This window comes from Pteropus medius, unplaced genomic scaffold, assembly GCF_902729225.1.
Source record: "Pteropus medius unplaced genomic scaffold, Ma_sr-lr_union100, whole genome shotgun sequence".
Lineage (NCBI taxonomy): Eukaryota > Metazoa > Chordata > Mammalia > Chiroptera > Pteropodidae > Pteropus > Pteropus medius.
Genome location: NW_024351545.1, coordinates 841865 through 1096480, shown reverse-complemented (window position 1 = coordinate 1096480; position 254616 = coordinate 841865). Strand labels below are relative to the sequence as shown.

The window sequence follows — 254616 nt, the reverse complement described above, 5'->3', positions numbered from 1 at the left end:
GAAGGGTTAAAGAAGTACAAATTAGTAGCTGATGGATGGTCATAGCGATGGAGAGCACGGCATAGGGAATGCAGTTAGCATTAATATGTTGGCTAGGTCAGGAGAAAGAGAGAGCAATTGGGGGGATCATTTTACAAACTGTATAGATGTCTAACCAATGTACTGTATATTCAAAACTAATTAAAATAAATAAATTTTTAAAAAAATCTCAGTCTTTGTCTTCTATAATAGAAAGTGAAGATACAACATCCAAAACTGAAAATTAAGAATTAGTTGTATAAACATTTTTTTTTGGAAAGAAATATCTAGGTAAATACTAGAAGAAACATCTAAAAGAGTTTAAAATAGCTACTCCTGGGTAGTGCACAAAATTGGATACATATGTGGGAAGGAAAGACTCTTGTTTTCATAACACACCTTGTAGAATTCTAACTTTTATTACTCTGATATATTTGACTTAGATAAGAAGTAATATTGTAAAAGTAAAGACAATATCCATACTCATTGCATGGGTTATTTTGAGAATTGAGAATAAAGTACGAAATTCTAATACTAGAAGTTCTCGGTCATGGTAAGTGCTCATTACAGGCTAGTTGGTTCTATCATTGTTGATATGAAATAATTTTAAATATTAAGCAATAAAAAAAAGGACAGGAAAAAGCAAAAACCCGAAAATCCTAATATCCAATAATAGTGTGAAGATTGGGTGACCATTATTTTAAGTATCTCTTTGTCTATATATCAAATGGAGGGATGGATTAAAATACTGATGAATAGATAAAAATAATGTTATAAAAATGTGATCATGATTTACATATTACTTTTTAAAAACTAAAAACCCCTATAATTTTAGATTTATTGAAAAGTAGCAAAGATAGTACAGAGTGATCTTGTATACCCTTTTAACCCAGATTCTCTTAAAGTTAATATTTTACAATACCATAGAAATTAATACTAGTACAATGATATTAATTTAACTACTGACTTTATTCAGGGGTGCTCAGTTTTCCACTGATGTCGTTTTTCTGTCCAGGATCCCACACTGCATTCAGTCATCATGTGTCTTTTGTTTCCTTCAATTTATGACAGTTTCTTAACCTTTATTTGTTTTCCATGTCTTTGATAATTTTGAAGAGTACTTCAAAATTTGAACTTCCTCAATTTGAATTTGTCTGATGTTTTCTCGTGACTAGACTATGGAATATGAATTTTGGAGAAGAATACCACAGATGTGAAAGGTTCTTTTTATTGCATCATATTAAGGTATGTGATATCAGAATGAGATATTACCAGTGCTTTTATTCTTGATCACTTGGTTAAAAGGTGGTGTTAATCAGATTATATGTTACTTTGTCTTACTTTTTCAATGAAAAGTATAAAATGTAATTTTATGAATTTAATAGAAGAAAATAAATGAGAAAAGATCAGGAAATTATTAAACTTCAGATGAGAGACCAACTTTGAAAATTCACTAAAAAGTTAAGGAATGAAATAATTAAATTCTTAGATATTTAGAGCCACTATTTAAAAAACTGTCTCAATTTTTATTCATTTAGCAATTATTTGTGGAGCTTCAATTATGTGCCAAACATGGTTCTAAGCAGTGAACAAAAGAGACAACTCCTGCTACCAAAAAAAGAAAAGAAAACAAAACAAAACAAGCAAAACCCTCATGGAGTTTGCATTCTAGTGGGGGAAAGGGGTCCAGTCAAAATAAACCATCGGCACAATAAATAAGTACATTACATAGTGTGTTATAAGGTAAGAAGGTAAAGAATGCCATGCAAAAATTGAAGCAGGCTAACAGGATTCAGCTGTGGGAGTTAAGGGATGTGTTGCTATTTTAAACAGTGTGGTCAGAATAGGTCTCACAGCTGGGGAAGAGTTCCAGGCAGAAGCAACCAGTGCAAACTTCCTTTGGTGTAATAGCCTGCTGAAATGTGAAAGGGTTAAAGAATAATTAAAACCTGAAACTGGACAAAGGAAATCTATACCTTAGGCCTAGTTTCTGGAACCCCTAACCACATTCTGTTAATCATGAAACTTGTAACAATGAGCTCATACGCTAACTGCCAATTTTAGCCTGTGTAACCCTGCTTGCTTGCGTGGCATGAAAAATAATCAATTGTATATAAGCTGAAAATTACTGTTTGGCCATCGCCCATGGGAACACTGGCTATTGCCCATGGGAACATAGGCAATCACCCATAGGAACATAACATTCTAACAACAAGCTTTCTGCTTCTGTACTTCCCGCTTGCACACCTGACCAGTGGGTTGACAGGTAGTGAATAGGAGAAAGATGGACCTTTGTGTTTAAGACAGAATGAGGAATGGGATTTGGGGCTTAAAAACCTTGTATCTTGGCAATTGGGGCCTGCTCCTTTGCAAGGACAGCCGCCAGCTAATAAACTGTCTCCTGGTTAAGAGCACTCAAGTTGGGTCTGGTTATTCTGGTCACAACATCGGCAAGTATGATAGTTAATTTTATATGTCAACTTGGCTGGGCCACGATGCCCAGATATTTAGTCAAACATTGTTCTGAATGTTTCTGTGAAGGTGTTTTTGGATAAGATTAAATTTTAAATCTGTGGACTTAGATTAAAGTAGATTGCTCTCCATGATATGGATGGGCCTTATCCAATTAGTTGAAGGTCTGACTAGGACAAAAAGACTGACTTCCCCCAAGCAAGAGGAATAAAAATCCTAAATTTTTAATGAAGTTTTCCCAAAGCTGGAAGTGATAGCATCTTTCTCTAAAATCCTGAATACAGTTGCTTGTGTGACCCATTTGAAATACACAATATTATATATTATTAGCTTTCTATATATGCACATCTTTCTATAGAAGTTGGATAGAGCAAGTATAATGTGTTAGATCTTGAACCTTTTTGTATTTTCTTTATTTCAATTACGTGAACAAGAACTGGGAAGAACAAAAATAAACCAAATTATTAATTTTAGTTAATAGCTTCAACTTTCTGTTCTACTAAAGTGGAATCAGAAAAAGAAATGAATACAGATGCTCCTCAATTTACTTATGATGGAGTTATGTCCACATCATAAACTGAAACTATCATGTCAAAAATGTGTTTAATGCACCTAATCTACCAAACATCATAGCTTAGCCTAGCCAACCCCAAATTTTCTCAGAACACTTCCATTAGCCTACAGTTGAGCAAATCACCTAACACAATGAATACACTGTTGAGTACAGGTTGTTTACCTTCTTGATCAAGTGGCTAAATGGGAAATACAGCTCACTGCCACTGCCCAGCATCAAGGGAGAATATTGTACTGCATATTACTAGCCTGGGAAGAAATCTAAATTCAAAGCTCAGTTTCTACTGAATGCTTATTGCTTTTACACCATCAGAAAGTCAGAATATCATTAAGTCTAATCATCAAAAGTTGGGACGGTCTGTAATTACGAATAATTCATTGGCTAGGTTACTAGCTACATATAGTTAATGTCTATCTTAATCTAAGAACCTTAAATTTTTTTACCCTTCTGTGTTATTATAGGATAAAAAATAAAAATCAATCTTAGACAAAATCAGAAAACAAATAAATTGGTATATTTAAATACCTCTTTTGAAAGTAGATTTTAAATATGATTTTTTCTTTTCTTTCTAAGGTTTTAGGGGCAGGTATTTAGTAGGCATATTTTTCCAAATGAAGGAAAATGATAACAGACATATAGACCAGGGTGAGCAAACTTTTTTAATAAATGGTCAGATAATGAATATTTTTGGCTCAGTGGGCCATATGATCTCTATTATAATTACTCAGCTCTGTCTTCATAGCGTGAATGCAGCTATAGACAATACATGAACAGACAAGCATGACTGTGTGACAAAACTTTATTTATGGACACTGAAACTTGGATTTCATATAATATTCAACATGTCATGAAATATTATTTTTTGATTTTTTTTGACCACTAAAATAGGTAAAAACTTTTCTTAGATTGTGAGCCCTACAAAAATGGAGGTGGGCTGGATTTGGTCCAAGGGCTATAGATGTTCATTGTTCAGGGTCTCATTGCCAGGAAGAGAGTTGGGAATAGTTATTCATAAAAAGATATTGTCACTATGTCCTCTGAGCTGAACCAGCACAATGTTTACGAGTTTAGTGAGCAAATATCTCTTTAGAGAATTCATGCCTGGAAGTGCTAAGTCAAAATTCTGTTCCAAGAATAAATCGGCTACTTTTTCTCTGGGAAAGTAAGCCCAGATTTCTTTAAACTCAGATCCCTGAAGCCTAGCTGGGGGGTCATTGATCCTACTCAGCCTGGGGAGAGGCATGAGGAGATTAGAGAGGTAAGTAAGAGTGTTTTTTGTGTAGATAATAAATGTAGAATGCTTTTGTTGCCCATAGCGGTGGAAGGGACTGGAGTAGAAGAAACAAAAGGTAGGGCCAGGTATTTCAAAATATTATCCTGTCACATATTTCTTCCATATTTGAATTTGTGGACTAAAACTAGTACCTGTGCATATCTCTTAATGTTAATTTTCCCTAAGGATGTCTTTCTCCGACAGCTCTTCTCTACGTGCCCTCCTTTGACAACCCCATTCGCTCTATGATGGCTTCCAAATCCTTTATCTTTAGATAATTGTAACCATTGACCTCCGGACAAAGCCCATAAACACCCTTGTTTCAATGTCACCAAGACTGAATTTATGGTCATTATCCACAAAACTTTTTCTTAATGTTTCCAATTTGTTGATGACAGTATCATTTTATCCAGTCACTCAAATTGGAACCCTGACTTCATCCTTAATTTTTCCTCAAATCCCATATGAAATCCACTTTGTTGATCTAGATTTTATCTCCAAGATATTTCCCTTGAAAGCCTCTCCCTTTGTTCATATCTTTGTCATCTCATGTCTAGTTTTTTTAATTCAGTAGCCTGCTAGCCATGTCCCTACTTATGGTCCTGCTCACCTTGAATCTGTTCTCCACGCTGCAGTTGAAGTGAACTTTCTGAAACACAGAGCCCTGCCTCCTCCAGTTTTTATCACTTCCTGAAGGTTAAGCAGTTTGGTGCTTATCTACCATGCATTTACTGTCTGACCTATTTTCTCTGGTGTTGTGAGACGCTGGTGCAGCTGGGACCTCTGGGAAAAGTTTGAAGCCCAGACGATAGTGAAACTGGGTAAAAGAAGCTTCAAACGGTGGGCAAGAAGCAGAGATGAGATCAAAGTGATGGGCGCTTTCGACTGGAAACAAGAGTGACGACCTTGTAGATGTGAGAGACAAAGTTGTGAAGAATCTAACTATGCCAGCATCATCCAGGGGGTGGAAGATACTCATGCAGTGTAAGTAGAAGTCCCAAGGGAGCAGAGAGGTTAACAGAGGTGCAACGGAAACTTTTCCTCATGCAGTTCCTTCTGTGTCTGATTTCTAGTTTTATGGTAAACCCTATCCGGTCCCACTCTCTGTGAGATTTTGACTTTTCCTACTCCTGTATGTCAGTAAGTGTTCCTACCCCTATATTGCCCTGTGCTTATACCTGCTTCTTGGATTGAAATGATCATTTTTCTGGTCTGGCTTCTCCCTTGTACTAACAAAGACTCATGGACAGAGATTGAGTCTTATTTATAGGTATTTTAATCCCCAGTGCCAAACACACTGCTTGAGAGTTATTAGGAACTCCAATATTTGTGGACCTTAAATGTTATCACTTCCAGAATCTTAACTCCAACCTCTCTCTCTATCCCTCGTTTCTGTCCTTCCACCTTCCCAACCCCATTTTTTCTTCTATTCCTCTTCATCAACCTCACATAGATCTCTCATTCCTCAAATCTTCCTTTTTAAGCAAATTTGTAACTCTTGTTGAGGAGGGGAAGAATTCTTCTCTTTTCACCTTTCTGTAATTCTTATGGCTGGATTCATAATGAGATATTAAAGTTGACACAAGACTACAGTAACCGGAGAAAAACCAATTTAATATGTGTGCATGGGAGAATTGCAATGTGATGCTCAGATCATAAAATGAAGCTCAAAGAAATGATCGAGCCAGGCATATTTTTATACTTTTTAGACAAAGAAACAATAAATTTGTCAGAAATTGACAGAACAAAGAAAGTTAGTGTTTATTAGAAAAGAATCTAAGCAACATTTGGGAATTTGTTAATGAGGAATCAGAACAAAGTTTAGGTTTGGGGAGTAAATTGGTTAAGACTTACCAGGTTTGTTTATACAAAGTTTCTACCCTGAATTCTTTTGACTCATGTGATAAGGTTGTCTCTCAGCTCTCAGGAGCAGGGAGTACACCTATCACATGGGAGATTCATCTCTGCTTTTAGGGGAGCAGAGAGGTCAGGGATTTCGTCTTGCCCTGGCAATTCTTTAAGTAACCTTAAAGTAATCGATATACCATTGTGGGATATACCATTGTTGGGGCGGCCTGCCCTGGACCCCTCTACCCTCCACTCTCTACCCAGCTTCACTTCCCAATCTAGCCCCAAATTCTTGGTACATTATTTTAACTACTCCTTTGCCATCACACTCTTTCTCCCCCTTGTCTTTCCAACACTTTCTTTCTGAAAATCATCAACATCGGATCAATTCAGCCATCCTTTTTCCTGTACCTAAAATAAGGAATTTCCTTTTTGTAAATAATGTCATGGTTAATGTATAAAACACAGGCATATATTTTTCTTTGTTCTTTAGGTTTGAATAGTCCCTTCTGATTTTACTTTATCTCATGTAAACCCTGCTCTTTGCATTTCTGGTGTTTTAAGTTTGCATATTCTATGATACAGTATTTATCAATGGGTGCTTTTTGTAACACAATTGACCTATAAGATGCTTCGACAAAAATGGTTCTGAGATCAAGTAGATTGAAGTCCTTGAGTGATAAACCTATAGTTAACTGTTTCAGCTTTGCCTCCCAGGGAGTATTGACTTATCTTCCTTTTGTGATTCCATTTTCCTTCCGGCCTCACTGGCAGGAGCTCTCTCAGTCTTCCCAGTGAACTAGGTCTCAGACCCACTCCCACGCATCCTCTGCTAAGGCATGATTTGGGACTTCAGTGGAAGATCTCTGAACTCTCAATTTAGCATCCAGGCCTCCTGCAGGCCACACTATTATTACCTGCTAGAATGAAGGAATACCATGTTCTAAAGGCAAATTCAATTTTTCACACTGAAGGTAGAAAATGTTTATAAGTTTTTAAGTTATGATTTTCCAATCTCCAGGAGATACTGCATTACATAAGTGATCACATTATAAATAGATCTTTAGATATTAAGAATAAAAGGACTTTGTCGATCATAAATTATTAAAAAAAAATTCATCTGGAAAGAAATCTAGCTGCATATTTTAAGAGCTTTAAACATATTCATGTCAATTCATGCGATATATCCCTTAGGAACCTTTCATAAGGACATAAAGCAAAATACAGACATAGTTTAATATTCAAACCACTTCACTGCGATGTTATTTTTAATGTTGTAAAAGAAAAAAACAATCAAAATGTACTTAGTTAAGTAATTTTTCATACATCCATCTAATATAGTTTATGTAGCCATTCAAATTAAGAAATTTTAATGACACTGTAAAACACTCGAGTAAGAAAAATCAGAATACAAAACCCACACACTTTATAAAACTAAATGTTTTATTAATGAATACAAAAAATTAAAAAAATTTGTCCAAATGTTTATAGTACTTACCTATCATTATAGGTAAAATGATGGATACTTTTTCCCCTTCATTCTCTTCTAGACTTTCTAATCTTTCTATATTCTTTTCATAATGAGAAATGCAAAATGAAATAAAAATATAAAACCAAAGAATATTACATAATTACAGTTGTAGCAGCTCAAATGCACACAGACAGGTTATTTTGCCTATAACTAATCTGGTCATTGTTCACAGGCCCCACTCACAGGTTATTAGATAGACAAATTCCCTAAATGTCTGATCCTGTTTAAACTTATTCTAATTCTATAATCGAACGGTCTTTTAAGCTCTCATTGGCTAAAAGTGTTCAGTCTTTTAAAAAGCCTGTCACCTCTCTTTTCTTCCCTAAATCTGCAGGGGAGCAAGGCGAGTGGCTTGTGTGACCTCCGAGCTGCAGGGAGTGAGATTTTTAGGCTTAATGTTCTATGCCTTGTCCTGCTGACCTTCCAGGCTAGAGTCCTTGGGTAGTGTACCCACGGTTTACTTTTTAGACTCAGCCTTCTCCCCTTGCTTATTTGATATCCTCTCAGTTCTCACAGGCTCGATTTCCAATTCATGTACCAGGCCTCTGATTCTCCCTATCTCTAGCCTTGTCATGGGATCACCTGTCTAATTATGGAGAGCCCCATTACAGTTTCACTGGTCACACAAGAACTAAGGGAGGCTCACATGTGTCAGTTAAACGCTCCCTCTATCTGTCCATATGCCTCTGCCTTCTTCACTGTATTGGATTGGCCTAAGCTGATAAAAAAAGCCTCTGCACAGAGATCTCCCCAAAACAAGGCAGAGTGGCAGGAGACAGGCTCTCGTTCTGCCCTTAGGTTTTGTTTTAGTCAGAGTTCTCCACAGAAACAGAACAAATAGGATATATAGAGATATAGTGAAAGAGATTTTTATGAGGAATTAGCTCACACAATTATTGAGGCTAAGCAGTCCCACTCTCTGCTGTCTGCAAGCCGGAGGCCCAGGAAAGCCAGTGGTGTAATTCTAGTTCAAACCCAAAGGCTTCAGAACTTAGTGGAGATAGTGTAAGTCCTGGTCCGAGTCCAAAAGCTTGAGAACTAGGAATACTGATGTTCATGGGCAGCAGATGGATGTCCCAGTTCAAGCAGAGAGTAAATTTGCCCTTTCTCTGCCTTTAAGTTCTATTCAGGTTCCCAACAAATTGGATGATGCCTCTTTGCAGTGATGAGAGCCATCTTCTTCAATATACTCATTAAATGCTAATCTCTCCTGGAAACACCCTTACAAATGCACCCAAAACAGTGTTTCACCAGCTCCCTGGGCATCCTTCAGCCCAGAGAAGTTGACACATAAATGAATCATTATAGGTTTATCTAAGGTTTAACCATAATTTGCAATTTATTGTGATTAATATGTCTTCAGTATCTGTAAGTGTTCTTTCTGTGCTTGAAAAGAATGAATATTGCTCAGTTGTTGTGTGGAATGTTCTATGCATATATTTAGGTTAAACTTCTTGATATGTTGTTCAAATCTATGTACTTATTAATCTCATTTTCTATTTGACATACAAATTATCAAAAAGTGTTACGCTAAAAATTTCCCATTTTGCTTGTGGATTCATCAAATTTCACTTCATGTATTTTGAAACTGCTAAACTAAGTATGACAAGATGATAACTGTCAAATTTTCTGAGTTAGCCATTAAAATGGAAGCTGATGGTCACCAAATTTCCCAGTTTGCTTATGTGTTTAGCTAAGTACGATACTCCCAAGTTTAGCTTATTTCAGTGTTTTATTCTGTTTTGCACTTGTTTAAAGGAAAATACTTTGCAATATTTGGCATACTAATGGCAATTTCCAAGATACATTTAATTTAAAATTGATAATGAAGGTAGGATTATATCAAAATTATTTGAGATAGTGTTATTTTTAGGCGAGGCAACCCTTGGTTGACCTCATAGATTGCAAGAACCTAGCTTAAAATATCTTATTTTTTTTTATGCCTACGGCACTTGGTCTTCCTAGGTGGTCTCCTATCCAAGTACTAAACCGGGACCGACCATGCTTAGCTTCTGAAATCAGACAGGATTGGGCTTGTTCAGGGTAGCATGGTCAGAGACAGGGTAGTGTTATTTTTAGTGGATACTTTTCATGATAATGAAACGAATAGCAAAAACAGAGCTCCTAATGCTATTGAGGACGTTTGTACACTATATGTGCCCCAAACTGTCAACCAGTCTACTGCTTAACATTAGCTTTGCAAGTATGACAGCTTGGGTATTGAATAATATCATAGAAACATGAAATATGACATATCATTCACTGAGTTAATGAGCTTCAACAAAGTCAAGATTTAGTTATGATTATAACAATAAGTAGGTTAAGCCAAAAACCTCTTTTCTTCATCTACCAATTTTTATATAGATTCAAAGAAGCCAGAATACATTCCAAATTCTGAATGTTATCTCTGCTTATTAAAATGCAGGTATCAAACCAATAAAAGTGCAGTAAGACTCCACAAAGCATCTAATTACAGCTTATTTACATTGAATAAATAATTGCTATATACTGAAACCATAAGAAATCTTCAATGATCAAATTTACTGAGCTCTTATTGTGTTTAGTAATGAGAAATACTGAAAGGTATAATACAAAGCTTTGAACATTTGAAAAGGATAAAAAACACAAGGAAAGGAAATGAACATTGTACGACCTTATAAAGATGCCAAATAATAATCAAGGTAATTCATCCATTTATTAAACAAATAGCGATTAAATGTAGGAATTCAGTGTAAGGAGGATTGCCGTGAACTTGATGGAGGAATCATTTGCAGCGTGTTTTAGATGATGGTTCAGATTTGGAGAGAAGAATATAAGGGTGGAGTCTAGTGCACAAAATCAAGGAGGCAGCAAATGAAAAACCCTTTAAATTATAAACCATTACATGAATACTCAGGGGATATTTTGATCTTCATGCTTGATTTTAAAGAGCACCATAATCATCCAAATGGTAAATATCATGAATAAGATGCTTGGAAAACCCAGCTGAATGTTTATAGGCATGCACTGCCTACTTTGTTAACAATGAACTATGCATAGATGTGTAATGGCTTAGGAGTGGTAAATATCTGTTTGTTTAAAAACCAAATACTTCCAAAACCATTTCCTCCTTTACTACTGTATTATTCTCTTTGATGACTGCAGCGATGCTAATGATCTTAAGTCATTAAATTCAAGATGGAATTTGACAATAATATAAAATACAAATAGAATTTCAAATAAAGCATTAACTCCCACATCTCCTTCTGAGTGCTGAGGATATTTTATTCCACACAGGATTTTTGTTGCTGATAAAATTTTGAAATTATTTTCTGTTTCCAGGACAGTATGCCAACTTCCAAACTAACAAATGGCTTTTTTCTACCAGGAATGATTTGTGTTTATGCTCTGAGTCTTTACCAGCTAAATGGTCTGGCACTGCACATATATATTGATGACCAAGCAAGAAATGCTTTTAATTTACTCACTATTTTTTTTGAGAATATCCTATCTGTCTAAATTACCTAGTGGGAAGCCTTCTCTTCCTTTGCTAGTCTAAATATATATTACTCTGTAGGGAGATAAAGCTCCCCAAATTCAAAAGAGTGCATGGTTTATCTCGGGAGGCCTGCTTGCATAAAAAAGAAAAGGCTGGTTCTGTGGAATTCCAGGAAGAAGAAGATTAAGTATAGATAAAGGGAGTGTCAAAGGGAGGGTCAAAGGAAGTGCCGATTGTACCTTGATCTTCAGGATGTTACTTTAATTATGTTATCTTGGGAGACCAAAAGGAACAGATTGTGTTTAAAAGAAGGATAAGAAATAAACTCGGAGAGACAGTTGTGAGATCTGCTCTCCCTCCTGCACCCTGTCTGTCTTCTCTTTTTTCTCAGTCCCCGCTCCCCCATTCAGGTACCCGGTTTGACTTGGTTGGCTGGCTTCCGACATTACTCCAAATATTTTAATAATGTATGAAGGTATGATTAGATATCCATATTTTTCACTTGATAAGATGATAACTAAAACGTAGGAACAGGAAATCATCATAAATTTACATTTTTTCGGTTGCTAAATCTGGTATTAATTCTAGCTCTAGGAAATTCCACAGTGACATTTAATGTATTACATTACCAATTTATTAAAGATGTTATCTTTAATTTACTAAGAGATTATATCCAAAAGTTCATCAGTAAGTCAATTGTAAGTCAATTGTTTATAAAGGTAAACATATTTACATGGAAATATTTTATATTGTGTCTAGATTCCCTGGACAATCTTCAAAATTCTGTTTCACAATATAATCATTCAATATAATTAGCAGTAATGTTCTTGAGGATGCCTGCTGTCACCTCCCTGTTCTGAGTTTTCCTGGAGGTTTTAGCTAACATGATAAGGAGATCAAGAAGGCAAGAAGGAAGGCTGAGAGGTAGGCAGGAAGGAAGAAGACATAGGACTATAAAGGAAAAGACAAAATGATTGACATTAACATATAAAAGCTTCCAAGAAAATCTAATAAGAGTATTCAGCTGGGTTATTGTACACAAGATCAACATATGCAATCAATAAAGAAAAGTACTTTTCACAACAGAATAAACATTGTTAGGTAACTTACCATAACGTATAGAGTGCAGTGATTAAAACACTTTAAAAAAAATTGTTGTGTTTATCACAGATATTAGACTTTTATCACAAAATAACATTGTCGATATTCAGAGAATAGGAAAGTAGTAATAAGAGCCAACAGCAGTGACAGCAACTAATGCAAATACTTTTACATTCAAAGCACATGCTAAGAGGATTTTGGCATTATTTCATTTAATCCTCACAAAATCCCCAGGTGTTAGAACCCTCATCCCCATTTTAGAGATGAGGAAAACCAAGGTTTAACGAGGATGTGATTCTATTCATTACATGGCTAACATGGACTCAAATATGCCTTATCTTACGACGAGACTAAGCATAGGGTCTAGACTCCAGCTCTGCTGTTTGCCAGGCAGGTTTTGGTAGTTGCTGGCTTTCTAAATTGGACATATTATCTTACTTCCAACCATAATTGTTTGTGTTTATGCTGAGTTCTTTCTTACTAAAGATTTATTAATTAAAATGATCTTGGGAAGTTTACATTGCCTTTTGTTCTTTCATTCTTAAATAATGGCATCTCTTGCTTCATAAAGTTGGGAAGCTCTTTTTTGAGTTTCTTAGGTTCTTGCTCTCCCAGGGTCTATATTTCATTGACAGCTATTTATAAATATTTTTTATTTGTTTGTCTTTCCAAGTGAGCATTTCTGGTTCATCTTCAACATCTTAAGTTTCATCATATACAAATGGAAATTCCAAAGTTGCTTGTTTTACTTTTAATTATCTATCATTCATATTTCTCTTGTTTACAACACCTTTGAAGTAAGACAAGATTTATTCTTAGCTTGTCGACTTTTATTTTCTTCCTCATGCTAAGGTCTTTGACCTCTTCTGTATTCACTGGCTTTAAGTATGAGCGCTATTTGTTTAATCCATTTGTTACATGTGATTATTTAAAAGACCTTGTATTTGATGAGATGTTTAAGCTTGTCTTTATTTTTCTGTTTTTAGCAAAAAAAATCAATTTTTACCATTCAAGTGAATTGATGCAGTGGGTGAATCAAGATACCAACATTATCAGTTAAAACTATCATTTATATAGCTTTTGTATTGGTAAAAATGAATCTGACTCAGTTGATGGGCCTTGCATCAAGGCCCATAGACTGTGAGGTGCCTACACAGTTGTGTTCAAAGTATAAGGCTACTATCCAAGAGTTTTTAACTGTTACCTTTTTACTCAGTGTTGCTCCTCCCTCCAAGAGAGCCTTAAGAGAAGAGATATTTGAGAGATGAGAAGAAGGGACAGATTAGGAGAACAAGGACATAGCCGGGATAAAGGGAGCAAAGGAGAAGTCAAGTTTGTAGTGCTTCATGTTCTTTGTAAGCTCTTGTTTATCTTGTCTATGAAATGGGGAGACTCAAACTCAGGTCCTCAGCTGCCTTGGCCCCAGGGAAGGCCCTAAGTAGTCTGCAGGGCAAGGGGAACAATTATATATGGAAGCATCCGCTTCCCATTCCTTTTGTATTATCAGTCTCATAAAAAGAAAGTTAATGCCTTTTCACATTATCTTCCTCTCAAAACAATACGAAACTCTTTGTAGCTTAACTGAACTTATTTCCCCTGCTATCAAAAAAGTAATGCTTTTTTTTTTCCTGTTTATGAAAATTTGTATTGCAAATTAGAAGGGTCACAGAAAGAGAGCAATTATTAGACATCACAGTTATGAAGACACCTGGTCATTTTTAATACTGGGATTTAATTTCTTATTGGCTATTCTTCTCCTTAGTCTCTGGTCTAACATAATCTGTCTCACTCAGTCTAAAAGACCTTTTTTCCTCTGTCTCTCTGTCTGTCTGTCTGTCTGTCTGTCTCTCTTTTTTCTTCCAATCTATAACATCCAGGGCTCTATCTAAAAACACTCAATTCTGTCTTACTTTAGTATGAAGAGTAATTCACTATCTATCTATCTTCTTCCACCCAGACTAGTTGAGGGTGAGAAATTACATTTGTATAATAAGATCATGTTATGGGGTGTTTTTCGTATGCAAAAGAATTATTTTCTCACTTAGGTTAACTCTCTTTCCTTGGTTCCTAAGGCAACAAGCTCGAACTGTAACTAGACTTAAAATAACACAAATTTCTTCCCTGAATTCTTTTATATTGGCCTGAAATATTGGTTTTAATTTTTTAATTCAATGACAGTTATTTTTTTTTCTATGTGCCAGGCATTATGCTAACTATTTTTTTTTAACTGATTTCAAAATATATTATAAAGTTATAGTAATCAAAAAAGTGTGGTAATGATATAAAAAGAGACACATAAACCAATTAACTAAAGCAAAAGCCCAGAAAAAAATCCTCTCATGTAAGTTAAACTAATTTTCTTTTTTTTTTTTAACATTTACTTTTTATTTTCCCCTTCTCCCCACCCACCTCCCTTCTGGTAACCGCTAGTCCATTGTTCATGTCCATGAGTCTCTGTTTGTCCTGTTCATTTGTTGCTTTTAGGTTTATATCCCACATATGCGATATCATGTGATTTTCAACCTTTTCTGTCTGGCTTATTTCACTTAGAATGATTATTTCAAGGTCCATTCATATTGTTGTAAATGGCGGTATTTCATCTCTTCTTATGGCTGAGTAATATTCCATTGTATATATGTACCACAGCTTCTTTAGCCAATCATCTATTGTAAGACACTTTGGTTGCTTCCATGTCCTGGCCACTTGAAGCTCTTTTTAAAATTATATTCAGAAGGCTCACATTAGACTTGTGTAGGAGATTAATTTGATTGATTGACCTCTGATTTCTACCACCTCATTTAGTTGTAAACCCCAGGAAGTAGTTTTTAGGGTTTCTATGAGACTCAGGGAAATTAAGTGCTTAGCTAAGGTCATATAAACATTAAATAAAAGAAGCAGAACTCAAACTTAGATCATCTTCATGTGAAATTATATTGAACTCTAATTCCTAGAAGAGCACTTTGGGTAAACTCTTATTCCCCGTTGTTGGGCTCTTCTAGGAACAAGACTGTATTAGACCTAGATTTCTTGTGACAGAAACCTACTCTTCCTCTAGGCTTTTTCTACTGTTCCTTGTGCCTACAGAGAAAGTACACTTGGACGCGAGCCATTCCGCATACTCATCGCACATATTAAAGAAACGGCCTCTGAATTTTGAAAAGTAGCCTTTTGAAAAATATTCTAGGATATGTATTTTTATATTTTGCATTATAGATACACTCCAAACAGAATTGACATCCATCTCATGGTCCTTCATAAGACTGTTGCAAATGTTGCAGTGTCCCCAATATCCAGAAACATCTTGTTTTGGGCTCTCTGAATAAGAACTCAGCTCAAGGTGTCAGTTTCATGTCAGTTATCAAGATAACTTGATGCTGCATGATTTGAGCTGCTATGACAGTTCTTAGATGTCATACTCTCTCAGAATGACTCTTTCTCTTGAAGAGACGGTACTCCTCATCCTTGATTCCACCATTAGAACATTACAGTAAGCCTCCATAGCCCAAACAGGATTTGAAATGGTGTTTAGATTATCAAGAGCAAGCATTTCTCCTGTTCTAGAAGGGCAGAAAATAAAAGTCAAGAGTGAGTCTTCATCTTCCAACTGCCCTGAAGGCAAGAGGAAAGCCAACAGTTTCATGCTGTTGTGTAGTGCCATGATGGTCAGGAATATCATTGTTAATGGCCCAATAAAGTTCAAGTCCAATTAGTTCCCTTAGAAAAAATGCAATCTTTGATTTTAATGTCTTTAGTACCTTAATTCTGAAAATATAGACTTTGCCAATGTCAGGATTTTATGAAGTTTTATAAACTTAAGTCTTAGGGGGAAAAGTATCATTCAGACACATGATTTGACCATATTAAGAGGGAATTAAGGAAATTTTTGGGAATTATAATTTTTCACTGTAAGCCATGAAAATAGTGAAAATGGAATAAAAAGTCACGAAGCACCCACAATGGAACACAGTATGAGAATTCCTTAAAAATTTAAAGTAGAACTATCATATGATCTAGCATTTATACTTTGGAGTATTTATTCAAAGGAAGCAAAAGCACTATGCAATCCTATGTTCATTGCAGCATTATTTACATTAGTTAAGTCATGGGAGCATGGATAAAGAAAATGTGGTATATACATACACAATGGAATATCCTGACATTTGCAGCAACAGGGATGGAACTTGAGGGCATTATGCTAAATGAATCAGACAGAGAAAGATAAATACAGTATGTCTCACATATGGAATCTAAAACAAAAGTAAAAAACCTAGAACAAAAAATCCACCAAGTTCATGGATAGAGAAAATAGATTGGTGGTTGTGAGAGGCAGGGGATGGGGGTTGGGTGAAATGAGTGAATGCGGTCAGAAGGTACAAACTTCTAGTTATAAGATTCCTGGGGATGTAATATAAGGTATGGTGATTAGAGTTAATGATATAGTATTCTATATTTGAAAGTTGCTAATAGAGTAGATCTTAAAAGTGCTCATTACAAGAAAAAATGTGCAACTATGGTGATGGTAATGGTTGCTAATTAGACTTATTGCGATGATCATTTTGCAATTTTGTGTATACAAATATTGAAGCATTGTGTTGTACACCTGAAACTAATATAATGTTATATGTCAACTATATCACAATTTAAAAAAATCTGACAAGTAAACTGCAAAAAAAAAGAAGTGTGAATGTATAGATATTGTGAGGACTTTGCTAAATTCTTGTGGGTGGGGTGGGGAATAAACCTTTTGTTTAAAAGAAAGCATTTAAAAACTTATGGGCACTAGACAGTATTAGGCCCATGATTTCTAGTTCTAATTAAGCTCTTATACGGTTAAAGTCAGGGACATTGGCAGGCAGTTAGATACTAAAATATGATTTGTATAACTAATAATAGTTTCTATTTGTATTATAGATGACTAGCAAAAAACACTCACGATGCAGACATGCAAACTTATGCTAGCATGTATCTTTGCTTTTAGAATGAGTCCTTTTTCTATGTAGATTAAAAACATTCGGTCACAGAGGTTCAATTAAGGTATTATTAACTCGAGGTATTTAGGAAAATTTACTGATGCATGTGCAAATTCTGATAAATGCTTTTAAAATAAAATTTAAATTTTAGAACAGTTTTAATTACAGATTTATTGTGAATACAGCACACAGAATTCTTATATACTCCACACTCACTTTCCCCTATTAATGACATCTTCTGGCACATTTGTCACAATTAATGAAAAATTTTGATACCTAATTATTAACTAAAGTCCGTATTTTATTCAGATTTTCTCAGTAGAAGTCTAATTTTTTTTTTTTTTCCTATTGCAGGATCCTACCTAGGATACCACATTACAATTAGTTGTCATGTCTCCTTAAGTTCTTCTTGCCTGTAACTATTCTGACTTTCCATAATTTTGATGACCTTGACAGTTTTGAGGAGTAATGGTCAAATATTTTGTAGACTGTTCCTTGGTTGGGATTTTACTGATATTTTTCTCATGACTGGATTGAAGGAATGTGTTTTGGAAAAGAAGAGCATAGAGATAAAGTCCCATCCTCATCACGTCATTTTCAAGGGTTCCTACTTATTAATGCGACTTACCTCTGTTGATGTTAATCTCAATCACCTGGATGAGGTGATATTTATCAGATTTCTTCACTGTAGAGTTACTCTTCTTTTTCCCTTTCCATACTATACTCTTCGGAAGAAAGTCACTATGCACAGCCTAGAGGTAAGGAGTGGAGAGTATGTTCCATCCCCTTAAGGGTAAGTATATACCTAAATTATTTAAAAATTTTCTGCATGGGAGATTTTTCTATTCTCCATTATTCATTCGTTCATTCATTCGTTCGTTCGTTCACGTCAGAATGGACTCTTAGATATTTATTTTTTACTTTTGGTTACAGATAACGTATCTAGCAACACATAGCAATTACCAGATGAATCTAGTAATGAATCTGGCAACATCCAGCAATTACTAGATGCTCAATAAATGTTAGCAATCACTTACTTTTAATTGAAAAACATGATAGGAGAAAGAATTCAAAAGTATCCCAGAGATTTTGAGGAGTGCTAATTGTAAATCATTTCCTAAAAGCTCAATGTTATAATGCAGATAAACTAGCCAGTAAACCAATTACTTGGGTATAAAAACTCAAGCTGAATTTGGTTAAACCCCTAGGTAAAGATAGAATGTGATCCTAGGCTGCCACCTGCTGGTATGTGATGAACTAAAAGGAACTGTCTGGAAGATCCAATTCCACGCTAAGTGAAAATAGTGGTAGAAGCTTAGTTTATCTCAGACAATTAGGGTAATATTTTTACTATAGACTGTTTTATTAAAATCCTTATGCATGAGAGCCGCAGTAATTTTTATTGATAATTTTAGCAAATAGAGATGGTTTTGTTAGGCTTAGTATTATCTATGGATCAAATGTGAATCAAGGGTGTTATGAAAACTGCCTTTATTACTATTTTCTTTTCATATGTTAATCTTTTATAGTTTTATTATGGTTTAAGTTTAGTGGCATTAAACTGGAACCAATTCAAAATATATTTAATTATAATCAGCTTTGATTGTTATGATTAATTATAATCTAATCAGGGGTTCCTAAAAGGCAATCTGCATACCAGTTGATCTGGCTGATCATATCAATATTACTTAGTCTCTGTTTCATACTTGCAGAAGCAGAATATTTGGGGGTAAAGTTTTTTAAAAAACATCCTATGTGATTCTCATGCAGGTAACTTCGGAGGCTATCATACTAGATGATAAACTCCCTGAGACAAGGATAATTTCTTATTCGTTTTTGTATTCTTGAGACTTAACAATACTAGCACACTGTAGGCATCCACAAAAAATTAGATAAATGAGTGAACAAAGGCGTGCATAGACAAACTAATTGATACGTGGCTCCCGGCAATAGTTAGTAACACAACAGCTATGGTGGGCTAAACCTCTTGGCCTTCTAGTTTATGTGTACTAGCCAATTAGGTAAATATTATTTGTTGGTCTTGAAAGTTTCAGAGAGGTTACATACACATTGGGATTAAAGTAGCTGCATGTTGGCCCAGTCAAGTTTTAGAGAATATGAGTAAATATGAGAATATGAGTACTAAAAATGACTTCAGACTCATTAAGTGATAAAGAAACAAAAAGGGATTTCGTTATTTAAACAAACATATACTTTGCTGTATTATTAGTTTCTTTTCCAATAACAAGTCAACATATAATTGAATCGATTTACCAAAAATTATTTTCTGTTTTTACATGACACAAGGACTTGGATAGGTCTTTTAGCTTCTTTAGGCCAAGTTATTCAGATCTTGTGGGACTCCCTTGAAATTAAACAGTATTTAATTTCAGTAACAATGTAGAGAGGCAGTTACAGTATAGAGAGTGGAAAAACTTAAAAAACTATTATTGAAGAGATCCTTTGTGTGCCTGAGAAAAATTGACCTGTAACAGTTAATTCTAAAACATAACTTAGTAAACGATTAGATTTGTTAAAAAAAAGAAAACAAATCCTCTGATTCTCCAGTCAAAACAAATAAGGTCTAAAAAGTACATATTATAGCAAAATAATTTAGCAATTTCTAGGTAATTATATAAGAGCACTTGTTTTCTTGTTCTCATGGAATGTCATTAAGGCAACAGTAATTATATTAAAATTTAGGAGCTTTTGAAAATGTATTGTTTCAAATTTTTTTTAAAAATTTATTTTATTAATAGTTTCAAGTATACAGTGCATTGGTTAGACATTTATATAGTTTATAAAATGATGCCCCTAATTTCTCTTCTTTCTTCTGGCTCTTCACCTAGTCTTTACATTAATGCTAACTGCATTCCTTATGCCATGTTCCCCATCCCCGTGATCATCTATCAACTACTAATTTGAGATAAAATACTAAGGTATTATGGAACTTATTACTAGACATTAGAAAAATAATTTTAAAAATTAATAGATTCAGAAAACAAAAAACAGGAATCTATTATGGGGGAAATAAAATAATAATACTTGGATAACCAAATGTATTTTTTCTGGAGAAAATATAGGGAATACTGAAAAAAAGATAAAAATTTCATCAAAATGTAGATCTGAAAGCAGGATGGGTATTTATTTACTTCCATGTCAGCCATAACAGATGAATTTAAATAAAACTTGAAAGAGAAGAAAAATTGAATATACATTTGTATCACATGTATTTTCTCCCAATTCAGGTACATGGCCATGTAGCTTGGGTATTAAATAATAGATCATTCTTTTTGCAAACTATCTACCATATACAAAATATTAATTTTTTTCAAAAAATAAACAGCAGAAGTAGAATTTTGGAGACTACTTTTTAAATGTAAACTCTTTCAAACAGTAAAAAAATTACTAGATTCTGATATATTATTGTACCTTGAAGTATTCTGTTTTTATTAAAAACTGTCAATGAATAAAAACAGTAAATTTAGAATACAAATTAGTGCAGACTGGCATTTATATGTATTCTTAGAATCTATAGAGATGAAAAAGCACATCAGCAAAATGTTAACTATTCAAAACTAAAATCTCATTTGAAAAGTAAAATATATATAACTATTGGTGTTGTGAAATAACGACGATATTTAGAGGGTATAATATAAAACCAAATAATTCACTCAATTATAGATGCATTGAATGAAATCATTTGAACTATTTGAACAAGGCAAAATATGTTAAATATTGGTCAATTATTTTAGTTATAATTTCCATGCAGAACAGATAACAATTGTTGCAAGATTTGTGGGTTTCTGAAATCCTATACTTCCATATGTGAATATAGATTTTACTCAGCAAATGACATAGCTGGGGAACAATCTGATTGATTACATATTTACTAGACTACTTATAAACACAGAACAGAAACCAAAATAATGAGAAAGGGAGAAATCTTTGTGATTTGAGATGATATATCCCTTCTCTCATTACTTAATGATAACATTACTTCTTAACTTACTTCTCTGCAAAAGCAAAAGCAATAAAAGATTCGCTGAAGACTGAATTAAAAGTAAATGCCTAAAATCTTCTGGTAGTAGGGTAAATATTGTAACAGTGAAAAAAATTGTAATGTAAATGCTACAACTTGAGTTGAAGATGTTACTGCAAGTTGAAAATGATCTCTCCTCAAGAAACAAAAGTATCTTCTTGTCCATAGATTGATATCTGGAAAACTTAGGTCTAATACTAATAATATTATAATATTATTAGAAACAGAAACAGACCTAAGTTTCTATATTATTATTATTAATAATTGGAAAGTCTAAGATATGACAGTGCCACAATATTATGTATGAAAATACATTTCGACAGGAAGATTCTCAAAAAGTAATTCTAGATCATTCCATATCTGTTGTACATTCTTTAAATTTAATGGCGAAAAAATATAGTAAGAATCTTTTTTTACTGTATTGAAAAGTTTATCTCATTCAAGAACTGTAAACTACCTTTTATTTCATTGAAACAACAGAAGTCATTGCAACAAACATTTACTTAATTTTGAAATAATTATAAATTATATGATGTGAAAGTCCAGTTGAGGCTATCCTGCCACTAATACTCAATTAGAGGCAATAAGCAATGCTTTTTTAAAAAAAATAAATTATTGTTATTTAAAAGATAAGTTATCTAAAGATTATATGCTAGCCAAAGATATACTTTTGACAACATCTACGTTTAAATGTATTTTCTCAGTACTAATTTGGCATGACTCTTTTGGTGTGGACATTTTTTTTACCTTAGGTATTTTATTTATTTTTATTTTATTTCATTTTGTTATAGTTTCGAGTATATAGTACATTGGTTAGATATTTATATAGTTTATGAAACGATCCCCTCGATTATGTTATCACAGTTCTGGCTCTACACATAGCTATTACCTTACTGTTGACTGCATTCCTTATGCAGTACTCTCCATCCCCGTGACCATCTATCAACTAGTAATTTGTACTTCTTTAACGCTTTACCACTTTCCTCCAGCTCCCCAACCTCCCTCCCCTCTGGCAGTTGGTGTGGATGTTTTATATTTTAAACCATTTTTATTTTTAAGAAATACCTATAGAAAACTACATAAAAGGGATAGAGAGCCTAAGGAAGCAAACATTCTTGTAACTATCACCTATGTCAAGAAATAGACCTATGCCCTCCATTCCCATGATTCTTTGGGCTCTTTTTTCTTTTCCAGCACATCAAGACATTCCAGGCTCATCCTGTATTTTCTCTGCCCTCCCTGGAATTAGCTATTGTTCCAAAGAGCTCTGGTTCATTTGATTAAAAAAATGGTATTTACAAACCGAGATCTGGGTGACAATTGTGCTCATCATTATTGGGATATCATTGCTTTTCTGCCTCCTCAAAGAAGATAATCTTTTTAGAAAAGTTTTAAAGTACTGAAAGAATATAATAGTCTTTTCAAAGTTTTAGAGATAATTCGAGGAATTATGATGATGAACAACCACAACTATGTAAAAATTTACAATGGAAACTGATGCATAGTATTAAATTGGATATCAATGTATGAGGCACAAATATTATATTTTCCCCCCTAAATTTTAGTATAGACCTTACCCCCATTGAAGTTTTGCCTTTTTTTTTTTTTTTGTAGTAGTAGTTACCAGGCACAGTTACAAATCCTGTTTGGCCCTTTAGAAGCTTTGTGAACAGCCCTTATGCATTAACTAGTTCTGACGTCACCATAGTAACAGCAAGCAGTGCGCACGCACTCATTTAAAGAGCCGAAGTGCTCTGCAGCCACTGAAACCCGCCCTCTTTCTCAGATCGCTCCGCCTCCGTGTAGCCGGGACGGCCCTGCTACGCCCTGCGGAATCTAAGTCACCAATCACCGCCCGCATTTCCCAGCCGTCATTGGCACGTGTCCCGGGTCCAAAAGCTCGGGGGCGGGCCTCTGGTTTCCCGCATGCGCTGTTGTCCTCTCTCCCCACGCTGGTTCCGCGTCCTCTCGGAGTAGTTCCTCCGCCTGGCCTGGAGCGTCTCGTGTCTGGGGCTCTTCAGGCTGCCGCCGCCGCCGCCGCCGCGATGGGCAAAACTAACGACTCTCGGAGTCCGGGAGCCCGGCCCGATCCGGTGCGGAGCTTTAATCGCTGGAAGAAGAAACACAGCCATAAGCAGAGCCAAAAGAAGCAGTTGAGGAAGCAGCTGAAGAAGCCCGAGTGGCAGGTCGAGCGCGAGGTTATCAGCCGCCTCATGCAGAACTACGAGAAGGTGAGGCCGGCGCTGGGGAGGGGGCGCAGGCCGCGGCTTATGCACGTGGGTGGGCCGGCAGCGAGGTTACGGGTCACTACGGCGATAGGCTGCTGAGGGGAGGGGGCTGACCAGTCACTGGAGACCGGACCTGGGGAGTCTGCCGTTTGTACACCAGCCTGAAGAAGGGAGTGAGGTGAGAGGTGCCATTGGGGGTCCTCTTGAGGCCCTACAGGTGGTCACCGGTGCCACAACCCTGGCCTTTTGACCGCTCTTCTGCTCACCACACTGTTCCTGATAAAGTGATGGAAATACAGTGATATTTAAGGGTAGGGAGATTAATGCTGTAATAGTACAGTAATATACATAATAATACTAATGATAACGATATTAATGACACCTACATTTTAAGCCACTCACCATGTGCTTCCATTATTTGGTTTGATCTGAGATAGGGTCTTATTCGCATTTTACAGATGAGAACGTGCAGTTCCAAGAGAATAAGAACTTGTCTTAAGCTCTTACGCTTGAGTGGTGTGGAATTGGACCCTAGACCCATGTCTTTCCGATTCCAAAGCCTTTGCTTTTAACCTTTAAGCCATACTTGCATGCCTTAACATCACCCATCTTTCTTCCTGTGCACATCCAAGAACTGGCATAGAAAAGCGGGACTCCTGGTCCATCTCTGGTACCTATCATCCCACATTGTTGCTGATGTTCCTAGATGAGTATCCTTGTAGTTACTATTTTGACTTCTTGACCTCTTTTCCTTTCAGGCTTCTTGGGACTGTCAGTACCCTTCTCCCTCCCCCTAATTCGTGTGTCTGTTGACCTTCACCCGCCTTATTCAGCCTCTTAGTGATTGCCCCATGTAGTGCAGTATAATCAGGGATTTAACTTGTGGGACATTTCTGGAATTCAAGTTACCGTGTGTTATGCTGGATAGCTTTCCTTTAAACTCTTAGAAAACAGTGAGGTTAAATAGAGCATAGAGTTTGTTTTGGGCTTTTGAGTTAAGATGATGATGATCTAATCCTGGCTTTGCTCACCAGATGAGTGACCTTGGGCAAGTTAACTTACCTTGTTGGCTTCCTTTTTTTCTTTTTTCTTTTGGTCTTTAAAAGGCATGATAATATCTACTTTATAAGTTGTGGGGAGTTTGTAAGAATGCATGTAAAGCATTCTACGCAATCCCTGGCACATAAGTATTTCATATATTAGCTGCTATATTATTACTGCTATGGCTGTGTATATATATACACAGTACCTCAAAAGGCATTGAAAAGTAAATTACTGTTATATTGCAGTTTTGACTTTTCATCAGAGACTAGAATTGTTAAGGGGTATAGCCTCAGCCCTTGCTTCTCTTCACTATGCTGTCTTCCCTGGTGTAATCCCAAGGCTTATTCTTGTGGACCAGTGATTCCTTCCTATATTGTGCACAGAGCTCTTCTAATTTCATATCCTTTTTTTCTGCCTGTGCTGGATGTCTTTACCCATGTCATAGGATACCTTAAATGCTACAAGTCCAAAACTGAGCTTATTATCTTTTTCTTTTAAATTCATAATTCTTTGTATTAGTTCCCTATTGCCATTGTAACAAATTACCACAAACTCTGGGGTTTAAAACAACAGAAATTTATTTTCTCACAGTTCTGGAAGCCAGAAGTCTGAAATCAGTTTCACTGGGCTGAAATCAAGGTGTCAACAGGGCCATATTCCCTCTGGAGGCTGTAGGGCAAAATCTGTTTCTTGCCTCTTCTAGCTTCTGGTGGCTGTTAGAATTCCTTGGCTTGTGGCTGCATCAATCAATCTCTGCCTCCTTGGACACATTGCCTTCTCCTTTTCTGTGTCAAATCTACTTCTGCCTTTTTTTTTTTTTTTAAATAAGTACACTTTTGATCGCATTTGGGGTCCACCCAGATAATCGAGGATAATCTTCCCATCTCGATTATTAATCATATGTACAAAGTCACTTTGCCATGTAAAGTAACATTCACAGTTCCGAGGGTTAGGATATGGACATATTTGGGGACTTTTCTTTAACCTATCACATCCTAGTCCAACATTTAAGCAGACTGCTGAGCTTGAAGCCTAGGAATAATTCTAGAGACTTCCCTTTTACCATTCTTACATCTAATCAGTCACACTGGTGATCCGTTCTGCTTGTTAAATTTCTCAAATGCTTCTCTATCCCTACTGCTCTGTCTTAAATTCAGGCCCCATCATCTTTTGCCTGAATTACTCTGGCAGCTAAATAGGGGTCAGCAGCCTTTTTTTCATAACAGACCAGATGGTAAACGGTTTTAGCTTTGCAGGTCAGATGCGTAGAGCTGCTCAACTCTGACATTTTAACAGAAAAGCTGACATGGAAATATTTAAACAAATAGATGTACAAGTTGTGTTCTAGCAAAACTTCAGTTACTAAAACAGTTGGCTGGTGGAATTTGGCCCTTATTCCCCTCTATCCTCCATATTGCTGCTAGGATGAGTCTTTCCAAGATGAAAATATCAGGAGTAGCTTGACTCCTGATTAAAACATTTCCTTGGCACAGTTACTTTCAGGAAAATGGCTAAATACTTTAATGTGTCAACATGCTCTAGTCCAATGAAAAAGTAAGTTATTTGCGGTCAGGTGGACCTGGCTTAAATATCACTCAGTTTAGGTATTGACTCACCATGTTTCTTAATGTTCCTGAGTCTCAGTTTCTTCATTCAACAGAGATGATTAACCACCCAGAGTGTCATAAGGCTCAAAGGAGATAATGTATATAAACCAAGCAGTCTGTGATAGGCATACATGAAAAAACAGCTTGCAGTTTGGTGAATTGTCCATGCTCCTCGATGCTTCTCATTCTGGTACTTGATGTTCTCACTGCAGTGAGCACCTTCATTCCTCCATTCTAGGGACTTGCCCTTCAAGATTTAAGTTTCTCTTCCTGCCCTCCCTCGGTAGAGTTAGCACTGCAGTACATCTGTAGCATTTTGTATACACTTTTGTTATAGCATTTATTACTAGGCTGTGATGATTGGCTTCTTTGTTTAACTTCTTTGTTCATCCTCCCACTAAACAATAAACCATAAAAAAGGTCAGAAGCCATTGGTACTCACCTCTGCTCTCCCCAGAGACTAGTTACACAGTGCTTGTCCTTGAGTAGGTACTTAGTTGGTGTTGAGATATTGTTTGGTGCACAATGACCTTTTCCACATGGCCTTATTCTAGTTGATAACATTAGTCCATTCTTTTGGTCTCTTATTTTAAATTGCTGACACTTACCAAGCTTTTATATGTGTTGACTTGCCATGTCTTCAACAACCATATGAGATTGTTTACATTATATAGGTAGGAAACTTTAAGGCACAGCAAAGTTAAACGGTAAGTGAAAAAGCTAGTACGTGAAAAGTTCTAACCCAGGTAGTCTAGGTCTGACACCAGAGCTCTAAACCACTACCCTTTACTGCGCTGCAGTGCACAAATGTTTAAATCTGTCTTTTCATTAAGTTGAAGGAGCAATTCCTCCCCTTCCCCAATTATTACTGTTTTACTTTTTAAAATCTTCGATATAGTTTCTTAAGACTTTGTCAAGAAATAAATGCAGTGTGAAATCAATTGCCAGGTCTAGTAATACTAGATTACATCAAAGCAGATTCGTTGTTCTCTATGTAACTAAGGGGGGACCCTCACCGAATGGTTCCTCAGATGGTAGCATTTGTTCATAAAACTTTTATTATACTGCTGCAGTACACAGGTGGTGCTCAGTAGCCTCACTAGTGAAATACTGAGCAATTCTTTCAGAAACATTTTGAAAAAATTTGACGGATACTTATTAAGGCCTAAGTAAAAATAGGTGGAAAAAGAATTCATGTCTGTCTTCCTTTGAAGGTGGGGTGGGCTTGATACATTTTGACAGATGTTTTAATAATGAATAAATAATAATAATAATATGTATAGTGCTGTGGTGTATTAGGGGAAAAAGGTTGAGTTATCCTGTACAGTGTCCTTTCTGGCCAGATGAATTAGAAAAAGCATGTTTTCTCAGCATACTACTACTCTTCCTCGTTGTAGTTGCGTCCTTAGGCTTGGCTCGTGGAGCTGGATTTCAGCCACATACCTGAGCCTTACCTGATACCTTTATGTAGTGCATGAACTATTCAGTGGTTGTGGTAGCTGTAAATGGAGCTAGTTCTTGAATGAAGCGTTTCTCCAGATAGAAAAGATTGGCAAGGACATAGTAGAAGGAGTAACATGAGTAAAGATAAAAAGATGTGAAAATACATAGTGTTCTTTGAAGGGGGAAATACTCCTTGGAGTGTGGTAGGTGTTCCTGAACTGGCTTCAAATGAGATTGGAAAAGAGGGAGGTGGACTGTGAATGGTTTAGGAGTTTGTAGTAGGTAGAATAATGGCCTCCTAAAGATGTCTAAATCCTGGTCCTGTGAATATCCTTAGAACCTGTGAATAAATTACGTGGCAAGGGGTAATAGATGTCTAATCAGCTGACCTTAAAATAGGGTGATTGATCTGGGTTATCCAGGTGGGCCTAATTAATCAATCAATCAATCACAAAGGGCCCTTAAATGAGGGAGCTGAAGAGTCAGTGACAGCATTCTGTGAAGTGAGAGAGACTTGCTCATCCATTGTTGGTTGGCTTTGAAGATGGAATGTGGGGAGCCTCTAGAAGCTGGAAAAAGCAGGAAAATGGATTCTTTCCTAAAATTACCGGTAAGAATGCAGCCCTGCTAACACTTTGATTTTAGCTGAGTTAGACACATTTTGGTGTTCTGACTTTTATAAATGTAAGTTAATAAATTTATGTTGCTTTAAGCCACTATTTGTGGAAATTTGTTACAGCAGCAGTAGGAAATTTATACAAAGGCTATACTCAGAAACTATCTGGCAGTTAGAAAACATATCCAAGCTACAAGTGGTCTAGAGGACAAGAGACCAGGTTAGGAGGTCTTGGGAACTCTGAGTGGCAGATGCCATGATGTGATTAAGTTAATTGGAGATTTTTTTTGGGGGGGGGAATGTCTATGGAGGTGAAGAGAAATATGGAAAGAATGGAAAGAGGAGCAGGTAGGGAGAGTCAGGGTATAGCAGTTTTAAGAGCTTAGGTTGAGGAGGTTCCTCAAGCCAAAGTTGCCCATTAGAGGAATCCCTTGTCCTGCTAGAATGGACATGCAACCATACTGCTGCTGTGTTCAGTTGTTGGTAGCAGGCCAGGGAAGCATGGCATTTTCAGTGGTGGATCGAGGGAGTGACTCCTGGCATTATCAGTCAGTCGTGCTCCCTGCAGCAGGAGATCTGGGTTATGTATTTGTAAGGCCACCATGTAGGATCTGTGTTCTGGAGGAGCTGATAGAGAGTTGGAGACTGAAGCTTCGAGAGAGCTATTTTAGTTCAAGAACTGTTTTCACTGTTGAAGAATCACTCAATCTCTCTTTACCTGGGATGCATTTAGACTTATCATAATCAGCTGTGCTATATAGGCACTGCATTCTAATCCTGGTTTCTTTTTTTCTTAAGAATTTCATGTGGTGTAATTTGATGCAGATTTCTTTTGATTGCAATAGGTGGAACACCAAATTAGATTGGACCTGTGGACCATAGTTTGCTGACCCCTGTTCCAGAGCATCAGTGGAATAAAATTTTTCTTTGGTTCTTTGGTTTTAGGAGGTTTTTATACTTTCTTCTGCTTTGGGATGTAAAAGCATTATTTACTTTTGTGAGAAAGGACAGATACCTTGGAGACATTGCGGGTTCAGTTCCAGAGCACCGCAATCAAGTGGGTCGTAATTCTTTTGCTGGTGAAGGGTCTTCAGTTGGTTAAAAACACAACATCTGTGATGTATAAATAAAGTGAAGCGCAATAAAATGAGGTATGCCTGTGATAGGAGAGTGGTGAAGTGGTACCCACCCTGTTCTTCACTCTGTCTCCCTCCAGCTTTTCTACCACCTTTGGGAAGTTTTTAACAAGTACCATCATCGAAACATTTGTTTTTGGATTTTAGAAGAATGCTACAGATTTTAGAGGGAGTGTGAAGGTTGGGAAGACAGGAGTGATTTTTTTCTAAGAAAAGAAAGGAATGAAGGGAAGGGGAAAGAGAATGTTATTTTGTTTAGGAACCATAGCCATCTTCCACTCTGGTTTCTAAGTATTCCTTGGAATATAATTGAGAGTCTTCTGGAATAGGGTCAGCAAACTTTTTCTGTAAAGGGCCAGATAGTCAGTATAGGCGTACCTTGTTTTTTTGTGCTTTGCTTTATTGCACTAAACAGGTTTGTGTTTTTTGCTAATTGAAGACCCTCCACCAGCAAAAAGATAACTAGCTTTATTGTAATACTCACCTTATTGCTGTGATCTAGAACCGAACTCACAGTGAACTGGAGGTATGCCTGTATTAGTCTTTGTGGGTCATACGGTCTCTGTCTTAACTACCTCGACAATATGTAAATGTCTCTTTGCCATATCTACATAGACAATATATAAATGAATGGCTGTAGCTGTGCTCCAGTAAAACCGTATTTACAAAAACAGGCACCAAATTAGATTGGACCTGTGGACCATAGTTTGCTGACCCCTGTTCCAGAGCATCAGTGGAATAAAATTTTTCTTTGGTTCTTTGGTGACTTCTTTCTAAGACTGGGATATAGCTTTATATTGTAATGGCTGAATGAATGCTGGAACAGTTTTATTCTTCCAGACTCTCCCTCTATGAGGTTAACAGATTTTAGAAAGATGCACATTATTTCATTTGAATAGCCCACTTTACCTATGTTTTATTTCTAATGGGGATTGAAGAGTGTGTTATCTGTCTAGCTCCTTCTGTAAGCAGCTTTTTAGCTGACAATAGCACAAGATCAAGGATGGACCGCACCTAATTTTAATGTCCTGTTTGGGAGATTACCTTCTAAATGAGGTAATTTTCTCCTAATACTAGTACACTGATTCTGCTTCCTTTCCAGTGTTATCTGGAATGATTTGCAGAGATTAAGTCTATGTTTTAACATTTGTGTTTTCAGCATTTTAGTCCAGAGAGTAACCCTGTATGGGCTATATCATGCGTCTCGGGAAAGATGTGTAGACTGTAAAATACAAGCTGTTATCCCTTTACTGCCTGCAGTGTAATTTAAATAAACGAACCATACAAATACAGCTTTCCTCTTTTGCGAATCATGAATAATTTGGCAGCCTATTCCCAGATCTGAACAGTAGTTTTTGCTTTCACCATCCGTAATAAAGTAATTCTTCTGAGCAGCCAAGATGAAATTCAGAAATTGGGTTGATGCTAATGAAGAACATAAGTAATGCATATTTAGATAATGTAAAGTTAAAGGACAAAATGTTACTTATTGTGGCTTCACTGTGACAGACACTTCCGCCGGTTATATTTAAATAATACCCTTTAGTATACTCTGAAATGAGTAGTTGTCAGGTTGGATTTCACATGCGACTGATTTATTGTTAAAACTTTGAAAGGTGTGTACTAACAAGATAAATTTCTCCAGCTCACTCCAATCTATTCTCTAAAGTGTGTAACTAGAACTATTCTCAATGCGGTCTGTGGTTTATAGTCATTTTGACCCTTATTTCTTCAACTGATATTCCTTAAAGGATATGCTAAAAGTAAATTTTCTTCCTAAAATTGACACGATTATGACTTATTGTGTTAACATTTTAGAGATGAAGGATGTTCAGAGTAGTAGTATGTGTGTTGAGTGAATAAAGTTTTTTTAAACACCAGTTTAAAATAGTTACAAACTTATATTTTTGATAATAGCTTCATCAAGGCATATTTCCTTTCAGAAGAAATGATGATTTTTTTGAAGTAATGATTAAGTTAAATCCTGCAGCACAATGTAGAGAAAAAAATGGTTTTGTTATAAAACAAATCAATTATATGATGTTATTTAGTTTTATCTGACATAGCCCCCTTTTTCTTTTCAGATAAATGTTAATGAAATTACAAGATTTTCAGATTTCCCCTTGTCTAAAAAAACATTGAAAGGTAGGTAAATGTTAGATTTCTTTATGCTTTTCATAAATGGAAAAAAGATTTAGAAACAGTTTAACTTGAAAAATCTTGTTTCGGCAAGTAATACCACGAAAACCTACAATAAGAAACAATTAGGTAGCATGGTGGTGTGAGAAGACTCTTCATAATAAAGACCATATATGACAGACCCTCAGCTAATATACTCAGTGGTGAAAAATGGGAAGCTTTTCCTCTAAAGATTAGGAATAAGACAAGGATGCCCAGTGTCACTACAGTTATTCATAGTGCTGGAAGTCCTAGTCAGAGCAATCAGGCAAGCGAAAGAAATAAAAGGCATCCAAATTGGTAATGAAGAAGTGAAATTGTTACTTTTTGCAGATGACATGATTCTTTATGTAGAAAACCTTGAAGACTCCACCAAAAAACTATTAGAAACAATAAACAAGTTGCAGGATATAAAATCAATGTACAAAAATTTGTTGCATTCTTATATATTAATATGAAATATCAAAAAGAATTCCATTTGCATTTGCAACAAAAAGAATAAAATACCCGAGAATAAACATAACAAAAGGTGTGAAGGATTTATACCACTGAAAACTATAAGACATAGTTGAAAGAAATGGAAAAATACACAAAGAAATGGAAAGATATTCTGTGTTCATGGATTGAAAGAATCAACGTAGTTAAAACAGCCATATTACCTAAAGCAATATATAGATTTAATGCCATGCCTATCAAAATCTCAATGGCATTAAAAAAGATAGAACAAAAAAATTATCAAATTTGGAGTCTTTTGTGGTTCCATACAAGTAGCCAAAGCAATCCTGAAAAAAGGGCAAAACCAGAGATTTCATACACCTTGACTTGCGATTATACTACAAAGCTACACTAATCAAAACAGCATGGTATTGGTAGAAAAACATGTACAGAGACCAATGGAACAGAATTGAGAGCCCAGAAATCAACCCACATGTATATGGGCAACTAATTTTTGACAAAGGAGCCAAAAACATGCAAGGGAGAAAAGAAAACCTATTCCATAAACGGCATTGGGAAAATTGGAAAGCCACATGTAAAAGACTGAAACTAGACTGTTATTTGACACCATATACAAAATTAACTAAAAATGGATCAAAACCTAAATATAAGATCTGAAATGATAAAATACATAGAAGAAAAAATAGGTAGTAAACTTATGGACCTGGGTCTCAGAGAATATTTTATGAACTTGACCCCAAAGGCAAGGGAGCTAAAAGTAAAAATAAATGAATGTGACTATAAAAATAAATTAATGGGGACTACATAAAATTAAAAAGCTTCTGTACAGCAAAATGGCAACCAACCAAATGGGAGAAGATATTTGCCAACAATACCTCTGATAAGAGGCTAATATCCTAACTATATAAAGAACTCATACAACTCAACAACAAAACCAGTCTTATTTAAAAATAGGCAGAGGGCCTGAACACTTTTCCGAAGAATCAAATCAAAACCACAGTGAGATAGATACCACTTGTTATAATGGTTGTTATCAATAAGACGAGAAATATCAAGTGTCGGTGAGGAAGTGGAGAAAAAGGAACTCTCACATATTGCTAGTGGGAATGTAAATTGGTACAGCCACTTTGGAAAACAGTGTTGAGATTCCTCAAAAAATTAAGAATAGAGCTACCATACGACCCAGCAATCCTTTTTCTGGGTATCTACTAAAAATTTGAAAATATTTAATCAAAAGAATATATGTTCCCCTATGTTAATTGCAGCATTATACATGGTGGCTAAGTGTCCTTTAGTGAATGATTGGATAAATAAGATGGGGTAAATACACACACACACACACACACACACAATGGAATATTACTCAGCTCTAAGAAAAGATGAAATACATGACAACATGGATGAATCTTGAGAGTATCATGCTAATTAAAATAAGTCAGACAAAAAAGGACAAGAACCATATGATTTCAAAACTCATTATGTGAGATGTAAAACAGAAAGCAACAAACTCACAGGTAACAGAAGGGTGGTTACCAGAGGGGAAGCGGGTAGGGGGAAGATGGAGAGAGTAAAGGGGGTCATATTTGTGGTGGGAGACTAGACTTTGGGTGGTGAACACAATGCAGTATACAGGTGATGTGTTACAGAATTGTACACTTGAAATATATAATGTTACAAACCAGCGTCACCCCAATAAACTTAAACAATTCATTTAAGTTTTACCAGTTTGTGATCATTCTTTCTGGACTAAAGAACAATAGTGAAAAGACAAGATGATAGGGCCTCTGAACAATTAAAATAAAACCTAATTATGTTAAAATACTTAAGAGAACAAACAAAATTGCGACAGCTTTTATATTGGTTTGTGAGTAAAACGAGAACAAAATACCACAAACTAGATGGCTTAAACAATAGAAATTTATTTTCTCACAGTTTTGTGGCCTGGAAGTCAAAAGATCAAGATGCTGGCAGGGTTGATTTCTTCTGAGGGTCATAATGGCTTACAGGTGGTCTCTCCTTGGCTGCCCTCTTGCTGCCTCTTCACAGGGTTTTCCTTCTGTACACTTACACCCCTAAGTGCCTCTTTGTCCAAATTTCCCCTTCTTGCAAGGATACTAGTTAGATTGGATTAAGGTCTACCCTAATGGGCTCATTTTAACTTAATCACCTCTTTAAAGGCCCTGTCTCCAAATATAGTCACATTCTAAGGTACTGGAGTATTAGGGCCTCAATGTGCGTGTGTGTGTGTGTACGTGTACATGTATGAAGGGCACACAGTTAAGTCCATAATACTGTTCTATAGGAATTTTCTGAAGTGTCATTCTTATCCCCTTTACACTTGCAGGTTTGCAAGAAGCCCAGTATCGTTTGGTAACTGAGATACAGAAACAGACCATTGGATTGGCTTTGCAAGGTAAAGATGTTCTCGGAGCTGCCAAAACTGGATCTGGCAAGACTTTGGCTTTCCTTGTTCCAGTAAGTAGTTTATTCATATTGGGTCAGATTCTCTCTTCCGTGATTTTCAAACATTCTGTGCCTAGATAGAAATAAATATTTATGTAAAAAGTTGTTTCGTGTTGAGTTTTCCTGGCTCGAATGCAAGCTTTGTCAGACAGGTGCCACATCTGTTTTGTTCTTCACTGTATTCCTCAGGTCCTATAGCATAGCACCTTGTACATGGTGAGCAGTCAGTAACTTATTGAATGAATTATCATGCCTTGACAAGCCATTACATTTCTGAAGGATGTAGGGTGTTCCAGGCTGGCAGGTCAGAAAGGTTCTGCTTTGCTGTAAGACCAGGAGAGAAGGCCGTTTCTCTGTTCAGCCTGGCAAACCTCCCAATGGCATTTATATTTGCCACTTGTTTAGGATAAAGGTGAAATGTGCTCACTTTTAGAAGACTGGGTTACTTGAGGATTTTCTGGGATAGTGATATCTGTCCTTTATAGCAGCAAAATAATAGAAGCTCTTAGGAATTCACTTGTATCTCACTTATGCAGTTGGTGTCATAATTTAATTTCTACAAAATAATTGGCTTAGAAAAATCATTTGAGATTTAGTTTCAAGTGTTGGAAAACCATTTTTCTCTTAAATTTTAATTTTTTATAGCGATGTCACGCCCCAACTAGATAATTTCGCTGTGTAACTACAGCAGCTGCACAGATGAGAGTTTGTTTTAATGTGGTTCCTATTCAGAAAATGGTACACATATTTTTCTGAAATCCATTTTAAAAGTCTGTGGGCTGCACATACCTTTTACTGATTGTCAGTTTCCTCATGGCATGGCTCTGGCAGCAGCTGGGGCTTCTTTTCCCTTCCCTCTATGATTTGGGAGAGGATGCTTCTGGTGGATGGAAAAAGAAAAACCAAAGCAAACAATTTCTTCTTTTTGATTGGGTAAAACTCATGACTGGTATGCCTTCCGCTTGGAAGGTGCCTCTGATCCGGAGTGGCAAGGTCGACTCAGGAATCAAAAAGCTGCCTTCTCTAAGAACTTATTGAACACGACTTGCTGTCTTTTTCCGAGGTGCTGGAAGCCTTATATCGTCTGCAGTGGACCTCAACTGATGGGCTGGGGGTTTTGATTATATCACCTACAAGAGAGCTGGCCTATCAGACCTTTGAGGTTCTTCGAAAAGTAGGAAAGAACCATGAGTTTTCGGCTGGTCTCATCATTGGTGGAAAGGTTTGTCTTCTTGTCCTTGTCTGTCTTTCTTTTATTCTGTAATTTATGTTGGAGCACTGTGGCAGTTGACTGGGAAGAGGTGGAAATTTCATCTGAACAGACTGGCGCATTAGAGAGGGGGTGATAGCATCTTGGTGTGGTCACTGACTTGTAGAGTCTGGTTGTCAATTTTATAGGTCCAAAATGTCCATTTTGTCAGAGTATCTGAATTGATCAGGTTCTGAGACTAATTTACTCTACCAACCTGTTACTGGGAAAGGTGCCATTTCAGTATGTGGACTAGTGCCTTTTAATACAGAGTCTAAGAGGTTGAATTTCAGAACATTGCTGAGTCAGCAGCAGAAGAAAGGAAGATAGAAGATAGTTTTGAGGAATGTTTATTTTAGGTCATGGTAAAACCTGCTGCTCAGCTTCAGTACCTTTTAGCATACCTGGAATGTTTGTGTCTGCTAGACTTTCTACAATGCGAGGTTAAATACTTGAATTTTTGAATTTATATGCAAATATACGTAAAAAAAGAAAGAATAACATAAACCTTCACATACCCATGTACCTGTCACCCAGCTTTAACAATGAACATTCTGTAGTTAATGTTTCAAGGAGAGAAATAGGTAAGCTCTTTCTTTTTGTAGTCCACAAAGTATAGTGAGTGGTGTCAGAGGGCCTGTTCAGTCAGTGCCCCTGGATCCTGACCTTAGAATGGGAATAATCTGGTTTTTAAGTTAGTTCTAGTAGTCCTAAGAAGAAATCAAGAGTTGGAGCATTCATATAATATTTTTCTTGGCCTCAAAATCCTGCATTTGATTAAGAATCTATAGAAACTCTGAGCTCTTTAGTCTTCACTGAAGACATTTATTTGGCCCAGAAATTTGGATGTGCTACAGAAATAGAAGGGAGAGGGTTACATTTATTTCTAGAGTATCTACATTGCTTTGCTGAAATGCCACATGCAGATGGCTTTTATAGTTTTATTACACAGGCTGCTTGGTGATGCATCTGTGTAATCAAAAGAAACAACTGTTTTTAGGATCTGAAACACGAAGCTGAGAGGATCAACAACATAAATATACTCGTTTGTACACCGGGGCGACTTCTGCAACACATGGATGAAACAATATGTTTTCATGCCACCAATCTCCAAATGTTAGGTGAGTCTAATGAATATTTAATGAAAAGTATCTCAACTTAGAGAGCCCTCATAAATTTTAATGATAAAATGTTTTATCGAATAAATATGATTAAAAACATTCTGAGACATAACTTGATTTTTTTGGCATGTGGATTCTAAACCCAGAGAGTACAGTTAGACTTTTTAAAATCAAAATAGTCAGAAGAATATGTCTTGTTGTATATGAAATTAGATATTTCAGTATTTGATACTGTTAAGAGTATTTTTTTAATCTTAAGGTGCATCTGCTATCGATGGTGTTACCTAATATGTATTTTTTAAATCAACTCTTTATTTTAGGATAATTCTAGATTTATAGAAAAGTTGCAGTGATTGTACAGAGTTCCTCTATATCCCTCCCTCTAGTTTCCCCTAGTATAACTACTTAAATAATTGTGGCACCTCTGTCAAAACTAAAAGATGTACATTATATAAATTCCATACTTTATTTGGATTTCACCAGTTTTTCCATTAATGTTCTTTTTCTGTTCTAGGATCCAGTCCAGGATATCATATTGCATTTAACCTAATGTATATTTTAAATATTGTAATTCAACTAGTGTTTTCCCTTTTTAGTTCTTGATGAGGCAGATAGAATCTTGGATATGGGCTTTGCTGATACCATGAATGCTATTATTGAAAATCTTCCCAAGAAACGTCAGACTTTGCTTTTCTCAGCTACACAAACCAAATCTGTAAAAGATCTTGCACGCTTGAGTTTGAAAAACCCTGAATATGTCTGGGTTCATGAAAAAGCAAAATACAGGTATGCACTATTTGAAACAATATTTGATTGAACAAGAAATTGGTGTTCTCTCTTTTCAGTTAAGAATTTGATATTCAAATTCAACTACTGTTATGGGACACAAAACATTTTATGTGTTATTAGATATGCAAAGCATAGTAAATGTATTAGTAAAAATTATTAAATTCTAGATGCATGTGAGAACATTCATGTAATATTTCTCGAAATGTGTCTGGGGAACAAATATTTTTTCTTAAGATGTTAACAAGTATTTATTCACTAATTATTCCTCATAAAATAGTGGCGGGCTGGGGTAGAGAGATGCATTCCTAGGTAGGTAAATAGCAAATGCTGAGTTAGCGTAAAACAATGTTCTTCAAGACTTTTCAGAACCTTTAATATTTTTGTAGACATTGTGATTATCCAAAGCATTGGAAATTAATATAGCTTCCTGCATTTACCAAAATTATTCGTGTACAGAATCATTCTTTTTAGCTATGTTATATAGGAGTAATGTGCTATGGAACATATTTTATCAAGTGCATTAATATTTAGCAAAATACCTTCTGTTTAAAATGTTCCAGCAACTGTTGTTTTATCTTGGTTTCACTAAAAACTGGAGAGTAAGGTATGCTTGTTCATGTGACAATGAAGTTTAAGTGTGTGTGTGTGTGTATGATATGTATAAATGGGTTAAAGGATATTTGTTTTAAAGTGTATTTTGATATGATAGCTGGAATTGTATGTATGTATGTTTGGTTTGAATCATTATAGACTCTGGATATATTTGACTTTTAGAAATGTTTTCCAGTGAATATGAGTTGAATGTGTTGAAAATCTCAATACGAATTCATCGCTACTATTATTTCTATCTCAATTGTCCTTTCTTGCTGTGAAATGTCAATCTAAAAAGAAAGTTGGGAAAATGAATTAGGTCATCCTCTTGGAAAGTCTTTAAATGTAGGGAGTATGGGCAATCAGTCCCATCTTGGCCTTGACCTAGCTAATGGATATCTAACTGAGACTTAAAAAAAGCCTAAGAGGCCAGACTCTGCTTCCAGCTAATCTAATAGATCAACTTTGGAGATTCCAAGTACTGGTAGCTTTGGTTAGGAAGAACTCTGGAATGGAATAGCAAGAGATACTTGAGGTATAATTTCCTCCTTGACTTACTTCTGAGTAGACATTGGTTTTTATACAGTTGTGTTGACATAGCTATGGGAAATTCTTGGTATAGTTAATTTGATACTCCAAAGACTGTCCAGGTCTTTTGATTTTCTTCTTTGTTCTTTTTGCTGTTTGCTTACTGCTTATTTTCAAAACTCATTAGCGTCTTTACCAGACACTAATTTATCAATCATTAGATGGTCTCTAAAACCTTTAGTAATTTATATAGGTTAATTGTACATATTAACCCTATACTCAATTTCGGTAGATAATGGTTGGTTATCTGTAGTTCATAGTTAGAAAAAATTGAATCCAAAGAACTGTTTATTTCATAAATGATTTTCAAAATGCTGTTTCATCATTTGTATAAAATGTGGCTTTCAGAAAACATTTTAGAAGGCAGATCTTTAGTGACATAATTTACAAAACTGCAGGTTATACAATAATGACTGCAGTACTCTGTAATCTCATATCTACCAGAAGCTGTATAAAAAGTCAATGCTGTTGTGAATTTTGTCTAATGTCATTATTGAATTTTCCCCTTTAGCAACTTAGCAATGGTTAATATACCATGAGAAATTATAGTCAGGAATATAGTCGAGAAAATTTTAAGGCATTATAGAGTATCTGCTCTCAAATTGGAAAGGACCGGAAAAATAAGTTAAAATTTAGATCTTTCCGAAGCTGTGTATCAGAATATACTAAGAATGTGTACCAGTGTGTTTTCTTTATACATGTATTGCTATATTTAGTGAAATGGTGCTTCTGTATATTTATTATAAGAGAAAATAGTTTTCTTTGGGCCACAGCGATTTGGCGTTTTACAGTAAATATAAATTGAATTCTGTGGTAAATCATGAAACATTTTAAATTTAAGGTAGATTTTTCTGAGCTTTGTTATTGGGCGCATACAAATTTAATATTTTTTTTCCTGTTAATTTAAATCACTAATCATTACGAAATGTGCCTCTTTATCTTAATAGTTTTTGCCTTAAAAGTCTAGTTTGATAGTAGTCTACCTATAGCAATTTTCTTTTGATTAGTGTTTGCTTGGTCAATCTTTTCTTTTTACTTTTTACATTGTATATGCCTTTATTTTAGTTTTGTCTTTGTAAACAGCATATTCTATTTTTATTTAATCTGGTATAATAATTGCTTTTTAACCGGAATTTGTTTACATTTAACCTATCCTATTATTTGTTCATTTACTCCTTTCCACTGTGCTTTCATTGTGAAGTTTTTTAATTTCACACATTTTTGGCCCCATAAAGCCTTATTATTAGAAGCAGCAGTACTTATTTAAACCTACTCAAATACTTTTTTTTTGTCTGGTATTTTTTTTTCTTGTATTGTGCTCAAAGAATTTCTTTATAGTTCAGTTTTGCTAGTGAAAAATTCTGTTTTGACTTCTGAAAATATTTTATTTTCATTTTGAAGGATATCTTGGCAGGCTTTTTTCTCTTTCACTTCAGAGATATCTTTCTGTTTTACCCTAACTTCTATTTTTGTTAAAGACAGCTGACAGTTCTTTGTTCCTTTTGAAGGTAATGTGTGGTTTTTAATATTTTCTTATCTTTGGTTCTTAGCAAAACCATGAAAGATGTCTTTTTATGGCAGGAGATGTGTTAAGGACTTTGATCTGGGCTAGCTGGCTTCTAGACTCTGGGGCTATTCTATTTCTGTTTTGCCCTTAGTCCCGGAGTATAGCCCTCACTCAGGGGGCATAGTTCTTTTGGGGGCCTCAACTGAAAGACGGGTATTTACCAGAGCCCTTCACCTAGGCAGGCTCTGAATTTAGTGGCACTGTGAGACTGTCATGATTTCTGCTAAACTCTGAGCTTAGCAGTTCCTTTTTCTTTACTCATTTTTGTCTTGTGCGTTCAGGGTTTAAGAGTTGACATACTCTTCATAGGGAAATTGTGTGAAGAATTTCAGATTCAGATTTTTCACTGTTCCTTCTCTAGGATCTTAAAGTGACATGTTTGGACCTAAGGCTGCTACTTTATCTCTCATCTATCAGACAAATTAGCAGGTGCTTTGAGGGAATAGTGGAGATTAATATGGAGCTTGCATCAAGGCATTTCCATTTTCTCCTTCAGGACCTCAAGTCCTAGCTGCCTTGGTGACTCTCTGATGCCCTCAGTATTTTTTTTTTTTTTTTAAATTTATATTTAATCCAGTTTTAGTGGTCAGTGATGGTTATTGTTTAGATCCTTATTTCATTAGGATTTGCAAAATTGTGATATTCTGATTCTGTTATTTCTTAACTGGGATACTTTTATATCAAAAAACTTTCCCATACCAACAGTTACTTTGTTATGAGGTACAGTTCTTACAAGAATGTCAGGATGTCAGAATACATGCTTCATTCTCTTTATTTCACAGTTTTTAGTCTGAAGAGATACTTCCCTAACATTTTCCAAAGTTGAGCAGTTCTTTTTTTTTTTTAAATTAAAACGAAATCAGACTTATTGACATTTATGATATTTACTGTTATTAACTCATACATTTAAACATACTATCTTTTGTCTTTCAGTAGAAATTATTCCTGTATTTTTTGTCTTTATTGAAATATAATAGACTAGTTGCCTGCATTTACACTGTACAATTCAATGAGTTTTTTTCACTTATAGTTGGCATGTAGCACACCAGCCTCAGCTGTACAGCATATTGATCAGAAATCCACACAACTCGCAAAGCACTCACCCTACCAAATCTAGCACCCCTCCTTCCCTCCACATATTCATTCCAGCATTATTAACCATCTTTCCCATGCTATCTTCTACATCCCCATGTCTACTCTGCAAACATCCACCTGCACCTCTCAGTCCCTTTGCTCTTTTTCCCTGCAACGCCCCTTCCATCTAGTGTCCCTCAAAATATTCTCTGTATCTATGAGTTTATTTCTGCTTTTGTTATTGTTGTTGTTGATTTTGTTCTTTAGATTCCACATGTACGTGAAATTATGCGACATTTGTCTTTATCTGACCCATTTCATTCAATGTAATACCCTCTTGGTCCATCAAGGCAATATCTTTTTCCATCCCCTTCCTTTTAGTCTGTGCGTGTCCTTTAATCTGAAGTGAGTCTCTTGTAGGTAGCATATGTAGGGGTCTTGTTTTCTTATCCATTCAGCCACTCTATCTTTTGGTTGGAACACTTCATTCTTTTCCATTTGAGGTACTTGTTGAGAAGAACATAGTTATTGCCATTCTTTATTCTTGTTTTTGATACATGTTTCTTCTTCTTAGAGAAGTCCCTCCAACATTTCCTGTAATACTGGCTTGGTGGTGATAAATTCCTTTAGCTCATTTTTGTCTGAGAAGCTCTTTATCTGTCCTTCAACTCTAAATGATAGCTTTGCTGGATAAAGTATTCTTGATTATAGATCCTGGGTTTCATCCCGTCGAATATTTTGTGCCAAGCCCTTCTGTTGTGCATAGTTTCTGTTGAGAAATCAGCTGTCAGTCTTATGGGTGCTCTTTTGTAGGTAACTATCTGCTTATCTCTTGCTGCTTTTAAAATTCCATTGGCCTTTTAAGTATGATGTGTGTTGGTGTTGACCTCTTTAGATTCCTGGTTTTTGAGATTCTCTGAGCATCCTGGGGTTTCATATCTATTTCCTTCGCTAGGTTAAGAAAGTTTTCCATCATTATTTCTTCAAATAGCTGTTCAACGCCTTGTTTTCCCTCAGGTCCCCTGATGACACGGGTATTTTTACCTTTAATAGTGTCTAATAGGCTCCTTAAATTGTTATTATAGTCTTGGCTTCTTTTTTCTTGCCATTCTGATTGAGTGTCCTTGGCTTTCCCACCTCTATATAGGTCATTTGATTCTCTTCTTTATTCACTTTGTTTATTCCATTTAATATACTTCTCATCTCAGATAATGTGTTTTTCATTTCTGACTGATTCTCTTTTATAATTTCCATTTTTATCTCTTTGTTGAAGTTGTCACAGAATTCTTCTACCCTTCCCCTAAGTTCATTGAGCATCTTTATAACTAGTGTTTTGAATTCCGCATCTGTTAGATATCTTGACTCCATTATTTCTGTATTTCTGTTCTGTTCTCTCATGTGGTTTCTGCTTCTTTGTCTTCCCATTTTGGCTGCCTTTCTGTGTCTGTTTCTGTGTACTAAGCAAAGCTCCTAAGTCTCCCGGTCTTATTAGTGTGAATTTGTGAAGTAGGTGTCCAGTGGCACAGTCTTGAGAGGGGTTCAGTGACAGGCCAAATTTAGTCCAAGCCTGTGCCCTTCAGGGCCTCCTGTTAAAATTCAGCAAGCAATCGACAGATTGCTGTGCTTATAGTTGCCTCTAATGGCCACACCAGAAACCAAGGCCAACTGCTGCCAATGTGAGTCTAGGCATTGCTCAGCAACGAGCTCAGCAACAACGAGCACCTGACTCTTTGAGAATATACCTGGATGTGGCTAGGGTGTGGCTGTGAGTTGGGGGGAGGTGGAGTTTCAGGGAATTCTCTGGGCGGAGCAACCTCTGTTATCCAGTTTGATGACATCTTTGCTACGGCAATGTTGAGTCTGTGCACTGGGAGCGGGTAGTGCTCAACAGAGGAACAGTAATATCACTGGCAGTCCCAGGAAGAGAGCCTCACCATGACCCTAACTCCGACAACTCAGTGTCGCACTATAAGTCCCTATGCAGCTGAATCAGCACTAGTGCTCAGAGTGAGGTCTGTCACCGTGGAAGTCCTCTCAGAGACTCGGCCCCCTTAAGAGGTGTCTGCAGCTGCTGTTGCTGCTGCAGCAGCCTCCATCCCATTCAGCCATTTGGGCCCGGGCAGCCTTACATCCTCGCCCAACACTACCTTCTGCCATTGCAGGGTGATTTCTTAGATTTCTCCCTAGTTGTGTAGCTTGTTCATCTAGCTCCCAAGAGATTTTCCCTTGCTGTTTGCTCCTTGTTTCTGTCACAACTTTGATTTGGTTGCCAGAGGGATGAACAGAGCCTCTGTCATCTACACTATTTCCCACCTCCCATCTATTACTGTATTTTTAATACTCAAATTGTCTTGTATCCTTCCAAACTTGGTTAGTAGGAAGTTCTTCAATTTGTTACCTGGATCTTTTAGACACATCCCAGTAGTCTTTGGCTTCCTTGCTTTCTGGTATTCAAGGTTCACCGTATGTTTCCATCCCATATAAAATTCTTTGGGCAGGATATTGTGTTTAGGGATCATTGTTTAGTTGCTAATGGGATGGTCATTGTGTTCAGGCTTTTCATTGGGCAGATTTTTTTTTTTTTAAAAACAGATGATGAGTTCATGCTATTATTTACAAATCAAATCAAATTTAAAGTTACAGACTCTTTGATTTATATATATGTATTTTTTTCTTATGCCAGACATCTTCATTTCTTATGTCTTTTATTTATTTTTTCCACTTATCAGTTAGTCTGTCTAAAATTTCGGGATAACATTGCTACCAAAATGATTACTTATGAAAATTTAAGATTCTTTTATATTTCTTTTTTTTTCCTTAGATAGCCCAGTAAGAATGTAACAATCCAAATTCCTTTGAAGTTCCTCTGTCATTAAGCTATCAACTTGGTATAGCTTTATATCTTTAGGCTTGTTTCTTTTATTTCTTGGAAATTTTATTGGGAGGGGGAGGCAGGCACCCCCTGCCTCGTGCTGAGGGTGCCATAATACCTCATTGTTTCCTGCTGTCATTAATGGGCAGGTTCACATGTTCAGGGAAGGCCAGGAAGGCCTTGAGCTTGGGCCGGGTGCTGAAGTGTGCCACGTAGGCTGACAGCAGGGGGCAGGAGTCCAGACAGCTGGAGGCCAGGACCTGGTGATTTAGCAGCAAGTCCAACAGGTTATTGTCCACAGAGAAGATCTGGTTGCCCCTGATGAAGGCCTGGCCCCCTGGTTCTGGGATCTCAGGGTCTCAAAAAGCTTCAAGTGCCTGGGCAGCTCCTTCCCATAGTCCTCCTTGCTCACCTCATAATTGGTCTAGAAGAGGGTGATATATTTGCTGCGGAGGTTAGTTCTCCATGCCATCATTCATAACATCCATCAAGGCCGTCTCCCGCTGGTACTTCGCATACACCCCGAGGGAATGGCCCAGGTGGCACAGGATGGCACTGGACTGGTACAGGGTGAAGTCTCTGTCTTGGAACTTGGGGAGCTGCTTGTACAGACAGGAGACCTTGAGTGAGCCCTGCAGCCAGGTCTCCTTGGTCACCACCTCCTCTGTCTAGCTCTGGCCTTGGTCAACCAGCAGCACGCACATGGCTTCATAGTGCCTTCGAACAGGGAAGTGGACGAATGTATAGGACAGCATGGTTGTAGGGTAGACCTAGGCTCATTTGTTTTTTAAACTGAATTTTTAAAATTAATTCTGTTCTGTATATTCCCCTATGGGTAACCAATTTTTAGTTTTTGGTTTGTCTGCCTCTTTTTAAAAATATAAGCAGACACACAGGGGTGCCTGCGTGCATGAATGTGTGTGTATAGTATTTGTACAGTCCAACCCTGATAATTGGTACCAAATTCTATATACTATTCTGCTGCTTGCTTTCATTTAGTATATTCTAGAGATCACTCTATAGCAATATGTGGATAGATTCTTCATTCCTTTTTCACATGCATGATACTTAATTGTGTGGATATACAGTAGCTCATTCTACAAGTTCCCTACTGATAAACATGTGGGTTGATTTACATTGTTTTGCTTTATAAATAATGTCATATCTTTTTGTATGTTTATCAGCATTTTTTGGGACATAATCCAAAATGTAGGTTTATTAAAGAGTGAATGAATGTATGTGTACGTCTCTCCAACGTTTTATTATAAGAAATTTCAAACATGTAGCACAATTGAAAGACTTCCGTAGTGAACCTTGTACCAGCTATCTAGATGCTACCTAATGGCAGTAGCATCCATTTTACTATCCATTTATCCAGTCCTTCTAATTATACATCAAGTATACGGCCATGCCACCCTGAACAAGCCCAATCCTGTCTGATCTCAGAAGCTAAGCAGGGTCAGGCCTGGTTAGTACTTGGATGGGAGACCACCTAGGAAGACTAGGTGCTGTAGGCATAAAAAATAAAAAATAAGAGATTGTAAGCTGACAAGGTCCTTGCAATCTGTGAGGTCAACCAAAGGCTGCCTTGCCTAAAAAAAAAAAAAAAATTATACATCAACCCATCTTATTTTTGGTGCACTTCAAAGTAAATTGCAGACACCTGCACACTTCTGCTAGCTATTTCAGTGCACATGTCACTAACTAGAATTTAGTATGTATAGAGATTTTGTACCTCGATGTAATTTTTACATACAATGACATGAACAAATTAAGAGTATGCTTGCTGAGTTTTGATAAATCTGTATATTTCTGTAACCCAAGCCCCTATTAATATGTGGAAGATTCTCATCAACTCATCTAGTTCCCTCATGCCCCTTCAGTTGATCCTTGACCATATCTTTTTAGAGGCAACTGCTGTTTGTGTCTTTTTGATATATAATCTATAAGGGATTTTGATTGTATTTTAGTCATGTGTTGAATTTATTTCCTAAGGGACAGTAGAGAAGTTCTCCTGTATGTGTATGTGTAGGGGGTTGGGGAGGGGGTGAGAAAAATTTGAGAGGCAACTATTAACATTTGTGTTTTTCTTTTTCTGGTCTGGATTCAAAGTTTCTAACATGGCATATTTTTAACATTTTTCTTCCTATTTTCATAAGTACCCCAGCCACTTTGGAACAGAATTACATAGTTTGTGAGCTGCAGCAAAAAATAAGTGTGCTATATTCCTTTTTGAGAAGCCATCTGAAGAAGAAAAGTATTGTATTTTTCTCCAGTTGTAAAGAGGTACTGAAGGTTTATTTTTCTTAAGTTATTCCTGTTGGATCATCTCTTTTAAAATATCAAATTTCAGACAAATAACAATTTCTTTTCTATTCTAGTAGATACAATGTTAGAGGTGAGGGATCCATAGGTAGAGAACTTGTGCTTTTGTTTTAAAGGAATCTGTGGATGAAACTATAAGCTCCATTAAGGAAGAAACTGTTTTTACTTCAGTATTGTAAGCACTGAGCACAATGCTTGGAACATAATAGCCCTAAAGTACTGGTAGAATAAACAATGGAATGACTAGGCTAACTAGAGGTTTTTATAATCTCTCACCTACCCTCCATGAATTCTGAACTGAATATGCCATTTGTTTTCATGCCTCCATATCTTTGTTCATGCTGATCTTTACAATTCCTTTCCTGCATTCCTTCACCTCAATTTTGGGGAAACATTTACTGTCTTTTAAGACTAATGGTACACTTGGAAGTCCTTTTCTGACACTCCCAATTCCCGTGTTATAACCCTATCCTGTAATCTTTATATCTTTATTTAGTTAATAAACATTTATACAATCCTAGCCTTTTGCTACAAGTAAGGGATTCAGTGATGTATGAGAAAACTGGGTCCCTTCTTTTAAAGAAGAGGGACCATGGCTGATTTTTGTCCCTTTTTCACATTCCCTGATGTCATAAGTTGGCATATAGTAGGTTGACTCTAGATTTATAGCTTTTGGAATAGTTTAACATTATAAATTTGCGAGTGAGATTATGGAGATCAGTAGTGGTCTGTCTTTTGTTGGGGGAAAATACAGAACCCTGTCATTTTACCATGTGAAGAATGACTTCACATTTTTATTTCAGGACCTATTTTAGATTTTTAGAACTTTACATCTAAAGAAGGAGAATAAGTTTAAGAGTTTATGTTTAAAATTTCCACTGCATAACACTCTGCTTTCCCTCTTGTCACAGTGAACAAATTGTCCTTGCTTGTGTCTACAATCAACCCTTCTGTGTACGTTCCAGATCTTGCCCTCTCTCCTGCACAAGCCCTTCGTTACTGCAGATATCTTCTCTGTTTTCTTGTCTCTCTATCATTCTTGAATATTGCCCATGTTATAATAAAAAGCAAATCTCTTGTCCCTTTCTAGTCACTGCCTCTTTTTTCTGTTCTTCTTCACAGCAAACTCTTTTAATGATTTATCTCTATTAGTTGTATCACTGCCTCATCTCTTTCCACAGCCCTCCACTGTATCAGCCCTTATTAAGAGATACAGCTTGCCAGAGTCAGTGGTCAGTCATTAGTTCTTATTTGATCTCTCAGAAGCATATTAATACAGCTGATCATTCCCTCCTTCTTGAAACACTTCTTTAGACTCTGTGACTCCACACTCACTCACTTGTTTATTCCCTTGTCTTCTGACTGTTCTCATAACCTTCCTTGATAGTTCTTCTTTGCCGGGCCACTACAATTTGGAGTGCCTCAAACTTCTGTACTCTGCCCTTTTTCCATATATATACTCTTTTTAGGTAACCTTTTCAGTTTTATGGCTTTAAATGCCATCTGTATTCTGGCAACTGCTAAATCCATGTTTCAAGTCCTGACCTCTTTTCTGAGCCCCAGACTTGTGTATCTATTTGATTACTAGTATTCCAATTGAGTTTCTAGAGGGCATCTCAACTTTAACAAAGGAAAAACAATTTAAGATTTTCTCTCCCTTAAATCTGCTCCCTCAAGCAATTCCTCATCTCAATAAATGACTGAATTCTTAATTGTTGTTTGTCTTCATCCCATATTCAGCCTATTGATAACTCTCATTAGCGCTACTACTTCTCAGTATCCCTCATGCTACAGTTTACTCTGAACCATGCTTAACTATCTCTTACTCCTGGTTGGTCTCTCCATTCTTTTACTTTCTTTTCTCTAGTTATTCCATATTACAGTGAGAATGATTTTTTTGGAAAGTGGAAACTGGAATATGTCACTGCCTTGCTGCAAACCCTCCAATGACTTTTTCTGTTAAATTTAGAATTAAACTTGTTACTTAAAACCTACATGGCATTATTCTACGTATGTCTTCCACCTCAGCCAATTTTTTCAAGAGCAGTAATTCAAGGTCAGTTTTGATTCAAGAGATACAGATTGCAGAAAATTTTCATGGACTCAATTTATACTTCAATTTCCATGATATTATTTTCTGAGATTGGTTTATCTAAGAGGCCATCTGTGGTCCTGTAGGTTCTCCTTTCCCATGTCCCCTTTGTGCAGTAGCCCTTTGGAAAATCTTTACGAAAGAAAGGCACAGGTCCACCTATCTTTAATCTTATTGATGCATTGTTTCAGGATCAGATAAGCTTTCTGGCACCAGTGTGGCTGTTCAGAAAGTCGATGCCTTTAATAACAGGGTAACAAGTCATTGCAATTCAGGTGGTTTCCCATTCTTTACTTTCAACAAAATTTGAAAAGAGACTTAATGAAGTATTAGCTGATAGATGATTACAAATAATTTTATGATTTTGAAATATTTTATAGGCATTCAAAGAATTAAGGTTCCTTCTAGCCCATTTCCTATATTTTTTTGTGAAGAAATTTTCTTAATACCTATGTTAGAAGAAATAGGAATAAAAAGATATCGTACTCCGCCTCAGTCTAGCAATCAGTAGTAGTCATTTATAGATAGATAAACTAAAGAGAAATAAAACTAAAGTAACTATTGGCTCCATTTAGTCCTGCATATTAAGAGATGTAGTAACATCCACTGTTATATAACTTCCAACATTTTAAAACAATAAAATTATTTATGTTGAACAGTTTTTTAAAATCAAATTTTAGCATTTCTTGTTTGGGTCAGTTCTATACTGATAACAGTTGTGATAATAGTTCAGCCTGAGAAGAAAAATTTTAACAACTTTATAGTCCAGGAAAGTTTAAAAAGTTAAAAGTGATAGAGTTTTGTTGTAGAAAACCATGAATTTTGATAAAGTAATCAAAAACTTTAAAGCATGAAACTATGAAGATAAAATTCTGTGGTGTCAGAAAATAAGAGTTCAGGGAGAAAAAGAAATGATAGAAAATTTCTTACTGTTAAAGAGGAGTTTCCTCACATTTTAAATATTTTAGAAAGACCTAATTTTTTTAGAGCAATTTTAGATTCACAGCAAAACCGAGGAGCCCTCTGCCACATAGTGCATAACCTCCTCATTATTTTGATATATTTTAAAAATATTTGGTAGCGGGTATCAAATTGCTCTGCTATTTAGATCTATTGGATACATTTATAAGATGTTACAAGGATTTATTTTAAAATATCAGTATTTACAATATATCAGAAATTACATTCTTTGTAACCAATTAAATTTGGAAAAGCGTTGGATGTTCACTTAAAAATGTAAGGGGAGCATTTTTTTTTTTCCAGAATTAATTTAGGAAATAATGTGAGCAAAAATGCTTGAACACCATAATTGTAGACTATATTTTCCTTTCTCTGCTCTGTATATCTTTAATTGGCAAAACTGTGACACTTGTGTTTCTTAACACATTTTTGCTCTTCATCTTGTAAGCTCACTTTGCTGCCGCTATCCTGAAGTACTAAACTCACTTTTCTGTTAATGCCTAGGTCCAGTATCTGTACCGAGTATTCTGCCGACTACGTCCTGGTATTTCTATCCTTGCCCTGCATGGTCGACAGCAGCAGATGAGAAGAATGGAAGTCTATAATGAATTTGTCCGTAAGAGAGCTGCAGTACTCTTTGCTACTGATATTGCAGCCAGGGGTCTGGGTAAGAAAACTTAGACAATATTCTGTGATCATGGGAAATATAATTTGCTTATGAGAGAAGCAAGTAAATTGATAGCTGAGATGATCAACATTAAAGATACATCTGTGAAAATTTTTGTAATATTTTCATCTTTTGTGCTCTTCCTGTTTCATAATAATTACATCATAGTATACTGAGGGGCCTACAAAATCAAAGGAGGATTAAAGATTTAAAGATACCAAAAAAAGTCCCATTTCTTTGAAAATTCGAAACTTGATAAATATTAGCTTATTTAACAAGAAAAATGAGTGAAATCCATCTTTTCACCAGTTTAGTTATATTTTAAAATTATATTTAATGTATTTAATCTTTCAAAAAGCCACCGTGATAACATTATACATTATATATATAATATGTATACATTATATAATAACTGCTGGCTTTGTTGGGGTTGAATGAGGAATAGAAGTAATAGAAAAACTAAAGAATAAATGAGATGAGAATAAATTTGAATTCTTCACTTTATTTTACAATGCTAATTATTGTACATTCTAAACATATACACATAAAAAATGACTCTAACGTACTCTAATATACTACCCAGCTTCAGCAACCATCTTTTTCATGATTACTCCTTTCCTCCTGTCTCCTTGTCCCTCTTGGAGTATTTTAAAGCATATCTCAAGATATCATATCAGGTCATTCCCATGAAACTGGAGGCAGTAGCCAAGTATGCATGTTGTTAAAACTCTCTAGGCTATCTTGTTATAGTATGACTTTTGGTAAAATCAGCATTTTGTATTTACATTGTTTTAACTATGTACTTGTTTGCCGAGGGAAATAGTGTGCTAAGATTGTCTCGCTTCTTGCACTTTCTTTTGTGTTTTTGAGTTAATTAAAATTTGCCTAATTTCGTGTTTCCCAGTTCTAATTTTTCTCAAATGTTCCAGCAGATGTTACAGTTCAAACAGTTTGTTCTTTTTTCCCTTGAGACCTCTTCTGGGAGTCTTCTGTCTCCAGCTCTAGTCTAGACAGTTTGCTCCATAAGCCTGATGCACATTTGTCCTAGGACTTCTCTTTCCAGATCTCCCTTTCTTTCCAGATTATCTTCCCTTCCTTTCCCCTCCTCTTCCTCTTTCCCTCCTCCTTCCCTTCCTCTTCCTTCCCTTCCTTCCTTTCCTTCCTTCCATCCTTTCCTCTTTCTTTCATCTCACTCTTTAATAACTTCCTAAGAAAGGATGTATGGGAAGTAAATTTTTTTGAGTCATTGCATATCTATATTCTATTCTCAAATTACAGTTGGGATGGGCATAGAATTCTAGGTTGAAAGAATTTTACCTTACAGTTTTTGCAGATATCTTGGAATACTGTTTATACTCAAGACTATTTTGATATTATGGTGGTTATTAGACTCACAATTAGGTTGTGTTATTTAATATGTCAGTAAATAGGCATATATATTCTATGTCAAATTTAATAAAAATGTTTATTTCATATATTTCATTATAATTATCTTTTGTAGTCCTATATGTTTTACTTCACGCATTTAAAAATATTTTGAGAAAAGGTTCATAGGCTTCAGCTATGGCACAAAAATGTCAAGAACCTCTAGTTTGGTTCATTTTAAAAAGGTTTCTTTTAATGTATTCATAAGCAACATATAGTATTTTCTTGGGTGTTTAAAAGTTTACATACATATTATACATACTAGTCTATGACCTGCTTTTGAAGTCCATGTTGATGTGTAAAGATGTATTTTGTAGAGTATGTTTTATTTGGAATTTATCCATTCCTAGAATAATGGACATTTAAGCTTCAGGTTTTTTATTCCAAAAATGTGCAGTGAATATTCTGAAGCTCTGTTTTTATGTAAATGTCCAAGAATTTCTTTAGACTACACTAGTATCTTTTTAATCTTTATTCTTTATTTTTTCTCAATTATTTTATTTTTTTAATCAATAATACTTGGCATATGGATAAAAATGGGTTATGAGACAAAGCAGTCCCTACTCTTCCCCTCCTTACTCTCCAGAAGCAAGTACTTAAACTTGCTATTTCTTCTTTTGGTATTTACTTTCATATTTCTAAGTAATAATCTTATACTGCCATTTCTTAATATCAAGTTTAGTAATTATCCACAGATTTTCTTTTGTTACCTCTCTAACTAAGCTACTATTCCCATTTTTTAAAAGTTTTCAGCCCCTTTCTCTATCATAGAATGTGATCTGAAATCCTCACAGCAAAATTCATAGATGACTAAAGGTAGTTCTCCTAAGTAGTTGAGAGCAAGGTTTCTGGAAATGGAGAGACTTCTGTAGCCAGAAATTTATATAGGAAATTGGGAGAGGGACTTAATTAATTCAAATGAGTATGAGAATAGCAGAGAAAGTAAACCTTCATTTAAATTTAGAAACCAGTTTTATAGTTCATTAGGAGCCTATGAGAGGTGGTTCTTTTAGGTTATTAAATATCTTGGTATTTCATTATTTTTCTGACACAAAGCAACTGGTTTGTCTCTGCTGTGTCAGATACTAAATAATCTTCACATTTAAACACGATCATTAATTTTAGTTCACTTTGTCAAAGAATGTTTATCTCTTGGTTTATGCAATTAATTTTATTTTTGATGGTGTTCACAGATTATATCTATCTGTTTGATGTGACAGAAAGGCCTGGCAAGCAATATTGTAAAATAATAGTGCAGCAGGGCAGATTTTTTGAAACTGATTTTTTAACTTGACATTCCTTCTGTACAGATTTCCCGGCTGTGAATTGGGTTCTTCAGTTTGATTGTCCAGAGGATGCCAACACATACATTCACAGAGCGGGTAGAACTGCCAGGTAGGTATGGGGGCCTATTTCTTTGCTTTTGGTGCTATCTAAAAAAAACATGCTTCCTGAACTGCAGACAAAGAATGGAGGAATTCAGGTAAATGAGTATTTTGGTTTCGCATTTTTGTGGTGTAGGTTGGTAGCAGTTGATCAGTGGTTGTAAGTCACGATGGCTGAGACTTGATGATTACTGCTGAGAAAAATCCATAGAAATCTTATTTTAGTTCTAACTTTCTACCCTTACTAAGTTTTTTTTTTATCAGAACTGCTCACTAAACATCATCTCACTGAATTCTAATGATTCCTCAGTGAGGTATAGTCCCTATTTTCAGATGAGGAAACTGAGTCTTTGAACAGTTAAACAATTTAGTTAAGATCCATGGAGCCACGATTTGAATCTAGGCAGTCTGACAACTCTAGTCTAGATCTGTACTCTTACCTTCTGTGGTCTGGGCTCTAAGAGGCAAGGTTGTTTTGCATCATAGATTTCTCTCTTGCCTTTTTTTCCCTGATATGGAAATCTTAGGCATTGCTGGGGACTACTCCCAAAGACTTCCTGTTTTTTTTTTTAGTATGTCCTCACTGTCCCCCCGATAAAAACATCTTTCCCCAATATATGCTAATAAACTATCTGGAAAAGAATATAGCAAAGTCATAATCATTTGGGAATAAATGGCATAGAAAGGTATCTGAATGAATGAAAAGAAAAACACTACCTCATTGCTATTGAGGTTGCAGTGAAGTTGGAAGATGTTTGCTGCTGGTAGAATTGTAAATGGTTAGCATCTTTCTGGGTAGCATTTTGTGATACTTATCAACAACCTTAGATTTCTTCTTTTTGTCTCAGTAGCTCCATATCCAGAAATCGATCTTAAGAAAATAGAGAGATGGAAAAATTTTCAGTAAAGATGTTCATCTGATTGATGTTTGTAATGGTTAAGAATTAGAAACAGCTTAAATAATAATCGATAGCGTTATGATTAATTATGATTAGCCAGGGATGGACTATTTCTTTGGATTTCCATTTTGTTACCACTTTCTTTCTCATCAAAACTGGATAAGTATTTATAATATGGATGTCAATGACTTTTGATGATTGATGCTGGAAGAGACACTTGACTAATTGGACTAATAGTTACTTTAGATTTTTAAGCCACTGACTTTTGTTTAATGATTTCCCAGGAATAGACCCAAGATGTAAAACCTCATCCAGGCAAAGACTCAGTTCTCCAGTAGGTCTGCTCTTCTGTTAGCCCTTCATTCCTTTCAGCACGTGGCCAAGTGTCCTTTATTCCTTGCTTATCTGTGAAGTTACTTTGGCATTAAGTTCTTCTGAATTTGTGTCCATAGTTCTCAGATGGCTTTAAAGAAATTATTTTTGTTTGTGTCTGGTGAATTCTGTTGTTTGTTTCAGCTGAAGTGAAGGTTTTCCATGTCCTTCTATGGCCTAAGAAGTAGAACTCTTTCTTCCTGTTTGTTTTCTAATTTTCATAAAATGTTTGAGTGTTTAAACATTTTTCAGTTGATTCACTTTTACCCCATGTGCCATTAAACATGTGCTGTAATCAAAATGTACTCAAATAAATGCTTTTCTTTTGACTAGCATGAAGAGAGAGAATAGTAAAAGAGCGAAAGATAAAACTATTTTAAAATAGGGTTTATTTTCTAGAGTGTTCACAAGTGTCTTTTTATTGCAATTATATAATTTGAACAAGCAAGAGTTAGAACTGGGTTCTGTGTATGATATCTTCATGCATTCAGAAAATTTGCCTTTTAATGAGATCTAAGTAAATGAGACCTAGGTAGAGAATAGCAGCCTTGTTTTCCATTTCTGTAGTGCATCAGTGGTCTTTGATATGTTGGGTACATGTTCAGATTATCATTCATAATGAGATAATTCAGAAATTTTTAGTAGTAGTTGGAATGAATGTTTCTCCATTGTTTCATTCTCCTCAATAAATGGATAGTATGTATGACTTCGTACATGTACCCATGCATACACTTCCATTTTGTGGTACTGTGCGCCTCCAGGTAGATCAGGTTGGAGCTGGTCTCTCACTAGCATATTGGACCTGGGGCATACAGGCTTTTAGATGTGCCATTGGTGTTGACATGGACAGGATAAACTGATTCCTTTATAGAATACATTTGGCAGTATTTAAAAATTATTCTTCCTGTGTGAAGTGCTTTAGGAAAAAGTACTTGAAGGGAACATATTTCAGGGATCTTGGTTCCCGGAGAAGTTAAAAACGTTGTGTAGTTGAATGTGCCATGGTGAACGTGAAACTGGTCTTTATGACTGTGAAGATGAAGAGGAGGTAGAACAACATCGCAATTGATTGCATTTTAAGAGAGAGAATACCAATTTGAAAAACTATTATAATGCAATTTCTAATGTGGTCATTAATTTTTAAAGTACAAGGCTGTTTGATCCTTTGTAACCAATTAAAAAAAGTTGAATTGACTTATTTAGATGTATAGTCAATGTATAGTTTAGGATATGTAATGCTCATTTTTTCTTTGGCAGTTTAATAAAAAATGACTAACTTGTAGTTTAAGAGTTGCCATTAATGGGTTTAGAGATAATTAGAGAGTTTCGTGGGCCATGATCCTGGATAATTGAATTGAATAAGGACTAAATTAAAATTTGAAACTAATTAAAATCCTGTGTACATGCTGTAATTAAAACAAAGTTGCCAGATAGCGTTTACTTTTGGAATTGAACTGTATAAATACAGAGAAATGAATTCATTTCTTTTCTAAGGTTTGGGGAATCTTTTTTTCTTTTGCCCTTCCTGTGTTTTAGCTAAGTGGAAATAAAGGGTCATTCAGGTACTTATTGCCTTGAAATACTTATTCTAAGTTATTCACTTGTCTGAAATTCTTTTGATCTTTAGCAATTGAGAAAAATTTTCCTCTTTTCCTTAATTACCTACACCTCTTTTAACAACACAATGATCTCCTTTACAGACAAGTGAGGCAAGGGATCTGAATCTAATTTTATTTAAAAGTGATTGTCTATTTAGGGCTTACAGTTTTTGGTATTCACAAAATCAAGCTCTTCCAATGGTAAAATTGCTCAGTTGAAAATAAAGATTTGGGAATAGAAAATAGGTGTATATCAGACATTCTTAATTTTTTTAACTCATTTCTTGTTTAGAAAAAAGTGCAACTTGCTGCCAGTGTTAATTTAACATCACGTGTACGAATGCTGTTTTCTAGGATTTGATATCTTCAGTGATCGAGAATTACTATGTTTCGTAAATGGAAATGCCATTACCAAAGGCTAGAGCAGTGTGAAAATAATAATAATAAAAGCGAGGTTTTGTGGTAAACTTTGGGGAAATGTTAGGACTGTAATCCATGAGTTATCTAGGGGTAAACGCTGCAGTTGCAAGTGCCTCTGGCAAGTATTCTTGGGGCAGAAGGGATATGGGTTAAATGCTTTTATTTGGGGAGTTGGAGTCTGTATGTGGAAGGTGAGACTTCATATAAGTTTCACATACAAACAGTTGGGAGTTGATATATAAAGATGGAAGATTCTATACATAACTGTTCTGTTTTCCAGAGTAGTGGTAAAATCCAGCAATATTCCAGCTCCGTCCTATTTACTTGGCTGGCTGCATTTTGTGGATCTCATACTTTGTTTGAGTGATTTAGGTGGCAAAATGTAATTCCACTAGGGGACAGCAGAGGACAGTTCTTTGTATTGCACACTCACTGGCAGCAGTTTAGATGAACAGCAAATATGAAGGTGGAAAGTAGTTTAAATTTCTAATATGATAACAGTAAAAAGTGCATGATTGGTTTGTGGAAAATACTGGTACTTTACAGAATGAGTAATGAAGAGAGTTTAAAAAATGTATTTAATTGCTTTGTAAATCAAAATAATAAAAGTGAAAAGACAATTTCCATGAGTACTAATTTACTGAAACTTATTATATGTATCTTAGGTTTAACATAGGGACAATCTTTACTAGTGAAAATTCTTTTTTCATTCCTTTATCTTAGACTTAGGAAGATTCTATCTTCAGTCCACTCCTATGTAGAGCCTCTTGCTTCCTTATGTGCCCTTTCTGTTTGTTGGTATATGAAATTTACAGCTTTAAAAAAAAAAGGGCAAAATTAATCCTTTATTTTGCATCAAGAAGCATTGAGGAACTGGGGTATGACCTGTCTAGCTACTGAGGTTGGTAAGGGGGCTGATATTACTTAGGAGCTGTTGTTTCCCAGGCACTTCCCTCTTGCTCTCCTGCTATCCTTTCTAACACTGCAGGCAGAGTGATCCTTTTAAAATACGTCAGATCATGTCACTCCTCTGATGGCTTCTCATTTTACTCAGAGTAAAAGCCAATGACCTGTAGGGCTTATAATATTCATCCCCCTTCCAACCCTATTTCTTATTATTCTCCACTTATTCTCTATGCTCCACACTGGTCTTGCTGTTTTTCCTACATGCCAGGCATGTTTTTGTTTCAGGACCCTTATTTATCTGTTTCTTCTGGAATGCTCTTTCCTTAAGTATGCACATGGATGTTTTCTTCTGCCCCAACCACAACTCCTTACCTTGCTCTATATTTTCTTTCTTTCATATCACTTAACACCTTTTACTATACTAGAACATTTACTTATTATATTTATTGTTTCTCTTTGCTAGAATGTAAGCTTTATAAGGTCAAAGAACTTCATTTACTTAATTGATGTATGTATCTGGAGGCTTAGAACAGTGCCTGGCACAGAGTAGAGACTTGAGATAACACAATTAGCTTCTTGAATCAGACATGAGTTAGAGACCTTACCTAATATATTAATTAGTTATTGCAGTGTAACAAATTACCTAACTTAATGTCTTAAAGCAAGAATCGTATATTATCTGTTTCTTTGTGGTCAGGAATCCAGGTGTGGCTCATTTAGGTCTTCTGGCTATTGGCCAGTCACACGTTCTTAAGCTATTAAAACTGTTTTTTGTTGTTGTTGTTGTTGTTGTGTGTTGCAGTCAGGGTGTCAGCACTTTAAGGTTCAACTAGAGGTGGATCCAGTTCCAAGTTCACTCATGTACTTGTTGCCAGGATTCATTACCTCACTGGCTCTTGGTCAGATGTGTCTTTCAGTTCCTTTCTACATAGTCATTCTCTTCATAGAGCTTCATAGAGCTTCTCACAACATGGCAGCAGGCCTCATCAGGGAGAGCAAATGAGAGGGCAAGGGGGAGTAAGATGGAAGCCACAATGTCTTTTATGACCTAGACTTGCAAGTCACACTCCATCTTAACTGTAGTATCTTAGTGATTACACAAATCAGCACAATTCAGTGCCTGTGTGGGACTTCAAGGATGTGAATACCAGGAGGCCTGGATTATTGAGAGCCATTTTAGAAGCTGCCTACCACACCTATTATCAAACTTTAATAATTTCAAGGAGAAAGTTAATCAGGAGGTGTATGTGAGGCAAGAGAAGGTCTGGGACCTTCAAGACAGCCACAGTCATAGGTCTGTCCTTGCACATCAGGATGTGCTCTGGCTTTAGTCTCTAAGTGATATGCGAGGCTTATCACTTACACAGATGGGCAGATTGGTATACTGAGTTACAAGATAGAGACCTACCCCTTGAATCTATAGACTGTGAACGAAATGGTACATCCTATTATAGCATCTCATAAATGAGGACTCTAATGCTAGCAAATTGACCATGTTTGTTCCCTAGGAGGCCTGTCATTAGTATGTTTACGAGATTTGACTATATGGTTCTTTTTTCCTGGGGAAGACTTCTCTTTCTCTGCACTCACACAGGGAATTACTAGTTAGTAGCTTAGCCACTTCCTAACATTGAGTAAAAATCTGAGTGAATAAATGAACTCATTTAGCCTTATGAAAGAGATCTTCTTATCAGGGCAACTTTTTCTCAGAGGTTGTGAGGTAAAATGTGTCCAAGCTTACTCAGGTAGTACCAGGCCTGGGATTTATACTTGGGTCTTTCATACTTTGCAACTCATGTTCTTGTCAGTGTGTTCCAAACAGCTGTTTTTATTTAATGACATTTAGTGGCTACTCCTCCCAAGCAGGGCTTCTAGAATACATGAAAGCCAGGAACTTGGAGAAGGAAGGTAGGTAACTTTAATTTGCTGCCATTCGTGGTAATGCACTAAAAATATATGCATTTTTCCTTTATTTGGACTGTGAGAGACAGACACCCCATAGTTGATCAAACACTGTCCTTGGACAAAAAAACAAAGTTAGGTTTGGGTTTGCTCTGTCATCTGATAGTTGTGTACCCTTGGATCGGCTTAACCTCTTTAAGCCTTAGTTTCTTCTGTAAAATGGGGTTAATCATAGCTAACTAATTTTCCTGAAAGTATAATTTTAGGTGGTATCAGTACTGCTTTTATATGCGTTAAATTTAAAAAAAATTTTTCTGGGGATAGTAAATAGCGTTTGATGATTTCTGTCCTTGCCCTGTAAACTCCATAAATTGTTGTTCGTAATCAGTTGCTAGCACCTTTCTTTGCAGCAAATGTTAGCCAGCTTGGTTTCTTCCCGGTTATTTTGTGGTTGTCAAATTGTTGAGCCTATTGTGGTATACTTGTTCATATTTCCAAGATCTTAGGCTGTAGATGATTTTTTTTCCCAGAGTATTTTCCTGTCTTTTTCTTTTTTAAATCTAGGTAGAATCTTTAGATATTCTGTGAGTCAGAGATACCCTTTCTCCTCGGATAAGCTTTTCTTTGTGCCATGTTGTGCAGGAGGAACAGAACAGTTGGACTCTGATTTCTGTGGCTGGCTGTGTGCATCTGCATGGCTGACTACACTGTTCTCCCACAGTGGCAGGAACTCTTGGGGTTGGTTGCCACAGGTAAGGCTGAGGCATAGAGAGAAGAGGAGGCTACAGGAAGGAGTAAAAAGAGAGAAGGGCTGTGAAATAGCAGTGTGACCAACAGTTGTCTTCATTCTCTACCTCTTGTATTGTGAACAATGACTTTATTAATAGAGTCACATGTGTAGAATTTTAGATCATGAAGGGACCTAGATCATTCAAATTGTATAACTTATAAATAAAAATGTGATATATAATGATAAAGTGATTCATTATTTAAGGTTATAAAGCTAATGAATAGTACAATTGGTACTTGAAGTAAGTTCTTTTGACTCCAAATCCAGTGTTTTATCTACTAATGCAACTTCTAGTGGTTCATTTACATTGATTCACTCACCAAGTGTTTAATGACTAGCTTTTACATATAAACGATGTATATTTTAGGTACAAAAGACTAATTCATACATGCTCTCAAAAGTCAGGATAAGGAAATACACTAATATTGGTAGTAGTGGGATGTGTATTAATGAAGTAAGAGTGATGCAAAATATGTAGATTTTTAAAAGCATATAAAGTTAAAAAATTTTTTTTTTACAACTTTTATTGTAAAAGTAATGCTTATTTACTATACAAATTCTAGAAAATGGCAAAACAATTAAACGGCCAAATCCCACCATCTAAAAATATCTTTTCTTGTATGTTTGTGCATTTTAAAAAATAACAAAAATGGAATTATTCTAAATATATTATAACTTGATTTGTAACCTGGAGAACCAGGCTGTGAGAACTGAGGGTGGATAGTCAGTTGTGAACACTGCCAGATCATGCTACAGCAGTAGAGGTGTGGATGAGCAAAGTCGAAGGGATACTTAAAGACTCAACTAGAGTGGAGTTTGTGTTGGGAAATCCGAATTGGAGTAGTTGAAGATTAATAGTTCGTGAATAGAAGACAAACAAACTATTGTCAGAATGGCAAGGCTGTTTTTTTTTTAAATAAAATTTAAAATTTTTCACTTATAATTGGGATACAGTATTATATTAGTTTCAGGCGTACAGCATAGTGACTAGAGAGCTCTATTACTCACAAAGTGATCTCAATAAATCTATACACCTCTGCCACCATACATACTTATTACAATATTATTGACTATATTCCTTATGCCATACTTTGTATCTCCATGACTATTTTGTAACTGCCTATTAGTACTTCTTAATCTCTTTCTCCTTTTTACCAATGCTCCCCAACCCCCCTTTCATCTGGTGATTCTTAAAATCTTCTATGTATCTATGAGTTTGTTTCTATTTTTTGTTTGTTTATTTTGTTCTTTAACTTCCACATGTACATGAAATCATATGGCATTTGTTTTTATCTAACTTACTCCATTCAACACAATACCTTCTAGGTCCATCATGCAATATCTTTTTCCATTTCCTTCCTTTTAGTCTATGTGTGTCTTTTAATCTGAAGTGAGTCTCTTATATATAGGCAGCATATGTAAGGGTCTTGTTTTCTTATTCATTCAGCCACCCTGTCTTTTGATTGGTACATTTCATTCCTTTTCAGTTGAAGAACTCATTGATAGATATGTGGTTATTGCCATTCCTTATTCATATTTTTGAAACATTTTTTTCTTAATAAAGAAATCCAGCATTTCCTCTAATACTGGCTTGGTGGTGAGGAACTCCATTAGCTTTTTGTTGTCTGGGAAGCTCTTTATCTGTCCTTCGACTCTGAATGATAGCTTTGCTGGATGAAGTAATCTTGGTTGTAGATCCTGGGTTTTCATCACATTGAATATTTTGTGCCAGACCCTTCTGTCCTGCATAGTTTCTTTTGAGAAATCAGCTGCAAGTCTTTATGGGTGCTCCCTTGTAGGTAACTAACTGCTTTTTTCTTGTTGCTTTTAAGATTCTCTCTTTGTATTTAACTTTTGGCATTTTAATTATGATTTGTCTTGGTGTGGGCCTCTTGGGTTCATCTTTTTTGGGAATCTCTGAGCTTCCTGTGGTTGTATGTCCATTTCCTTCACCAGGTTAGGGAAGTTTTCCATCATTATTCCTTCAAACAGATTTTTAACTTCTTGCTCTCTTCTCCTTCTGGTTGGTATGCTATGATGCAAATGTTGTTAGGCTTGATGTTGTCTCATAGTCTCCTTAAATTATCTTCATTTTTTGTATTCTTTTTTCTTGTCGTAGTTGTGTTTGGGTGTCCTCCACTACCTTATTCTCTATATCAGTAATTCGATCCTCCTCTTCATCCACTCCGTTGATTCTTTCTAATGTTCTCTTCATCACAGATATTGTATTCTTCATTTCTGACTGGTTCCCTATAGTAATTTCCACCTCTGTTTTTGTTTTTTATCTCTTTGTTAAAGTTCTCACTAAGTTCATCTCCCCTTTACCTAAGTTCATTGAGCATCTTTATAACCAGTGTTTTGAACTCTACATCTGTTAGATTGCTTGACTTCACTTTGTTTAGATTTTTTTCTGGAACTGTGTTCTGTTCTTTCATGTGGGACATGCTTCTTTGTCTCCCCATTTTGGCTGCTTTTCTGTATCTGTTTCTTTGTATAATGTAAAGCTCCTAAATTTCTCGTTCTTAGTAGCGTGGCTTTGTGGGGCCTAATGGCACAGTCCTGAGAGGGGTTCAGCTGCAGGCCAAGTTTATCCCCAGGCTATGCCCCTCTGGAGCCACCTGGTAAGAGTCAGCAAGCAATCATAGTTGGCTGCCACTGGGCTGTGCTTGTAGTTTCCTCAAAAGGATATGCCAGAAAACGATGCCAGCTGCTGTCAATGTGGGGCTTGGAGCTGCTCAGCAAGGAGCACAGGGCATACCGAGGACACTATTGGACATGGCTTGGATAGGGCTGCATGATGGGAGGGCCTGGTAAGGCTGTTTTCCCTTCCTCTGGCCACAGTTTATTTCAAAGTTATTTCAATGGAAGAATTGCCATTGGGATCCAAAAGCCAAAGGTCTGGATCTCCTATTTTACCTAGAAATACTAGTGAGCTTTAGGATGTAGACATAAATTTCATGATATCTGACAATCATGATCAGTCTATTAAAGTTCCTTCTTTCTGGAGGAGATCCTGTTATAGTTGAAAAAAAGCAATGAATTGGAAATTTAAAATCTCTGATATGTAATGGTCAGTGTTTTTCTCCCATGCAAACCGCGCCTCCGCCCAACTCTTTGGTCTTTCAGGAACTTTATTTTTTATTTTCTTCCTCTATTGATTGCTTGCTTTTAAGTTTGACAAATTAATATAAAATGGAGCTCTTTATAAATTCTGAAGAGCTATGTAAATGTAACATGGTATTAATACTGATGGTGAAAATGAGATTTTTGTTGTGTTTCAGATGTAGGGCTTTTTATATGATGCCTAGAATGTCTCTGAAAATAATCTGTCTAAATATATGGAATTTTAAAAATGTAGGTCTGATGAAGAACATTTGTTTCTCTTTATACATATACTTAGCCTCGGGCCTTGGATATTGCTTTTGAAATCTAAAAGCTAGCTCATGGATGAATAAACTATTCTTGTAAGCATTAAAAAAGAAAAGTGAAATGTGCTTATGGTTTTTTTTTAAAGTGTTTTTATTTTTGAAATAAAAGCTTACTGGAAATTTTTGGGTGTTGGTGTGTGGGAGATAATTTGTGCTTTCCATCGTTTCTGGGTAAAGCTGTGATGTAAAATAGGTAAAATGTTTTTATTAGATGCTTGCCTTATGCTATTTGACTTTGGACTTTCCCTGCCCCTTTTTCCATTGAGAATCTTCTGTATTTCAGTGCTGCAATCTGTCTTAACCTTGTGTTGCCTTTATGTATATTCTGTAGGTACAGTTTTAAAAGATTTGTCTATGACCCTCTCGTGACTTTAATCTTGGATCATTCTCCCAGATTCTCCCTGCGAGCATGAATGAGTAGATAAGATAGATGTAGATTATTAGACTTATTATTTCTGTTTATGATTCATTCTGAAGATCAGAGATCTTTAGTGGATGCCTTTTTGATATCCTAGAGCCTTTTTTTTTTTTTAACCCTTTGCCTCAATTCTGGCCCTACGGGAACTGGAGGACTTATTTATTTTTCTCTCCATTTCTGAATTTGTATATAGAATGTTAAAAGGGTATCCTTCAACCCACTGATCTCCCTCCTTCCTAATTGTTCCTCTTTGGGCCACACAAAGTAAGTCTTTTTGCTTATTATGGTAATTGTTTCCACTTTGAGTCTAGCTACCTTGAGGGCATTTTATAGTAAGTGTACTATGTAGTGGTCAGGTCTGTCCTCTTTGACCTGTAACTGGTCCCTAGTGAAATCCTGGAGCTTCAGAAGTTGTGATGTCTCTCAGGTATCAGATCTCTCAGGCTGTTGCCTCACTACTTCATATACTAATAATTTTTGCCTTCACAGATAGTTAGTCCAACACTGCTTAGGGGGGATGCTTTAAATTCATATTTCTTTATGGGAAATAAAGATGAAATATTTGAGTCATGCAAGCCTTATTAAAATACAATGAGGAAGGTTTTTGGCAGTAGTTTTCCTGTTATAAAACATTTAGTAAAAAGAGTAAATGTGTGTTTAGCCTTACTTTTTTATTCTTCTTTAATACACGTGCATTTAGAACACCTAGAAAAAGCAAATAAGCATGAAGAAGACAAACTCCTAGACTCTCAACTGATGCCTTTTCCACCTGGAAAACTTGACTCTCTCTAATGTTTGATTAATTCTTAATTGTTCTTTTAGGTCTCAGCTCTTAGATACCATTTCCTTGGGGCAGTTTTCTTGACTCCTAGACTACATTCAGTAGAGTTGTCTGTTACATGTTCTCATAATTTCCTGTATGTCTACTATAACACTCATACCACGTTATTGTTACTCCTGGTTTTGATGTCTATCCCTAGTAGTCTGTAAGCTCTGTGACAGCCAGCACTATGTCTGTTTTATCACACTATTTTAGTGCTTGGCATATAGTGGCCCCTTAAAGTCTTAAAAATGTATGAATTAATTTAAAACTTTTAACAGTTTTGATTTATTTCATACTTTTCTATATGTCTGTGTACACATAAAGATACACACTCTTTTATGTACTTCTGTAAAGGTATTACACTGGAGTTTCACCTTATGCGTAGGAGTGGAGTTTTAAAATTAATATATGAGGTTAAAAATTGCCCTTTAGTTTTTATAGTATGGTACAATAAATCAACAAAGTCAACTTTTCCCTCCAGCGTTCAATGATAAAGTTTTGCTCATGTACAGTGGTTTTGTCTCTCTAAACAGATGCATCCAAGGTCCTCCCAAACCAGACTCTTATGTACCTTTCTAGCAGTCTTTCTTACAGTTTACTTATGTACACTGGCTTTGGTTGAGTTTCTCCTATCTTTAGTTCTAAGTTTGCCTTGTATTTTGTGGTTAATGTTCCTTTGTTCATGCTATTCTCTCCCTTTGGGATACTTTAGCTTTTTTTCTTTCTATCCATTTTTAGGTTCCACCTCAAATTCCATCTGTTATGACCTGTTTCTGTTTTTTTCTTGCTAACCCTGAGTGATATCTCTTCAATTCTGAGTTTGTGGTGTTTATTTATTGCCTGTGGTTGTCCGTTGACACTTACTCGTTTACCATTTTAGGCCTCTTTTTTGAATCTCTTGCTTTTGAGTGTTTGTCTTTTCTAGTCAACTGGATTGTTAAATCACTGAAGTCGGGGAGGGATGGGTAGTCATTTTCTATTTTTTTGTGTGTTTTTACAGTTTATTCCTGGCATAGTTTCTCAGGAAATAATTTTATTTGATTAACTCTAAAAACTTACCGCTCATGTTTTATAGTATGAACCATGAAGAGAATGCTTTGAAATTACTTTTTCTTTTGTGTCTTTAAAAAATTACCATAGACCATAATAAAAATTAATAAAAAAATTTTTCCACAGATATCCAATTCTGTTCTCTCTTATTGCTTGCACGTAATGTAGCTGAGAATAAGGTGTCAGGGAAATCTGTGTTCAGGTAGCACAAGAAGTTTAAGTAACTATGAGTGCCTTGTGGCCTGCTTATGTAGAAATTTCTGATGGCACATTATGAAATAAGATTTTACTAGGTAAGGGAAAAGAAGTACATGGATTGGAGGCAAGTTTTTTACCTGGGTAGAGATCTATTTCTTATAGGTCAAATCCCCAGGAAGATTAGATTTCTTTAATGTATTGGATTCCATGTTTATTAAATGACTAATTTTATTATAATATTCTAGTGGCTTGAATGAGAAATTGTCATCTTGCTATAAGTAGAATGCTATTTAAGAAATTTAATTGTTTTGTTTCTTAGGATCAATCTAGTTCTTGTGGTATAGCCTCAAAGTCACTAGGAATTATAACTAGTGATGAAAATTTGAAAAAGGTATTCGGAGTTCCAGTTTTCTGTTGTCACATTTCAAAAAAATGATATTTCTAATATTTACAAATTAGATGAACTTGCTTACATGTTACCTACTTATCAAACTGTTGAAATATAAAATACAGATTGCATTGATGTGAAGAGATCTTGTTTGTTTTTTTGTTTAGGTATAAAGAGGATGGTGAAGCTTTATTAATTTTGCTCCCCTCAGAAGAAAAAGGGATGGTACAGCAGCTTCTTCAGAAGAAAGTGCCTGTGAAGGCAATCAAGTAAGAACTATTTGGTGTCTTGATATTATTGTTAGGATATTGAAGGCATGAAATTATGCTTAATTATATATACCTAATTCCTTCTTCTATTCTTTTTTGCTGTCTGGTTTATGACTTTTTTGTTTTTAATTTTTCAGAAGACTGTTGTTAGTGGAGAAAATAAGATGAAAAGGAGAACTTATTAGCTTCAGGAGGCATCGATGGTTGAAAGTACAATCAGGATTGTACTTCTGTCATCAAAGATATTCAGATTGAATGTCAGTGGAATTTATCAGAGTCTCCTTTGTATTGAGGTCCTTGAAACACCCTGGTTTTTATTTAGAGGAAAATAATTGGGAAGGTTGTTTAATTGAGGGCAGGAGTAGGAAAGGATTTAGATGAGACAGGATTGTCTATGAGTTGGTAATTGTTGGTAATTGTTGAGTCTGAGTGAAAGTTTTCTACCTTTGTATATTTTGAAATTTTTTATAATTAAAAGAAAAGTAAAAATGACCTTATCTACTATAATCACCTATCATCACCCACGTTTTCAGGAAGAAAGTAGTTCAGTCTAAAATCAGGAAAACAAATGGGGTTTCTTTTGTGAGATTCAGACCCATGTAAGTATTTCATTCTTTCCTGTAGCCTTCCTGGGCAGAATCTAGTTAACAAGTCTTTTATATCATGCCTAATATCCAGATAAGGAAAACCATATTAATTTGAAGTTAGTTTTATGATATTTGACTGAAAATGGAAATACACAAATGATATTAGATTTCATTTTTTACACTTCATTCATGATCCATCTCCCATGAGAGGCTACTTTCTAACTTTATAGTCTTAAGAAGTAACCAATGCTATTTGTAGAAATAACCTTAGTATCTTTTGCTCACTCAGCATGTGATGTTTAGAGAAGATGTTTGATCTTTCATTTATTCTTCCTGCATTATTCATCATGTAAGAGAGTCAGATTTATGTCTGGTATAATCTCAGTCTAATCTGGCTCGTAGATGAGAAATAATGTTACAGATTTAAAAATACTGAGGAATATAGTATACTGTTTTCAGTTTCTAAAATTGAGATGTCTTAGTTTAACCTTTATCTTTTTGTTACAAAGAATCAATCCAGAAAAACTTATAGATGTCCAGAAAAAATTGGAATCATTTTTAGCTCAAGATCAAGATTTAAAAGAAAGAGCTCAAAGGGTAAGTCATTTTTGAATTGGATACCTTTGTTGTAATGGAGCATATAATAAAGTTAAATTCCATCATTTTCTGCTACCTCTGGTTTTCATGGTAATGCTTCAGATATTCAAGCAGTATAATTTTCAGATTAGTTTATCCTTTAACTTTAAAAAAATCATATATTTCTTATAGTAATCTGGGAAAATGTCTATTACTTATACATAGAAAATCCTCTTCAAGATGATTTTCAAATACATAGTGGCCTGATTTCTAATATACTTAAAGTTACCAACTTTTGATTTCTTCAGTAAAGTTACTCTTAATCCTGATCGTACTTTATTGACTGTGAGATTAATATCTCTTCTTATATTAGGTTTAATTTCTAGAAAGCATAACACTTTTGCTAAATTGTCTTTAGGAATGAGATTTTAATCTATAAATATGACTTAATGTTCTCAAATTACTTTTCTGGACTTAGAAATCCTCTCAATTAGCAAATACACAAACAAGTGTTTTAATTAAACATATATTTTAGTCCTTAGAGTACCCAACAGTAGATTCTTTAGAAAGGAAGATATGAAATTAATTTTCATTGTGCTTACAGCTATCCAATCTTTGAATTGATGAATATTTGAATCTCTGATATAAAGCTCTTTGTTTTCACCACTCTTTTACTTATATTGTAGTTAGGAGATCTACATATGATATCTACTTTTGCACTTACCATAACACATCAACAATGAGTTAGAGAGTAGGGATTTAGAGGTTGGATCCTATTTCAGCAGATAGAGGAAGTGGGAGGAAGAAAATAGAGGGGCTATGGAAAGGGCATCCTAAGTAGATAGAAGAGTCTGGGCAGAAAAACAGTCAGTTAGGCTTTTATGTTATGGTTTTAAAACCAGATATTTTCAGCAAAGAGGTTTTATTTAAAGAGATCTTATAAAAATTAACTTATATTTTATCAAATTATCATCACTGTGCTAAAAGTTGAATGCTTACTATGTGCTATGCACTTTGCCGTGACATGACTCTTATGTGACAGTTTGTGCATTGTTATTTTAATATTCCCAACAACCTGTGAGGTAGGTGATATTGATTTGATTTTATAGATGAGTAAATAGTACCTTGACAAAATTAAAAATTGTCTAGGGTCACATAGTTATTAAGTGGCAGACCTGAGATGCAAATTCAGGCCCTGCTTTCTTCAGAACTTCCATGAACAAATTTTTTTTTCTTAAAATTTTTGGGCATGTATTTGGGCTTGCAAACATTTGTGTGCATGTTTTGTCAGGCAGACATACTTTAGGATTTAAATTGTTGTAGAAGTTTTGGAAATAATAAGCAAATTTAAAAATAATATACATGAATTCTATTATGTTGTGACTTATTGCATACCTAGGAGGTCATTTAATTATGAGTTGGGAAATATGAAATATTGGAAGGATATTGTTTCACTGGTTTGTGCATGCAACAAATGAACCATCCAGGATGAAGATTATAGCACACTGAAATAAATGATGTGCTTTATTGGGTTTCACGCATGATTTAGCAGAATGGCTAACTGTATTGCCAGCAGCAGCAGGCTATCTAGTTTCATATAAGTTATTTTCTACCTTTTGATTATAATCTGGATAGAACAAAAACAATAAGTAACTGGGGTGATTTCTTGTGGATGACTGTAGGGGAAAAAAATTATCCTTGACCTGGAACCATTATTCCTGTGTAGACAGGGAAAATGGTTTGAAGATTAGTGTAAATGTCTTGAAGAAAAGATTAGTATAGAGTTAGAAAAAATGTGAAGTTTATAAATACACAAATGGGAATTAGATATACTTTACAAAAAGTAATTTTAAAATTAAAAAATAAAAATACTTAGATGTTTCATGATCTTTGTTGCCTGCTTATTTTACAAACCGACAAAGGGTCAGGACCATGTTTAAATTTTGGTTTGTTTAGGTCTTGCCATCAAGATAGTTATTATTTTTTTTTTTAAAACACAAAAACACAAGTTGATGACAAATTTCTTGAAATTATAATGATGGTGAATTATGATAGAAAAGGAAAAGCTTTAGGAATAAAACTCCTGTCATGACTTTATTAGCTTAATTAAATACAGTAAAATCTATTTTGCTGGAAAACTTGTCCTTTGACTACTACAGTAATAATTATAACTGAACTAGGATTTATTGGTACTTACTTGTGTATATTCCAGAAGATGTGCCTGTATATTCTACATATTTTCTCATTTAATTCTCGTAATACTCTAAGTAGAAAGTGCTATTATCTCTGTTTGATAGATGAGGGAACTGACAGGGAAACTAACTTGCTCAGTTAGTAAGCTCTGGAGCTCAGATTATCATCCATGTTGTTCCAAAACTCTTTTTTCCCGTCATGCCATGTTGCAACTGAATGATATTAACTTCTTGAATAGCTTTTTGAGAAGATGATATTCTCTAAGTTGGCTTAATGAAACCAAATTTAAAGTCTTTTTTAATATTACAGTTTTAAAAAGGTAGGTTTTTTGTTTTTGTGGAAAAATTATTTTTCAGATTTTTCATTACTGTTGAATTTATCTGTTTAGTTAATTTTCTTTTATCTTGCTTTAAATCCATTTTCTCTTTCTGACTATTATGTCATTTAAACTTACTTTTACAGTGTTTTGTCTCCTACATACGTTCAGTGTATCTGATGAAGGATAAAGAAATATTTGATGTGAGCAAGTTACCTATACCTGAATATGCCCTGTAAGTATTCATATTATCGTTTTGTGAATCTTAAAAGTTAGAGAGAACTTCTTTGAAGCTTGGTTCTCTGACAAGCCTAGTTTAAACCACTCTGCCTAATGTTAAGAGATGAGATGCAGAGAAAAAGATTCTGTAATCTGTGGAAAACTTGTTGAGTGTTCAGTTCTTGTTAGGAAGAAGTTTCTTACTTGTTTAAATTCCTCTAAGTTATACAGGCAGCTTCCTATAGTTTGGTCTTGAAGGAGATGGAGAGCAACTGATAAGTATTCTTTGAAATCTTTTAGTGTCTGCAGCCCTCTTATTGTCTGAAACGCTGGCCTGGATTACTGTAGACAGTTATTTTTATGCGTTGGATACAGGTCTCTTCATCAATTCTCCTCTCATTTTAGATTGGTTTCCCATACTATTTATTTCCTGAATATTCTTTGTGTCTTGGCATTTCTTACAGGTACTCGCAGTTACTGTGGCAAAATGTTCCTGTTTAGTAACTGAGATTACTATTATATGAAAATGGAACTCTTGGTCTTGTTTTGGCTTAGTATTTGAAGGATATTTTTCTAATCTTTTTAGCTATGAAAGAGGAATGTTTTTTTTTTAATGGGCTCCTATCTGTGGGAAAAGCATTGAAAAATCAATAGAAGCACCCTTGAGGTTAATCATACTTTGAATTTCATCATGAAGTTTCCTAGTCTGTGATGAAATATGTACTTGCAAGGCAGGGTCTGTATATTTGGCCTGTTCTCCACAAATTTGTACACCTTTACCTTTAAATTGAGTCTAATAAAAACTTGTATCTGAGTGAGCTGCTGCTTTCTATTCTTCATATTAGATTACAAATTTAGTATAACAAATAATTTGTCAGTTTTAACATTTTAGAAACATTTAATTTTCTACGTAACAGAGTAAGGCCACTGACTTTCTGGGTAATTGATGGAAAACCACATGTCATCGATAACACGTTTTTGTTCATTTATATGTTTATATACCAGTCACTAATTTTACCATTTCTGAATGTGAATCATGGTTTAGGTTATTAGCTGATTTTTTGCTCAATGAAGAAGTTCAGTCCTGGTTTTTTTGAGTGACTTAGCTGAAATATTAGCAAATAGGAGAGGCACAGGTCCTTAAACACTGCAAGGCCATATTTAGGGGATATTTTATTGCCCTGGATGCCAGTAAATCTCATCTGTTTATAGTTGAAGACCTTTGCTTTTTATTGGTGATGCTTAGAGAAGGCAGAAAGTTCTGAGCCTAAATTATTGGTATAGTTTAATTTGGTGTTTTCAGTTACTTTTTGTGGATGTTTAGGTGTATAGTTTCCTTGATCTTTAATTTCCTTTAGAAATCCTTGATACCTAAAGCAGTGCTATGTATGTAGGATATAATAAAGGTTTGAAAATTATTTTACTAAAGAAACATGTTTTGAATCTCCAATAATTGTATAGTTCTTTGTGCTAGGTGTTAAAATTATAGACTTACAGTATGTACTCTCACCTTAAAGGAGCTCCAAGTTTTAATAGTTGATAAAGACATATAAATGTAATTATTATACATGGAAAGAAATACTCTGATGGATATGAGTTCATGATATAACTCATAGCCCCCATAACAGTAATAATGACAAGTGTTCATTCAATATGCCTGTGTCAGGCACTGTTTTAAGTGCATTGCATCTATGACCTCATTTTTATAACAACCCTATGATGCAGGTACTTTTATCATGCCATTTTGCAAATGAGAGAACCGAGGTATGAGAGGTCCATCAATCACACAACTAGTAGGTGACAGAGGCAGGACTTGAACCTTAACAGTCCTATTTCTGAATCTGAACTTTACCGTTATACCTTTTAGTTTCTATGAATCATGTTTGATAGGAAAAGGCAGTGTGATCCATGTTGTAATGTTGGCTATTTGTTCTAGCAGGCCTTGCTTTAAGAGTTTATTTCTAATCCATCAGTGGAACTAGAAGCTGGGAAAGACATGATCATAAGTGAATTTTGATCTTAGAAGTAGAAAATTTTTCTTTTTTGACCTCCGGTTTAAAAATCCTTTTTTATAGAAGTTATTATGTCATATTATGTGTCTCAGAAGGAAGAACGATGATACTGGAATTTCTTCTTTGCAGAGAACTATGTTTTGTCCTTTCATAGCCATGTCATTTCCAGCTGTAGTATTTACATTTTACAAAGTGTTTTCATATAGTTATACATCAGATCTCTGTAACAACTGTGAGATAGACCTGGTAAGTATTGTGATCCCATATTTGTGAAGTGAGGCTGACTGAGTTAAACTGGAAATAGGCAGATCTAGTATTTGAACCATTTCTTTGTTTCTGGTCTCATGCTCTTTATGTTAACCTCTTAATGAAAAATAGGGTATCTTTAATATTTTCTGACAGGTATTCAGTATATTTTGGCTTGCTTTTTGGATCATCTAACCTGCCAAAATTTTATATCTCAGAGGAACACTTTCTTTGGGAAAAAAGCTCTAAAAATAAACCTCAGCTCTTGAGAAACTGTTTCATAATACCCATAAACACACCATCAGTATATTGAGATAACTATTTTCATTTGCCCATGTTTAAGGTCTCTTGGTCTTGCTGTGGCGCCACGGGTAAGATTTCTTCAGAAAATGCAGAAACAACCCACCAGAGAGTTGGTAGTGAGCCAAGATAATAAAGTAAGTGAGCCAAGAGCTCCCTCCCTCACCAATGATGAAGTGGAAGAATTTAGAGCCTACTTCAATGAGAAAATGTCCATCCTTCAGAAAGGTGGGAAAAGAGCAGAAGGGACAGAGGATGGACTGGCTAATGGCATTAGTGATGAGGAAGAAGAGAAGGAAGATGAAGAAGAAATAGAAGAGAAACTGGGAAAAGGAAAAGAGTCTCAACCTCAATTCGTCCCTAGCACTGATGAGTCATGGAAGAACAAGGAAACTGCTATACACTTCTTGGACAGAGCTGATGATGAGGAGGAGGATGATGATGGACTTGATGCTGATTTCTTAAAGGTGAAGCGGCACAATGTGTTTGGGTTGGACCTTAAAGAGAATAAAGCATTACAGGTAAGCGTACTCCCTGTGGAGTGTCTTGTTATTTCCCACCACTCTTACTGTGTTCTGTTTTTTGCTTTTGGGGAACTATGGGAAAGCAAGAACTAAGAGAAATTTGTAGAATGACTTTCTTTGCAGTGAATTGTCCCTCTGTCTCCATATTTAGAGATGGAATAGGTGCCAAAGAATTCTCATTATTTATAACTTTGAGAACTCTAAAGGGTTGACAGCTTGAATCTTCTCATTTACTGGTATTCTGATGCATGTTTTTATGTAACCAGAGTCATGATTATAACATTAAAGAAGGTAATGGGGTGCTATGGTTTATGGTGAGATGATCCTTCATTGTGATTCTTAATATACTACTTTCTGATTTAAATCATTACAAATGTTCCTTACAACAATTTAATCTCTCTAAACATGAATTTCACTTTTAATGAGACATTTGCATTTGGGCACCAATCCAGTATCTTAAATTGAAAGCCAGCACTTCTTTTTAAAGGCTACTTAGGAAGATTTATTATAAGCTTTATGTAGATCCTTTGTTTCTCTGTAGATACCTGGTAGGAGGAGCAAAAGAGTTAGCACCTGCTTTCTGGGGTTATATTAGGTACACAGTAAATGTGTCCCCTCCCCCTTTTCTTATTTCCCTTCTTATTTGTATGCCTGTTATTCTTGATCATTTCTTTAAAGAGAATTGAATAAAAAATGAAGCCAAACTCTTATTCTTTATACAATGTTTAATAAAATTCTAAGACTCAGAATATACTAAATTTTGAGCCATGAAATTTGGATAGATAATTCTTTAACTAAATAAAAATTTTAGGAAGGTAGCAAACATACTTTTTGAGTACTTAATTATATTAGGAAATATTTAAACATTATCTCATTCAATCCTTGACTAACTATGAGGTAGGTACTATCTCATTATACAGGTAAGGGGAAAATACTGAGACACAGACAGTAAAATGGTGAGGTGCAGAACTTGATACTGGCAAAGCTGGAATTTGAACCTAGGCATTCTGACTGGTATCCATGTTCCTGACTAATAATCTGGTTTTTGAAGTCTGGTTTATCTTTTTTTTTTTTTTTATAATGTACTTTGTGTCATATCTGACAAATCTGTGGTTACTCTAAAGTCACAAATATTTTCTCCTAGAGGTTTTATAGTTTACCATTTAAATTTAGGGTGAGGATTCATTTCAACTTAATTTTTGTGTATGGGGTGAGGTAAAGGTTGAGAATTTTTTTTCTTGTATGGATGTCTAATAGGACCAGTACCATTTGTTGAATACTGTGCTTTTTCCATGTAGTTACCTGACCTTTTGTTGAAAGTTAATTGACCATGTATGTGTAGGTCTCAATTCTGTCTATACAGCTGTCCTTTCACCAGTAATACCCATCCTGATGATGTTATTTTATAGTAAATCGCAAGTCGGGTAGCGTGAGTCTTCCAACTTGATATTTTAAAGTTTTTTTTGGAGATTTTTGGACCATTTCATTTCCATGAAAGTTTTTTAATCAGCTGGTTAATTTTTACAAAAAACCCACTGGTATCTTCATCGAAATTGCATTGAATCTATAAATCTATTTGGGGAGAATTTACATCAATATTGAGTTTTCTGATTCATGAATATTACATATCTTTTCGTCTATTTAGGCCTTCTTTAATGTCTTTTAACATTGCTTTATAGTTTTAAGCATGTACATCTTGCACATATTTTTTTCTATTCATCTCAACTATTTCACAGTTTTAAATGGTATATTGTAAATGGTACTTTTAAAATTTTAATTTTCAATTCTGTTGCGAGTATGTAGAAATACAATTAAGTTTTGTGTACCCGTCATTCTAAACTGACCTGGTAGTTCTAGTGGCTTTTTTTTGGAGATTCTTTGGGATTTTCTCTGCAGATGGTCATGGTTTTTGTGAATAAAGATGGTTTCTGGTTTCGTTTCTTTCTTTCCAATCTGTGTGCCTTTTATTTCATTTTCTTACTCAGTGGTAAGAGTGGACATTGTTGTCTTGTTCCTGATCTTACAGAGGGGAAACACATTCAGTCTTTGACCATTATGTCTGATGTTAGTTACAGGTTTTTATAAATGCCTTTATCAAGTTGAGAAAGATCTATTCTGTTAGTTGGGTTAGTGTTTTTATCAGAAATGGACAGTGAATCGTCAGATGATTTTTGGTAGCTATTAAAGGGAACATATAGTTGTTCAGTTGATTTTCTAGCTTTGAACCAACCTTAAATTCCTGTGATTAATTTCACTTCATTATGATATGTTTTCCTGTACCTATTGGAGGATTCCATTTGTTAATATTTTGTTAAGGGTCTTGGCTTCAGTGTTCATGAGGGATATTGGCTTGTAGTTTTCTTGTAATGACTGACTTTGGAAAGATGACACATTTTAAAAGCTTTTGATGCATTTTGTCAAACTATCCTACAGAGAGGTCATATTGATCATTGTCCCACCGGTTTTGTATGTCAGTGCCAATTTACTCATACCAACACTGAATATTAACAAGTTTTTACTGTTTTTACTGCCAATTGGAATCAGTTTATTGATGACTTCTTTCAAGTCATTTGTCTGTACCTCTTGGGTCATGATTTTGATCATCTTCTAAATTTGGCAGACCTGTTGCTGCTGTGCATAAGAGGTGTTCCGAGGTGTTCCAAATCTGATTGTTGCATTTTTTAGTAAAACCAACACAGAATGGATGAAGCAAATAACCACGGTAGTCTTAACATCAACATGAGTTTCAGTCCTGGTCTGCCATTTTTGACCATGGAGCACATTTTGTCACAGGTAAGATCCATGCCATGGAAATTAGGCAGTTTTAGCCCTAAATATCCTCAGTAATTAGCTTGAATTTTCTAAATGCAACTTCATCATTCTGTAGATAAGCTAGCTTCACTTCAAAAACATGACCCTTGAGACCATCAGATGTGATTTTGATTCCTAAAGTTCTATGACTAGTGTTTTCTCAATATTTCTTATGCTGAGCTATGCTGGTGCTTTCACATCATACCAGTCTATCTTAGAAAATGGGTCAGCCACTTTCTTCTCGGCTCCCTTTTTGCTGCCTTTTGTAAGGCATTTGTTCTTGCTGATCGCCACAGTGCTGCTCAGAGAGCCAAAAGGCCATCTTTTTGATTCTTTATCATGTTGTCAGGCATTTGGTTTTGAGTGTGATTTTTGCATTCACAATCTCAGTTGGCTTCCCATTTTAGCCTTCATTTCTTGCATTTTATATTTTAGTGTTGTATTGCAGCCATCACTCACCACAGGCTGCTTTTTTTTTATTACCTATTTTTAAGGATAGACCTATAAAATAATGAGAACCAAATGAACTATACACAGAATGGGAAATAATACTTTAATTTACACATGTAAATGAATGTATTCCCCTTGGGAAACTAAGAGTTTTTTCAGACTGCTGGCTTTGTTCAAATATTTTTGTTTCTGTTCCAGGACAACAGGTCGGACACCTAAGCAAACTAGTTTCATTATGTATATATTATAGGCTATTCTGTTTGTCTTTTGTTGTTGTTGTTGTTTCTTTAATTTTTATTTTTCAATTATAGTTGATATTCAGTATTATTTTAAATTAGTTTCAGGTGGACAGCATAATGGTTAGACATTTATATAATTTACGAAGTAATCCTCCGATTAGTCTAGTATCCACCTGGCACTATACACAGTTATTACAATATTATCGACTATATTCCCTATGCTGTACTTCATATCCTTATGACTATTTTGTAACTACCAATTTGTACTTCTTAATCCCTTCACCTTTTCCATCTAACCTCCAGCCCCCTTCCCATCTGGCTATCACCAGTTTGTTCTCTTCATCTATGAGTCTGTTTTAATATTTTGTTTATTTTGTTCTTTAGATTCCATATGTAAGTGAAATTGTATGGAATTTGTCTTTCTTTGTCTGACTTATTTCACTTAGCATAATACCCTCTCGATCTATTCATGTTACAAATGGTAAGATTTCATTTTTTTAATGGCTGAGTAATATTCCATTGTATATATGTACCACAACTTCTTTATCCAATTGTTTATTCATGGGCATTTGGGTTGCTTCCAATATCTTGGCTATTGTAAATAGCGCTGCAGTGTACACTGGGGTGCATACTATTCTGTTTGTCTTGATTATCTTTTTCTTTTGCCCTCTTGTAAAAGGGAGAGGATTTGTGAAACTCATTTGAGTCTTGGAGCCAGTGGGAACACATTGGATTAAAGATTACTTGGAAATTATTAGTAATCATATCATTATTGATAAAATATTTGGTGTTTTATCATGTACCAAATACTTTCCTTGTAAGCTCATTTTGTCATCTGCCTGACAAGAAAGGCAGATATACTTAACATTTTCCAAAGTTTCAGTGGTAGAGTTAGTACAAACCCATCTCTGATGCCAAATCACATTCTTTCTACTCTATTCTGTTGTCTACCATAATTTGTGTGGTTTTCCTGTGTCAGTGTAATTGACAACATTATAAATAATTTTGGTCTATCAATTGTGTGCAGATACTTGAAATACAGAATTGATATGTTTACTTCTTTAGACTTGGGCATGAATGGAGAAATAGGTACTGAGTGCCAGGTGCAAGCAATGTCTTCTGGAAGACTGCTTTGTCACAGTTCTTTTCTATTTGACAGGATCAAGGCATTGACAAAGAAAGATTTCCTTAGCAATAGAGAGGGAATTCTGAGTGATGGAGAAATAAGAGAGATGAATAGGAGAGAGCCCAGCTGGGGTGATTACGCACTAAGGCAGTAAGAGAAGGTTGGTTGACATCCCACCATTGGGAAGAGACTTATGTTTTGGTTAGTTTTATTGGCTCTTGGATATCTAGAAAGTTGACCTGCAGGGAAACTGTTAGGAGTGTGCATATATAATTAAAATGATTAAATTAAAAATGATTTTATTACCTTTTCTTAAATATGAAAGCATATACTTTTGTCTTCCACATTTTATAATTGTTTAGAAACGAGACTGATAGGTGGATTCTATTTTAGCTCAGTGTCCTTTTAAAGCTTTCTTAACAGTAAACATAGGTCAGTTTTAATTAAGATTTGAAAGATACTCATAGATTATTCTTTGTAACTTGGAGTCGATTCTATATTCTGTTTACATTGAGTCTTATGTTTTTGCACAAAATTCTTAGTGTTCTAAGAACTCACTGTTGGTAAAGCATAGATTAGCTAACATTATTATTATTATTTGTAAGTGTTTTCTTATAAAACTATTCTAAGTTCTAAATCAAGATTCTGAAATATGGGAACCTGGGATTTTTCTGCCTCTTGTCTCTGTTTTTTTTCTTTTTTCCCTTTCTCCTTCCCACTTTTCCACCTCCTCTTCTAGCAGCAATTATTGAGTGCCTACTAGGTGCCAGGGACAGTGCTAGGTACTTAGTAAGTTTTAGAGGCATATACTTTAGTTAACATAGCAAATTATTAAATCAGAATTTTAGTATGGAATCCCAGGTTTCTATTCATTTATTCATTCATAAAACCAACTATTTTAAAGCTCTAATATTGGCACTGCAGTAGAGAAAATGTCCCAGGGGAAGTACTTTTAAAAATGGATAGGAATTAATAGGAAGGGGTAAAAGCATTCTAAACAAAGAGAACAGAACGAGTAAAATCATGGCCACAAGAAAGTATGTGTTTAGTACAGGGAGCTATTTATGGTATAATGTTCAGTAGTTAGCCTTTCTGAACCTTAGTGCCTCTCCCTGTAAAATGGGGCCAATAACAGTGGCTGTGTTGGCAGAGTTATTGTGATAATTAGAAATAGAAAGCACCCAGCACAGTTTGTGTACACAGAAGGAGCATAGTTAACATTAGCTATTATTTCCACTTGATAAAGTATAATAGGAACATTTAGGTAAGAGAGTGATAAAGCTTTGCCAGTACCATGGCCAGGCAATATCTGAGATAGTTGGTAAATAATTAGGCCCTTTTCTGAATCTGTACCCATTGTAGAAAGAAAAAGTGATGCATTTCATTTACTTCAAGTGTAGTAGCAGGAAAGAAATTTGCTTTTATGATTATAGCATAGTTGATAGAGCATTTTTCACATTGTCAGTGTCTTGCATTGATCTGAAGAGTGCTCAACTGTACACTGAAATCATAGATTCAGTTGACATCACAGCCAAATATTTATGCAGAGTTTATACTTTAATATCATCAGACCATATTAAGCAAACACAGTGCCCTGTAGAAATAAATCGATCGTCAATAGAACCAAAAAGATATTAACAGCAGATAATTATTTCACATTAATCATTAAATAAAATTGATTATAAGTGTATTTTTTTCTGGTGGAGTTCTCTGGTTAACTGGCAACATCCTGTGGATACTAAAACTGTACAGTATATTTCTTGAAGGTATTATATGGAAGATATTGGCTTATGGATATTGCTTCTATTTTTAAGACCGTTGATTTAGAAATGGATATTGGAGAATGTAATGTCCTTGTTTGGGGAGCAATTAGGCATGCTGATGAACTGTTTTAGGAGCGTGTTGGTTTAGCACTCTTTTATCCCCATATTATTTGATTTAAAATGGGAATGGACTGTGGTAGCTTATTTCCAGAAATTTTTTGTAGGCAGTTATATTTTTGTATAAGAAGTATCAGGAAGTGATGAACATCTGTCGGTTTTCTGTAATCTGCCACGCACTTTGAATATGGTATCTCATTTCTTACCGCAACCTTGTGCAGTATTACCTCCCAACCCCCATCCCCCCTTTTGCTGGTTAAGGAACAGGCTGTCAAAGGTTTGATTACCTGCCTGCTGTTCTAGTTAGTGAAGTGGCAACATTGGAATTTGTACCTAGGCCTGTCTTACTTGAGCCTCATTATGATTGTGCTTTTTTTGATTTCTGTCATTTTTACATTTAGCAGTGTCTTTTGGTGTTCTTTTTTACTTCCCACTAGCACTGCCACTATTCTGCCCCCATACCTTATCACCTCAGACTTGGCTTAGGATAAACCTCATAATTGGTCCTCACTGTTCTTCTAACTTATCATCCTGCAAATCTCTGTCATGTTAATATTTAGTATTTTTTTCATGTAGTTGACCTTCCATGCTTCCCTTTAGTTCGTCGTCTCACTTGGGTTTGTAAGGCATCCCCTACTCTATCACACTACCAGCTCATTCTTCTCAGTGTGAGTTTCCACTTACACTGAAGGGATTCCTTCTTAGAAAATTCTCACCGTGCCAGCATTTCACATCTTATCTATCTTTCAAAAACACAGTGCTGATCTTGCTTCTTCTTTGAAAGCCTTTCTTTCCTTTTTAATCCCATCAACATTGGGATTCCAATTGTCTCTTTTTGCTAGCATTTTTCTCATTTCATAATATACCTACACAAATGTCTTAATTTCTGTTTCTCTTATACCTGGCGATTACTGAAATTGTCATTACCTTTGTGTGCAAGGGTCTTATATAATATATTGCTCAGTTAAATTAAACAGAAGGGCGAGCTCTTTAAAGTAAAACCCAGGAACCAAGATTACTGTACTCTCAATTTTTGGTACCATTAAGTAGAGCAACAGTGGGATGACCTTAAATGTTGAGTAGTTGAAGTAGACTTGATATGCATGCTCTCTTTTCTCACATATGCCTTTTCTTTTTCTTGCATCCTGTGCTTTATTCTTAAGTTGTAATTTAAACTTCATTCCAATTCAGAAGGAATAGTAATCTGTGACTTGAAACTTATGTACATACTTAATCGCTATATATTTTCTTCCTTCCTTATTTAAGTTTTATATGCAAGTGATTTCCTGAGGATGTAAATTCACATTGGAAAGCTAAAAGCTTTGGCTTGATGTTTATTCTTTCATATGCTGGATCATTTTTGTATAACAAATATTTTGGCTTGTTTTCTTTCATTTTCTACTTTTATATATGCAATATTTAAAGTATCTGCTGACTACTGAATTTTCTAATGACCTACTTTTATAGCCTAACTTTCAGAAACTTTACTTATCATGGGATGTTTATCTTCATTTTAAGGTAAAGTAGAGGTATTGAAAGAAATATGAAATAGGGACAGGTTGTTCTTGAGAGTCCTATAAGTTGCTTTTGAACTTGACTATTAGGATAATCAGAAATAAGCACCTTTTCAAAGTTATCAACAAGTGCTTGTTTATATTTATAGCTCTAACAAATATAACTATAGAGAATTTAGGCTAATATGGTAGGCCCTCTGCTTATGAACCGGTTAGTTTCCAATATGTTCTTCATAAGACCCTTTGTTCTTGAGTTTAAGGAATTAGTATAATGTGTATTTACCTAAAGCTTTTTAATGGAAGTACTGTATTTGTGGGAACACTGGATTAAACTCTTTATGTTTTTTTTAACTCTCTTGAATTTTTCCAAACATATTTTTGTTTTGACTTTGTTCTTTTCAATATATATTTTTGACAGCTTCAAAGATACATGCTGAATTTAAGTCCAAGGTAGCAGCTGAAACTAGTGCCATCTGTTGGTGATAGGCAGAGTTACATCACATTTTCTTTGATGGAGAGCTTTGTTTGTTACCATGGAAGTTTACATTTTAGGTGAAAATAGAGGCTTATTAAATGAAGGCTTCACGAGATTTTTAGAAGAGTTGACTTATTCAGCAACATTTTATACATTTTCTAAGTGTCAGGCAGTGAGAACATTGATAACATTCTCTGTCCACACGGAGCTTAAATTCTAATGGGGGAAGATGGACAAAAAATAGGACGTGTGCTGTGGGAAAATGAAGCAGAGGAAGGGGAAGTCAGAATTCAGGGGGTGAAGTGTTGGAATTTCAAATAGAATGGTCAGAGGTGACTCCCTGGGAGTATGTAAGGCACTCTTCTACCATTGCCGATTAAGACCTTTAGAGGTTTAAGTACTGAAAAGATTGTTGTGCTCTCTCTACCCATATATAATTTGAAACAAAAAGAATACTAAATTTAAAACAAGAGTCTTCAAGTTATTTATTCCATTATGGCCACTTCATTGCTTTTGTTGAAATATATTATCTCAAAAACATTTTGTCTTAAAGTATTCCAGCTTTGCTCGTGCCCTGAGCATGTGTGTGATTTGCTGGTTGGTTAATTGAGCGTGAGTGCCATGCCAGGTAGGGAGAATATAAAGAGAATTCAGATCCTCCTGGGAGCTGATGCTCTAAAGTTAATTGGCAATTCAGTACAGTTCAGTGGGAACAGGATGCCTGCATATTAAGAAAGGCCTATTTTTTCATTAAAAGTAAAGCCTAAGTATAAACTGTATACTTATGAGCATACTAATTTCATGATGTTTAAATTTTAAGTCTTTAGAGCAGCGTTTCTCAAGCTGCATTTGCTGAAGGGCTAATGTTCTAATTTTCAATCCATGGCAGACAAGTAATGTTTAGTAAAACTCATTAAAGAGAGAGTTCTAAAAAAGTGAAATGAACCCCTCTTTGTTTCTCTGGCTCTTTTCTCTACCTTTTTTGTTGCCTTCTCTTTCCCTCTCTAAGTTGGATTGTTTTTCTCTTTTTACCTTTGATCATAAAGCCTCCTTCTATATTTTTTCCCTCTCTCTTTTTATATAGCCATAAGAATATGATGTTGTGGGGGTGTTTGAGTCTCTGTGTATGTGTGTATAATGAATGATGTTTAATGAATGGAACATTATTGTCATTTAGAAAATTGCGTAGTTTCTCTCATGCCTTTTGGGTTATTTTTGATGGATGAGATTTGGCCCTGTAAGTGATATCACCACAGTTGGAATATGAGGGTTCTTTGACCCCTTTTGATATTTGGTTCCTGGTTTAAATTGTGCACTTACCCCTTAAAAAAGGAGGGGGATTAAGAGGAAGAATTAGTAAGTAGGCATTTGACACAGGCATGTTGACTATACAAAGAAATGTATAGTAAGATGAATCTCCTTGAAAGCAGGTAACATTTTTTGCTTTCTCTGCAGCATCTTTCACATGGTAGACAATGTGTAGTGGTGTGGGGTCAGTGAGTCTCTCCCATGGCATTCATCCACAGCAGTTTCATACCTAGTATCAAAATAAAAGGAAACAAGAATGCAGCTCTTCCTAAATAAATCATGATTAGGAACATCTACAGTAAGGTTTTAACAAACTGAATGTATAATTTTTTACTCATTTTTCAAGTCAGGAATGTTTTTCCATAGGACAAAAAGTATTTTTGAAGCAGGTAGTAGACCACCAATCTCTGGACATTCACCCTCCCCTCCCCCAGGGCTGTTTTTGGTTTGTTCCGCCCCCCACTTTTTTTTTCTTTCAGCTTGTCTGCTGGCTGTTAGCAGTGACAGACGGTCCTGATATACTGTTGGGCAGAAAATCTGCTAGTTTTTATTTGGCATAATAAACGGTTGAAAACAGTGATATTTTGTTACAGTTCTAATAAAGCCAACACCTGGCGATTCTTACAGTACATTAATTTTAAGCTCTGGAAACAAATGCCTTAGTATACTGGGCACTGTAAAAGTCCCTGGAAAATATGAAGAAAATCCTAACTATTAGGCACACATAAGATAGAAATCACATATTGTAACTTTCCTGAGAGTACATAACGGATGCAGCTCAGTTTTTCAGGGATAATCTCTCCATGCAGTTTTCTGTCCTGTTGGTCCGTTTCCTTCCCCATCCCTCACATTGGTGGAATAAGTGAATCAATCAGTTTCTTAGTGGCAGTCACTGGAGAGACTGCCTCCAAATAATAATTCTTCCCCAAGTTTGTTTTCTAAATTAAAATGGAATCTTTCCTATTACATCTTTTGTGTGATCATGATTAGAATAATATTTCCACTTGTACAAATTTTCATATCACCTGGTTTTTGTCATAGGAAGCAACAGCAGAGGAATGCTTTCTTCCTTGCTGTGATACCTAATTTTGGAAGGTACGCTGATTTCAGAATGTTTGATGTAGAAAATGGTCTCATATTACAGAAACACTTTGTAAAAACTTGCTAAATGTTCTCTCCAGGTTCTTGGTTCAGCATTATTTTGTTTTCTTTGCATCTTTTGATCTATCTAGACTGTTTTTCTCACTTGCTGACATTTCCATAAGGTAGAAATTTACAAATAAAACAGTACGGAAAATTCTGTTAGGATCTCTGTCTCTACTGTTCACCCAAATCTTCTGAGACTGAACTTTTTTTTTTAAAGAAAGTTGAAATACTGGCTTTTAATGAATCTTATTTTCTCATTACTGTTTTCTCTTAAGGGTTTTTAGATTGATTCAATTTCAAGCACACTTAGTCATATGTGTTTTAATAGCTTTTGAGTCATTTTATTTAAGAATGAACAAAGTATTGGTTTTTAATGTGTGTTTTTAGAAATAATACTCTATTTCTAACTCTCCCTCTTCTACAGAAAGGAGGGAGGAGGTATTTTATTGACCAAGAATATGCTATCACTGTCTTGGAACTTATATGCTACCTACCTCTCTAGTTTCTAGCCTGTCTACTAACACCGGCTTAGCTAACCAGATTTATTACAAGAGTTGATATGGTGTGTTGAGTTACTCCTCCTCCTCTTCCTTTCCCCACCTCTCATTTAACTAGCCCTATTCTGTGGTGAAAATTGCAGAATCATTTGGCTTTTCTTTTTTATTTACTGAAAGAAAAATTATTTTTAGCCCTCTTCTGTGGTGAAAATTGCAGATTCATTTGGCTTTTCTTTTTTATTTACTGAAAGAAAAATTATTTTTAAGAACTGTGAAGAACCTGAGATTCTACCCTACTTGCAGATTAATAAGTTAATCTCCTACATTTCGATATTTGTTGCTAGATAGCTCATGGCATAGCATGCTGTATGAGCTTCAAGTTTGCACTGGTTCCCCTGCCTCTCCAGTTCTACAGGGGCCATGCAAAGGCATGTCCAGATTGGTGACATCCACAGAGCAGCTTGGTGTCAGAGCTAAGAAACCTCCAGTTTTATAGAGTGCTGCTAGCAAACCTGCTCAACCTTCACCCAGAGGGAAATGCTATCTTTATTAACCTGGTCAGGAGCAAATCTGTTGTCTGCCTCCCAAGGGAGATATTGTTTCTACTATCTAAGGCTATATGCTATATTGACATATAGAAAAGATAATATGAAAGAGTAATCGATAGATGTACAGAAACATGAGTCCCATGGATGATTGGCTCTTGTGCTAGGTAGAGGCAAAAAACTGTTTCCATCTATCTTTGTTTTGTTTGGCTTCTCCCAAATCAGAATCTACAAAAACTAGTTTAAATGTCAACATGAATTCCAGAGACACACAGATTCTTCCATGTGAAAACTGTTACTTTTGTTTGACAAGGCCCTGAACTAGTGGGTAGTTCCATTTGCTGAGACCAAGTCAGGTTCTCCAGAGTGTGCTTTCTGAGCAACCTATGCTGTTGTAGCACTGAGCACACTGCGTTGTCATTATTTTTGTTTTTCCCACTATACTGTGTACCTTTATGGAGTCAGAATTAATATTACTCCTTTTTGTACCTTTATATGTCAGGGTTGCCAATCATTGTAGTAGGTTCTCAGTCATTGTTTATTGAATGAGATGAGTGAATGAATAAATAAATGAGTAGAAATCTCTTTAATTTACATCTAGTTGATCTCTTATCTGTTCAGATTTCTTACCCCAATTTGAGACTTAGCCATTTGATAGAACATAAGGGGTCAGAAAATATTTGTTGACTGAATGGCTTAATCTTTGATATGACTCTTGTATTGGTTTTGAAATGCTGGGTTAGATGCAGAGTAAGTATCTTGTGTGAAATTGTTCCTAAACCTGAATTAACCCATCCATCGTCCTTTTCTCTTCAATTGATTGCTTTGATCTCTAGAACCTGTTTTCCTGATGTGGTCCTCTGTGTTCTCTAGAAAAATAAAAAAATTAAGTGAAATTTTGACTACCTACTTTCTAAAGTATATTTAAAAATTCTTTAGAAAAACTAATTTTATAGTGAGTTCACTTGTAGGGATCAGTTTTATCCTAATGTTCTCCCTTTTATGGCTTGTTTTATGTCTAAATGTGGATACAGTTTTGAGTACAGTTATAACAAAAGGTGTGTTCACAAATCACTGTTGCTAGAAGACTCTGCAAAACTCTTGCCTACAGATGTGTGCTTCTTCAGCTGAGGATTTAACCTTGGCAGAGGCAGAGGCAGAGGCAAATGGAAACAGGCTTCCCATTTCTCAATGCCAGCATAAATGCTCCTCCACACATGCAGCCTCTGGAGTTCTGTTGTCCCACATTTAAGAAGCTTGGAGAGAAGCATTCTAAAAATTATTAGATAGTACTTGTGCTGTCTCTTTTGAGACATATGAATAAACATGATAATCAAAATTCTCTAATTATGTTAAACCAGAAATGAAGGAACTGTTTTGGCCAGTCTGTGTGTTCACATTTGTGCTGGGTTTATATGTTCTCGCCAAAGTGTATTTAGTAGTATAAAGGAGAAAAATGATTAATAAGCTTTTTCAAATGCAGACCTACAGCTCTTTTATACTTAAATATATTCTCCTTAATATCATTAATTTGAACAGCTTTATGTGGTTTTCTAGGAATTCCTCAAAACAAGTTGAGGGAAAGAGCATTATCATTGCAGTTGGGGAGCATTTTTCCAGTAGCATCCCTGTATTGAGTTATATACTTTGTGTGAAATGTAAAATAGAGCCTTAGTAGATACCAAGAAATGATTATTTAATGAGGATGTTTATGTCTCGGGTTTTCTTAGGTTGAAACACCCTGCTGGACTACTTAGAACACTAGCTTCTTTCTTATTCTGTTGAGATCTCTGTAAAAATACCCGCAATCACTTCATATTTATTCCTATTTTCACTAAAATATTTTAATTCATAGTGCTTAGATCCAAAAGTCTATTGAGTAAAGAATAAATACTGAGCCTTTAGGTAGAGTGGATTATCCTGAATGATTGAGACTGTGTCAGTTGACCTTAAATATCCTCTGCCACCCTTGTTTCCCTACTCCTCATAGTTAACCAAATATTTTGTTGTTGTTTTACTCCATACAGACATATTACTGTACCAAATCCAAATATGAAACAATTAGACTTGTCAGCCCTCAGGAAGCTACATAGTTGAGGAGATAGGACATTCATATGGAAACAGTAAGTGAAATAACTATATAAGATAGAAGTGTAAGAAATATAACTAACAGTATGTACCTGTAGTAATCAGATATTTTGAATTTGTGCTAGAACTTTGGGCTAGCGTCCTGGAGATCTTTCTGCAGTAGATGAGGCTTGATTTATATTGAAGGTTGTGTTGGATTTGATAGGTAGAGAAAGAAGGAAAGGTTATGAACAAAGATTGGGGCAGTAGTGTTGGTCGAACAGTTTTGGAAGAGTAGAAGAGCCGCGCAGAAAATGGTGAGTAATGAAACAAGTGAAGGATGATTTCTATTTATATTTCTTTGTATTATCCAAGTTTATTGCTGTGTCCACTTACTGCCATTTAAGTATAAATCTGATTATAGTATCATGTAAAGTTGATGCAGATCCATCTTAAAATACAACTTCTAAATGTGAAAGTCCTCCCTTTTACAATTCCCTGAATAATCGTCATAAATATTATAGCTAGCATTAATAGTTGTGATTTTTATTAGAAAGAAGAATTATTCAGATATTGAGCTCTTCTAATTGGAAATATTGAAAATTAGTGCATCGTTATTCCTTTCTCAGTGGAAGAGTCTCAGCTTGTCTATCCTCCCAGTCCCTTCTTTTTTTTGGGATATAATTCACATATCATACAACTTATCTATTTTAAGTATACAACTCAGTAGTTTTTTTTTTGCAGAGTTGTCCAACCATCAGCACAATTATGGAATGTTTCATCACCCTCAAAAGGAAACCCCACACCCTTTAGCTGTTTCCCCTGAATCCTTCATTTTCCCCTGAATCCTCCATTTTCCCTTAGCCATAAGCAACCAGTGACCTATTTTCTATCTCTACAGGTTTGCTTATTTTGGATATTTCATATAAATAGAATCATATGTGGTCTTTGTGATTGGCTTCTTTTACTTAGCATAATCTTTTTAAGCTTCATCCATATTGTTGTGCATCAGTACTTCATTCTTTTTTATGGCCAAATAATATTCTGTTGTATGGCTGTACCACATTTTGTTTATCACTTAATGGACATTGAGTTGTGTACATCTTCAGGTGATTTATAAGTGATGCTGCTGTGAACATTCTTATACAATTTATGTGTGGACATAAGTATTTCTGTTGGATATACACCTAGTAGTGCAATAGCTAGGTCATATAACTCTTAACTTTTTGAGGCATTGCAAGTCTGTTTTCCAGAGAGGCTGTACCATTTTTCACCAGCACTGTATGAGGGTTCTAATTCTTCTGCATCATCACCAGCAGTCATTATCTTGTCTTTGTGATTATAGTCATCCTACCGGGTGTGAAGTGGTACCTCATTTTGGATTTGATTGACATCATCCTGATGATCAATGAGGTACTTATAAAGCATAAGCATTAAACGACGAGTAACAATACCAATTACCTTAGGTATGTTATAGAAATGTTTTGGAGAGAGGGTAGTGCAAGGACCTGTGAGGGTAGGACTAGATTTGAGCCTTGAAGCAAGAAGTTTAGCCAAGAATTGTGATTGTAAGGGCTTTTCAGCAAGAGGATAGTGTAAACAAAGGCTTGCAGATAGAAACCTACATGTTGTGAAAAGAGACTGGGTGGAATTGTGAAGATATATGTATGGAAGTCATAGCTAAATCTGGATAGATTAAGAGGCTCAGTATATGAATTTGAGCTTGGTAGTATAAATAGGGGTCACTTAAAAATATTTTTGGGTAATGTGATTATATATAAAATCATTTTCCGTAGATCAGTCTGGTCAAAATATAAATCCAGGATAGCAGATAGGTTTCCTGTTATGTGCTAACTGATCAGTTGGTGGTGGCAGTCTGGATCTTTATATTGAAAAGAATGATAAATTCAGTTTGGTTCAATGAGCCAGAGTGTGGTGGTTGAATAATGAGGCCCACTTTTAGTATGGTATGGAAGAGTTTTGACATGATCACTAATTTCCCATTTATGAAGGGTTTACTGGAGTGATAGCGATGAACATAAGAAACGTAAAGAGTTCATGGCATAGTTATTTTCAGGTCGCATGTTTTATCAGGTCAAAATGAAAAGTTCTGTAGATGCTTAAAGGTCAAAAAACTGATCCTCTTTTGTTGTATTTGTAAGGGAGGAACCATATAATTTTCTTATTCAGTGCTTCCTTTAAACATTTGGTGCGCTCTCTTCATGCTTCTTGGAGGTGTCACTGCTATAATTTTTTTTCTGTAAATGCCAGTATATATATATGTGTAAGACATAAAGTAAGCTGGCTGAGTCACGTTTAATGTGTAAAATTTTGTTAATAAAGTTGAGTTATCATGACAAATAACATCAAAACTAAGTGTTTAATGATTATTTAAAGAGTGTAGAATTTCAACCAGGTGTTTATTTTGATTTAAGAAGAATTACGTTTACTTGCAAATGGATTATTTAAAATAGTCATTTGCACTTTATTGTTAAAAAGATTTTTGTTTTGTTGGTAAGAAAATTAAGTAAACCAAGAACTGTATTTAAGGACTATATCTTACTAAATTTACATTGAATTTATTGGTTTGTAATATGATGGGCAATTCTTTAAGTATTCTGTAAAAGTGATTTTTATCATGAGCTTGTAATTTCTTTAAAGAAGAAAAAAATCATCAGCATGGTCAACTGAAAATTGCAGAATCTGTATGAAGTACAGCTGTTGCTTTGAATGTTGTAGTTGATGGGAATGAGAAGCCATATTAAGATTCTGTTATGAAAGATTACACTAGAGAAATTGGCTGTTGGAGAATGTCATTGTTTTCTTCTTTGGGAAACAATCAAATGCTAACTTCAAAGGAATTTTTTTGTTTTAGTATATTTAGCATTGAATGATGTTATAGCACTGCCACCAGCTTGGTTTATTCTTTTAGTACTAAGCGGATGTGACTTGGACTGGAAGTAAGTTACACAGTTGACTTAAACTTTCTTAATATTCACCTGCCAAATGTGATAATAGTAAATGGCAGACCTGAATTGTAAGCTTTCTACTACCAACTTACAGGATATTGAACTATAGGCATACCTCGTAGATATTGCAGGTTTGGTTCCAGACCTTTGTAATAAAGTTAGTCATAATCTTTTTGTAAGTGGAGAATCTTGTCTGCAGTTTGTAAAAAATGTGACATCTGTGAAATGCAATAAAGCAAAGAGTAGTAAAATGAATTATGTTTGCACTCATACAACTGTGCGGTAATCAATTTTCACTTTGTACAGGGGTTCCTAACGTTTGCTGTCACTCATACCATTTTTTTCTTTTTCCATGGGCCCTTTCATGGGCCATGTATTTTAATATAAAAAATTAAAGAGTACTGAGGTGGGATAGGTAGAGGATAGCTAAAGAATCACAATAAATTATGAAGCAAGGGATTTTTACGTTAAAGATATTTGGTCCTCAAAGGAGATGTTCCATAACTTAGAATCAAAGACTTTAAGAAGTAGAGGAGTTCTCTAATTTAATTCCTTCTATAACAGAACCTCTTAATCTGCAATGGATATATGATAAAAGTCAGGGAGGGTGTAATCCATGAAGTAGATACCAAGTAATCCTATGCTTTTTTTTTTTATGCACTTGAAACATTACTCTGAGAAGGGGCCTATAAGTATTATTGGACTGCCATAGGTCCTGTCACAAAAGATCCTTTCCTTCATGGGGAAGAAATGTAGTTAGGGAGACCTACATCTTAAAACAACAAGAGGCTTAAAAAGATTAAGAAAACACATTTTTGAGTCAGGATGTACATTATACGTATATATTGTTTATGAATATTTTGAAACATATTTGTGAAAGTATTAACTCCTCTCATGGAGTTAATTAACACATCCATCACCACATTTATTTTGTGTGTGTGTGACATTTAAGTTCTACTCTTTTAGTGTGTTATGCTAAGTGGAATAAGACAGAAGGACAAATGCCATATGATTTCACTTATATGTGGAATCCAAAGAACAAAATAAACTAACAAAATGAAAACAGACTTATAGATGCAGAGAACAAACTGGTGATTTCCGGATAGGCGGGGAGTTGGGGGAATAGGTGAAAAAGGTGAAGGGATTAAGAAGTATAGATTTGTAGTTACAGAATAGTCATGGGGATGTGAAGTACAGCATAGGGAATATAGTCAATAATATTGTAATCATGTATAGTGCCAGGTGGGTACTAGACTAGTTGGGGGATCACTGTAAATTATATAAATGTCTAACCACTATGCTATACACTTGAAACTAATAGAAAATAATACTGGCTGTCAACTCTAACTAAAAGAATAGTTCTAGTCTCTTAGCCAATTTCTGTTACACAGTGCAGTGTTGTAAACTATAGTCAACTGTAGTCACCATGTTTTACATTAGGTCCTCAGACCTTATCTTATAGCTGAAAGTATATACCCTTTTAACCTTTATCTATTTCCCCCCCACCTCTCAACCTTGGAAGCCACTTTTCTACTTTCTTGCAGTGACTAGTTTTTTTGTAGAGGTGTTAGAAATACATTTGTTCGGGATCCCCAAGTGTAATCGGAGATTAAACCTACTGAGTTGCTTCTTGCTTTTGATGCATTCTCAACACGAGATAGAGAAAACAAGTAGAGGTGCCTTTAGCATATCACTGTTTTGGGTTTTTGCCACCTGTATTTCTGTTGCTCTTTTCACTTTCTCTCCTGTGGGATGAATTGGCTAGAGGTGGCTCACCAAGTAATTTAAATAGATTATTTAAATTCACAACTGTCACCATCTGCTAGCATGAACATTTAGTAGTTTTTATATGATAACCAGTGATGCATGTTTTGCATCACTATTATGGATCCATTGTGGTGTACTTATGAATATTCTGAGTAAGTAGCTGATGAATATCATGACTCAGTTGGAATAATTTTTTTATTCTGATCTAACAGCCAGTTTGGATTACACCATGCCATGTGGTAGTCATCCACTGCAGAATCACAGTGAAGAAAACTTGTGATAGTTATTTGAAATGGTTTTGTATTTTTTCATGTCCATATTATATATACTTTAAAAATAGAATTGATAGAAAATTACAAAGCAGTTTTTTTTCAGAACTAAACTATAAAAGTAGCCTAACATTTTTGCCACTATGAACAGTATAGCACCTTAATTTTTATATCCCCCAGGATATTCAATGTTAATTTTTTGATGCTAGATTTTGAGTCACTATTAGGCAGTAAATGTCATAAAAGTTCCATTTTTGCCCCATGGGGCCTGGCACACAGTAGATGCTAAATAAATATTTGCTGAATTGAAGTCTGATAACCAAGCTATGATGTTGGTAAAATATTTATGAAAACTCCTTATCATAAACTAGAAATATGTTTCATATTTATTACTAGTGACTATATTACCATTCTTTATTTCAGAAAGGAGAACTTTATAAAGCATATCAAATACGTTTAATTGTTTTCTACAGATGGATTAACATTAGGACTTGAATGTTCATTAAAAATTTGTCTTAATCATAAGGCACAAACCCTACATAATTAAATATTTAAGCAATTAAATGCTTATCCTTTGTCAGATAAAGACTATTTAAATAGAACCACTATTTTTAATTTGCTATATGCTTATTTTTAGACTAAAATAACAGAAACCCCTTAAAATATAGGTTGTTCACAAACATATAAATAAATCTACAAAATGGAGTCATCCACTCCAACATGGATAAACATTACAAAAAGGAGCAACAGAATTGCATTATGTACATATTGCCCTTACAAGGATTTATGAAACAACGGAAAAATGATAAGTGTTAAAGGTACTCCTAAATGGCCAGCCATTCCCCATCTGTCTGCATCGTTTTCATTGGTTGCCCTTTATGTATCACGAATGAAAGGGATTCTCTATTTAGTGATTCCTGTAAATACCTGGTTCAGAACAAAATTGGAAGCTAGAAGACACATTTAAGATATATAGTTCCTACGATGTATTCACATTTAAAAATTGAAAAGCATGAAAAATTAGAAGTGACGAACACGTGACAAGTAAGGAAAAGCATTCTCTTGGAATTAATTTGGCAGTTTTCAGTAAAGTTTTATATGAATGAGTTACCAAATGAGTGAAGTTAATTTTTAATTTAACATTCTGAGCCACATGGTAGTTGCTTTATATAGGAGTATTAAGAGGCTTAAGGAATTAAAAATATCTTGGGCTTTTCTTCAGGTTGTTTATGAATGTAAAATTCTGAATATAGAGTAATGTATGTGTATAAAGTAACATACTTAGATATTACATTTTTTATTGGCTACCTTTTCCTTTTAAAAAGTCAATCCAAGGCATTAATTTCTCAGCTTATCTTTTGCATTTATTGTTTAAAATTATTCTCACTCGTTAAAGACTTTCTTTTTAACAAAATTAGTTTTGATGCAGGTTTATTTTGTGGTGAAGTAACGGACTCTGCAGTGGCCCATTTTTGGTTCCGATTTGATACTACTGTTTTTGCTGGAATTTATTCAAATCACCGAATTACTTACTGTCCCCAGTACACAGTATGACTTTAAAAGCCCAACCTTAGTATGACTTTCTCTGTATGCTTTCCTTGATAGATGTCCAAGCTGAATGATTCAAACTCTTATTGGTGTTCTCATAGTATTTTATATATTAATATATTTGAATATAGCTTTCATTTTACAACAATTATTTTGGTAGTGCCAAGTTTGGCACCTATGGCCATAATCTAGTTTCCAGGTAAAATGTGCTTGATGAATCATTGAGATATAGGAAGAAAATATTATAACTTGTATTTACTTATCTGATTCTTCAAATTTTTCTTGTATATTTGCTTTTATATATACCTACATATATTCACACAAATTTTATAAATAATATATATTGGATGCATATGTAAACTCTTTTTTAGTAAACGGTGTGATTAAAAACATTTGGAAGCCAAATAGATAATAGGTGGGTAAGAGTCAAATTAGAGTGATAGCATTCAGAATATGAGAAGAAGGTGGAGTGAAAGATATATTGCACAGTGAGCTACAGGTGAGAGAGAGAATAAGTGTATGATGAACGATAGAAGGATCAAAGTAGATACCATTTTCTTCTTCATGATATCAGATAGCTTGGGGGATTTGTAAGAATGGCAAGCAAACCTTGTTCACTTTTCTGTCCTCTGTGCCTAACTGGGTGAGCAGCCAGGAGGATGGCGGTTAAAAACGAGGACGTCAGCATCAGAAAAGTTGAATTTTCGACTTGCCCTTCACCTCTCCCTTCCCTTCTGGTAACCACCATTCTGTTGTTTGTATCTATGAGTTTGTTTTTGTTTGTTTTGTTAGTTCATTTGTTACTTTTTTATATTTTATATATGAGCGAAATTTTAGATTTATGCATTTATATCTTTAATTTGCATACACTAATTCAGGTATGCCCTCTTATGCTTCCTGCCTTCACTATTCTAAGAAATCTGATTTTGTTGCCTGAATGTCACAGTCCCCACCTCACAGAATAGATGCTGTTGATGGGGAATAAATGTGGTCCAGGAACAAATGTAGGCTGTGTAATAGCCCTGGTGCAAACTGCTGTGGCTATGTAAAACCTGTTCTTTGCAGGTAGTGCTGCCTTCCTTGGGGATTTAGGAAAAAACCTAGGAGTGTCCACAAGAGGCTGCAAAGAGAAATGTTGCTGTTAACACTACAACAATGCATTTTAGCAATATAATTAAAATAAAACTCTTTCTGCAATAAAACCATTTGCCCTTTAGAAGGTCCATGATGTTACTTCTTATAACCTATGTGTAGTGTTCTGTTATTGATTTATATAGCAGTCATGAGTTTTATAGTATAATGAAACTTTCAAAATCTGCTTATTTATGAGCTGGCCCGGGAGTTGGTAGGCTATGGTTACTAGGACAAATCTGGCCTATTACCTGTGTTTGTAAATAAAGTTTTATGGGAACACTGCTATCCTCATTTGTTTATGATTGCTTGCTGGCTACAGAAGCAGAGTTGAGTAGTTGTGACAGACCATGTGGACTGCAAATCCTTAATATTTCTTATTTGGCCCTTTACAGAAAAAGTTTGCCTAACCCTGAATGAGTAGCACTTGTAGACATTTTATGATTAGTTTTTTTTCTTTCCCCAATTGGATGATATTTTCAGATGTTTACATAGAGAAGCTTACCATTTATGAGACAATGTAGTGGGGTGGTTAACAATATTGCTTCTGGAGTAAAACTTCATGAGTTCAAATCTTGCTTCAGCCATTTGTCAATTTTGTGACTTGGGGAATATTACTTCTCTTCCCTTTGGTTTCTTTCCTGGATCGCAGGGCCAATAATAGTACTAGCTCAAAGGCCGATTCTTAGAATTAAATAAGAGAAGTGTCTAGTGTATGACAGGTGCTCAGTAAACAAATATTAGCTGTTTTCAGTACAGATTTTTTTTCCTTTGAAGTAAAGGTAAAGGAACTATTCTAAGATCGTGCATCATGTCAGAAGTTTGCACCTTCCTTCATACTTAGCCTCTGGCTACATTGGTTCATTAGTGCTGCTATAGTTTTCTTCTTTAAAGATGTTTCTTCAAACCACAGCAAAGTTAGTTTGCAGTAAACTTTATTGAATGTGATTTTTTGTTGGTTAATTCATGTTTATTTTTCTTACATTGATTTAATGAAATTCAGCCTGAGGTTGTTCATTAGACTGGATGATACTTACATAGAAAATTTTCCAGTGCTGTGAAATCTCATGCATTTGGATGTCAGACTCACTGAGATGAAATTGCATTCTTCATCTGCTTTAATCAGATTGCAAGCATAATGAAGTTCAAATTTATAGTTGTTTTGAGAATAAGGCCACTGAATAGAGGTAAATTGAAATTGACCCTATATTTTCACTGAAGTTAATTTACTCACTTCGCTGAGCTATTTATTTAACTTTTAGATTGTTGCATGTAGTTGGACTTTTCTTTTGATTTAAGATATTGTGGACTTACCTGATCTTTGGTTTATGTAAACCTGAACTAGTAACTTTTTTCCTGTAACATCCTTATTGTTCTGCTGTCAGAGCTGCAGATATGTGAGAGCTGTGAATAAATTTCTGCAGACTTCAGGTTGGCTATTTTTGGAAGTCCTCTTCAGTGTGGCCTGTCTAAACCAATAAGGTAGTATTCGCATGGTGTTTTTCAGAGTATCTCTTGTGCTTTATGGATGGCTTATGATTGCTACTGGGCTTTTTTGGTTAGTCCTATAGTGAAAAAAAATATACTTCTTTTTTTTTAATTAAAAAAAATTTCAATAACAGTTGACATTCAACGTTATATTAGTTTCAGGTGTACAGGAGAGTGGTTAGACGTTTATATAATTTACAAAATGATTCCCCCAATTAGTCTAGTACCTGACACCATGTATAATTATCACAATATTATTGACTATATTCTCTATGCTGTACTTTAAACATCATGGTGACTATTTTGTAACTGCTAATTTGTACTTCTTAATCCCTTTCACCTTTTTCACCCAGCCACTTAACACCCCTCCCGTCTGGCAATCACCAATTTGTTCTCTGTACCTCTGACTTTGTTTCTGTTTTGCTTGTTTATTTTGATTTTTAGATTCTACATATAAGTGAAATCATATGGTAAGAAAAATGCAGTTCTTATGTTTTAGTAAATTACAGTCAACATTCATCCAGTCATATGTTTCTTTTAGATTCCTTTGTTCTTAATTGAAGGAGATTAAGTTGTAAAGTCATTTATTAAGTAGAATCATCTCTGTTGTAACTCCTTGAGCATCCCACACATATTAATTCTCTCTCCTCACTTCAGAGAGATCTGAAAAACAGATATAGCAAACATAGAGCATTTGACTTTAGTCTAGGTTTGTGTTGAACTATTCTGTGAAATAGATTCTCCCCAAGCAGTGGATGGAGGGTAAGACTGCTGAGGAAGCTGCTGTGTTGGGAAGCTGGACAATCTTTGGAGCCTGGATTCTGTAGCTTCAGTAGGTTATCTCAGTCATAACTTTAGCAATCCAGGCCCCAAACCATCCCATCTCTCCGTACAAAGAATTCCCCAAGCCAAAACACTGGCCTGTGTGCATTTACTTTCATCTCCATACTCTTCCTCCTTTCCTGTCTCTATGGAAGTAATTTTTATTCTCCTTTTCATGATTTATGTTGCATATCAGAATAATTTGATTTCTTAAAACTCAGTTGCCACCATTTGTGTATCTGTTACATAAGCTACACCTTTTAATTATAAATTCATGTAATTATCCAGTTAAAAATATTTGCTGGTATCCATATTTTTATAGTTTTAAAGATTATTTATGGGATTTGGAAGCAGATATGGGCACATACCACTCTTTTTATTTATTATGATAATTTTCATACTTATCAAACCTTCTAGGTCCACATAGCCAACAGTTCTTTAGCCAGTGCCCCTTAAGGGGTTTTCTGAAAAAGTGCTGTTTTCTTCTTTGGTGTATCAACCTTAATAATCAAGCTTCTCTTCAAAGTCTTGTGATTCTGCTTTGCCTAGATTTGGCTAAACTCTTTTAACTGTTTATTTCCTTCTGGAACTACCTCTCAGTGCCCTCTTGGAAACTATATCATATTCTCTGGTCTTCATGTCTTAACCTTTCAGCATTTAAATCTATTATCCTCCCTCTCTTTTGTTTCTGGCTCTTCTCCAATCACCAGTCCCCCAGTCAGTTCTTTTTCTTACTACCTATCAGCCTCAGCTGCCTTTATTTTCTTTCTGTCCACTATCCAATTTGTGATCCATTTCTTCAGCCTTTTTATTTTGTTCTTGTCAATACTTTTAATGCCATTGCATGCTTGACTTTCTCCCTTATCTGCCTAACAAACTTTACACCAGAATTCATCTGACTGTCCGACTTCCTGAGCCTTGGCTGCCGAGTGCCACAGCAACCTCACCTGGGGCCAGCTCATTCTTCCTTCCTCTTACTCATAGTGGTAGTATCAAATCTTCACTGTTCCTAAGCCTTCTAACCAGTCATCCCCCTGCTCAATTTTATTAAATGACTCCAAAAAGAAAATAGCCACCATCGCACAAAAACCCTGATTCACAGTAGCAAGTGAGGGGTGAATCTGTAATATACTTGCAGGTTCATGTGCAGTTGGGTATTCAAGACGTTTGACAATGTATCATTTATTTAAAAAGTTCATATGGGCTTAGTCTATAAAGGATTTGAAATAGCTTATAGGAAATATTAAGTAGTGAAATGTAAAAATCAAGCTTCTGGATTTTGTAAAATGTCAGGATAGGATATATAGTATGGGGAAGATGGGGTAATAGAGGGATTGTACTAGTTTTCTGTGGCTGCTGTAACAAATAACTACAAATTTAGTGACTTAAAGCAACACAGACTTATTTTCTTACAGTTTTATAGTTCAGAATTCTGACATGGGTCTCAGTGGGCTAAGAGGAAGGTATCAGCAAGGCCATGGTCCTTTCTGGAAGCTCTATGGGTGAGTGCATTTCCTTGCCCTTTTTGGCTTTCTAGAAGCTTCACACATTTCCTGGCCCTGGCCTTTTATCTCTGCCTTCAAAGCTAGCAACAGTGGGTTTAGTTCTTCTCACATCACATTGCTCTGACCTCTCTATCTGCCTCCCTCTTCCACTTTTAAGGATCCTTGGGATTTCATTGGACCCACCTAGATAATCCAAGATGATCTCCCTGGTTTAATTTTATTGCAACCCTAATTTCCCCTTTGCCCTGTAACATAAGATGTTTATAGGATAGAGGGATTAGCATGTGGACATATTTTTTGGAGGGAAGGGGGAAACATTTCTCTGTGTACCACAGGGACTGACCACAAAGTCCTACATATTCTAGTTAAATTATAATTTTGTTTCTGAAATGCCCTTATGGTAGCCAGAAGAAAAAATAAGAAATATTGCTTGTTTATGGTTATTTTTTGGTCCATTCTACCAACCATGCTAGATTTAATAGTGCTGTTATAGTTCAGTTCATATCATTTTAGTTCTTCCTTCAGCCATGTTGATTTCTGGACTAGTGGAGGTTGGTAGTAGTATGGTTAATAAAAGTAATTAAAAATGAGTGACGCATAATCATTGTTTTCTTTTAGATGCTATCTAATTGTTTTCTTAAGTTATAATCAAATAATTTAACATAAAACAATGTCTAATTTCTTTATACTTAGAGCTCTCATATACTTATAAAATCAAAAGGAAATAAAAAAGCTAGAAGTCAAACTTCAAATAAATAGTGTTTTATGAGATGGATGATGCTGTTTTTAGTTTGTCATGCTGGTACAGCAGTGAGTCATGTGATGAGTCGTGCTCCTACTCTATCTGAACTTTTCTACCTTTGCTCATGCAGTTTCAGCAGTTCTGCTTGGTGCCAGTATGTTTGTCAATACTTCACTGAACTCAGATGTTAGGTTTGCTTGTAGACTGGTCATCAGTTGATCCAGAATGTAAACTAAGGTTTTTACAGTGTCATTGAAATGAAAATGCAGCATTATAAGTTCCTATAGGGAATTTATACTTCATTGAGATCTCTTGACTACATCTCAGGGCTACAACTTTGAAGACTCCGAATTTGACAAATGCTAAATTAGGCAGAACTTTTTTACCTTATCATCCTGCATCTTTTTTCTTCATAGGTAACAATAGCTCATGATGTAGATTTTCCATAAATTTCTTTAATCTATTAGCTCAGATTAGGATATGACAGTAAAATTTTTGTTTTAAGATGCTGCTTACCTTAGATGTGATATTTTATCAGGAATATTTAGTGTTATTAGAAAATTACCACGTAGTGAAGGAATTTGTAGGCATCCATATTATGCCAAAAAAGGAGATATTTTTATGGAGAGGGTGTTTTTCTTAGCCTCCTTTCATTTCACTGTGTTGCTGTATTTGTCTATGAAAGAGTTTTGATATATTTAGAGAAATTGGCCTTTCCTGATTCATGGGGGAAAAAAATCCAACTGTGAGAGTTAGAGATAAATTGTATGTGAGTGGAGGGTATGTCTCCCAATTCTTAATGTTTCATACTGGTTGTTCTTTGTTTGAATCTGGAACGTTTCCTTTTTGTTGATGTTTTCTGTGTGGTATGTATATAGGTTGGTTTTTCTTAGCATTAAGTAAAGTTTTCTTTAAACTTTAAGAGTTTTGTATATAAGACTGAGTTTTGATTGGGATGTTTTCTATGTCTTTATGAAATGTATCTCTGCAGGAAATTGGTTACTTGGTTTGATGTGTGAGCGGGTGAGGGTGGTTGTGGGTGAAGACTATGGGAGAGACAGGGAAAGGTAAAAAACATTAAAATGTTCTTACTTTTTATACTTTCTATATAATTTAAAAATAATTACTACATTTAAAGTATTAAAAAAACAAACTTGTTCAAGTTCCTACATGCTTTTGCATTAGTTCATATGAGAATGTTCTTAAATTTATCTTTTAGAATTACAGGTAATAAATTTATTTGGGCCTCTTAGGAGCTTCAGTTTGAGAATACCTTTTTTCATATTGTATTTTTTAATGTACATGTAGATGAAATTATGGTAATGTTTTTATTTGGACAACTATGTGATTATATTGAGATTTGATTTAGGGCATGTTTTTACTAAAGTACAACATAACATCTTTTGTTAAAAACTAGGTTTGGGGCCTGTACAGGAAATAGTTACCTTAAACTTATAAATGAATGACTTGTTGAAGCAGAAGTCTGGAGTTGAGGAATGGGAAAAACCTCCTGTTGTGCCGTTCTCAAAAAGAAGTGTTAAGGTTTTTTTTTAGCTTTTGCCATATGTTCTTTCTTATGTATTATTTTGATGATGATTTTCTCCCTGTGATTGGCAGGGATATTTATTTATTAAATCTTCTTTGAAATGATGTACAAGATCTTGGGGAGTAGATGATCGAATAAACAAAGTAATTTAGTTACTTAAGCACGTACTCTTGGAATTCTAGCTGTTTGACAAAACCTAACTGCTATATAGTGTTTTTACCAGGGCCTACAGAAAAAAATAATAGAAAATACAAGGTATAAAATGAAAACAATTTTCAAACTCTCATCACTTCAGATAGTTTTTATTTTGGAGTGTGATAAGACTTCCAAGGACCTGGTTGGTTTTTTGTTTCCTCTTTCCTGAATGTGGCAACAGTGTGAACACCTTTCAAGAATGAGTGAACCAGCGAATTGCTTTTCACCTCTGTTATACTAAAAGCAGGGAAATTGTATAGGAAGCCTGACTTCCATTTTCATTATGTTGTGAAATCACTTTATTATGTACTTGTGTTTTTCTCTTTTCCTTTTGAAGAACAATAGTTTAGAGGCAGCTCTTCAGTTTTTTTTTTTTTTTTTTTTTTTTTTTTTGGTGGTCTGTGCGGCATTTCATTTTGCGTGGCAGTAATTTTAGAGAGATTGAAGTCATACTTCTGGTCCTTTTTGACTCTGGACTTTCTAAATGACTGTTAATGTTAACTTTTAAAGACTTTTTTCTCATCTCCTCTAATATAAAACTTCCTTGATTTAGAATGCTGTCTGTTCTGCCTTGGCGAGATTGCCTTTTCTCTATTACTGTGTTGTCTTCAGTGATCAAGAGATGAACAATTACAAGCTTCTTCGTTGGGGAGCTCAGAAAACATATATGGACTACTGCATCAGGGAGATGAGGATTTTGGAGAAAGGGCTACGTATATAAATGTAGATCTATTTTCATTGTAAGATATTTCAGCAGCTGTAGTGTTGTTTCTGTTCTAACTTGCATATCTTTTGTCCTCTTTCATTTGGGGACAGAATAAGAAAGGACCGTCAGATGGAGGCAGTATCTTGTAAGAAATAAAACTTGGTAGTGTGGAGAGTTATAGATTGCAGAAAATATGAATATACATTATGTAGAAGCATAATATGTTACTACCATGGGAGATTTACTAGAATGGAAAATAAAGTATAATGTGTAATAAATCATTAAGTAAATATGTGTGATATATTCTGTAGTAATATAAAGATAAAAAAATCAGTGTTTGACTTATTGCTCTCATTAGGAATAAACATGATTGATGTTTATCGTTCACTGGGACTTCTCAGGCTCAGTTCTCATGGTTGGATTAGAACAACAATCTTTCTTTTGGATTGAACCTCCTGTTCTTAATTTTCTTAAATTATTTTAAGAAAAGAAGGCCTGCATATATTTAAATGAAGAATTATGAGCAACTCATAGGCAGTAGTGTTCTTGGCTATCCCAGTAGTGTACATGGATAAAGGTTCATTTACTAAATCTGATTCATTTACCAAATCTCTTTGTTGAGAACATTAATATTACAGCCTACCAGGTGTGAATCAGAAGTAACTTTTCCTTAATTCTTTATCCCAAACCCCTCCTGATTTGCCCTAATCACTTCATAGTGGGCTAGTAAAGCTTCTGTTAGAGAACAAACAACTTGACCTTATTTTAAGTATTAGGTGTATTTGGCCAAAGTTGCAGGAGACATTTTGTGGATTTAAAACATTTCCCTGTTGACCTCTACTGTAACTTAAGTACTATGATCATAACAAAGTTTGTACCCAATACATAATAAAAATCAGTCTTAATAACTTTATTCAATTCAAGGGCATTTTGCCTGTAGTAGTATGAAATCTTGAGGCATGGAATTCTCCAGTAACACTTGTAAGAATATATTCAAATGGACAGTGAGTCTTTATGACCTTACTGTTAAAAAAGGCTCAAATATGTCAAAATAACAGTTAATTCCTATTGTTAGTTCTTAGTGACTTCTACACTTGTTTCATAGTAAGTTCTCAATCAATTTCAGCTAACCTGACTTAAATAGTTAAGCATTTGGATTGATGCATTATTCCAGGAACTTGATATTTTCTAGATATGAGCCATAAAAGGATTGCTTTTCATTTTCTCCTAACCCTTCTCCCCCTTATCATTTGCCTCTCTCCACATCCCTCCACCTAAAACAATGAAGAGTTAATCTTTACATCATTGAATTAAATGCTTGGCTTTTAAAGAGAATCGTAGATGTGTTCAGATTTACTGAATTATACTTGAAGATTTATAAAGAAGTGCTAAAAATCAGAAGAATGGCGCATAGTGAATAGATTTTTTTTTTTTTTAAAGTTGAGGTAGATTTTTGTCAGTGAAAACTGGCAAGCCAGCCTTGATCTGTGATAAATTCTGGAACTTTTCAAATAGATGTGAGAAATATAGGGAATAAAAAGGAATGAATACCAGAAGCCAGTGTGGATTTCTCACTTCAAATCTAGCTCATTTCATTTTCTGAGTAGGATTGCTAGATTGACAGAAGGACTTTTTTAGATGTGTAATGTGTTCTGCTTTTGACGGATATTATAGAGCATCTTTGGTAGCAAGATAAAGAAACTAGGAATTCCCAAAGAAACATCTATTTAGTTCTTAAGCAGTACTGTCCAGTGTACAATCTGCAAACTAGTGTCAGTCCATACACTGTTATTGACCTTATGTCAAATTGCTATTTTAATTTCTAAACTGGACACTTAATTTCAGTTTTTATCTCAAAACAGAAGAGGGTTGGAGTAGGTGATCTGTTAGTTCTCTTCCTTGCTCTACGTGTCTGATGTTTGTGGATATTCTTATTCCCAGATGGTTCTACTTGGTTCACTTGTTACTGAATGAAGTGCTCAAACATATAAAACAGTTGTGTACTAATGAGGTAGAAGTATATCAGCAGTCCCTATTTAGGTAACAAAATTCAACAGAATGAGTAGTTATTCCTCCTTGAGCTACTTTCCCATTTAGGAAGATTGTGCTGTCAGGCAAACAGTGTGGGGTTCAGTTTATACTGTGTTTGTGAAAACAAGCACACAAACAAACCAGGGATTACAGGATAATAAATACACCATTTTCCATTGCTGGTATCACTCTCATGATGAGAATTGGGCACAATCAGTGCAGATCAGGAATGCAGGCTTAAAAACTGGGGAATAAAGATTAAAAACCTAAGAAGGAGTTCTGAAAGCAGGACATAACCCACTGGTCATCTAGAATTTTTCTTCTGGACTAAGGGGAACTGAGCACTAATGTGGGAATGATAGCTCCTCTGTTGGAGGTGGATGGCACTGATGTGTGATTTCTTAGGCTTTGCTGAGGGTCATCCTCACTTGGGCTTATTTTTACTTAGTCTCTCTTAAGACTCTTGGTTTAAGAAGAGTACATAGTAACAAAACATTTTTGAAAAGTAACTTAAGGCATTCTGTAACCAGAAACAATGTGTTAATAACAAATAATTCTAAATAATAAAATAACTAGGTAAGACGTCTGTGGTCATAGAGATGTGAGGAGTGCTTAACGCTTAAGAATGCACGTGTTAAGGGTTTACTTTGTCAGTGAGCACCATGCTTTTTCCAGTATTGAATTTATTGGGTTACTTTTTAAAATGGACTTGAAAGCTTCGTATTTTTGAAATGTTTTATAGTTGCACTTTGATAGAACCAAAGTCATTTGGTGAAAGACCAGTGGACTTTTAAAATTGAATTTTTAAATTGAGTTGTGATTCATTGGATAGTAGGTGCTATTTTAATGGGGGAAATAAAATAATAAATGGGAGAGAAAATACTTGATTCTACTCCAAATGTATGTGTGGGGAAAAAGCAGAGGGTTTTTAACCCCATTAAACATTTTCTACCTAGCAGTCCAGCATTAAACAGCTCAGATTTAAAATTTTGTATAAGAACAGCTGATATTCAAAGAGAGAATATACTGTGTTCTAACAGTTTATAAATTTGCAGAAGATACAAATTGATAAATGTTAACTGTTCGTATATGGAGTTTTCAATATTTTATCGGCCAGGTGAAAAGAGAAATGATAATTATGAGAACTGTGGAGATGTTTCGCCCTCAAAAACAAAAATTGTCTAAAACCTTTGGTAGGTTTTGAATGAAAAATCTTGTATTTTAATGTATCTTTATAATTCCAAACTTATGTTTGAAAACTGCCTTTGCACGACAGTGTATGTTATGTTATTTTTAGCAACAAAATGAAGTTTGCTTTTAAAAATTTTATGGAAAAATCAAACACCACATCAAAGGGATATCATTGCTTCCAGGGAATTTTAAGTTTAGCCAAGTAAACAAGGTGAAGAGCGAGAGAAATATTTACAGGGATTGTTAATTAATTTTGGGTCAGAAGGAAAAGAAAAGGATCCTGAAGTTGCTTTTAAAAAGTAAAGTTCACTACAATACAGATCACTTTCACTATTTGCAAATAGATGTTGTAAATTAGGACATCCAAAGGGCAAAACAACAATAACAAAACAAAGGTAAAGAAAAAAAAAAAGCCGTCTTGATATTGCAAATACAAGAAAAAGTCTAATTTGAGGTGGAATAAGAGGAGGTACAGAATGCATTTCTTAACATTGCTTTCCTTGACTTTGTTTTCTAAAAGTCTATAATGACTTGAAAACTGTGATTGTAAACAATGAATAAGTAGTTGGGTAAAATGACTTTAGAAGAATCACCATATCGACGGTGATTCTAGTGTAAATTACAACATAAAGTTAAAACTTTATTCTGTTAACTTTGGAGTTAAAAGTATATTCTTCATATTAGACACATGGAAATGAAAACAAATTTACATAGATTATAATTTTATTTTTATTTTTTTGTTTTTACTAAGATACTAACTTTCACACAAGATTTTAAATGACTTTCAAATTAAATAAAAATATACTGCAGAAAGCAAAAGTTCTTCACAGACCTGAAAGAGACAGAGAAATCGATACTTATAATATTCTGCCAGTTCCCCAAAGTGGGTTTGTACCTTGACTGGAGCAAGGAATATAACAACCTACTGCTTGCTTAAAATCGATGGAAGTGTCAACAGCTTGTAGTAGTGCCGAATTTAAAAAGTAGATTGCTTCAGGAGCTTTATGCTACATCCTCATATTGTCCTTTCATTGAATTCTTAAAACTATATATAATTAATTATACTATTTGAATATGGATAAGGAAAAATTATTTGCTCAAATTTTACATACTGTGGTTTTGGAAAATTACTTACAGCTCCTTCAGAAATGTTACTTAGGAAAGATGACAAGGTGCTATTAGTTTTTTCAGTAAATTAGGTGCTCTGTCTTTAAATTTGGCCCAGAAAAATATTTGTAGCTGTAGTTTCATTTCAGCTGCTGAAAGGAAATAAAATATTTTGACTGCAGTTTGAGAAATTTGACAGCCTCACATTAAATTTAAGAGTTATTCTGTATTTATTATATGTCAGTTTACTTATGCATTGCAAAATATATTACTAAGCATGATGTTTGACATTTGTTCATATACTTTATTTTTCATGTTTGCATCACAAAATGATTTTTGATGTCTCTAAATAGATGAGATTTTCTGTTATGTCAGCTCTGTAATTCAATCGTTTAATTGTCATATGTGTGCTTTGCATGTTATATTGTGCAGTGAGAAGGTATTGAATGAAATGCAAGATTGGGTTAGGTGGCGCTGTAAAGAACCTTACGTTGTAGCTGTATTTCATTATGTTTTAAGGAAATTTACAAAGTTTCTATTATGTTGGAGTATTGAAGCATAGGTGCCTACAAAATTGGATGATCACAGTGAGCCACAGTTGTATTCCTAACTTGAGCAAAGCCTTATTTAAATTTAATTGATGCTATATTACTTTTAAAAATGATTTTGAACTGGGTGTTTCCCCAGTAGAATAATCCATAGTTCCATAAACTGCATTTGTAGTTCTAATTGTATTTCCCTTTGTTTCTGTTATTTTTGTATCCACTTTCTCCTCCACTAGATTATAAACTTAGTAAAGAACTGTTTTGTTTTCTAGTGTATGCCTCACAGAACCCAGCAGTTTTCCTCAGAAGTAAAATAATATATAGCTGTACAATTGATTTCGTACCATATACCTAATATTACATATCCCTTATTTTTCCTATGTAATATCTGATCTGTAATTTATTTTTTGATAAAAAGCTCTGTTGGGTTTTTTAAATTCTGTACTTCATTCAAGTACATAACCAATCTAGATAAATGTAGCTCTTTACGTGCATGACCTCGGACATTCTTGTTTGAAAACCATTGCAAACTGATTACTTCTTTAGATTTTTAAAATGATCATAATTGCTAGTAGCAGACATTTATTGAGCACCTACTATGTAAGACGTGTATGTTTCTTTATCCCAGTTATTTAGATTTGAAACAAAGTTATGTTACAGTAACTTGGGTGTGGCTCTTATTTGTATTACTAGAATATTAAAGCAATATGAAAAGAATTTTAATTTAATGAAAGTCATGGTTCTATGATAAACTGAGGAAGTGCTTTGTCATATTGGGCAGGAACATCTGTTTTCATTACAAGATACCCAGCACCTATGCCTGGTACATAGTTAACACTCACTGAATATATGAATGACTGACCGAGTGAATGAATAAATGAATGAACAATTGACTACAGTTGCAGAAGATTGGTAGGGAGAAATTAACTGTCTAAGCTGGTGTGCAGCCTTTAGGATTTGAGTTGTTTGTTGATTAAAAGCTTCAATTGGACTTCAAGGGTATGGAAAACCTAATTACTTTGAGAGCTCTTCGTTAAGTAGTGAGTGCTAATTGCCTGATGTCCATTAAGTGGTTGTTTGAGCAAGAGACTCTTCCACTTTTGGGGTGTGAGCTGTTTTAATTTTCATATTGGAGAGTGAAAGAGAAAGTAGTATTAGGCACTACGTCATCATATAATACCACCTCATCATATAATACCACCTCATCATATAATACCACCAGCAGTCCTTGGCATGTGTGTATGCTTTCAGCAGCTAGTAAGGAATTCTTCTGTGGAATTGTCTTACTACTTATTGGAATTCAGTTTTGTAATTACTTGTTTTATACGGAGATGCATTCTGAGAACAGGCATGTAAAAGTGCATCTCTACAATAGAAATTCATTTTATCCAATAAAGCAGAACTCAGATTTCATGTTCCTTTGAGGCCAAACAATAAAACTGTGTACTTTCCAATTTAGGCAGCTGATGCTTGATAACATGTGGCTAGTATAGGACATTGATTACTATGAAGAAAGGAAGATGGAGAAGATTAGACTGGGATCTACCGGCAGCTTTATTTCCCGTAGTGGGGATAAGGACGTCTCCTCTTGTCTTTTAGGAGCGAAAGCCAGGGAGATGGGCTTTGTGCCCTAGCAGTTCAGAACTGCACAGTCCTACACAGACCATACTGTTTTATTCCTTTGGTCTGTGTTCATGCTAATGTCTCTTTGGAACACCCTTCACTTAGCTCTTTCTTTACCTTGTTAACTTGTGGTTTATTGTGCCAATGTGTATTTTATCTCGGGAAGCTGTCCTTACTGTAGAATCCTGGGCATGTATCTTTATCTTTTCAAAGTGAAGAGTAGGATGATCCATTGGGATGCCAAAAGAAAATATTAGATTTGTGTATATATTTATCTTGAGAGAAGAAAAAAACTAAGCTTTTCTTATATATGGATTTATGCACTCTCATTGTCTCATATGTCAATTGGACACTGTTTGCATACAATATGAGAAGAGTGAGAGTTTGTGAAACACAGAGGAGTTTATGTCAGTATCCACACTTATTTGTTGGCTTTCAGCACAATGCAGTATATTTTAGTTTTTGTGTACCTGGTTATCTTAAACATTTAAACTTTCTGGTTACCCTTGATGTTATAAAAGCATGGTTGATTTAACTAAGTCTGAAGTTAACCATTTCCTCTGCCCTCCTTTTGTACAATATGAGACCCTTTGGGACACTAACTCTATTCACTTTTCCATCCTAAATGCTATTAATGCTGAATATTTTGGTTTTACATATTTTATACCTCCAACATTAGTTGTTACCCTTCCCTTGGACAGCAGTGCTTATAATTTAAAAATATACCTGCACATTTACTCATGTGCTCAAGTCTTTCTTGTGTCCCATTTTCTCGTTTTTGATTGTTTTCTTCGCAAAATACTGGTTTTGGTAGTTCTTTCAATGAGGGTATGTAGTAGTAAGTACTTTGGTTTTGTCTGAAAATGTTTTCATTTATACGTTTGGTCTGCCTATTATCTTCGTTAGTCTGAGGATATTATCCTGCTGTCTTCCAGCTTGTGCTATTGTTGGTGTTAGTCTAATTGTCATTCTTCTGTAGTACTTTGTCTTTCCTTTCTGATTTTCTCTGTGGATTCACTGATTGGGATGCATATTTCCTGTATCTGAGGATCCTTTTCTTTCATTGATACTAAAAAATTCTTAACATTGTTTTCTCCTTTGAAACTAAAATTTAATATATGTTGCCTTTCCATTTTGTTTTCCATGTCTCGTAATCTTTGTTTTATATTTTCCTTTATCTCTGGGCTGCCTTCTGCTTAATATCTCAGATTTATCTTCCAATTACTCTCTACAAACCTCATCTGTATCTAAATTACTGTTTAGCCTAACCACTAAGGTTTAATTTTAGTGCCCATTTTTCATTTTAATAAATTATATTTGATTTTTTTATAATCTTCCCTAAAAATACTATCTCATTCTTCTTTCTTTTTTTCTTCTTTTCCTTTCCTTTCCTTTCCTTTCCTCTTTTCCTTTCCTCTTTTCCTTTCCTTTTCTCTTTCGCTTTCCTTCTTTCATCTTCAATAAATTTTAACCTAATTATTTGAGTCTCTGCCACATACTTTTATTTAAAATTTTGGGGAATATAAACCATTATGTGTTGTGTATATGGTTACTCTTTTTAAAGATGGATTGTTTTCTTGTATGCTTTATAATTTTGGATTCTCAGGTTATCTTCAGGTCACCTTCATCTATGGAAATTCTATGTGGTCTATTTTGCAGATATGATTCTTCATATCTATATTGTATTTGTTTGGTACCAGAGGTATCTCAGGCTTGTTTTAGCTTAATTTCTTGGATTGAAAGTTCTCAGACCAGCCAATGTAAATACACTTTCACCTGTTATTCTTCATTCAATTTGTTCTGAACCTAGTGTTTTTGTATATACCCTTAGTTTCATATTATTGAGATCTGGGAATTAAATTGTAATTCAGTTGTGTTATGCCTGCTAGTTTTGTAAAATGAGATTTGAACAATCTGAATGTAGATTATTTCTCCTAGAAAGTTATCGAAGCTAGTGCATAGAAAAAGGAGTGAAGTTGTTTTGAAAAGTAGGAATGGTTTAGGCTAGCAGTTCTCAAATGTAATAGTCATAGGGAGGAACTCTTGATACTTGTAGGAATTATTTGAGGGCCCTGCAGAGCTTTTGTTTCTGTATTCTTTTTAATCTTTTGATATTCACTGTATTAGAAATTATAACAGAAATTTTTGTAATAATTTAAAATAATAAGAAATTGCACCTTAATGTAAAAGTTTTTTAATGTAAAATGAACCATTTTCCAAAATTAAAAAAAAATTAGTGATAAAGTAGCACTGTTGTATTTTTGCAAATCTCTTTAACATCTGGCCGAATAGAGTTGAAGACAGTTGGATTCTCATAACAGCTTCTAAGTTTAATCTGTTTATGCAGCATGTTTCATTGAAGTAAGTATATGAAGGAAATCTGGCCTCTCAGATTTATACTGAGAAGTGGATGACATTCTTCTTTGTACTACACTAGAAATGAACCAGTGGTTATTTCTTAAAGATAAACTGCAATGTAGAATGTGAAATCACATCTGTGAACTTTTTGTTTTTTGTTATAATAAAATCCATTGATCTATCTTGCACTCTGAAAAGACTTTACTTACATATTATTTTTTAAATTTTTTTTATTGTTTAGCAAACATCATGCTTTGTTTATTTGGACAATATTTGATCTCTGAGTTATGCAGATCTTCCTAATAGTGACCTGTTTCATTTTATAATATCAAAACAAACTCCATATTTCTTAATATCAACACTGTTCTCATTAGCGAAGTCTTTTAAGTATTGGAAAGCTATCCAGTGCACAGTAGATACAAGTTTTCTAAAAATATGATTTTTCTCTTGATACCTTGAATTTTATCTTTGGCAGTAAACACTGTCAGTTGTTTTCCTTGAAGTAAGAGGCTCAATTTGTAGTTTTTTTTTTTCTTTTTCTTTTTTTGAGGGGGAGATGTTATCAAAAACCATTGTCAGTGCTGTCTAGCCAAAGACTACCAGGGACAAACCTGTGATTGAACAAATTACTTGTGACAGAAACTCAACTTAGCCTTAAGTTTCTCTTCTTTCTGCTCAAGATGATTGGTTGTTCCTTTCTGAGATTTTAGCTATCAAGGTAGCAGCAGTTACGGTTGGTAGGTTGTCTTTTGGTGAGATCTACCTGTCTACCTACATTCTTTACATACCATGGTTTTCTCTTTTGGAGCCATATAAAATTTGTTTTTTACTTATGGTTCTGTTCTTCCATCAAATTATGTCTAGGAGATCTGTGAGCCTTTTCTCTTTCCTCTTTGCTTCCTAACCTGTGCACATGTGTATGTTCACATGCGTGCTCACATACACATACCCAAAAGCACCTTTCACTTATCTAGTTGATTCTCAACCTATTCCTGGAATCTGATTCTATTGCAGAATTACACATATTGGTTTCCATAGATATTAAAACTTTGGCATTGGTTTATATATAGCCAAATTGTGGATGGCAAAATACAGTAAGAGTAATTCATTTGTATCTTAGAATTGCCTATAAAAAGGGATTTAAAACTTACTAATGTTTAAAAAAATCATAATATATTCTCATTTAACTGTTTTGGAATGTGCCATAGTGCTGAGAAGGGAGACAGCCCTGAAACTGCTAGTTGGGAGTATGAGTTAATGGGCCCAGAGAAACAAAAAGAAGGTATCTTGCTTTTAAATTAGACAAGACAGAAAGTACTGGTTCCCAGAGACAGAATGGTGTGTTGAGGAATGTACCATGCTACAAAGCCGCACAAATGAAATCGCTTAGTGAGTGAATGGAGTAAAGTTGTTCTCATGAAAAACTACAACAAAAACTATTACTAAACTATTACTGTGTAAGCTGTTAAGGAAAGTCTGTGTAAGTACTTAATAATACTAGCTTTTTTTTCATTTCCTTGGGAATGGTTTACAACCAGAAAGAGAAGTCAAGGTGTTGTCTTATTTATATCTAGTAGGAACTGTAGAGTAAATTAATGCTGTAATTTGGTATACAGTATGGAAGAGGATTTGCCTTAGTTTATGCACTTGGTGAGATGAGAGCCGTTTGTCCATTGGCCATGTGACTAGGCTAGCGTAGTGTGAGTGTTGCCCTGTGCAGGCATGTAGGTTACAGTTTTCTTCACAGTAATGACTTATTTACCATCATTCATCCACTTAGCATAATATAAAATTTTGTTAATATCTACTGTCTGCTGTTTTCTCTTGGTCTTTGGGGGTTTATACTTATTTATCTGCTTTTAAATTTATCCTTTTCGTAGGGAGCTTAGAAAGTTCATTCCATTGTTTTTAACTGGAAATTTCTGCCTTGATTTACTAAATCTTGAATTATACCTCAGGCATTAACTTTTTCTTCAATTCCTGGAATTCATACCTGGTTACAATAGAAAATATTGTTTCACATCCTCTGCCACTACTTCCCCCACCAAAAAAAACCCCCAAAGCAACCATCCTCACATAGTCCTTCTTACACTGTTCTCTGTTTCCCCCAGTCAAGATTTTTGAGCTTTACTTTTTATAGTTTGTATTACAGAAAAATGTAGGCACATTAAATATACTGTTTCATTCTGTTCCTGGTATGTTTTGAAGAAGACTTTGGACATCTGCTCCCTCTCCTCTCTAGTGAAAATTGCGCTCACTGTTTAGAGATTATTGCCTCCTCTAATCAGCATCTAACTTGCTAGAACCGGAAGAAGACCCATCAGAGTATGTGATTGGATGGCGGGCAGCTATTGACCCTTGATAATTTGTTACAACTTTACTTACATGTTTGCTTTTACTGAAAGAGCACAGTGCCAAGTAGCTTTATGAGTGACAGAACAGAGAAATGTTTTCAAAACCTATTCAGAATTAAACATTGGCTTATTTAAATGGTTGATATTGCCAAATGCATCTATTTCTGAAAGAAGTGAAATAAATGATGAAAGCTGTCTTTAGCTCATTAGTGAAATGAAGAAAACATTGTGAATATGAGGGTGAGCTGTCAGAAATTAAATAGAAATGAAAAATATTAATAATCTTAAACTGGTTTTTCTATGTATTCCGATTTTTAAATGTGTCAGGTTACACTGGCAGATGGGTGCTTATGAAGAATTTGACCTTCACAGAGAAACACACAGTTTATTTGACAATCGAGTGACTGTATCAACAAATATAAATGAGTGACATCTATCATCTGTTTAATTAAGGAATTGGTGACCAGCTAACTGAAAAGTGTAAAAAGAAAGAATTTATGCTAAGCTTTAGTATCTGAGTTGAGTTGTTGAAACTCTAGCATCTATCCAGTAAAGTTCAACATCTCGAAGCAATGCCTAAAGATCTTGGTTTGTTATTTGTGCAGCAGGCTGTACCCAAGGAATTGGTTGACTTTTTTTTTTCCCTTCCCTGCTGCAATGTCTAGGACCTCTAATATAATCTTGAATAAAAGTGGCGAGAACATACATTCTTGCCTTTTTCTCTGATATTAGGGGAAATACATTTAACATTTCACCATTAAGTATGGTATAGAGTATAGATTTTTAACGTTGCCTACTCAAGATTCACCTAAACATTTGGATAAGGAAGAAAGACTGTGATTGCCATACTTGGCTTTAGGGCAGCCACAGGTGTTCCTCCTCTTTGGAGTCTTTGCTGCATTCCATGGGCTAATTTTTGCCCCCACCACCCCGTGAGAATTAAGGTGTAAGGAGACCAGATCCAGTGGGTAGGGAAGCCATACCGGCTTAGAAAGCTTCATACCCTTCAGAAACTACCATCTCTTGTAACAACTCGGTAGGTGTCTTTTCCATGGTTCCTGAAAGGGACATGTCCATTACAAAGAAGCTTGAATTTATACTTCCTATCAGATTATTAGTAGTTCTCCCTGTCCAGATGCAGTCTACCAACAAGAGATATTTTTATGCTAAACGTAAAGGTCATGGATATATAATACTGTTAATGGGTAGAAGATACATGATAAAAGAGGTGTAGAAAGTTAACCAGATGTCTGTTTACCCACATCATAATTATTTTTCATCAAATCAAGGAAGTTCTCCTTTATTCCTAGTTTTCTGAGTGCTTTTCATTTTAAAATTATGAATTGGCATAAATCTAGTCAAGTGCTTTTTATACATCTATTAAGATGATAATATAGTTTTTGTCCCTTATTTAGTTAATGTGAATTGCATTAATGGATTTTGCATTTCTGGGCTAGACCCACATTGGTCACTTTGTATTATCCTTTTTATGTAATGCTTGGTTCAACTTGCAATATTTTGTTAAGAATTTTTGCATCTTTGTTCATGAGTGATATTGGTCTGTAATTTTCTAAAGGCTTTAGTAGGTGTTGGTATTAGGGTTATGCTTGCCTCATAAGAAAAGCTGAATGTTTTAAAGATTATTTTATTTTTATATGATAGATAGGAGTCACCAGTGAAGCCAGCAGTGTCTGGAGAATTTTTATGTGAAAATTTTAAGTTATGAATTCAATTTCTTTAGTAGATATAGGGATATTCAAATTTTTTTCTTTTTGTGTTTCTTTTAGTTGGTTTTGTTTTCTGGTTATTTGTCCATTTAATCAAAGGTGTTGTAAGATAGTTTTGATAATTTCAGTTTACCTGTTTTCAGAGCCATTGATTCTTTTTGCTCTTGTCTCCAATTTACTGTCACTTCTGTCTGACAGATCTTTTAATTTGGACATTTTGTTTTCAAAATCTGAGATTTCTCCTTTTCCTTTTTAAATTCCAATCTCTATTGAAATATCCATCTTTTTCCTCACTAAGTCTATTTTTCCTGTAGGCTCTCTTAGATATTTGTTATAGAAAATCCTTTTCTAGTAATTCCAGTATCTGGATCCTTTGTGGACTTATCACTACTGATTGGTTTTTCTCTTGACTGTGAGCCACATTTTTTTTCATGTCTAGTGATTTTTTTTTTTTATTGTGTATTATATCTTCCAGATGCTGTGTTGTAGAGACTCTGGATTTTATTATATTCTCCTGATGAGTGTGTTGTTCTACCAGGAGGTTAAGTTTCTGACAGTTCCCCCTTGAACTTGCATGGCTTTGGTTTTGGTCTTGTTAAGGAAGTTCTGTTTTGTTTTTATCTTTAGTTTTGGGACACACTCTTTAGTCCTGGATCCATTTTGGAGTTTCAGTGGAATGTCCAAGGTCAAACTCTTCTAAGTAGGTGGGACTCAGACTCCAAAATTTCTCTCCTTCAGTAAACAGGAGCTTAGTTCTCTATCTACTCAGCTCTTTCTGTCTTCTAGCTGTTGTTTCTCTTTGAGCTGCTTAGTGTTTTGTCACTTACATATGCGTTGTAGCTGTCAGCCAAGAATTTGAGAATTATATGTAGGCATTTGAACTACCCTATCTGTGGCTCCCTCTGTTTTAGGATTTCTATTCTTAATTTTTAGATTCTCTGAACCTGAGCTGTATGTTCTGACTCCTCATAAGATTCCTGGTTTTCTGCTTCAGGACTAGCAGTCCATACTGGGTGGATTGGAGTCTCCTCAGGGTGAAAGCTGTGGTAGGGAGAATGCTAAAAATGGCCCCTCAGGATTCCATGCCCTAATCCTTTGTGCCCGTGATTATCCCTTTGATTGCTCTCTTATGTGGAACAGTTTACCTTCAGATTGGGGGATTATCTTGAGGGCCTAACTATGCTAATGAGATCTTTTAAAAGCAGAGAGTTGTCTCTGGCTGGTAGAAGAGGAACTCCAGAAATTCAGAGCACAAGGAGGATTTGACATGCCGTGGCTTAAAAATTGCTGTCTTAAGAAATTGAGAGATGTCCCTGGCTGACAGCCAGCAAGGAAACAGGGACCTCAGTCCTACAATCACAAGGAACTAGATTCTGCCAACAAACTGCGTGAACTTGGAAAGAACATTTTTCTCCAGAGGTTCTAGATGAGAACTTGGCCTAGCCAATGTTTTGATTTCAGCCTTGTGATAACTCTAAGCAGAGGGGGTTATCTAGCCATGCTAGGTAGATTTCTGACTCACAGAATTGTGAGTTATTAAATGAGTGATGTTTTAAGTGGCTGGCTTTGTGGTTATTTGTTGTGCAGCAATAGAAAACTAATAAAATGGAGATTTCACCCAGCACGATTTCCTTTTCTCTTGATAATTCCCTTTTGTTTCTGCCTGATTTTGGTTGCTCTCAGAGTTGTTTTATATAGTTTGTGTAGAGTGTAAAATTTTCCTCTGTGGAATTGCTAGTCTGTACTAAAGTATTCTGCCATTTCCAGAACTAGAGCTCGCCATATCAATTTGAGGGTTTCTTTTTCACTTAAAAATTATTCATATGGTCTTGATAGTTGCACAGTATTTCATTGCGTTGGTATACCGTTCTTCTTAAGGTTTATTGAAAGCACTGGGAAAAGAGTGGACATTTAATGGTAGGTGAGGAGATGAGTAGTGTGAGCATAGATATTGATGTTTTGTCATCTTGCTTTCCAAAAACAAAATGCCAGTTTACAGCTGGATTGCCTCTTTTAATAGGTATTCTATGTCACTAATGAAACAAAGAGGGACAACTATAAATAGCAGAGCACAGCACAGGGTAGCTGAAGTTAAAGATAATAGAATAGACTTTATAATACAACCATGTACTTACTTGATGCTGACTCAAGTCTCCAAAATATAAAATTATCCTGTTTTCCTGTTTTGTATATCAAAAGGAAATACTTTTGAGATGACTTGGAGGAGTGGTTTCTGGATCTCCCCCGCTACCCCTTCCCTTTCGGTCTAGTCTGTTTGTTTATGGCAGCAAACTGTATTACTTGGTTTGTTTTTCAGTATAGTTTTTATCTGAATAATCAAGAGCTCTAAAAAGCTTTGTATTGGAGGTCTTTATCTAGTCCTAATTGGATTCGTAATTTTCCTAGTTTACCACATCTTCCATAAATATACTTGTCTTCTGTCTGCATCCCAAGGGATGCTATTTTATTACAATGCATCGAAGTAATATATTCTTAGTATTCGACTCAAGCAATTTATTAATGTAGACGCTTGAGTTATATTGTTAAAAAAAGGTTTCTGTTACTGACAACTTGCTCTCTCTTTATTAAGATAGGGCAGTAAATAAAGGTACTTAATTTACATAGCCTATTAAATGAAATTCTCAAGAGGAAGGAAAATAATTTTAAATGCAGTTTACAACGCGGTGACAGCTGATAAACTTACAAAGAGGCTCATTTAGTGGAATTGGATTGAATGAAAAAACTTTATAGTTTCATAACATTGTTTTTGATAGATACCAAATGGTATTTTTAATATTGAGCTGTATGGAGAGATTAACTCTATTCCTATTGACCCTTTCTCTTCTCTCTTCTTGCCCCCAGAGAGTAAAAAAAGAAAGGTTTTTGTTTTGCTTTCTAAAATGTGTCTATCAATTTGTATTTGAAATGGCTTTCCTTTAAAAGGGAAGCAGAATCTTGATTGTCAGTTATCAGAGGTTGTAAAAGTATAGTTAATGTTGCAAACCAAAGAGTCATCTCCCCCTATTGTTTGTTTACTTTCTTGGATGAACAATTTTCAGACTTTTTTTTTTCCTGGTAGAAATAAAATTAGCAAGACTATATTACTAGGACAACTGAATTGCACTATTTTTAATTTCTCTTTAAAAGATTTTAAAAGCTGCTTCTGTAATAATATAAGGACTTTGTTCCTGTTGGCCATGGGGAGTTAAGAGCACAGCTTTCAGAAGAGATTATTCTCACATACTCTCTTTAACCTCCATAAAGGTACATTTTCTCCTTGAGAAAGCCACTGGCAAATTCTGCTAATGCAGAACATGGAGTTCATTTGTTTAATGGCTTGCAGCCTTAGGGCACAAATATAACATATCAGCGCTTCCAATTAATTTCTGACAAGCTCAGGTGATGACTTTGATACATTAGAGTGTATATAGTATGGTTATGGGCTTTGGTTACCTTAGAAACCACCTTTTTTCTTTAGATTTCTGCTTAGGAATTATGATTCTTACAGTTTTGTAGGATATTTTCAGATTTGAATTTGGATGTAGAGGACCCCACATTCTTCAGAGAAAGAACAAGACTAAAATTCTCCTATCGATTCATTAAGCACTCATTTTTGAACACCTTCTAGATATGGTTAAAATTTATATGCTCAATTTTTCTCATCTGCAATTAAATTCTAGTTAGACTATTTCTAAATCACTTTAGATTCTACAATTTCATTTCCCCAGGATCACTTTCTCCTTGCTTCTGTTCAGTGCATTTATTAATCTGTTGGTAGTGTACCTTAGGCCACTATTTATGCACCATATTATTATAACTGCTATTTTTATATGTTTGTACATTAGTTATATAAAAGCAATTAATTTAGCTAATTCTGTGGAGAGAACTGAATTCCTTTGCTCAACAGTACCATCATTGAAGTTACAAATGAAAACTTTTCTTTACAGTAATCTGATTCGCAGTGGCTCCCAGCCAGTAGTAAACTTGGATTAAAGCTTCCTGAGACCATTTAGAGTGGGAGGGGATGGGGACAGACTTTCGAGAATGGAAAAAGAATCTAACAAAGAGAGGGAGGGAGCGAGGAGAGAGAGGAGAGAGAAGAGAGAATGAGAATGGTCAACTCTCTGCATCTGCAGCTTTTTGCATCCATGGATTTAGCTGATTGTAGAAAGAAAGGATTTAAAAAAAATTTTTGTTGCTGATGTAGTTAGTACTGTAGTTAGGCCTACATGGTTTCATCTGTACTGAATAGGTAGACTTTTTTTCTTGTCATTATTCTCTACATGGTAGATTATAACAAGTATTTACATAGCATTTACATTGTATTTTGTATTGAAAGTAATTTGGAGATGATTTAAAGTATATGGGAGAATGTGCATAGTTGTCTGCAGATATGCCATTTTATATAAGGGACTTGAGCATCTGTGAATTTTGGTATTCGTCGGGGTCCTGGAACCAGTCCCCCCACAGATAATGAGGGATGAGTGAATCAAGAAAGGAAGAGTAGTCAATGATATCAAATTCTGCCTGACAGTTTAATTAGTTTCTCCTAGATCCATCCCCTCCTCTCTGCCCACTGCTATGGCCCAAGTTTAGGTAATTTCTCTATTCTTCATACACACATTCTCTGCCTGGAATATTCTTTTTCAGTGTCTACAACATTATAGATTTCTATTAAACCTTTAAAAGTGAGATTATTCATCACTTCTTTAAAACCATTTCCAGTTCCCATTCCCTGTGATTTTTCTGTCATATATAGGCTTCTGTCATGGAATGTAACACAGTATTAGAATTGTCTCTGTTACCATTTCTCCCATTAGACTGAACTTTGTAACATAGGGTCTGTTTTAATCATTTCTGGACATCTAGTATCTAACATATTGTTTTGTATTAATGGAAGCTTAAAAATAGTCAAGAAGGAAATACAAGAACATAGAGGGGTCATTAATTTTAGCATTGAGGCAATAATTAGTGACCTTTCACAAAGCAATTTTAATAAAGTAGTGGAGTTGGAAGCCATAATGAAGTAGATTGATAAATGAATGGAAGCGATGAGTGGACTACAGTTCAAAAAGGTTACCTGTAAAACGTGGTGTGTGGGAGTAGCGGCTATAACTGGCAGGGAAAGGAATATATGGTGCAAGGTTTTACAAAGGGATATGTGAACACGTTTAAAGGCCTAAGGAAGGGAGCCGGTGAACCTCATGAAGAGAGTGGAGACAGTGAAGAGGAGCAGATTCAGGAGGAGTTTAGGAGGGATCAAATCCAGGATATGGGGAGAGATGAATCTCGGAAGTGACAAATGGTCCATATTCCTTTGAAACCAAAATGAAGAAAGATCTGCATAATTGACTTAGATTGAATGTGGGGGCAGAATCCTTTATTTCTTTTTAAGAGGCTTAATTCACTTTATTTTTTTGTGTATAAAAACTGTGTGGTGGCCATAGCTGGAAGCTGGGTCTTTACAAGATGACCAGTGAATTCCTGATAGGGAGACTTGGTGAATACAGTTTCTTTTGAGAGATTGGGGGTGAAATAGTTGTAGCTCTCAGAGATAGCATCAAAGGTGGCCTTAGAGAAGTTGCCCAAGGTGGCATTATAGCTCCTGGCTGAAGTGTAGCCCTTGTTGATATTGGCCATCAACAGTAGTTTCTTGGATACAGGGGCCTAGATGATACCAGTCTCCTGGGGGGCGGGGATGAGGTGTAGCAGTCAGTCACCTTGCTGTGGATGATGTGGGGCTTGCCAATCTTGTTATTCCAGCAGCCTCGCCACACAGGAATGATGGGGGAGCTTGGCTAGCACGATGGCCTTGCAGATGGTAGTGGCTACCTCTTTGGAGCACTTAACACCCAGACCGACATGTTGTTGTAATCTCCAGTGATGAATGCTTTGGACCTGGTCTGCTGGCCTGCACAGATCTGCTTTTGCACAGGCATGATCTTCTGCCTCAACCTTGAGAGATATCATCAGGAAAAAGTTTGTGATCTCAGATTCCTTGATGGGCAAAGAGAAGAGATAGATCTCTTCCAGGAACTTAATCTTCATGTTTTTGACCGGGTGGCTCAGCTTGGTGATGGAGATCTACTCCTTGTCCTCGGCCTTGCCTCATCAAACTACATGGCTGTGACCCTGATCCCGACATTACTGCTGAAGCCTCTGTGGAAGCCACCTTGGCCTCTTATTGTAGGGCTCTCCTGCTGGTGTTATACACCATTTGGTGTTTTTTTTCAGAGAAGAAAAGCAGAATGTTGTGCTGTAAATCAGAGCCAAAGCTGAGGAGTATCCACCAGCTGCATGGATTGGTAGCAATTACTTTCAATGTGTTTAGGTAGTTTGAATTGATGAGCAGAACAAATAAGATTATGTCATTTATATAGTTTCATTTGGTTTTTGAGAACGTGCCTATTTATTTCAGACTAATGTTATAGGTATATCTGGGAGATATCTCTTAAACCACTTGTAAAAAATATATATGCAAGATGATATTGTCTTGTATACTACCACATCATTCGGTTTCAGAGAAGAACCTCTAGTCCAGGGGTCCCCAACCCTTGGGCCATGGACCAGTACCAGTCCATGGCCTGTTAGGAACTGAGCCACACAGCAGGAGGTGAGTGGTGGGCCAGCGAGCCAAGCTTCATCTGTATTTGCAGTCACTCCCCAGCGCTAGCATCACCACCTCAGCTCTACCTCAGATCATCAGCCATTAGATTCTCATAGGATCACTGGCCCCTGGTGCCAAAAAGGTTGGGGACTGCTGCTCTAGTTATTTGAAGAGATAAATGAGCAGACACATACTTCTCTGTTCAAATAGTCACATAAGCTGTGAGAAAAGATATTTTCGTGTACACCCAAACGACATCATTCTTTGCTGGCTCACATAAATTTGGCTTGTCCTTTGTCAGCAGAGCAGAGTTCTGCTTTCTGTTTAAAAAGCCAGACTTTTATCCTGAAAATTGTATTGCCAGGTGTAACATGTAGGATACTTTTCACTGCCAGTAACAGAAAATAGTCAGAAGTGGCTTAAACAATGAGGGAAATTTGTCATTTTATATAAAGAGAAATCTGGATGAAAGACAGTTCTAGCGTTAATTCAACAGTGCTGTCAAATCAAGATTCTCTCCATCTTTCTGCTCTGACAACCTTAGTGTTTATTGAGTTGACTTTTGTCCTTAGACTTGTCTCGTAATTAGAAGATGCTATAACTCCAGACCAATTAAATCAGAATGGGTGAGAGAGGGTGTCCAGGCGTTGGTCTTTCAAAAGTTTCCAGTTGATTCTACTGTGTACAGCTCCTTAGGATTGAGAACACTAAGTTAAACCAAGTAAGATTTACTGTAGGAATTGTAAACCCACCTGTCCTGAAGCGGTAGAGCCATTCAAGCTGAAGAAGGCAGGAAGGAGTTCTTTTAGCAAGGAATTAAGAGAGAATTCACCAGTGGTGTCTGCCCTGCTACAGATGATTTAAAGTTTAAAAGAAATGCTATGTTTTAAATTCATGTATGACCACTATTATCACTTAAAAAAGAGCTATATAAATTGTTCCTACTGCCGGCCTTAGAAACAAAGCTTCAAATAGGCAGTTTTATTAACCCAGTGAACTACAATGTTTTGGTTTGATAGGAAGCAAGGGTAATTAAAAGTATACTTTTTAGTCATTTTGTGTTCAAATAAAGTCTTTTAGGTAAATATAATCATCTATGTTGCCTTCTTTCAAGATGTAGCCACCTCTTTATTATTAGAATTGTGTCTCTTCTTAGTGGGTTATATAAAATGTGCTCTTTGTTGTGGCTTTCGTCTTTGTTATTTTCAAATGCATTCTACCGTCTCCAATGTGTGCCAAAGAGAATTTATTACTGTCCTTCCTAAACTTTGTCTTGATTAACGGCATCATCATTTTCCAGAGGATCCTAGTTTACCCACATGCACTAGTTGCCAAGACTTTTCACTTGTATTCATATAATGTCTCTGGCAACCTTGTGTCCTCGTTACTTTTACTCACAGACGTTGTACAACTTGAGGGTTTCTTTTCCTTTGATTCTTGAAATTCCACCTTAATAGTTTCTCCGTTCCTGTCCTTCTACCCACATATCTTTTTCAATCTCTGTATCCTATAGTGCTGCTGGAGTTATCATCCTAAAATATATAGGATCGTATCATTTTTGCATTGCCCTAATACTCCCACTTATCTACAGAATAAAAAACCAATATGGTAGATTGCTTTTTTTGCAAGATGGTCGGAAAACTATCTCCCATCTCACACACACTGCTTTAAAATGTGACTTTGATACTCCCATGAAGAGGCGTGAGAGTCTGTGTTCCTCCAATAGACTTTGAGCAGGCTGTGACTATGGTGGAAGGTCACTAATGTGACCTTCTAGACCATGTCATAAAAAGTGACAGAGCTTCTGGAACTGAAGCCACAATGCTTTGAGAGAGAACTCATTGAAACCTGTCCTGCAGCTCTAGCTAAGCTCCCAGCTTACAGCTGACACCAGCTTGCTGCCATGTGAGTGATCTTAAAAGTGGATCCTTCAGCCCCCAGTCAAGCTGCCCTAGCCGATCTGCATGGAGTGTGGATAAACCATCCCTGCCAAATCCTGCCTAAAATGGAAAGTCATGAAAAAAAAAAAAGATTATTTAAAGTGACTACATTTTTCTTTTTAAAATCAGCTTTAGCGAAGTATAAAGTATGTAAAATAAAATCCAGTAATGTTCAGTATATAATTCAGTGAATTTTGGCAAATATTTGCTTACAGTCTTTTCACATTATCATAATCAAAATAGAACATTTCCATTATTTCTAAAAGTTCTCTTGTTTACCTTTGCATTTAATCTCCTGTCCCTGTCCTTAGCCCCTGGTAACTGCTGATCTGTTTTCTTTTACTGGAGTTTTGCCTTTTCCAGAAAGGAAAACTTGTTTCTGTACTAGTTTTTGGCTATTATAAATAAACCCGTTATGAATATTCAAGTACAAGCCTTTCTGTGAACATTGTTTTTCATTTCTCTTTAGTAAATACTGAAGTATTAAATAGTAGAGTAAGATCGTTGGGTTATACGGTAGTGAGTGCTTAAAATTTTAAATTCCCAAACTGTTTTCCAAAGTGGTTTACTCAGCAGTGTATGAGAGTTCCATTGTCCTGTGTTTTTGCCAGTTTTTGTAATTTCTGTCTTTAAGAAAAAATTTTAGCTATTCTTGTGGGAGTAAAGGCATCTCATTGCTGTTTTAATTTGCATATCCCTAGTGACTAATGGTGTTGACATCCTTCATGTGCTTATTTGCCATTTCTATGTCTTCTCTGATGAAGTGTCTATTCAAATCTACCATTTAAAAAAAAATTGTGTTGTTTATAATACTTGGTTTTAAGATTATATATTTGAGATGTTTCCTATCTGACACATAGTTTGTAAATATATCCTCCTGTTTTGTGAGTTGTCTTTTATCCTCCTGTTCTGTGGGTTGTCTTTTCACTTTCTTCATGGAAATGAAGCACAAAGCTCTTCGTTTTGATGGAAGTCCAGTTTATCAGTTTTTTAATTTTGTGGTTCGTTTCTTTTGTGTTTTAGGTAAAAAAAAAAAAGAACTTTGCCAAAATAATGTCACAAAGACTCTTATATTTTTGTCTAGAAGCTTTTTATTTTTAGCTCTTGATTAGGCATGTGACCCATTTTGAGTTAATTTTTGTATATGGTGTGTGAGAAGTTTCAAAGTTCATTTGTTTGCATATGAATATCAAATTGTTTCAGCAACATTTGTTGAAGCGATCATCTTCTCTTCATTGAATTTTCTTGGCACCTTTTTTGAAAATCAATTGACCATATTCATTTGGGTATGTTTCTGGAATATGTGTTTTGTTCCTTTATTATCCATTTATCCTGTGCCAGTATTACATTCTATTGATTACCATAGTCAATCTTGAAATCAATGTAAGTCCTCCAACATTTGTTCTTTTTTTCAAAGTTCTAACTATTCTAGGTTCTTTGCATTTCCATATACATTTTATAATATTTTAAATACTATGAAAAATTTTGCTAGAATTTTGATACGGACTGTAGTGAATCTATTGATCAATTTGCCGATCCTATATATCCATTTATTTAGTTCTTTAAGCAGTATTTAATAGTTTTCAATGTACAAGTCTTGCACACATTTTATTAAATTTATTGTTTAATAATGGTTGCAGGCCAGCTAGGATTTCATTACTGAGGGAAAACTCAAGGGCTCCAGATAACAAGGCTTAGATATTTGTTGAAAGGAAAGGATGAAATATAGCAACAGAATTAGAACATTAAAGATATGCATTGCATCCAGAGGCTCCCTCAGAGCAAGGAGTCTAGAGGGGATAGATATGACCCCTGTCCTCTCTGTTGGTCATATGGACACACTTTTTTTTTCTTCCTCAGATTGGGTACACTTGTGTGTATGCAGACCCATGGCACCCCCAAATGGAGTCTAGGCTGATAATCCTTATATGTTGGTCACGTAGCATAGTCTTTTTCATGTAACCCTCCTAGTAGTGGAGCCCTCTGTGGTATTTCACTGAGACCACATGCAGATCATCAAATCTCATATCAAATAGACATTGCTGACAGTCTGATGTAAACCGCGCTAAAACTCACTTCGAACCAATCAGTACAAAGCAACATTATCAAGTAGTACATTTCATGTCTTGACAGGGGTCAGTGCTATGCAAGTATATCTTTACTTCAGTAAAATAGCTCAGTTTAGTTCTATGCATGCTGGAATTAGTCTACACTTCTAAATTTTGGGGGGAGTCCTATTATAATTGGTATTTTAAAATTTTTCTATTTTCAATTGTGTATTACTTTTACATGGAAATAACAATATATTGACCTCCTGTCTTGTGACCTTGATAACTCACTTGTTAGTTTTAGTAGCTTTTTAATAGATTTCTTAAGAATTTTCACATTGAAAATCATAATCTTGGATTAAGGATAATTTTCCTTTCTTCTTACCAGTCTGTATGCTCTTGATTTCTTTTTCTTGTCTTACTTCACTGACTAAGAACTCTTGAACAATGTCGACTACAAGTGATGACAGCTTTTTTTTCCTGATCTTAGAATAAGGCATCCAGCATCTCAGCATTAATTAAGTAGGATGTTGCCTCTAGGATTTTTAGGTGTTCTTTATGAGTTGAAGGGGTTTCTTTTCCCTTTATTCCCAGTTTTTATCATGAATGGATTTGAATTTTATCAAATGCCTTTTCTGCTTTTGTTAAGACAATCATTTGTTTTTTTAGCAGGGGAGGATTAGTTTGTTAATATGGTAAACTATTGATTTTTGAATGTTAAATCAGCTTTGCATGCCTTGGAATATACCTTTTTTGATCATAATTCTTTTTATTTATTACTTGGTTCAAGGTGCAAATATTGTGCAAAAGATTTTTACCTTTATGTTTATGAGACCTTTTGGTCTTGTCCTGTTCTTTTTTCTTTTCTGGTTTGGGTATCGGTAATTTAAATGCTTGACTCATAGAATGATTTGGAGAGTGTTCTTTCAGTATTTTGCACAAATTTGTGTAGTGTTATTATTTATATCTCAAATGTTTGGTACAGTTCACCAGTGAAGTCATCCGTGTCTGGGAATGTTCTATGTTGGGTAGATTTTAAAACAAATTATTTTTCTCTAATAAATATAGGGGTTTTAAGGTTATGTATTTTTTTCTTAAATGACCTTCAGTAGTTTGTACCTTTCAAGAAATTAATCCATTCTACTTAAGTTACTGAATTTTTTGACATAAAGTGTTTAATAATATTCTGTTATTAGCATTTTAATGCCTGTATGATCTGTCGTGATATTCATTTTCTCTCATTCCTGATATTATGAATGTCTTTTTTCCTGAAAAAAATACTTTTCAACTTTATTGACTTTTCGAAGATCTAGGTTTAGGTTCATTGATTTTCAATAAAACCATTGTTTATATGTTTTTTGTTTGTTTTTGATGGCAGAAATATTCTTATTCCTAATGACCTTTATTGTTTAGCTTCGTTGTATAGCTACTTGTGTTTTATGCCTTCACCTTCCAGCGGACAGTCTACTTTTTGGGACAATGATCGTTATTCATCTTTGTCACTTCTACAGTCTTGAATTAAATTGGACTAAGCAATAGTGGATAGAAATCTTGGAACCTAGCATAAGTTGACTTATTATTCTGGTAACTATCTCATATAGAATTCAATAATAGTTAAAATAAAAAAGCATAGAATTCTCATCTGGAATGGCAAATTTAGCCTTTTTTATGAAAAATAGTTTGTCTCTGTAATGTGACAAATATTTCAGTTTTATTATTCACATTCTTAATATGTTTCAGATGATTCTGGTCTTTTGGCATGTAAAAGGCGAAGGGTTCTTTTAGTACTTTTATCTGATTTAGGGCTTTCTTTTAACCTCATACCAAGCCTTTCTCCCATGCTGCCATGGAGATGAATGCAAAGGAATCTGCCATTAGGATATAACAAAATATATAATTGATTTTCTATTACAAAAAGATCTAGGAGATAGAGCTCTATCTAGTAAATATGGGCTTACCTAGTACATTTACCATATGACTGGTGTTAGCACAGTTTTATTTCTAAAATCTTTCAGATGCATTTCTTGTGTAATTTATAAGGAGAGCTATGTCATTATCACAGCTGAGGGAGTGTCAATACTCCCACTGTGCTTGGCCAATAGCAAGTAACAGAACAGTGGTTATTTGCTGAACTTTTCAGATATTTTTAGAGGAGGAAAGGTATAAATAAATAAAGCAATTCTTTGATTCCTGGTAAATGGCCGGAGGGCTGATTAGCAATAGAAAGGACCTCATTCTGTATCTTGAGCATTTTATAGCCCCTTTATTTGCTTGTTCCGCCACTCTTTAATTATCCCAAAGCAGCAGACCCAAGCTGCATTCTTCCTCTTACTCAAGCTAGAAACCTTACCAGCTTCATTGTTGAGCTGATCACTTGAATTCTTTTTTCTTCCAGTTTTTCTGAAATGTTTCACTTGACTCCCTACTTCCATCTAATATATTTTAATATGTTGATGTCATATTAATCTTACTAAAAACATTTCAACTACAGTTGACCTTTGAACAACACAGAGGTCTGCGTGCCGACCACTGCTCCCCAATAAAAATCTGCATATGACTTTTCACTTCCTCAGAACTTAACTACTAACAGCCTACTGTAGACTTGAAGTCTTACCAATAACATAGTTGATTAACATGTATTTCATATATGTATTATATACTGTATTTTTACAATAAAGTAAGGTAGAGAAAATAAAATTTTCAGAAAATCATAAGGAAGAGAAACTACATTTACAGTATTTATTGAAAAAAATCTGTGTATAAGCAGACCTATATAATTCAGACCGGTGTTGGTCCAGGGTCAACTGTTTATTAATGTTTTGCCCCCAAAACTTTCAGTGCTTACAGAATAAAAGACTCTTGAACTCTTATTCTTCAATAAAAGTTCTTTTGGTTTTATCTTCTTGGGACATGGATTCATTCCCAGTTTTCACCATTTCAGTCTTAATGAAATTTTATTAAAGTTTTATTAATAAAATTTTTATTTTCAAAAAAAATTTTTTATTATGATAAAACACATAACACAAAATTTCCTATCTTAACCATTTTCAGTATAGTTAAGTATATTCACATATTTGTGCAACCAGTCTTCCCTTTTTCATCTTGGAAAACAAACCTTATACTCATTCAATAATAATGCCACATTTTCTCTTTAGTCCAGCCATTGGCAACCACCAGTCTGCTTTGTTACTATGAATTTGGCTACTGTAGATACCTCATGTAAGAAGAATCATACAATATCTGTCTTTTGAGACTGGCTTATTTCACTTAGCGTCATGTCCTCAAGATTCATCCGTGTCGTAGCGTGTGTCAGAATTTCCTTTTCTAAGACTGAATATCAGTTCTTGTTTTAAGAGCAGATTCTATATGGGAAGAGGATATTAGATATCTTAGAAGAATTACTGTATTTCCTCAGATAGGATGGGGAAAAAAACAGATTCTGAGGCTTCTGAAATTTCAACTTTGCTTGGGTTTGCTTGTGTAGGGTAGCAGAATATGCCACCCCCAAATATGCATAAATATTTTTGGTGTAAGGGTTATTTTGAGTAAAGGCACATAAACAAAAATAGATGCAAGGCAGCTACTCTGACCTTTTTCTTCCTGAAAGCAAGAGATAAAATGTCAATATGAAAGGTGCCTTATCTATAGCAGGAGAAAGTCATTGTTATCACTAGAGATGGGAAGCAGAGGTTGAGAAGAATCTGTACAAACAAACCTTGTTAAACTAGTATCTTCCTAGTCACTTTTCTACAATTAACTGCTCTAGACAAACCTTTTTGTCTTATCACATCGTCACAATTTACTATAGTTGTCCCCCCTTATACACAGTTTCACTTTCCATGGTTTCAGTTTCCCATGGTCAATCATGGTGAAAATATTAAATGAAAATTTCAGATATAAACAATCATAATGTTTTAAATTGCATGCCATTCTGCTACCTGCTCATTTAGTCACTTAGTAGCTGTTTTGGTTATCAGATCCACTGTCACAGTATCACAGTGCAAGTAACCCTTATTTTACTTAACGCCAAAGCCGTTTGTATAACTTTTTATAGTATATTGTTATAATTCTATTTTATTAAGTTATTGTTAATCTTTTACTCTGCATAATTTCTAAGTTAAATGTTATCGTAGATATGTAAATGTAGGAAAAAAATAGTGTATATAGGTTTCAATACCATCTATTATTTCAGTCATCCACTGGGGGTTTTGGAACATATCCTCTCTGGATAAGGGAGGGCTCCTATACTCTTTGTCCAACCTAATATGTAAGCTTTCAGCCCTAACTTCTTTAGGTCTTCATTTTCCTTGTGAAGGCTCCCAGGTACATAAAAAATTACTGAGTAAAATGTGTATGCCTTTCTCCTATGAATCTGTCTTAGTTTAATGCTCAGCCTCAGCTGGAGACCCTAAAATGGTAGACGAGAACTTTTACCTCCCCTACACTTGTTTCCCATTTATTGAGTTGCCTCTAAGTATTGATAGTGCCTGGGTTTTCATAATACTTTAAAGTACAATTCCATCTCAGACCCAATTTGTTTCCAGTTAATAAGTATACTGATTCAATAACTGTCTGCTTTTTTAGGAATAGCCTTTTCTTTGCAGTCTTTGTGATATATGTGTTTTTTCATTGAAGAGCTATTTAATGTAATATCTTTGTGGACTCATGATCAACCAGATGATCTGAAAAATATTTCTTTGAAGTTCTTTTAGTCATTGATAGGAATGTGGGTGACAAAGTTTACTTTTCTTGTTATATAGTAAAACAATTTTCAGAGTAAAAAAGTTGACACTTCAATTTAAACAGAACTTTCTTCTTCTATTTTACTGTGTGGTAAATATGATAGTCTCCTGAAAGGGTAAGTTTTTGGTGTCTGTGAACCAGAACCATCCTCAGAAGCTCTTCGGGACAAATCAGATCACTTCACACCTCCAGACTGTGTTCCTATTCTTTATGTGAATTCCAAAGTCCTTACTGTGCCATACTAAGTGTTTTGCAGTCTGTTGCATAACTAAATCCTTGTCCTATCTCTTGCAGGACTCTAATTCTCTCCCCATTCACTTTTACCCTTTGTCTCCATCTCCACCAAATGACCTAGAATTCTCTAAATATGGCATACTCTGTCCTTGGCCTAGCAAATATGATTCTCCCTGCCTGGGATACCTTATTCTTGTTTCTCTATATCTGGTGAAATCTCCCTATTGATTGAGGCTTTTGTCGGCCAGGGTTCCATATCCGAACCTCAGACCTCAATGATTTGTGTGAGTGTTTTTCAATTTTCCAGAGAGTGGTATGTGACTGTTACCATTCTAGGTATTAATTCCTTATTGTCAGTGGATGCTTTAGGGCATTAGGGGTTACTTTTCTTTTGAGACCCCTAATGAGTAAAGTCTAGTCTAAGTTTTTATCACACTCTTCTAGAGCATTCGTCACATTATAATTATTTGTGTATTCAGTATCTCCTTTAGGCTTGGCTTCTAGAGAGATACAATGTCTGTCTTATACATTTCCACACCCCAGGACTCTGCACCATGCCTGATACAGAGTTGATGTCCAATATTTATTAGTGGAATATAGATAGATAGAGATACTGAGAGGATTTTTGACTTTTTAAAAGTAGTTCAGCTTCATTTTTTTCAGCGTGACTTTAGTCCACATTGTTTATTTCCTTTTCTGATATTTGAATATGCTTTCCTCCTTAAAATAATTATCTTAATGTTTTCTGCCCTGTCCCCCAGTTGGTGCTCTATCACACTTCAGCACTTCTTTTGTTCTTTTTACCTGTGTGGATGTTTTTCCTGCCTAAATTGAACTAAGTGCTCCTAGTGAGACCCTATCAATATGGATTTTTAGGACATTTATTAGTGTCAGATTTAAAAGAAATTAAATTTTTATTGATTTATTATTGACAGACATAATGGACAGGAAAACACTATGAGATGATACTATTGCCTAATTTTGTTGGGGAAAAATAGGGTCGAACCATTTATTTGAATAATTCATTTTTGCAGTATTTATAGTTTGTGTTGTCTATTCCATTTTCTCAGTGGATAATTTCTACTATACATTATTATGAATTATTCTTTATATATTTGCTCTGCCCTTTAAGTATTTGCTTTAGAAATTGATTTCTCATCCAGGTGATAAAGGAATTTTTCTCTATTTTTTTTGCACCCCCTATCTGTTCAGTATGTAGAGATGGAAACGGATATTGTTATTTGATGTCATTTTGTCGGATATATACTTATGTTCATAAAGAGTTAATCTTTTGAGTTGGTAGAACCACAGACCCTGTTGAAGTTCAGATGTATAAAATGTAAAAATGTATACTCTTCTTAAACACCTCTTTCTCAGACTTTGGAAGATGATTATAGGTATCTTTTTTTCATAGAAAAGACTCTGCAGATGTCAGATTATGTACTTTGGAATGTCAGAATAGGTACTTTGAATGCCAGAGTGTGATTGTTTGAAATTTAAGGAAATATTTAGCTAGATTATAATTTTATAACAATATTAGAATTAAAAAATTTTTATCTTCACTTTATACCTGCCTAAATTATGAAGAGAAAGGACAAATTGACTATTTTATAAATGGCTGTGGAATCAGCAGTAGGTTTCTGTTCTGTTGGCTTGTCTTTCTCCTCTCAAAGCTTAAGAGCTTGTTTGGAGTTTCTAGCAGCGGGTCGCAGCTACTCCTGTACCATTGACAGAAGAATGGTCTTCTCCTCTATCCGGGAAGGTCGTCCTCTTTGACCCAAGTGCGCAGCTTCGGGAGGGACATACATGGAGCGGTGAGGGAGGAAGGGAACACCCGCCTAGCCAGCCAGATCAGCTGAATCAACCCTGGTGATCAGTGGGGTGACAGATGTCGCAGCCCGATCACCCTCACATCCTCCTCTCAAAGTTTGAGATAAATGTTTTGAATGTGTTTAGAACCATGTTTTCAAAGTGTCTGAACTTGTGAAATGTTAAACGATTCCAGGATTGGAAGTAGCTTGGTGTGTGTAGAGAGAACTCTGCTGGACTAGGTGTCAGAAAACCTGTGAATCTTGAATATACAGTGTTTTGTTTTCTGAACACAGGCAAGTTTCTTAACTACTGATAGCCTCAATTTTCTTTTGTAACCTGTTCAAATCAAGTAAAAGCACAAGTGGAAATATATTTTGTCTCTTGTCGATTTCGTTTAATTTGATTTTAGTGTCTTCACAAATGGATTTATTAGCCTGATAAATTACTCCTGTTTTGGATTTTCATTATTTTTTATAATTTTTCAATTACAGTTGACATTCACTATTATTTTATATTAGTTTCTGGTATAGTACAGCATAGTGGTTAGATATTTATGTAATTTATGAAGAGATCCTCCCAGCTGGTCTAGTATCCAAATGACACTATACATAGTTATTACAACAAAAGGAAATATTGATAGCCTGTATTGTACAAATGTGAAGTGGCATTAGTTTCTGTGTTTGATTGCTGTGGCATTATTAAATCAGCTCCCATTTTCTCCTGTGTGAATACATTCTTCACACTTTTATTGCCCCTTTATAATGTATCTAGCCACTATAAGCCATAGCCTTTTCCCCATTTCCTCATAAAAATTTGATTGGGATATTTTGTTTATTTGTTTTGCTAGACACTGCTAAATAAATACGAGTAAATAGCAAAGTTAGAATTCAAATCCAGGTCCTTTTAACTCCTAAGCCTGTGCTATTAACCAGTATTTATGCTATCAGCTATCAACATTCTTTTACCACTATTAACAGTAGAACTGTGATCTTGAGAATGTTATTATGTAGAGATACCTATTAAAGGGAGCTTTGGGAAGTTTGGAAAAGAAAAATAAAGACATTCTCAACATGGCACTGTTTTAGTAGGTTTATTTGTAGTCAAAACCCCCAAAATAGAATAGTGTGTGTTGAGTACAGTAGGGCCTGTTGTAGATCAAGTAGAATCCGTCAATGCTCTGTTCAGAAAACTCAGATATCTGTGTGTTGATAAGTCTGGAACATTCAGTTAATAGTGCATTTATGTGATTTAAAATGTACTAAGTCCTATAATATCGTAACTCGGAAAATGCCAGGTGTGTTTTTTCTTCTTTTAAACCAATCTTTTAAATATTTATTAGTCCTCTTTTGTTTATGTATAAGAAGGAAGAAACATCTGACTTCTTTTACAAAATTTATGATATGCTACTACCTCATAATCATATTATTTCCCTTCAGGGATATGTCATTCTCTCAAATCTGGTTCAATCATGCTTAGCATAATTGCTTTTCTTTTGTAATTTTCTGAAACTTTATTCTCTAGGAGATTTTTTAAAAAGCTAATTAAAAGATTCCTAGAGTAATTGCATCCATTGAATAGAGACATATATGTACTTTATGTGTGCACTTTAGTGACAACTCTCTCCCCTCATTTTCGCTCTCCCCCCATTAACAAAGGGAATTTTTGATTGAGAAAGTGCTAACACTTGTCTCATGAATTTATCTTTCCAGACTTGAAATTTAATTCTATCAATACCTCAGACTTCAGTATGGATACAACTCCTAAGTACTATCAACAGAAGCAAGCTTTAAAATTAAGGTTTGCACCTGTCATTTTAATATAAATCCAACATACGAAAAAGAGAAACAGGTCCCAAAAGAGACCACCAGATTTGAATTTATTCTATAGACGTGATACTATTCTATTACAGACATGTATTGTCTCCAGCAACTTTTTCATGGTTTTGGCTGCTTATTTCAGTTTTATCTAGTTTTTCTTTCTTTTCAAACAAATGATTCTTTGCCAGCAGCATTCTTTCGTTATATTAAACTTGGTTCAATATTGCAAACTTTCGCTACCTTTGTTACGCAGAGTCATTTCCACCGAGATGAATCTACTACCCAAGAGTGGTATTTTAGACCCTTCAAAGGTCTTTGTTTTTCTTTATCACTATGGTTCTCCTTGTTCTCTGAGGCAGTTGTTATGTAAATCAAAGTTATCTTTTGCAGTCATGTAAAATATATTTAATATGTAGTTTTATATTCTCATTCTTTTATATTTTTTAGGTAAGTAAATTTCCGATAATAATTTCATCAAAAAGTTTTAATTTTTAATAATCTTTTGTTTATAAAGTAATCTCTAGGTAACAGAAACCGAGAAAGCAAATGCTCATGTTGGAAATATCTTTGGTTATTGCCTATGAACTGTTTTCCTTTTGCTAACCTGTGAGGATCACATGAAATAATCACATTCATTTGATATTTTCTTACTTGTAGGTACTGTAGCTTCCTATCCCTTGTATAAAGTAAGGGATTGCAAATGGGTTTCTTTCCAAGGCAATTTCTGACTCTTATTTATGTTTATTTGTTTGTTTGTTTTTGGCCTGTTATCATAGGGTTGAAATTTAAGTAGGCCAGAAAGATCAGATTCTTGCAGTTAATTCAACAGGTATTTTTTGAAGGCAATATATATTGTGTTAGTCTAAGTACATCAAAAACAATAAAAATAAAATCAAACTAGAGAGTCATTCTAAAGTAATGCATTGGTTTTCTGCTGCTGCATAACAAATTTCCATAAACATAGCAGCTTAAAACAACACACATTTATTATCTCACGTTTTCTGTAGCTCAGGAGTCTAGGAACAGCTTAGCTGGGTCTCTGTTATGGGTCTCAGCAAGGCAGCAATAAGGGTGTTGGCCAGTCTACGTTCTCATCTAGGGACTTGAATGAAGAAGAATCCTCATCTGAGATCATTCAAGTTGTTGGCAGAATGTCTTTGGCAGCTGTATGCTTTTTGCTGGCTGTTGCCTAGCGACCACTTTTAACTCCTAGAGGCTACCCATAGTTCCTTACCATGTGGCTTCTCTAGCATGGCTGCTTAAATGATTAAGCCTGCAGAAGGCTGTAGTTCCAATCTGTTATTTGGTAAGATGGAGTCTTACATAATGCACAATCATGGGGGTAATATTCCATTACCTTTCATATATCCTGTCCGTTGGAAGAAAGTCATAAGTTTGCTTATCCTGAAGGAGAGGGGATTACACAAAGCCATGAATACCAGGAGGTGGGATCATTGGGGGTCATCTAGGGATCTTTTCTGCCACAGACAAGATGTAAAGAAATGAGTGATAAGTAAACCTCAAGTGATTAAAAACTGTTCATTTTATTGCCTAGATATTGTGTTCATGCCTGGACTAGATTAGACAGTGTTGAAGCTGAACCATTACTGTGACTGTCATTTTGTTGAAGCATGGTCTCTTTTTTGACAAGACTGTATGCAAGCTATAAGTCTCTCATAAGACTTTGCAGTCTCTGTGTCCTACCATTCCATAAAATAAATCCACATATGTTTGAGTCTCCACAATGGAGGACAGAATTTCTTTCTTTCCTTCTACATTATATTCATTAAGATTTCAGAATTATAATCAAGCTTAATATACAGACATACCTTGGAGACACTGTGGGTTTGGTTCCAGACCACCACTATAAAGCGAGTATCACAATAAAGCAAGCTGTAATCTTTTTGCTGGTGGAGGGTCTTGCCATCAATTTGTTTAAAAAAAAAAAAATACAAGACTGGTGAGGCACAATAAATCAAGGTATGACTGTAGTTAGTTGCTTTTCTTTAAAGCAGCAAGCAATGCAGACATCAAAGATAAGTTTCTTGTTATGTTGAATAAAAGTCTCATTAAAAGAATAGTTTAGGCATGTATAAAAGATAATTGTTTTTAGATTTACATGTCCTCAGAAAATAGTAACATGTTATATTATTAGATTTCACAATAACATAGGGTTTTTGCATTAATTCAATTATTTAAACAGGTAATGAGCTTATTTTCATTGAATTCTTTTTTCTTTGTCTTTCCTCCTGCTTAATACTAGGCCTTGTTTTACATTGCTGAGTTGATATGAATTTAATGACTTAGAGTAGTGACCTTTAATTTTGGATATAGATTAAAATCAAAGGCATCAAATTTCTCAGTGTTTTGCCTCTATATCCTCAATTTGTTTATGCCAATGTAAACTACTTTAATTTGAAAGACTTCCGAATTAAATTTATATTTTTAATATACTTTTATTCTTGGGAAATGTACATACCAATTTAATAGTGAAAGAAGAAAAATGTGATACTTATAGATTTTTTTGAAAGATAAATTTGTAGAGTAAGCCATAGTCTCTTAAAAAGACTTCTGCTTATATATTTTTTAACAGCAACAACAACAAAATATGAGGTGGAAGGGACTTTAACCAGATATCTTTTCCCATGGAAGTACTTTTGATACTATTATGGAGACATGGGGAGGGTATGGTGTATATGGCATTCGGGTTGTCTGGTGCCCAGGCTATCCATCTATTCATTCAGTTACTGAACTATATTGAGCTTTAGTTTAAGAAAGGAGCCGTCATGCTACCTCCTTTCTGAACTTTCTCTGATTTTATCCCCATCCCTCAGGATTATTTTAAAAAAGGAAATAAACTAAAAAGTTATTCACCATCTTATACCATGATTTGGGATATCACACAAAATTAAATGTTATTTTGTAATGTAATTGTGTATATTTTTTTCTTAAATATGTTGGACATATTGTTGATATTACCTAAGAGATATTTGTTAAAACGCAGGCAGAGTGTGTTATCTCTTTCAGCAAGTAGGAAAGAATCCTCAGAGGACTGAGTATGGCTCTATTTAGTACCCAGTTGTATTTTTTCATTAACTGCCCACCAGTTGCCCTTTTGCCTTTATGTCCTAGGAATGACAAGTTCTAAAGGGTAGTTCTAAAAGGGAAGTATAGGAAAGGGAAATTAACTGTAAATATGAGGAAGAGAGAGCTGCGTAATACAATTGACAATTTTTGTTACACATTTGCTATACTCTTATTGTATATATTCTAATCGTATATATGTTTCTGAGCACACACATAGAAGCCAATATAATGGCACCTGGGTTTTTGAGAAAAGAAAATACTTTATTGTAAGGTCGACTGGCAAGGAGACAGGAGGCAAGGCTCAAATCTGTTTCCCCGATCCAGAGGTCAGGGCATTGGTTAAGATGGCATGCAGAAGAGCTGGCAGGGCAGGTTTTGATTGGAGAGCTTATCAGCATCAGGTCTTCCTGGACAGTAGACCCTTTGCTTCTGAAAGGGTTCTGGTGTTCAAGTTCAGGTCATGTCCAGGTCTTCTGGTTCTGTGATGTGAGGGACAGAAAGGTGGTGAGACTTTGGTTCCGGGTATAACAGGAGGCCAAAATTCTCTTCTGTGCATGCTTGGGCTGCACGACTTGCAGTTATGGTCTGTTGTCTCTGAAAAGCAACTCACTGTCTTGTTAGAATAGGACCAGTTTGAGCTAGTTCTGCAGTTACGTACATGTGGAAGATCTTCATGTTTTCTTGTTAGTTTTCACTTATCCTAATTTTTTTTTTTTATACTGGTACTAATTAGATGTAAGCTTCTTACTCTTTTCCTGCTTTTTTTTCTAGGGAAAAAAAAAGGAGCAACCAACCTGCTTATTAATTTCCCTATTAAAAGAGGCTTTGCCTAACACACTAGATACTATTGTGGGATGAAAAATAAAGCCAATAAATAAGACATTTACAAAAAATTCAGGTATCTTTCAAGGTTTGTTAAGCAAATTATTAATACACTGACACTATGCCTTTGAAATAATCTTACTTTTTCCTAATAGCATCATCAAATCTTGCTGTGTTTGATATCATATGTAGCCAGTTAATTAGTCACTTTTGTTTTCAATCACGTTTTTCTTTCAAAGTAAGTTTTCTGAATTTTTCTTTTTATAGCATTATATCCCTCAAAAAGCTGCACTTGAAGGATGTTAGTACTTCGTAGATTTTTGATGAAATATGCATGTTAACTTGTTACTTGCCTAGATTTATGAGTACATTTATATTATGGTAGTCAATGCTGAGTTTCATTTTTGTAGTTCTTAGGTATTACCACTTTTTATCCACTTCAGTACCTATTGACTGAATGGATTGTAGAATGTATGAAAGGATGTAAATTGAACATTTCTGACATTTTAATGATAAAAAAAGACAGTCATAAAAAATGCCATGAACAAACATTTACTCTGTTTATTTTATTCTTTTCCAATTACTACATAGGAGGGAAATGGTATCTCAGTGAAGTTTTCATTTACATTTCTCATATTATGAGTGAGCCATTTGTATTGCCTATTCTGGGAACTATCAATATCTTTTGCCCTATTGATCTATTGATCTTTTTTCCCCTTACTCTTTGTATTAGCTCTTTATATGGGGAAATTTGGATTTGCCAATTTGGTCTTCTGTGACTTCTGAGTTTCATGTCTTGAAAAGAACCTTCAACTACTCTAGGGTTCTAAAAGAATTCTCCCAGTGTTTATTCTAGTACTTTTATGGTTTAATCTTGTGTATATTATATAAGTTTTGATCCACTTGTAATTTATTCTTCTGTAAAGTATAAAGTATGAAAAAAATGAAAACTTAATTTTTTTTCTAGATAGCTACCTAGTTTCAACACTGTTTATTGAAATCTATCTTCTGCACTGATTTAATGTTCCACCTTTATCCTATATGAAAACCTTTATAAAGTGTTTTGGGTCAATTTTTGGACTTTCTGTTCCATTCCATTGATATGTATATATTTCTTCGTAATATGTTTAAGTATTTCGTAGAGCTTCTCATCACTTAACTCTTTTTCAGAATTTCCTCAAATTCTGAACTTAAACAACTTTTATGTATATTTCTTAACTTGGAGATTTCTAGTGGTATAAATTTGGGCAGTTAACCTTGGGTTTTTTATTTCACTCTGGGATATTTTTTACTTATCTCCCTCCATTTACATTCCCAGCACTGAGCCTGAATTTGACTAACCTTCATGTCTTTTCTGAGTTGTTAAGCATATTTTTTCTGGTCCTCTTTTTCACAGAGGTTATAGACCTTTGAAGGTTTCATAGAGAATTTTAATTGTTCTAATATCCTCAATCTCTTCTGCCCAGATGTGAGCATAATACTCAATCTCATAGCATTTATGTATGTTTCTGAGTTTGATAACACACCTCAGGAGTACCCAGTTTTCTTTTCTGACTCTGGGGATTCTTTCTTGCTAAATTAGCAATATGTTTAATTATTGAAAAACTGGTTATATTTTATCAGCGTACCTAGATATTTGCGGTGTGAGAGGTTTTACCGTGTTGCCAGAATTGGAAGTCTCCAAACATTACACATTGAAAACCACCTTTTCTATCTTGTCAGTAAATAGTGATTTATAATCTTCTTTTATCTCTAGAATAGATGATGGGTAAAAGGTGGAATAACTTTTAGCTAGTTTTTTGTATTTGTATTAATCTTTTGGCTACATGTACCTGACAAGCCAAGGTTTATAAAAAACAAAAATTACATGTTTGTCATTATTTCTCAATTTACATTAGACACAAATTAATTTTTTCTATTTTCTTGAGTATTCCTCATGAATGTTAGTAGAGACTTATTTTCCAAGCTTGTGACTTTTATTAGGGGCTAGGCTTGTAGTAAGTGACTCTCTACTCAAGGGAACTAAGATTTAAAAGGGCCCAGGACTGTAGCAGTGAATGGAAGAGAACACAGGTGACTGAACACCCAAGTGCAGTAGAAAGTGTAACAGGTCAGTGGTCAGAGAGTCAATGCTAGATGCTGCTTTCAGTAGGATGGCAGAGTAGAGGTAGGAGGAGACCAGAGTACGACCTATCTGTGATCAGAACTAGTTGATGGCTTTTGAGATTAGTAGACTAGATGGCTGAAGATAAAGCTTCTGGGGCCCACTCCCTTTCTCTGCTGGTGTCTACTCTTATATACATCTTGGCATATTCTGCCTTATTAACTGCCTTGGTAGTAGTGACAACAAGATAGGAACCATTTATTGTGCTAGGCAGTTTGATAAATACTTCACTTATATTTTCTAATTAGTCCTTAAAATAGCCCTATTGAAAATATCTTTCTTATTTTACAATTGAAAAAATTAAAGATTGAGAGGTTAAAAAATCTTGAGTTAGTAAATGGCAGAGCTAGGATTTGGACATGGTAATAAGTAGTTTCAAAACTTATGTGCTTAATATTTGTGTTATATTGACTCTTTAATGAAGCAAGTCTTTTGAGTCAGTTTTCATCTTTTGTTAATTCCTTAGACTTAAGTAAATTTGTACCTCTTTAAGGCACTCCTGCAATTGCTGGCAAGCTGCGTCTAGCCTAGGTTGCACAATAAGTTTAAATAATCAAGTTTTTGTATATGTCTTCTAGAATTACTCTCTTACCCCCATCCGTGTTAATTAACAGTCAAAAATTAACAAACCATCCCTGAATAGCTACCGTTTTAGCCCAGAATTTTCTTCATTATATTGGGAGGTTATTTTTAATTTTGGTGATTTTTTAAAAATACAGCACTTATTTAAAACAAGACAGACTAGCTATTAACTTCATGAATAACAGGACATTTATATTATTCTTCTATGCTCTGCCTCCCCTATTAGATTTAAGAGGCAAAATCTTCTAATTTGACATTAGGCAGTTCTATGATTAATCATCAAACAAATATATTTGTTTCTCTTAGCATCATTCTGAGAGGTAGTTTAAAATAGAAGACAGGGTAAGCAGGAATGGAAGCTTACCATTATTTTTGGATGAACTAGATTTTTTTAAATAGTAGATGAGTGCTATTAGTGATCCAAAAGCTTCCTGGGAAATGGAAATTTAATGTTTAGGATGTTCAGAAGATCTGGATGTCCTTCTGTAAAATGGGCTTAATTGCTTTCATGATTGTACAATTGAGACCACCAATCAAATGACTTTTTAAATAATGGGATTTCTTTGGGATCAGTTAATTTTATTTCTTTTCTTTATTAACTTGAATCCTAATGGTGGTAAACTGATTTGACATTTCTTCCATTACAGCATAAAGATAAGGTCAAAAGGAGTAAGATTTTATATTTTACTTTAAAATTCTAAAATTTAATTTTATTTATCTGCTTTGAGACAGACTAGTTTTCAAATGAAAGAACAGCATGCTTGGACAATTAATTAAATTCCACTGTATTTAGAATTTTAGAATTTAGTATTGTTTTTAAAATAACATTCTACTGAAATATTTTGTTGTTTTTGAAGTTCTTTGTTAATTAGGGACCTTTTCTTCAATACAGTTACCTCTGTTCTTTAGATCATTTTGCACAAGTTTAATAAAATCTATCTTATTACTCCTCTTCTAGACACTTGGCATGAATTGTCTCTCCCTGACAGCTTCCTCAGGAAGTATAGAATAATATATGTACCAGAAGGATTATATTTCTCTAGCTACTCAGGTTGGATAGACATAGCATAAGAAATGATGGTTTTATCTTTGTATTGTAGATGAAACATGGCTTTAATTTCTAATTTTATTTTTTATATAATTGTTATTCGAGGGCTAATCTAGAAGGTGAAGTTTTCCTTTCCTTTGGATATTATTCCCTATTTGTAAACATGTTATTTGTTCATTTTTAATGAAATTTATGAGATACTGATTTTGTTTTAGATCCTTAATCAAATGTGGCTATTATATTACATCTGTACAACTCAATAAGCCCTAGGTGTAGGGAATTCACTCTCAGCTCTCATCTTTAGCACTTTAGGATACAGGTCATCACACCATGGTCTGTGCTTTTTTCTGCATGCATCATGGATTACCATATGATACTGAACTCGATCAAAATGTAAAATGCTTTGTAAAAATACTAAAATAACATCAGATTTTCTTATTCATAAAATCTTGAACTTTTCTAGAGTAGAAAAACTGCTGAAATTTTTGAATCAGTTTAAAACACCAGTTTAAAAGAAAAGTGATTATTTTGTAGTAAATTATAAGTTAATCATTGGGAAAAAATTTGCAATATAGCAATGTTTGTTAGACAAATAACGAAACCAATTAATATATACTGAAGGTTATTAAGTTTAGTGCCATTGGTTTTAATTTTATGAATTACAAATTTAGACAAACTGTTTATTATAGTCTTGGGGAGAGTAGAGGAGAGCTCCTCAACTAGCCTGTAAGGATGAGGAAGAAAAGAGGAATCAGGAAATAACCTTGAATGACATTAAGGCTCGTCTGGAAGGATAGGTAGGACGAGCCTTAATGCCTCTGCCTTTTTTTTCCCTTTTTATATGCACATACATACACTCCTCTTCCCCCAATACATTTAAAGTTACAGATATGGTATTCTGGTTTATAATCTTTTTTAAAAAATCAATATTTAGAAAAGCTTCCATGTCAGTAAATATATATGCCATGATTTAATAGTATATTATGTCTCATTGTATAATTTGATTTATAACACATTTACTCATGTGACCCTTATTATAATGTTTTTGGATTCCTTCTGATTTTTCTCTGATAAATACAATAATGTAACAAGGGTTCTTTATAACTCTTAATTGTTTTCTGGGAAATGTAAAAATTGGTGACCAGGTATTTCAATTTAGCCTATTAAAAAAATAACTCATTATGTAGCTGAACTGTAGTTCCAATAACACTCAATTGACTTTTGGACCTTCACTGTTTGAGAGTCAGGGAAGGAGGAAGAGAATTCCTTGAAAGAGTAACCTATATGTACTGTTTTCATTAGCTAACTTTGTGTTTCCTCTTGTACCTATTCTGGTCAGATTTGTGTTCATACCGCTTTGCTGAAAATTCTCTTGCTCAGGTGAACAGCAATTCCTATTTTGCCAAATTCAAGAACCAACTATCAGGACTCAGTTAAAATCTCAGCAACATTTTCTTTTTGGAAAATGCTCTTTTTGGAGTCCTTCTTCACTTCCAGCACACCACACTTTCCTGGTTTGGGTTTTAACTGGTTGTTTCCTCTTGGTTTTCTTTGCTGGTTCTTTCTTCTTTCCTCATCATTAAATGAGGGAGGACCATAAAGCTCTTCCTTAAACCGGTCTCCATTTACATATGTTTCCTAGGCAAACCGAGACATTGGATTTGTCGATGAATCCAAATATGCATCTTAAACCCCATCTGCTAACCTTAAACTTCATTTAATTAGTTATTTTATGTCTCTCGAATATTTAACACCATTCAGTCCCTCAGCCCAAGAGCCTAGGAGTTATCCTTGAATCCTCTTTTACCTACCACATCTGCTCTTCTGTCAAGTCTTGTTACTCTTCAAAACATATTCAGACTCTATCATGTTCTTCACTTACTAATCTGAATCAAACTGTCTATCATTTTGCTTGTAGACCAGCAGATTAGCTTCTTGTTTGTTTTTCCCTTTCTCAAACTCCTTACTTGTCTTGCAAGACCTTACATAATGCAGAATCTTCCTATGTCTCTGACTTCCTCTCCTTTCCCCTTCCACTTCCCTCACTCTTGTCTAGTCACTCTGAATTTTTTTTTCTTGTAAATAACATTCATTTCTACTTGTGGGCCTTTGGCACTTACTGTGTACCTGGAAGTCTTATCTAGATCATTGATGACTTCCTCTTTTATATCATTTATTTAGATCTCTACTCAAGTGTACCTTCTTCAGAGAGTCCTCTTTATCTAAAACTCTTCATTCCACCTGTTACTACCTTGCCCCTTACTCTGCCTTTATTCGTTTTTAGCACTTCAAGCTCCTTGACACATTCTCCCTCTCGCTTTCTCTGCCCCTTTCCTTGTGCGTGTCCCTACTAGAATGCAAGCTCCACTATATCCTCAGTGCCTAAGATAGAACTTGGAGTATAGTATATATCCAGTTGGTGTTTGTTGACTAAATGACTGAGCTTCCTTTATTCATTTTAATTATATTTTATTGCTTCTAATCCCACAAGGAATTTGAAATAACTTTAAAAATACTTTTCAATGTAAGAAAATGGAAAATAACAGGCATGCAAAATAGAACAGAAATGACTGGTGGGAAATTTAATAGGCAGGTTTTGGTTCTTAAATATGGATCAGGAATTTGGCTCTGAGGTCTTCACTGCTAAAACAAAAAACATTTTTTCCATAGGAGAAAACATTCTTCTACTCTGAAGAAGAACAGCTCTTCTTTGCAACTTAACTACTGTACTATAAGACATAAAATAATAAATTTTATGTGGCTATGATTAATACCTGTCCTTAAGGTAAACTAGAGAGATGATACCAGGATAAAGTTCAGGGAAAGCAGCTCTCTGGAAACTGACTGATAAGATACTCATACACATTCATATTTCTTCCTTCTCTCTGTACCCCCGCCCCCACCACCCTCAGATATGCACGCATACTTCTCTGAGTAAGGTAGAGCTAATTTTAACATGATTGTCAAGGTACAGCTCTTTCTGATAGAGTAGTGAGACATAGTTCACTCATTATTCTTAAAATGGGTCGCTTATTCCAAAGAAAGTTGAAAACTAGCCAGATACTACGCCTTTGCTGGTTCTTTCTTCTCAAATAAATAGCTGGTGATAGTATGATTTTATCAGATTACTCTGTGATAGTGTGTGGTCTTTATCAGGAAATTTTGATATCCAGCGCCTCGGATTCAGAATTAATGAGGCAAATTATTACTGAGTTTCACATTATCATAACTCCAGAAATCTTAATATATTAATGTAGAATTAATTGCATTGTAATAGAGAAAATTCCCATCAGTTCAACCTGTTTACTTGATTAGATTTAAATTGAATGTATTCAAAATTAGTCTGAGGTAAATCTTTTGTTAGGATCATAATTATTTATTGCTTTTATTAATGACTCAACTAAATCCTTGAAATTATTATATGGCTTAAATAATTCAAGTTTTTTTGTGAAGAATCAGTCTAGAGTTATAAATAATACTGGTCAGTGATAACATACTAACTTTGAAATGACCAGACTGAGTTCCAAAGATTTATTTCATGTTCTAATATGCTCTTTTGGACTTTACCAGCTCTTGTCTTTTATCTCAGGCATTCTTTTGGTATAAGAGAGAGAATATTTGGGAGATAGAAGACATTTATTATGTATCCTATCAGTAATTGGTTAAGAAATTCTGTTTCCTTCTTTTGGTTTGTTTTGTTTTCCAATTTAGAGTTGGTTGGTCAGTTGGGTGTCTGTTGGGGGGAAAATGATATGGTGCAATGTTTTTCCAACACATCACTGATCATGAGAGAAATTTGTTTTCATAGAGCTTTTCTTCTCCTTTGTTCCTGTGTTGCGATTTTGTCTTCTCTTATTACTGTAACTGTCTTAACTCTACATCGCTGTCCTTTCCTCTGTGTTTTGTTCTGTACATGCTGTCTGTTTTGTTCCCCAGTCCTCCCTGAAGCTCGTCACAACTCTTATTACCTATCTAATCCCCCAACTTTATTTCACCTCTATCTATAATTACTATTATCTTTTTCCTAGAGTGACATAAAAAAATATAATTTGTCTTTGTTTTTCAGTACCAGCACAGATCTCTCAAAGATAACACTGGAATTTGAAAAAAAGCATTTAGATTGAGATTTTGACCAATATTAACTGCTTATTTGGTTTGGAAATTACACAAAATTTTTAGTGAAAAGATTAATTTTCCTCATTGTTTTCCGTTGATGTCATTTACTCTTTAAAAAAATATCCAGGAAAGATAGCAGTGGGTGTTCCAGTGAAGCACATATTTTCTTTAGTGAATTCTCTCTCAGAGAATTTGTTCAACTAGAAACTGGGTATCTAGCTCTGAGGGAGGTTATGATTTCCAGCATTTGGGGAGTATACTAAACCATCCTACGGTGCTTCAAGAGTTTATTTTAATCAGTGACATTGTGGATTCCTGAGAAGAGCATACTCTTAATTTGAGAGTACACATTTTGAAGTTTCATGGGCATATGTTTAGAGGCCACTTCTGTCCCTTTAACTGGATAATAGTTTAACTTGTTAGTTTCATCACCTGTGAGATCCAGGCATTACCTCAAAAGGGAAGTATGAGGAATAAATGAACAATTAAACATCTAACATGGTGTCTGGCAGATGGCATCTCTAATTACTGTTCTGTAAACTCCTCAAAGAAATGTTTAATGACTTTTTTTTTTTTTTTGGATTTGCCTGGTAAATTGATCTGGATTGTCACTTGTCATGCATTGCAGTTTAGGACAAATTCAACAATATCATTGTGCAGATTTAAGGAATAAGCTTTATTGGGAAAGGGGGGGTGGATATTTTATGGAGAAAAACCAGGATCAACAAGAAGAGTGAGGCATCTCCTTGTTATTCTAACAGAGGGATGCCAGAGTTTTGACTATACTTAAACATAGATTGTCATTCTAGTGAAGGTATGCTATCTCATATTATTATTCTTGTTCTATTCTTTAAAATACATCATTCATAAAATAGTGGCATACAAAGCCATATATAGGAGTGATTAAAAATACTGACATTATTAAGTACAGAACTTAGAAGGATTAAAAGGCCTCCCAAGATCACCTAGAGAAATGATAATGTGTGTACACACATGCAGAGGTTAAGAGAATTTCAAGATTATGCAGCTGGTACCAGCAAAGTTTGGGCTAGAACTCTAAATCCTCCAAAAACCTAATCTGTGCTATGACCTTGACACCACATATAGCAACAATATCTTAGACAGAAGCGTCTCAGAGACTACACTTTCCTTTGAGAATCATAATTTTTCTGAACAATACTAAGAGACCCCATAAAATGGACATCAAGAGCTGGTTGGCAGCAAATGTTTTTAAAATGGAAAGAATTCCTCAAGGAATTCATTTGAAAAGTGTTCTTTTCTTTTTTCATAGAAGGACTGTAGCTATGACTAAATCTGACCTCTAATTTTTTATCTCTCAAAAGCATAACATCTAGAAAAAAGTATTCTATCCTTTGGTACTCTACTACTTTGTCTTTTTTTAATTCCTGGCAAATTGCAGGTTGAGCATTCAAGTGATTAACACAATTTTCATCTGCCCTCCTTAGCACTTAAAATATTAAAAAATTTTGACAGCCTTTGAGAAGTTGTTGACAGATTCTTGCTCATTTGTTTATTTTTTTCTCCACTTTAGAATAAGTCCCTACTATTCCATTAGTAAATTTGTAACACTAAAATGTAATATTTTGAATTACAACTTACTAAAAACTACTATAAACTACAATTACCAAAGAATTAAAATGAAATTTTTGAAAAGCTCTGAACTCTATAAGCTACATAGCCAAGCATCTTTTTTTTTTTTTTAAATAACTCTTCTTACTAGACTAGAAAATGCAGAAGCTATCAATATGCTTGAAATCCTCCCCTAAAAGGCAAATTTAAGTTAATTAAGTAAAATTTGACACTGGCTATCAATATTTTGAGACCTTTTCTCACTTTCAGTGATATCTGTCATGGTATTTCTTATATTCTACTTATATTTTTAAGATATTCTTCTGTATTTCTACTTTACCTCTCTTAGACACTAAACTCCTTGAGGATAGGGACTTTCTTACCCTTTACGTCCTAGAATAAGTACTTACACTGAGCCTGAACTAACCAGTAATTATTTGTGCTGCTGAGCTGAGCCTGGGCAAATTAAGACCGATTTTTACTGGGAACAACATTCATTCATAGATTGAACTTGCTTAAATAGTATAGAAATAAACAAACAGAGTATTTCACATTTAATTTGATACTTTTTTGTTGAGAAAACTGATTGATTGACCCTGGGCAATAAAGTGATATGCAAGAAATAGATCTGTCTGAAAATGCTGTCCAGACTCACTGTGGGTGCCTAGTCAATGAGCTGCAATTACTCCTTCATCCCCTTTTCCCAGCCAGAGCAGCCGCAGCCACACTCACCTTCAGACAGGACCTGGGTTTCTTCCCTTAGCAGAGCAGACCCAGTTTCCCATGGGCCCCCAGGTCTCCACATGCTGGACAGATGAATTTTTCAGATGATTGCAGGCATCCACACAGTACTGGTTCCCAACTAGTTAATGTGACTGTTCACTATAAGGTTAAGTCTACTATTACTGTGTTTTTCCTATGGAAAACAAAAACAAAACAAAACACTTTTTAAATGAATTCCTTGAGGGATTCTTTCCATTTTAAAAACATTTGCTGCTGATCAGCTCTTGAAGTCCATTTTATGGGGTCTCTTAGTAATGTTCAGAAAAATTATGATTCTCAAAGGAAAGTATAGTCTCTGAGATGCTTCTGTCTAAGATACTATTGCTATATATAGTGTCAAGGTCATAGCACAGATTAGGTTTTTGGAGGATTTAGAGTTCTAGCCCAAACTTTGCTGGTACCAGCTGCGTGATCTTGAAATTCTCTTAACCTTTGCATATGTGTGCACATATTGTTATTTCTCTAGGTGATCTTGGGGGGCCTTTTCATCCTTCTAAGTTCTGTATTTAATTACAGTATTTTTAATCATTGCTATATATGGCTTTGTATGCCAGTCTTTTATGAATGGTGTATTTTAAAGAATATCCAATTTTAAATGATTAAACATCATCCAAGCACATCTTGTTGAAATGTGGTACACGTAGGCTGGCCAATAACTTTTTATTTAGTACTTTTTGCTTAGCTAACTTTCTTACACAGTGGAAGGCAGAGCTTGGAAACTTTACATGTAGTCGTGAACATGGCTTGGACTGGATATATTAGTGGTGCTTGTTATTTCCCTTTCATTTAAGATACATCCCATGCATGTCTTGTGATTTACTAATGTCAGCCAGTTTAAAAAAATGTCAGACATCAGAACCATGGACAATTGGCAACAGTGATTACTTTGCATTGGAGGTCTGGGTTGTTGGCATCAGCATTTCTTAAATGTCTTTAAATACCATGTCAAAAATGGCTTAACTAACCAGGTACCAAGCGTAGTTTGAGTTTAGTGTATATCTTAGTTCTGTTATTGTAGTTCTTTGTGAAAGCTTTAAATCATATAGAGATTTTCTTTCTATAATTTGGAGTATAGATGCACATGCATGTGTATATACAACTTTTTAAATTGATGGTTCGGTTAACTAGTATTATGTGGCATTTGCTTGTTAGACTTGATGATGAATAGATTTTCGGAAGCTCATCACAGTAAGCAGACTGCCAAATAATTTGTTATTCTTTCAGGTACTGGAGCCAGCTATGGAATTCTCAATTAAACCTGTAAATGCATATCATTGAATGTTATTTTGATGCTACTGCATTTTGGTCAAATTCTGATTGATTTAGCTACTGGTACATTATTGCTCAGTCTCTGGTATCACTTGGAAGGAAGATGGTAGGGGTATAGTTGGCTCATATGCTCCCCCAAGAGAAACATACCTTAGTATCATATTGTTTATAGTAGTTTCAGAAATGCTGCCCAGATCTTTTAACTTAGTTATTGCCTCACTTATGTAGTTTATCTCCCTTAACGCTGTTAACTCAATGGCCACGTACATAATTAGCTTTCCTTTTTATACTACTTTTTTTTGTGTGTGTGTATGTAACTTATAGTATTTCTAAGTTCTAGAAGCATTCCAAAAGTTGTTGGAGACAACAGAAATTGATGTTGCAAATTTGGACAGAGAAATAAATCTGTACTGTAATTTTTCTGAATCTAAAAAGAGAGACAAAAAAGTATGTATCAAGCTCCATTTCTTTAAATTGCTTCCAGCTGCTTGCCTTCTAATATAGAGATATTTATTAAAAGTGGCAGGTTAAAAATTGGTTTCCTAAGGCAAAATATGACTGGATCCATAATTTTGTTAAAGAACAGGAAATATCTGGCTTTTTTTTTTTTTTTTTTGAGGGGCATGATGTGGAGCAAATAATACATATTTTCTGGCTAGCAAAACAAAACAGAGTAAACAGCCTAGACAAGTTCAGTGAACTAAAGAAAATTTTCTAAGGTAGTAAATGACGAATATGAAATTATTCTTTATGCTTTCCAACTGTATAAGTAAGTGCTCGAAAGGTAGACAATGATGGATTTGGCTGTCCATGAAACTCAGTTGGGGATGAGGCTTAAAGTAAGGAAATAGCAAAGTAAATTATGGCTTGGGTGGAAAAAAGAAATTTAAATCTTATCTAGATTAATTGGGGGCATTGAAAAATTTAAAGAATTATTACCCTGAAATGCTATAAAGAAGTTTTTTTAAAATCAAGGAAAATTTTATGTTAATTCTGACAAGAAATTGATGACTAAGAAAAATATGTAGAAGAAAAAAATACAGGAATTTTAATGAGGGTTTGATGGAGGAACATCTGAAAAGCGAGAGAAGAAATAGATGGAAATAGAAACTGTATTGGAGATCTGAAAGTTATTTTTCTGAAAGCATTCTGTAGTGTAGGTGGCAGATAAAAACTCAGGAAGAGTTTATTAGGTTAAAAAGCAGCTTCTGGAGGGTATTCCAAGCCGGTGGATTCAGGTTAAAAAGCAGCTTCTGGAAAGTATTCCAAGCCTGTGGATTCAGGCAGTAGGAATCCTGAAGGAGGAATTGAGGTATCAAAAAACATTGCATAGAATGATTGTGCCTTATGATTCTCCATAACCAGAAGGAAGGAAGTGCAGATAAAGCTGGTCACTACATGTCACTACACAGGTTTTGGTTGGAGGTTGGCAAGGGTTGGAGGAGAAATAGCAGTGCTCAATTGTCCGTTTACCCATTAATGATGACCCATTAAGATTAAGGTGATTTTAAAAGAATCATGATTATGTCATAATATTTTGTCATTGTTGCTTAATGCGCTGTAGTATTCATTAACCATTTTCATCACTTTATACATTGGAGTTACAATTCACAGACTACATAGAAAATAGTAGTGCTTGCATGGCTTTATTGACCATATGGAATAGAGAACGATTAACATTTGCTCGTGGTTTGTTTCTTAATATAATTACAAGGACTAATCTAGCATTTAAAAATGAGGAACTTTTACAGGTGATGTATGCACATATCTATATGATTTTGTGTTTGGAATAAACATACATTGTCTACAAAATATAAAAAAATTGGATTTCTAGAATGTATCTTCAGGTGGTCTTCTAGATAAAATTATGAAGTGTCAATATCGAGTAATGAGACAAGTATCTCATACAAAAAAATTCTGTAACAACTGTGATTCTTATCAGAAAGTAGGGTTGAGGCTTTGTAATTTGAAATGGTGTCTTTAGTATTTAAAATTTATATTTGGATGCCAAAATAATTATTTTAAAAACCGAATACAAATACAGAAAATAGAATCTGAAAAAACTTTTCTTAATGAGCCATGAACTAAAAAAATTGAAAAAAGATGTTAGTTTCTCAAAACAGCAATTTTCTAATATTCTTTCAAAGCTGATAGAAATTTAAAAGGCATATATTGAGTCAAATTATGATGTTGTAATGTAAGGCAGTTTGAATGAAAGTCAGCTAAGCGTTGTAGAATGTGAACAACAAAGTGAAATGCTCTTTGGTTTAAATTATGCATCCTTGACAGATTGCTGAATTTATCTAAGCTTTGGTTTTCTAACTTAAATTATCAGGGACAAGATTTGACTCATCGTTGTTATGAACAGCAAATGAAGTTATGCTTTATTCAAGTGAGAATTTATTCACGATTCTCCTTTCAAGAAATATTTATTGAATGCTTCTTATATGCCAGCCTCTCTGTGATGCCCAGGAGATACAAATGTAATACAAACGGTTTTAACCCTCATGAAGATTATAATTCGTTAGAAAAAACAAAACAAGTAGACAAGTGATTACTAAGGTTTACTGTAATGGCGACAAGAGTGAATGCAAAGTCTGTTTAACAGGCTAATATCAATCTCCTCCAGAGATAATGGTAACTGAGACAGGTGGAGGCAGCACTGGCTTTCATCATTTTCTTAAATTCTTCTATTCCTGATTTCACAAATATGACCGAATTTATGCATATTACCAACGCTTATTATAATTTGCCTTCTATTAAACTTTAAGCAATGAGATTGGTAAATGTGGACAGTTAAAAAAATCCTATGAGATTTATTAGACCATTATTAGATTATTTCTGTAATTTATAGTTTATAAGCATTCTTGTTTTATAGCATTTTAGTTGATCTGTATTTCAGGGTCTATTGTGTCCTTCCCTTGTGTTGTCCACCCTGCTCCCCATGCTGTTTAATTCAAGGACTATTGCTTTGTCTTAAGTTTATATTTGTGTAGGAATTCTGAAAAAGATAGACTCTGTTCCTCTAATAACATTTTAAGCTGAAGTCCAGTATATTCTAGGTGGCTCTTAATTTTATTTTCAATTGTGGTAGTATTCCTATAACATAAAATTTACCACATTAACCTTTTTTAAGTGTAATGTTCAGTATGTCCATATTGTTGTGCAGCCAGTCTCCAGACCTCTTCTCATCTTGCTTGCAGAACTTCCCTTTAAGTGGCTCTTAATTTTAAAACTATAGTTTTCGCAAAGATTTTACAAACATAACTTTTCTACTTGTGTCGGTGTTTATTTCTTTTCTTTTTTTTCCAGCTTTACTGAGGAATAATTGAGAGATAAAATTGTATGTCTTTAAAGTGAAGAACAGGATGTTTTTGTATACATATACGGTGTGAAATGATTACCAAGATCAAGAAAACTAATACATCTGTCACCTCACAGTTTTTTTGTGTGATGAGAATGTTTAAGATCTATTCTCAGCAAATATCAAGTATACAATATATTATTAACTATAGTCACCATGCTGGACATTAGCTCCTCAGAACTTACTTGTAACTGAAAGTTTAACATACATCTTTTCATTTCTCCTCTCCCCAGCCCCTGACAAGTGTTCTGTTTCTGTGAAATTGGCCTTTTTTCCCCCATTAAAGATTCCATATATAAGTGATATTATAGGGTATTTGTCTTTTCTCTCTGATTTATTTCACTTGACATAATGCCCTCCAGGTTCATCCATGTTGTTGCAAATGACAGAATTCTTTCTCATGGCTGAATAATATTCCATTATATTCATATACCACATTGTCTTGTTCTGTTCATCCTTTGCTAGACACGTAGATCGTTTCCATATCTTGGCTATTTTGAATAATGCTGTAGCAAACATAGAAGTGCAGATATCTCTTCCAGATAAGGTACTGATTTTGTTTCCTTTGGCTATGTACCCAGGAATAGATTGTTGGATCAGATTGTAGTTTCTATTTTTAATTTTTTCGAGGAACCACATACTGTTTTTCACCTTGGCTGAACTAATTTGCATTTCCACCAACAGTGTACAAGGGTTTTCTTTTCTCCACATCCTTGCCAATACTTGTTATCTCTTGTCTTTTTGGTAATAGCTATCCTAACAGGTGTGAAGTGATATCTAATTGTGGTTTTGGTTTCATTTCCTTGATGATTAAAACTTCTAGAAGAAAATATAGGGAAAAAGCTCCTTAATATTGGTCTTGGCAATGATCTTTTGGATAAGATACCAAAAGCACAGGCAACAAAAATAAACAACGGGGCTACATCAAACTAAAAAGCTTTTGCACAGCAAAGGAACCATTAAAAAGGCAACCTATGGAATGGGAGAAAAGATTTTCCAATCAGTTATCTGGTAAAAGGTTAATATCTGAGATATGTAAGGATTTATATAACTCAAAAGCAAAATCATCATCATCATCATTATCATCATCATCATCATCATCATCCGATTGAATAATGGGCAAAGGACCTTCCTAGACTTTTTTCCAAAGGAAACATACAAATAGTCAATAGATATATGAAAAAGTGTCTAACATTACTAATCATCAGGGAAGTTTATTTCTTAAGAAAAGATTTTGTAGATGGCTTTAAAATGTCAAACAGTGCATCCTTAATTTGTACTGTAAAATTAGAATATGTGAAATATTGTAGTTCATTAAATTTAAGATGACAAAGGAAATATGCTTACACAGCAGATGGTTTTGCCTTTTTTTTTTTTTAAATCAACTTCTAGGAAAGTTTGGTTATATAGGTGATGGAAATATCTAAAGTACATTTAAGCTTTGAAGAGACGGTGTTTATAAATGCTAGGAAATGCCCTTATCGTTTATTTGAAGGCTTAGGCTATAATAGGCATTTTTTTGACATCTCCATCAAGCTTGATAGTTCTTTATTTTGTTGGTTCCTTCTGTTTTTAGATAGTTGCAATTATAAACTTTTAATTATTCAGTGATGCATGTGGGAGCTACTTTAAGGAAACAAAAATCTTAACCTTTAATTCTAACTTTCATTTCCTTATGCAATATGGATACTTTTTCTTTTGCAATACTATACTTTTATTTTTCCAAGATATCTAGTAGTAATGCTTATGTGAAGCTAGGTTTCCCCTCCACCCCAGGAAGATAAATCTTTATTCAAGCTAAATGTTATTTTAAAGAGTAACAGCCTAGCCAATACCAAGACTAGGGTAGACTTTTTTCACTGATTATATTTTGCATCTCTTTGTAGCCAGTGTTAACTAACATGGTCCTTTTAGTAGGAACCATTATTGTTTATGTGATGGTTCTTGTTGTTGTTTTTAATATGTTATATTAGTTTCAAGTGTACAGCACAGTCGTTAGACATTTATATAATTTATGAAGTGATCCCCCAATTAGTCTAGTATCCACCTGGCACTATACATAGCCATTACTATATTATTTGACTATATTTCCTATGCTGTACTTTACATCCATGTGACTGTTTCGTAACTACCAATTTGTACATCTTAATTTGCTGTTCTTTTATCTTCCAAGTTATTTGTGGCAACCTCCTACAGCTATCACAGGACTTTGAGAATGACTTGATGCTTTATCAGTTTTGTATTTTATGATATTTTCCTTTTGGCATTTTATTTTGAAGTCTAGCATACATGCTGAGGAAGAAGTGCAAATAGAAATGAAAATTGCATTTTGATGTTTTACATCTTGTAAGAAAATCTTTAATACTGTCTGGCTGCTGCAAATTTCGTCTTCGTACCAATAATATAAAGTCTTATAGTCACACTAGAACTCTTCTCTAACAATAGATATACTTTATATTTTTTGTGACCTAATGAATAGAAATTTAAAATTATTAATGAGCACTTTCCCCCTTGTCCAAGAGCCAACGTTGAAACTTTTAAGAAAAGTAAAATCTGCATTTTAATTGCAGATTTAATTTAAGTTAAATTTATTTTTTTTAAGTCTTTCAGTTGGAAGGGTATTTCCAAGTATGGCACAAACCCAGACAATTTTATTTTAAAAAATTTATTGTATAACAATTAAAAATATACACTTGGCAAAAAAATAAAAAATAAATAACAAAATATTTCTCCATATGGCAAAGTCTAAACATAAGTGATGAAGTGGGAGAAAATGTTAACGCATCTTAAACAAACGAAGAGATCCCACAAATCAATAAATGAAATGCCAGGAATCAATAAAAATACTGATAAAGAATGTATATAGTGCACAGGAAAAAATGCCTTTGTAAAGATGTTCTGCTATGCTTAAAATAATACAAATGCAAATTAAAACTTCCTGAGATGAAATTTTTTTCACCTAGTCGACTGGCAAACATAAAGCCTAATTAATTTTGTTTGAATAGATGTGGAGAATTGGTGACTCTCAAATTTTTGGTGGGAGTATAAATTTGTATAACTTCTGTGGAGGGTTACTTGGAAATATTTTTTGAAATTTAAATGCACATACTGTGAGCACTTCAAGTATAGAAATGTATCCTAGATATATATATATATGCACATGTATATGAAGGTGTATAAACAAGGCTATTCATTGCAGGGACAGCTCTTTTAGTAATTTGGTGTTCTTGAATGGGTAGGAAGTCTCTGGAAGGATACAGGAAAAGCTAGTAACAGTGCTTGCTTGCTTCCTGGGAGGTAAGCTGAGGTGGGTGAAGAGGATGTGAATGGCAATTTTTAAACTGAATATCCTTTACAAAATAAAGGAACGTGTATTACCTGCTAGAAATAATACTCAAAAGAATGACATTGAACTAAGCCATATGTGAAATACGCCATCAGTGGACATACAGAAGGTATTTGTTATCACTGATGAGCCAGTATGCAGCAGTGTTTGGTTGTTTTCTGATCAGTTCAAACATCTGTCCCTCAAAAGGAAGTTTTCTTTGACTTCTTCTAAAGGCGCACCCTATTACATTGATTCATTCATACTGTGTATTTTTTTCTGTGCATTACTACACTTGTGATTGAATAATATTTTTCACTGGTTGAATTTTATTTTTCCACTGATAGGGTTAGGCTCAGTGAGTCGGTAGTCTTCCTGTCTTTTTCACTGCTGGGGCCCCAGTATATACTATGATATCTTGCGTCTTGATGACAGTGCATATTTGAGTGAAGAATAACTCTAGAATATCAGAACAAAGCCATGCCTGTGGGAAAAATATAATAAAAATGTGTTTTTTTTTTCACCCATGTCGGCATTTCTGTTCATTCTTTCAGTGGCTTCCCCCAAACAAACAAAAAATATTAGCTTTTTTTTGAGGGAGAGATCATAGATCCCTTTTAGAAACCATTATAAACCATAAATATGCAATGATGCAAATACCCCCAAATTTTGTTGCATAATTTCAGTGGTTTCATGGATTTTCCTAAAGCTCTTCCAGTTGACCCTCATTACTCCAAGATTCCACTCTGCAGGATTGTTTTCCTGACTGACCTGTGTTCTGTTCTGACAGTTTCTGGCATCTTTTCTTCCCGTTATTTCTCTCATTCCTGGGACCGGGGTTTTATATTTTATTACAAAAAATTTCAAACATACAGAAAAGTAAAAAAAATATACTTTTGGACACCAAAATAGCCACCACTCATATTCTATAATTAACCCTTTACCATATTACCTTTATCATGCAATTCTCCACCTACTCATCCATCATCCTTTCTTATTTAGCACATTTCAGAGTAAGTTGCCAACATCATATACTTTCTCTTACATACTTCAGTTTGCCTGACATTAACTAAAGTTCAATATTTGCTTATAGAATTCTTTTTTGAGATAGAAATTTATGTAGAACAAAATGCACCAATTTAAATGTAACACTAGATAAGTTTTGACAAATGTGTGCACCCGTGTAACTCAAACTCTTGTCAGGATTTAGAGCATCACCATCACCCTCAGATAGTTTGCTCCTGTTGCAAACTTTCCTAGGAATTTTTATTTTTAAGTGATTACAACTTTTGTTTGTTATTTTTATATTAAAATGAGCCTCTTAAGTTTGATCAGCATTCTCTGTATCATTAATAGAGGTATAATGACAGAATATCAGCCAGCCCAAGATCCTTAAGAACTGACCTAACCATAAAAACCAGAAGATCCCACAGGAGTCAATAACACAGTCGACAAGCCTGGCGGTCTGTTGGTGGTGGTCTTTGATAAGTTTGTGGAGAGAAAGTTGTAGAAGTTATGATTGGGAGGAAGTGGAGGAGGGGCTCTTATTAATGCCCTGGGTTTACATGGTGTCATACAGATAGCAACTTATTTCAGTAATGAGCTTCCTGCCATCCTGTTCCCTTTCAATTTAGGAGTTTTACCATCACATAGTTGACTCATTTACTCTCAGAAGCGAGATAAGGAAATGAAGAAATACTGTAATATTACCTGAGGGAGAATAATAGTAATGTATCTTAGAGCACAGTGTTGGGGAGGGGTTTGTGCGGGATGGGCACACCAGTTTAGGGCATTATGCCACCAGATGGTAACATTCATGCAGTCACTGGGGCGTGGAGGAGATAGGGTGTCCAATGGGAAGAAGAAATGCAAAACCTCTCTTTTTGTAGAAATCTTGTCAGATATATTGATTGTAGCATATTGATGTCTCTGTCTGATGTAATAAAAAGGAGTTACCTCAGAGGAGATTATTCTTTTTGTAAACATTTTATGGATTTAAAATCCTAGTAGATTCTTAAGTACTAATTGATTTGTGGTCTGATACTATGGTTTGCATATAGTAAGAACCAGAAATACAAAAGCAGTGTTAGTAATACTCACATAACAGAACCATCAGTGTCAAGACTTTCTTGTACTTAAGTCATAACATTATTGCATAGGCTCTAGCTGATTTTCATAAATATTTTCATTATCTAGAAATATTTATTAATAACTTGTCACAAACCTATTTTACTAAGTTTGTTTTGATTTTATGGTGTTTTATTTTTAAGCATTTTTGTATTTATATTGTTAATAATATTTACTTTATTAAATGAATTGTTCTTTTTGTGCACATTTATTACCATAATGTAACAGTTGTAACTAATGTACATCTTCTCAACGCTTCTGATAATTTTTGTTTCTTAGATCAGTCCCTCTTTTCTTACTTTTCCTTGGCTGGTTCCCTATGGTACAGAGTTTAAAAACCAATCAACTAGAAAGCTCGAAGTCTAGGATTTTGCATATTAAGAAGAGTCTGTGCGGTTGGCACAGTTTCTTTAGGTAGCATGAAATCAATATATAATAGTGGTTATTTGAGGTTTATCTAACCCTTATATTTTGTATATTTTACATTTATTACCAACCTCTTCCTAGCAGCCCTACGAGATAGGTACTGTTAACCTCAATTTACAACTAAAGCACAAAGGTTAAGTAACTTGCTCTTCTTTCACAGCTCATAAGTGGCAGAGCTTGAATTCAAAGCCATTTTCTTATCTACTGTGCCAAAGACTTCTGCTCACTCTGTCTATTCATCTAATGGAGTCTGTCTTATATTAGTTTACTAAGTACCACCACTGGTACTACTGGCTTGAATTTGAGGAAGATAATCCAAATTCTTCCCAAAGGTGTTAATTCTTGTTACGCATCAAAGAAGGCTATGGTATGACCTGCATCTTCCTATCTCAGATGGTTCACTCAGCACTCATTTAGCATAAGTAAGCAGTGGCTTTGTATTTTTAATATCTTGCTCTAATGGTTTTCTGACATTTGATAGGTGCTTATCAGTGAATCCCTGTTAAAGTACTCTTACTCCATCTCACTTTTGCATGCAGCATAGTTATCACAGGATGTTTTCCAGTGCTCATTTGGTAAATTACTATAACGAGAAGAAGAATCTTGAGTCGTAAACAATTTATTTTAGTCGTTGCTTTTGAAGTAAACATTTTTCTAGCCTAAAAGTTTGTTTGCACTTGGAGATTAGAGTTGTTTTAAAAATGTGCTCTATTTTTTAGTTGGAAGATACTTTTATTTATATAAAATGTCCATTTATCACATTACCATATAGTTTCTGGCGCTTCATCATTATCAGATTAGCATAGTTTTAGTAATAGAATAGATTTCAAAGGTTATTTATGTCTAACATTTGTCTTATTCATGCTTAATTAATAAGTCTAATAATTTCATTTCTAGACAGTATTTTTGGTGCTTCTCATTAGCCAATGAGCAGTAAAGGCACTCAGTTTTGGAAAATATATTACCAGAGTTAAATTGTTAATGTAAAGCAGCCATTTACTTAATCATCTGTTTTTTTTGTATATTCTCACATAGAAAAAAGAAGCTTCTAAATCCAGTGTCAAGAAAAAAGTGACCAAGGTTGCAGAAGCAAAAAAAGTAATGAAGAGAAATTTTAAAGTGAATAAGAAGATAACATTTACTGATGAAGGGGAGGTAAGATTCTTAAGTGCTTCATTTCCGGGGTATAGCAGGTCCTCAAATAATGTCCTTTCATTATAATGTTAGTGAGATGATGTAGGAACTTAACTCTTGTTTATATCAATTAGCCTAGGGTAAAATTGGGTTCTTTATAGGTTGTTTCACTTGATGTTACAGAGAATGTATCAATGGTGTTAAGTGAGGACTTACTGTACATTCCAAGTCTTATAAAGAGTTTAACTCTCCTGCTAACTGCCCATTCACTGATGAGAAAAAAAGAATGTTTCTCTAAAGCACAGTAGGCATTTCCTGTTACTGTAGACATTTCATCAGCTATATACCTATAGGCGAGAATGTTTTATTGTCAGTAAACTGAGATACTTATTGATGATAACAATAGAGTTGATTTTGAACTTCCTAAATTCCACTTTTAATTATTAATTTTTTTTCCCCTCACGGTATTCATTGACATGTTCTATGGGAAAAGGTGCAAGAATAATAACACAACTACTCACCATAGCTTCTTTTGCTGGACTCAAGTCTCTGCTTTGCAGTTCCTCAATTTTAGATGGTGTATTGGCATGTTTCTTACGTACTGGCCTGCTATGAGAAGGAATTCTCTGTTTTAAAATAATCTCAGACACATAGGTGCTTGGTTTTCATCTCACCATTACTTTGGTCTTAGTGTAAATATATACCCATAGAGTAGGGAAGGGGTTACCACTCACAGATAGCTAATGAAAGGTCACTCTATTACATATTAATATTATCTTTGTTTTCAAAGAGGAAGAACATCTAGAAAATCAAGTGACTTACCTAAAGAGTAATGGTTAGTAGTTAGTGGTCATACTGAATATCATATCTCAGTTTTATTCTCACCAACCTATGTGTTTCCCTGTTCATCCTGATACATCACACAGCACTCCACACCTACCACAATCCCATTTCCTTTTCTCTGTCCTTTTTTCCCCATAGCACTTACTATATAGTTTATTCTATATTTGGTTGTTGTACATTTCTTCCACTCCAACAGAATGAGACTGGCTACATGAGGGAAGGCATTTGTTGACCTGACTTTGCTCACTACTCTGTCTTTAGTACTTAGAACAGTGCCTAACATACAGTTAACCCTTAGAGAAAGTTTATTGCATGAATGAACCATTGTCTAATACCCCAACAAAATAAAAGAACTTTTTATACCAGCTCTAATGTATCACATTAGATTTGGAGAAGGCTGCTTTTCTTCAGAAGCCCAGATTTGCACTAATAATATGGAATGAAATGGTGTATAAATCATATGAAAACTTACAAAATAAAGTACAGTTTAATGTTGTTGGTAGTTGCAGAGGAAGCCTATGTAATTGATAATTAATGAATCTTCATGAAATTACTAAAAAGAGGTTAGCACCTGAGAAGCAGTCTAAATCTAGAATATAGTTGTATTATATCAGATGCTTACTGTAAAACACGATTAATGCTGTTAGGATAATGAGGTTCCTTACTGTGCTACTAAGTTTAACTGCACAGGTTATACCAATTACCTGCAAGGTGAATGTAAATCTTTAACTATGAAATATTTCAGTGTAAGCTTATTGCTGATAGGACTCTGTGTGACTGTGAGCCACATTGAAACTTCTGATCTAAAACTCCCAAAGAAATGCTACTATTTGTTCAGCCCACAGAGAGATGGACTTATTTTTTCCTCTGATAGAAAAAGAGGTGACAAGTCAGAGCAATGGATGGCATTCTTACTGTCACAGCTGATCTCACTGCTTCTTCATTAGTGTCAGTGACTGCTTTCATGGCTGCTTATGTAGTATATTTGTGACCCCCAATCACTGCCAAAGTTGAGACTCTGTAGGGATCTCATCCTAAAGAATGACTATGGTGGTGACAAGAGTGAGGGGAGACATTAATACCTGCGATAAGTGTGCCTCCAGCTTCCATTTGCCTGCCGGTTAACTAGCAGTCTTTCAAAAATAGTGGCAGCTACTTAAATCCTACTGGTAATCACTTATTAGGTAAAATAAGAATCATTTTGTCTAAATTGTCTATAGAATTTAACTGTGTTAGGCCTAGAAGATTATTTAGTCAAACAAACCTTATTTATCAGACAAGGACGCAGGTGCCAGAGATTAAGTAATTTATTCAGGATCATGCCGTGGCCTGATGAGAAAGCCAGGGCATTAAGCCATGTCTCCTGGCTCCAAGATCAGTGCCCTGACTTCTGTGTCACCTTGTTCCTAACTATAAATTATATGCGTAAAATCATTTAGAACTGAGCAGACCTGTGAAACTCAAATTCTCTCCTTTACTCTTAGTTATTTCAGTCTTTATGTGTTATAATAGTTGATACGTGATCCATCGATCAATTTTGAGCACCTAATGTGTGCCATGTACTGTGTTGGGCTCTGAGAATACATAAAAAGACATATGACTGCCCTCAAGGAGATTAATTCCAGTAAGAAAACCAGAAAAGTAAAACAACCCAGTATAGTAAGGAAAGCGTTGGAAGTACATACAAGGTGCCATGGCAGCTGGCGTGGGGGCACTGTGGTCAGCCTGGCTATGGCCCTCTGCAGGTCGTTGTGGACCCACGTTGGTGAAATATGGCATACTAAGAACAGTGTTTAAAATGATTTTGAGGCAACTACCTTCTCCAAATTATTTAATGAAATTTTCCTTTAATACTGCTCTCACTGGGTTACAGCAGCATTATTTACCCTAATTGGGACAGTCTTTTCTGTGGCTAGCTCATTTTAATTATAAACTTTGTTAGAAAGTTTAAGAAATGTAGGTAGTAAGGCACAAAGTGTCTATACGCAGCATTTCAAAATTGTTATACAAAAGGAAATGGTATTCTGTTGATGTTTGCTGTCTCCTGTCCCATACTTAACCTTTTCCTTTCTGCAGTTGGTTCAGCAGTGGCCACAAATGCAGAAATCTGTCTTGAAGGATACTGAGGAAGAGGATGACACTGGTGGTATCAACTTAGATAAAGCAAAGGAAAGGCTTCAAGAAGAGGACAAATTTGACAAGGAAGCATATAGGAAGAAAATTAAGGCAAAGCATCGGGTAAGCCTTTTCCATCATGAATTAATACTGAGTGAAATCTAATATGTCCCTAAACATAACTAAATGTTCATTAGATATTCATTAATAACCATATTACTTTAATTTCTCTAACACTTCTTTTTTTGTTGCTATTTTGTCATTTTATCTATTCTTTCTTCTTTTGGCTGGTAAAGGCTTTGTATACTGACTGGTTTCTGAGATTGTCACCTAAATCTGCTTTTGGTGAGGTGACCCAAATATTATTAGTGATTTTTTTAAATTAAAGTTTTAATTTTGAAATAATTTTAGTTGCACATATAGTTATAAGAAGTAATACAGAGAGATCTCTTGTGCTCCATTTTTATAATTTTTAATTTCAGGAATGTTACGTCAATGAGACTATGTGGTATGGTAGCCTTTTGGGATCAGCTTTTTTCACTCAGCATGATATTCTGATATTCTGTCTGTTCATTCAAGTTGTTGTATCAATACTTCATTCTTTCTGTTACTGAGCAGTATTCCATGGTGGGGATGTACCACAGTTTGTTTCACTATTCACCCATTTGAGTGGCATTAATGTTGTGTTGAGCTTCAATTTAATACATTTTTTTCTATAGCAACTACTTGGTAATGGATATAAGATTAAACTTTACACACACACACACACACATATATTTAAAAAGGGAACTTTGTAAGAGGGAATGCTTCTATATAAGTAAGTGCCCTGTTGGCCTTAAACTTGGCAGTTTTCTGTTATTCTTGAAAGGGGTTACTCCATTCTGATTACTCATGATATCAGTGTCTTTTCACACTACTTAATTCCCATAAAAGTGAACATTTTGCTAGATAAATGAGTCATTTAATGAATTAAAACAGATTTACACTTTTAAAGAAGTTCCTGCAGTATGCCCTTGAGACAGTGAATAATTTCAGGGTGATGCAGTATCAAACCCAAGAATCACTGCTCTACCGTTAAGTTTCGTATTAAGAAACCTTTAGGTCTTTGGATGAGGACATTATTAACTGTATCCTGAGAAGGATTCTTGTAGTTTTTGACTCCTATTTAACCTTGTAACTATTTAATGGCCCAGCAAACTTTTTTTTAATAGAGCAGCAGTTCTTATTTCTTTAAGATTTGATGCGGCTTCACAGTAACATTTGATGAATGGGAAAAAGATATTGAAGATAGCTTCAGGGATAGAAATGAATGGTAAGAAAAACATTCCAGAAACAGGAAGGACTGATGAACCTGAAATATACTGGTTGTAGTTGTTGGGTATTTGTTATTGAGAGAACTAAAAATTTCCTGCATTGCTGCTTTCTGTATGGTACTTTAAATGGAAAATTGGCATTAATAATTTGTTAACTAAAATTTTTGATAATATTAAGAGTGTCAGTAGCTTCTCATGTTTCAGCTTATAGTCTACTTCAAGCATTTATCCAGGGGAAGATTGAGCATAAGAACATTTTGTCCTTTATTTTTAATTGTAGATAGTAATAAAGTAAATATGAAGACTTTACATAAAAAATGTTTCCCCTCTCTTTTTTGTCTTCCCTTTCAACCCTTTTCTTCCCACGTGTGGAAGTTACTACTGTATCTAGGTTGTGGAATATTATTTCTGCATCCTTTAGAAACAATTTCAAAATGACTAATCCTACATTTATTACACACAATTGTGTGCTAGGCTCTGCCCTAGGTTATGAAGATAGAATGCTTAAAGTACACGGGTTCCTCTGTCCTCAAGAAGATTATAATTAAATCATACTTAACTATGGATATTCTGTCACTGAATATTTTGTACCTCTAATTTTTTACATTTAAATTTTTGAAATGAATAAGAGATTCACATTGTCCCAAAATCAAGATCGTAAAAATGTTAACATTGAGTTTTGCTTCTGCCCATACCTCTTATTCTTATTTATATCTCCACTCTATAGGTAAATATTTTTATTATTAATTTATCCTTCCAGTGTCTTTATGTAAATACAAATGAAGAGAAATACATATTCTTATTTTCTTCCTTTGTTACATGAAAGGTAGTATACTATATATAAATTGTTTTACATGTTTCTATTTCCACTTATTTTTGATCTTTTAAATAATTGGTTTGCTGTGGTTTTCTTGCTGCACAGTCGAACAGCAATTTTGAACTGAAGTAGGTGTGAGAGGAACTACAAGAATTTTACGTACTGCTGTTTTTGAAGTCAGTACCCCTGTAACTAAAATAGATATTAGGTCCTTTTAAAAACAAGTTAAGAGTTGCTATTTTATATAAAATAAGGATTATTTTCACAAGATGGCATTCCTTCAATATTGGAGGTTGGAAATATGTGGCCTGAAAAAAGCACAAGGAAATAACTAAAATAATCTGTCTACACAACTTTAATGTAAATGCTGCTTGTTCCGTATATGAGTAGTATCTTGGTATTTTTATCAGTAAAATTATTATTTAGCCACATATAAGTATTTGTGTATTAGAGAAAATTTCACATTGGAATAGGCATGTTTATAACAATGGCATACATAAGACACAATACCAGTGCTCAAATCAGTGATACACCGGGCTGCCATGGACCTGATTTGTGCCTAGAAGACATATTTTTCTTAAATGGCAAGTTTTAATGTTTGGCGTAATGTTTGACAGAAAGAGCGTCATACTGCACGGTGGGATACTTGCATTTGGATCTTGAATATGGCATTACCTAGTTCAACCTGAGACTATTAGTCGGCAGTTTGGACTGCACTTTCCTATTCTGAAAAGTGAGAGAATGGGAATGGGGAGTTAAATCAGAGAGATCAACTGGCTCTGTGTGTGTTGGTAAGACATGAGAATAAAATTACACTTTCCTGTTTGAAAAATGGAATTTTAATGTGTAATTTTTCCCTGCTTACAAATCGGGTTCCTTGCTTAATGATAGGGCTTTCATCTTGTTCATTTATTTTCCAATGATTACTAAAATTTTACTTTAAAAACTAAATACATTATTAATCCTGCATGAATTATTTTATTCTAATTGCTCTACCCAAATGCATTATTGGTTTTGAAATTGTATTTTTTTTTTCTAATTGAGTATATTACCTACTATAATGACAATTTTTAGTTCTTCTAGCATAAGGTTTTACTTTGGGCAAATGTAATTATGTTTCCTGTGAAGCTATCACTCATAATTTTGTTATTTCTATTAAAGTATATGGAGAAAAACTGTATGTCCCTAAAGAATATTTGAAATACTAACGTGAGGGTCTAGGAATAAGGTTTACTTCATGAAGATAGAAAAAGGTGAAAAAACTTTTGACACAAAATTATAAATGAGGAACATACCTGAAAGAAATTTACATGTGAAAAGAAAACTCCCTACATAATTCTATATTTGACATATATTACATATTTTTAAATGTGTCAATTTTAGAAGTTTTCATAAATTTAGGAGTATTCTTTCAGCATGTTCAAAATATTTTATGTTTATATTTTTAGTTTAAAAGGATAAGGTCTTTAATATATAAGTGGATTTAGTCTTTAGTGATTCTGTTTGAAAGTAGTTTCCTCCTGTCGTTTAAAATGGACAGCCTTGCACCTTAGTTTTAAATACGCAATCTTTCTAATGTAGGACTGGGCTGTTCTTTTTTTCCCCACTTGTCCTTGACTCATATTTTCATCTACCAAATTCTGAAAGCTCTGTAATTTGTACTGTGACTCAAGTAGCTATCTTTCTCCTAAAGATTTAGAAACCGAACAATAAGAATTTTAACTTAGAAACCAAGCAATAAGAATTTATGGCAAAAAAAAAAAAGTGTAGTTTATAGCATCACAGGGAGTAGAATTTTAGCTGTTTGCTTGTTGGAACTCATAGCTACTCACCCTGCTTTGGGTTACTTAGTCAGCAGTTTTATTTCTCTTCACAAGGCTTCATTGTAGCCATTAAGCATCATTTTCTTCTGAAACCATTTCAATCTTTAGCTTCCCCTGGCATATTCATAAGTCACTACTTAAGTAGGCCTGCTACTATTTTCTCTACTGAACCTCTTGAAACCATTCATTGGAAGTGAAATTTTAGCACAAGCTATAATTTTTGCATATAAAGCCATTAGTATATTATAAATGCAAAAGCACTACTTTAGCATGGAAACAGTCTGTTTTCCAATGATTCAATCAGAACTGTGAAAGATGGGCCATGCATCACATTATTGAAAGGATTTTAATTTAATGGAGCGAAAATCTGCTCCATGGTATGTGTCATCATTCTTAGGCCTGAAAGATTACTTGCATTTAGGGTGATAATATCTCCTATAACAGCTGAGAGTGGGAAGAGGCAATTCATTATGACATTTTCTTTCATTCCCTTAAAATTTGCTTTGAGCGCTTTATCCATTTTGAAGTGGGTGTTAGGTAACATAACCAAGTCAAAATGTGGCTCTGGACTGCTCGAAAAGATGACATCATTGCTCTAGGTTCCACTTACTACTAGCATGAACATTAGAAAGTTAGGAATGAATTAAAGGGACTTTTTAGAAAATCTGTTTTGTGTTGACAGAATTGAGTTTGCATGGAATCCGGATATCTAAACATAAATTTGTATGCTAGTTATGAAGGAGGGAAGCAGTAATTAGGCATCTTAGGAATAGTAATAAGAGAATTAGTAACAAGTAGCAGTTAGTTACTTGTGCCCTGTCCTGAGTGCTTTAGATATATTCTCATGTGCTAAAAATTAACTTCTGAGATAAGTGAGCTAGTCTCATTTTACAGATGATAAATAAAACTAAGGCTTAGAAGGGTCAAGTAATTTTCCCAAGGCCCCCACAGCTTATAAGTAGTAGCTCTGGGACTTTTGCCACAGTCTTTGTTACTCTACAGACTTTGTTGTATTCATTAACTATTCTATTCATTTGTGTTCCTGCCAATCTCAAACCACTGGGTATTCTTTTACAACAGGGTGACTCTGAAGCAACGAATTAAAAGGTGGAGGGTGATAACAGGAGTGGAGTATTTTGAAGGACTGACAAATAATGGAAATTGTTTGTGTTTCCAGAGCAAAGTCATCGGTCTCAAATTTAGGAATAAAAAAGTGAGGTGGTTAATAGTTTCTAGTTTAGGCCCCCAAATTAGTATTACCTTTCTCTCAATGTTCATTACATAGATATATAGTTACTAGTACCAGAATCCATTTTTAAGTAGCTGTGGCCCTTTAAGAGTCTAAGGCATTGTCAGAGACTGGTCTGGCTCATAAGCTTTATGAAATTTTACTAATGTCAGAAATGTTATCATGAGGGCAGGGACTAAGCATCTGGTACTTAATTCTAAAGTGGACTTCATGAACTAAATCTTATTTACAGAGGAGGAAAACTGATCCTCTTCCTCTATAAACCCTTCCTCCTTCCGCTTTCAGTTGTTCCTGTCATCATCACAACCGGGTTAATTATAAAAAAGGAGCCAGCTTATTACTACAGAACCTTTGCCTATAATTTGGAGATGTCCGCCTGGGACGTTTCTGTTCTTAATCTCATGAGTTTATAGCATCTTGCGATACTCAGTTCATTTTAGTACTTGAGCCCTCCTTCATATCCAGTTTCTAAAATGAGACATACTCAAAATTGCATAGATCTTATTAGTGTGTGGCAAGTCTTTGAGCTTTTATTATCTATATTAAGTTTTTTGTTTTGTGGGATTTTCTTTTAACTCCATATGGTGTTTTGAGAGGTGTGGTGGTTGTTAGATTGGCGGTTAATAGCCGGAGACTGGGGTTAAGGAGTAGCAGTGGAGTTTGGTACTAAAGGAATTAAAGGGTTCTGAAAGATTAGGTCACAGACTACAAAGACCTGTTCCTATATACCCAGAGCCTGCCATGGGGCCTGGTGCCTAGTAGCTCAGCAGATACTTGAAGGAATTGGTTAGTCAGTCAGTGTTTTTAAGTAAAATTTTCTCCTTGTCTTCATATCCTTGTTTGTACTTAACAGATTTGTATATTGAAGACCAATGTTTATGTTGTTCAAATGACACTCTATAACAGATCAGATAACCTTGTTGTGTTCTAAATTCCTGGGAGGGATTTAGGATGATGAGGGTTTTGTTCTTGGAAGGCAAAGGGTATCTTCAGGGCCAAAAATCTTGTAATCCTTCTTGTACTCACTTCTGTTGAGCCAGGTTTCTTCCCTGAAAAAGAGATTCCTGTAATACAGAAATAAGGAGAGATGTTTCCTCTTTCTCTTTGTGACAGCTGGGAACTCAGTTCCTTACCAGGCTGACGCAGTTGCCTGAGACTCATTCAGTGCTTCTTCCACCTCCCGAAATATGGATTGTATTTTCACTTCTACAAATTTGCAAGATCACCATAGAATGAAAATGGTTTAAATACATAGTCCTGACTGCTGATGAAATTTGTATTTCATGGCACTTTCTTTTCTGGAAGCTAAGGACCTGTATGTAGTATGTGAAAAGCCAAAGGAAGTATAACAGTAGCTATAAAGGGAGTTTTTTTGTACCTTGAAATGGGATTTTTCTGTTCTCCTGTCCAGGTGAATTGGATTTTTATTATTGAATTTCATGTCGTTCTTATACTTAATCTTTGTAGCATGGCAGAACTAAAGGTAAAATGTTGCCTTCATTTTGTGTGGCAAAAAATATCTTTTGGTACTAATCTATCCTCAAAAATGAAATTATAAAATAAAGGATTTAAACCATTTGAACCACATAAAATTAAGGTAAGTATGGGGGAAACCTCACTTACTGAATCTAATAAAATTCAATTATATTTTCCCCCTCAAGTCATTGTACTCCAACCTTTTATTTTTATGTCTTGTCATTTATAACATCTATATTTTTTGACAAAGAATTCTTCCCTGCCTTAAAAAAATTGTACTTTCTTCTTTATATCCATTTCCAAAATTTTGGATTACTATAATTCTGTTTCCTGTTCTTTTCCTCTGTTTAAAGACCAGTGTTTACTCTTGCCTCTTTTCAGATAGTGTTAACATAAGTTTTTAAGATAAGAATGAAAAGTTTTCTAGTTTTCCTTTTGTTTCACCCAGTATTAAAAGTATGTATTTTTTATTGCTCTTCAGTTTCATGTCGTAGTCATTTTCATTTCATATTTTCAAGGTTTTGGATATCTTTTATCTATCTGAGACTTGTGGAAGAAATCTTAAAAGGAAAGAATTATCCCATTTGCATGCACATGTGAATTCTGATAGCTAGTTGGAATCTGAAATTTAAAATGCCCTTCATTGACTATAATGAATTAATACTGGAGTTCAGTAGTAGTGGAAAATTGTCAATATATTTTTTTCTGCAGTGATTAAATTGGCTAGATGAAAAGCCCGAAAATAAAGATTATGTTTACATGTATAGAAGTGGTTTTTCTGATGTGAACATACCGAGGTTATTTTTGTAACTTTAAAGTACCATTTTCAGATTCTCTAATGTGTTGGGAGAAGGCCAGCTACTGAATAATTACAACAAAAATTTGTGTGACTGTTAAACATAGTTAATTATCTGGTAAGACTGGCAAAAAATAATTAATGTCCGCAAATGCTATCAGGAAAAATATGCTATCAGGATGAAAAGACCAATTAGTAGCAGAACATTGTTTCTAATAAAAAGAAACACAACATTTATCTAAAACACATCGATAACAATAAAACACTATGTATGCATCTACAAAGGTAAATAAACTTTCTAATGGTGGAGAGAGGGGTGTGGAAGCATCCTTGAGATGAGGGAGTGAGGACTTTGGCTCCTTTGACCCAGTTTTAGTCTTAGGTCCATAATTTACTGGCTGTATGACATCAGGCATGTTATTTAATCACTTCGATCTTCAATTTTTTCATCTGTAAAATGGGAATAATACCTCAAAAGTTTTGTTACATAGATTTAAAAATATATGTAAAATGCTTAGCACACTGCTGATACTTAATAATTTAGAGGTGTTACTGTTAGTAAGAAAATAGTAATAATGAGACAAAGGAAGATACATTTTTATAAAAGTACAATTTTATTACTTTCTAGTTATTTGATGTTTTGTATAGCTTTAGTTTTAAAATTAGTTTAAGCTGCGCAACACTTGAAAGTCACTGTGATCTTTGTAGAATAACATAAAATATTGCTCTGTTTAATTTTACCTTCTAAATCATGAAAACTTTTTGTAGGAGTTAGAACTAAGTTGTGTGTGTATTAGAGAGAAGAGAGATAAAATTACAAACACTTAATCCATAAACTAAAGCCAGTTCTCAAGCAGCATAATAATGATCATTTGTTTTAAATTATTTTCTTTAATATTATTTTGCTACTTTATTTTGTAGTCTGCTTGTAGAAAATTAGTAATTGGTACCAACTTTTATGAAAAATTTGGGTGCAAATCTTTCGATAAACTGCCATCCATTAATGTTATTCTCCTCCCACAAATTGAGGAAAACATTGAGATTATTTTACTTTCGTGGCAGAACAACTCTCAGAAATTCTTTAGAGAACCAATTCGGGGATAGATAGTGATAATAACTATTGCATTAATTGGTTACTTGTTAAAATAATACTAGATCTTATTTTCTTCTGCTATTTAAGTGACATCTGTTAAAGTCTCCAAACCTTACATTTTAGTTTTTATTAGAATGTATTGGAACAAAGCATTAGACTTAGCATTAGACCAATTTGAGATCGGTCTCTGTCACTTACGAAGCTCTTTGACATGAACAAGTCAAGTTCTGAGTTTTTGTTTCTGCATCTTTCCTTTTCCTTTGACCTTGGTCTTGGAACTTCTGAATAATCTTTAGAATATTTCTCTGTATAATTGCACATTATTTAAGTTTTATCTGCTTTTTTAGTTGTATGTTTTATTTGGAAGTTGAAATAATACTCGTTTTCTCCAAAACTGGGCTAGAGAAAGAATAATAGTCACAGAAAAGAATAATTTTAACCTTATGCATTATTTATGGGTGTGACATGTTCACAGTTGCCATTTGAATTTGAATTTTTCTTAGTTTCATTTGGAATTTAGCTTTCCTGCTATGCAGTCTGAAGCTATAGAAAGTGAATCTCTAAACTCTGTGGATTCTCTTCCTCTTTGCATTAATTAATATTTAACCTTCTTTGAGACTTTCAACATTTATGTTATAAAGGAGTCTATAAACAGATAAGATAGATAGTAGTAATCACCTGTCCTGAAAGCTGTAAACAACAGAGCAACCTCAGGTCTCTCTTCAGAGTATGTATTAGAATTGATTTTTGAATCCGGGAAAAGCCATGTATGTATAAAGCATAATGGTAATGATAGGCCAGTACCCAGATTTATAAAGCTTGTTAATTCTCATGTTACTTGATATTTAATGTAATAGTGAATCATGGATGCAGTTTCATAAAAAGAAAATTATTTGCTGTTTATTCACTTTTTACATTGACCTAATAGTTTATTAAAATTTAAAAATATATATAAATTGTTAGCTATGAACTTTGGATTGAGAATAGCTTTTTAATTATGTAACACTATTTTTTAAGAGGAAAGGAAGTTTTTATTTAAAACAATTATTTTCAACTTTAGCTGGATCATTTTGTTGTTTTGAATTTTAATATCAAACACATGTATTTTTTTCTTATTTAAAAAAATTTTAGTGCTGCGTTTCCTGCCTATTTCATGATGATTGGCAAACTGATGGGGGAAATTACAAAGCAATTTAATAAAATAACGTGCTTTATAAGAGTGATCATCCATTATTTTTTATTTCAGAAAATATTGTCGTTTTTCCCAAGGATGGGGATTTATATCCTTGTAAATTCTGCTTTTAGACAAAGAAAAAGGGAAATAGTCAAAATTGCATTTGTTTCCTTCTTTTATTCTAATAGCCAGTGATTGTGTCTTAGTCATATGTCTGATATTATGCTAAATACTTATGTATGTTATTTTATATAGTTCTTTTACCAATTTTATGAAATATGTGCTCCTGTTATCTCCATTTTTAGATGAGAAAGTGAAAGAGAACATACATAAGTTGCCCCAAATTGCAAAGCTAGTAAGTGGTAGAAGTGGGATTTGATTCCAGATCTGTTTGACACATACTTAATGATTATGCATATGTATGCCAACCTCATAAATATTTACTCAGTTATGAATGGAAAATGAATGTCACATATTAGTTGGCTTAAAAAAATTGTTATGATTATGTAGTCTGATTTACACCTAATAGACAGAAGTTTGTATGTTGCTAATTTTCCCCCTTTTCTTGCAGGAGAAAAGACTGAAAGAGAGGGAAGCCAGAAGAGAAGCCAGTAAGAGACAAGCAAAGGTAAGGGTTTATATTTTAATGAGAAAATGTTTGTAACAGTGATTGGAATTTAAATACCCCTCTTTTCCATCTGCCTTTTATATTTATTTCTACATCATGACATTCGAAGTGGACTTAAGTCCATGTGTGCCTGTTATTTACTTTCTTATATTTATTTGTTTCCTCTGTGACACGGGATGAAAAATGCTTAAGATAATTTGTTTATTGGACTTTGCCCTACTCCTCCACAACCTTTTGTCATTATATTTTATGCTTATTAAATATAGGAGATGGTTGACTCTGTGGGTCAGGACCGATAGGCTTTTGAACTATATCATCTTTATACTTGGTAGACAACCTATGTGATCCCAACTTTATAATAGATAACTGAAAGCATTGCTTGCTTCAGTTCAACTCCTAGAATCTAGGGGAAAGCTCTTTGTAGCTCCCACCTTCATTATATTTTGTAGAAAAAAATTTTCAGCAGGCATATATGTACAGTTTCCCTCAAGTATATATGTACAATAATAGTAAACACCATCCATGTGTAGCAATAATTTTTATTTGGAATGTTCAACACTTAGAAATGTTCAGCTTCTGCATTCTGAGGACATTTAGTAGAAGTGATTTCCTAGAGCCAAAGGGCAGTAACGTATGTCATTTCTCATGCTGTATCTCGTCGTGCTGTGCCACACTAGCCATGATTTCTTCTTGGCAGTTAGCAAAGATCTGACTCCCTTGAGTAAACCCATGTTCTCTGTCATTTTTTTCCATGCTGGCCATAGCACTTAAGAGAGCAAGTCAGAGATGATAACTCATGTTATAGTTCTGAAGTGGGAAACAATTACTCCACAGCATAAGATGAAAAGACTTCTTAAATTCAGTATTAAATATCACTCTGTCTTCAAAGGTGCCCCAAAACGAGAACTACAGTGTGTGTAGCCTGACTGCTAAATTGGGTGGTAGAATTTCCATATGGTTTTAAAATCCTGACGTGAACTGTCATGGCATGGAAATTAGAACTTAGGGGCTGTGGTGGTAAAAATTTTAATTTAAAAAGAAAATCTTAAATCTAGTGAAAGCATTTGATATTTATGAATGAATATTGCATATTCCTATAAAAAATAAACCTTCTTCAATAAGAAGCTCTTATTTCTGCATATAAAATTATAAAATGAAACCTATAATCTGGAGCCAAAAGAAAGCCCTGATACTGTATTTTCTTTGTGTGCATTCATGCATATTTGTATATTGCTAAATGTGGTTAATTTTTTTATACTTGTGGGTACCGTATGCTTTATCTTTCATAGCGGTTTAAGCTGTAAGAAATTGCTCTTACCCTTCTTGTGCCCCTTCTTTTATCTCCCTATGAATTGGTGTATGTATTTGGTTTTGATACTGTGCCAGCTGGGAAATAAACAAGCAAAAAGCTGTGAAGGTCGGCAGAGTTAGGTTTTTCAATTGGGGTAGATCTCTAGAGTGAACTCCTCCAGCCAAGCCCATTCTTTTACTCCTCACCCTCTCCCATGTTTGTCATGTATGTTTGTTTCCTGACATCTAAGAAGGGAAGAGGAATTTATTGTCAAGAGGACATCTCATTTCTGAATAACCACCAAGGATTGTTCTGGGAATAAATAGAAGAGGCTCTGCAACTGGCATGGCTTTGCTGCTCAGCCAGGAGCTTTCAATAGATAGTCTGTGTATCACTCTGAATAGTTGAGCTACCTTCATTTCACTCTTTTAAGAGTGATATTAGCAGAGGCATGAGTGAATAGGTTGTAGCCAGGACTCAGATATTCCTCAAGGCCCTAAGGACTGGCAGCTCTGACAGATTCAGGCAGAGCGAAGGAGCCCAAGGAGTTAGCTTGAATTAACCTTTTTATACCCACCTTCTTTTCAAATGAAAGTGACAGGATGAAGACCTTTATGGTTTTTCAGGTGCCCCTTTGGAAACAGACTCAGAAAATATTATATGTAGGAACTCTAAAATGGTGATGGACCGAAGTTTTGTGATGTCTAAGAGAGATATGACGTGAATGATCAGGTTCCCTCTTGTATATGTGCATGCGCGCGTGCTTGTGCACTCTAAATAATGGATAGGATAATTTTAGAATAAGCTTTGTCCTCTCCTTAATATATTTAAACATAATCATTGTGTGACTTGAGACTGTGCCTTTAGAGGCCCTTTGGTCAGCTTCAGTCTAGAGTGTCCTTCAATCTCTGAACCTGTAGGATTTCCAAATGATGCCTTTGTGGTGAAAGAAAGTGATATTTGCAGATTTTCTATACTGGGAAATATAGTCTTACCCCTTTATATCTATTTTAAGAAATCAGTGCATAGAAACAAAGTGTGAGAAAGGGACTCATAGCTGTCTTTCTCCCTTGTTTGTGCTTCCTTCAGCAAATGTGCTTTACTATGAGGAACATAGAGGATATAGAATATTTTTTTTTAATTGGGGAAAAAAGTGTTTGAATAAAAGTTAATGGAATTATCTTTATTTCGAAGAAAAGAGAAGACAATGATAATAAGAGTTTTCAAATGATGGTTGATGGTTATCTCTTCCCTGACATAGAAAGTATTCCTAAGAAAATTGCTTTAAAGTTTGAGTACAGTGAAATAAAGTTGGAATGGACTTCTCAGGAATCTAATACAACTTTTTGTTAAAAGACAGATCTAAGATCTGAGTAGATTATGTTATATGCAGTTTCAGGAGTAGGAGAGCAGCATGAAGTTGAAACTTTTAAGGTTTTCTGGGTACCTAATATTTAGTGATTTGAGAGATAAAAGTCTTTTGGGTATCAAAACTAGCAGAGAAGTATTTGAATTGCACAATGAACTTTTACTTTAGCTAACAGGATGTTGTATGTTCTTATAACTTAGAAATTTTAAACAGATATAAAGAAAATAGTTTGTAGCAGTGATCAATAGACCACATTGCTTTTTGGGTTCAGGGAGATTATGTAATCCTGAAATATAGCTTCACCTCATTGTCCAGCCCTCATGTTTCTTTGATGATCACAAGTACTTGTACAAGCCTCTGGTGGCCAGAAGGATTTTCCAGTAAAGAAAGAAACAACAGGTTGAAACATGAGGAAAGAGATCCCTAGAAATATCTCAGTGCTATGCTGCCTTTGAGAAGAAAGTAGAACTTATTAAACAAAAGTATGAAGTTGATAAAACAACACTGAGTATGAAGGAACAAAGAGTAACACTTAAACAGTAGGAAGTTAAGTGTTGCTTATGATTCTTATTTTTTAGGTGTGGAGAGAATTAAAATAACTAAGACGATGTCATACATTTTGAGATTGAAGTTTTATAGTCATAAATTTTAACTTGATTTTCTCTGGTCTTTGTTGCTTTTTTATTTCAGTCACTCTGGGGCACTTTATTTACTAACAAATAGTAGTCTTAGAAAATAGTTTTTTGGATACCTACGGTGTTCCTGGTTAGTTCTTTCAGAATAGGAGAGCCAAAGAAGTAGAAGTTGTATAATTTTAGAACATGAATAGGCCTGAGGGAGATGGTCTGGAGTGGCTTCCTAATGTACTGGTCTGTCATGTGTTTTTCTCTGGCCACTGATAGTTTCATGAAGCGAAGCTAAATTTATTCATTTTAATAGAACGTTCTTTTTATTTACTTTTTGGCTCTGGTTGTCCTTTCATTTATGAAATAATAGTGATTTTAAAAATCATCATTTCTTGACAAAGTAAAACCTCTATGTCAATCTTTCCAAATCTTTTTTGAACTTTTCCTAGTCCATGAAATTTAAGAGTGTAACCTCCACTGATTTGCTCTATTAGTTTCAAATGGTACATTGAGTGAACTGGGGCTTCTGAGGAGGCACCTCCCTGCACCCCCAATCCTGCCTCCAGGAGATGAGAGGGTTATTTGGGCAGGACTCTCAACTCTCATTTTGTCATTAGTCAGAGCAGCTTTACTTTTTTTTTTCCCTAAGTATACTGTGCTTCCAAGGGAAGCTTTTATTTGAAATAAATATTATACTTAAATACATACGTAATATTTTAAAAGTACCCAAATAAATTAAGAATAAGAGCAAGTAAATAACTTACCTTTCATCACTGGCTGCTTTGGTGGCAGAACTTCAGATTGGCGGGGTGGGTGGTGGTGATTAATTGGTGGAGATGGGGTCATGTATTATTATTGTATTATTAAGCCCCCTGAATCCTCACTTCCTGTTATTGTTATTGCCCCATGTTGTTTCTGTAACTTTTTACCTCTTTTCTTCTTCCCCCCTTAAAAACAAAAAACAAAAAACCTGATCTAGGGTACATAGGCTAACAGTTATTCATAGAAAATTGCTAGTAGCAAATACCTGATGAAGGAGAGAACTGAGACTAGAAAGCAGGCTGGGTCTGCATTGCTGGATGACCCCAGACATATGGTTTCCTTTTCCAAGTTTCAAAGGGTGTATATGGCATAGTTCTTTTAAATTATGTTTATATTGTTGTAGTCCAATGTAACATTGATCTGAACCTAGATATGTAACAAAAAGTATGAACTGTAGTCAATACAATTCCCAGTACAGGTTCTTAGCCTTTCTCAACATTGTGGACAACTACTATTTTTTTCTTATATCTTACTGTAGGCTTATCTGCTAAAGAATCTTCTCTCCTTATAGAGCTACAAATAGACACTGATAAATGTTGGTCATGGTCATTTCTATTTTTTCTAGATCTTAAGCCTTTGCATTTATTCGTTTTTGGCAGTGCTTTATTGGCTAACACCAAATTAATGTTTTTCATTTGGGGGGGAATTTCTCGTACCATGTGTTTCATATAACCCTTCCAACTCCCCCAGCCCTTCTTTTCTTTTTTAGCATTTCATAATACTGAAATGTTACTGATCACTTTCTTTGTTCTTAATATGGTTAGGATTCCAAAGGCTCTAGAGGAATAGTTTATTTTAAACCAAACAGCTTCCAATAAAATTAAAAACAAGATAATAGAAACATGTTTGCTTGTAGTCCTAATTCCCAGGAAAGCAGAGGTGCTCCCTGAAAGTAAATTATTCTTCCACGTGAAAGGACCAAACTCTTCCAGGACACCATTTGCTGCCCTGATATAATCACTTATTTAATGGTGACCTAAATGAGTTATTTGGTTTCTCTAAGCAAACTGCTCAAATAATATCTTGTTTTAGTGCTAAAATAAGACCCGTTATGCTGTGCTTGTATTTTTAAAATAAACAGCGCTGAGTCTTTTAGATGATGCACTTTTTTCCCTTTAATATCTGCCTAAGTTAGCAATGAAAACCCAAGTAGATTTAGCCTTTATTGTGATCCTACTGTCCGTTGAGTTTGCTTGAAGATTAATGTAGTGGTTTCTTTCTTTCTTTCTTTCTTTCCTCTCTCTCTTCTCCCCACTGTAATGAAGAAGGAGATTACTGAATTTGAACTTTAATCATCTTGGATTATTTAAGAAGTGCTTTCAGTGTTGTGTTGTTAGAGAATTGTCGTTCTCTAGTCATGAAGATTTTAAGTTGCCTATGGGAGAAGAAATAGTGCTAGTCATGGTATCATCTGCAGGGGAATACATGCTGTTCTTTTAAGACTTAGCTTATGAGTTCTCCCTTTTATGAAGATTTTTCTGACCCTCTCAGACATAATGGACTCTTGCCTTTATAGCTCCTCCTCCAGCCTCCTGATATTTTATAGCACTTGCTTGAATAGTGTCTGTCTTTTCTGCTCAGCTCTATGCATTGTTCTTTGTATCCCTGTCACAGTGCTTGCTTCATCATAAGCACTTAATAAATATTTGAATGAATCACTGAGCGGGTGAATTTGTGGCTTAAAGGGATACAGAACACAGACTTAAAAATTTTTAAATATTTTTTACTGGGTAAACTAGAGCATAAAGTTTACTATTTTAACCATCTTTAATTGTACCATTTGGTATTAATTATATTTACATTGTTGTATAACCACCGGAACTACCCATTTCGAAAACCTTCTCATCATCCTGTACTGAAACTCTGCACTCATTAATCAGTAACTCTCCATTCTTACTTCACCCCAGAGTACAAACTTTTAAAGAGAACACACTTTATATTCCAAATCATTATTTAGCATATGAGGAAATAAAGACCCATCATGAATAGATGATTCTTCCGAGGTCTTACAGTTAAATAAGAGCAAAACTCAGCTAGAGCCCAGGTCTCTGGGTGCTTATGTGTGTGCTTTTCATTCTACTTTAAACTCCCATATAACAATATAAGAAATGTCAAAGAGCACTGAATGTTGTTAAGTTTTATTAGATTTATTTAAGGTGCCACATATAAAAATGTAAATAACAGAAATTAATACTACTCTCAGTCACATTCTCAGCACTTACTAAAAAATGTAACCCAAGTAATATTTGAAGTTTCAATAGAATTAGTGTTACATTTATCAAAAGATTTTATAAAGAGTATCATTTTTTCCCCTCTAGAATAATTCGGAATTGTAATAGCAACGTTAGTTTGGGGTATGATTTTCATGGCTAATGTAAAGCATGATAGTAATTAGTAGCTGCTATCATTCATTGACTGCCTACTGTGTTACAAGTAGTATGATTAAAGGCTTTACCGGCATTATTGCTTTAATCCTCACAAACAGCACTGTGGGGTAACGGTATTATCATTTCTTATTTTGTAGATGAGGAAATCGAGGCTTAGAAAGTTTATGCAACTTTTTCAAGATCACATAGCTAGGATATGGCAGAGACTAGACTTGAATCTACTTTACAGGACTCTCCACACTTAAGCGTTAGTCTATACTGTCACCTCATTTCCAAGGCAGTCAAGAATATTCACGTTTGAGAATTTAAAAATCTGAAACATAAATCGTAAGTAAACACTTTTTTCTCCTGAAATTGTTCTCCTTTTCTACACTTAATTAATTCCACGTACATTAAGAAATAGAAAATAGTTGCATAACCATTGGTTGATACAGAGTATCGTTAATTTTTGGTTTCTGTGAAACCTCATCATAATCTCAGTAATCAAGTTTTCATTCTTTGAATGAAATATTATGAAACAGTTTATTTCCAGCCCGTGCAGATCAGTTAAACATATCATATTCTCCTATATTTCTTTACTTTTACATGAGCTTTTCCTCTTCTAGAATGTTCTCTCTTTCATTGCTTCTTACTCCTAGCACTGTTTCTTTTCGAAGCCTTTCCTGTCTTCTTAAGGAAGATTTGGACGTTTCTTCCTTTCTGTTCCACTGTAGTTTATATGCATTATTTTACCATTGATACTTAGTGATTGTCTCTCTGGTTGCTACCCTGTAAATTCCTTGAGAGCAGCAAACAGAGTTTTCAGAGTCGGCACATATTTATTGAATTAATCAATGGAATGCAGGTGTACTTATTCTTAAAATTAATATTTACATGTCAGTGCTATGTCAGTTACAGGCTCCTTGAAACCCAGAAGTTGTGCCCATAGAATACAGTGGAGTTGCATTTAAATTTCTGCCAAATTGCGGGTGTACCATTAAACCCAGTGCTCTCTGAGTTTGGTGCTCCTTTCCAACGCTGTCTTTTTATTCATCTCAATTTCACACAAATCCATTAACATATTAAGGCTATATATCTTTGATATTACAACAGAATGTAATAAACTCTGTAGGCATCAGGATCCCTTTAGAACTCTTGACACATACCCTATTTGCTAAGAATTTAATAAGTTACCTGAAAGGTTGAACTGACCTAACATAGGCATAATGGTTTTCCTTTTCTTCTCTCCTTTTATCTAACACGGAGATCTTCAAGCTTTAGTGTAGTCGAATATATAAAACTATGTGGATTTTACTGTATGGGTGGTAAAAGGCATAATCTAGTAGTTTGAGCATGTTGATTTTCACCTTGCTTGCTGACTTTGGAACCTAATTCCCAGAAGTTGTGACCTCACTCTGTCATCCAATACTTTGCTCATAAATATTTGTGGATTGATGAAAATAAGATTCTGTTAAAACTTCTTTGTTGGCAGTGTCATGGTGAATATTGTATTAGAAGGCAATGAACATGTGTTGCTTGAATAATTGTAACCTATTCAAATATGGTTAGACCATAAGAGAGCTATCACTGAGAAGCAGACTTGTGACCACTGAGGGCTGCAGTGTTTTAAGATTAATTTGAGACAGAATTTTAGTGACTATTTCAGGAGGTGTTTCTTCTATTACTTCCCATAGAATGTTTCTTTTATAAAAGTTGCAAAATAAAATCTTCTAAGCATAAAAAGTTAGGGGATAATAGACTCAAAACACATTTGACTAAGGTGCCAAAAAAGTGTTCATGTGCTTGCTACATTCTCTGTCACTTTCATATGTGTGTGTATACATATATATATATAATCAGTTTGTATATATTATAGACAATAATTATATTATTAAATGATATGATGGACTTTGTTCAATTGGGTGGTCAGTTAGGTCCAACTTAATATGTTAAGACTCTGAGTTCAGATTGAACCAAAATGGAATAAATCAATTTCTGTGATGCCCTTTATACTCAATTGTAGTTTAATCTGCTTATGTCGAATTAGAGATAATTTGACATTTATATGCTTAAATTGGTGGTTTATAGATAGATCTTCTTCTAACAGACAAATTAACTTTATTTGAATCATTGTAAGTCGGTAATTATATGGTTGAGTGTGTCTTTTCTAATGGTTAATATATATATACTCTTCTTTGAGAAACTGTGAGCATGTGTGCATGTGTGTATGCTATCATGATTGTGGAGACTGATACTTAGAATCATTGACCCATATTTTTATATATATTATCATTCATTAATGATCTGCACAGTGAGATCACTTTGGCTGTTAATAAATCTGTGAATGGCTTTTGGGAGAGTATACCATCATGATTATTGACACAATATATAAAAATCTCAAATATTCTGCGGGGGAGGGGGAGGGGGAGTAAGTTCATGTAGGTCCTTTTTTCCTTTCTTTTTAGGATTTTGCCTCACAACTCACATCTCTGTTTATACCAAGAAATAGAAATAGGTCTAGAGAACCATTATAAAACTTGATTTTAATGATTTTCAGACTGTTACAAGAATCTGTGCAGGTCTTCCATGTTATTACTAGAGATTTCTTTTTAATTCTTATAAGCACCCGACATTGGCTGCACAAAGAATAAAATACAGATATATATTATAATTGTTTAAAAGTATGTAAAGGGTTTATGGCCATGTCACCCTGAACAAGCCCGATCCTGTATGATCTCGGAAGCTAAGCAGGGTCAGACCTGGTTAGTACTTAGATGGGAGACTACGTAGGAAGACCAGATGCTATAGGTGTAAAATATAAAAAATAAAGGATTGTAAACTGACAAGGACCTTGTAATCTGTGAGGTCAACCAAGGGTTGCCTTGTCTAAAAAAAAATATACATACATATGTAAAGCCTATTAAGATGATCAAAATAGTAATTTGTATTGCTAAATTCATAGTACCTTTTTGTTTTGTCTTAAATGACATACACGAAATATTCTTATCATCTTGTAAATAGTTTGATGTTAAATTTCTTTTACCACAAGAAATGGAAATCACTGTCATATGGCATATAAACAGGATCAACCTGTTTTTCCCAGTAGTCATACTATACTTAAAACAGTCAAAATTCAATACAATCAGCAGGAAGGACAGGGAGGCATAGAATGCCACTGTTTTTTAAAGAGAAGATTGTGTTCCCCCAGTCTTTTAAGGGAGAAATTAATGGGAAAAGGAAGTACCAGAAACTAAAAAGAGGTGGACCATAGAAAAAGGAGAATGGAGATACAAGTTTTTTGTACCAATTCCTAAAGACCATTCCTGGTTTTAGAGATGAGTGATAGAATAAAGATGATTCCTAATTTTCAAGTGTTAATGGTATCCACTACTCCTGTGTGAAATACTTTTTTTGTGTGAATAAGGAAAGCTCTTTTGGGGGAACTTATACTTGCTGCTGTGTCATTTGTGGACTCTATTGTGGCCAAGCTTTAGTGCCCCTCCTTTAAGCCATAAAGCACCATAAGCTACGGTTCTAAAAAGCAAAGTAAGTGGTAGATAGAAGAATTTATTACTGGAGGTAATCGATTGTACTGAAAATATCATTGAGAAGTACTCGTTTTGCTCACTGACATTTTTTTTTAAATTCTTTAAAGAGTGACATATGAAATGTTTTATAACTATAAAGCTCTGTTTAGCTAATCTTATTACTTTTGTTATTATTGCAGTTATTATCAGTAACATTAAATGATTCCTCTTTGCTATAATTTCATGCTTTGGGTAAAGATGTAGACAGGTGTCTGCAGTATTTTATGAAGGAATATTTTTTCCCTTTGCCTATTAAGTCTTTATTATTGATATATATTATAGGAGTCAAAGATGTCTTTACGGATGAGAACTCCAGAATTAGTTCCTTATGAACTGTGTAGATTTTCTGTAACATCACATAGTATTATATCCTTTCCAAAGCACTTTCATCAAGATTATCCTACTTTATTAATGAGTTTATGTGATAAGCGAGCATTATAGCCATCTGACAGTTGAAAAAGCTTTACTACAGAGAAGCTAGTTAAGTGACTTGGTTACGGTCATATACCTAAGTAGGTTAAAAACCTCTCAGATTCTGTGTCAGGACATAATATGCAGAGGTCTTTTGGAATTATTATAGGAATTGATCTGTTTTCTCCTTCAGATTTTACATGAATAAATCTCACCCCAATTGCCTTGAGCATTATCTATAATGTTCAGAAAGGGGTAGTATTAGATTGAGACCTAGGATTTATCTATCTTTGGTTCTTTTCCTAAATCACTGTATATTAAGGTGCAAAATCACTATAATTCCCTAAGCTTTACTTTTCCACATTAATAGTATGACTCTTGGGAAAACATTTGGCAGTGTCTGCTAAGCTGAATGTATGCCTACCCTATGTCCCACACTTTTTCTCCTAGGTATATAATCAAGAAAAATGCATACATATCTACTAAAAGGTATTCATATAACAGCACTATTTATAATCAACAAATACTGGAAATAAATTATAGGGTAGATAAATTGAAGTATTATATAGTTATGAAAGAATTACTGCTACATGCAATAATAAGGACAAATTTCACAAATATTGAGCAAAAGAAGCCAGACATAAAACAGTAAATACTATAGTATGTCATTTATATAAAGTTTTTTCTTTTTTCTTTATTTTTAAAGAAAAACTAACATTTGGGGGTTAGAGTCAGGATGGTGGGATTACCTTTTGGAAAAAGGGGGGTTACTGTGAACAAACATAAGGGGTGCTTCTGGAGAACTTGTGTCTTGCTTTCTTATTTTGGGTTGTAGATACATGGAGATACTCTCTGAAAATTCATCAAGCTTTTATACTTATTATTTGTGCAATATATATCATATTTCAGTTATAAAGATTATTTTCAAAAATAAAGTGGTAGACTGGGTCTCTAAATGTGATTTCAGCTAAATGTTTGAATTTGTGGATTCAGGAATATATAGGGTATTGGGGATAACTCTTGTAACTCTAGAAGTATTAGGCCTTAGTCTCTAGAGTCATCCATGTTTTATGAAAGCTATGAAAGAAAATTAAAAATTTATGTTCCTCAAATACACATTTCTTTCTAAATCTCCTTGTTCCAAGAAATGTATGTGATGTTTTACTTCTGAAACTTATAAATTGGTTTCTCCCAAATGAGAAAATAAAACATTCTTTTAAGTCCTATGCAAATTAAAAAGAAAAAAAAATATTTTCTAAAAAGGGCACAGTAATCATTGTGCCAGTCATAGATCTCCCACCTCAGTGAATTTTCTTGTTTCTACACTAAATTTTAGATGATTTGGTGGCTTTGGAATGTTATGCAGGTCTCTACTGTTCATGCCATCTTAGATGACCCTGAGTGCTATTAAATTGAACTGTATTTTGAATAAGGAACTTAAGGGTGATAAAATGGATATTAGAATGAATGGCTCCTATATGTAACTTGTTAGTTCATAAGTTGAAATTATATAATAACTGACTACAGACATTGGGAAAGATATAGAGCTTAAAGGATCATCTAATCAAAGAAGTGATTATCTTCCCATGAGTAGACTTTTTGCATTTGGTTTACTTCTCTTGCCATAGACTCTTGTTATTTACATATTCTCTGTGCGCATCTTATGTGAATTAAGTATTTACTCTCTTTCATAATCTTCCAATAAACATCAGTTTGACAGGTACTTGCTGAGCATCTGTCATGTACCTGGTCCAGTAATAAGAGTTTACAGTATTAAGGCAGAAGTAGGCTCTTTTGTTAAAGTAGCCTCATTTTATCTTACTAGAGGGAGTCTTTTGCAGTTCCAGATCAATTGTCAAGCTTGGAATATGCAGAAATAGTGTATCTAAGATTCTTTATCAAGAATCATATTTCTTACCTTTCTTCAGATTATAAGATAATCAGTGCTAGAATTAAGACCAGTTATTTTACCTGTCTTGATTTTCAGCTGTGTACATCATTTCCTTTTTACTACAGACAGATTGATTTTTATTTTATAAAGTCATTTTATTTCTTTCAGTTGGAAATGATACACACTTTCAAGCTTATCCATTTATTTATATTAGCTCAGCTTTCTTTGGAAACTAGAATGTATATTGTCATAAGGCTTCAGCCTCATTGAATTGCTGTTAGCATAAGCCTCATCTAGATTCTAAACACAACTGCTATTGATTGCTGCCTCCTGGCATCCATCCAACCCTGAGATTTTTGCCCTTCTCAGTACAGCTGGTACATGGCGTTTTTGCGGTGCTCCTTTGAGGATGACAGAAAGTAAAATAAAGGAAGAAATAATACTAAGTCATCTCTTAAGTAAAAGAGAAAATTAAAAATTGAATGATACCAGTCTGCATTGTGAGTTTAGTAATGTTAGATCATAGATTTTGGGTTTAAGGTCCACTTTTATCATTAACTTCCAGGTTGCTAGAGCTCTTCCAAAAGAGCATGGGACTTGGAAATAGAAGACCCAGGATCAGTTCTTGTCAGTAAGCTTTGGAATCCTGGGCGGTCATCTTTCCCAGAGATTCAGTTTCCTCTTCTGTAGAATAATAGTGATGTTGCCTGCCATTGTCAGCTTTCCAAGTCTCTTGTGAAGATAATATATAAGGGCTTGGTGAGCTTTGAATCACTATAAAAAATGTGAACTATTGTTATCAGTAGTAATATAGGCTGCCTTAGTAGGCAGGCTTTTTCTGAATTACCCAGGATCTAAACCAGTAGTTCAGTCAGCACTGGAGTATGTTGAATCAAATTACTGAAGATTTCTCAAAATGTACATTATCTCCCTCCATCCTCACCTTTCTCTTATCAGAACCTCTGAGGAGGGGGTCTTATTTGTATGCATTCATGTGGTATATGTGTATATAATTAAGGTACTACCAACACCCCATTGAGAGCTAGTGGTCTAAATGCATATATTCACTTTGGTACTTGCTTACAACCCACAAGTGCTAAGCCTTTTACAATTTTGGTTTGGCTTTTGCTACTGTGGCAAAATGTCTACTAGAAATACAATAAATATGAGCTTAGATAAATGCAAGCTCAGTCTCTTGGATCAGTTTGTAACCCAGCATGACTAGCTCTAGTTCTCCCTCAGTGAAGAGGTTGGCATCAGAGAAAAATTTCCTTCTGTTATTGTCCTAAAACCTTATGAACAACCTTTGAACCAATTCTGAGGTATGACGGAATGAGAATATGAGAAATAATGTTGCCCAAAGGCTTGTAAAAGAAAAAGACCACCAGGATTCAGCTTTTCTATGGTTATACACATGTAAGTTCTGTGTTTGTTCAGCTTAATGTTGGGGGAAGGAGAGAGCCCTGCGAGTGACCACACGGGGAGAAAGTGGCCCTGGTTTGTTAAGTGGGATCAGTGCTGATGTAGAGGATCCAATGGCCTGGAAGCCTGATTTCTATGCTGCTAGTAGATCACTATGTGATCTTGAGCAAATTTCTCAACTGTCTTGAAGTGTCCTGGACTAGATGTTCTGTATGACCCCTTTCAGCTCTATAATTCTGATTTCTTTTTTATTCAGGAGATAATAAAATATTCTCTATCAATTTTAGATTCTTTCTAACCTTCCCATATAATACTTGCAGGTATGTGGTCTATTCTATGTATTATCTTCACTAGTGATAGAAATATAGCAAGAGGCCATAACCATTTCAGTATAAAGGGTTTGACTGGCATTCTTGGGGCTTTTGGAAAGCATACAATTGGGAGGATCTGTCATTTTTTTCTAGAATACCTGAGGAATAACAGGGACTAGAGCTAGAGAAAGTTGGTGGATCATACAGGATCTCAAATGCCTTCTTAAAGATTGGGGCTGATTCAGCAGAGTGTGAGGGATGCAATGAAGATTTTGAGGAGGGGTACAGCATAAGTGGTAGGATGATCCTAGAAGGATTTATTCCATACATATTTTTACTCCATACACAGTTCTTGATTGCCTACTATGTATTAGCCCTCATAATTCCAAGATAGAATTATAGTTACTTGAGTAACTATAAATCTAATTGACAACTTTCTAAGTAGTACATTGTAATTTAATGAATGCTGTGATAGAGAAATTTTGTGAGTTGTCTCCATAGGTAATGGTTGAAGCAAAAAGGGGAAAAAATGAAACATTATATGGTATTATCCATGTGTCAGTTGCTATTGTTAAGTTTTTTCCATGGATTTTTAAAAAAATGTATTTTAGTGTATGAACTTTAGCCTTTGAAGTTATAGGTAATAATATCATCATCCTCATTTAACAGATGGAGAAATTTTAGCACAGAAAGGTTGCACACAATTCTTTGTCGAGATTCCAATCTGGATAGTCTGACTACAGAGAGTGGATGAGAGAGAGAGAGCCAGTTCACAGATCTTGAGGAACAGCAACATTTAAGCTATAGGTAGATGAAAAGCAGTTAAGACAATTGAGAAGAGATTATCAGAAAGATGGGAGGAGAGGAAGGAAAATTGGTATACTGGTATAGAAAACATGAAGAGAGAATTTAAAGGAGAACCTGATCAAGGGTGTCAAATACTGCAGAGAGATGAAAATAGGATGAGAACTGCAAACAGACATGGTTTTGGTAATTAAAATATCATTATGATCTTACCAAGATTTACTTAGTTTGTGTTGTATTGGTTATATTGGAGGGCTAGGACAGCTAGAGAAATCAGTTAAAATACCAGTTCAGTGGTTTAGATGTTAAATGATGACATGGATAGGACAGTGAGTGTGAGAGTAGTGAGGAAAGGACGTTTTATTAAAAGTAGTTGAGAAACATAACTCAGAGATTGGTGACTGAATGGGGATTGGGAAGACTGGGAAAGATGAGTATAAGTTTGCCCTGAAACCCTGTGGTTTCCTAAACTTGGCACCTATCATATACTGACTGCTCCAGAGAGTATAGAGATCTGGAACAGAGGGCCATTTTTTAATAGCCAGTATTAAACTATTAAGTACCATATGCTGTGCTAAGGCATTTTATTTAGTACTCACTTGTAGGTATTCTCAACACAGTTTCACAGATGAGGGACCGGGAGCTTAAAGAAATTAAATTTTCCCAAGGTCTGATATTCAGTAATGACTATAAGGCCTAGAGTTAGTAAAAGACATACAATAATGGACATAATTATAAGAGCAGTACCACCCATGAGTGATACAAAATTGAAATAATTTGGAAGTTGGAGAGGTTATTTTTGACTTGAAGGATTCAAAAGAGTATCCTAGGAAGGGAGACTATTTGAGTCAGGCCGTGAAACATAAATCAAGATAAGTATTCCTGAAAGTTTTTTAATTGTAATGGACCATAGAAATATTATATTGATGATGAACAGAAGTAAGGGAGCATTAGGTCACAAGTTATTACCAGCAGAATTTTTCTCGGTGGGTGTGTAGAGCGTCTCAAAGTGGAGCAATACAAGTTGAGGCCAGAAATAGAGGTTCTTGAATATTATATTATTAGTGGGTGGTAGAGAGCCATGAAGAGTTGTGAACATAATAGAGATGTGTATTTATGTATACAGCTCATGTTTTAGTATTTTTGCATATATCTATCTATCTATCTATCTAGAGTAGTCTGAGCAGAAAGTTGGATCTTTGAAAAATAAGCCAAAACTTCATTTGATTCTTCACTTTGGGAGGTTTCAGTATAAATTGAAGCAAATGATTAATTTTAAAAAATTGAAATCTAATGTCATCCCTGTTACATTACTTCACTTATTTGAAAATTGGCTGCCATATCAAGAACCAGAAAGTGAAAAAAAAAGCCTCTGACCAGTCACTGTAGAAGTCGCAGTACCTGGTCACTGAGCACATGCGTTCTGCCTCCAGGGAAGGTCTACATCCAGTACACGTTGTGCATTTTTGTCACAGCCCTAATGATTTTGTGGCTTAAGAGGTTATAGAAGGTGAATAACAAATTAGATCAGGTAGTTTGTTAAAGGCCGATCCCCTATCAGTGAAATGAGTTAACAGCAAAAAATAATTTATAGGAAAAAACTATTAATAAAATAGACCTCATGATTGAAAAGCACAGTAATATAGGGATAGAGAGCCCTCAGGATTCTTAATAGACCCAGGGAGCACCACTTTGTTATGGTAGTGATGGTTGTTAATTTTTGCCCTCAAGCAGCAAGGAAATATTGTTATATTCTATCTTTAGGCAGCATTCCATATGTGGTTTGACTTAAAGGCCCCTTTCATATGAATAATAGCTTGGGACCCAAGGTTATAGGAAACTCCTAATTTTGTAGATATTATAGCTTAGTATCCACTGGGTTCATTTTTCCTTTGCCTCCAGTGCTCAGGACTACCAACATTACTGCTTTACCTTATGTGGTTTTGTAGTCAGGAAAGAAGAAAGGACAGAGAAAATCTCTTGGTGCCTCATCTCATTTAATACCTAATAAATAACAAAGGACTTTGATCTGCTGTTCATAGCAGTGCTGCGAAATGGCTATTTGTGTTACCTCTATTACTCAGGTAAGGAAAAGAGACCCAGAAAGTTTAGATAGAAGGGCAGTTGGGTGCAAAGAACATGACTGATATGGCTAGCTGATTGACGATCATGACTAAGTGGTTCACCACAGGGTTTGCCACAGACTTTTGCCTGGATACTAGCATAAGAAACACATTTTACATTCCTTCCCACTAACAAGTACATACAACATTGAAAGATAAATATCACAAAACAATACTAACCCTTACTATGTTTCATATACTCAGAATTTTCTGTTCTATTTCTTTTTTAACAAAATGATCACAGTCCACTCAATGACTTCCTGATTCACTAATGAGTTAAGGAGTGCAATCTGATAAATGTTAGTATGATGTATGACTTGCAAGTGGATTATTTTATGAGGAGGTAAAGCCGGAGTGGGGATATATTATGGCTGTGTTGCAGATGTCTTGAGTGCCATGCCAAGGAACTTATTCTAATGGGCAACATAAAGTCCTTGAAAAATTTGTGTCAAGGTGATAACATGATTATGGCTTTGTGCCAGGAATATGATAATACCCTAACAGAGCTCCTTAACGGTTCGTAAATAACTTTCACATACATTAACTTGTTCCCCATAATAACCTTAAGAGATAGATAAGGCATAGTTATTGCCTTTACGCAGGTGAAGAAACTGAGGTTTAAAGAGGTAAAACCCTTGTCTCAAGTGTAAAGCCACAGTTAGGAATTAATTAAGCTCAGCTTTTCTGATTGCTGTATCAGCGAGTAGTAGGAGGAAGAGCATAGCAAACTGGCTTTTTAAAGATCTGGGCAAGAGGTAATGATAGTGATGAAAATTGAAGGGAGGGGATCAGATGCAAAATTAAAGAAAAATCCAGATAATTTCTTGAAAATATTTTTTTTTGTTGAAAGCCATATGCATGCATTCTAAACTCTTGATTCTTTTTTCTTTTCTTTTTTTTTTAAGATAGTTTTTGGTTATGTTGTAAAATTTCAGCCCATTTACCCAGGCAAGGCCAGGTTATAAAATTGCCATTATGCTCTGTCATGGCCTATGATAGTTTTCATCACTCATTTTCTCTTTAGAAGGAACTGAATTGGGAAACCATTTTTCGTTGTTTAATATTCAAATCTGAAAATAGTGATATTTAAACTTCAAAAACATATCATTTGGAATAAGACATATCAGCAGGTTTTTTGTCAAGTGTGAATTGTTACAGATGTGCCTGAGTTCTTCCTTTTTGTTATAGATTATTCTGAATTTTCATTGATAAGCTTTCATTAGCATCTTTCTTTTCTTAACCCTCTGAAAGTCATTAAAAGAACAAGTCCTGCTCCAGATTTCACTCTGAACAGACTGCAGATCATCCGTGTTAGTCTGAAACACAAGAATGAAGAAATGAATGTTTAAATATATTTGTATACCAATAATCTTTAAAATCTCAATTTTGTACTTTTCTGATCTCCTATAATTTTGCCCAAAGAATTTTTGTTCCTTCTACCAAGAAAAGTTTGATGTTTGATATATATCCTGTTTTTTAAAAATAATGCTTTCTGCAAAACGTGTTATTTTTTTAAAAGGATATTACTGAAATTTTGACAATTGAAATTTTTAACTTCATTATAGAGAATTATGATAAAATGTGGATATTAGTTAAGAGAAGCTTAAAAACTTCTCTAGCGTCATACCTGCTTTTTCTTTTCTAGAAACCTGAGTCATTTTTAGCTTCTTTCGTACTCATTATGTGCAATTAAGTGTCAAATTCTTGCAATTTTATTTTTAAAATCTCTTTCAAACTAGTATGTACTCCTTCTTGAAACCTGTGCTCATATAACCAACTGCCTATTGGACATCTCAACTTGGCTTTTTAATAGGATTCTTAAACTTAACATAACAAAATTCAAACTTAAATTTTTTGTCTTCTAAATTTGTTCTTTCCATGGTCTTCCTCGTCCCAGGAAATGACAACTCCATTTTTCCAGCTGCTCAGGCAAGACTTTAGAGATACCCTTGACCTATTTTTCTTATACTCTGTCACAATTCATCAGTAAATCCTGTTGACTTTATCTTAAAAATAATCCAGAAAAATTAGTGAAGTCCAATTATAGTCTAGAGTTTAGTTAATAGTAATATGCCAATGTTGGTTTCTTAGTTGTGACAAGTATACCATAAGACGTTAATAATTGGGGAAATCTGGGTGAGCGTTATATGGGAACTCTGTACTATCATAGCACATTTTCTATAAATATAAAATTATTTAAAAATATAAACTTTCCGAATAAATCCAGAATCTAACCATTTAACACCCCCACTGATCCTGATCACCATCATCTCTATCATGGATAATTAATTATAATAGCCTTCTAATTAGTCTACTTGTGTCCCTTCTCTTGCCCTCCTGCCTATCCCCACTTCTGGCCCCAATTTATTCTTAATATTCTTAATAAGGTTGGTAAGAATAAGCTTTTAAAAGTAATTCACGTAATATTACTTCTGTGCTCAGTATCCAGCCTTCAATGGGCTTCTCTATTTTATGATGAAAAGTTCTACATACATGATCTAGTCCCGAGCTTCCTCTCTGCTTTTATCTCTTACTGTTCTGCCATTAATTCATAATTGGGCTCTGATGATAGGTGAATATCTCCCCCTTGTTTACATATACAGGAGTTTCAGTATCAAAAGTTAGCAAATGATTGCATTAATATAGTGATACACTACAATAACACCCATTGTAACATTCTGAATTTGTCCTATGAATTAACTATTTTGCACTTACCTTGATTCTTTCTTTTGTACAATGTGTTCTCGAAAACTCATCTTGTCATATGTTCCCATATCAAACACTAATATAATGTTAACAAGATAAATCATAAATATATAGAAGATTGACGACTAAATGCAAAGTCAATTTTATATAATTGATTTGTCATTAAGTGGTTATTTGCATTAAATATCCTATAAGATCATTGTGCTCTATTTTAGTGTCTATAAAACAAGCATTTTCTTCCCTATGTTCAGCTCTTACAAAAACAAGCAAATTGGTGTAAGCATAAGATACTTAAGAAAACATTCCTCTTTGCCTTAAAATTAGCACTTATATAAGTCAGCGTAGGGGATAGAGGGATGGGGGAGTAGCCTATAAAAAGTATTTTGAGTTGCACAAAGCCAGAGATAGTTTGAGATAATATTCTCCACAGATTTAGACAGCTTTGGTTTATAAAACAAACTTGTTTTGACAGCAAAAATATGAATCCACTTTGATTCTGTGTGCTAGCCTCTCAACTCATTTCTATTATTTCTGGTACTATTGCCATTCTGTTTCTTTTAGAAGAACTTCTGAGTTAATTGTGGTACTCAGTGGTGTATTGTAGGGTGTGCATGTGTGTGTGTTTGAATTTGTGGAAATACTTGACACTATTTCCCTTCAGTGTTTTCTGGTGCAAATGCAAGTGTGTTGTTTATCTCAAAAGTAAGGATGCTAATTTCTCCTATCAACTCCCCCACTTACCTATTTCTCTTTCTCAGTCCTATTTTCTCTTTCATTCTCCTTCCCAGTCTCTCACTCTTACACGCCTTCTGTCCTTATACTATAAAGGCTTCTAAAAACTAAGAATCGCTTTCATTAAATATGAGCTATGCTGTGATTCGAGACCAGGAGGCACTGCCCTGAGGGAGGCCTAGGATAAATTCCGTGAGTAACAAATTATAGAGTAAACATCCTGGGTGTAATTCATAGTTAAATCATCCTGAGTATTTATACTATTTTTTGGTTGGAAAATTGACCAATGGTGTATTGTTCTTCTGAGTAAGTATACAAGGATGTCTAAATTGTCTGAAGGTCAAATTTGAGGAAAATTTGACACTTTCCCTGAATAGCATGATATTTGTGAAGGATATCATCTCAATCCTTTTCTTTTTCCTCTTTTTTTCCTTTCCTCTTTCCTCTTTTTCACTGTCAGCTTTAAATCTCCAGACTTGTTATGCATTTTAGTTCAGGGAGATATGTTTTTTATCCTCAATACTGACCAAACATCCCCTTTAATCGGAGTGAATCACTTAAGGACTATTTTTTCCCCTCCTAGTCTATGGTTACCTTTGTTTTATAACATTGTCCTGGGTGTTCCAACCAAGAAAATTTTATTTACCTGAGAACACCTCTTTGATACAAATTCTTTTAGGGTCTGGATCTGCTTCTCTTTTTTCTTTATGAAGAATCTTAAATTTCTTTCATAAAACCTCTTTCCAATGATTGATTGGCCAAGAAGGAGAACTCAGACTTAATGCTCTGTTACATCTACACTGTCTATGTATTTTGTTTGACTCAGAGCATCCTTTCAAGTATATTGTCTGTGATACAAACCTGCACAAATATAGAATAGTGTCTATAATATTCTTGCATTCACGCATAACAAGTGACTGGGTGGCCAGGAGAGTAGTTAGAAAAAGGAAGAATTTTCATGTTTACAGGGAGAGCCCAGAGCTAATATCTGGCTAGACGTTACCAGTAACAGCAGTGGCTGAGCTCTGCCCTGGCTTTCCAGTGCCTGGGCACTTTCATGTGTCATGTTCCTGTTTGTTAGCTTCTCACTACTAGCCTTTGTAGTAAGGTCGGTAGGGATTACTGTTGTATTAATAGAAACTGGAGGTGGACAGTGAGATTGGAAAGGCCAAATGATTGATTTCCAGGAGGCATCTGAGTTTTACTGTTTATTTTTATATAGGTAACCCATAGCCTTTTACTGTTTATTTTTATATAGGTAACCCATAGTCTTTTAGATTCAGGGAACTTGACACATAGTAACTAAAGTCGTTATGTGCACTAGATCATACACTGTTCTCAACAAACCATTGATGTACCTTTGTTCTCTCAGTTCTACACAAGGAAATCTACACCTTAAACAGGTTAAATTCTAGATTGAATCTTAAAAATTACTGATCTATGACAGTTTTCCACTGAGAAAAATAGCAATTTCACATGGTTCAACCTCATATTTTACTCAGTGATACGCAAATAGATATGTTTGTGTATCTCTGTTCCGATTCATTTTATATTGATTTTGTCATTTGGCTCTTAGAAAACTGTCTTATTTTTAATTTTTAGGTTCTTTGGGGGTACCTTCCTGTTGTCACAATGTATTACCTGACATTTATTATTTTCTTTCATCAAATGAGGAGCCTAAAGGTCAGCGAGTTTAAATGATTTATCTAAAGTTGCACAAGTTATGTACCAGGTAAATCTTCATCCTCCAGAATTCTTCTTTTCCTTCTATGCCACATCAATGGACAAAATAGTGAGGGGACTTTGGAGTCATCAGATATGGGGAATGGTTACAGAGGAACTAGGCATATTAAACTTTTCTGAAAAAATACTTAGGAAGGGAAACAACATTGACTTTTGAGTCATACATATCTGGATTAAACCTGTCTCGTTATTTACTAGCAGTATAACCTTAAACAAGTTTCTTAAACTCTATTGAGCCTAGGGGTTTTTTTTGTTTTGTTTTTTGTTTGTTTGTTTTTTAATCTGTCAGATGAGGCTATTAACCTAAATCCTACAGTTATTGAGAGAGATAAGTAAGATAACATTTGTGAAGGACCTGTTAAGGCTTGGCATCTAAGAACTCCAAAAATTAGTTCTCTTTCATACCACACTTCTCCCTCAGAAGAGAGAAAATACATCTTTTTTTTTTTTTTTTGGATTGTGTAAAGTCACATTAAAGACCATTTTATAGATGTTAAAATGTGGCAGATTTCATTGCATTTTTTTTTAGAGATTTTAATTAAAATAATATTGCTATCACCACTAGTTTTGTATCTAAATAAAAGTTAAAAGTCCCATTTGTTATAAAGAGGATTCTTGGTTCAATAATTGCTAGTCTAACTGACCTCCAAGAACTTTCCTAGTTTTAGTTTCTTTGCAGAAATAGCCATAGAGAATAAAAGGGCAATGCTTGTCATGTTGTCTTCATAAATCATTGAAATATTCTGGAACATTCTACATTTTGATACATTTTCAAGATTGCTTTTTTCCCCATAAAACTGGAGAATATCTGGCCCCATTGCGAAAAGCCTAAGTGGATGAAGTCCTAGTTGCTCGTGCCTATTTTTATGTACTATATTTAACGTTTCAAAAAGAACATTCTCAGATTAAAGCATGATGCAAACATCAATATAAATAATTTTTGTAGTTGCTTTATTTTCATGATTCTTTGAAAGTCATCAGCAGCACCATTTGTCTTTTTATAATCTATATATTGTTCTGGGGCGGGGGAAGTCTAGTAAGTTATATATATTTATAGTTCTTGCATTTATGTAGCATTTTGGGGGTATAGACAGCAAAGATGGAATCTCATTTTAGTGACCTGATGAAATTTCAGAAGTATTAATATGTGATATCCAAATCTTGATCACAGTTTGAAGCCTATTGTTACATCATAGTTGCTGTAAAAAAAAAAAACGTTACTGAGTTTTTCAAATATTTCTATAAAGCATACTTGTGTTAGATATTTATTGTGTTATTAACAACTACGAGGTCCTGGTTATATATGGTTGATTTGGAGGAAAGGAGAGGTGCCTACTGAATGTAAATAATTTACATTGTCCACATTTGATATACATATATAAGATGTACATTTGATAATCTAAACTTGTGGACCTGGGTGAACATAAACATTACCATGGAAATCCCGTAGAAGATATTTGTATATCTCCCTGGCTTTGAGAGTATCGTATTGAGAACTGGAAAGTCAAAAAACGCAAATCCAATACATTTGTTGTGCCTTTCCAAATTTTGCGGAGTTCATCTGATCATTTGAAGTGAAACAGTCTAGCTCAAGGAAAATTAATTTCCTTATTAAGGCCCAGCCAGATGATGCTAGCTTTGTTACTTTGTGAAATTTCTCTTTTACTTCTTACCTCCCTGTTTCTCACCTTCCCTTCCTTCTCTCCTTCTCTTCCTTCCTTTATTTACTTCAGAAGAAGGGAAGATACTTAAAGGAATGCTTTAAAATATTTATTTGTTATTTGAAAGTAACATCCAAGATAAATTACCAGATTTGGCTTTGAACCTCTCAAGTTATTCAAAGTCAGACATATTTGATTTGTAGTATAGGACAGGAATTTTTGTTGTTGTTAGAGACGGTGTAATGACTTTTCCATCTCCAAATATGGAAAAAATTTAAAGCAAAAAAATTTTAAAGCAGAAAAGAGGCAGATTGGACATTTTTTTTGCTCTCCCGCGAAGAAAAGCCTATTAAATTGAGATGTATTAAAACATCCTCTTATAAAGAATGAGTTGTCTCAGTGAACTTTAGATTACATGTCAAAAGCTTTATATAAAATACTTTGTCGATATCACATTACTGCTACAGAAAGTTTTCATATCTTTTTTATACTCTTCTCTGGCCAACTACTATTCTTTCACTGAGATGTGATCTCCAAACTGATTCTTTCCTTGTGTCCTGCCTCCGCACCCCCCCGCCTCCCCCCACCGATGTGACATTCCGGTTTTCCTTTGGGAATGAAATTATGAGTACTTGAAAATTATTCTCCTTTTTTCCCCCCAAATAGCCCATCAAGTCTTACAAGAGAGCTTCCTATAATGTTTCGCTTTCTTTCTTTCTGATGAGGACTTCTCTTCGATTTATTCCAGCATGAACTGCTGTGGGTAAATATAGTTGACCCTTGAAGGACATGGATTTGAATTGTGTGGATCCACTTATAAGTGGATTTTTTTTTCAATAAATATTTTCTCATGATTTTCTTAATAACATTTTCTTTTCTCTAGTTTATTATAAGAATATAGTATATAATACATATATAACATACAAAATCTGTGTTAATCAATTGTTTATGTTATTGGTAAGGTCAACAATAGGCTATTAGTAGTTAAGTTTTTGGAGACTGAAAAGTTATATGTGGATTTTGAACTGATGGTTGGTGGGGGGTTGGTGCCCCTAACCCCCATGTTGTTCAAGGGTCAACTGTATAATCTTCCTGAAATAGTAACTTCCTCATTGCTCCTACTCATGAAAGATCATGAAATAAGAATTGCAATAGGCTTTAGAAGCAGTTAATAACAGACGGTTATTTTGGTTTGGCTGTTTTGGGACAGAGACATGCTGAAGTACAAAAAAGACAGACAAAAATTCATTATTTTCACCTGTTTTTGTTATTGAGTTATGACAATAAAATAGGTAGCCCTGCTTCTAACCTGACCACTCTTGACAGCTCTGGATAGGTCACAGGCAGAGATCACAGGAATAGAGTCGTCATTATCTCTACACGTAATATTTGGTAATTCTTAAAAAAAATGATTTTGCCTTCTAAGGGGGTCATTCTGACATGACTTCATCAAATTAGCCTTGTCAGAATGCTCCTTATTTCAAGGTGACCATATCAAATGTTTTGCCACTGCTTACACATATCAAGACCAGGTTTCGATAGATATAGTTGTGTACTTTTCAAACTTTAAGACATATTAAAAAAATGTGTGCTAATAATTGAAAAAAATTTACTAATTTGTGGACCTTTAAAGACTAGCTTTAAAAAACACTACTTGACAAAATACTTCCTTGACATTTGTGGTAGTCAGTTCATAATACCACACAGACTGAATGGCTTAAACAATAGAAGTTTATTTTCTCACCGTTCTGGAAGCTCGAAGTCCAAGATCAAGGTGCTGTTAGGATTGGTTTCTAGTGAGGCTTTTCTTTAGGCTTGTAGATAGAACCACCTTCTCACTGTATAATCACATGGCCTTTCCTCTGTGTATGTGTCACTAGAGTGAGATCTCTGGTCTCACATGTGAGGACACCAGCCAGTTCTGTTAGGTTAGAGCCCTACCCTTATGATCTCATCTAATCTTAATTACCACGTGAAAGACCCAGTCTCCCAGTACAGTCACTTTGAGGGTTAGGGCTTCAACAGATGAATTTGGGAGAGGGGAAAATTTAGTCCATGCATTGCATTAAACATTGGACATGTGAACATTAATTAGACCTTATCTTAGTCTCTAAGGGGCTCACTCTCTTATGTGGAAGACCAACATATAAAAAAAATTATCAGAGTATAATCTAGTTAGTATGATAGCAGATACATTCAAATAACAGTATCATTTTAGCTGGATGATGAAAAAAATTATAGGCTTTGCTATGAACAAAGAAAATATAGGCATTTTGAGAAAAGGAAGTAACATCATGCTTCTGGGTTGAACTGTAGTTAATAGTGAACCCTTTAGAGTTTTAAACAGGAAAGTGACATAATCTGATTTATATTTTATAAAGATAGCCCTGGTCTTCTGGCCCAGACTCCAGACAAATGTAGAACTCCCTAATTCTTTAAGCATTTAATCAAAGTTGTTCCCAAGTGGTACTTGTAACTGTAATTCTAAGAAGAGCTTTCTTCTACCATGCTATTTTGGAGTCTTCTCTAATGTTGATCTTGAATTTTCCTTATGTAGCTTAAAAAATTTTTACATTGTTTTCTTTTTTGACCTTAAAAAAAACCTTAATTTTTATCACTCTCACTGTATTTATAGACTTTTATACATGCACCTTTTTGCTTTCTCTGAGCTAAGCCATATGTATTGTGTTTAAAACATCCCCTTAATAGTTTCTAAAGTGCTCTTTAAACTCTCACTTTCTTGATGTACCACATGTATTCTGATTACAAATCCATGTGGTATCGCATCAAAAAGGATTCAGTATTTTTATCCTATAGAAAGCTCTGTGCATAGTCAAACTGGTAGCTTAATGGTAGTTTTTCCTTTCCCCTACAAGATAGAGAGGCTATTAGGTTTCATTACTGCTTTCCATAGGAAGATTGGCTTTGTGGAAGGTTTTCTTCAAAGATCAGTTTGGTGATGTGGAAACTTTAGATATGAATTAAAGATGAGTAAGCTCAGTGTGATTATAATAGAAAGCTTGATATTTGAGGTAAAACAATTTGGGAATATATACCTTATAAAACAAGTTTAAAGGAATTAAGTATGTCTAGCCTAAAGGAGAAAAGACTTTGAGAAGATTTAAAAACGATTAGAAATATATAAAAGTCTATTTTTTAGATGATCGCGATAACTCCATTTTCTCGTAGTACAGGGTAAAAATATGTGAGCCTAAACCCTTGTCAGAAGGAATTAGGTTAGATGCTTGAAATGACTTACCTCAAGAGCGTGGAGTCTCTGGAAATTTCAGGGGAAGGGGGAATCAGGAACCATCTTTTCTGGGAATTCTGTGTATTCTATTAAATTCTATGTATATGTGGTATTTTAAGATATTGTGGGTATTATAGAATCACAATTTATATTATGTATAAAACTTGTGCTTGATAGAAAGGAGGGAAGGTGGTTTTTGCTGGTTAAAGAGCAGAACTATAAATAATTAACTCTCTGTTGGCAATGTCTTGTTTTTGATTTTAGGCAAGGTCATTTTTTGATGATAAGTTTAAAACTTGTCTAACAGCTTAAGAATCACCAACAAACAGAATTTTTAAAAAACATATTGCCTGTTAGAAACGATTCTATAAGCTATATTCAGGTGTAGAGAGCATTCATTAATTTTACTCTCAAGAGATTAGTCAGACCCCCCCCCAGTGCATGCTTCCTTAAGTATATTGGACATTTCCTTTTCAGTCATCTTTCCTGTTGCCATCCACTCCAATTTGCGATTTCTGTTGCATCAAACCATACTATTACAAAAGCTTTATAAATGGCTCTAAACTCTTTGAATTATTTTCCAGGGGGTATAATTCACATGCAATTTAATACAAATGATGCCTTTTGGAATTTGCAACTTATGGCAGCTCTGTGATATCCCCTTCACCAGTCCTGCATAGTTCTCTAAAGTTAATCCTACCAAATGTGCTACTTTCATTGCATCAATCTGTTGTTTAAGAATCTTAATATTTTTAATTTTACTTATTCACTAAAATTAAATCTCTTGTTTAGAAATCTAGCTACATCCCTTATAGATTATTTTTACTTCATTTTGTCACCATTTCCCCACCCCCCCCACCCCAACTGCCACTTCCTGATCTAAGGGCTACTCATTTTTCTCAACATTTCAGACCCTGCATTTTATTGCCAAAGACCTACCTGATCTGTAAAGACCTTGCTTTATATATTTATATATATATGTATATATATGTATGTATGTGTGTGTGTATACATATATACACACATATATATATTTTATATATATAGATATATAAAATATATATACATATATATATTTTTTCATTTTAAATATGATGATGGAAGGGTGGAAAGAAAGGAAACTGTATGGGCCAAGGGCTCCCCATACACCATCTCATTTAATCCTTTATCTAAATGTATGGCATCCTAAGTATCATCCCAATTTGACAGAAGAAGAAATAACTTCAGAGAGATCAAATCATTTAACCGAAGTTATGCAACTGTGGGAGCTGGGATTTGAAGTTGGCTTTGCCTCATACCAGAACTTTCTCTATTTATCATTTAGCCTTTACTATATTATTTTTATTTAGCAATATGTTTGGTTATATTTTCTCCAGTTTTATATAGGTTATGAGAAAATGTGGTCTGCATTCTCATTTAGGCTATTGAGAACATTTCTCTGTGTCTCTGTCTCTGTCTCTATCTCCGTCTCTCAACAGGATTATAGTTTGAATAGCGTTAACCCTTTCAAGTCAGTAATATAAAGTACTTCTTTTGTAATAATAAGAAATGTATCTTAGGTAAGTAAAGTCTATGCAGAATTCCTAAGTGTCGTTTTATCCTGTGGTAGAATATCCTTCAAGAGCAAACCATTAGGAAACTCACTAATACAAGTGGTCGAATTGTCAGGTCTAAAACTAATTTATTTTTATTAACTTTGTTTACTTCCTGGTAGAGGACTGAACATCATGAGGGTTGCTTAACCATGAAGTAATTATGAATTTGGGGGGATAAAGAAAACTAAGAGCATCCCATCCTCTCTAAAATAAATGAAATAGTCGAATTTACTCATGAGTTCACTGAAGTCATTTTCCGGCTTTCTATATTATGTTCCATGAAGAAACATTTGCTCAAAATCTGTCTTCTCCTTTTTTTTTTTTTTTTTTTTTTAAATCTGGGGGCAGGCAGAAATGGTACCATTTTTTATGTGAATTTTAAAAGATAATTCTCAATCATTATGATCTCAGGGTGTTCCATTCATTCCGTATCTCACCCAGAAATGGAGGCAGTGGTTAGAAAAGAGTAAGCCCTTAGTCCAGGTGAATCAGGATGAAACGAGGTCTTTAGTAGTCTGTTCGACTAGACCGAGTCCATGTTGTGTAGAAACACATTTTAAAACCTCATTATAATTTCATGGACATATCCATTTGGTAAGCAGTTAACCCTCAGTTGTGTAGTTAATAAAGTAATTTCAGACATGCTCTTAATCTGTTACGTAGAGTGTAAAATTTGTGACATTTCATTGTTGGGAGGTCAGATTTTTAAATTTCTCATGTCTGTTAACTTTAGTTTCTAGTTCTTTTAGTACATTAGAAAATTACAGAAAATGTGTTTTAGTTAATATTGTACAAAAGCATTAAAATAAAAAAGGATTCAGAGCAGTAGGCTAGAATTAGGATACCATGCTTCTTGCTTATTGTGGGCCAGTGACGTGACCTTTAACAAATCATTTAAAATCTCTGAGTCTTTAACATTTCCTCATTTATTTTTAAAAATGTTGCTTTCACGTCTAAAATTCTGTGATTCAGTAATGTTTTTCTCTGCATTCATTCCTCTTTGTTGTACCTACTATTTGAAATAATGACTACCATTAAAATCCTTAAACGTTGATTTTAAAACCCATAAGCAAACGCGTACGTGTGTGTGTGTGTGTGTGTGTGTGTGTGTGTGTTTTACTAACGTGTTCTCTGTTATAGAATACTTTGTACAAATTTCATTGAAACTTGAGTTGTAGCTCAGCAGGTTGCTAATTATGTTTAGTTGGAATACCAAGAAAATACAAGATAGATATCTTTTTACGTATATGATTCATAAGAGCAGTGATCATATTTCAAGTGTTTATTTCTCTGTAATGTTAGTAATTATGAGATTCACAGGACAATTAATAGTTTTTTTTGCCTTCAGAACAGTCTATAATGAAATAAAATTCCAGATATATACATGCTGTTTTCTTTCAGAGAACATTTAGACTTGGAGAGAGAGTAACAATATGAAAAATTTTGCAGTTTTTCACCTCTATAGTATAGATGCAAGTCACTTTATTGAGGCTTGTTTTATTTAAACAAGTGTCTAGAAGAGCAAATGTTGAAGAAATAAATGTTCCAACTCTAGTTGTGTGCTGAGCGACTGTGACCTGATGGAAGATCCTCACCTCCTAATTCTGTGACCACCCCTGTACTTAGGAGGAGGCTGAACTAGATTATTTTTGGTAACAGTCACAATTGCTAACATCTCGTTAGTACTTGCAACCTGATGAGACAGGTTTGGCTATCACCCTATCCTATTTAAGGGTAAAGAAACTGAGGTTTAGTAGAGATTAAATAATAAGCCTTACAGTAAGTGGTAGAGATGGTGTATGACCAGTACCCACCCACACTTACTACTTGCCTCTAAAACTCATGATTTGACATTAATCACACTGCTTTCCAACTTAAACAGTCTGTGATTCTATGAATTTGTTATTCAGAAGTATCTATCTCAAATAACATTCTGAATCTCAATATCCTACCCATGTCAGTGGCTAGTAATATTCCTATATAAATTTTCTCTAGCCCACACCATATCACTATGTATATTTGTGACACTTGCTGCTGTTTCTAAATAACTTTAAGATAGTTTGTACTTAATGTTCACAATACTCTATAAGGTAAATTGGGCAACTGAGGTATTATAGATGAGAAAGGAGATTTGGCTGGTAATATTTAGGTGGTGAGCTAAACTTGCTAGAATCCATTTCCTGACTGGTCTTGTTTTTAGTAGGCCATATATACCTTCAAAGACTGCTTTAAAGGTTTGTAAAAAAAAAAAAGGGTGGGGGATAGGATCAATCATAGAAAGAATCTCTCAAATTACTACCAAAAAACTAGTAATAATCCAAGAGATTATTTTTATATTTTTAAATATTCCTTCCAACATCAGTACCAATCTGTTACCACACATTGTCTCAGCTCCAGTGCAAGGCCAGCCTCTCTACTTAAGCACTGAATCCCATCCTTTCTCTCTTTTTTTAAACTTATTTTTTAAATTGCAGTTGACCTTCAATATTATATTAGTTTCAGGTGTACAGCATAGTGGCTAGACATTTATATAACTTATGAAGTGATCCCCGGTAAGTCTAGTACCCACCTAACACCATACATAGTCATTACAATGTTATTGACTATATTTCCTGTGCTGGACTTTACATCCCCGTGACTTTTGTAGCTGCCAACATGTACTTCTTAATCCCATCCTTTCTCTTATACTCAGGAACTTTGCTCTTGAATTGTCCTATGTCTCTTCTGTAGCATCGATTTCTTCCTCTATACCAGATCATTTTATTAGCATGCAAATACATTATATCTTTCATTATAAGAGGGGAAAAATCCCTTCCTAGCTTCTACATTCTCCCTTAGCTTTGTCATGTTTATCGATTTTCCTTGATAGTAAAACTCCACGGAATTTTTTCTATGCTTCTATTACCACTTCCTCATCTCTTCAGGCTACTTGGTCAGATGTTATATTTCCAGTTCACTGAAATGTTTCTTTTCACAGTCATCAACAGCTTCCATCTTATCAAATAGTCAGTTCAAAGTTTTCATTTTACTGGATTTCTCAGCATGTGACCCAATTGTTCATTCATTCCTACTTGAAACCTTTCAGAACATAAGTTCTGAAAATCTCCCTGGAGACTTCTCCATCTCTTTTACTAACTTCTCCTCTACCTCTAGGCTTCTAATTGTTGTAATGTTTTTGGGCTCAGCTCTTGAACCTCTTTTCTTCTCTGTCTTCACTCATCTCCAGGTGCTCTCATCCATTCTAAGCGCATTAAATATCATTCCAATGTCGATGAATCCTAAATTTATATCTTTAGCCTTCACCTCTCTCCTGAGCTCCTGTTTCATCTGTTTAACTGCCTACTTTTTTCACTTGGGTGGCTGTTAGGCATTTCAAATTTATCATAACTAAACAAACTTTTTTTACCCATGCTGAGCAAGGAAATTGATAAGCTTTTAAGATCAACAAACCAAAGGGAATGATAATTTAAATGGTCTTTATTCTTGGGATGCACAAGAGGATGTTGTTGTAATGTGTAGCATGCATGTCAGTTCATCTTCATTTATGGGCAATTCCTAAAGTAGTCTGTTCTCTCCCCCATGGTAGGTGAGTCATTTTTGAAATCCAGTTACAGAGAGAATACATCCTTCCTAACAATTTAGAAACATATTGTACCTTGCAATAATTTAACCAGTGCCACCCATTGCAGTTAGATGGGAAACTAGAAAAGCAAGACATTTCTAGTTGAAAATACAAGCTAAACAAACAGTTGATTTACAAATCCTTATTCCTATTTCTGCTACATCTGCACCTCTGCAAGTCTTCCTCATCATAGTTTATTGCATCATCATTTACTTAGTTGATTGGGCCAAAACCACAGGAGTCATTGCTACCTCTGGGCCTTTAACTTGATGGTACCTCTTCTAAGAATGCTCTTCCCAAATCCACATATAGTTTTTCATTTCTATCTCTTCTCCTCTTCCCCTCTTTTTCCCCTCTCTCTTCCCTGTCCTCTCTTCCCTTCTCCCTTTTTCCTTTCCTTTTCCCCTTTCCCTTTTGTCCTCTCCCCTTTTTCCTCTTCTCTTTCATCCTTTTTCTCTTTCTCTCTGACTCACCCTCTCTTTCTCTCTTCTTCCTGTTCTAGTGATACACCCTCTGAAAAATTATATAAAAATTCATGAAAACAAATCCATTTTTTAATACTAGGTTTTTGGTGAACAGGAAATAACAAAGCTCCCTTTTACCCCCTTAAAATCTGGGCTTTTATGAAAGGAATACTGAATTTTGCCAAGGAAACTCCATCTCCATTTAAATGCTGTTTATAGCATTGCTTTGCTTCCTTTGATATCTAAAAATATCAATGACATCAGGATATCAGACACCAGAAACAAATAGCTTTTATTTATTTCGAATGAAGCAGATCAAAAACCACATGATAGCAGTTAAGAGACATGTTTCTTCAAGACAGATCAAACATTTTTCAGTTGTTTAACCACCAAGTTATTAGTATAATTTTTCTTTGAATTGTTATTTTTGTTAGTATTGTTTACTAGCAAACATTATTTCATTAGCCACATAAAACTAATCTCAGTAGATGAAATTGCACATGCTATACTGGAAATTTGAAGGCTATATCTTTTACTACCACTGCTTTCACTTAATGAAGCATTTCTATATTTTGTTTCATGGGCTACCCTTAATTATCATCGTTCTTTCTTCCTTCTTTGAATATATGACTTTTGGAAAATGATATATTGCTTAGAAACATTACAAAAAAAATAATGTTACTTACAAAAAAAAGTTACTTATATGTGTTATAGCTTTGGAAATACCTACAAATTAACAAACTTTTGTATTTGTGGAGAATTGGAAGGTTAATTTTTTTTCTGTAATTTTAAGCTTCTGTATGTGAACATATTTCACTGTCATACATAGACCATTTCGGTCTCATGTACTATATTGCTTTATACAATACAAAAGTCAAGGCTATTAATCACCAAAGAACTAATTGGTCTTTAGAATTAGGTACTTCTAAAACAAAAATGTCAAAGCATTTCTTAAAATCTTAGAGTTTTTTTTTTTTCTCTCTCTTATTTGTCTCTGTGTAGCAAATTAGTTGCTTAGGAAAGGTTGTTCTTTTTTTGTTTTATTCTAGTTTTGTCTTTTTTTTTCCCCAAAGAAAAACTTTATGGATTAGGAAGTTTGTTAGATTCTGAGCAGACCACATGTGAATTTTCTTGATGCAAAAAATGAATTCACATCTGAAATAACCTGAAAATTATAGTGTGCTAAAGACATTGGTTAGAAATATATTAAAGTTTTTTTTCTTCATTTTAGTTATTAAATTACTCATGATTTTTATAACTTTTTTAATCAGAGGAAATGAATATTGCTTTGTTTGAGATAGTGGTTTTAGTACTTATGAGCCTTATTTTTGAGATGACTCATGGATTTTTAATAGCCCTGGCAGTCACTTCATAAGCAAGTCGTCTTAACAGAGGGATAATGATTAGAATGAAAATAAAGATACTAAACAATTTATGTTACAGGCCCTGAACTGTAAAAAACATCTGTCCATATGAACTGTCAAATTAAATTCAAACAAGGGGTGATGATACTATCAGATTCTCATGTGATTTTACTGATAGCTGCAAACATCATGCATGGCTTTAATTATCTTAAAATACTTACACATATTCAATATATATGCCTCTTCCACCCTCTTAGCATTGCATTTATGTTGGCCAACAGCCACTGAACTCTTTTCTTTATACAAAAATCCAGTGATGATCTGTGTAAGTAAAATATACATATGCCATTTTGCTTCCTGGAGTTGAATCTAGTTGTTAATATTACCATGTCTGGCTATTTCTGTATATACTCTGCATAATTGCAATCTGCACACACAGATTCCTGAAAGACTGTACAGCTGTACCTTTACTCTTGTCTAGGGTTTATGCTGCAAAAATCTCAGTTTACTTTCCTAGTTTGTTGACATTTGCCTAAATCGAAGTATTTTACCAGGAAAGTTGGACATGCTGTACTGGTAGTATACTAGAAATGAGATACAGATGTTGATATAGCTGACAAGATTTATCAAATCTAACCTCTTTTAAAAAATTTTTTTTGATGCCTAACCAGTAGATTTTCTTGGTGTTCATTGCTATGGTTAAAATCTAATTTTCTGCAACACAAGATATTGTGATTTACTGATAAGAATATAAAACTTTCAGTTAGAAGACCCAGTTCCAGTCTAGACCCTGCCATTTTCTAACATTTTGGCTTCAGGCCAAGATATTTAAGATCTCTGAGTCTTACTTTCCTTGTCTATAAAATAGATATAAAGGCCCATCAAGTAGATTTGTTTAAGAATTAAGAGTCAACATAGTAAAAACATGCTTTATGAACTATATTGATGATACAAATATAAGAATTCTTACAGATATTATCTTTTCTTAATAATTCAGTATCTTAGCATGTTTCTAGGTTACTTTCTTCAGCTTTTATAATGATTACATAACTTATAGATGTCACAATGACAGATAGAGCTGAATCTGTATGACTCATATCATATAATGCTTCTCTCACCTAAAGGTTTTTAGTTAAGTGAAGATTACAGTTAGTTGTGTTTGAATAATAGAGGTTTTATTTTATTTATGATCTCAAAGTGTTTACAACTTATAAAACTTGAGCCAGAGCACAGTTCATATCTGACAGATGACAGGTACAAAAGATGCTAAAGTCTGTCGCCCATATTAGACTAAGTTGAATTATAGCAATATATAAAGAAACCTCGAAAAGATTATTTAGTTATGGCACTAGTAATTCACTGTGTACTTTTATGGTTGCTGTGAAACAAACCAGAATTAAAGAGCAACTCACAATTTCAGCAGAGCTAAAATTGAAAAAAAAAAAAAGAGAGAGAAGAATAAGAAAGAAGAATGTTTCTTAGAAGTTTGGTGTGAATAGCCACACTGTAAATATAAGTTTTTGACACTATGATGCTTTATAAAGAAAATTTAATGTATAATATACCAAGTCCTTAATAAATAAAAGTTTTCAATAATTAAATAGGTGAAGGAATAGCAATTTTATTTGTTCCGTAGCAGAGATTTCCAAAAAGGTATATTAAATCTCCTTAAAAAGAGAAAAATATATGATGCTCAACATAGGATCAGATATTACAGAATAGAGAAATAGATCTTAGGTATTTGTTAAAGTATAGGTGCATGTCTGCCTTAGACAAGTCTTTTGAGAATTTCACTATTCTGAGTATCTGGTAAATTTACTATGTCTTTTTATAAGGGTAAATATAATTTGATGGAAATATCTTAAATAATCATAATCTATAAGAATGAGAAATGAATAAGATTTAATATGGTACCCGCATTCTGTGCTTTGAAGATAATAGCCTATAAATATCCATCAGTTTAGGAACTATCAATCCATATCACTGTGATAAACTGCAGCTGAGAGAGGAGAGAAAGAGACACTCTTCTTCCGCCTACTGGTAGCTTGTTGGGAATGACAAGTGGAGCCTGTGTAGGATCTACAGACAATATGTTGCAAATGCCCTCAGCTATTCTAGACCTGCTGCTTTGTTCTTAGTGTCTTCTGATTGTCACCTGGTACCTGTAGTGCTTCAACACCCTCACCAACTCCTGCTTTTTAAAAATTTTTTTAAATAAAAAAGATAAAAAAAAATGTTTTAGCATGGTACTTATTGCTAGAAAAATTTTTTCAAATACCTCCCCTGCCCCCCACACACTTTAATGCCACTTCCCTGCCTAAGAACCTCTGAAGACCTCCTTATTCATTAAACAACTCTTTTTGACATTCTAGGCCCCCCATAATCCTACTTCACCCAACAATCCTACTTCACCCAACAATCCCACCACAAATTTATTTACTCTTTTATTATATATACCAAGTTCCATTTCACAGAGGATTAGGGGATCCCATGAGAACACTTATAATATATGAATGGATAATTTAGAAATGAAGTAGGAACCAAAGAAATAAGTAAAGAGCAGAAAATTGAGACTAGGGAATAAAACTCCCATATATAGGGCATAACTGCTGTAACTGAGGTTAAGGTTTATATCTGAATTGCTAGATTATTACTTGTTCTGTCCCCTCCAACACACATTTGTTCTAGTTTTCTTTCCTCCGTGCTATGTTCAATAGCATTTCTCTCCCTCTCTTCCTCCCTCCTTCCCTCTCTCTCCCCTGCCCACTCCTTACCATCTTTCCATATACTGCCCATTATTCAGAGTTCATCTCATACCCATTTCCCACTTCTATAAAGCGTTTGCTGCACGCTCCAGCTCTCTTGAAACTCCTTTTTTTTTTTTTGACTCCTGAAGAAGTTATACTCACTGGATATTAGTGTGAGCCCTTCATTACCCATCTTTTGTGGTGGTCAGGAGTTATGTTTTGGGTCTGCTTTCTCAAAGTAGATTTTAAGTATTCTGAGAGATTTTTATATATCTTGCCTGTTGGTGGTTTCCTTCATCGCATCATCATCCTGTAGGTGATACCTATGCCACCAGCGTTTTTCCAGACCCCTCAGAGATGACGTTTATTCTCCTTCTGAATCCTTCATAGGAGACCACACAAGGCTGAGATTATAATGTAGTCAGTGAAATCATGATTGACTGGCAGGTAAGTAAATATGTCTTTCCAGTCAATGCTTGTATGTGCAATAAGCATGGCGTTAATAATCGGAAGCCTTCCAATATGGATCTTTTCAGGTATACAGCTGTGTAGATAGCTTAACCACTCTCCCAAGAAAAAGTAGACTTCTTAGAAGAGTGTTACAATTCTGTACTTTCTTGCTTCGAAATGCAGTTGTGAATCAGTCCTCCTCATAATGTCATTACTCCTGATCTTACATTCATACTGTGGTTCTGGAATGAACCTCAGGTAGATCCTAAGCCCATCTGCGGAAGCATTTTTCACCTATACAGTGGGCCTTCTACTCACCTAATGTTGCAGTAATTTACACTCAGGATTGTGCTATTGGTTATTTGAATTTGGTGAACAGCAGGCATGGAACTGGAAATCTCTAGAACATTTTAGAGGGAGGGCATGGGGCAAAGAGGTGAAGAGTTACTAGGAAGAGACAAAAATTGCCATGGAATTAGCAAAGATGAGTTTCTCACACCTGGCAGTACCCTGGCAGTACCCAGAGTCTGTTCAAGTGGTATCAGTAGCTCCATGTGTCTCTAGATATACCTTTAGCAGACCTGGGAAGCCTGTACATGTATCTGGAGGAAATACTGCACGGTCAGAACAGATGCGGTTCCATATCTTTTGCCACTAAAGAAATTTCTATTTTTTGAACTTCATCTCTTGGTGTCTTCCTTCATTTGCATCATTGTCCTGTAGTAATGCCTGTGTAGCCAGCATTTTTAAAAAACATACCTCAACTAAAAAGACTGAACCGAATAATTGTCTCATACGTATACTATAGGCATACCTCATTTTTTTGTGCATCAGTTTATTGCACTTCACAAATGTTGTGCTTTTTTTTTAAACATAAATTTAAGGCAAGACCCTCCACCAGCAAAAAGATTATGACTTGCTTTGTTGTGATGCTTGTTTTGTTGTGGTGGTCTGGAACTGAACCTTCAATATCTCCGAGATATGCTGCACTAACTTGAAAAATATATGTTGTTGCTATTAGAATTAGTAAAAAATAAATTTAAAAAGGGTCTCTAAATCATAGTAATTTTTGTCATTACATGGGCTCTCAAAGATGGGAAAAGAACAATTACTGTCGAGAGAGATGAGGATGGAGTGTTCTACACAATTTTTTAATAATAAAAGAAGTCCTTATTTTTACAAGGTTAATAGCCTTGGGTTCATATATTCCATGTTTCCTTAGCATGCTTTCAAGGCCCTTCCAAACTAGCCCTGCCTACTTTTCTGGCCTAGGCTCCTACTATTCTCCCATCCTTCACTGTACTGAACATTTCCTCCTCTTTCCTGCCCCTCAGCTTTCCCTTTGCCCTGTACATTCTAACTCATCCTTAAGGCTATTTCAAGTCTCTTCTGTGAAGTCATTGTCCTCTTAGATTCCTTTTGTGTGTGTGTGTGCACACGCTAATATAGTAACTCTATTAGATGTTTCACTATATAGAAATCTTACATCCACTAAACTGACATATAGATTATCAATAAATACTTGCTGGAGAAAGGAAGGAAAAAATGAAGTTCACATGAGAGTTAATAAATCCGTATGGTAGCTTCTTGGTATAGTGATTGTTTTAGGATTTATATTGATATTTGAAGATTATTGTTAACGTCAATGACTTGATAGTTTCAATTATGGATGACAGAGAGATATTTTGTTAAATATCTTTTATGGAAGAATTTTGCATTAATTTTATATTAAAATCCAAAGATTTGGGTTCTAGCTCTACCACTAACTATATTTAAATTCTCTAATCCTATTTCCTTATCTGTAAAATATGAAATTCAAACACATTTTCATATACTCGTTCATCTGTTCATTAAACAAATATTTATGTTCTAGACATAATTTTTATCTTTGAATTTTAATCTTTAAATAATTATATTGGTCTTTCTACTTATATTGCCTAAATCTTTAGAAAATGAACCAAAATGTTTGTATTATTTTCCTGTTCACAGCTTGTTTACCTACCTTATTCATTTAGAAAACTGAACAAAATAAACTGTTTTTCAAATATATTGTCACTAGGGATTGTACTCTCAACTCTTAATTTCTAAATAATTATTACATGGATAGGTGATTTAATCTTAGCCCAATACCTGAATGGTATACAGAAATTGCTTTTGTCAGCCTCTTACCCAGGAAGCATTGCTTGCTAAATAGAATATTAAAGAGATTGATATGCAAAATTAGCTTTTTTCCCAAACAGAGAGTAATAGAAGTTAAGAAATTTCATGTAAATTTATGTAGTAGATGAGTTAGCTATGATTTCTAGGTATTCATCACCTCAAAATCTGTTTCTCCTGTGTAAACAAAACATTTTCTTTGCTTTTATCTTGCTGAATGGAATATTGATTATCCTAATTGTACCTCTATTCAAACCCACTTATAAATGACTATGTGGTAGACTGTAAAGAGATAGACAGTTCCAGCATTTGAAAGTTTTCACTGCACAAGTAAATTTTATGAAAATCTAATTTGAATATTAAAATCATGAACTAATTGATTTCTTGGTTAAAAAAGAAGGAAAGCTTATAAGTGAGAACATGAGGATAATACACTTTGACTGCACGTGTCATGTTTTAGCAGAGAAAGTAGTATATGATTGTTTTATAGATAGGAGCATGAGTAAGAATTAGGAAATAGGAAGTGAATTTGAAGTATCTTAATTCATCTTATTGTCTTTAAAGGTGAAGATGGTAAAAATATAGGAAATTGATAGTAACTGAGATTTTCATTCTTTCTATAATATAATCTACTTAAGATGGAGATTTTTATGTAGAATTTTAAAAGATGTATTTATACAATTTAAAATGAGAGTCAGCAATCTTTTTTCATGATAAGCCACCACTTATTATGTGCTGCAGATCATGATTTTTTTAATTTCATTTTTTATTTTCTAGTTATTTTTATTATTTTTTTAAATTAAATTTATCGAGATAACATTGGTTAATGAAATTATATAGGTTTTAAGTGTACTATTTGATAATACATCTTCTGTATATTGCATTGTGTGTTCACCCCCCAAAAATCAAACCTCCTTCCATCACCATATATTTGACCCTTATCTTTACCCTTATCTACCTCCCCGCTTTGTCTCTAGTAACCACTAAACTGTTGTATGTGTCTGTGAGTTTAGTTTTTCTTGTTCATTTGCTGCTTTCAGTTTTATATCCTACATATAAGCGAAATCATATGGTTCTCATCTTTGTCTGATTTATTTCACTTAAAGTGATCATTTTAATTTGTGATTCATTTCAACTAAACTTGAAAATAGAAGTCAAACTTAGATAATGGAGTAGATTTAAGAAAACATTATCATAGCTTATTTTAGAGCTGATTTATTAATTTTTATAAATAAAAACTTAGTTTTGTTGCCAAAGTGTCATGAGGTAAATAACAAAGTTAATGATTCAAAATTCAGAGCTTCTTAGAAAGTGCTGTTTTGCTCATTTAGGCGTACTATTTGGTACTCTTTTGTAAAATACATTGTAAATTTTTTTAACTTCCAGTAAAGAACAACTATGTGACTTTTCAATTAAATAATTATTGGAAATTTTAAGTGTACTCCAGGGGCAATTTAGAATTTATTTCCATTTTGAAGACCTTCATCTACTGCTGTGAAGAATGTAGAGTCATTGCCCCCCTTCACCCTTGTCACCCTATGTAGACACTTATTAGAACATTAGATTTGCAATTGCCATCTATGCTCTGGCCTCTTTGAGATCGTGACTCTTTGGGGCAATTTTCAGATAAGAAAAAGATGGAATTTTAGGTAATTTGTAATTTAAGTTTAGTGAGGCTTGGAATATATCTACTCTGATTAATAGAAGCAAGCTTTGATCTGAGTAATTAAGAGTGAATACTGGGACCAATCTTACAAACGCTTGAACAATAAAATCAGCTCTGTTTTAAAGGGTGTAAGACTTTTCTTAAGCTAATGTAGTACTCTTAGAAAACTTTCCTGAGTATTAAATGCCATCATTGAGTGAATGACTTATTTTTTTGCTTGGCGCACTTCAGCTGGAAGTTCCTGTCTCTGAGTATCTCCTTAATAAACTTTATTTTATTCTTACTTTTCACCTCCCTCTAGTTAACTAAAGTTTCTGATCCTCACAGATGCAGTGGTCTATATCAGTCTTTTTCTCTCTAGTGTTGCTCTGGAACTATCTTTTTTTTTTTTTTTCTTTCTCCCTTGTGTTGTTATAAATTATTTTGACTTTTCCAGTAGGCATCTGTTAACATTATTTATAATATTGGGCTGAAATTTCAAACCTTAGATTATAAAACCAATTTACAGAGCTCTTGGGAGTATATTGAATATAGTGGTTCCCAAACATTTGCATTTCAAAACAAATGAGGGATATATGTAGTGTTACCACCTGTTTAGGTTTTTCCATTAGGCATATTTAAAAACACATACACAACCACCATTGTTATTATTTCATTAAAGAAAATACAGATTGAAAACGACTTAATATTAGAATAAAGTCATTTCCTATGATAATTGGCAATTTTGCACCAACATAAAGACATGCTCAATAATACTGGGAATTATTTTGTCATCTTAAACTTTCCCTTTACCTGACTAAAATAATAGCTAGCTACTATAGATATTTTGACCCCTCAGAAATCCAAAGATGTGTTAGCTTGGGATCCCAGATCCTGTCCACCTTTCTAGAATTATTTACATCCCTTTGCTTCCCTTCTGCCCAGACAGACAACTATGCATGTCGTTTCAACATATATATTGGCCAGGCTTGGTACAAGGCACTTTATATTCGCAATCCATAGAGGCATGGCTTAGTTATTAGAATCGTATTAATTCCCAGGTAATGAAACTCTGGTATAGTAAGGTAGTGATTTACCTAAAGTTGCACAGCTGGAATGGTAGACCCAATATTTATTAGAGGTCACTTTGTCACCACCACTACAGCTCCTGTCTGTCCTTCCCATACAAACCTAGGTTTGCCCCATATGGTATCAGGTTGTTAACTCTGGAAGAATGCCTGGCCAAGGGAGTCAGTGGGAGCAGAAACCCAGCTGGCGTTCTGCTTCCCAAGCTGAGCTCTCTGGCAAAGGCACTGCATCTGCTTGGAGGAAGGGGGGAGGCACCTTTTTCTAGTTAGTTTTTTAGTATACACCTTTAATGTGCCTACATAGTTGATGCACTGTATCTTTGCTTATGCTCTGCCATCACCCAAAATTCCCTCCTTCATGGCCTTTACATGTCCCAATCCTTATTTGTCCTGAGAATAACTTAAATGACATGCTCTTTGTAAAGGTTTCCTTAACATCCGCCACCACCAGTATCCCTGTCCCAGTGCCAGAACTAGCCTTCCATTGGCTAAGCTTCTATAGCATTTTAATTATATAGTTTGTCCTGTAGAACGTATATCACTTCTTGTATTAGATTTATATATTACAATATTGACCCTTAGCCTTGAAGCACTTTTAGAACATGGAGCAGATTTTATTTCTCTTGTATCCCTAAAAGTCTTTTACAATAGGTAGTTTACACATAGTAAGCATTCAGAAAATATTGTCGCATAAATGTAATGAAGAACCTAATTGTCCTAGATCCCTGGACCAAGTGAGACAACAGAAACATTTTTTTTCTTTCTGAGTTAAGGTTTATGTTAGAAGATGTTCTTATGCTTTAAAGTTTATCTTCCATGTTTGTAGATAGCTTTTCATTATAGAATTTATTTCCCATGTTAAAACTGTAAGCACTGGATATGACTACATATATGCCTTCTGGGATACTTTACCCTTCCCGCCTACCCCCCCCGCCCCGCCCCTTCCTCAATTCTGTGAATGTTCTAGGGTCGTGTTGGAATATATCTACAAATAAAGACCTCAGCAGGTACCCCTTTGCTCTGAATAAATTGGAAGCTCATAAACATATGCTGTAGTCTTAAATATTTTGTTTGCTAATAAGCAGCTACTCTGTAAGAAAATGTTTTTCTGTCATCTTCATCTGAATTATAAACAAGGGAAAGGTAGGCTGGTCAGCACAAATGTCTGAAAAATAAAAATGTCTCATTAGGCAGTTACCAAAATATATTTTTGGCCTATCTACAGAGATTTTGATACTTAAGGTATTAAAAAGTCATTATGGAATTGTATTTTGAATGTTGTATTTTAGGATATGGTAGGTAATATAATGTTGGGTTCTGGAAGAACTTAAGCAAAAATGTCTGTGGACCATTTAAGACAGAATGGTTTTGAACAGCTACTAAGACTTGTGGATGACTTCATTAATATTTTGACAATAATGAAAGGGACTGTATTGTTAAAGATGCTACTCTAGACATACCATTAGATTATCTTAGTGTTGATGAGTCTGTCCTTATCCTTATATGCTCTCTTTGTTCCTTGCATGACCAGTTTCAGTGAGATTATCAGATATCAGGAATACAGTCTCTAACAAAAAATATACTGACACAGAGGGCTGTATAACCCATGACAATGTTTCTTTTAACACTACAGAATGTGTCTAAATAGCAACATAAACCAGAAGTTCAAGTGCTTGTTGCTAGTGACTTTGGCAGCTGTTATAAACAAGGGCATAAAGTATATGTTCAGTCTGTGCGAACTGCAAGAATTGGTTGTAGAAAAACCTCATGAGCAGATTCTCAGGACAAGTACCGAAGATGAGTTTATGTGTAGCTATAGTTGCTCTCTTACAGAATTACAGTTGGTCTTTATGACATAATGGAAAGAGGTTGGACCTTGGAGTCTGACATAACTGGAATCCTGTTTAATTTTATATAAATTATATGTCATTGAGAAAGTGATTTAGCCCCTCTAAGCCTCAGTTTTCAAATCTGAATCCATGTAATCGGAATATTAATACTTCCTATGGTTTGTAGCACCACACCCATTTTAAGATAAAAATTTTTTCCTCCTCCATCAAAAATGAGAATTTGAAATTCATTTGTTTTATAACCTCTTTAAACCTCTCTAGTGATGATGAAATTAGAAAACAAAGGAAGTGTTTGTAAATGTGTTGGGTTTTTGCTTGAGTGTTTTAGCTGACATCACATCAAGTGCTGTCCTTTCTCTTCCTTTCCTCTCTAGTTTTTTTCTCAGTCTACAACTAGATTTACCATTTCATAGAAATTAAAGAGAATTTTTAATATTATTATCTATTAAATAATCCTGTGTATTTCTTAAAAGTACAATGTAAATTTTTTTGCAGCTTCATATTAAAAATTAAAATAAGTAATCTTTAATCTTTTTATATTTTTTGAATTGAGATAATTCACATACCATAAAACTTACTATTTCAAATTAATATAGTTTGATGGTTTTTAATTAATATATTTATAAAGTTGCACAACCAATATCACTACCTAATTTCAGAACATTTTTTGTCACCGCATTAAAAAAACTCAGTCATTCTTCATTCCCTCCTCTCCTCATCCTTGCAACCTCTACTAACCTACCTTCTGTCTCTGTGAATCCATATCTGCCTGGACATTTTTTACAAGTGGAATCATACAATTTGTGGTCCTTTGTGATTGACCTCTTTCATTTAGCATAATATTTTCCAGGTTCATCTATGTTGCAGCTTGAATCAGTACTTCATTACTTTCATTGATGAGTAAAATTCTATTGTATATCCTACATTTTAGTTATCCATTTACCATTTTTTAGGGCATTTGGGTTATTTAAACTTTTTTACTATTATGAGTAATACTTCTATGTATGTCGATGTGCAAGTATTTGTGTGGACATATGTTTTCATTTCTCTTAGGTATATACCTAGGATTGGAATTGCTGGGTTACTGGATAACTGTTAACTACTGGAAGAACCACCTGTTTTCTAAAGCAAAGTACCCTGTAATCTCGAGGCCCTTGTTTTATCTCTTCTCTATCCCCTTGAGTAGGGAGGGTAAAAGAAGAAGAAAAACTTTTTATTGCTGTGATTTTTTAAAAATGGGTAGTTTGTTTAAAACTAGTTACTTGTAAATGTTTCTTCTCTTATTAGGAGGCTGGCTATTGGAGCAAAGTGATATCAGCAGAGATAGTTGGGGCTCCTTTCGATAAAATGCTGAGGAAAAATCGGTTTTGGTTGGAAATATTTATTCAATGACATCTCATTCAGTGATATCAAAATCATATATTTCCTTGGAAAATATACCATCATGGTTTGTAATTTTTACATTTTTAGGGATTTTTCCCTACTGTTTAGCATTTTTGCCTTTTTGTATGCAAATGGTTAATGGATTTTCACAGTCTATGGGATTCATTTATATGCATTTATCAAAACCTAAATTCATTCAAGTAATTTCTGATTTTAAATTGCTATTTAATTTTCACCAAACATGAACCAGTTTTAGCCCTTGCTGAGAGTAGTTTTCCAATGGCTCACTGAGAGAGGTTCAAATTGGACTTGAATTTTTACCTGGAGAAGTGATAATGATTGATGGAACAAATCAGGGAGAATGTAGTAAAACTAAATATGCACATGACCAAAATTATATCTTGTCAGTGTTTTATTGCTCCAAAGCTAGAGCTCAACTAGCTCCATCATGGTTTTTCTTCTCTTTCTGAGAAATCAGTTTTGTCCAAATATAGCCTTGTAGAATGGTCCCACTCATTCTATGATTATTTTATGAATTCTTGCCCTTAAAAATGCTGTTTGTGACATTGGTTTTGTGTTTTTCTGCTTCTCAGCAGCCTGAAACAATTCTTAAAAAGAAAAACTGGCATGTGTTACTAGGTAGTTGAAACCTAAATCATGTTCAAGGCTTTCAGGAATGAATGACCTTGTCAAAGCTGAGAAGTATCTAATTTGAGACCTATGTTGTTCTTATCAGTTCAGTCCCAAGAAATACAGTTGTACCAAGCAGTAGTCTTTGACTTAGAGTGGGGAGGAGGTTGCTTACGGGCTGTTAAAGATTATGGCTCTCCTCCTTTCCAAAATGCATATGTATATATACTAAGAATATTTTTCATGTTGTTTCCGTGGCTTTGTGGCTTCCAGGAACCCAGGCTAAGAACTTCTAAAGCCCCCTCTATTATTTAATTAGAGAGTCCATACAAATTTTTTTTAAACTCTCTTAAAAGCAATATTTCATCTCTTCAGTTTCAAAAATATTAGTTACTCATTGTAAGATACTTTTTGATTGGTAAAAGGATGGGACCCTGTGATCCAGTCATTACCGCTCATAGTTTCCTCTATACATATTTTTTATTGCTATGGTCTTGATAATCTAATTTATTGTGAACACTTTTAAATATTATTAAAATATTCTCTTGAGGGGTCTTTATTTTTTAACTTACATATAGTAAAATTCACTATTTGTGGTGTTCATGTCTGTGGGTTTTGACAAATACATAGAGTCAACGCATCCACCACCATTAAAGACATAGAATAGTTCCATCATCTCAAAAAACTTTTTCTTGCTGTCTCCTCCCAACTTCAGCTCGTGGCATGACTGATCTCTTTTCTATCCCTATAGGTTTTCCTTTCCAGAATTTTATATAAATTGAGTCATTCAGTAGGTAGCCCTTGGTGTCTGTCCTTTTTCATTTAGCAAGGTACATTTGAGTTTTTCATTCATGATGTCGCATGTACCAATCCTTGTTATTTTATTCTATTCATTGAACTATTTACTACTTGATTTACAAAGTAGTGCTTTATTTATGCTTGAACCACCTTCTAAAAGTAGTGTGGTTCATTCTAACATAGATACTTTCACCTTTCATAACCTTAATCATTTTTATAGTTTTAATTTTCTTTTGTGTGTAGTCTTTTATATTTTTCTAATATGAATGCACTACTTCCTAAGGAGACTTAAATCTATTGCACATTTCTACCCATGTTATAATTCAGTTTGGAGAAAGCAGGAGTACTCAAGAAGGATAAGACCACCAAACTGCTGAAATGTCTTTTCCCAGTTTGTACGGTTTTTTAAATAATGATGATAAACATTATTGTAGTGTTCTTCACATGCTTTTCTCATTTAATGCTCACAGTAACGTTGAATGTAAATGGCAGTGATTAGATTATATACAGATGAGGAAACAGTAAATTATCTAAGAACTCACAGCTAGCCACTAGTGGAACAATCAAGAGTCTTGTGACACATTAAAGTTTTTGTTATCGTGAGAAGAATGGCAAACTGGACTTGTAATTTGTATTTTATTTAATATTTAGTGTAGCTTTCCTTTGGAAAGAAAAAAATGAGAAACAAAAATGGCCGACAATGAAATGCAGTATTACTTAATAGGGCACTCTGAAATTGTAGCATTCTCGGTATTCTGTGGGGCTCTGTGAGATATTCATATATTAAGTAAGTGAGTGAGTAAGCAATTTAGGAAGATAATGAATTTTGTGCGAAGCAGTTTTAGAAGAAATTTCATTTTGCTAAAAGTCTCATTAAAGTTAAAATGCTGAATCATAGTCTCTTCTGCCATGCTGTTGTAGATTACATTCTTCTCTTATAGCAATGCTCAGCACACAGTAAGTGTGCAGTAAACAGTTGTTGGATGAATAGTCCAAATTCTGAAGATACTTCCAAATTTGGGACTTGCTCTTTGAGACTTTGAATATTCATGTGGCAGCCCTTTGTCTGCCATTCTTAACTATGTTCAATTCATGTATTATTTATATTGCCTCTTCATAGTCCTACAGTCAAATATTCTTATTGTTTTGGAATGCTTGGAAATAATAAAGAAGTACTGACTGGAATTCAGTTAAAGACTACTAGATTTAAGAGAGAAATTCTGTAAACAGGTGCCCTTGCCCCAATTCTTCTGCTTGTTCTCCTGGATATTGCTTTTAGCATTCCCTGGCATCCTGTGTTCCCTCTTTCTTCTCAAATTCCTGTATGGTTAGGTGACCTGAGCTGAAATGTATTTCCTTCTTCCCATTCTATTTTACAAATGTCTATTTTACAAACGCTGGATATTAGGAAGGACGTATGTTTCTGGGCAGGATCCTCACAATTGAAGAGTCCAGGGCTGTTGATCAAAGTTGGGGTTTTCAAGTGCAGTTCAGCCAGTACATATTAGAAGTGCATAAAATACACACTTTGGCCAGATACCGAAGAACCAGCTATATAAATCAGCATTATGTCCAACATCACCATTATGGAATAAATTTCTAGGAGACAGAAATAAACTGAAACTACTCTAAAATATTTCAATTAGTATTACAACATTGTTAGCAGGAGCAGTAATTAGCACTGTCAGCTGCTCCTGTGTTTACTGTTTTGCACATTTGCCTTAGAAGATAGATGCTCACTTTCAACAGGCACATTTAGTAACATCATTAACCTTTTTTGTGTTTATAATTTAGAAAAAAGTTTCGATAATTTCTTCTCTAAGTAACTTTATACCTAGGATTTATAGCTTAGGTAAATCTCAAAAGTCAATCCATCTCTAACTACTGAAGATGGTTGGCTATCTATAACAATTGGAATTTTTATTTTAAATTTGAAAACTATCAAGTATTATTTTCTCAGTGCTTTCTTAGAAAGTTGTTATGAAGTTCTATCAGTGAGAACAAAATGTATTTTGAATACTTCATTTTTCTCTAAAATTTTCTTTTCACAATCTTTACATTCTTTTCAGGATCAGAAATAGTTTATCATGAATTTTGAAATTGTTCCTCATGAAACGATGTGGTATGAAAGGTGACATTCAGCCTTTTAATTTTTACAATATGGGAAGACTTTTTAAAAATCCTAAGTGGAATTAAATAACTAAAATCTAAATATAATTCTTAAAGGTTATTTTATTTTATGAAGCTGTATGGTATGTAGGAAGTCAGTAAAGATAATTCTCTATATTTAGACTTTGAATTTATTTCTTCACTGATAATCACTGACTGACCAGCAGGCGTGCCCATTCACTCTTTCATTCATTGCATGCAATGTGGCTTCTACCTTCACTCCCTCGTAAATTGAAATTAAGTCTCATTCCCTTCTTTTTTAATTATTATTTGTGCCTACAGCACCTGATCTTCCTAGGTGGTCTCCCATCCAAGTACTAATCAGGCCCGACCCTGCTTAGCTTCTGAGATCAGATATCTGGCTTGTTCAGGATGGCATGGCCATAGACCATAGACTGTGACTCCAATGGGGCGTGAACCCAGGACCTTCTGCGTGCAAAGCAGATGTGCTAACCGCTACACTATGGAACCATGTCCTCGTTCCCTTTTTTAAATAACCATTTAAGGTGTTTGGCCTAATAAAATTTACTATGGTGCTAAGCGACAATCTCTTACTTTCAGTATTGTAGAAGACAGTAATCTGTTTTTGTTTTTGTTTTTTTCACTCTCACATCAACCCTCCTCTCCATTTCTCAGAGATGTTCTAGAGTTATGTAATTTTGCTTTTTCTTTTCCTAAAGCTTCAAGTTTGTAACATTTCTTATTGAGACATTTTTTGCTCTCTCAGTTTTAACATTAGGATTTAATTTTTGTTTTTGCTTTAACTGTAGCTATGAATGTCTCAGAAGGAAAAAGAAATAAAGGAAATACAGCATGTATTGTATGAGACCTGGTGATTTGTAGTTGGCCAGGTGTGGTAGAATAGAAAATATAGTTGGTCTTTGTTCCTGTTTCCTGACACTGAACTCCTAAAACCGTTGGGATTTCCTGAGTGATAGGACTCTTATGCCTTAGGAGTCTGTCCAGCACACTTGAGTTTATGCTAATAAAGTGATTCAAGGTGGGATCTCTAGACACTTTCAGAATGGGGGCTGGTTACGAGAAAGACTAAACACATGATTAGGAACTTTCAGCCTCACCTTCCACTTCCTGGGAGGATGTTGGGGCTGGAAATTGAGTTACAAGAACTCTGGACTGATAAGATTCCAAGAACTTCCAGGTTGGTGAATGCACTGATGTGCTGGGAAGGTGGCTAACCTGGAGGGGGCATGGAAGCTCTCTGTACCCCATCCTCACTCCATACTTTGTCCTATGCGTCTCTTCTGTTTGGCTGTTCCTGAGTTGTTGTATCCTTTTATAATTAAACTAGTAATCATAAGTAGAGCACTTCTCTTAGTTCTGTGAGTCATTCTAAAGAATTACCAAATCGGAGGAGGGGGTCATGGGAATCCCTGAATTTGTAGTCAGCCAGGCAGAATTGCAGGTAGCTTGGAGACCTGATTTGTACCTGGCATCTGAAGTGTGGGTATTCTTGTGCGACTGAGGCCTTTACTCATGGGGTTTATGCTCACTCTGCATATCAGAATTGAATGGACCTGTGGGACACTCACTTGGCTGTGGAGAAGTGGTGTTTGACATCACGTGTTTGGTGTCAGACAAAAACCACAGACCAGGCAAGGGAAAGTAGAAGAGGATTCCAGTAGAGAAACAGCAGGTGTGAAGACTCTAAGGTAGCCTTGTTCCTGGACCTTAAAGAAAGTGTGTCTTAAAGGGCTGGTAATAGCTGGTGATAGATACAATCAGATTTGAAACTTAATTTTTAAAAAATCGACCTTCCAATTACAACATAGAGAATTGGAGTGATTAGAAGGAGGGGAAGAATAATTACAGGGAGGCTCATTAGAAAGCTATGCAGTATTCACAAAAAGGAGAAAAGAAGTTTAAGAGACAAGGGTAGTGAAAGTGAAGATGGAAACACACAAGTTGACATAAAAAGCACCTCTATGTTTTATGAAGCTTACAAAATATGCTTGTTTTTGAAGAAGTCATTGAACAAGTAGAAAATCCAAAGCTTTAGGGTGAAAGTTGAGATTCAGGGTGATGTAGAAGACCTAGGGTATGTCCAGGTTTGCGTGACCTTAGTTAAGTTATTTAGTCATCTGAATCACAGTTTCTTAATTTTGAAAATGGGAACAATAATTCTTTTTCTTCCTACTTCATAGGGTTTGAAGATTAAGTAAGATAATGTAAATCAAAGTACTTTGTACGTTCGTTGTAGGAAAATGCCACTTCTCATCTGTGTTTCTTCCCATCGTCAAAACTGAAAACAAAAGTAAAGCTAGCTGTGTTACATTTTTTTTCTGGATATTTTCATCTGCCCTACTTATAAATGAGTCTTCTAAATAACTATTTTAGGAAAAGTCATTCCTATTTTAGGCTAAATAGTTTCCTCAGAAGTTCTGAAACTATATTTCAGGAACAGCCAGTTCATAGAGGTAACCTTACTCTGATCTCTTTGTGTGTGTGACCTACTTTTTAAAAAATTTCTCAGGGCCTTAAGAGAGGAGTATGGGTGTGACAGTAGGGGTTCTCGGTTCTCTTTTCATTTTGAGCTGAGAGGGTGAAGAGAGAAGAGAGAATGACTAGTGAGGGAGAAGTGGTTGCAGCTTTCCAACTGGAAATACCTGAAAAGAGAGGCATGTTGTTTGGAGGATCTATAATCATTCAGCTACATGCTGAGGGATCTGCGAGTTGAAGGCAGCATCCTATAAGATGTTAGGCATTTAGCAGGGCCAGGAGAGTCAATTCACTCTTGATGGGCTGTTCCCCAGAAGTAGCAGAACCTGGCTTTCATTTTAATGTTTATGAGATTAAGTGTTCTAGAACAGTTTATTGTTATGGCAGGGACTTTGTCTTATTCACTGCTTCATCCCCAGAACCTCACAGCGTGTCTGGCAAATATAATAACTCCTTAATTAAGACTTGTTGAATAGAGGCATTTTTGTAAGGCATCTTCACAATATTCACTAAGCTGCTTTCTTAGACCATGTTTAACATGTACAATTATGCTGGACATATTGATTCTCTGGAATGTATTATGTACCCATGTAGTTCATAGAGTCTAGTTGGTTCTCCTTCCTTAACAGCTGTCATAACTGTCCCCTATCTTCATGCCCACTGCCACATTCTTCATTGAATCCTTCATCTCACCTGGATTATTATAGTGTTTACACTGATATCCTACCTTCAAATCTTATAACCTCCAATCACCTTTTCCATTGCTGCCAGCGTGCAGTATCTCTAAGGTACAAATTTAATTATGCTTCTGCTAAAATACCTAAATGGTTTTCTTTTACTGATAGCAGCGAATTTCCAGTGATGGTATTCTAACACACTGAGATGTCAACAATCAGTTGGGAGGTGATAGATATATCAATATTTGTGCTGTCTTCCATGAAAATGAGTTCAGAAGGAGATAAAAATGATTACGGTGCCGTATTTATAAATTATCTTTTAAATAATTCATGAAATCACAAGGATAGAGCAGCTAGAATGTCCATTTTCTTTGCTATCTTATGTAGCTAGGAAGAGCATACTTCTAAACTAGACCTCACCAGAAAGACAGTACTTTTCTCCAGTATGTTTTCATTATGGCAGTATCTTAGCGACTTTATTTATGATTTGTGTTTTTGTAGATGACAGTGTTTTTCTTTGTTTTTAAATAAAGGCACATTATACTTTTTATAATATAGATATTGCATATTTTATAGTAATATATTTCTACTCATTCAAGGAATAAACCCAAAGATAAAAAAGATCAATATAAAAATGTCTTATCTATTGTCCCTACACTTTTAGTGAAATTGTGTTTCTGAAAGGAGTGATTGCGAACTTAAAATCATTTGTCATTGTCGTGAATTGAGGAGTGTAAAGCAGCACAAACAATATGATATGGCATCAATAGTGAGATCATCTTACAGGTCAGGAAATAGCAAGACTTGAACTTTGTCAATTACCAAAAAAAAATCATATTAACACAAATCCAAATAATATTTTATCCTTTTAAAAGTAAATTTTCATCATTCTGAGTTAGTATTTTCCTTCAAATAATGAATAAATACACTGGAATGTTGAGTGAGGTATTTATACTGTCTCACTGTCTAATTTATTTCTCTTACTATATTGTAGACATTTTATGAGGGCCACTTTATAATAAATGCTAACAGAGCATATTAAATAGTATTAGGTGTTAAAATACAGTTAAATGAAACATTCTACTTGAAGTGTCAAAGAGTACAGAGCTCAAAACATAAATCTCAAAGCCAACAGAGTAGCTAAAAATTAGGGGAAACCACAGAAACAAGGACAGTGAGCCCAGCTCTGCCTAAACCTCGGCTAAGTGTCACATCTCACAGGTTCTAAGGGGAGACCTATAGGAAATTAGGCTAAAAAAAGCAGCAATTAGAAGCCACAAGAACAAAACAGATATAAGTAGCTTAGTACCCTGGATTAGAAAGTTTGCAGTTTGAATCCAAGCAAGATAACTGTTACAAGTCCAATAGTTCTCAGAAAAAGGTGACAGAATTCAGTGTTTCTGTGTTATCTACAGTGTCTAGTTTTCTTCAAAAATATTTTACATCAAGTTAGGCAGGAAAATGTGAATTATATCCAAGAAAATGGCAGTCAGTAGAAACTCTTAGCCCAGATTCGAATTTAGCAGACTTCAGAGCAGCTATTTTAAATATGTTTAGAGTATTCAAGGAAAATATGGTATGAATGAATAAGAAGATAGGTTATCTCAACAAAGCAGTGGAAACTGTATTTAAAACAGAATAAAACAAAAACAAACCTGGAAGTCCTAGAATTGAAAAGTAAGAGACAAGAAAAAAAGATCAGGTCAAAAACAGTTGTAAAATGTCAGAAGAAAGCAACAGCAAACCCAAAGACCCAGTAAAAATGACCTGGTCCAAAGAACAGAAAGAAAAAAAGATTGAAGAAAAATTAACGAAACCTAAGAGAACTGTCAAGTAGTCCATTATACATGTTCTTGCAATCATGAAGAGCTGAGAAAGAGATATAAAAATATTTGAAGAAATAATGACCTCAAACTTTCCAAATTTAGTGAAAATTACTAATCAATAGATCCAGGAATTTTACAGAGCCTCAAGAAGGATGAGCACAAAGAAAACTATTCCTTGATATAACATAGTCAAAGTACTATATGATAAAGAGAAAATTTTGAAGGCAACCAGAGGAAAATGACACTTGTTTATACTTCAAAGAAAAACCTGAAAATATTTGTTGCTAATGATAAAAATTGAGCTTTTAAGAAAAATTTATAATTTTGGAAAACTTGTATTCACTAATATTTTCCAGTTTGACTTTGGAAAACTTGTAATCACCAATAACTCCCCAAAACTTTGAAAGACATTTCATATGGTATTATAGATGGTGATATTAACAAGCATGATTTTTAAAATATTGTATAATGAAATGTGTCAACATATGAAGATCGACATAAGGAAAATCTGCATAATTCAGTGAATCAGTATTTTCCAAATAGCTGAAGCATGAGGTTACAAAATTTTTCACTGATTAAAGATCTGTTCAAAATGCAAAGTAGACCAGTGGATTTTAATGTAGCAGTAAATAAAGGTTTATTAATATGGCTTCAGATTCCACATTGCAACTACTTTTAAGAAACTACCACTCATCAAGGTTTGTTGTGGTATCAAAGAAGAGTAACTGCAGTTATCTGAAAAGGCCATTATTAAATTATTCCTCAAAACCTTTCCCAGCTATCTCTGAGAAGACCAGATTTTCCTAATATACTTCAAGTAGAAAAACATCAAATGCAGAAGCAAATTTGAGGATCCAGCTATCTTAAGTTAGACATTAAAGAAACTTGCAAAAATGTAGAACAGTGTTCTTTTGTTTGTGAAATTATAGCTATTTTTCATGAAAATATACTATTTATGTTAGTATATAGTATTTGTTATTTTCAAATAAATTTTTAAAAAACATCTTAGTTTTTAACATCTAATACAGTAAATGTCAGTAGATACAATCCACATTAACAAAAACTCTTTAGAGTCCTTCATACTTTTAAGTGTAAAGGTTACCCGAGACCAAAAAACTTGAGAATTGTTTTGAGTCTACTCTGTCTCCACCTTCAGACAGCAAATTCCTTTGAGAGCATCAGACTGGAAAATTGGAACTATCTTGTAGCCCAAGAGATTAGTGTTCTTGAGTATATGATGGCGTTCAATTTTCGTTGATATCTTTGATTATTTTCAAATAGACGAGTATGCTGTCAAGTGTGCTGCTTCCTGCTTCTAATGGCAACTTCCCACTTTCTTCATTGTATTACTGCTTTTCTTATCTCTTGGTAGTCCTTCTCTTTTTTCATTGTTCTTAGTGACTTTATACTTACACCTGAATTTAGAAGACCCCTTACTATTAATGAGCTCGTATATATCTGATTGTTATTTTAAGACTTAGATTATGGTGGTTATAAAATGATCAAAATCATCAGACAAAAAGTGTCTGTACTCTATCTCCTGGCCTTTTATATTTTCACCTAATAGTTTATTTTATATATAAATACACACACACGCGCGCACACACACACACACACACACACACACATATATATACATATATATATATAAATATAAAATTATATTTTTTTTTTCTTGAAATTTACATGTGTGTGGATAGGAGCACTGAAACAAATTTTATACTTTATTCTTTGATAATTAAGTTATATAGAAGTAATAAAACTGATAGTTTTCCCCCATATTGTATTTGAGGAACTTAATAGTGATTTACTTTCAGAACCATATTTTATTTCATTTTATTTTTGAAATGACATGAGTTTTCTTTTTGCAAATGATTATGGTTCTGAAAGTCACTTATAGGCTTTCACCAGAATAGAAGGCTTCTAATTTGAGTATTTAAATTAGAGGGGTATTGAGTTTAGAAATAAGACCTAATTATTCATCAGCTGTTTTCTTAAACCACAGTTTCTCTTGTGTTTTCTTAGGCCAAAGATGAAGAAGAAGCTTTTCTGGATTGGAGTGATGATGATGATGATGATGATGGATTTGATCCGAGCACACTTCCAGATCCAGATAAATACAGAAGCTCTGAAGATTCAGATAGTGAAGATTTGGAAAATAAAATTAGGTATGTTTTTACCATTGGTAGATTTAAGTACATGGGTCTTCTCTTTTTAATCCAAAAGATGTAGAGACATGCACTTATCATTTTAAGGGCTCTCCTATTGTTTCTTTAATTCTTGTTAACAGATACGAATGTTATAAAAGTTGTATTTTGTTTTTCTTTCTGTTCTTTTTTTTCTTGTCTCTTACTTTCTGAATCCTTTATGCTTAAGTATTAGATACACTAGGGTATATTTATTGCAGACAGGCAGGATTTTAGTTTGACTCACTGTCAAAGGACACTATTGAGAGTGTTGTTAAAATTTTTCTGAATTTAAAGAAAAGGCCGTTATACTTTCATATTCTTTGATATAAAATTAAGTAACAAATATATAAAATAATGGAAAACTTTTACATAAACTTCCCTTGACAAATTCTCTCAATTTAAAATCTACTTACTTGCTACCATGTCAAAAACAGATGAAATGTGGTGAATTGAATAATAATACGACTTGCTCAGCATTTGTTTTCAGAGTACTATGTATTAGATTACATTGAGATTCAATTTTAAAGTCGAGGACATTGAACTTCGTGAACATTCTAAATCAATGTGCCATGTTAGGCAGAAAGTAGGTACTAATGATAGATGAAGTTAATATGATTGAAGTGAAGAGGAAGCTTGACTGAACCCCTGAGTGTTAGCACAGATTCAGAGCTGGGGAAATAGGCCACAGAGAGCATAATCTCTTTTTAAGTAAGAACAACATTATGAAAAGATCTCAAAAAAAGATTACCCCCTTAGGAGAAAATGCTATAGAGAGGTCATTTCAGAGTTACTCTTCCTTTTATTCTTATGCTCATTTAAATGTAATTACTTTGTAATTATGAAAATGGCATCCAAAATGCGAGAAACTTGAAACATTTGCTACTTGGGTAGTGAACATAAGTTTTACTAACATGAGAGGCACCACCGGTGAAAATAATTTAATTAGGATTTAGAAAAATATATAAATGTATACCCTTATGGGTAAGTAATTTAGGTTCGGGGCATATTCCTAATCTTTATAAATTGACTCTTAAAAGATAAACATACATACTTTGCTTCATAAAATTCCTTGGTGCATATGTCAACACCTTGATGAACTATCTGCATGGTTAAGTTTGTACACCTTCTGCTCTTATAATAAATGTTCCTCTTTCAGGTTGATTTATGAGATCTCCATTTTGATAGATATAATATGATCTAACTTAACACATATGACTTTATATCATTAACTTCCAAATATTTCTGTGTAATTTCACTCTCTGGAGGGACCGTGAATTGATTCTTGCAGTTTTTATGCAGCCATATTTTGCATATCTGTCTAACGTACCTCTAAGACATGGAACCAGCCTTTGAAGTCATTGTCAAGATGTCAGCATTCCTTCTGTATCTGATTCATAAGAATTTTTTTCTAACTTTTTTTATGATAGTTTATGATAGTCATCCTCAGTCTATGCACAGCAGACATTTCATTCTTCTGGCATTTCTTACCCTCATAGTGACGTTTCTCTGCTACCACCTAGGTCATATGACTTGTTCTCTAATAGCTTCATGTCTTTCATTCTCTTAATTATCCTGTAAATGCTTTGGAGCTGGAAACCCTGTCTTTTTGTCCCAGCACTTCTAGCTCCAGCCTCTACTTTTATCCCCAATATTAATGTCATAAGAACAAGGAAGACCCTGAAATATTTAAATTGATTAATTGATTGATGAAAGAGACATAGTTAAAAAGGGAAGTATAATGATGAGCAGCTATGTAATTGGTCCTAACAGCGTAAATGATACAAGAGATGACGCAATAGATGGTTGGAGAATTGGAAGAAGCCAAGGTTAGATAGTGTTAATAGTGATAGACAAGAAGGAAGAAGTACCTTGAGATGTCAAAGCATCTCAGGTTCAGATGGAAAATATTTAAGCATTACATGAAACTTAGAATAGTTTTAATTTCAGGCACAGCTAATAACTGCATTAGTAAAGATTGAAAGGAATTGGAAAAGTTGTCTTAAGCTAAAGAAAAATTGTCTTTTGTTGAAGAGAATATCAACAAGGGTTTTGTAGAAGTTTGTCTTTTGTATATCAAAAGTAATTATATAGTCCAATCCCTTCTTCCTGACAAAGAAACCAAGGTGTCAAGAGATAAAATAGTAATTTGTGATGACAGTACAAGTTAGGGACAGATCAATATGAACTGCCTAAATCAAATTGATTCCCTGGTTCTAATATTCCAATCAATTATATTGAATTACTATAGCATTAGGAAAGAAAGCTTAGGAAAACTTCCTGAAGACAAATTCGATGTAATTTGGCTGAAGACCTGATCCATGGACTGTAGGATAGATTTGACTACACCATGGTTTCCCAGCTTTAGCATTAATGACATTCTGGCCCAGATAATTCTTCGTTTGGGGAGGGGGAGCTTGGGGATGATTATACACTGTCTAACATCATTCTTGGCCTCTATCACGAGCATCTCCCCAGTTGGGACAACCGGCAGTATCTTCAGACATCACCAAATATCCCTTGGGGAGCAGAATCCACAGTTGAGAACTGCTGAACTAGACCTAGGATGGCAGATATATACTACTGGCACCTATTTTCCCATCCGGAATAGGATTTGTCTACATATTCCTTTCCATTTAGCCCAAGCAGTCCTTCCCAATATAGCCTCTGTCAATCAGCTGAGATCGCTACAGAGGATAAAACTTATTTGCTATTCCTGGACTAGAAGGCAGGATTTAGGAAAAGTTACAAGTAGTAGTCTACATGTAAAATTTCTGTTTATACTCTAATTTCCATTTTTCCCCTTTCTCTTCTCTCTTATAATCACCTCAAAGATAATGAATAAAGATATATGTAAACTGAAACCAAGTGTTTTAGATAAGAAAAAGTATTCACAAATAAGTCCATACAGACTAGAATTTTGACAATAGTAGTTGCTGCTGCTGTTGGTATTTATATAATAATAGTAACCAATATACTATTCCTTTACTGTTCCAAGTTTGCTACATCTTCTGTGCCTCTCATAAACATGACTAGATGCTAAGATTTTGTGATGTCTACTTTAGAGGGCCCTCCCAGCGTGTTGACAGGTTTTATTTGCTGTGTTGTTTCTAGCCTCCACTCAATAATTGTAGGAACAGCTAATGTTCCAGCCTCTTGGTCATCTTAGCTCTCCCAGTAGTTTATTCTCTGCATTTACTCTTAAGGGACTAGGTCCACCAATTAGGAAATGGCTATTAGTCCCAAGGTAACTAGCATGAGCCAGCCTCTGAAAGTTTTCTCTGATTATTTCTTTTTCCTTCACTTTTATGATCCATAAATATTCAATATGGGTAACACTTTTGTCTCCACATGGAAGGAAGGACACTTAGTAGGAAATAGGCAAAAGAAAGCCAGGTTTAATGGAGAATGACTGAATCTGGGGTCAGTAATTCCTCCTCAGGGAGATCTGACAGAGTTTTAAAGAGTTTGTACCTCTGTCCTCCTCAGCTCAGTGCACAGCTGTAGTAGAATTTAAACCATCCTCAGTCCTCTGTAGAATTATCAGAATTGTCATCTCTAACCCTGAGATTCCAAAGGGATTCTGATGTGCAAGATTCAACTCCTTTAAGTTAGCATGACAAAAAGAGATCTCTTGTTTATAATATGGTTCCAGAGACAATGAGAATAATGTGACCTTGAGTTCCTTTGAAGGAGTTTTAAGAATAACGCCATTAATAGCTCCATTATTCTCAGACACCAAGCTGTGAAAACCTCAAATATTGCAAGGGTCTTTTTGTTCTTAAGTGATTTTTCATTTCTTTATCTCCCAAGTAGTCAATATAATGCTTTTTCTCCCAAATAGTCAATATAATGCTTTCACAATAAAAATATTTTGACAAGCTTCTACATGTGGTACCAAGAACTAGAGTAAGAACCTTCAGCATTATTTAAATCACATTCCACTTAAGAGTTAAAAATATCCACTTGATCTGTTAGTCTCTAGCTTGTTGTAATATTTCCTCCATCCATTCTTTCAAATAAGAATTTTTTAAATAGCTATCATGTGCCAAACCTAATGATTGCAGATGTAGAGCATAGAACGTTAAACAAGAAAAATATCTTGCCTGCTTTCACAGTTTTTAGTTTAGTTGAGGTTACAGATAGCTAAGCATGGCTTTACAAAACAATGTGAAGGTAGATAAGTGCTGTGATTTGTGCCCTGGAGGAGGTACGGAGTGAACTTGGAGAGCATGTAAGTGATGGATGTAACTTGGCCTTGGTAAATCAAGAAGACCTTCCTAAAATGAGATGACATCAAAGCTAAACCTGAAGTAAGTTTGTCTTAACTGAGCAGGGAGAAGCATAAATTACCCTTATTAAAGGGTGTGGCCTTTGAAGTGAGAGAAGAGTATCTTTAACCATATTCCAATTAAACTCTTTCATTAAAATTGTTCCTTTTAGTTGTGCCCCACAAGCTGAGAGGTTTGGTTTGGAGCATGTATTATAAGGTTTATTTTTGTATATCTGGTAGCATTCATCATGTTTGGTTTATGGCCATCTTTGTGTGAATTGCTAATGATGTGAAAATTTGCAGAGTATTGAATATGATGAAAAAGAAGCAGCTAGATATTCCAGATAGTCATTATCCAGTCAAATCAAGTTTTTAATATTTATAATCTTAACCTTTTCAAAAAAAAAAGTTTGTGGTTAGAGTTACTGATTTACATCAATCCTTTCTTCACAGACCATGGTCTCTGGCTAAGGCAGGTTGCTTTAGAAAGAATTGTTATATGGTGGGATATTTGGTAGGTGGCATGAGATCAATTAATTACATCTGTAATTTGTATTGAGACCATTGGCATAATTTAGACATAACTTCTATATAGATTGATACTTTTCCTGTTCAGAGTAAATGTTTCTTATACAATATATTTAACTGTTCTTTTTGCCTTGTCTGACACAGCTCTGAATCAAAAGACCAATCAAGGGTTTTTGGCTGTTTTTTCATTTGTTTGGAGTTTTTGGTTTGTTCGTTTGTTTGTTTGTTTTTTAAATCTGTATCGTATGAGTTTTCTGTTTTTGAGTAAACTTGCCTATCTTAAAGTTAGTTATCTCTTCCATGAAGGAGATGAACCACTTTAATCTCTGTGGTTTCTCCTGATGTTGCTCTGTGGCATCTTTTCAGTAAATTTTGCTCAGCAACTACTCTTCCAAGACTTTACGGTCAGCTTTGTAATATATGGAAGGCTTTTCACCTGGAAAAGAAATATGTATGAGTCAAAGATGAATTTCTGGGTAAGGAAACTTCCCAGAAAGCATTTTCATTTCCTTCTTAACTGGTTGGGGTTGAGTATGGCACATTATATATTTTAAATAAATTTTAGTGGAATTATTGGTGCTGAATATAGGGGATGATTTTTTTTAAGGGATTTTTTTCATTCAAAGTCTAGGTGATTGTTAAAAGAAAAATACTTATGGACTATAATTTCACTTACTTGAATCCTATTTTTTGATGAATCTAGTTGTAGGTGGCAGATGTGGAAAGAAGTCAGTTCAGCTTAATGGCATATTAACTTTATTGTATGCCTGCCATTCTTTCCTTTTATTTTTAATTTCAGGAAATTTATCCCTGATTCCAATATGCCTAGCAGCTTTCAAGAGAAAATCTCTATCATCTCTTCTTATTTCTGAAATAGGAAGTTCCATGAACTATCTCATTTCATAGAGCTTTTAACAGAACTTAACATGAATTGTGGGTAACAAGAGGAGTTAATGTACTTGACTCTCTTTAAATTGTGTACCTTTTGTCTTTCTCCCTTCTGCCATTGCCCTAAAAACAAAAGTATCCTGTGTGATGTATGTCATGAATAGAGAAACTTCCAAGGCAGATTGTTGGGGTTGGGGTGAGGAAAGGCAGTATTATTGGTCTTGAGACTTTTAAGGGAAAGGTTGCTACCCATTGAGTAAGGAAGGTGTTATTTTCCAGGTTGAGGGTTGGGAAGGGGAAGACATATTTTGAGAAATTTGAGATTTCAGAAGCTCCCAGTTTGATATTACTTGTAGTCTCAGTTTTTGCTCTGTATTTTCTACGCCTCTGTCATGTAGCCATCCATTAAATAACTGTCACTCAATGATAGTTATGAGTTTGTCAGGTTTCAGAAGTGCTAGGATCTCTAAGAAGATAGATGAGTGGCTTGGGATTCCGTGAGGCAGAGATGAACCATCCAGCAAGGGTGATGAACCACCTAGTAGTGTTCTGTTGGATGCTGCCCTCATTCTGGTTCATAGCAACTTTGCCTCCACTGAAAAGATCGTTGAGGATGACACTTTCTTAAGATCATCATTTTTGCGTTTCACATTCCTTCATGTAGAATGCATTAATATCAAAGGAAAATATATAACATTCCATCACTTAGTTACACCATAATTCCTTTATCCACCCCCCTTTTAGAATTTTAGGGTGTATCCATGCTTAGGTTTTTGGTTCTTGTTTGGTTTTGTTCTTGCCATTTTAGGTAATTCTCTAATGAACAACTTCGTTGAAGATTAGGTTCTCTCTCTCTCTTGGAATCATTTGAAGGACTAATGAAGAGTAAGACTAAAGTGTAAGACAATTTTGCCAGATAGCTGGAACACTGGGGACATGCTTGGGTAGATGATGATCTTGATTTTGAAAACTAATCAGTGAACGTAGTTGAGGATAATAGCTGATGTGCTTCTGAGAAGCACAAAGTGTTCTACATGCAGATGAGTAGTGAGAAAAATATATGTAATATAAACCCAATTTGTATGGAAATTTTTTTTTTTAATCTGGGGAATAGAAATAATTATGTATGTTTTCTATATTGCTGCAGAACAGAAATTCTTAACCTGAACTCTGGATAAGCTGAAATTGTTCACAAAATGATGGTATGTGTATGCATGCAGCGTAGATGCTCCCATGCATTTATCTGGAAAAAGGGTCATAAATTTTCTTCCAATTATCAAGTGTCTTTATGAGCCTAAATAGAGAGAGAGAGAGAGGGAGGGAGGGAGAAGAGGAAGGAGAAGGAGAGAGAGAGGAAGGAAGAAAGGAAGATAGGAAGGAAGATGGATTGGGGACCAAAGCTTTTTGCCAATCTCAAATGACACGTGTACATGGATCAGTAGTGTGATTGCAGTCCTCTGCCTTCTGTTTCCTTCTCACCACTCTCAACCTTCTCTGATACTTAGAATTCTGATCTAAGAGGATATCTTCTGCTCTTGCAGTTATGTTAGTAATGAACTCTCAGACAATAAATCTTTTCTTTGACTAAATTGTTTGTAGTATTAAGCAGCTAGAAAAGAGACATTAAGGACATGATACATTTTTAGTTCAATTTCTATATGCAGTAGCCTTCTTCAGAAGGAAGCTGGGCAGATTTTATGGAATGTACTGCAGTAATTAATCTTCATTAGGACCGTTGCCATGGCCTTGTGAATTAAAATTTATGATGATGAGAAAAGTCTCTGGTACAACATATTTGAATAACAGCGTGCCAGTGCTTAAAGATAGGCATAAAGATTTCTGAGAATTCTTTTATTGGTCTCAGATTCACTTATCATTAGCTTAAAATTCTTTAGGAAAAAGTCTAAACTACATTTATTGATATAGATGCAGATGGCGAGTTTTATACAAACTGGACATTCAAGTGCTAAACTCTTGGTAGCTTTCCACACACAATTTGGCAGCGTGTTGTAAAAGGACACCCATGGGTTTCGGTGTAAGTGAATATTTACCATTCTCAACCTCAGTCCTCAGCTAGTTTGCAGCTACATAAGTCTTTAGTTTCACCTGATTCCTTTCCTTTGCATTCCAGAAAAGAAAGAGTAAAGGAAGAGGTTGAAAAGCTGCACAGACACTATAGTAAAAGGAGTGTGCTTTCTTCTAGCAGCCCCTTGTCCTGGCTTTTGCGAGATTTCTGAATAGGCTTGTACAGTGATGTTATTCCTCCATTTTGTGCGGTAACACACACAAACTCTCATGCTCCCAATTGTACATGAGTAAACACAGCCACTACAGAAGTTAGGAGCTCTGCCATGAGGCACCATGACACTTTCTAGTTGCACAGTGTTAGGCTTAGAGAATCCCTCATGGTTTGAGTTGCCATTTTATAACTTAATTGTTGCAACTGCTCGCCCCAGCATCTTTGGAAGTTTAGTGCTTACTCCACTACACTGTGTTTCTGGATGGACCTCACATACCAGGGAAGAAGTTGACAGGTTTTCCCAGGAAGTCTTTTTTTTCTGTGGTATCTTGTCCACAGTCATATCAGCTCTTGGAACATTCTCCAGCCTTGAAGTAGTGGTTCTCAGTGCAGCATCCTTGTTTGTAGGAAATGCGGTTTCTAGGTTACTGAGGACGTTCTGATTTCTTTTCGTTGGAGTTACTTCACACTTTATTTAAAGTAACAATGAGTGGTCTTCCTGTTTATGGCAGGTACTAATGATTATGTTTTTGTAATGTATCATCTGTCCCGTCCCATCCCTTGCTATGTCTGTAAGTCTGTTGTCTAAAGTCTCCCTAGGTCCAGAGAAAGAATTTTAAAAATCAAGTGGAATAAGACCTAGTAGTTTCCTCTACATGGAACAACATAATATAAGCGAATCAGTCTCTCTCCTTTTGCCTTTCTGTATCGATGCATAGGAATTTAAACAACGTCTGCTCCTGGCAGGCTCGTTCAAAAGCATCCTATCCCAAAAATAGTTGTTTTAGTTGGTGTAAGATATGAGTTACATGAGCTCTATGAACCAAGAGATTGAATGCCTTGCCCACATTACCACTGCATTTAGTTTGGAAATATTAATCTACATGTCATGTTATCAGAAACTTTGTAATATGGGGAGAAGTAGGAGTTTTGTGAAATTAAGTCTATGTTTGAACAAAGGCAGGCTACGTGGCCCTGTGGGAAAACTGGCTTTTGGAGTCAGATAAAAGAGACCTGAATCTTAAGAACCTTAAGACTGGAATCTTTTCTAAGAAAAGAATCTTACTTTCTTTTATAAGTCATGGACTATAGACAAGTTACTCAGTCTCTTGGACCCTCATTTTTTCTTCAGTCAAATGAAGATAATTATTATGTTGCAAGGTTATTGTGAAGATCTAATGAAGGTAAAAGGAAAGCAGAGTATGATACATAATAGAGTCACTAATCTCTGGTAATCATTTCAATTACCAACAGCAAAACTGTGGTAGTTTTAAAATATATATTTACAAGAATAGAATTTAATGTTTTCTGGGAAATCTGCTTTCCATTTTCTGCCTCATCAAAATCATTCATTAAGCCCCAGATAGGCAACATGGCAGGCCCTCTGTTCAAAACAGTCTGCAAAAATGTGCTGCAGACTAGGTTGAAATGATAACTGGTATAGCGAAAATAATGTCAAGTAATATATCCTGTTCAACATACAGGTAGAGAGTTCATATCACCAGATTGGAATGTGGGAAATGCCTTTACCTGTTTTCTTTCAATGGTTCTATTTCGGGGCATTCAGTAGACTAAAAGTTTATGTGCCTGGCATAGAGCAATACAGAAGAGAGAGTAGATTCTAGCCCTGATAAAGCTTGCACTCTGGTGAGGAAGACAGAAATAAACAAATAAACAAATAAAGAAACAAGCAAAAAGTAGAAAATAAACCATAAAGAATAAAAAGTAGAAAAGACATGGTGATAAAGGCCATGAAACTATAGAATAATGAGAGGAATTGGGAAATTTCATTTTATTATGAAATTTAGGAAAGATTAGGAAAACTTCTTTGAGGTAAGACCTGAAGAATTATTGAAAGCCTTCTTTTAAAGAATAATTCATCCTAGCATTTTAACCCTGAATTCCTCTGACATTTATTAAAATTTAAATATTTACCCTAATAGCATAATCATGACTATACAGTTATGTATATTCCTGCCAAAGGCAATTTCTCTACACTTTTTCATCCTATCATCCTTCACCATGTGTCTCTCCTAACAGTGATCCTAGTTGGCTTTATGGAAGGTGGTAAGGGCAAGAAACAGCTGCTATTCTAGTCTACAAATTGACAACTCATTAGAAAGGCACATGAGAATGAGAGAGTGAAGTTGAGATGGTCGAGTACTCCATTTGAAGACTGTAAAGGTAATTCAGGTTGTAAATTGAAGCTGTATGCCATTCTTTGAGGATAAGAGGAGAAAACTCTAATGTATTTTTATGCTTAATAATTTAAGTTATGTATTGATGGTATATCAACTCTTTTGAACTATGCATATCTTTTTATTAGACTTTTTAAAAGCAATTAATAGTTTATACAGTAAAAGTTGAGTGAAAAGTACAGTTCCCATATACACAGCCTTTCCTATTATCAATATTTTATTACCATTTGTTATCAGTGATGAACATACAATGACACATACTGGTCCCCCAAAGTCCATAGTTTACATTAGGGTTCATTCTTTGTTTTGTACCTTTTACGAGTTTTGACAAATGTATAATATGCATCTACCATTACAGTATCTTACAGAATAGTTTCAGTGCCCTAAAAACCCCTTATATTCCACCTATTTATCCTTTCTTTTTCCCTCCCCACCCTTTCCTCTCCCTGCCATCCAACCCCTGGCAACCACTGTTCTTTTTAATATATCGACAGTTTTGCCTCTTCTAGAATGCGATAGAGTTGGAGTCATATAGTATGTAACCTTTTCAGGTTGGCTTCTTTCACTTAGCAATATGTTTTCAAAGTTCTCTCACGTCTTTTCATGGCCTGAAAGCTCATTTCTTCTTTATCACTGAATAATATTCCAATGTATGGGTGCTCTACAATGTATGATCCATTCATCTGTTGAAAAACATCTTGGTCGATTCCAAGTTTTGGCAATTGTAGATAAAGCTGCTATAAACACTCATGTGCAGGTTTTTGTGTGAACATAAGTTTTCAGCTTCTTTGAGTAAATGCCACAGAGTGTGATAGCTGGGTCATATGGAAAGAGAGTAGTTAGTTTTTTAGGAAGCTGTCGAACTCTCTTCCAAAGTGGCTGCACCATGTTGCGTTCGTGCCAGCAATGAGTGAGTCCTGTTGGTCTGCATCCTTGCCAGCTTTAGGTGTCAGTGCTTTAAATTTTAGCCACTCAGTAAGAATTTTTATAGTTTAAAGGAGGCTGTGTTTATTAAAATATTTGTTTTTGTTTGTTTGTTTTTTTAATTTTGGTTATATATAGGGTGAAATCCTATTCCAAACATGAAATACCAAGTTAGCAGAGCCTTATAAATGGTGCTGTCCTTTCAGGAATCTTCTTCCCAGCCTCTCAAAGCTAAGATTTCTTGTCTGAGTTAAGACTAATAATAATGTACTTAATTTTAATAAAAACACCAAAGACTGTTGCTGAGACCCTTCACCTAGCAGAGACCCAGAAATCTCTCCCCTCCTAGAACTTCTGTCCTTGATTATTATCCCACCAAGGCCTAACCTTCCCAGTATTCCTTCCTGACTATCCCAGTTCCCCAGAAATTCTTTCCATTCATGGTTCCACATCATTAGGACGTAAGCTCAGCAACCAAAACCTGGGTTATGATGTTTACATTTTTATAGTTCTGTTCTTGGATTACTCTGGTTCAATAACTTATGTGTTTAATGGGTTTTAGATATTTCCCTTAACCTCATCTATCATTTATACCACTTTTTTTCAATGAAAAGTTGTTTTGTACCTTTACAACAAATGGAAAAACTTTTGGCATACAAGCATCTTAAGTTAAAAGGTTTTCACCTTACATGATAAAGCCTGTATAACTCAGTTAACGTTAACAGAAAAGATGTGTTCCAGAATTTTTGTAAAGCCATCTTTAATGAGCAGTAGTTGAATCACTGTTAAGTAGCTGGTTTTAAGGAGCAACCATTTTAGTACTAAACGGGCTGGGGCGAGGGTTGGTGGGGAAGAAATAGTCTTTACATTATGAGATGTATACATTCCAGAGATGTTACATGGAAAGTTAAAAAAAAAAAAAGTTGTTATGGTTAGAGCATATTCCAGATATACTGAGTTAAACTTAATACAAAGGATTACAATAGAATCCAAGCATGATAGTCTAGATAGTATAAATGACTTTGTAAATACACTTTCAGGAAACTCAAGGTTGTTTTTAATTGTTCAGTTTTGGTTTCTTCTAACTGTTTTAGGATTCAGATCCTATGTCTCAATTTTATCCATAAGGTTATTTTGTGTCAGATGCCTTGCTGATGTTTAAATACGTTTTTTCCTGCTCTACCAGTCTAATAATCCTCTCAAGGAAATGAGGTTATTCTATTAGGGGTTGTTTTTAGAGGGCTAATACAAGCCCTCTTTTTTATGTAAAAGGATAGATAGTAAATATTTTACACTTTGAGGGCTACTTAGCCCTGCCTTTGTAGTGGTTAAGCAACCACAGATAATGTAAAAACGAGCGTCACTATGTTCTAGTAAAACTTTATTTATAAATCAGAAGATACATATACCAGCAAAAAGAACATTTGAAAAAAATCTTCCAAATCTTTTCCTATGTAAATATATATGCAGCCTTTTTAAAACAAAGATAGGCTCTCATTCTGTTAGTTTTATACCCAATATTTTCGGTGTCGATAAATTCCTGCAATATTTTTTAAATAACTACATCATATTTTATTTCAAACATTATAACTTATTTAACAAGTGAATCCCTTATGATTGGACATTTGAGTTTCCAACTTTCAGAAATTACAAATGACTGTGCTTTGAATATCCTGTAACTAAATCTTTATACACATTCCTAATTATTTCCCGAGGATAAATTCCCAGAGAAGTTGCTGGGCATGCATACTTGAATGACTTTTGAAAGGTAGTTGTGGTGATTTACATTCCCACTAGGAGTTTATATTCTAATTGGGAGTTAAGATGCATACAGGTGAAAAAAAAAATCACTTTAGTGTTAGGAAGTAGCAACAGTAGGTACAAAATGTCTAATAAACAGTGGTGTTTGAATTCAGAGGAAAGAGATCACTTTTAATAGGCTGTTCGGGTACCTTTCTTAGAAGATAAAGAATTGAAGATGAATCTTGAAACAGGGCAGAACCCAGCAGGAGGGAAGTGCCATCCTTACATTACAGAGGGACACAGGTGGGAACACACAGTGTCTGATCTCATGAGTGAGGGCCCCATATGAGGAGTGCTGGGAAGAGGAACCAGGAGGTAGGCTGACCATCGCATGTTCGGGTGTTCCTCCTTTTTTTGTTTCTCATAAATGGAACAGACTGCACTCTTATTCTGTCTGACTAGGTAACTGTAAGTACCTGAGAAAAATAAATGTTGAAATCAGGAATTCAAACCTATAACAGAAAAATCTGTTATTTCTGAGAGAATTTTGAGGCTTGTTTTCAGTGAATTTAGAAAGTAAGAAAGTTACATGATTTTATTTAAAATTCAGTCGTTAATATATGAAGGTTTTGAAATCGAGATCACATTCAAATGTTATATCTTCTCTTTATTATTAGCAATGAATAAATTAGCTCAAATGTTTACATTGGCTATTGTGACAAGCTTTTATATAGCAGTTTTCACTAAAATTTCCAAGTCATCAAAGTAGAATTTTCCAGATATTGTTGGTTAGGTTTACACATTACATTCCCTGGTTACATATCACATATTACAGTCTGGCCTTGTTGGTTCAGTTACACATTCTCTGTGTTTTGTTATATGATTAGTTCTTTAAATGACACACCAGACATCACTAATTAAATCTCTTCATTATTTGGATTATTGAAAGATTAGTAGCTCTGAATTCTTTTGCTTTGGTTGTTTCGTTTACAGCATTAGTGGAGCTTTCAGTGCTCTGAGCCATGCTTTTCCTTTTTAAGTTGTGTTTTTATCAGTCTCGTATTGTACTCTCAATGCTGAGCAGTAACATGGTCCTTTTGACACTTGCCTCATACAGTTGAAGAATGTGGAGAGTTCAGCACTTTAAATCACACGGATTATATTTTTACTGCTATAAAAATAATGCAGAGCTCAGGCCCAGACTCCCGGCTCTGTTTCATAGGCCACTACCTACTTGTCAGTTTATGTTGTGAGCCTCCGTGCCTCCTTTGGATCAGTGGGGTACACTTATTTCATGAAAGGAACTCTCACAAGGGTTACCACTGTTTCCCACCTGTATTTTCTTTTCTTTTTTTTCAGCAGACATATTATTTTCAGAATATTCTGCCATCTATTTGGTCAGCTGCACCAATGATGTGCTGCTATAAGGCACCTAATAGAACTATTGATTGAAAAGTTCAAGAGTCTCTCCCAGCACTTCCAGAAAATTATTTAAGAAACTAGAATTCACTATTACATACGATTAGACTGTTAACCAGTAATAAAGTCCCTAGTGCTTAATTGGATCCAGTAAGCTCCCAGTGAACATTAACTAGATGGGGTCAGAACCCTTCTGCCTAATTCATTAGTATGTCAATAAAATAGAGGCTTCTGTAATGTCATACGATTTGGTTTCTCTCCCCCCAGCAGCTTTGTGATAATGTGTAAGCTTAAGATAACACAGTATTTTTAATTATAATCAGGCTGTGCATTAGATCCCCAGAGCTTCATCTTATAACTGGAAGTTTGTACCCCATTTCCTCCACCCCCCAGCCCCTGGTAACCACTATTTTACTCTCTGTTTCTATAAATTTAGTTTTTTCAGGTTTCACATGTAAATGATTTACAACGGTTGTCTTTCTCTGACTTAATGTCACTTAGCATAATGCCCTCAAAGTTCATTCATTTTGTCGCATATGGCAAGATTTCCTTTCTCATGGCTGAATAATATTTGTGGTGTGTGTGTGTATGTGTGTGTGTATCACATCTTTATGCATTTATGTGTTCATGGACACTTAGGTTGTATTCATATCTTGGCTTTCACAAATAATGCTGCAATGAACATAAGAGTGCAGATATCTCTTTGAGATCCTGATTTCATTTCCTTTGGATATATATCCAGAAGTGGGATTGCTGGATTGTATGGTAGTTAAATTCTCAATTTTTTGAGTAACCTCCATATTGTTTTCAGTAGGGGCTATGCCAATTTACATTTCTACCAACAGTGCGCAAGTGTTCTCTTTGTCCATAGTCTTGCCAGCAGTTAGTCATTCTAACAAGTGTAAAGAGATATCTCATTGTGTTTTTGATTTGCATTTCCCTGATTAATCATGTCAAGCATTCTTTTGTCTACCTGTTGGCCATCTGTATGTCTTCTTTGGGAAAATGTCTATTCAGTTCTTCCGCCCATTTTTAATCAGATTTTTTTTTTTTTGCTATTGAGTTGTATAAGTTCCTTAAATATTTTGGATATTAAATAACCCCTTATCAGATACATGGTTTACATGTTTTCAGATGTTTTCTTCCATTTCATAGGTTGCCTTTTCATTTTGTTGTTTCTTTTGCTGTGCAGAAGCTCTTCCATTTATCTATCTATCTATCTATCTATCTATTTATTTATTTTAAGCTTATTGGGGTAACATTGGGTAATACAATTATATAATTTTCGGGTGTACATTATAATTTGACATCTATATATTCTATTGTGTGTCAGCTACCATATATTTGATCCCCTTTACCTACTTCACCCACCCCCCACTCCCTATATTTGACCCCCTTTGCCTCTCCCCTCCTCCTCTATCCCCTACCCTCTGGTAACCCCACTAGTCCATTGTCCATGTCCCCGAGTCTCTGTTTGTCCTGCTCATTTGTTGCTTTTAGGTTTATATTCCATATATAAGTGATATCATGTTATTTTCTACTTTTTCAGTCTAACTTATTTCGCTTAGCATGATTATCTCGAGGTCCATCCATGTCATCGCAAATGGCAGTATTTCATCTCTTCTTATGGCTAATATTCCATTGTATATATGTGCCACAGCTTCTTTAGCCAGTCATCTGTTGTAGGACACTTTGGTTGCTTCTATGTCCTGGCCACTGTGAATAATGCTGCTATGAACATCGGTGTGCAAATATCTTTTTGGATATGGGTTTTCAAGTCTTTGGGGTAAATACCCAAGTGGGATTGCTGGATCATATGGTAGATCAATTCTTAGTTTTTTGAGGAAACTCCATACTGTTTTCCATAGTGGCTGTACCAATTTTGCAGTCCTACCAGCAGTGTATGAGGGTTCCTTTTTCGCAGTAGCTTTTTAGTTTCAAAAAAAAGTGTCTCACTTTTGTTTTTCACTTTCGTTGCTTATGCTTTTGGTATCATATCAAAAAAATTATTGCCAAGACCTGCGTCAAGGATCTTTGTTGCTATGTTTTCTTCTAGGAGTTTTATGATTTGGGGTCTTATGTTTAATTAAGCCGTTAATTTGAAGTTCATTTTTGTGAATGATGTAAGACAGAATCTAATTTTATTCTTCTGTATATGATTATCTAGTTTTTTGGTACCATTTATTAAAGAAACTCTCTTTTCCTCCATCAAGTATTCTTGGCTCTCTTGTTAAATATTGATTGACTGTATCTGCGAAAGTTAATTCTTGAGATCTCAATTCTATTCTACTGGTCCTTGTGTCTGTTTTTATACCAGCACCATACTGTTTGTTGTTGTTGTTATTTTTTAAATTAATATAGCTCTGTAATGTACTTTGAAGTCAGAATGTGTGATGCCTTCAGCTTTGTTCTTTCTCAGGATCACTTTGGCTATTTGGGGTTTTTGTAATTCCATACAAATTTTAGGATTTTTTTTTTTCCTCTGCAAATGCCATTGGAATTTTGATTGAGATTACATTGAATCTATAGATGGCTTTGAATAATATGGCCATTTTAACAATATTCTTCTGATTCATGAACACAGTATATCTTCCCATATATTTGTGTCTTCTTCATTTTCTTTCATTGGAATATTATAGTTTTCAGTGTACAGATCTTTCACATTCCTGGTTAAATTTATTCCTAAGAATTTTATTGTTTTTGATGCATTGTAAATAGAATCCTTTTCTTTATTTGTTTTTCAAATAATTCACTGTTAGTTTATAGAAACACTACTGATTTACATATCCTGCAACGTTAGTGAATTCATTGATTAGTTCTGAGAGATTTTGGTGACATCTTTAGGATTTTCTATATATAAGATCATAACATCTGCAAACAATGACAGTTTTACCTCTTTCTTTCTAGGCTAGATTAGATGACTTTTATTTCTTCAGCATCATCATCTTTTTTTTTTTTTTTCCTGTCTAATTCCCTTGCTGAGATGTCTAGTACTGTGTTGAATGGGAGTATCCTTGTCTTGTTTCTGATTTTAGAGGAAAAGCTTTCAACCTTTTACCATTCAGTATGATGTTAGTTGTAGGCTTGTCATTATTGATTTTTTTTTTATCATAAATGGATGTTGGATTTTGCTAAATGGTTTTCTGCATCAGTTGAAGTGATTGTGTGATTTTAAAACTGTAATTCTATTAATGTGAGTCACATTTATTAATTTGGGTCTATTAAACCTTCCTTGCATCCCAGGGGTAAATCCCACTTGATCATGATGTATGATCCTTTTAATGTACATTTGAATTTAGTTTGCTAGTATTTTGTTGAGAATATTTACATCTCTTTATCAGGGATATTGGCCTATAGTTTTCTTATAGTATCCTTATCTGACTTTGGTACAAGGGTAATGCTGGCCTTGTAGAATGAATTTGGCAGTATTCCTTCTTCTGTTTTTTGGATGAGTTTAAAATTTGGTGTTAATTCTTCTTTAAATATTTGGAGAATTCACCAGTAAAGCCATCTGGTCTGGGCTTTTATTTTCTAGGAGATTTCAATTACTGATTGAATATCCTTATTTGTTATAGGTCTCTTCAGACTTTGAATTTCTTCATGATTCAGTCTTCGTAGGTTGAAATTTTCTAGGAATATATCTATTTTTTCTAGGTTATCCAATTGTTTGCATATAATTGTTCAAAGTTGTCTTTCATAATTCTTTATATTTCTGTTATCAGTTGTAATATTCTCTTTTTTTCCTCAATTTGTGTCTTTTTTTTAAAAGTCTAGCTAGAGATTGGTTTTGTTGATCTTTTTATTGTTTTTCTGGTTTCTATTTCATTTATTTGCACTCTGATCTTTGTCATTTCCTTCTTTCTGCTAATTTTGGGCTTAGTTTGTTCTTTTCTAGTTTTGGGGGGTATAAAGCGAGGTTGTTTGAGATCTTTTTTCTTCTGTAGGTATTTATCACTGTCAATGTCCCTCTTAGAACTGCTTTAGCTGCATCCCATATATTTTGGTATATCGTGTTTCGTTTATTGTTTGTTTCAAGATAGTTTTTGATTTCCCTTTTGATTCCATTGAATCTATTGGTTGTTCAGGATTGTGTTGTTTAATTTTTACATATTTGTGAATTTTCCAGTTTCTTCCTGTTATTAATTTCTAGTTTCTTACCATTGTGGTCAGAAAAGATCTCGGTGTGATTTTAGTCTTCAATTTGCTAACACCCATTTTGTATCCTGTCATATGTTCTATCCTGAAGAATGTTCCATGTGCATTGGAGAATAATTATTCTACTACTGTTAGGTTGAATGTTCTGTATATATCTATTAGTATTAGGTTCATACTTCTTGCTCCCTTTCTTGGAAGAATTTTTAAGCTTGTATGCCTTTTCTGAATCCTAAAACACAGTATACCTAAGTCTTGACTAGTTCCCTTTTGCTTTCCCAAGGGAGGCACGAAAGCTGAAGTTCGTGGTTTCTGCCTGGCCCACAGATTTGAGTTGGCTACCTGCACATGCTTACTAGCCATCTGCCAAAGCGCACTCTCACTGCTGCTCTTGGGAGCCCAAAAGGGTTGGGGATGTGCGTGGTGAGGCATGCAGAATACTGGGGGTGCCCATGGGCCAGTTGGAGGGATCTGTGGGTGAGGCATCCCCGGTGATTCATGGGTGGGCTTGTTGGAGTCTGTGATGCAGTTAGTAGGATCCGCATCCTTTTAATTTCCTCGGAGAGTTCTATCTGGCACTCTCCTATCCTCTACCTAACCAGTCTTGCAGCTTACGATTTAGTACTCAGAATGGGGTAAGAGAAAAATGGGCCCTTTTGCCAGCATCCTAGATAGCTAGGAAAGCCAGGCACTCACTCACATGCTCTCACTTTCCTCCAAGGGAAAAGTCATAGGCCGAAAACATCTCTCTTGGCCCTGAGCTGTGCTGCTTTGGCAGAGATGTGATGTGAGTAAAGTCAAACTGTTTCTCTTACTCTGTCCAATGAATCCAAACTCATATTTTTTGCTCCAGTTGTATGCTGGAACTTCTGTAGTGGAAACTGGAATTTGCACAAAGGTGCTTTCATCTTTAGGTGATTGTCTAAAACAGTGTTCTCTTACAGTCAAGAGGGACTGGAGCCAGTTCATGGGACATTGCAGGGGTTACAGCCAGGACCAAGGTCTATATGTTTATTACCCGACACACAGTTTGATGAGACTCCTCCCAGATCCTGGGCGTGTAATGCTGGATCCCACAGCTCCCACAAAGGCACTTTTGTTCGTTCTTGGATACCAGATTGTTGTTGGGAAGGGAAATGAATGAGGAACGTGTTATTCAGCCATATTGTTGATATCACTCTCCAATGCCACACCATTCTTTTTGGAAGAGACCAGATTGTGACCATATTTTGCTATCTTCTTACTAAATGTTCTCTAGATTCATTACATTATACCCACTTTGGGTGAATTATCTGTAGAATATCTATATTATTGTTTAATAATATACAAATTAGCATTTATTTGCTATAGAAAGTAGTATGAAATACCTTTCTAGAATTTGAATTGGTCCGCAAAGCAGCAGAGCTACTAATTGTGAACATATTTGGGCTGTGTAAATTTCCCATTTTCCTTTTATTATCTGAACCAGCTATTATTTTCTGTAGGGAATATAAGGTGTAGGTGCACATTAATAAAAGATGCATTAGTAAAGCCCACTAATTAGGCTACTTCTGATGAGCTGTTCTGAAATGCACTTGAAGTACAGACAGGGTAAGAATAAGTATTTTACCAAATAAAATACTCTAGCCCAGTGGAATTGGCACAGAACTGGCCCTACTCAAGCAGACTAGGATTCAATATTTTTTATTAGGGCCCCTTTCCACTAAGAATTACTTTCTCTGCTGACTGAATTCCCATCCTAGGGCATGCTTTCATGTTCATTTTTCCAGGCACTATTTAAAAATTCAATTATTTGTGGCTTTACATAACCTCATAATGTTGTCTAGTTTGTCTTTCCTCCAGTGGTGAAAGAGTATGGCTGTTGAGTCAGAGCACTGGGCATTTCTGAGAGGTACATGGGGAAATTATTTAGTTTTGCTTCAAGCTGGTCATAAATGGATATGCTAATTAGGCACATTCACTTCGGTGTCCAAGCTATATTCTTAAGGAGTAATAGAGCCCATTGAAACTTCAGCAAATTTTTTTTTTTTTTTGGAATGCAGCATGTGCTGGGACTATAATGTAATTTCTGCGATGATATTTTGTTGTTTATTATATAACATCAATATAAGAATTTATTTGAAAGGGAGTAGTTTATAGGCAGAAAAGAAACTGACATGGATTGAGCACTACTATGTTCTTGCCGTTTTATAATTTCATTTAATTCTTACATCAGTTCTGCTAAGTAAATTATATAATCCCCATCTTCACAGATAAGGAAACTGAGTCTTAGAAATGTTAGTTGTTTGGTCAAGGTCTGACTGTGTCAGTGCCAAACCAATGTCTTTCCACAGCTAATTATTTTCATTACTGCCCTCCAAATGTTAGTGGAGGTGAGTCAACTCAAATTGCTTTCAATAACCTGGCTTTGGGCTGAATTCAGATCTGGGAGTGAATCCTGTGTTTATAATCTGGGTCCAATCATTTGACCTCTCTTAACCGCATTGTAGAATGAGGCTAATGCTTCACACACCAAGGATTTTCATGAAGATAAATGATGTGATCTGTGTAAAGAATGTAACCCAGTGTCTCACCTGATAGATGATTTTTTTGTTTTAATTTCTGATAGATGGGTTTTTTTGTTTTAATTTTCTATCCAGTAATTGGGTCATCTTCGAATATGACGATGGTATCTCAGAATGCTTTGGGGATATTTCACTTTTTAAATTTTTAATGTATCAAGTGATTGCCTCTATCTTCAGAAATTAGCTTTATTTTTATGAGTCTATGCTTCAGGTGTGTGCAGAATATGAAAATAATGTTTATGTTTTCTTAAGACTATATAGGCCTTAGATACAGATTTTAAATGAGGAAATTTATTTGATGTCTTAAGTAATTTGTAATTTAACATTTCAGGTTTTGTTTTACTCATGATCTATATATCACAATGCAACAGATATTAGAATTAGCACCTGGTATCCTGATATCTGTTAGTCCATAGACTGCTACCTAAAGGATCATCCAACTTTAAATAGATAGTTTGATGAGGCAAGACAAGCACAGATTAGAACCAGTCTGGAGCCAGACTATGTACCTCTCCATGTCTTCAAATTGTGGATCATATATCCACAGTTTCCTGGAATTATTGTGAGGATTTGATGAGACAGTGTGTCCAGACTACTGCGCACAGAGCTCAGTGCATGACAATTAGGCCTTCTCTTCTCATCCATTAGTGGTAAGGTACTTGCTTAAGACACAGATATCCTGAAGTTGTTATAGTTTCTTTCTCTCTTGAATAATAATATCACTTTACCAACTATCTGTTATTGGTAATTTTGTTCTATTTTAAGTGTTTGGTTTCATAATAATAAACTTATTTATAAAGTAAATCATTGGATTTGTTCTTACCAGTGATACCAAGAAGAAGCAGGGAATGAGGAAAAGGAACAACAATGAAGTGGAAGACACGGGACCCACAAGTCATAACAGAAAGAAGGCCAAGTGGGAAACCTTAGAGCCTTTGGACACGGGCCTATCTTTAGCAGAAGATGAAGAACTCGTGTTACATCTGCTCAAAAGTCAAAGCTAAATACTTCCTGCTCTTGTCTTCGCCTTAAAACCTCTGGTCATGATTATGTGGACAAGTTGAAAAAACAATAGGCTTTGAGGAACTTAGGTAACATGAGTCCCATGTCCAAAGGACTCATTCTCCAGACAAAAGTGATCATATCTCTAAGCCCCATTCATAAGAGGTGCTTGTGCCATCCCAGAGCAAACTCAGAGTGAGGATGGATGATAAAATTTATTGACCCCATTTTCTAGCGTGTGCTCTGTTAATTTTTTATCCATGGGTTCCTACATTTTTGTCATTGGAAATGCTCCCTTTGTTTTAATGGCACGTTCTGGAGACCTTGTTTCATTGTTAGGAATTCCTGTGTTGCTTTTTTTACTGTGTACTGTTAAATAGAATTGCTCACAATTTTGATTATTTAATATCTTTAAAGAGAATACGATGGACCAGCCCCAAGAAAGAATGAGTATTTTTGAATTGAGACAATTAAAAATAAACATATTTCTTATTAAAATTATTGTTTTCGTGTGTCTAGTAGTATTAGAGCACTCTCAGGGGAAGAGTCTTAAAATGCCTGGCCAATTCCTGAAACAGTGAATTTTTAGTATTCTTAAATTAGCCTTCTCAAAGATGTCATTTAACTTAAACTTGGAAATTTGCTAGCTGTCATTTATAAAATCTATAGAAATCCCAAATATAAAGCTTTGTGACTAAAACCTAATCTCTTGGCACATAGTAGCTTCAAGGCCTTCTGTAAGTGCCTTCACAGCCATTTCCTCTAGCAAATGGAGACCGACTCTGAGAGGTTGGAGAGAATAAGATCAACACATTGCAATGAGCAGAGTGAGGAGATGGAGAGAGAGCCCTGATGGCATTGTTTGAGCCCCTGGGCATTAGCTGAATCTACTCCTCATAGTTCCCAGTTATGTCATGGGTTGGTAAATTCCTTTTTTGCATAAACTGCTTTGAGTTCTATTCTGTCCCTGGAGCTGAATGGATCCTGACCTTAATATATATATTGTAGGTGATTTTAGTTTGCTGATTTTGAAAACTAATTAAAACATCATAATAGTGTTGAGAAAAGCTCAGGTAACAACTCGTGGTAGATTATATTCTTGTTTAGCAAATATTTACTCCAGCCCCCTCCTTCCCTTGGGAAGCATATTTTTTCCATGCTACTGATATTGGACTTGGCCATGTATTTTACTTTAGCTCTTGGAATATGGTGAAAGTGACTGTGTGCTAGTTTAAGCAGAGGCTTTAAAATGCACTGATGTTTCCCTCAGCCCTTTTGTATGCCTGCCTTCCATCTTGAGGCCAGCACAGACCAAAGAGAGGACACTGCTTCAGTCTGGCACAAGGTGAAAAGACATGTGAAACAGACCTGGAGCTACCACAGTCACCTGTCAAACCTGTAGAGCAAGAAATCCACTGAGACTTGGGGAGTTATCACAGGAAAACCCGATTAGTCCATGAGGTGGGAGAGGCATATAACCAATGATCAGGAGCATTCATTCATTCAATAAACATTAATTCAGCAACTGCCATATACTAGACACTGTATTTGTGAGAAATCCAAGTAGTTCCCTCCCCTGCTACCATATAGTAGAGGAAAGAGAAAAGCAAATTCATAATTTTAGTCATTATGAAAAGGAAGTGAGAAGAGAAAGATTATTTGAGTGAGAAAGCTGCTTAGCCTGGTACCCAAAGATGAATTCCTGCCTGATGCTTAACTCAGGCTGAGAGGCCATTCATCAGACTCACTCATGTAAGATGATCCCTAAAATTGCCTATGTCTCTGAGAGTAGATATACCCAGGAGCAGAACCCTTTGGAGGGCTGCCATCTCATAAGCTTAACATGGCATTTTCGATTTGTTTGGGGCTATAAAAAATGGATAAGTTTAATTAAATGTAATTAATTTTGTTATACAACATTTGGAATACCCCGAACATGGAAAGTCATCTCTAGGACTGTCGGAGTCTGCCAGGAGATGCAGATGTTCCTGGGAACTGTGGGGAGGAAGCAGAGGATGGGAAATGGTAGCAGCGGCAGAGGGGAAAGAGCCTGCAACCAAGATTTCAAATCCCTGTTTCATATCTTTTAAGACCATTTTAACTAGACATGTAATCATAGTATGATTTTCTTCCACAGCCCCTGCTGATCAGACAGCCCGGGGCAGACATGTTTTATACTGTATTACCCAGTGCCTGCTGAGTCAAGTATTGGCAGCTAATCTAAAGGCCAGATGAGAGAGGCTGGTGCAAAAACCTCTGCCCAGACAGGGACAGATTGGGCAAATAATGTTCCTACTCTCAGAAACTGAAATTCAGGAAGTCAGCAAAATAAGATTATGAGACAGACCAGGAAGCACATGGTAGGCAAAAAGTGGGCTCAGATTCAGAGTTATGCAAAGCCGTATGTAAGTAAAAACTCGGGCAAAAAAGATAAAAGAGTAAATGATGAGGGTTCCAGTTGGTTATGGAACGTGAGGCAAATACATAGAGTGTAATGAATCCGGGCAGAGCAGCAAAGTCCTGCAGATGCCCGTTCTTGAGATCTCTGAGATCCACGCTGACCATCCAGGTCCTGTCTCCAGGAGGCTTCCCTTCTGCTGGGTCCTATTCTTAGATTTCTGTGCAGTCGGTCTCCTTTCCTGCCTGAGGTGTTAGACCCCATTTTCTGAGCTAGTCCTTGTGTTTTTTTGCACCCAAAAGACCTTCAGTAAAACTCAGAATACCCTAATGCTGTGCTACTTAGACTTTAATATGCTCGGGAATTACCAGGGGATCTTTTGAAAGTGCTAATCCCAAATC

At 34.8% G+C, this 254616-nt stretch overlaps 1 protein-coding gene and 5 pseudogenes across 2 annotated transcripts; 3 read left to right on the top strand and 3 right to left on the bottom strand.

The window, feature by feature from the left end:
- Window positions 1-23252: 23252 nt before the first annotated feature.
- DDX10 (DEAD-box helicase 10) lies at window positions 23253-252315 on the top strand. 2 transcript variants are annotated; one of them, XM_039843503.1, is made up of 18 exons: window positions 23253-23538; window positions 31466-31526; window positions 34360-34490; window positions 35542-35700; window positions 36728-36848; window positions 37445-37634; window positions 46489-46615; window positions 50211-50373; window positions 53109-53193; window positions 66543-66644; window positions 67741-67828; window positions 70463-70551; window positions 73137-73614; window positions 160239-160358; window positions 163257-163418; window positions 173608-173664; window positions 229727-229869; window positions 251642-252315. In XM_039843503.1, the coding sequence occupies exons 1-18, from the start codon at window positions 23353-23355 to the stop codon at window positions 251817-251819; spliced, it is 2640 nt and encodes an 879-aa protein (XP_039699437.1). In that variant the 5' UTR covers window positions 23253-23352; the 3' UTR covers window positions 251820-252315. The 2 variants fall into 2 exon arrangements, with proteins under 2 accessions (XP_039699437.1, XP_039699436.1); XM_039843502.1 differs by lacking the exons at window positions 229727-229869; window positions 251642-252315 and adding an exon at window positions 219049-219168 and having other exon boundaries at window positions 23282-23538.
- LOC120586949 (glutathione S-transferase P-like) lies at window positions 44449-45084 on the bottom strand (annotated as a pseudogene).
- On the top strand, window positions 45728-45846 carry LOC120586961 (uncharacterized; annotated as a pseudogene).
- On the bottom strand, window positions 120520-121689 carry LOC120586948 (40S ribosomal protein S2-like; annotated as a pseudogene).
- LOC120586958 (uncharacterized) lies at window positions 182831-182949 on the top strand (annotated as a pseudogene).
- On the bottom strand, window positions 223015-223130 carry LOC120586960 (uncharacterized; annotated as a pseudogene).
- Window positions 252316-254616: the final 2301 nt, after the last annotated feature.

What these genes read in the sequence shown, in the direction of transcription:
- DDX10 (XM_039843503.1), top strand. Translation starts at nt 23,353, where the DNA reads ATGGGCAAAACTAACGACTCTCGGAGTCCGGGAGCCCGGCCCGATCCG. An exon ending in CATGAAAAAGCAAAATACAG is followed by an intron (nt 37,635 to 46,488) that starts GTATGCACTATT and finishes TATTTTCATAAG; the next exon opens with TACCCCAGCCACTTTGGAAC. An exon ending in TATTGCAGCCAGGGGTCTGG is followed by an intron (nt 50,374 to 53,108) that starts GTAAGAAAACTT and finishes CCTTCTGTACAG; the next exon opens with ATTTCCCGGCTGTGAATTGG.